Here is a 276,103-nt window from a genome sequence, read left to right on the forward strand (position 1 = left end):
TTTAAAAAGTCTATTTTTAGTATAGGCACTAATATATATTGTATTTTATCTAGAGAAAAGTATAATACAAATACAAGATATATTTACTTAATTATATTAATATATAGTTACTAAAAATAGAAATTATATTAAGAAACCCTTGTAATAATCTTTATATCTATCTTATATATTAATTATAGAATTTATTACCCTTAGTTAAGCCTTATAAGTACTGTTTTTTAAAAAAAAATATAAGTCTCTATAGAAAATACACTTTTAACTCTCTGTTCATAAGTAGGTAGCTACTAAATAGTAGCTAACTATATATATTAGCTATAATAATATCTAGACTATTAGGCTAGTTACTAAAGAGCTTATCTAACTATAGTTAAGGCTATAGTATATAGATATTTATAACTACTAGCTGCACTAAGAAGTAGTAGTAAGTTAGATTACTATTAAATATAAGAAGTCTGCTAAATTAATAGCTAATAGATTAAGAAAGGCGCTTAGTGCGCTATATTTTACTACCCTTATAACTTAATTAAGTATAAGTAACTAACGTATGCGCCTTAAAGTAAGTTAATAGTAAGAATTATCTAGTAATAATATAAAGCTTTACTACTAGACAGAGAAAGAAAACATATAAGATATTAAAGGATAATTAATAAATAAATAGGGCTATAAATAGAGGATATTTAGCGCAGGCGCTATAGTAATTAACTGTATTACTAGCGCTAAGGAGGTGTATTAAATGTAGTAGAATTATATATAAATTAGCTAGTAAATGCATAGTTGCCTTATAGCGAATGGTTAGGGAATAGGCGGTGAATTAGCCTTACTTTAAGGGGTTAATTTACTAATTAAATAGCTAGGATTGGCCTGGGACTTCCTAACTAAGAAAAGGAGAAATTTCCCTGCTTCTATAGGATCTTAACTACAGTTATATATTATATAATTAATTAATAAACCGTTATAATCCCTACGATTTAATAAATATAGTTAACTATACGTATTAATAGGTAAGTAATAAATAATAAGGGTAAATTATATGTTAAGAGAAATGCTATTATAGAATTATATAGTAAATTTACTATGTAATATACTTATAGATTTAATAGATTTATAGAGAAATTACTATAAAATCCTTAGGGAGTTTTATAGCAAATTAGCTATAGTTATTCTAGCTGTTATTAGTATTAATCTATACTACTAATATCTAGGCAATAGTTAACATTATAATATTATTATTCTTACTAGTCTTATTAGTTACTTAGTAATTAGTTAGGTAATTAAGATTAAAAGATAGCTTATATAGCTTCTTACTAACTAAATTTCTAAGGTTAGATACTAAAGAATATATAGAAAATCTATTATAAGTTAATTACTAAAGAGCTATAGAAGTCTATGCTTAAGTACGTCTAAGTCTATTCTCTATATGAGTTTTAGCTATTCTTTAAATAGTTCCTTTAACTAATAGTTATAAGGTTAAATTAGCACTTACTTAGGTATTTACTAAGTACTTATCTCACTTATAAATAAGTACTTATTCTTTATTTTATCTTATGCTTATAGTTATATAACTTATACTATAGTTCTTTTATTTTAAGAAGTTATCTATTTATTTCTTATTTCTTGTTTATATAAATGCTATTACTACCTACTATCTACCTGTTAGATAAAGTAATATAGCCGATAACTTACTAGGTTAGAATATAGTGCTAAAGAATAAAGTAATAAGTAGTTTACTAAATTAATTACTAATAGCCTTCTTTTATTTAAGACATTAGTAAGATATATACTAGGCTAAGATATAATAATATAATATTTAACTTTCTCTAATATATAGGTTAGTACTAATATAGCCTTTCTAGTAGCTATTTTAAATCTAATAAGAAGAGCTAGGCTGTAATAGTAGTGTAAAGTAACACAGTATAAAGGTAAAGCGTAACAGTAAAGCAGTAAAGCAAGGCAAGCAATAACAAGTGGCTAAATAAATAACACAGGACAAGATAGGTAACAGATAATAGGTGTATTTAAAGTTAACCCTTTCTTTATAAAGGGTCTCCTGCTTAGAGGGATATATACCTAGGGTACCTATAACAGATCACGTGTACGGTAGGTATCTAGTCCCTTGTCACAGAATGACATCCCTAATTGATTGATTGGCAAATGGCGATTGGCGATTGCCCATATAAGTGGTGTTGACAGCAGTGCTCAGTGAGGACCACTTGAGCATTGGTGGATCTTTTGGCGTTCTGGCTCAATTGGTTAGAGCCAGGCGTTAGAAAGTCTATTGGCAGGCGCGTCACTGTCAGCGCCCTGTTACATCCCTGCTATCTGTCTGTCTACTGCTTATAGGCACTTGCTACCTATTGTCTTCTACTAAGAATATATAAAGATAAGAAAAATATAATTATTAAAAGAATAGTTATAAACTTAAAATAAAGTAAGCAACTTACTTTATATACATAATAAGTAATTAATAAACTAAGAAATCTAGTATACTACTACTTAGTTTTAACCTTAGCTACACTACTAGTAGAAACCCTACTATTATATTACTAATAGTAATATATAGGCAGCTTTAGATGCCTTCTTTAAGAGTTAATAAACTAACTAGCATAATCCTATAGGCGAGATATAGAAATATAAGAGACAAGTTCTTCTTTATAAAAACAAGTTATAGTATCTTTTACTGCCTTGTATTTTATAGACCTGTCTTATAACCTTATATAATTATTAGTGTTAGATGTAATACTTATAAGAATGTTTGAGATTAATAAATCTTTTAAAGGTCTATAGTTAATAAATAGTGTTATACTAGGGTGGAATAATCCTTGCTCCAGCTCCGTTTTCTCGCAACATTCTTTTACCAAGCCTCTCCTGGCGGGTTTTAACGGCTGTAGCTCTTGCAGTACGGAGAGTCTCGGGCGAAGGTGGTCGTCGGTAGATCTCTCGTTGTTCCGCCTGTGTTCGTCGCTTAGGTTTATCCTGAAGATCTCTCATGGTAGCGTCACTGATTGTTCTAGGCCTGTCAGGACTACCTGGTGTACTGGGCGGATTTGGCATCTGCTCCTTTGCGAGGCGGTGTGCAGACAGCTGGCTATTTTGTTGCTTTGTATCGCGTAGCCTTATAGCAACCTGGATCTGCATTCTCACTGCCGCCGATATTCGAGGCCTCGAGAAATTATACACGTTGGACCTCACTGACTCCGCTGTTGGCGTTGGACTGATGGGTCGCCGTGTAGGTAAGTATGTGTCCCATATCGGATGATGCCTGTCTGGAGGTCGCTTGCTTAGCCGTAAAGTATGATACGAATCTCTCTGGCTCTCCGTCCTGCAGGCAAGATGCCTGCCTTCATCCACCCCATCACTTGAGATTCGCCTCCGCCGGCGTCCCTCATTCGCCAACACCTCATTGTCTGAACGTAAGCGACTAGCCAGTCCCTCGGAAACAGTTGCCATATATGCAACTGGAGCAACATGCTTTTCCTCGGTTGTTAAGTTGACTCTCTGAGAGATCGACATCGCCATTGCATGCGAGCGTGCTGGTCGATTATCGTCCATTGTTCTGAGATGTTGGCTTAATTCCCGATCGCCATTTGAAGTCAAGGGCCCGCTGCTCATGATTCTGTTCTCCTCCTCCATTGTCATCAAAGGAGTAAGAGGTCTCTGGAAAGAAGCGATAGGAATGACATCGTTAAACGAAGGGGGTGGCACGCCGATTGATGTCCATCTTCGCAAATCATTTTCTGCTTGCTCTTCGAATAGTGATTGACGGCGTGGTGAATACTTCTTGTGTAGGAGTAAATGTGGAAGAATGGCTCCATTTAGGCGTGGTAATGCATCGGTTGAGATGCCAGATGCCGCTTGTCTCATGCTGCCATGGTCTTTCCGAGTGACCCAGTTGTGGATTGGCTCTGTATCTTCTGCTTTAAAAATCGAGCCAGCTCTTGTGGGAGGTCTCCAGGCAAAGGAGCTATGCAAAGAGGGAGAATTTGGCATGCAGCCTCCAGATCGATCGCTGGAGACTGTATACAGCGGAGTTGGCATTGACATGGTTCTTGCATGGCGCCTGAATTATATATTAGTTCAACCTAAGACATCTCTCCTCAATTAGAGCAGAATACTCACACGACTCTTTGCTGAGCGTCTCGGTGGTTTGTTTTTGTTAAAGCTTTGCGCTTCATGGGTTCATGTTTCTCTAGAGATTCGTCCCTTTCATACTGTTTTCCCCTTTTTTCAAAGAAGGATGCGGCTGCTTCAACGGTGCTTGATTCCAAGTCGTTGTTTTCAAAGTACGCTGATGTGTCGCCGTCTCGGATGAACCAAGATTGAGAAAACCCCAAGGTCGCAAAAGGACGGTTCGCCATTTCAATAACAATAAGTACTGCGGTTAAAGAAAAGCTTCAGAAGTGTTAGTTGTGACTGTATGCGTTCCCTGAGTCTTGTCTAATAACATACAAAGAAGCAATGCTGATGATCACATTGAGCCATGGAACGTTATCCTTAACGCCTTTCGAAAGGTCTAGCCCAACATTCACTGCAACGAATATTGCAAGCGTAATTGCTGCAACCCACACAGGAAGGCCCAGCCGTGCTAACAGAAAAGCAAATCCAGCAACATATTTACCGTAGACAGTTGGAGAACCAACACTTTTGATGTATACGATTCTTGCGGCGATAAGATGTGTAAAGACGTAAACGAGACTAACGCATGAGGCGACAAAGAACACGGCTCGGCTGAGAGGATCCAAAACCTCAGCAGATTCGAGGTTGTGAAACAAAACCATAGCAGACAAGGTAATACCAGTTGTAGATGAGAGGAAGAGCAATGTTATCGAGAGAAGTGACAGAGCGGGATAAAGCCCAGCAGCTTTTCGTGGGGCAGTCTGCGGCGAAGACTTTGGCGGCGGCACTGCAGTCGTCGCGTCCCCTTGAACCCGATTCATGGGAATCCAGTTCCATGCACGGCACGAACGCGTATATGTCGATGACGCGCCGTATAACAGCAAGTGGATGCGACTTCCTCAGGAGCCATACACAGTTATGGTCGACGAGTTGGCATGGGTAGGGGCAAGTCGAGGCAAAGCTGCCCAATCCACACTGATAGCATTGGGGCTTATACGAGATGCGGTGTTTGGCGAATTGATTTGGGCAGTGTCGACGAGGAGACGAGAAAGGTTTTGTTTAACACATGTTACATCCTTTGCCTGGACAGTGTTGGAGCCTTTGGGATTGGCATGACGTGTCGCCGATCCAAATTCCAGAACCATTGGCACAATCCGATGCTTGTGAAGTTCCACCTTGCGGTAGTCGAGCTGGCGCATGGATGTTAAGTGAGTATCTTTTTGTATGATCGGTATCTGTCTGATGTCTGGACCAGCATGTGAAACAGATGCGGCGATCGAAGCAGTCCAAGCGCTCAGTCAATCAGCGGCGCTCCGGATAAGACACTTTCGGGTTCTCGGATAAAATGCCACAGCGAACAAGTTATTTGGTTCACAACTCTGCTCACCCGCATCTTTATGAACAGAGCCACCATGCAGAACGAGCTCCTGAGTGTTGGATGAACCTGGCGGTTTTTACTCTGTCAATTCTTTGACCGTTGGAAGCCCTCCAGATGTCAAGCTTTTACTCTTTCGCCTTGACAGAGGTCAATCCTGACGGGGCAAGAGGTTGCAACTTATCGAGCCGCACAGTCGTCAAAGGCGATCTCAGCAACAGAGGTAACAGGCAGTGACCTCACGTAGGTTCGGAACAGACAGGCCGGGCTTGTCCAGAAGTTAACACACAATTCTCCACTCGCCATGGCATTGTTTCAGCAGTGATCCACTTCTGCAACACAGCGCGTGTGTCATCACCGTGGTGTCTCAGCCTGAGATACCCCACTTGTACCAATCATTGAACAGGGCATTTTTCAAGAGGCTCCCTACCTAAGATTTAGAATAGGTGTATGTTCCCTACTTGTAATCTTGTTTTCACAAATTTGAACAGATATTGTGGCCTCTTATCTATATTAATAGCTGTGTAATAAGCTAGCTTGACTAAATGTGTTCGCCCTAAGATCTAGCAATGGTCTTAGCTGAACAACCCGTCATGCAGTTAGGCTGTCATGCCGCAAGTATTATAGGCCCAAGCAAAAACTGGCATTTAATCAGTTAGGACATATTACAACGGCCTTTTGAGACTAGCTGTGGAGATCTTATTTATCTCTTAATAGGTAAAGTACGTAGAAGATGGTCTAATGCTGTTACTCTAAGAAATGGTCCAGCTTGGATGTTAATCTGCGACTAGTAAATCACTGTAGGCTTTCTAACTTTTGCCTCCTTCTACACGCTAGTATTTTGCATCATATTGCTTACCGTTAATTCCCAGGGTGCTAATAAACCAGGCTTAGTAGGCATAACGCAGTTGCTGGTTGGTTAGTCGAAATCACAGTCATCCATTTTCAAAAAAGGAGCACAAAGTGTCATCAAAGTATGTCGAGTTATTCAATTTGCTCGATCGCAATCCAGAATTGAGCTAATCACCAATGCTACTTTCGTGGTTGGGTTAGCAATTACGTACTGTTATTCTAGATTTGGACATTGTGAACAATTGACATCTGTAACTTATCAAGGTTTGGACAGTAAGGAGTGCATTTCCCGACACAGGTTGTTATTCATTGACTGTGCACTATCGAGTAATCATCTTCTTGTGCCGCGTGTATTTGCAGGTTTGCATCAATTGGGCGGCCTGCCTCGGCTCCAGAGCCTGGAATCAAGCCATTTACAGCCTAAGAAGAATTTTCCCCTCGAACAAAGCCGGCTGTCGGTGGCGTCGGGCGGCTAGCGAGCTCTTGAATTCTTACTCATCTGCCAGGGTTTCTAATCGGTGGAACAGGCTCTCCCCACCTTTCCACCAGTTTCAAGCGTTTTCATTTCTCTATTGCACTCTCTCTCTTCTCACCAGCCATATGTTGACCTGATCCATCTGCCCATGCTCTTAAACTCAGGAATCGCATTTGTCACAGTCAATATTCCTCTGGCGCCAATATGATTTCGACCCGTAATGCATTGGCAACTCGCTATGCGAAGCTTGCAAGCCTTGTGGAACGAAGGGCTTCAAACCTCCAAACGTTTGCGACAATGGCTCCTTTGACCTCTGTGGCTCAAAATCATAGGGTCGTTGTCATTGGTGGCGGTAGTGCCGGCTTGGCTATCAGCCATCAATTGCTACGGACAGGCCAATTTTCCCAGGACAGCATCGCTATCGTCGACCCTGCGGCATGGCACCACTACCAGCCTGGATGGACCCTTGTAGGCGGCGGTCTCAAATCGAAACAAGAGTTGCGAAGACCGATGGATGGCTTGATCGACCCCAAGGTCAAGTTTTACCAACAAGCTGTTAGTACCTTCTCCCCGAAAGAGAACAGTGTCAAGTTGGAAAGCGGCGACGAACTCTTTTACGAACAACTTGTCGTCGCTCCGGGTATCAACGTCGACTACGGTAGCATCAAAGGACTACCAGAGGCCTTGGCGAATCCAAACTCTCTTATTTCTTCCATCTACGGCTATGATACCTGCGACAAAGTTTTTGGTACTTTTCAAAAGTTTCAGACAGGCAATGCCATCTTCACCCAGCCAGCAGGCGCCATCAAGTGCGCTGGCGCACCTCAAAAGGTTATGTGGCTTGCATTGCATTACTGGAAGCGTATGGGTTTATATAACCCTAGCAACACTGCAGGTTCGCCGATCAAGATCAGCTTCGCCACGGGAATCCCGGCTATGTTCGGCGTGCCCAAGTACAGCGCCAAGCTGGAAGAACTGAGGAAGGAAAGAGGCGTCGAGGGACTTTTCCAGCACGATCTCGTCGCTGTCGAAGGCAACACGGCGACCTTTGCATGTCCTGAGACGAAAGATACCGTCACCAGAAAGTTCGATCTAATGCACGTTGTTCCCAAAATGGGACCCCACGCATTCGTCAAAAATAGCCCCCTTGCTGACGCAGCCGGTTTTGTTGATGTTGACCCAGCAACAACTCGCCACATCAAGTACCACAATGTCTGGTCATCGGGTGATGCGTCTAGTTTGCCCACCTCAAAAACTGCTGCAGCAATCACTGCGCAGGCGCCAATTTTGGTCAACAACTTGTTACGATCGCTGGACGGAAAGGAACCCGAGGCAAGGTACGATGGCTACACCTCATGCCCACTTACAACCGAGTACGGCAAGGTCTTGCTTGCCGAGTTCAAGTACGGTGGAGTGCCTAAGGAAACATTTGGAGACCTGATCGGTTTTGACCAGGCAGTTCCTCGCCGTACTTTTTACCACCTGAAGAAAGACTTTTTCCCGTGGGTTTACTACAACTCTATGGTGAAGGGTACTTGGGGCGGCCCTAGGGGCTGGATGAACTAGAGTAACTTTGAACTTGTATATTTCCCAAAAGCCAAACCTAGTCGTACTGCCAAAGCCCCTGTTTGCGACACTATCGGCTTGATTTGCCGAGTCTCAACTACACTCGCAACCTCTGCACATTAGTTCTTCGCTTGCATATACAATATATACGAAGCCTGTTTTTGACGCAAGTTGCCTTTTATCAAGTCTTGTTTTCTGTATAATTAGAATTTCTGCAAGTCACCTAACAATCTTGAGGATATAGCGGTAGTGATACTAGCTAAGGTGCTGATACAAGATTAGACGGTAATGATAAGTCTCTTGAGGTTGGAGCGTGTATCAAGGGCCTAGATCCAGGCCTTTTCTTTACTTTTTGGGCGAGTTCACGCCATACTTGACGACTTGGCGGTAGGCATATTACGATGACGGCAACAGAAAGTTCAATGTACGACCACATGTGAAGATAAAACACATCATCTTGTAAGGAAGGTTTCAGCAAAAGTCACTCTAACGTACTTTTCATGAGGTCCGCTACCTAGACCAGAATCACGTAAATGGGCACTCACGAGTTGGATTTAGGGTCAGACGAAATTTGATAGAGACCAGGAGCCGGACAGCGCTTATAATACCGATACTATTTGGAAGTTTATTAGTTTACTTCAACAAGATGACAATGGTTAGAAGATCGGTACGCTATCAATACAGCGTACGAGCCACACTATCTTTGCAAGCAGTTAAAGGCAGTAGCACTTACAAAACTCCAAGTCCGAACATGAACAAAACCTCAAGCTTTTGTCTTTTTCTCAAATTTAGCCACAAAACCTGGGTCATTGGCAAAGCAAGCATCCACAAGTTCATGGCTAAATTCAGAGCTGCGTGTAATATCAGTAAGGGGCGTAAGGTAATGCAACGACCCGAATGTCTTCCATCCCACCCCTCCCAAGAGTAACTAAAAGGTTTGCATTGATTGAGCTTGGTTACTGCAAAAGACACACAGATGATGATGTTCAAGGCCTGAGTGAACCAAAGCACTGTTGTGAAGGTTTGGTTCACTAAGCCGAAAATGCGATGGTAGAAAAAGAGTATAGAGGCTTTGAGAGCACTGATACTTGTGATGTAGAGTACTTCAAAGGCAAAGAAGACCTGTAATTATGAGTTCAGAATGTATAGCGCTTCACCGCATTGCGTATCTGGGACGGAATTTTGGCATCTTACTTGCATGAACAGGTTAACCTCCTCATGGGATAGAGACCAAATGTCTCTACCGATACCAAAGCGATAGCCTAATCAACATAAGCAAAGCAAACCATTGAGCTAGTGTTATTAGGAAATGATACCATGGAACATTGAAACTGCAAATGAAAGCGAGAACACCTATGCAACTAGTTAACAACAAGACAACGGGTAGCCAGGGTCGTTTATCATTTACATATCCAAGTATTAACATAAAGTCATCTGCCCCCCATGTCGAAAACCTCATTGCTTTTGATAGTTGTCGCGAAAAGAAAAGTAGAGCTGTAATAACGAATAGTCCAATCTTATCGAACGTATAACCTGTATGGTTATGATAGCGGAAATCGCACCATGTCCAAGTAACATTCTTGGCAACTTTTGAAGCTGTGTATAAGCCCAACGAACCAAAACTGATGCTATACATGACAGAGTGGGAGTTCTGCTACTGGTCAAGGGTACAAAGAAATTCTTACCCAGTACATTTGCCATATCACAGGAAGCCCGCACGCAAAGTCGGTAGGTTTCAATATAGCTACTATCCTCACACAAACACCCTGAGGTAGCATTGGTCGCGGGACATGTTGAGAGACCGAGCGCCTGTGTCGTGCATGGTGCCTTTGAAGAATTGATACATTAGTAACGGAAAGGTAATGGAAGAAAAGCCTCTTTCCTTACGGCGCATACAGGGAGGCTTCCTGTTAACTGAGGAAGCAGAAACGCCATTGAGGCGTAACCTGTCGATGGCAAGTTGACCGATGACGATAGATAATGACGCGGTCATAATTGATGTCTGTTTGCTCAACGAGGGATTCAAATGGGCATGTTGAGGTTGTGCGTTGTTTACCCGAAATCACAAATGCAGGGAGGGACATTCGCTTTATCTATCATCTGCATGGGTCTAGCCTAACCCGGCAGGTATTTGGTTATACCACATCCGGCTCCGCAGCCACAGACTGCTAACATCATTTTGAGACTAGGCAAGGCAAGCCGAAAGAGAATAGATGGCCCAGACACTATTAGCTAGGATAATTGCTTTCAAGTTTATTATCAAATGGACATTTTGCTGATGCGTTTGCACCAAAGGGCGAACAGTTATGCTTCCTCGAGAATAAGTTTGCAAATACCTAAGATGTTGTAAGCGAACTAAATACAGCCGTAGACTTATCGCAGGAATACCAACTAACAGATTAATCTTTATCCATCAGTTACCTCTTAACAGATGGGGGGGTGAGCATAATGCACGGCTATAAATCAGGTATGGGGCAAATCAACTCTCCAAGGCTCGAGAAAGCCACTAAGAATGCAAAGCAATAATAAGAGACAGGAGACAAACATGCAAGCAGCTAAAGAACTACTGATCTGAGTTAGTGTACTTTGTATTTCTTGAACTAATTTTAAATATAGAGCTAATTGCTGCTTGAAACTTTCGCAAGCGACACACAAGTGTTGAAGAATAACCCTAATCCTTCCTTGGCGAGGTTGAGGGGACAATCCCATGCGCAGAGCCTCGGCCTCGTCGATTGCCAGTCCCGTCCATACATTGTCCTCACTCGTCCTGGCGCCAAACAAGAAGCCGTTCAGGAAATTAAGAGCATCCTCGTAAAGAACGTCGTCCCTGACTCCCTCACATGGATCACCAGCGCCCGCACTGGCCTAGAGGTTCTCTTCCAAGCGAGTATCACCTCCCAGCAGGCCGGCGCTCTCGCGATACTTACTGGTGTGAACTTGGCCTCCAACTTGAACGGTTTCTACAAAACAAGATAATAACAGAATAGCCCGTGCTAGATTGCTCACGTGGTTCTAGACTCGCCTGGCGGCGCTGTTCTCGGAGGGATCAAACCAGGCATCGGCCGCGGACCCGCTCGCCTCATTGAAAATCGCCACCAGAAAACCGGCCAACACCAGCCTCCAAAGACGAGCTTAAGCCTTTCTCTGATCCCAAGGGGGCAAATTTGGTCGATCTACCGGGGTTCGGCTATGGCCCCGAAGCAGGCAAAGGCGTCATGATCTATGTGATTAACAGCGGCGCCACGCCGCCAACACCAAAAACACTGCCCATGCGATCGTCCTCTGACTCATCCAAAGCTCAAAGGCATGCCCCTAAGGGACAAAAAGGAATATATAGGTATGTGGGGGATGCCCGTTCCATGTATAGCCCCAAGGCTTCGCAAATAAAGCCTGATATCTTCAACCGCGGCTCCTGCGTTGCATCAAGGCGGCCGGGCCTGTACATAGCACGGCAAAGAACGCTAACCAGGTAATAGCTAAGATGTCTTAATAATTAACTCTATCAGCCATCTATGCTACTTTTGTAGAAGTCAGAGACAATAGAAAGGTGAAGCTTCTTGGAGGCAAGGCTATAATCAATGGTTTCGTCACATACGCGTCGGGCGAAGGCCCCAGCCCGCAAAACAAGTTGAGCACCTCCTTCTGTAAATTTCTCTCCTTCGGCAAGCTTGTATAAATGAGTACTAACACGCGGGCTCTGACACCTAGCTACGCCAACAGTCGCCGGCGTTATCGCCGTATGGCTCTGCCGGGACCTGTACAAGACCCGGCCTTGCTTCCCGAGCAGGGTTGCGGCCAACGTCAAGGCCATGCTCCTGCAAGCACACGTGTCAAGCCGCGCCAGCGGCCGAGCCACACGCACGCCGCAAGACCGACAATGAACCCAAAAGGACGAGCTGGACTACAGGGCGACCTCGACGACTCTGCCAACCTTTGTAGCGACCACTATCCGGGCGTCGACCTCCACCGAAACACCCACGCCAACCTCAAGCTTTGCGCGCTGTCCCCTGCCAACCCAGACGTCAAAGCCCACCGCAACATCTACTCCGCCCTCAGGTCGTCCACAACGACCTAAAGCAACACGTCCACAACTTCCTAAGCACATATAAACCCTAAAAGACTTTATATAGTAGCTTTCTTATACTTATATACTAATACGAGTAGGAAAGCTCATCGCTAGAGCCTAGAGGCCCCTACTACTTATAACTCTTTACTGAGAGACTTTTTAAAACGAGCCTAGGTGTTACAAGCCTTTAACTAGAATAGTAGAGGTCATAAGGGACAGTAATATAAGGTAGATCTTTATTAGACCTGCTAACTTCTCATTCAAAAGACATTGACGGATCATAATCATTGGTTTCTTTTCTTCTTATTTTTGCCTAATAGTAGCCTTTAAACGTATCTTCATGATCTTCTACTACCCGTGAAACAGCCTTTTTGATTAATGGGCTGTCGTCCTTAGGTCCTAGCACATCAAATGCCAGCCCGTACGTCTTCTCGTTCTGAATCACGGCGTAGATGACCATGGCGACATCTTTCCTAGAAATCATGCCGACAGTGCCAACCTTTCCTGCTCGTGCTTTTCCAGTGCTAGGTCCCTCAGTCAGGCCACCAGGTCTCACAATGGTGTAGTTAAGCTGGCGAGTCTCATTCCCCACCCTCAACTCCGTGTCAGCCGCTAGCTTAGCCTGGAGAATAGGACCGATGATACTCCACATGCGGTCACTGAGCTTCTCATCGGCGTCGGTATACCAGTCCGGAACAGGCTTGCTGTCTCGGTCGCGGACGTCAAGGGCGCTGACGACGATGTAGCGTTTCGCGACCACGTTGGCTTTGGCCAGGGCATCAATGGCGCGAATGGCTCCATCCCGATCAACCGCCTCGGCGGACTTGGGGTCCTTGCCGCCAGCAGCCCACACCACAACGTCTGGCTTAGTGCCCTCGATAATTTTGATGAAGTCGACCAGGGAAGCGGTTGCAATGTCCTGGACAATTGGCTTTGCGCCGATAGCTTCCAAATCTGGAATCTGTTCCCGATTGCGGATAACGCTGAATATGGTGTGCGGGGTATCAGCGTCCCGAAGGATTGTTGTCAATTGGCGGGCGGTTTTTCCGTTGCCCCCAAAGATGAGGGTGGTTGGCATGTGAAGGATTGAAGCGTCGCCCATGTTGAATTGTTGGTTGTACTTATACAAGTAGCATTATTTGATTTGAGATACAAGAGGTGCTTGGGATACTAGGATATATACTAGACGCTAAACGAAGCTCTAAGAGCGACGAACCGTTAGTACTTGAATTAACATTTATGACGTCATAATGCTGACATATATCGGAGCGGAAGAAGTCTAAGACCGCAAGATAGGTTTCAAGTAGCTGCTTTTCTATTACTTTAACCCTTTGGTAACCAAGTACTCAGGGTTAGAATTTCCTAGTAGTATATTAGATATATTACTAGGAAATTCTTCTATAATATATACTATGTAATAGTTAACTTACTTTTAGATAGCTTCTTATTTCTCTTTAGATATCTATAGATGTAAGTTATTTAAATATTGTTAAAGTTATAAAAATGAAGTCACCCCTTGTCTTGAGATGACTTTAATATAATAATATCTATTAGCTACTCTGGTACTTAAATAGATATAAAGACGTTATATCTAAGTGTTTTGCTTCTTAGGACTGTAAACTAGTAAGTAAGATTGTTATAGAGAAAAATTAATTCATCTGCTTGTAGCAAGCCAGGGCAGAACACAACAGATCGCGATCTTAATGGCTTCTTACTATCTGATTGGAGAAGCCTACGTCTCAAGAAGACCTGTTTTCGCCATGACCATGGAACGGCCGATGGGCTAGCTTAGTCACGTGAGCGGACATAGAGCCGAACCAATCAGCATCGTTACAGAGATCAGTCTGCTTCTCAGCACAAGAACTGCCTATTTCGCATTTCCCCCCCTCGCCATCTCTTCCGCACTAATGATCTGGAATAGCCTGCTAGTATGTTGTCAGCTTAATCTTGCTTGTTGATTGACATCTAGGGCAGCTGCATCTTACGACGATGCCAAAGAGGCTGGCTCCGCTGCTGCCAGCGGAAATCGGTAGTGATCGATTTCCTCTCGACACTCGCCGCGAAGATCCTTCAAAGAGAAAACGGGTTGGCACTGATGTTGCTTGTAATCCATGTCGGCGTAGAAAAACACGCGTGAGTCCAATTGGACAATCTTTCTATGCATTTGTTTTCCTTAATTTCTTCGCCAAAGTGCTGTCTTTGCTGATCGTTCAGAGTTTGCCCCCGGCGTAGTGTGATGGAAAACGCCCAATTTGCGCAGCGTGCCGAAAACGATCAACCGAGTGTACATTTGTCGAAAAGAAAGAGTCTCCGAGACTCGGCCAGTCATCCGGAGGTTCTCATGAAGTTCTTGAGCTATTGAAATCCGCCCCAGAGCAACAGGCCTTTGAGATCCTGCGCCTCCTACGGACAAATGGCGACCCTGACTCTGTTCTGAATATTATCAAGAGGGGCCAACATGGAATCAAACGGCTTCCCAATAATGATACAGCCTGCGCTATTCGCTCGATGCAGTCGCCTTTGGAATTTGAGTTAATGGCTAGAAACCCTGCTACTCTTCGCCAAGCTCTCCTCACAACATTAGAACGCGACGAGCTTCTCGGGGCAAGAAAATTGCGTCGATCAAAGTCTTTCGACTATCAGTATGTATGTCCTATCCCGACTACCAGCTTCCCCGCTACATTGCGCGATCATGCTAACCTCTTAAACGGATCACGATCGGAAGAATGGAATGGCCATCAAAAGATACTCACACCTGGCAATGACACTACAATGGAGTCACTGCCCAGTGTTCCCCTTCACGCCAACGATGGGTTTCGCGTAGACGTTCCCCCGGAAGGGATTCTCGATGAAAGCAGGCAATCCGACCCTTTACTCTGCGACGAGAGCTTCGAAGACCTGAGAATCAACTGCTGGACTGACACCTTGATGTTCCATGACTATGCCGCAAGGGCCATTCGGTTCTATCCTACCACCGATAACCCTTTTTTGAGCGTATTTGATCCTTGTCTTTTCATTTCCGGTCTTGTTGGTCAATGCCGCGCACAATCATCTCTGCTTCTCGTCAATGCGTTAATGTACTGGGCCTATGTAGGCCCAGGTTGTTTTATCTGATCAGCCGTATTAGAAGGACTGTACTGATAAGTATGACCGAACGATAGCAAATGCATACTGCTATCAACAAGAGAGCAGTTCAGTTTAGCGAAAACATTATATCAAGAGGCGGAGAAGCTGTGGCTCCTGAGTGGGATAATGCCACTGTACTCAATACCGCTAGTGTCCAACTATTGAGTCTGGCTTATTTGAGCCATGGCAAAGTCCACTACCTGCTGAAATATCTTGCTATTGCACTTAGAATGGGCACAAGCATGTTTTGTTCGGCATCGCGCCATCTCAGGCCCGGAAGGGGATTGAGTGGGTACAGACACAAACACAACTGGCAGATTCGTATACTGCCTCGGGCATTTTCAACTAGGCAGCATTCGAATGGTCCCCTTCATCCCTCATTCATCAGTTTAAGAATATAGCACGTACATCTCTCTAATGCATGCTAGTATAACCACTCTGTTTGATCAACAGCCAGGTCTCGAATATCCTGTCTATTCGCCCGTCTATCCGGCGCCTGTAGAAACAGAGTACGATTTCTGACTATCTGGACAGCTTCCTTTATTTGATTTCGGAAAAGGACATACCTTCCTACATGGGCCATATTTTCCCGACATTGTGCAAGTTCTGGTGTATTATCCATGATGTCGTCTTGGCATATTACAAAAATCGACAAAACCGCCTCCCTGGCCATGATTCTCTTAGCTTTGCTAAAATATAAGTACCATGAGCTTCTTGCTTGAATAGGATGCCTACCTGCTAACCAAGTGTGAAGGATGATTGCCCCCTATTACGTGGTTATCTTCCAGTACAACTCTATATATTAGTTTTAAATGCCCTCCCTTCCCCCTCCCTTTTTGACTAATCTAATCTCAAGTATACGGTTTCATGTAGCTTTTCTTGACATATTCAGGCTTTTCATTCACTCTTCAAGACATAAGTGTCCCTAGTTAAGGACCTTTTCTACGCTCCAAGCCTCCCCTGACGACGCTTTTAATACATCTGTCAGCCAGCTCAAGCACCTTGTTGTCTGTTATAGCTGTAACTACAAGTGATAGGAATACGCCTTTTGTTGTAGTAGATCTATATAATATAAGGCGTTAATTACTGCTTGTAATTAATAGCGTTGTTTTTGTAACAGTTATAAGCCCAGTTTGCTCTAGTGTGCCAGAATAGCGCTAACCCCAAAGTTTAGCGTCAAAGTGTTATGGAGACCCTACAGGTTTAATTCCCACGTAAGCCTACAGACAGGTTGCATTAACTCCACTAGATAAGTCAGGCGGTAACTAAGAAGCGTTATGTCAGGTTCCTGCCCTAGGGACGTTAACCTAGGGGGGCTATAATAGCTTCCCTGTTAACCTAGTGATCATGTAGGCAGACAGATTACATAGATAGATCTCTGTAATCTAGGGGGGTATATTGTAGTAGATCTATATAATATAAGGCGTTAATTGCTGCTTGTAATTAATGGCGTCGTTTTTGTGACACCTTTCTTTTGTAAAGCGCCATAATCTATGTGGTTAATAAGGTCCTGCGTGATACTCTGGATCCTGAATGGCGTTTTTACTTTCTTGCTGGTGTTTATGGGCATAAAAGCTTTCAAAAGTCGTATTGTATTGCCGAAGTAATCACGAAGCGGCTGTCAATAATGACTTTGAGATACGAGGATATGCCCAGCGAGGACGCGTGATTTCTTTTGGAAAATATTATAGAGGCAGATGTGAATCTTGACAAAAAAAGATGTACGGGCTATGTTTGTGGTCTATTTTGACGTCGCAATGACAAACCCGGACGTGGCGGGGGTTGAGAATCTGGCATAGAGGTTCGAGGACATTACGATGTTTCAAGAGCTCGCTAATGTAGATGATGGCGGGATCGATAACTGCTACCAAGTCGGATCTAATGTGACGAACCGCAACGTCTAGCCATTTGAGACTAAAGTAGTTGTCCTATTGAGAATCTATGTATGGACTGGAGAAGTGGTAGAAATACCTATCCCAAGCGGTCCGTGCGAATGGTACGCCACATCTGTGGCGGCTGCCGCTGGTACTAGCCACACGAAGCTATTCCAGCTTCACGACATCTAACAAGACTAGTTACTGGAGTAAGGGCAGCCGCTAATGATATTCAAGATTAATAACCGAACAGATGACCATGGGGACTTGGTTAAATATGTCGGAGAACATCAAGCATGAAATTTGCTAAGCCATCTGATAATGGTTACCAGCTTATCATAAGATGATGAGTATAAATATAGCGTATCCTTCTTCTTATTTTTAGGCCCGACCACTGCTCTTTAGCTTATTACATTGCCTTGGGAACTTTCTAATTTGTCGAAATGTGAAATATGACCACATTTCCTAAGCATATACTATATATAGTCACACGTAAAGGTCGAGGTAAGTCTGACTATGTCATGATTTACTAAGCCGTGCTAATACACAAACAGCTGGACACTATGCGAACATTATTGTACGCAGCCCAGAAATTGACGACATCTATACACTAGAAAAATATGAAAAGAGGGCCCACTGAGAATATCGAAACTCTATGAACTATAACACCGGTATAATACTTAACTCCCCCACCCCACATCCGAGACACCCCCACTTCCGAGACATCCGAAAATCCCGCATTTCTCCTCCTTCATCAACATCACCACCTTTTTTAAACTATCATAACATTTCACATATATAACCAAACAACGCCATTTTTTCAAGATACCTTCTTTAACCCATCATGAAGCAATATACCAAAGATGAGCTTTATCAGGCCCTTCTAGATATGTAAAATGGGTATAGCATCTAGGCTGCTGCTTCTAAATAGGGTATACTATACTAGTCACTTTATTATTGATACTATAGGCGGTAAAGTAGGGATACTGCCTTTACCTATATATAACACTTATCCTAGGCCTAAGAGGATAATCTGGCTGCCTATATATCCCTCTAAGCTTCCCTTGGCAGGCAGATCACCTATTAACAAGTGAAGGGCCTGGCAGAGCGTATAATAGGCGATAGGCATCCTCCCATAGGGAGGAAATAGATGGCCTAATTTATGTGGCGAAATCTATCTATCAGAACCCTCTAATCTAGAGCAATTAATGCCTAGCGATAGGCAGCCTATTCCCCTAAGGTTATCCAGGATTTCTTCTATTGCCTTAGCAGTATCCCTACTATCTAGGGTATCTATCTATCTAACAGATAGAATATAGATAAGACTAGTATTATAGAGGGTAAAGGAGTTAATAGGCTAGTGTTAGGCTCTGTAACATCATAATATATCTAGAAAAAGCAGCCAGGATCCTAGGCATAGGTATCTATTATTAAGTGTATGTCTGCTGCTAGGAGCTCCTTACCCCCCTTACTTATATATAAGGGTAAGTCGCTTTAGGCCTAGTAGTTTATATCTAACCTATCTAACCTATCTAGATATAAGGCTTAGTAATTTATAGTAACAGATAATAGCTAGATAACTAATAATACTACCCTTAAATAGCTAGAGGAGGTCTTTATCCTATATACTAGGCCTGCCTAGCTAGAGGAGGCTAGACTACTAGTTCTTAATAGGTATTATAGCTATATAACTATTAACTTTATATAGAAATACTAGTAGTATTATATCTATCTATTATTTTTACTACTACATACCTCTACTGTTCTCTAGCCTCTAGATATAGCTGTCTTTAGCCTATTAAAGCAGGCCTATTACTAGAGGGTTAGATATCTAGATAACTAGGTAATAGATTTAACTGTTACTAGTAAAAGGGCATTTCTAGAGTGTTATTTTAAGGCCTGTAAGGCATCTATTACAGATATTAACATTAAGAGTAGCTAGAGGGCTGCTAGGTTATAGCTAGTATCTAGAAGGCACCCTTTATCTAACCTACTAGTTACTAAGGCCTAGCAGGCCAGCCAGGCCAGCCAGGCCAGCCAGTAGTCTAGTAGCTAACAGTAGGATAAAGCTAAATCTATTATCTTATAGTTAACCCCCTATCGATCTACTAATCTATAGCATTAATTACACCAGTTAACCTAGCTAGGCAAGGATAGGTTAGATACCTATACTATCTGTTACCTATCTAGAAAGGTGCAAAAGGGATATAATAAGCAGGCATCTAGAGCAGCCCTTCTAGAAAGGCAAGTCAACTTATTACAGGCCTAGTTAGATGATATACGGTCACGTAAGAGGAAAAAGGTCTGCCTATTACCTAATAGCACCTTTACCACTATAGAGGATATTATCTAGGCGCAGAGTCCGGATGCTGGTAATATAGATAGTCCGGATAAATCTAGGGCATCCGAATTGCCCAGCAAGGCCGAAAGTTGCATATGGGTGGGCGGCAGAGATAGTGAAATAAGTGGTGATAGTGGTGGTGATGATGGTGATGATAATGTCTCGGATGTGGGGGTGTCTCGCAAGTAGGGTGGGGGAGTTAGGCTATAGTTGGTGAGCCGTATTAGGGCTAAGACTGTTGTTGCTGCCCAGTGATACGTATGGTTGAACCATGTTCGATATATGATAAGGAAATAAGAATAAATCAAGGAACTGTTACTTGTCTCAAAACTTTTGATAATCGGTTGTTGATTGCTGGTACAAAATACTCCCACAGTGCTCCTTTTTATATGCCTTTGAGGCCCACCTGCTTGCCATACTTTGGTGAAAACCTGACCATCAAGCCAGATACCACATTTGCCGATGTACATCTGAGTCATAGTAGTGGTTTCAACATTCCGGGGAAACAAATAGGCTGTGTATATTGTTCTAGTGATACCCTCTTGGAGCTAGGCATATTAGTCGTACGTGCTCCACATAAGTGCACATTAGAACCGCTTGTGTACTTCAGACTCATATGCAGGGCATAATTCTTTGACTCCTTGGAGACAGAAACTACAGATCTAATGTAGGTTCAAGCTTGTCGAAGCCAAAACTAATGACAGTGGCTTCTAAGGAGGCTTGGTAGGAACGGAACCCCGGAGTCACCCTCTTCCCGAAAGACTGGCATTAAAGATCTAAATCTTCTTAGGTTTTAGAGCGTCACCTATACCTAATAGGGCCAAAGGGACCAACACAGCAAGTGTCAGAGGCTAGGATAGTATTAAGTAAAGGAGTCAATAATTAGCGTAGTAAGGTGTTACAACCCAACAAGTTACAGGCTATGTTGCCCCACCTGACAGGCAGACGATAGGTAACAACAGTATTTACATGGACAAGAGAACAGGAATAGACAGATAACTCCCTAGAACAGAAGAACTATAGTACAAGTTACGTAAAGATAAGGAAGTAATCATGTAATAAGGTAATTACTAGTAATTATAAAAGTAAGCGCTTACTAGTATCTACTAAGCGCTTACCTTATATAAGAATAGTAATTACTTATAACTATTAGTTAAAAGGAACTATTTAGAGAATAGCTAGGACTTATATATAGGATAGACTTAGGCGTACTTAAGGACAGACTTCTATAGCTTTTTAGTAATTAACTTATAATATATTTTTTAAATACCTTTTAGTATTTAAACTTAGTAATTTAATTAATAAGAAGCTATATAAGCACTAAGACACCCTTAACTACCTAACTAATTACTAAGTAATTAATAAGACTAGTAAGAATAATAAACACTATTAACTAAGTATTAACCTCTGCTTACTATTAGTAGAAACCTTACTGTCTAGAAACTAGCTATAATAAGTAGCTTATTATAAAATACTATTATTACCTTTATTTTAGCTATATATCTTTTTAGTATAACTAGCCTGCTATTATACTATAGGACCTTATCCTCTCTTTTTATTTATTTTTTCTTAAGTTATTACTAGTTATTTAATTAGGACTACTTATCTAATTACTAGGCTATAACTACCTTATCTTTTAGACTACTAAGGAGCTATTTTTAGTCTAATAGCGTAGGCTTTAGTGCCTTACTATAGTTAAATATTATAACCCTTTTTCTAAAACGTCTAAAGAAATCCTCTAGGAACGTGCTACACGCCTCTCTCCCCTCCTCCTTAGTAGGCTAATAGTCTAGCTGTTATAAGAGCCTATTTACTATATTATTTTTCCTTAGCTAGTAGTTAATCTTAAAGTTAAATAAGGATAAATCCTATAGTAGTCTAGCCTACTAGCTGTTAAGCTAGGGCTTAGCTATAAGGTAGTAGTAACTAAGAGAGTTAGTAAGAAATATAATCTAGTGTTAAGTATATAATAAGTAGTGTCTTTAGTAAAAAGCTACTTCTTATATTACTAGTAGCTTTATCTCTAGTGTCTTATACTATAACTTTACCCCCCTTAGCTTCTATAAGAGGAAGGCTACTAGGTGCTATAATCCTTTTTTTAGTTAGGCTAGTACTACTTTAATTATAAAATTAGATATATTTATCTTAACCTATATTAGTAGCACTAGGTTAAAATACTATAAGATAAAAGTATAAGTAAATATTATATAAAGCTTATAAAAAGCTTTTTTTACCTTTTTTATAATTACTTACTTCCTTACTATCTTTATAGTTAGCTTATCTATTAGGGAGAAATATATCTTAAAGTAGTTCTTAATAAATTATTTATAGAATTCTATAAACCTAAGAAAGACCTAAATATCCCTTATTCTAGTAGGGAGAGGCTACTATATAATAGCCTCTACTTACTCCTCTTTTATAGTAATCTCCTTACTAAATACTATAAATCTAAAGAACCTAATTATCTATATATAAAAGATATACTTCTTAGGATTTATATATAAGCCTGCTACGTCTAACTAGTATAGCACCTCTTTTATAACCTTTATATACTTCTCTTTAGTCTTTATAAAAATAAGGATATTATTTAAGTAAATAATATAAGTAACGTCTACTAGGCTAGCTAAGGTATTATTTATATATACCTAGAAGGTTACTAGTATATTAACTAGCCTAAATAGTATAATATAGTATTTAAAGTAGCTATAATAAGTATAAAAGCCTGTTTTTTATTTATTTTTTACCTTAATCCTTACTTAGTAATATATATTCTTAAGGTCTAGTTTTATATATTATATTTACTTTTACTAGTCTATTTAAGATCTCCTTAATTAAAAGTAATAGTATATAATTCTTAATAGTAATCTTATTAAGGCCTTAATAATTAATATAAAAGTATAACTTACCTTTTTTTTTAGTATAAAGAGGATTAGCGCCCCTACTAGGCTCTTTAAGGGCCTAATCTAGCCTTTTTTTAATAACTTATTAAGGTACCTTTATAGTTCCTCTAGCTTCTTCTCTATAAGGGGGTAAATAAGGCTAAATAGTAGTTCTACCCCTAGTTTTAGTTTAATTAGGTGTACTTATTTTTTATCCCCTATAGGCTTTACTACTAGGTCTATATTAAATAAGTGCACCTATTTTTTATATTCCCTTAGTAGTATAAACTTCTAAGCTCTGTCTTTTATAACTTCTTATTCTTTATCTAACGTCTTCCTAAGTATCTCTAGCGCCCTCTTATTATCTTTATATTATAGGTATTAGACTATTAGTTAGTATACTAAGATAGCTTTTACCTTTTTTTAGGCCTTATATATAGCCTGTTTACCTTAAATAAGCTAGATATAATCCTTACTTAGTAAGTATATCTACCTAATTATTTCTTAATATAGGTTTAGGTATACTAATATACACTAAGAGATCCTTAGTATAGCGTTATACCTACCTTTATAGCTAATTTAAAACTTATAGCTCTAAGTTCTTAACACCTTTAGGCTGTCTTTTACTTTTATAACTACTCTCTTTATTTTATAGTTAGGGACTTTCTCTTCTTATATTTCTTTTAGTATTAGCCCTCTTTTAGTAACCTTTAGTAAGGCCTTTATATATAGTATACCTTAATAAAAGATATTCTTATTTACCTTAGTATTAATTAATATCTTCTTTTTTTTCTATATACTACCTACTTTTATATAGAAGTCTGCCTTAAATTAGTAGTATAGCTTTTTCTTCTAAAGAAGTTAAATACTATTAATTCTTATTAGCACTAAGGCGTACTATCTTCCTAAGTGTTATAGCTACTTATACTTATAGTACTTCTTTTTACTACACTTAGCTAATATATACCTTAGCTTCTTATAGTTATAATAAGTAAGTAGCCCTTAGGTCCTCTTAAGGTAAGGTGTTATAACCTTTTTTTTTTAACCCCTAGCTTTAGTATAGGTATACCTATTAGTGTTAAGGTTATTAATATAATATATATACTAGTAGCTTTTATTAAAGAGGTAGCTATAGCTATTAGCTATACTACTACTTCTTATTAGCCTTTTTTCTTCTAACCTTACCTAGGCTATCCTCTTAACACCTCCTTTATATAGGTCTTAAAGAGCGTCTTTACTTTTTTTACTATATTATCTAACTCCTAGTAGGTAGCTAGTAGTCCCTTAGTAAAAATATAAGCCCTTAGGTCTAGTAGCACCTATTTTAAGATATAGACTACTTACTACTTTTTTATTTAGAGGTTAAAGCACTTTTCCTTAACTATTTTATACTTATTAATAAATTATTAGTATAATTAGCTAGAGGCTTATTATATAGTGTCTAGCTTTACTATAGCGCTAAAGACCTATATATTATTATTAGTAACTTTTATTTTTAGCTAGTTCTTTATAACCTCTTAAGGTATTTTACTTACTTTACTATTATAGTAAAAACCTATATACTTTTTTTATTTATATACTAAGTTATTTTTTAGTATAATACTAGTATAGCCTACCTTATTATTAGTAGTAGTAAACTTATTTTTTACTATACTAAAGCGTATTTTTAGTTAGAATAAGAATTCTTATAGCTTATTTTAACTTTCTTTTTTATACTTTAGTATAAGTAATCCTTTTAGGAGTATATTAGTATATAGTTACTTAGTCTTTAGCTAGAGGTTAGTAAGTACTACTACTTTTACTAATATGTTTTTTATTAATATACTACTTTAGAGGGCCCTAATTTAATTAATTATCTTTTTTTTTTTACTTTTTTTACCTCTTTTTTTAAGAAGGCCTTTAGCTCCTTCTTTATTAGCTTATCTAGGTTAGTAGCGCGCTACTTATCTACTACTAAGGTCTTAGTTATATTAGGCGTTAGTTACCTAGTAGTAACACTTCCTTAACGCTAGGCTATAGTTTAGGATTAGGTAGGTATTATTACTACTCTAATAGTTAATACACCTAAGGGTAAATAGAGATTAGAACGTGTTAGAGGCTAGGATAGTATTAAGTAAAGGAGTTAATAATTAGCGTAGTAAGGGTTTAATTATAATAATTATTCTAATCTGCCTTTTTCCTTCCTCAGGATTCCTATAGATTTCTCCTTTTACGTGCCCCTTAGCCTATAGTTTACCTGTATCCAGCCCTGTCCCAGTGCCCCCCCAGCGCCCTGTCGCGGCGCCTGACAGCAAGGGCTAAATTAACAAAGAAAAAGAAACATTTGATCGAGCGAGGTAAATAACAATCAATAAATAGATCAGGAAACTTATTTAATAATGGCTGCGCTTAATCGTGAGATGAAAGCCTGGTCTAGTGCTGTTGTTTAGATGTGTGGTGAGCTTTTTCTAGTATTCATATTTCTTTATGGGAGTACTACACAAGGCGGTTAGCGTCAGAGGGGCGTACATCATATTTTCGACCACATTCTATACAGTGGTTGCGAGTGAATGAAATATTGGAATATGGTGTTCTGTCTGGGAACAAATGATAAAGTATGCTATGTTTTCTGCGTATGACCGAAATCTCTCCTTGCTTGTGCTGCAATCTACGTTCCCGCTCCAATGTATGTTAGAATAGTCAGGTGGTTCGCTTGGATAGTGGTTAATATATTGTACAGACATCTGCTATTTAATGTGGATTTCAGTGCAGCTTAACCCACAAACAGGGTCATTCAACCGCTTGATATAAACTAGACGCAAGTCAAGTGATGGTTGGCAAAAGGTCTCAAAAGTTTAGGATCAAATGATCAGGCTTTCCCCGCCTGAATATTTTCCAAACGCAACATAGGTAAAGGAACGCTGTCTTGGGTTACAAGGCCTAACACGAGGCCCATCTGTCAGGGCTGACGGGGGTCACCGTGGATATGGTGATGCTGTGGCACTATCCTGGCTATAAACGCAAACAATAGGGTGGTTCACTATGTTCATGTATGGCCAAAGTGCAAAAGCAATTCTTCTAAGTACATTTATTTTTCATTTATGAATGTATTTCGTGCCGAACTCCGACTAGATCTAAAAATCCGACATGGCCCTTGATGTTACACTGGCATTTTCCCCATTCACCGTGTCTTGAAAATCCATCTATGAGCTCTCGGCCTGCTTAAGGAGGCTTTCGAGGTTGATGCTCTTGGGTCGCTCGATGGGTAAGCCAAGGGCACGGTCCCAAATGAGTTGAGCAAGGGGCCCCAAGCCACGAGAGACACCGAAGGTGGCGGTGTAGTACAGCGTCTCGTGGAAGCCGTAGTGGTGGAAGAGAACGCCGGAGCTGGAGTCGACGTTGGGGTAGGGGTTCTTGGTCTTGCCGTGCTTCTTGAGTACCTCAGGAGCGATCCGGCTGTTCTTCTGCACGAGCTGGAAGATAGGATCTTGGGCAATCTCCGGGCGTGCGGCGGCATAGTCCATTAGGGCTTCAAAACGGGGATCGGGCTTGCGTAGAACGGCGTGGCCGTACCCAGGCACAACTCTACCCGAGTTGAGAGTAGTCCATAGATAGTCTGTCACATCCTTATCAGTGTATGACTTGGGGATGTTGTCCTTCATCTGAATGATCCATCGAAGCACTTCCTGGGCAGCAAGCCTATCATCTTGTCAGCGCACGAAGACGCGCGGGTTGCTGTTTATCATCCTACCCGTGGAGAGGTCCCGCCAAACCCTGGAGCCCGGCACTGTAGCTGAGGAAGGGATCGCTCAGTGCGCTTCCGACCAAGTGGGTGGCGTGAGCGGAGACGTTTCCTCCCTCGTGGTCGCCGTGCAGAGCAAGGTAGAGTCTTAGAAGGTCCTGGAAGCTCTCGTTCTCCTTGCCACCCTTTCCAAGCATAGCAGCAAAATTGTAGGACCAATCCTGTTCGATGTCAACCTCGGCCGGAAGAGCACCACCGCCCCGGTAGGAGTTCTGGTAAATTTTAGCGGCAATGGTGGGCAGCTTGGCCAACAGTGAGATAGAGTCGTCAAAGGTAGGCTCCCAGTAATCAGCCTTGTTAAGACCCTGCTCGTAAGCCTTGGCAAATTTGGAGGTGTAGTTCAGGGCAGAAACGGCAATGGCAAACTGGGTCATTGGATGAAGGTCTTTGGGAAAGTCGTCAAGCAGCTTGTTGACAAACTGAGGCAGTTGGGCTTGTTCAGCCAGCTCACGGGAAAACTGGCGAACCTGGTTCGTGGAAGGGACCTGGCCTGTAAGTAGAAGCCAAAACATAGCTTCCGGCAGCATTTCCGTGCCCGTCTTTCCCTTAGGCAGCTCCTTCTGGCAGTCCTTGATTGTCTTGCCGTGGAAGCGAATACCTTCGTTGGCATCCAAGACTGAACCCTCCCAAACCATGGCCTTTAGACCACGCATGCCACCAATGGCGTTCTCAATCTTGACCTCGCCTATGACCTTGGAGGAGTGTGCCTTGACTTTCTTCAAGAGTTCTCGCTTGGCTGGGATAACACTCTTGAGCGTGGTCTTGAGGTCTGGCTCGGACGAGGAAGAGTACTTGCGGGCATTGAGGGAAGAGCGAGCTGCTAGACACTGGCACAAGTCAGTCTAGATGCTTTCTCGAGGAAAGATTGTACTCGATGCAAGTCTCGACATACCCTCAGAGCTCCTACAGCCCTCGTGCTTCTGGTGAAGTTCAAAGTCATGACTTGTCGACCGAGTAGCTTGAAGGGAGGGGTCAGCAGTTGGGTAAGTGACGTCAACAAGCAAGTTCAGTTTGGTTGTAGAGATGTCGCCAACGAGGTTCTAAAAGTACTGATCGCACAGTGACCGGTCAATGGAGCGAATATTGCGTCCGCGAGAAGGTTTTGGGAAGGAATATGGATAGAGACAGAAGAGAGCGGGAGGAGAAAGAGACCAAGCTTGTAGTTTGCTACAGGCTTTATTATGCCTATCTAAGTTCCTACCTACTTAGGTACCTACCTAGGTAGGCCGAGACAAACATGGCCCGAGTTGAGGGGTTGTCAGCCAGCGCCTGTGCCGTCCGTTCGCCTCTGGGCGGGCACTGTGAGCAGTAGGTAGCCTCTCCAGGTAGGTGCCGAGGGTGCTCCGGACGGGAACCCCAGGTTTCCTCCACGTTTGGCGGGCTGCTCCTCTGCGGTCGGAGCTCTAGGGTCGACTGACTACCTATCTGAGCGCTGTGACTGGCCTTTTGCTTTGCCCCATACCCCGGTCACTGGTACTAGTGTACAGAAAATGAGGGGAAAGGGATGGGCCGAGGCAAACCGAATACCTAGGTATGCTACGGACGAGCGGTTACGGGGGATTGACCAATGATTGACCCTCTTGGACGTGCGGTCGGTCATCAACCCATCTTTGCCGCTTCTTACCAAGGCTCAACGTCCCCCTTCTCCGGCTGACGCTCGCCGAACTGCGCTGCACGTATGTTTGGTTTTCCACGCACGTTACCTGCAATATACGGCTAGTCATCGTATCCCGGACGTAAGATATCCTACCCCGAGTAGCAAAGCACCCGCTGGGATTTCACCCAGACATGGGACACTAATTCTTCTCCTAGACAGCCTAACTTTCCCTACCACCACAAATGATGTGAAAATCCACAGTCATCTCTCAGAAGTCGATATTTCTCCATCTCATCGCCCAGAGCCGCTACAAACGCGAGGAAACATGATCAGAAGAGCTGCCGCGCGTGCGGTCTTCCGAAGAGTTCCTCTACTTAGACCGCCATTGGCCCTGGCCACTCTCGCGCGTTGTGTCTCAACAACACCCCGAATGGCTCAGGTCCCTGCAAACCCATTCTCCTCTGGCTCCCCTCCAGCCGATGCCTTCCAACTACTGCCTGAGTCCGAAAAGGCTGGCGTTGCCGAAGACGAGCTATACGAAGCACAGATCAAAGAGGTCGAGGCATGGTGGCAGTCGTCCAGATACTACGGCATCAAACGACCTTACAACGCCGCCGATGTCGTGTCTAAACGCGGCTCGCAACATTATTCCTACCCCAGCTCCGTCATGGCGCGAAAGCTTTTCAATCTCGTCAAGGAAAGGGGGGCTGAAGGGAAGCCGATTCACACAAGTACGGTTGGCCCACCTGAATCTCGTCGCCGTTAACAACCATATGCTAACCGACGTGCGGCTTACAGTGGGCGCCATCGACCCCGTTCAAATGACGCAGCAGGCACCCCATCAAGAGGTCCTCTACATCTCGGGCTGGGCCTGCTCCTCCCTCCTTACCTCTACCAACGAAGTGTCCCCAGATTTCGGCGATTACCCTTACAACACTGTCCCGAACCAGGTCCAGCGTCTCGCGAAAGCCCAATCGATGCACGACCGGAAACAGTGGGACGCCCGCCGGAAGCTGACGCCCGAGGAGCGCGCAAAGACCCCATACGTCGACTACCTGCGGCCCATCATCGCCGACGGTGACACGGGTCACGGCGGCCTGTCTGCCGTCCTCAAGCTTGCCAAGCTGTTTGCCGAGAACGGGGCTGCGGCGGTGCACTTTGAGGATCAGCTTCACGGCGGGAAGAAGTGCGGGCACTTGGCGGGCAAGGTCCTGGTGCCCATTGGGGAGCACATCAACCGCCTGAACGCCGCCCGCTTCCAGTGGGACGTTATGGGCTGCGAGAACCTCGTTATTGCCCGCACCGACTCGGAGAGCGGAAAACTCATTAGTAGCGCCATTGACGTGCGCGACCACGAGTTCATACTCGGCGTCACAGATCCGAGCCTTGAACCCCTTGCTGAGACCATCCAGGCCATGGAGGCCAAGGGCGCCCCTGGTTCTGAGATCGACGCCTTCGAGGCAAACTGGGTCAGGGTCACGAAATTAGTCACCTTCGACGAGGCCGCCGTAGCACACATGCACAAGGAGGGCGTGTCCCAGGAAAATATTGATGCCTACCTCGAAGCCGTGCACTCGAACCGCGACATCGGTATCACCCAGCGTCGCAAGCTCGCGAACGAGCACACATCGACCCCGGTCTACTTCTCGTGGGATGTCCCCCGCACGCGCGAGGGTTTCTACCACTACCGCGCCGGCATGGACGCCGCAACGAAGCGCGCCATTGCTTTTGGGCCGTATGCGGACCTCCTCTGGGTAGAGACGGGCGACCCCAACGTCGAGGTGGCGTCGAAGCTCGCCAGAGCTGTGCGTGAGGTATATCCAGGCAAGGGCTTGGTCTACAACCTCAGCCCTTCCTTCAACTGGATGGCACACGGCTTCACAGACGAGACCCTCAAGAGCTTCATATGGGACATTGCCAAAGAAGGCTTCGTGCTGCAGCTCATCTCCCTGGCCGGTCTCCACTCGAACGCAACCATCACGAACGAGCTCGCGAGGGAATTCAAGAAGGACGGCATGCTGGCATACGTCAACATTGTGCAGAGACGCGAGAAGGAGAGCGGCTGCGATGTCTTGACGCACCAGAAATGGAGCGGTGCAAGTTACATTGACGGCATCTTGGGAGCGATCCAGAGCGGTAGCTCAAGCAGTAAGAGCATGGGTGAGGGAAACACTGAGAGCCAATTCCATTGAAACGGCGTTGACAGTAGTACGTACGTACATTGGGCGGCGTTGTTGGGTTTGCGCGGTTGGTTGTGATTTTCTTTTTTCCCCCAGGGGGGGGGGGGGGGGGTTACCTTTTCTCTCCCGAGCCCTCTTTTGCCCTTTCGTTTCTTGCGCCTCTCCCATGTAGATGCCAATTGGATGCCTACGAGACCTCATGAAAGGGGAAAACCACTGGTTTGTGGGCTTGCAGGCAACAGAGGGAGAACATCATTATGAATAATTTAGTCTATTCACACTTTCATCATGACCATCGACCGTTGCCTAATCTCTTACCCAGCGCCATAAACTCCAAATCCATTATCTCATGATTTCGAGGAACCCGGAATCAGATAAGCCGCGTCGGCCTCTTACTCAAGGCTAGTGCGACTGGCGTTGTTGATGGGCGCGGGCGTCGCAGGACCTTCGGGAGTTACGTAGGCCTTGGTCATACCGCCGTCGACTACCATGTCGTGACCATTGACGAAGCTCGACTCGTCACTTGCTAGGAAGAGGACGGCCTGGGCCTGTTCAATGGCCTCGCCGAAACGACCGGTAGGAAAATGAATCTCGCGGCGCAAGCGCTTGGGGATGTCGTCACCAAGCCAGTCCTGCAACAACGGCGTGTTGAGGGGCGCGGGGCAGAGAGAGTTGAAGCGATAACCCTCGCGGGCGTGCACCATCGCGAGCTCACGGGTAAGGGCGAGAACGGCGCCCTTGGACGCCGTGTAGGCAAGCTGAGGGGTAGCAGCGCCAACGAGGGCGACAACAGAAGCCGTGTTGATGATGGAGCCCTTCTTCTTGTTGTTGCGGCGCAGGGCGAGAACGGCGTGTTTGCTGCCGAACCAGACACCCTTGACATTGATGTTCTGGGTCAGATCCCAAATCTCCTCGGGGGTATTGATAGCATCGTCGTCGCGAGCGTGCATGATGCCAGCATTGTTGAATATGATATCAAGTCCACCCCAGGCATCGACCGAATCGACGAGGGCTTTGACCTGGTCCTCCTTGGAAACATCGGTGATCTGTTGTATGCTGTCAGCCCGAGGAACAACTGTTTTCAAGCAACGCGTTCAGGACCCGCAAATGATGGGACATGGAGGGGCATAGTGGGGTAGCTGTGCAGTTGGGTGTGTGCATTTGTGCGGTCGGTCGGTTGATACAGTGCAGTTTCGGAGCGGCGGGAATGGAATCTTCCAACGCTTCTCATTCGCAGCGTGGACGTACCTTGGTCTCAACCCTCGCCGACGGAATGAGCGAGAGCACCTTGGCCTTGGCCTTGTCAAGCGCGGGGCCAGAGATATCGGCCATGACGACGCTGGCGCCCTCCTTGGCGAAGAGAATGCTGGTTTCTAGCCCAATGCCACTGAGAGGGAAATCGCACGTTAGCTTATCGCATCCTGTGAGAGTCGTCTTGCGGTGAGCGCCCTGCCACTGGGGACGCATCCCGATGCGGCGTTGAGATAAGGCGATTCGGTGGCCATGAGGGGAGATATTTGCTTACCCAGCAGCGCCGGTGATAACGGCGTTCTTGCCAGCTAGTCTGCCGCCCATCTCGGTAGGAACAGAACCCATTTGATCGTAGATTCGGGGTGTGTTGCACGAGTTATGATGTAGAATCGCAATTCTTGGTTTGTGGTGAACCGCGATGTGGCGAACGGACGAATTTGGGGGTCGCGGGGGTAGTCGGGGAAGCGTCAAGTTTGTCTAGTCGAGTTGTTGGTGGGAGAAGGAAGGAGGGGAGGAGAAGGATACGACAGCACGACGGAGACGACGGGTTTAAAGAATCAGAAAGGCAATGGCCAAAGACGGGGCTTGTTTAGCAGAATGGAGCCGAAGAGAGACAGAAGACTGTCGTCAGATAGGAGATGAGTCAAGGAAATCCGGGGTTCAGGCCTCGTCTTGCCGCCCTGGCGGCCACTTCCCCAAGGACTAGGACCAACTTGATGGGCTACTCATGGGAAGAGGCATTCGCATACACGGAGTAGGCACTGGATACAAAGCGCGCAAGCGCGGTACGAACACATCAGGTCGGGATGGCTATCCAGCCCCCTTCCTAGCTCACGATTAGCCAGCTGCTCGAGCCTTGTACTGGGAAGGTAGATCCGACAACGGCGTATCGGGAACACCATCTCGCTCAGATATGCGACAAGGGGTGGACGAGGTGCAGGCAGCCAGAGCCGTGTGGGGTTAGGCAAGCAAGCTCTCCGGCCTTGCTGCCTCCGTATACATGACAAAACTCCAGAACGTCCTTTGAAATCGGGATGAATAACTGATCGTCGTGGGGTCTATTTCCGGCGGCTTAACTATACTGGGCGGTCCAGAACCGCTGTAGCTACATCGCCTGTGTGTACTCGGTAAGGTAGGGGGTGATTCCCAAGACAGCACATAAACGCGTCGACGGGCGCACGTCCGATGTCCCGTTTATCTCTTATCAGCGGGGTCTGGCTGTGACATGATGGAGGCCCAAGATCAGGAGCCAACCCCTCCGTAATACATCTGCCAAGGGGGGCGAGGCACCACTATGAGACGGAGGGTTGAGCCGGGCACCCATGGGCGCATGACTGGCAACAGCTTGTCATTTCCAAATATAGAGAAATCAGCCTCGATGGACGTTGACTGTGGCCAGTCGGCAAGACCCTTTGTGCATGGTTTTGCGCAAAGAGCTGCCAGGATAACAGCCTGATTGATAGAGCGGTGACAGTCCAATGGCAGCGAATTGCGAGCGGCAAAGACTTTGGGCTAGGAAGTGCATGCAGTGCGGCAAAGGCAGAAAGCGACAAAACTCGGATTTGCTCAATTGACCAGACAAAAGTCGCCACTAAGAATCCTGTCAGGTACCTAACCTCGCACGCCGGGATGGGGCAATGGAAAGCAAGCAGGGTTAAACAAAGACTGCGTGTGACATTGCCGAAAGTGCCAAAGTGAGCAGCCGAATTGCAGTGGTAAAGAAGAGCCGTACACTACAAAAGGTTGGACACCACAATCCGAAGCGGTCTGCTCGAGCCCCTCCACCCCCGCTTGGTTCCCATCGTCATGGGCAGGCGACGGTGAATGGGAAACGAGCATGTGGTGTTCGAGTCCGGACGGACCGGACGGACTGGACGATCCATTACGATTCGTAAACTCGTCATTCGTGGATTGTAATACACATTAATGCGCACCGCGGTCCGGGACCGCGCCGAAGGGCCCCCGAGTCGATGAGGGGCGGCTGCAATGTCAACGCCAGTTGAGGAGACACCAGCGGCAAAGAGGGTTTACAAGCGAGTGCAAAAGCGCGGCAAGGAAGACTAAAATGGGGATGAATATGAGCATGCATGACAATGCAAGATATGTGCCGCGCTTGTTGCGACATGGCAGACTAGCTGGAGGTACCATCAGTAAACATATTGCACGCGACAAGGGGTCAAGAGGGCAATTCCCATCATGAACCTCGTAGGATCAGGATGATATTACACCCCCTCCGCCGGCTATATCGTCGTGGAGGATCCGAACATGGCGGTGACACAGTACGAGTACGGGAACATTTCGAGAATCGCAGTCGGCACTACAGCCGTGGCGGATGGTGATGGACATCGATGAGGGACGTCGAAGAGGAAAAGAGAGTGAAGTAGACACATGGAAACGACGACAAATGTGGCAAGGAGGCAACATGGACAAGACATTCTAATGGTGCACTACGTCCTCATTAGGTACTCAAAGGCTGGGAAGGTCACACGATGATGGGTGCTAGGTAGCCTCTGCAATTCACGGGTGGTTATCAAGACAACCCAATTGTTGCATTTGCCTCAACCAACCCCAGCATCCTGTCCACGGTGAGACTGAGATACGTACCCTGACCTACCGAGGCTTAGACCCTATCGGAACTAGGTATGGGCGACTGCCGTGGCAGAGGTCGTGATGACCCGCTCTACCCCCCCCCCCTCCCCAAGAGAAAGGATGAACCAATACTTGCGTAGGTGGGCAGGAAAGAGCAACCAATATCCGTACAGCTTTCCTACCAATGCAGCCAATGGCCGGTGACCAACATGCGACAGTTGTCAGTTCCAAAATCGAAGGGGGGGAGGGGGGGAAGAGGAGGGGCTACGATTGCAAGAAAGCTCGAGAGAGACACACGAATATGGTGTACACGCCCTACCTACCTACCGTATCCTGTTCACTTCAAGGTACCTGGGTACTGAGTTACTCAAGTCATGCGTTCATTCCCCAGCAAACTCGCTTCGCCGCCTCCGGCTAGATGTCATCCAGCGCGTCACTCCAGATGGCCAAACTTCTCAGATCGCACCATTCCATTGGCCGCGCGCTCCCTTATCGGCGCTCCCGCATCCAGCTCGCTGTACGCACGAGGGGTTTCCTTGAAATCAAGCTAGAGCCACTTCGCCTCAGGACGGCAATACTAGGTAGGCTAGCCTACCTACGTACACAGTAGGTGATAAGAAACTGAGCCGGGCTGGACACATTCCGGGGTGGGCTGCCATACGGATACTGCTGTACACTACCTAGGTAGGTACCTAATGTCCGTCTCTCTCCGCATTCCTTCCCTCTGAGCTCCAGTGTTTCCCCCGCCGTGCAATGTCCAAGCCCCACGATCTGTTCTAGTTCGGCTTCTTGTCTCGTATTGCTTTGCTCACACGCGCGCGCGCTCTCTCTCTCTCTCTCTCTCTCTCTATCTCTCTCTCTTCCTCTCCTCTCCTCAAACACCCCGCCAACTCCTTGCCCTTCTTGAACAAACCCTTATCTTCTTCTTTCCCATCCTTTCTCAACATCCTCCGAGCTGTAGGAGAGAGGAAGAAGAAGAAGAAGAAAACCAGAGATCAATCTCGTGCTTCCCCGTTGCACGCTACGCTTTGCGACCACACCTCAAACCACGAGCTTTCGTCCAAACCGCCGCCGTTCAAAGTCAATTGACAGCCCCCGTTTCCCGCCATGGCCCCGTCCAACGAGACTATTACCGTCGAGTCGCTCCCGGAGCTTCTCAAGGATGATACCAAGGTAAAGCTGGCCGGCATCGACGTCGATGGCATGTTGCGCGGCAAGCTCGTGTCTAAGAGCAAATTCCTGTCAGTCGCCAAGTCTGGTTTTGGCTTCTGTTCCGTAATCTTCGGATGGGACATGCATGACATGACATACATCAAGGAACTCAAGATCAGCAACGCCGACAACGGCTATCATGATCTAATGGCCATTCCCGATCTCTCTAGCTTTCGTCGCATTCCGTGGGAGAACAACGTGCCCTTCTTCTTGGTCAGCTTCTATGATCCGGATACCCAGAAGCCCATCTGCGTGTGCCCTCGCGGATTGTTGAAAACAGCCTTGGAAAAGTTACAGACGAAGGGCTACGGTGCCATGGCCGGAGGTGAGCTTACCAGGACATCAATCGAATGCCCTCGCAATGAACGAAGCTAATGGCGCTTTCTATCCCCAGCCGAGTACGAGTTCTACCAGTTCAAGGCACCTGCTCGCTCTTCCGAAGCCACGAGCTCCACGGCCGGATATTTGCAAGAGAACCCCCCACAAGCTTTGCCATCCCTTACCGAGGGTATGTTTGGTTACAGCTTAACAAGGACCGTTCATAACAACGACTACTTTTATGACATCTTTGAGACATGCTCGCAGTTCAAGTGTGACATTGAGGGCTGGCACACCGAGAGTGGCCCAGGTGTCTTCGAGGCGGCCCTCGAGTTTGGAGAGATTCAACAGATGGCCGACAGGGCTAGCTTGTTCAAGTAAGTTGGCCGGATCACGGCCGCCTCTGCCGAGCTAACCGTTGCCGTTTGCAGGTACGTTGTCAAGTCGGTCGCAACAAAATATGGCATCACCCCTTGCTTCATGGCCAAACCAAAGCAAGGCTTGCCTGGAAACAGCGGTCACATGCACGTTTCCATCGTCGACAAGGAGGGCAAGAACCTCTTTGCGCGGGAGACGAAGGACGAGAACCCGCCTTACCCGGATGTTGCTGGACTTTCAGACATGGGCCGTCATTTCTTGGCTGGCCTTCTCGAGGGTCTCCCTGATGTTATGCCTCTACTGGCTCCTACGGTGAACTCGTACAAACGTCTGGTTGAGAACTTCTGGGCACCCGTGACGGTCTCGTGGGGCTTGGAGCATAGGGCCGCATCAATTCGCCTCATTGCCCCTCCTACATCGAAACCAGGCGCAACCCGTTTCGAGGTCCGCGTTCCCGGCGCTGACACAAATCCGTCTTTTGTGCTGGCAGCAATCCTTGCTCTTGGCTGGCGAGGCGTTGAGAAGAAGCTGGAAATTCCCGTCCCGCCTTTGGGCAAGGGCCAAGATGTCGGCGGTAGCAATGATAAGGGTATCAGGCTCGCAAAGAGTCTGCGCGAAGCAAATGATCGGTTCAAGCGGAAGGAGAGTATCGCTAGAGAAGTTTTTGGAGATGATTTTGTCGACCACTTTAGTGGAACAAGAGATCATGAGATCCGGCTTTGGGATGAAGCTGTGACGGACTGGTGCGTATCAACATTAAGCCCCTTGCCAGAGGGTAAAATGAAAGTGCTAACATGTATCCTGCGTAGGGAGGTCAAGCGATATATTGAGACGGTCTGAAGGCCGGGGGTTTGGGCGACTTATCCCTTCTATCGTTGCCTGGATACTGAGTATTCTCATCGGATGCCGGGCTCCTCCGGGGAAGACGGTGTCGGGCCGCCTGCGTGATGCAGCCCGGGAACAACCCCGTCACGAAAACGATGGGTCTCTTGAGTCAAGAACCTTACCACATTCCGGCTATGCGCATGTGCCAACCCAGCCCCGTCCCGAGTTATCGTATTTATTTAGATACCCTCCAAATACCAAAGTGCCGATATATGTAACACCGTCATGTCATTTGTTTCTGCCCGGTGCAGGAGAAAATGTAGCAAGGTTTTTGACGGGCGGCATGCGACAATGCTGGCGACAAGCTTCATTGGTTGTATTCGATGCGCCTCTTATGATCGGAGGACGCGGTTGCAGGTCCCATGTGCGTGAACGAATCTATTGATCCAATCCTAGCGTTGAGCGCCGGGAGCTTGTGATGAAAATGCGCTTCTTGCTTGTACCAGGCCGGGATGGGCGCAGCGACCTCATTGGCTTCTGTGATTGACCATGTTCCTTCGATTGGCCCATCATGGCCAAGACTAAGGCTTGCAAGTATGTCGGTGAAGAATGCCAGTAACAACTGGAGACGTGAGTCAAGAGAGCCTCATTTGCGTTGGTCTCGTTGGCTACATGTACCTTTCCAAGGCGCTGCAAGAAAGGGGGGGGCAGACGACCGATGGACGACGGAAGCTGAGCTCGGAATCCGTCATGATCGCTCGACGAGACCCTCTTATCCCAGATTTGTGAACGGGTCAATAAGCCTTTTCTCGAATAATGTGGCCGAGGCTTTTGGGCCAAAGGCAGGCAGTCTGAGCCAGTATTTCATCTCGTCAGTTCCCATTCCATGTGCCGGGCTGATTCTTCGGAAGCAAAAACGGCGGGCGTCAGTTCGCTGCGGGACCAGGGTTAAACACGAGTGCCACGCCACTAGCTCCATTTGACAAGCAAACATAGCGTGGCACCCTGGGAGTGTTGGGGCTCCCATGCCCTGCCGTGGTCTATCGGTTGTCCATCAGGGAGCGCGGGAGCAGCCACCGATAGATGCACTTTGTGGCGGTCGATGCGTACCACCTTATTCTTCTTCAAAGAACGCAGTCACAGCAGTACACTCCTCATCGTGGTTTGTCTACTATGCTGGGAGAGCATTCCTACATAAGTCACAGAGGAATATAGTCGCGTATGCTAAGTGAGGTACTCATAAAGGCATGGCTGATGATTGAAAGTCCCAGGAGAGGGCTACATGGAAATCTTCCCTTCAAACCATTCCTTCATGCCAAGAACATAGTTCTCCAGGGGAACGCGTGCGTGCTGCTGACCAAAAGTTACATCCCGCCAAAAGAGATTGACACTTAAACGTCGGGGCACTATTCCGGCCGTTGAGACATATGTTGAGGTGACAAATCAATGTGACCAGAGAAAAGAGAATGACGCGGTGAAGTGTATACCAGGTTGAGCTAGCCTCTGGTTAGCCCTAGGCGGTTGGAGCAGGGTAGCACTCAAATCCATGGCTGACAACGAAAGAAAGGAACATGGCACACATGTGTCATTTGAGTGCGGGAGAGAAGGGGGACGGAGAAGACAGAGAGAGGAAAGACAATTTCCGAGAGAGGATTTATATATTCAAGTCGCGATGACCAACCCCCGGCTTGTAATGAGGCTGTTGTTAGTCGCAGGGCGCCACACAGGAGTAGAGTGATTGTGAGATACTGGAACACGATTACTGATCGTCCGTTCTTCGATTCCACGTAGTGACAGTTCTTCTTTGCTTGTCCTATGATGGAGCCGTTGCCTCGCCTTGCTTTGTGTTCGAATACCTCGCCAACATGGCTAACCCTGTTTGTTTCTCCCATCCTGCCCTGCAACAAGCGCCAGGCCTTCCCTACACGAGCAGATCTTTTCTGGGGGGGAGGGGCAGAGAGGAGTCTCGACCTCGTTACCTATTTTTCTTCTCAAGTTCGTCATGTTTTTAAATGGGCCCGGCCGGCATGATCCACGTTCTCAAAGGCCCATTCACAGCCGGCACCATCTACCGTCGACCGCACCCCATGCTCGTCTTTATTTTGCCTGCAGACAAGTGCTCTGGCCTGGAGTGGCAGATTCTCTCGGCAGGGCCAGCAACAAAAGGCACAAGACATAGAGGTTCCATCCAGATGCAGTCCCCGGTTCCCGCGGAAAAATCAAATTTCCTCTTCAGTCCCCCTCCCCGGTTCAAGTCAAATTAACCTTTCCCGTCCGGTCTTGTTGCATTGCGTATGCCTGGCCCCCTTTGGCCTGCCAACGTCCTTTGTCCACGCCGAATAAGCCAACTGGCTCTCCTTGTCATAGTTTTTTGGTGGCTCACATTCGGTCCATCGTCGATTTCTGGAAGGGCTTGGGTACATAACGCTTGTCCAACCGTTTTCCAAATCTTCAACGTTATTCGTACGCAACCCCCCCCTTTTGCATATAGAGGCGGTGGTATCTCATAGTTATGGTTTTTTTCCTGTTGCTTTTTTAAGTGATTCTGGGTGGCTTTTTTTGTTTTTCATCAAGCAGCATCGCGTGTAGCAAGCCCAAGACTCGCCCTCCACTTGGAGAGCCACAGTGCAGAGACGGCCCCTGTGGAGCGCACTGCTCCGTATGTAGCAACACTGCAAGAGGTCAAGATACGAAAAGGGGCGAAGCGGTACCGAGACACGACGAAGACGGATCCATCAAAGGGAAACCACCAACTGATTGATAGGTAAAGAGGATATCGCGCCATCCTCAATCTAGAAATATCGGAGGGTATTTCTTCATGGGCGAAGACGTTGATGCCGCGACCGGAAACCCGGGCGTTGGCGATAGTGGTCGACGGAGGACCGATAGGACCGGTGTAACGAGGGACCGGGGAGACCACAAGGACCGGAGGAGACACTCTCGAGCAACCGAGGCGAAAGCGGTGGACCGTGACCATGACGGTGATGCCTCGGACGCTGGATCAGACTTCAGCTCTGTCTCGGTCGACGAGCTACCTCCCATCCGCGCCTACGGTCACACGTACCACGGATCTGGTCGCCTCCTCATGCCCAACGACGAATCTGAGCGTGCACGCTTGGAAATTCAACACCAACTATTCAAGCTATGCCTCGAAGGCAGCCTGACTGCGACAAAGCTTCCCAAGGACCAGCCCCTTAGCATCCTCGACATCGGCACGGGTACGGGCAACTGGGCCGTCGAAATGGGCGAGCAGTACCCCTTGGCCAAGATCATGGGCATCGACATCTCCGCCGCACTGCTGCCCACGACGGTCCCGCCCAATGTCGTCTTTGAAGTGGAAGACGTCACCAACGACTGGGCCCGGGAAAGGGGCAGTCTCGATTTCGTACACGTGCGGAATCTCGTTGGCGGCGGCGTGCCGGACTGGAGGGCATTGTTCCAGCAGACTTACGAGCACTTGAAGCCTGGCGGGCAGATTGAGTTCTCCGAGGTGAGAACGAGGTTCTTTGACCTTGTTGGCAACAGCAGCGATGAGCCCACCGCGCCGACGGAGGAGGAGAAAGACTCCAGCATGATGACGGCGTGTCGTGAGTTCGAGGTGCGGTTTGCAGAGATGGCGGCCGTCGCAGGGGTTGACTTTGATCCTATACCGAAGATCCCCGCCATTCTGACAGACGTCGGTTTCGAAAAGGTGGGACGTTGGTCGGACCTGGTGCCCATACAAGCCGTAGGTCATGACGAGAAGATGGTTAGGAAAGGGGGCCAGTTCGCTCAAATGCTGGAATACGGTACGGTTATCTCTCTATTCTCATTGCTGTATAATTGGGCTTTGCCTCCTAACTGTCGACAGGCCTGGAGAACTACTCGCTGGCTGTGTTTGCCAAAGGCGGCTGGGATGAGAAGGGTATCCGAGATCTCTTGCAGAGAGTCCACAAAGAGACACGCGACATGACAAACGAGTTATATGGCAAAGTGTGAGTTCTCTACAGGGCTAACCCACCATTTGAAACCGACAACTAACACCAACTAGGTCGTTTGTAACAGCCAAGAAACCAATGCAGTGAGGTGATGTCAAAGCAATTCGCTTTTTTGCATGACAGACCCCTAGACCATCAGAACATGCAACAAAAGTAAACAAGTCTCATAATCTCAAGTTCTGTGAAGCTATCATCAACGAGCCCTCCGTCAATTACTGACTCTGTCATAAAGACCAATTTTCCATCTCGGTACCCCAACCTCAACAAGCAGTTTGACTTGGTGAGATGCCACCCTCCACCACCTTCTGTCGCAATCGGCCTAGTTTCAATCCTCTGTGCTCTTTGACTAGTGCCTAATGAAGAACGAATGGGACCGTCCAAGTTCAAAACACAGCTTACCAAGCGTCAAATCCCACTGCAGAACAGCTCGAAGGGCCTTAATCCCTGGTCCGTTTCACTTTATACTCAGTAGTGCCTGTTGCAATAGTCACTCTCCTTGCTATCAACGCCGCACGTTGGCTGTGAGAATGCAACTCGCCCGTTGAAGATATCTTAACACCCATGATTGTGGCACAAAAGTTAATCACTTCTCGGGCATATGGTTCCGGCCCATACATTTGTTCTTCGGCCTTTCTGACCCCGATACCTTCGGATTGCAGGAGATCTTACGCGTCAGCTGAGTAGCAAGCCTTCAGCATCCATGGAACGTGGCGCCGTAGCAAGTTAGGGCATCTTCAACATGGTTCCGATGCTTACACGAGGTACCCTTTTCAATCGCGTGTGTCAAAATGTGGCGTCGAGAAAAGTCGCACACGCCAGCCTGTTCATTGCTGCCACGGACAGCACACGGACGGCATTGCAGTCGCATCTTGAAAATTTGCCCTACCGTACGCCGTTAAGCTGAGGAACAGCTGTTTCCTCCGCCAGAACGTAATCCCGCACCGCGCCCTTCCAATCACTGATTCTGATATCCTTGATCTTTACCACGATAACACGCACCTCTTCCCCGGCTATGAAGCACCCTCTGCCACCGTCCTCTGCCTGAACGCTGGGATTGAAGCTCTGACCCTCGTCAAAGGTGTTGTTCTCGAGATGTGCCTCGCGATAGAACTTTTCTTCGTCCGATCCATTATTCACCAGACTAGCAGTGCCGTTGATGGTGGCGCTGATGCTAGATACAGCAGCGGTGTTTAGGTTCAGGAGAAGCGAAGCAAGGCTAGAACGGTGCTCAGGGCCGGGACTGCCGCCGGACGGACGTCGGCCGGAAGTTGGTGGGCGGTGGGAAGACCCTACACGGACTCGTCAGTAAGCCAAGGCATCTTCCTTGATCTTTTTTTTTATTCATTTCTTTGTGAGGAGGGTGTATTTTACAGTCGTGAACTAGCAGAGAGACATTGGGATTTGAGAGAAGATTATGCGTCTTTCTGGAAGCGGGATTGGTGGTCATGACGATGACTGGGCCGGACGAGAAGTTGGATGACGGTATGTAGGTATAATTCATGAGGGAGACATTCGGGATGTTGTCGGTACATGTTGCGAGATGGAGCTGTTAGGCGATGGACAGTCGGCCCAGTCAGCACAACAGAGCTCTCGATAATACGCGGACAGAAGGTTGTCACGGAGTATAGGGAACAGTGCAAAGCTTACGAATCGGGCATTCTCTAGGCATTGAACAACCTCCTGAGGAAGCGTCGTGGTGACCTGTTTGTTTGTATCGCCGGCCGAAGCCTGGTAGTTGAGGGGGACTTGTTGTTCCATGTCGAATTCGGCGGTGTCTCGTGAGTTGGTGATATCATTCAGTTATCATGAGCTTCTCCCAACCAGCTCTCCCGGATCGGCTGGGCTAGAGGAAAGATGGGCAGACAGGGCCGTGTCTTACGCTGACTAATGCGGGGCAGGATCGCTCGGTATGGTAGGATGACGTAATTCACTTGCATCTATTCTGATCCTTATCTTATCAGTTATAACTGCTGAAGGCAGGCGTCACTGTCGCCTTTCAGCGGCTTTCTCGCAGCTACGGCTATTGTCGGCACGGCATCTCACAACAAGAGAGAGCGTGACAAGCCGAAAGCACAGCTCCTCGAGACCTCGGTTTAACGATTAGTTGCAGCTCTATACTTTTCTTCTCCATCATCCACTCCCTAATCGTTCTTCGACCTCGGTGTAAAGTCCCAATTGACTATTCTAGTGGACGACGATCTAACCCTTCGGCTTTATTCCAGACATCATGCGTTCAATGAAGGCGAAGCAACGGCTCGTCCGACCCCTCCCTCGTCTCCTCTCCACTGCCGCCGGTCAGTCCGTGCCGGCCTCGAGCCAAATCACCCCAATTACCTCTTTGTTGATCGCCAACCGCGGCGAGATTGCTCTGCGAATCCACAAGACTGCCAACAGGCTGGGCATCAGGACGACAACTCTATACACAGACCCCGACAGCGCCAGCCAGCATGCCGCGTGTTCCCCACACTCCCTAGCGTTGGGAGACGCGAGAGCCTACCTCGACGGTGAGCGCATCATCTTGCTGGCCAAGAAGCACGGAATCCAGGCCCTTCACCCTGGATATGGCTTCCTATCCGAGAACTCCAAATTCGCCGAGAGGTGCGAGAAGGAGGGCATCGTCTTTGTGGGACCGCCAGCGCAAGCCATGGCCGACATGGGTGACAAGGCACGAAGCAAGGAAATTATGACTGCTGCCGGGGTACCATGCGTGCCGGGATACCACGGCTCTGAGCAAGGGGAGGAGCAACTGCTGCAGCACGCCAAAAACATCAAGTTTCCTGTGCTCTTGAAGAGTGTCAAGGGAGGTGGTGGAAAGGGCATGCGCATCGTCATGATGGAGGACGAGTTCGCCGCCCAGCTCCGCAGTGCTCGTGCCGAAGCTCGCGCCTCATTCGGTGAGGGTGGGGAGGTGATGCTGGTGGAGAAGTACATCGTCCGGCCGCGCCACGTCGAGGTGCAGGTCTTCGCCGACAAGCTGGGCAACTGCGTGGCTCTCGGCGAGCGTGACTGCAGCATACAGAGGCGTCACCAGAAGATTCTTGAGGAGTCGCCGGCGCCGGACTTGGACGATGAGACACGCTTTGATCTCTGGGAGAAGGCGAGAAAGGCAGCCTTGGCCGTCAACTACGTTGGTGCCGGTACCGTCGAGTTCATCCTCGACAAGGACACCGGCGATTTCTACTTTATGGAGATGAACACTCGTCTGCAGGTCGAGCACCCCGTGAGCGAGATGGTGACGGGCACCGATTTGGTCGAGTGGCAGTTCCGCGTCGCCGCTGGTGAAAAGCTGCCATTGACCCAGGAAGAGATCGTGGATAACATCAAGCAACATGGAGCAGCCATCGAGGCCCGTATCTATGCCGAGAGCCCCGAGAAGGGATTCATGCCTGACTCGGGCAAGTTGATTCACCTTACCACGCCACACATTAACAAAGATATTCGCATCGACGCTGGATTTGTCCAAGGCGACACTGTCTCGGAGGCTTACGACGGCATGATTGCAAAGTTGATCGTTCGTGGTAAAGACAGAGAGACTGCCATTCGTAGGATGGAATTGGCCCTTCGGGACTATGAAGTTGTTGGCCTCAGCACCAACATTGAGTTCTTAAAGAGCCTGTGTCGGTCGCCCGCTTTCATCAAGGGAGACGTCGAGACGGGTTTCATCGATAAGTGGAAAGAGGAGCTTTTCAAGCCGCGACCCATCCACAGCGAAGTGTTCATACAGGCCGCTCTCGGTTCGCTGTCTCCTCAACTGGTCCATGATGCTCCTCACGGGGGCAGCCTGGGGTTCGGTGAGGCCAGCACGTTGAGCGAGCGTAAATTCGTCTTCAAGGTCCTTGACTCGTACAGTGAGAAAGAAGGAGAGGTGGTAGAGGTGAGTATCACACAAAAGTCTAGCCAGCTCTTTGATGCCCGCGTGACGAGAAATGGCGAGGAGACACATGAGATCAAAAATCTTGTCAGCAAATCCCTTGCAAACTCGTCGTCAACAAACTCGTTGACGACATTTTTCCCCAATGAGCGCCTCGCGTCTACAGTCGTCCAGAATACGCAGAACGAGCAAGATATGAAGATCGTAGTGTTCCAACACGGAATCAAGACAGAACTCTCTCTTCTGCCACCGAGTTGGTTCGAAAAGGCCCTTGGCTTGAGGGAGGCAACAGCGTCAGTGGTAGCGCCTATGCCATGCAAGATTCTGAAGAATGAAGTGGAAGAGGGACAGACAGTGGCTAAGGGAGCCCCATTGGTTGTGTGAGTACAAGCTGAAAATCGTAATTTTTGATAGATTGTGGTGCTAAGTGACTGACTTAAACATGCAGCATCGAGTCCATGAAGATGGAAACGGTCATTCGGTCACCACAAAACGGCGTAGTCAAGAAGCTAGCGCATAATGAAGGCGTAAGTCATCAGGCCTCTCTTGATTGATGTCTGTCACTAACAATATCACAGGATATCTGTAAGGCTGGAACTGTTTTGGTGCTATTTGAAGAGGAAGCTGGCGAGGAGTCATGAATTGAGGCCAGCAGATTTTGTATCCATGGGTGTTAAAGACATCGCACCCGTGTTCATCTATCGTATAGGTATAATTATGACGTCTAGAAGCATTTTATTTCGGCGATTCTGATCATACCAATACATTGCAAGTGTGAACTATTATTCTCATTTCATTCGTTAGCCATCTGTTCGAGGTACTCTCACAGCTTCTCCAACCTAGTATTGCAAGCCCTTCAAGCGACGCATGTATTCGAGTTACATATGTCCGCTTAAGTTAATTGTGTCTTTGAAGCAGGCAAAACTGGGCCCAAAGGAGACTTCAGACCTACCCCAAAACCCAGAGGCAGTACTCTTCATCGCGCAAGGTCGTAGCTCCTGGTGCTCTTGACGGTAGACTCCAGAAGCAGATGACCCATTATGAATGACTGCAAGGTCGCTTTGGACACGCGTTCTATGGGAAATATCCTATCGTGGTCGCCGACGACGAAATTTACAGCGAAATACCTTCTCCTTTCTCCTGCAGGTAGGCTGTAAAATGCGATGCCGTTGCACTGTGCTCTATCATCATCATTTTAGGTTGAACCTATGTGATGAACCGCAGCGTCTGATTACATTAGAGAAAAAGTAGTTAATTCTTCTAAGTCTAACTATAAGGAGAAAATTAGGTAGAAATAGTCCTCCTAAAGTGGGCCTGTTAGTTAGTATGCTACTCCTATAGAGCCTACTACTAGTTCTAGCTATATAAAGCTGTCCTAGCTTTATAATATACCCCCCTAGTTATAAATAAATATCTATAACTAGTTCCTAAAGTTAATATTTTTAATTATAAAAAGAAATTAAAGTAATTATTAGTTAATAAAGGCCTTATTAGGCTATACTTAGCTAATAAAGTAAATAACTTTATTATATAAAGGTTTTTTTAGTATTATATCTTATTACTTTTTTTTATTAACTACTTTTTTTATAGCGTTATTTTTACTTATTTAAGTAACTATAAGTTAATATCTTACTTATTAATAAATATCTTTAGATTTCTTACTAGCTAGCTTTTTTTTTTTAACTAATAAATTAATTAATAAAGTAAGTAAATATTCTAGCTTTATTATACGTTTAAAGTTATTTTTTATTTTATTTTTATAGTTATAAGCTTATTTCTAAGATAGCTAATAGAAGTAAAAAGCTAACTAAGAAATTATAAGTAAAAAGCTAACTAAAAATAGCCTTTAAAAAGGCTATAGTACTTGATAAGTATTTTAATATATAGCTTAAGTTATTTAGTATTAACTTTTTTACTATTTTTATAATTTACTTTATAGCTTATAATTTATTTTAGCTTATAAATCTTTAGTAACCTTAGTATAAACTACTTAGTAGCTATAGTTCTTTAACTCTTAATATACTTTTTTATTTATACTTATAGTTAGAAGTAATATCTAACTAGTATTTAGCTACTAAATTAATTACTAGTACTAGCTTAACTAATATAAATACGTTTAGTATAGTAATCTTTAGTTAAAGTATAACCTAGTCTATTAGTCTAGATAATAATCTACTTATAAATAAGTTAAAAAAAAGGAAAATAAGCCTCTCTCTTTAATTATTACTTTAAGTAAAACTTCTCTTATAGTTTATATTATAATTAAGGTATATAATAATATTTTTTAGTAAAAGAAGTTATATAGTAAGTACTAGACGTATTTTAATTAGGTAATTACTTTATTTCTAACTTATAAGTAGATCTTAAGCTATTAGCTACTACTTTTATTACTTTAGCTAATTTTTAAATAAAAATAGTTAATCTAAATAGCTTTAAGTTTATAAAAGGTTATTATACTACTAAAAAGAAAAGCCTAAAGTATTTTAAAAAAACACTTTAGAAATTATATTATTAAAGAACCTAGTTATTTAACACTATTTAAATACTTTATACTAACTAGACCTTAGTTAGTAATAGTAATTTACTTATTTTTTTATTTAATAATAAAGATATAAATAGTAATTTAAATAAGTTTAATAAGTTAGATATATAGCTTAGTCTTAAAAAAAAGTTTAATTCTTTTTTTAAGAAGAAAAGTATAAAATAAAAAAAGGCTTTAAAAAGTAGCCCTTACTAACTATAAAGATATTATATAGTTAATACTAATAGTAATCTAGTTCTTAAAAAAGGTCTATACTATAAGGTTATTTACTTTAGCTATCTTAAAAGTGTTATTTATAGCTTTTCTTAAAGTAAATATATTAATATAAATAAAAAAAGGTTATATAAGCGTTATATTAAGAATAATACGTCTTATATTACCTTTTTAAGTAAGATAGTTAAAACTACTAATAGTTTCATATATTATACTTATACTAAAGAGGTAAAAGCGTCTATAAGTTTATATAATCCTTACTTATTTTAACTTATAAAGCTAATAATTTATATAGTAACTTAAGTTTAAAAGTTAGTTCTTATATAATAGAATTATAAAAATAAATATACTTTATAAAAAGTAAAAAGTAAAGCTAAAGTTAGCTAGTATAGTTACTACTATTAACCTTACTAGCTATAGTCTATATAATCTAAGTATTTACTTATTTAGTTATAAAGGTTTTACTTTTATATAAAAAGTTAAATATAAGTAGAATTAGGCTTTACTTAAGAAGTAAAAGGTTAGTTAGAAGGCTAGTCCTATATATACTACTTAAAAAATTACTTTTAAGTTATTTTTTAGTACTACTTATAATAAGAATACTAGTTTTATTTTAGGCTTTAAGGCCTTTTTTAACTTATTTAAGAAAGCTATTTATAATGAATACTAGTAGTTTTTTAGATTATTAATTATAATATAGAATTAGCGTCTTAGTTTATATAAGAAAAGTTTTAAGGTTTAGTTTTATAAATAGAAAAGGTTCTTATTTTAGACTATTAGGATTCTTTTTAAGAAAAGATTTTATTTTATTTAGCTAGATTAAGCTAAGTTTTTAGATATAAAATTAACTTTTTAGATTTATCTTACTAGTTAGTTTATTTATTTTAAGATAATATTATATATATTAGCTAGGTTAAGTAAAAAATAAAAGTGTTTAAACTTTATATATAAGAGATTTTTTATAAGTCTATTAGCTAGTATTTTACTTATAGCTATATATATAATATTAAAGCTTTTTTTAGTAAACTCTTATTTTAACTATATATTCTAGATACTTATATATTATAGTCTTATTATAAGCTGTTTTCTTTATTAAATAACTAATTAAATAGTTTACTAGTTATTATAGTATATTTACTATATATCTCTTATAGCTAGTTAGAAGTCTTAAAATAATTATTTAAGTGCTATTACTTTTTTTACTATCGATTTAAGATTAAGAAGTTCTACTTTAGTAGTAAATATAGTTATAGTTACTTAGTAAGTAGCTTTCTACTAGATTACGCCTCTAAAAAGTAAGAAAATATAACCTTATAAAGATTTTCTTAACTTTTTATTATTTATAAATAAGGCGTTACTAGTTATTAAAAAGGCTATTTTACTTTTTACGTCTTTAAAGCTAATTATAAGGTAGTATATTAAATATAAATAGTAAATTACTTAGTTTACTATTACTATATACTATTTTAATAGGTTTATTAGGTATTATAAAAGTACTAAATATATAAATATAATATTAGGCTAGATTATTATTACTATAAAGAGGATAAAGCTAATTTTTATTTAGTACTTATAGACTTATTCCTTTATTACTTATCCTTAATTCTTCTTAAAGGTTATTATTAGTAAAGGAGTTAAGGAGAAAATACCTTCTATAAGGTTAAATTATTTTATAACCTTTTTAATATATAAGTTATGAACTAAGTAGAGTTTCTTTACTTAGTAGTCCCTAATAATTTAAATCCTAAGGTAATATTTAGCTAGTCCTTAATTCTTTATCTTATATAACTTCTTTAAGGACTTAATAATTTATTCTCTTATAGCTTTATTATCTTAGTAGTAAAGTATAAAAATATTATTAATATAAAAAATAATAAAGATTTTTTAGTTATAATTAGTAAAAAGATATAGGTCCTTATTTATAGGTTAAAGATTAAGACTTTTTAGCTTTACTAAGAATTCCTTATACTAAAGTAGTAGTATATTATATAGTTTATATAAAGTATATATAAGTTAGACTAGTTTACTTAGTATTTAGAAACTATCTAGTAAATAATATATTACTACCTCTTTACTTAGCTTAGTGTTAAGAAATATATTAACTATATTAAGTTATCTAATTTTTAAGTTAAATTATACTATAATTACTATTATAATATAAAAAGTCCTTATAGCTAGTATTACTATATAAGTTTATTAAAGTAGGTTTTCTAGCTATAAGTTACCTTAAATATAAATTCTTACTTTATAATATTTAAGGAAACTATCTTTATTTACTTTATAAGTAAACACCTACTTAAGTAGTAACGCCCTTATTTTTATCTCTATAGCCTAAATAACCCTTTAGATCCCTTTTTTTATTAGTTTCTTAATTTCTACTAAATAAGCCTTTTTAAATAGCTTTTTTAGGTTTAAAGGTAATTTCTAAATATCCTTATAGCTTTTTAGTAGTTCTAGTAGTTTAAAAACCTAGTATTTTTTACTTAGTCTTTAGGATATTTTTATATATATAACGTATATAATAAGCAAGCGCGCTAGACAAGTAAGCACGCTACCTAATTACAGCTACCTTATAAATATAACTAAGAAGTAACTATAAAATAATAAAATTAATTTAAACTACTTAGAATCCTGTTCTTTAGATATTTCTTTATTAAACTAGCACGTTTACGTATTATATCTAGCGTTCTTATAGGTGCTACACTGCTGTTTACCTGTTTCTATCCTTAATCTATAACTACTACTTTAATACGTTTCCTCCTTAATCTAGGTTGTTACCTCTCTCTATAACTAAATATCCTATGTATTAGCTACACTAAGACTCCCTCCTTACTTTAGATAAGTTTTTTTTACCTTTCTATATTAGTTAAGTAGGTTATTTTTCTTATAAAAGGTTTTAACCTTAGCCTTTAATAAAGTATTCTTATATATAATTCCTAATGCTCCTTTAAGAATATACTTAGTAGCTAGTAATCTATATATTAGGGAGCTGTCTAGATAATTAATAAAGTAATCCTTAATAAGAGTTCCTTAAGAAGATATCTTTATTACGTTATATAGTGTCTAGGAAGTCTAAGCTAGTAGTGTTATTAGAAGGGATCCTAGAGGTGTTAGAGTGTGTAACTTAATATCTAGCTTTAATAGTACACTTTCTAGACTTAGAGGGACAAGCCCTACCCCTCTAAAGCCTCCTTAAATATTTACTTTTATAAGAGCTTACTTAAAGGCGTTATAAAATACTAAAAAGAAGTTATTTTTTATAATATAGGTATTACCTTATTATATCTTATCCTTAATTTCTTAACTATACGCTAGCTTTAAAGGCCTAAAACACCTAATATCTAAAGGCTAAAGTAAATAAGATAAATAAGGTAGTATATAAAAAGTAATAATATTATTTTCCTTATAATATAGCTTAAAGTCTATAGAATAGTAACTTTTATACTTATTAATAATAAAAAAGTAATATTTCTTTTTTATATATAACTTTAAATATTAATTAAAGTGCTAGAGCTAATCTAGGCCTCTTTTATTTATTATTTATCTGTTTTTAGATATTATAATAACCTAGTTAGGTAGGAGACTAGATTCTATATACTATATAGAGAGAAGATTTTTACCTTTAATAATAATATATAGTAGGACGCTATAACTAGACAAACTAATAGCCTAAATAACTATAACCTATTCTTAATTTCTAGGCTACACTATTTTTATATTTAAACGTCTTTTAGAGCTTATAATAACTATTCTAGATATAATCTAGCTTATTATAAAGCTAGTTTTATTAAAGTTATAGATATTAGACTTTATAATACTATATTTTATAATTATATTTACTATAAGGTAAAACTATACGTTTATTACGTCTAGATCTTTATATTAAGCCCTCTTATAGTTATACTTATAAAAAAAACGCGTTTAAAGCTCTAGTGTTTATTTAATAAAGTTTAAGGCCTAGCGCTTACTAACTAGAGGCGCGTTACAGTTAGTAAGTAGTTAATTAGCTATTTCTTTAACACTACTAAGGTAGAGAGGAAATAATTAGGAATCTAGGTTAAGAATAAACTTAACTAGCTTCCTCTCTTTAAGTTCTATTAAATTCTATAAGTTAGGCATAATATTACGTTATAATAGTGTACCCTTTAATTAACATGTTACTAAATTACAACTAACGTTATATATCTTTACTATAGCTTAAATACTAAGTTTTAGATCTTTTTTATACGCTTAGACAGCTAGCTATACCTAGGCTTTATTATAAGTTAATTTTATTATTGTTAGTGGAGGAATAAAAGGGAAAGGTTAGACAGTTAGATAGTTATAGTTTAGTGGCGCGCTCGCTTGTCTAGCGCGCTTGCTTATTATATACATTAGCTTCTTAGATTAAGCCTATAATTATAGTATATAAGGTTTTATATTTATAGTTTAACTTATCTATTACTTTTTATTAATTAAGTAAAAAAGTCTTAAAAAAATTATTTTATTTTTACTTTATAAAGTAGATTTTCTATTATAGTTTATATAATAAAAGTAGTATATTATAAGCTAGTCTTATTTTATTTAGATTCTTATCTTTAATAATACCTCTGTTTTTATTATTTATAAAGAAGTTAATAAGTCTTTTATTATAATTTTATAATAATTCTTCTTTTTCTTTAGAGGTCTTAAGTAGTAATCTCCTAGTTTAGTAGCTTATTCTTACTAGTAGGGTTTAGCTTATTACTATTATAGGACAAGGTGGTAAGTGCCTGTAGTTAGGAGACAGATAGATAGTAGGGACTAGATACCTAACATATATATAACACGTTACGTATGCCCTAGGTATATATCCTTTTAGTAGGTAACCCTTTATAGATAAAGGGTTAACTATAAATACACTTACTATTTATTACCTATCTTGTCTTATATTATCTATTTAGTTCCTTATTATTATTTATCTTACTTTACTACTCTACTATTACGCTTTGCCTTTATATTATATCACTTTATAACACTACTACAGCCTAGCTTTATCTTATTAGAACTATAATAGCTACTAGGAAGGCTATATTAAGTAGTAGTATAACTATCTTAATCTACACTATTTTATTACTTTTACTATATTTATTATTTTTATTATTTTTACTAAGTTTTTTTTTACTACTACGTAGTAAAGAAATATATATACCTTAATAAAAGTAAAGGGCTTAGAGATATAGTATGCTAAGAACGCTTTAACCTAGATAAATCTCTAAGCTTAGGTAATTCTATACGTAGCTTTAGGAAAACCTAACCTATAAGATCACTTAGTAGCTACCCTAAAGCCTTTATAATAATATATAATCCCTTATAACTATAGAATTTAATAAGGACATACTATACTACTCTAGTAATAACTAGTAATAAGGCTTTTAGTTAGATATTAGCTAGGCTAATAACCCCTTTTAGATTAAAAGCACCCTCTATATAGTAAAAAGGATTATTAGAGATATAAGAATTAACTTACTGCTTTTATTAAGACTATATAGTAAGGTAGAGGACATCTAACTATTTTATAGTAACTTATAAAGCTCTTAGTTATCTAAAAACCTAGTTATACTAAAAAAGAACCTAACTAAGTAGATACTACTTACCCCTTAAAAAAGCCTTCCTAATAACTACCCTTAAATAAAGATATTATAATAGGTAACACACCTAGATAAAAAAGAAGTATCCCTTTAGACTTATTATCCTTAAGGTAAGTAGAAGCTACTATAATAATATAGTCTAAGTTAAAAGGTAAAAAATAAGAAATTATAAGCCTATTAGGCTATAACACTATCTTACTAGTAGGCCTACCTAGACTATAGTTTTTTACTATACTAAGCTAATTCCTAGATAGTATAGGTTACTATACCTAAGGCTAATAAGAATAAGATATATACTTACCCTTAGGGCAGACGTAATACTTACTACCTCTAGCCTAGGGTTAAGTAAAGAATATAATTCCTCTAAGTTAGTACCTTAGTAAGGAGGCTAGCGCTATAACTATAGCTACCTAATTAGTAAAGTTAGAGTTAGTAGTAAGATAATTATAAGAACACTAAGACCTAATAAGCGCAGCCTAGTTATAAAATAACCCTAGCTAGTAGGGGTAGTAAAAAAGCCTATAGTTAACTATAGCTATACTACTTTTACTAGTATTAAATATAAAAAAGCTTATAGTAGCTTTTCTTTATACTATAACTACTTAAATATAAGTAGTAGTAGTATTAGTAACTACTATAGCTACCTTAGGTTATTCCTTAGCCTAGCTATAGACACTATTTACTATAGGAATCTTCTAGCCTAATACTAACACTAAGAGGTACTTACTAGACCTTATCTTTTATAACTACCTTATAACGTATTACTATAATATAGAGCTCTAGATCTAGGTAGTTAAGGTAACTTATAGAGATCTTTTATCTCTATAGCGTTTTTATTAGATAATTAACTAGCACCTTTATAGATAAGTATAAAACTAGTAAGAATTCTAACTTACTAAAGTAAAGTAAAATATCTTTAAGTAAGAAGGTTAGCTAGTAATCTTAAGGTAATTTAGGCACTATTTTAGACTAACCCCTATTAAAGTAAAAAAGTAGTTCTATAAAAATTACTTTACTACTAATAAAATTAATAAGTAGTATAATATTTATACTTTTACCTAATCCTACTTTAAGTATACTAAGGCGTAAGGTAACTAGACCTAACGCTAATAGCTAATAAGGTTCTATAATAGCCTTACACTATAACTATAGTAATTCCTCTATAAGCCTAAGGACTATAACTCCTTAGATAAGTATATTACTCTAGCTAAGGAAAAACGCTAAGCCCTTTAGGACGCTACCTTACTATTATAAAGCACCCTTACGTACGCTAATAACGTAAGTACCTAAAGTAGTATAGATAATAATATAGCGCTATAAGGAAGTATATTAGAACAGCTAGAAAACTACTACCCCTAATATAAGGACCCCCTAAAGACTAATAAAGAAGATATAGCTCTATAGGGATTTAATAATAATAACTAGTAATAATAAGATAACTACTAGTATAGAGGAAACTTTTAGGGAAACGCTTAAGGAAACTATAAAAAATACTAACCTTATAGTAACTATAAGTATAAATACTATTAGGCTAATCTAGAGCGTAAAGCGTAAGACTAGTAACCTTAGTAAGGTCCTTAATAAGAAAGTAAATAATAGTAGTAAGTAAAGTATATATAAAAAATAGAAAGTAAGAATAAAGTATAATTTATCTAGAAGTATAATAAGGATATAAATATTAAGATTAATAAACTTATTAATAAAAGGTATATCCTTAAGACTACTAAGGAGTTCTTACTAATAATAACTAATACTATAAACTTTATTACGCTACTACTTACTAAGATTACTACAGCCCTAGCAGACTATAAGAAGATCCCTAAGACCTTTAAAGAGGTCACCTTACGCTAGAATAAGATTAAGGAGTACCTTATAGAGGTAGTTAAAAGTAATAAAGGCGTAAGGTAATTACTAACGCTAAGTAAGGCTATAACTCCTATAACACTAGACTCCTCTAAAGAAGCACTATATAATAGTAATATAGTAAACTTTACTTTCTAGATAAGGGAGGTAATTAAAGCTATTATAAAGCCTAATAAAAAAAGAAACTAGTATAAACGTACCTACCTATAGGTAAAGATCTAGGTAAATAAGAACTTAGAGGAAAACGCTATATACCTAGATATAGGTACGTCTATTATTCTAGTAAATTATAAGTAGGTAAAGAAATTTATAAGAAACCTATAATTCTCTATAGTAGAACTATAAAAAGTAAAGGTAATAGGATTATTATTTACCTTTATAAAGAATATTACTTTTAATATATACTTTAATAAAGTAGTAAAAGGCACTAAGATAAAGGTCTATACTATAATTACTACTAGAGTAGTTAAGAAGCTTCTAGCTTAACTATTACTAAGCACCCTATTTTATAATAACTATAAAGTAGTTATAGACTTTAATAAGAAATAGGTAAAACTCTACTTTACTTATAATATAATAATACTAGTAATAGTAAAGAGCTATTTCCTTATAACGTAAAGAATTATAATATAATTTACTATAATAATCTAGCTAAAGTTAATATACTACCTCTTAGTTAACTTTATTAACCTCCCTAATAAACGTAATAATAATAGGAAGCTATATAAATACTATATATTCTTAATAAATATTTACGTCTTAGATATAATACTAGATTTATTATCTACTAAAGTAGTACTAGTCTATAATAATATAAATATACCTATTATTATTAAGAAAGGCACTAAGGTTATATAAATCTTACTAGTCCTAGGGGAAGAAAGCGCGTAGGCTATTAATAAAGGGACACTAGATACTATTACTAAGAGTAACCTTATTAACTTTATTAACGTTACTAATAACTTCCTTAATATAAAAGGGGAGTTTACTATAGGGGCTAAAGAAGAGGAAGAACTACTAAATATCCCTATACTACTATAAAAGATACTAAGATATAGTATATTAAAGCTAGATAAACACCTTATAATTATTAACTACTATAGTATAGAGATCTATACTAATAACCTTAAGTTTACTAAAAAACTTAGAGAGCTCTTAAATAAGTATAATATTTACTATAACTATAGGTTAATACTTATACTAAATAAGGATAAGATATAAATTAAGCTTCTAGATAAATAGTAAAACTAGAAGCAGAACGTCTAAGTATTCCCCTTTAGCCTTAAGGATATAAAGCTTATTAACAGCTAGAATAATAAGTAATATAAAATTAGTAAGATAAGCTAGTAATAACGCCTTATAGCACTTACTTATCCTCTTTTTATTATATAGAAATATAAAGAGGATAAGACAAAACATAAGGGGTATATAGTAGTTAATATAAGGCTACTTAACAAATAGGCTACACCTAACGTATACCCTCTACTAGACTAAGAAGATATTATATAATCCCTTTAAGGTAAAAAGAGGGTAATAGTCTTTAATACGTTAGTGTTCTTTTACTAGCTTAGTATATACTTACTATATTAGGATTATATAGTAATAATTAGCCTGTAAGGGCTTAAGTACTCTAACGTAGTGTTAATAGGCTTTAAAAACTCCCTAGCCTACGCCTAGCGCTTTATAAATTAGATCTTCTTTAAATATTAACACTTTATTAGGGTATATATTAATAATATTATAATTTTTAGTAACTTAGATAAAAAACACCTCTAGCACTTAGAGATAGTCCTAAAGATCCTTAATAAGTACTATATATATATTAGAGTATAGAAATCTTTTACTAGTTTTCTTTTAGTAAAGCTTCTTAGCTATGTTATAGATAGTAATAGTATCTATAAGATAAATAATTATATCTAAGCCTTTAAATAACTTATTTTCCCTTATAGCCTCTAGGACCTTAAAATATACCTTAGGATAAGTAGATAGTTATATATAAGAATTCCCTAGTTTAATGTAATTACTAAGCCTCTTTACTATAAAAAGATAAAACTTACTAAGTAACTATAAAAGAATAACGTACTAAAACTTAGTATAACGTGTTAGTATAAAGTAAAGATTATAGTAAAAGAGATATTTAACCCTACGCCTAAGGAGCTTAACGTATAGAAATTACTATAAGAGAAACTTTATAAATAAGTAATAATATATTACTATAACCTTAAGAAACTACTTTTCTTTAAAATTAACGCCTATATTAGTAGTTTTAGGCTTATAGTTTTTTAACTAGATTATAACTAGGATAGTAAGAAAATACCTAGTATTAATATAGAAAATAAATATATTAAGCTAATCCTATTTCTTTTATAAACTATAACCTAGGTAGAAAAACGTTTTAGTGCTACTAAGGCTAAAGTTATAGCTATTATATAGGCTATAAAGAAACTCTAGAAGCTTATATAGTCTAATAGGCATAAGGTTAATATCCTTACTAATTATATAGTAGCAAAAGGAATTATTACTTATATATTACTAAGGATAATAGACCTTAATAAGGCTAACCTCTACCTTACTAACGTAGTAAACTACCTCTTCTAGTTTTACCTATATATCTTTTATATCTCTAGTAAGCTTAACGTAGTGCTAGATATACTCTCCTACCTACTAGTTATATAACCTAACCTATTAGAATATTTCCTATAGAAAAATAAGCTTACTAATATTAATAATAATAAAGGAGAGGATATAGTAGTAATAGTATAGTATATAGGTAATAAGCCCCTAAACCTTAGGACAGCTACTACTATAATAGTATAAATTAATAATAACTTTATAAGGAGTATACAAAGTGCTACTAAGGTAATAAGAAATTTAGGAAGTTAAAAGCCTAGATTAAGCACTTATATAAAAGTAACTAAGAATTTATAACCCTAGATAAGGCTAAAAGAGAATAATAACTACCTTATAAAAAAAGACATAGCTATAAGTACTACCCTTACCTTAGGTAATTAATAACAGAGGACTAATTTTTTATATTACGTCTAATAGTATGTATAGACTTTATATCCTAAAACCTATAATAAAAAGGATTTTTACTTTTACTTATAATAAGAAGTTTTACTTTAGGCGTAATAGAATACTTACTAAGTTATATAACTTTTATATCTCTAGTAAAGTAAAGCTAGTAAAGTTATATCTTACTTACTACCTAACTTACTAAAGTAACTAAATAAATTACTAGAAGACTATAAGATTACTTTAACTTATTATAACACCTAAAGTGCTTTACTATATAATCTCTATAGACTATATTATAAATATACCTAAGGTGCTAATATAAAATAGTTTCTAGGTACTACCTAACCTTACTATATTTAACTACCTCTATACTATAACCTATAAGTTTAGTAAGAAGACGTTACTAATCTTAGGACACACTAAGTATAAGGCTTACTACTAGGCCTAAGTACTTTAATAAACTCTTATAATATATAACTAGGGCCTACTAATAGCTATTATTAGTAATTATAATCCTAAATTTATATTAGCTATCTAAATAAGAATATTTAATACCCTAAAAGTAAAACTACTTATCTCTATAGCTTACTACCTCTAGACTAATAGTTAGAGTAAGAGGACTAACTAAATAGTTAAGATTACTATCTATTTTTATATATATACTAACCTAGATATACTATAGATTAATATACTTCTAGCACTATAACACTTACTTAATAACTTACTTATAGTTATAATAAGGTAGTTACTAAATAAACTAGTCCTTAGATTTTACCTATAAATAGTGCTAAAGCATGTTAGTACTAAGGGACTACTAATAAAGTCCCTAAATATACTATACTAGACTTACTAATCTAAAGCTCTAGCTTTAATTAATATAGTAAGATTAATATAAAAGAAGTAATATAACTATTACTATTACCTTATAGACTTTACTATTAGTAATAAGGTATTCCTCTAACTTAGTAAAGGCTACTTACTACCTAGTAAGCCTAAAAAGAAGTAGTCTCCTTAACGCGTAGGCCTTTTCTAGATTACCTATATAGTTAGGCCTAGGGCCTATAAACTTAACCTACTGCTATAATAAAGAGTACACTTAGTAGTGTTAACTATATAGCTATAAAAAGCACCTATAAGTAAAAATCCTTTTAGTAAGGAGTAGTAACTACTAGAACTAGTAAAAGTTAATAGTATAAAGGAGTATAAGGTTAAATAAGTTATAAGATAAAGAACTAACTAGAGGAAGAATTAGCTATTAGTTAAGTATTTTATTAAGTAGAAGGGGTACTTACTAGCAGATAATATATAGGAGCCTTATAAGAATCTTATACTAAACGCTAGTAACCTAGTAAAGGAATATAAAAAAGGTAACCCTATTAACTAGAGTTTAGAATATATAAAGAAATAAGGCTAAAAACTAGCCCTAGAGGAATTCCTCTAGAACCCCTTACTAATAATACCTAAATTATTATAATCTTTCCTAATAACGTAAGGTAATACTTAGCCTTATACTATTATTCTTAATAACACTTTTGTTTTCTAATCTTTTTTTTAATAAGAAGGAATAACACCTTTAATATACTAACACTCTCTTTTTATTAAATTATATAATAGTATAGTAAAAGAAGACCTAAATAACTACATGTTATTAATAGTTAAAAGAAATAGAAGGAGTAACTATCTAAAATAAGTAACTACACCTACCTTACTTATACCTATAGTTAATAGCTAGAGGATATTTTAACCTACCTACCTATAACTACTATTTTTCTATTTTTTTAACCTATCTAACTTATTACTTTTCTTTATAATCTACTACTACCTTTTATATTATAATTTACTTTTACTTTCTATAACGCTAGTAGTAGTTAAAGCTAATTATAAGTATAACGCGTAATCTTATAATTACACTATTAAGAAAACCTAAAGCTTTATAAGTAATTTTAACCTATATAAGGATATCCTTAACTAAGACACCTTTAACTTTAATAAATTTATTAATAAAGATATTAATAATAATAAGATATCTAAGTATATTAACTACCTTACCTAGGCTAGCGCTACTAGTAATTAGTAGCTAGTAGAGGAGTATAGTAGTAGCGCTATAAAACCTAGCTTTACCCCTATTAATCCCTTAGCCTAAGATAATAACTAACTAGACACTAGTATAAGTAGTATAAGTAAGAAAAGCTAAAATAATAAGGCTGCTATAAAGGACCCTAACTATAGTAATAAGGACGCTAGTAATATAGATTTTAACCTTAACTCTAATAATAATAAGGTAAGTAGTAAGAACTTTAAGGTGTTTAAAGTCCTAACTAAGAAAATTAAACTTCTAGATAATATATATAATAAAACTAAGGAGGCTAATAAATATATTTAGTAATAAAAAACAGTTAAGTAATAAGAGAAGCATAATAAGCTTTATAAATATATTAAGTAATACCTTAATATACTTAATTAAGATAGCGTGCTATTAACTAGATAAAATACTATTAGGAAGGCTAGAAATAAAATAGTAAAAAAGGTTACTATAGCAGCTAAAGTAAAAGCACCTACTGCTTTATATAAAAACACGTCTACTACTAAGAAGTTAATAATCCCTATTAAGGAAGAGGTAATTACACACCTTAATAAAGCCTTCTATAGTAGTAGTAACTAAATACTATATAAGGAGACTAAGGTCTAGGTCTAGTGCTTCTATATAAGCTAATAGAGCTCTAACGCTAAATAGTTATATACCTCCTTAACCTTAGATAAGTACTTCTAATAGCAGATTATAGCCCCTATAGACGTTATCCTTACTAATTATAAAGAAGGTAAACTATAGTCTAAAGAACTCCTTAGTTATATAGCGTTAATTAGCTTTATATTCTTATACTAACCTAAGTAAAGTAATTCTAAGGTTATAAGTATCCTCTTACTTATTTAGCGCCTAGACTATATCTTTATACTAGAAATTTAGTATACTTACTATATAGAGGGCTAATTACGCCTAATTAACTAGCTAGAAGACTAGGTTAGTAACCTTACTACTAAAGTTAATAAGTACACTAAGTTAATTTATAAGAATATAGAAAACACTACTACCTTAGTAATAGCTATTAATAAGGCTAAGGTAGCTATAGTAGTATAAGGTAATATTAATAAGGCTATTAAAAAAAGCTTATACACTAAGGCTAAAAAGATTTACTAGCAGGCAGCCTAAATTAATAACGTTAAGAAATAGATTAACACTATTAAAGATAAGGTTAAGAACCTTAACTATAAGGTAGATAATCTTAACGCCCTTAATAAGTTTAAGGCTAGGGATTTTAAGTAGTTATAAGATTAAGTTACCTTACTTATAGAGACACTCTGCCTCTAGCAGAAGACATATACTACTACCTAAAGCGTTATTAGTAATATAAGCTTAGGCAGTAAAAGTAATAAGTAACCTTACCTAGCAGAGGAACTTAGTAGCCCTATAGGCCTATAAGGAAAAAAGCGTTAGGCTAGGGCTATTAACCTAGGTAATAATAATAATAAGTAAATAGTAAGGTTAAAATATAGATAAATAACCCTAAGGCATAAGGCTATAATATAGAGGAGACAAGAAATAGTAAATATTACTTTCTTAATTAGCTCTTAAAGCATTTAGTAAAAGAAGATAAGGTCTTTTTAAGGGGGGGCACTTATTATAAGATAAGGTAGTAAGTGCCTGTAGTTAGGAGACAGATAGATAGTAGGGACTAGATACCTAATATACATATAACACGTTATATATACCTTAGGTATATATCCCTTTAGTAGGTAACCCTTTATAGACAAAAGGTTAACTATAAATACACCTACTATCTGTTACCTATTTTATCCTATATTATCTGTTTAGTTCCTTATTATTATTTATCTTACTTTACTACTCTACTGTTACGCTTTGCCTTTACACTATGTCACTTTATAACACTACTGCAGCCTAGCTTTATCTTGTTAGAACTGTAACGGCTGCTAGGAAGGCTATGTTAATTACCCCTTAAGCTAATATTACTTAGTGTATATAGTAAGGTTTAGTTACTTTTCTTAGGCTAGATAGCCTTTTTACTTTAAAAAGGGGCTAGTTTCTCTTTATATAATATACCTCTTAATTAGGTATAAAGTTATTATTAGTATAAATATAAATTATATTCTTAACTTATTCTTTAGGTAAAATTTATATTAAAGTGTTATTATAAATACTACTTTTATCTCTTAGAAAATTTACTAAAGATTAGCCTTTTATACTATTTTTACTTATAATAATAGGTTTAGTTACTAACTTTAGTTTAGGTATAGATTTTAGTAATAAAAGATTTCTTTTTAGTTATTATATTAGTAATTAAGGTTTTATAACCTTATTAGTTAGTATATCTACTTTAACTATTAATTTAAAAGGGGTTTCAATTAAGAGATCTATTAGATTAGTAACACCTAAAGCTTTAAGGACTATATTTAAGTTTATAAATAAGACTTTAAGCTTAATAATTTCTTATATAACTTTTAGTTTAATTATAAGCTTTAAGTCTTCTTATATATAGAACTTTATCTTATTAAAAGTTATATTCTAAGTAATAAAAACCTAATAAAGTAATAAAACCTAAATCCTATATAGGTTATATAAATTTAGTATATAACCTACTAAGTACCTAATATACCTTTAGAGAACTACTTTAAAAAGTCTTTTCTTAATACCTCTCTCTCTTTTATACTTAAGGGGATAAGTATAATAGCTATATATATAAAGCTAGCCTTAGTATAAGTATAAATCTTATATTATACTTATATTAAGGATTAGCTAGTACTATCTAAAGTATTAGTAATACTAGGCTTTTTTTACTTTAACTAGGGATTTCTAGTTATTATATTTCTTTAGGCTTATACTTATAATATATACTACTACTATAACTATTTTAGGCTATAGATTAGTTAGTAAGTTTACTTTAGATATTATTTTAATTAATTAGGTAATAATTTTTTAGCTAGCTCTTTTACCCCTCCTAACTAGTTCTTTAGTATAAAGTAGAGATAGTTTAATCTTTATCCTTAGTTCTTATATCTATTATTTATATAGTGTATAGCCTTATATCCTAATTACTACTTATTTAATATTCTATTTAACTTTATAAATTAATAGTCTTTTTTACTTTTATATCTATTATTTAAAAAGCCTAAGCACTTTAAAAACTTATTTATAAGTTTTATTTACTTTTAAGAAAGTAAATAGTTATCTTAAATACTTATCTTTTATAACTAGTATCTAGCTTATACTATTAGAGCTAATTAGGTAATTAAATAAGTCCTATAAGATTTAATAATAAGGTTAGATTACTTTTACCTTTAAAGTACGCCTTAAGATTACTTATAAAGTATAAGTTATAGTATAATATTTATATTTAATCTAGAAAAGAGTTTATATTTTTACTTTATAGATATTTAAAACTAGTTATTAAAGTATATTTAGTCTTAAATAGCTAGAATAAAGGTGCTATAGTATTATATTATTAGTCTTATTACCTTATATATTATATAATAGTTTATAGTAGTAAAAAGAAAAGTGTAAGGTAATAAGCACTTTAGTGCTACTATATAAAAATAAGTAAAAAAAATAAAAGTTATATTAAAAAAAGACTAAGTTAAATCTTTTAATAAGGTAATAAACTACCTTACTTTTATTAAATAACCTAAATCTAAGCGTATAATTAAGACTATAATACTAAATACCTACCTTATATAAATAGGTTTTTATAATAATATTAATATAAAAGTTCTTTATATAATAGATATTACTTAGTATAAGATTAATTAGTTCTTTAGTTCTAGCTAGAAGTCCTTTAATAATTCTTATTTTTTTCTTTATAACTAAGAATAAAGTAAAACCTACTCAGACTGTTTTATTTAGACCTATATTATAAACTAAAGAGGGCTTAAGAAGGCTTAGGTTATTAATAAGGTAAGTAGCTTTATAAGTATTAAAAATAGTGCTCTTTAAGAGTATATATAGGCTGTTATAACTATATAAGAAATAACTATATAAAATAACTAACGTATTATTTTATAGTTCTAGAAGAGAGGGGTTAATAGTAATATAATTTATTATAGTAGATCCTAAAGTAGGACTTATTTCTTTTAACTTTTTTTAATTTATATTTCTCTTCTTAAGTAGAAATCTTTTTAACTTTTTTTTAGTAAGTAGTTCTATTTAGTCTTTATTAATTAGTATATATAAGACTAACTACTATTTATCTTTCTTAAGTTATTTTTAGATTTTTACTAACTTTTTTAAGGTCTATTTAAAAGATATCTAGTAAGAAATACCTTATAGTATAAATTTAACCTAAAAATAGTTACTTAGTATTATTATTACTAGGACTTTATAAGGATATTTCTTTATATAAAGTATACTTAATTTATTATTTTTATTTACTTAGTTTAAAAGTATAATATAAACACCTATTATTTTTCTTTTTATTTTATTTATAGTTTCTTTATATATTAGTATACTAAATATAGCTTTATAAGTAATAAGTAAGTAATTTTCCTTATTATTTATTTCTTATTTAATAACTTATTCTAAAGTAGTTCTACTTTAGGTAAGTAAAAAGTAAGTAGAAATTACTTAAAGAAAAGTTTTTATTACTAAAATTCTTTAGACCTTAAGGATTTTATATTACTTTATATAAAGATAACACTTATACTAGTTTATATACTATAAGATAAAATTAATATTAGTATTAGCTTTAGCTAAAATTACTAAATATTTCTTTTAGACTATTATTATAGTTATTAAATTATTTAAAGCGTAGTGTTATTTTAAGACTTTTAGAAAAGCTCTTAAAGATAAGTTATTTTTATTATATATATTTAATAATAATCCCTTATTTAATAGCTTTATATAAGCTAAAGTTAAAAGTATAAGGTTAACTATAGCTTAGACCTAGACGTTAATTACCTTATAGGCTTATTCTTTTTTAATATAGCTACTAAGTTCTTTTTTTAAGTTAAAAAAGTAAAACGTAATTATATTTATAGTAGCTAGTATTACCTTTTAAGTCTTATTTTTTTTTTTTATTATATTCCTTAAGCTATTTATTAAAGGGTTAGAAGTTTAGTTAATTTATAATTTTAGCTTTAGATTTACTATTTAGGTTAATATATTTCTGAACTTTCTTACTTTTAGTATTATATTTAAAAGTAATAAACTATTTAAGCTAATTTTATTTTATAATAAGCTTTATAGACTTATTATAGTCTATTAATTTTTCTATTTTAAGAGATATTATATTTAAAAAAAAGAAAGTAATTTATAAAATAGTTAAGAATTATATAATTAGATTACTAAGTAATTATAATATTTAAAGGGCTTTTTATATAAAAGCTAGGCTTATAATTATAATAAACTATAGTATCTAATTATATTAGAGAAAAAGTAGTTAATTCTTTTAAGTCTAACTATAAGGAGAAAATTAGGTAGAAATAGTCCTCCTAAAGTGGGCCTGTTGGTTAGTATGCCACTCCTGTGGCGCCTACCACTAGTTCCAGCTACATAAAGCTGTCCCAGCTTCACGACAACCTACTTCTCAACAGGTCATAATAATACCTTGCTACACTTAACGATATATTTCCGTTGTCTCAAAGTTGAGAGAGTAAAGAGACTAAAGTAAAAACTTCTACTGCTTCAATCCATAGCGCCACAATATCGTCACACATGTCCGCGTCAGAAATTCTGTCTGAGGGTTGTGGCGCATCAGAGATGGCAAAGACGCCAGCTTGGTGAGCTCTCCAGGTTCACCTGATCTCCGCAGAGCCTAAGCAAAGTTTCAAGATACATACTCGATACGAGGTGGTGAAGGGAAAACACCTAAAGTAGGCGACCGTGGCGTGGTCCGCATGGAAGCTTCCGTTCCCATCTGGGGTGTGTGTCTATGAGTATATCAGATCACCAAATTGCTACAAAGGTAACTAAGACCGGCAGAACAGGATGCAAAATTAGAGTTACATGCGCACCGTCGAAGTACTTGGGTCTTTGACACCATTTCCTGGAAGGGGAACTCGATTAATCTCAAACCAGAATTAATACCTGGCAATATGCCTCGAAGGATGGGTCCGACTATCAGCAGATTGGCTTTCAACAATATGTTTTGTTGTTGAACTGTTATAATAGCTCCGCAAGCAAGGTGTAGGCTCTATGTCGGGTACGCATCACTTGAAAGCGAAAAGAAAGTGATGAAACTTGGTACTCTTGGTTCCCGCGCCACACACCTTTTTGGGGTTCGAGGTGTTGGTCTTGGGGACCTTGGAAGTGTTAGCATATGCCAAAGCATTGCTTTAGTCAACCTTGAGAGGAAATTTTATGGTGACGACAGCCATTATACTTTTGAGCTTAACGGGGTCCTACGTTTCCCCATGGGGTCCCTGCTCAAGGCCACCGGCACTGACTTGAGTGGACAGTATATCAATGGCCACATCCCATCACCTTCTTGTACACCATGAGCCACACAGAGTGGGCAATTACATTGATCGAGGTGATCCTTCAACTTCCCGACCTGGACCAGAGGCACCAGTTGCGTCTGGCAGATACGGGGCAATGTCAACATCTTCAATCAACAACCTAGAAGGGTAAGTAAACCGCCTCCCTTGCATATGCTATCTCAGCTAATGGATAATAATAGCTCCAAAGGCGACCAGATATCCTTCAACGCCGTCGAGGTCGTTCATAGGGATGCTTCTCATCTAGGTCCATCGTCTAGCAGCCAGACTGGTACAGGAGAGTAAGCTGCAAATTACTCGCCAACTTGTTTGATGAATTCATTGTCACTGACATTGTAAACTTATAGACTCGGGAACCCCTTGAGAGGAATTCCCAAAGACAAATTGATAACCGACGCCGAAGAGTTTGCCAACAAATATGGGTTGGAAGCAGACGCCGAGTACTTCAAGAAGGGAGCCCTGGCAGCCCAGAATCCGACAGCCTATAATGAAATACCTGAACTAACTGAGGACGACAAGTCTATTCTGGTGGAGGAAGTTGAGCACCGGTGGAGGCATCCCAAGGCACTCTACTTCACAATCGTCATGAACTCTATCAGCGCGGCAGTTCAGGGATGGGATCAAACAGGCTCTAACGGTGCCAACTTGTCTTACCCTCAGGTTTTCGGCATCTCGGACAAAGGGGAAGCTTGCCTCACTGCTGGAACCTGTGAAAGGAACTCATGGATCATCGGAGCAATTAACAGTGCGCCTTATATGGCCATCTGCATCATGTGCGTTATCACCAGGCAGTCTCATGGCTAGGTTTAGCTAACCGCGTAACCAAAGGGCCTGTTGGCTATCAGACCCCGTCAACAACTGGATGGGTCGTCGAGGCACCATCTTCATCGGCGCCATCTTTGGTCTTATCGGCCCAGTTGGCCAAGCTCTATGCCAAAGCTGGCCTCAAATTTTGGCCTGCAGAATATTTCTTGGGATGGGAATGGGTTTGATGGAGGTTACCGTTCCAGTCTTTTCGGCCGAAAACTCTCCTGCCAGCATCCGTGGTGCGCTTGTCATGTCTTGGCAACTATTTGTTGCCTTCGGCATCATGCTAGGTTTTACAGCAAATTTGGCCGTTGTCGATTTAGGGGACATCGCATGGAGGCTGCAACTAGGTTCCGCTATGATTCCTGCGGTCCCTCTTTTGATTGGAATTTACTTTACGCCAGAGTCACCACGATGGTTGCTGAAAAAAGGAAGATACGCGAAAGCTCATCGGTCCCTTCTCAGACTAAGAGGGCACCGTCTCCTCGCTGCCCGGGATTTGTATTACATACACTCACTGTTGGAGATGGAGAAAAGCATCATCGCAACAACGGGCTTTTCTAAGGGCAACTTCTTCACACGGTGCATCGAACTAGCTACAGTCTCGCGCAACCGACGCGCGGCTCAAGCGTCAGGTATCATCATGGCCGCTCAGCAGTTCTGCGGCGGTGGGTCATTCCCCAACATTCTATGAGGATATGTTTCTGGAGTGATAGACACTGACTATTTTCATAGTTAACCTAATGGCCTTTTACTCGTCTACCCTTTTCGAGCAAGCTGGAGCAAGTAACAAAGTTGCTCTCCTAGCTTCTTGGGGTTTTGGCATGGCCATGTTTGTTTTCGCGATCCCTGCACTATACACCATCGACATTTGGGGCAGAAGAACTCTATTACTCGCCACGTTTCCCAACATGAGTTGGACATTGCTTGGCGCTGGCATATCGTTCTTTATCCCACAAAGCAACCCAGCCCACCTGGGTCTGATCGCAATGTTCATCTACCTCTTTGCCTTCTTTTACGGTCCAGGAGAGGGCCCCTGCGCGTTTGTCTACTCATCCGAGGTCTTCCCCCTCTCTCATCGCGAAGTTGGAATGTCCTGGGCCGTGGCAACTAACAACTTTTGGGCCGTCATTGTTGGCCTGACAACTCCTCCTTTGATACAAACCCTAAAGCCACAGGGGTTGTTCAGCCTGTTCGCGGGGCTGAACATCGTGTGCCTGGTCGCCATATTTCTCTTCCTCCCGGAGACCAAACAGCGCTCTCTCGAGGAGCTGGATGAAGTCTTCTCGGTCCCGACGCGACGGCACGCCTCTTTTCAACTGAAGGAGGTTTTGCCCTGGTGGTTCAACCGGTACATCTTAAGGGGAAATAACGAGCGTCCTCCACAGCTGTATAGTTTTGAGATGGTTGAGAACGTGGAGGCTGGGTCTAGATAACTGCAGGCTGCAAATTTCTCCCAGGTTCGAAGGTGGCAGCGCTTGCCAGTCCTCACTCAAGTCATCTGAATGATACTACCTCTATATCTATTGCCAGCACATCTCTAATAAAACGTACCAGTGAATAAATCTCACACTTACACTCATAACAAATTTTCCAACGTACTGTCTTTCTCCCATGTTTTAGTACCTTCCCATTAGTTAATAACAAAGGCCCTAGATATCTACCGTGGAGGAAAGACTTGTCAATCCCATGATTTCACAGCAGCCAAGCGCCAAATGGTATCAGAGTGGATTTTAAGAAGGTTTGCAATCTAATGGTTCTACCACGTTTGTAACTTGACTTTATTCTTTGTTTTCCTTTTTCCTTTCCAAGGAGACTTAACTGTTATAATCAACCATTAGGGGGGCTTTAACTACCAAACATACGATCTCTCTTCTTATTGTCTCTTAATAAACAAGAATTTGACTAAGCACTCGACAAAAACAGACAAGTCAACTTATTAGTCAATAGGCCAGTATGCCCGCCACAACTTCACAAGCCCTTCCAGACTCTAATTTCCGACCCGTGCATCCGAGAAATTACACATTATATCCATCAATGAGTGCAACTGTATAGATCTACTGCTTGTTACGGCGACCACGGAAGTGGTCTTCAGCCTTATCACGGGCAGCACCGCGGTCCCTGCTGGCACAGAAGACGTAGTTGCCTGTGTTTCTGTCGCAAAGGAGGTTGTTACGGTCTGTCGTATGGTTAGCCAAAGTATGCTTTTTGAATACAAGAGAGGGCGTTAGCTTTACCATAGGTGATGATCAGATACTCGTTTGCGGCGCAGAAAGCAATGTCATCACCCTTGCAGTTAGGGTCGTGGTTGTCACGGCCATAATCGTCGTCACGGTCGCAGCGGTCTCTATCGCTACCGCCATCACGACGGCGGTAGCACTCGCAGCGCTGCGCTCTAAAGGCATAGTACTGGTTCAGTCCACACAACTGAATTCTCTGCCACTCCCGTAGAATCTCATAGGCCAGTTGCTGCTGCTCGCGAATGGCACAGAAAAGCCTGTTCGTTCCGTCATTGTAGCAGAGCCTGTTGTTCGAATCTGGAACCGTCGTCAGTTGATTTGACTGCAACTATGTGGACAAGAACGCACCGTATTTAGTAAACTCAGTGACGCTCCGGCCACAGTAGAGGTCATCTCGGTCATCGCGACAATCGCCTCGGCGGAAGACTTCAACATCTTTGGCGGGATCAGCTGGCATGGCTGCCACACAGGACATGCCAGTAATGGCAGCCATGAGGATCTTTGAATAAAGCATTTTGATTGTGTGTAAGATTTGGAGTGCGGAGATGATTTAAAGATGGAAGATGGGTGAAATCGAAAGGGTATCCTGAACTTGAGGGGATTTGGTTGCTTGATTGCTTGATTGTCTGTTTGATGGAGAGGATAATACGATTACCGTGGGCAGGAGACACATTCTTTATAGTCGATCAACTGCCAAGCTCCAGGACATCCTCTTGGTGCAGCCGCACTCATCGATAAGATCGATGTGCTGGTTGTTCGCATTGCGCCGAGTACGGCCTAAGTTGATACCACGTTCAAGCCTGATTGGTACTTTGAAGTCAACAATGGTCGTTGCTGAAACTTCCACCGCTTAGCTGTCATTCACTGCTTGCTTTCTGTGCCTGTTCAGTTTGCCCTCTCTTTTCAGACGAAATAAATTGGTGGATAGGCATAAACCTGGTAGCTGCCACCTATGAAATGCGCATATTCCTAGCCAAAGTCGGGCCATATTTTCTATGCGGAAACTGAAGTGCAAGTAATGCAATAATACGACCGTTGTCTGGTGAAGATTATGTTTTCGCAAGGGTTCGCAGCCGCTGTACCAACGCTTCAACCAACACCGATGCATGGGCTGCTTGAGGATGGCTGCAACCTTTACAATCAAACGGACAATAAACTTCCGCCCTGGCCCGAGAAGGTAAACGGAGTGCCTGCTTTGGAATCGGCAAGCTGGAACGAGATCCTTGGCAGCTTTGTAGGTTTTCCAAAATGGGACGGAATACAATGCAAAGTTACCCGGCAAAAGCCTAAATTCTGGCATTTGGTTTCCGACAGTTGTAGGAACAGCTTCATGCCATGCGAACTTTCTCCAGAATATATGCGACATTGACTGGAAATATGACAGTAGAGCGTTTGATAGGACGGATAATTCCCAATTAGTGTATTGGTTATGGTTGCTTGGGTGCTAGTATTGCCTATGGACCCCCTTACTGCTGAACTGGCTAGTAACGTGGAAGCGACAAGGGCATTGATCTCGAGCTTGAAAGCTTTAACAGTCAGATCGAGATTCAGTACCTTGATAATGGGGAAATATTCAAATAGACAGTTTGAGTTGGTTCGATGAAAGCGCATGGGCATCTGTCCGTGAGTGAGATCGGACTTTTTTTCTTTCTTCTTTCTTCTTTCTTCAACCCCCGAGAGGATGACTACGAAGACTCTGAATTGACCGCCACTTGTGGAGTCATTCAAGCCATACTACGGAGTAGGCACTTTACATAAGGTGGTCGCACTGACATATGACGACCATCCAGCCCGGGTAACAGAGTAGGCCGAGATAAGTATAACAACAATATATATCGTGTGGCTCAAGAATGTTTGCGCAGATTGTTTATTTCTTTTGGACATGCGGGATGCCGAGACTTCTTGCATCGCCGTTTGGATCCACAGGTATTTCAGGAGTTCCGTGGGATGAATAGGCATCATACCGTATTCAAGCTTCATTCCAGTTGTTCCAGCTAAACAAACGGTCAAGGCTGATGACCAAATGGCAGTTCGTCCCCCGAAATTAAGGTCCTGCACATGCCATTTTCCCTGCAGATACGTCGCACAGAGACTCGATAGGCTTATGCTATGGTTTGCATTGTGATTTGGCCCATGGCCCCTCAGCCGTCAGCACGAACCACCCACACTGAAAGGTTGGAGCGGCAATGCGGCCGAAAAATATGAGTAAAACATGAGCAAACCTTGGTTCGCCTCGTCAGCATTAGGAGTTGCGGAGCAAGGGGATCACATTGTCGCATCATTGACCTCCTTTCCTTAGTATGGAGCTTGAGCATACTGTTGCACCGATGTTCTGGTTTCTGGCATGAACTACACACCTGGTAAAGATTGCAGTTCACAGCTCTTCAGCAATCAACACTGTTGCAACTTGAGCATCATCAACGTGGATCGCCTGGATGTCCCTTTTGGCCAATTTTCGGGGTTGGGAGGCGTTCATCACATTGCCTCATACCATGCCAATATCACATCACGAACGATTATGCCTTTGACCAGTTTCAAAACAATATCCGAATTGCCACGTTGAAGTTAGGTTGCTTATGCCAGAGGCTCGTCGCGTGCAGTCGACGTACGAACCGGTTCACGCACAGGCATCTTGAGCAAACCATAATCACGCGGACAACCTGGCGGCAGCTATTGGAACGTGCCATCGCCATCCGGAAAAAGCTGGTAATTAGGTGCGGACACCTGACAGATACAGGGGGCGGGCAGAGGGCCAAATAGGCCATACATTTATTGAAACTCGTAAAAGCCTTATCATGATTCAGACTACACTTTAGGATATCTCGGCAGCGGCAAGCTAAAGGAAACATATCTGTCGACGGGGCTTCTCTTTGCTTGCTTTGAAATGATTCAGATATGTAAGGCGAAAGTAGGAAATCGCTCAGGTGTTCATGCATAATGACAAAGAGAAACCGAAAGGGGGCCCAAGCATGTTGTCGATGAGCAGTATCAGGGAGTCACGAAGATGACGCATGAGGCATCACCGGAAGCCGCCCTGAGAGCCTCCATTGTTCCAGTGTCCCTGGTTCGCGTCCCCATAGCCGCCATTGCTATAGCCCTGCTGATTGTTAAAGCCATAGTTGCTGTGTCCTTGGGAGGGCGGACTCATGGGCGGAGGGCTGTGTGGACTACCAGGCGACCCGAGTCTGGAATATCCACCTTGAGAGGTGCTGCGGCTCGGAGCCATTGGAAGAGGGCCCGAAGGTGGCATTCCGGGGCTCTGCATATGCAACGGAGACGGCACCTGTCCCCGGCCGTTGGGTGAGTCGCTGTACGCACCCGGTGAAGCCGCGCCAGCGGCCGCCGGAGCAGAATCCCAAACATCCTTCTCCTGGGTCGCAGGGACGCTGTAGGCGTTCCCTTGTGCCATTCCGTTCTTGCTGAACTCTGCGGCGTTGTACTCGGTGCCTGTCGATCCAGCGAAGGAGTCGGGATCAACACCACGTTTGTGGAAACCTTCGAGCTCAAGGCGCTCGCTTTCGGCCTTTTCGGCAGCAAGTCTTGCTTCGGCAGCACCGCGCCTACGCTGGCGGATAATGTAAAAAAGACCGAAGGCGATGAGGGCGCAACCCACGCCGACGCCCCCTGCGTACACGGCGGTCTTTGCGGTCGGGCTAAGTGCGTCGAACTTTTCGCTGACGGACTTGCTAGGTTCCGCCAAAAGCGCTTCTTTGACAGTCGAGTTGCCCCTTGTGAAAGATGTCAGTATGGTACGCTACAGCAGATGCTAGTGCGTTGAACGCGACTTACTCGGCAACCTTGATGCTCTCCCACGAGCCTGATTTATCCCCAAAAGAGTATTCCTTTCCAGAGCTGTAGTCAGTCACTTGCGCAGACTTGACGTACATAGTGTAAGGACCGGCAGCGTAGTCGGTTTCGCCTCCAGCCCACTCCTGGGTTCCTTTGGCCATGCGAGGGTCACCACCGGCCCAGATACCGAGACTCAGGCGCATGGGTGTCTGGGGATAAGCCATGGAATTGTTGGCGTCCTGCGGGAGAAGGGTCCGCACATTGTTTCCATTGATCCACCACTCGAGCTTCTCCTTTGTCCAGACGCAGGTATAATTATGGAAATCATCGTGAATACTTCCTGTCACCGGATGCTCGCCACCGTTGTGGAAGTCCTCGACACCCTTGCCAAAGTAGTTGCTTAGGGCATCATTCCTGACACCAAGAAACTCCCAATCAACCTCATCCAGCGTATCGCTAAGCCACATCATGGAGCTCACAATACCTTGGCCCGTGGCTGCCCTCATATGGATCTCGGTGCGGCCCCAAAAGAAATAGAATTTGGTTCGAATGGTTGGAGAGTCGCCCTGCTTGCTGATTGTGAATTCAGCACCATTCGCGGCAGTATACTTGACGGGTCCGACGGTCGTCTCCCAGGCGTCGCTCGACGGCGTGGAGTTAAAGTTGAAGCTGTAGTCCATACCGAAGGCCGGGTCGGCAGGACAAGTTGCGTTCATCGGGTTGCACTTGGTTGAGACTTGCGCGAGTGTGGGCTGGGCAAACGACGCCAGCAGCGCCACAGCCGAAAGAGCGTATTGCGACAGCATGGCTGTCAAATTTGAATTGCAGTAATCGCACGTATAGTAGAGTGATGGAGGTTTGGAGAGCGAGATTTGCGCTTGAAATCAAGATGCCGCCTATCAGTCGGAACAGGTGATGGATGCGCGAAAATTGGGTTAAGAAGCAATACGTCTAGTATCGCAAGTAAAGATGATCGACAAAACACGGCGCGCCGGGCAGCATGCAATGGGCGAAATGAGTGACAGGAGTGAGAAGCAGAAAGAGTGTGTCCGTAGTTAGCGGCGAAAGAGTGTTAGAAACAGCAGTATGGCAGACAAATCCGCCGTGGTGCTGGAACAGAGATTCAAAGGAGAGACATTCGAGCGAGCGTCGAGACGGGGGAGAAATGGCGTTGGTGGGGATTCAGAAACCGATTTGAAAAGGAGCGTGGACACATCAGGATGAACACCGGGGCCGATATAATAATGGAAGCACGGAGGGCCCGTTGAGTTACAATTGGGGAAGGGGGCAATGGAGAGCAATGACAGGAGGTGGTCTCGTCTCAATCTGTGTGAGGCGGGGAGACACAGGCAAGACGTGCCAGGGTATGCTAGCATCGCGGCAAGCAACATGGTGATTTAAGGGGGTGCCAATGTCTCTTGCTCCTCTTTGGGTTCTTGGAGTTGCACCTGCAACGGACAGCGTTTCCGCACCAGAGCCAACCAGGATTAGCGTCTTAACTATCGGTCGAACCAGATAAGTGCAGTAGCCCAGGATTCAGTTCGTGGTGGCACCGGTAGAGATTATTGACCGTTGTTAAGCGACCGACTGGGAAACTCAGATGGTGATCCCGAGATTATTTCTCGGCCCCAGGGGCAAAGCCCTTATCATTGGAGGAGAAAGGAATTGAACAAATCGGACATGGCACACGAGTTCATAAACGTGTTTTCTAGCGGATTATCATTATTTGAATTTGTTTTTGTTTTATCTATCTCTAATCGGTACGGATACACAACATGGCTATTGGTGTCATTCTCCCCTTCGCGACCATGCAAATGGAGCGGGTGGAACAGGGGCTGTTAATCACACAGCCGCCCTTGCATTAATATTCATCCTATCCCTGGCCGAACAGGTAGTGTAAGTGTTTGTTTCTTGGTTATGCTATCAAAGTTGTCCTAGGCACAACCTAGCGTCTGGGGAATATGCGGTTAGCTGTGTCAGATACTGTAGATATACATGGGAAACATCGTGTTTGCTGAACCGAGATGGCTAAGGTGCCGCCAGTACGGTAAAAAAAGAAAAAAATTGGCGATTGGGATTTTTTACTTAAACTCCAGCTCATGAGTAGCGCATCGTGGCTAGGTGATATTTCAGCAAAACGAACATTGGCCACATTTCGCTCTCTCTAACAGAGGCGATGTCTTCGCGAGTAGACAGGCTGCTGGTGACCCTAGTGGCGACACTGACGAGGAAGTGTAGAAAAGTGAGCAGAGTGATGAACAGAATGAGTAAGGTGAGGTGGAAAATGATAAGCTGAGCGAGGTGAGATGAGTACTGAGTAAGGCCGCACTGTCAAGGTGAATGAATCTTCGGGTGTTCGGCCCAATAGCGGGCCCAAATATCCGGGTCATGGCCAGCCTAGACCCACATTCTTAAAATGATTCCGCTAGAACGCAGTTTTTTCTTTTCCTTTGATTCTTCTCTTTTTTGTCGTGACCGGGTTTGTCACAGCCACCAACGGCTTGTCTAAACCGAGGTCGGTCTAAGCCCAAGCTGCATCAATATGCTGGTTGACTTGGTACCCATCCTCCCACGTGCTCAGTCTAGTCCGAGCATTGTGCAATTCTTATCGGAGGAAAGCCGCATCATCAATGGTGATTTGTGAGGTTGACTTAAGCATGAGCATATAGACTGCTAGCACTGATCTCGGCAATCTATCCGGGTTGATGCCTACATCATCCCCGAACCTCACCAAGACAGAGCGTGACTCACAGCAGCCAGTCCGTTTCCGATTATCCGTACGCAGCGGTGGGTTCGATGAGACGGGCGCTTACCCGAGAGGTAATAGTACTGAAGAAAGCACCCTGTGAACCGGCTAAACGACATGCCCAGATGCGATAACGCAATGCCAGTCCCAGACAGGGCTATGGAATGGGAATGAGTGACTTTTCATGCACATAACGGTTCTAGATCCGGTTTGTTTTTTCTCTCCTTCTTCCCTTTTGAATCCATCATCCACGGACTCGCCATCACTATTACGAATGTCAAAATGAGCACTCCCAATTACTTTCGAGTCGGGGAATCTTCTGGCACTGATGTCGTGAACACGCCGCAGGCGCATGAGGTTCAGCCGAAGCGGACTGTTGTCGATTGGCTGCGTGACGATGTCAACATCCGTTACACCGACATCCCCGTCCTCGCCTGCTGTCTAGTGTCTGGGCTGTGCGACAGCGTAGCGGTCAATGCCGCCGGGGTCTTCGTTAGTATGCAAACTGGTTAGTTCACGATCCAACGCGAAGGTACTCGGACGTGATACTAATTCCGCACAAGGCAACACCATATTCATGGCCCTCGGCGCCTCCCGTCTTCCGGCCGGCGAGCCACTCCTTTGGCTCAAGTCTCTCAGCTCCATTGCCGCATTCTGGCTTGGATGCTTCTTCTTTTCCAAGTCGAGGCACATCCATCCCAAGCGGAGAAGCACCCTCGTGCTCTCGTTCATCCTACAGGCATCTCTCATCTTCCTCGCTGCCGCTTTTTCCCAGACTCGTCTCATCGCCGACTTCGGAGCTACATCCGTACAAGGTTCCGAATCAATCCACGAGTTCAAGACCTCCGAGGACCCCCTTGTTATGGTACCGCTTGCTCTCCTCGCTTTCCAATTTGGTGGCCAAATCGTCACCAGCAGAATACTGGGCTATAATGAGGTTCCTACCAATGTGCTCACCAGTGTCTACTGCGATCTGCTCTCAGACCCCAAGCTGTTCGCGCCCTTGAAGGAAAACCCAAAGAGGAACAGGAGGTTTTTCGCGGTGGTTCTGCTTGTTCTAGGTGGTATCATTGGTGGTTGGTTGCAAAGGAGTCAGGCTGGCATGCCCGGGGCGCTCTGGATTTCTGGCACCGTCAAGTTCATCATTGCAGTTGCGTGGATGGCATGGACCAGTAACGAGCCAGCGGAAAGCAAGCTCGAGCAGGGTGTCGCAAAGTTATAACGAAATATAGGGCCTATACATAGCGTTGCTATCCAATCGATCGATAATATGTTGCGAGCTAGCTAATATGAGGCAACTGATCCTTGGTTAAAGACTTTAACGGTGAAAGTTATAACCTATTCGTGACGAGTGGAATACATCGGTATTATAAAGTGAAAACTTGCTTGAAGAGCGATCGTCACAGCCAGCATTAATATTATGGTGGCCAGCTTGTAAATCTCTGTCCCGAAACTGCAACATCCCCACGAAGTCGTCAAGATGCTTGCTTGGGGCCACCAATGAACTTATAGACCTTCTCTGGAGATTGAGAAAAGAGCCTTTGGGCATGATATTCAGGGCAGAAATAAAGCCCCAAACAGGGAGATCACACACACAGGCCTTGACTTGGTCCCGTATGTCTCTGTAAACTAGCCCGGTCAGCTCTACTATGTATGTAATGTATCCTGCACGGTCATAGTAAAGCCCACCCCGAGTGTGACGTGACCTGGGTACAAGGAACAAGGCAAAGAGTCTATGGATAAGTGCATATACATTGTTGTTTCCGTATGCGTCTGTGCAACAAGCAGTGCAATCTCTGGTGTCTCAGAGGGAAGGGGGGTGGGAATGCAAGCATCTCCCGAGTTAACCGAACACCGTACTTTGACAATCAATGGCCATGACCAAACCACCGCGTTGGACAGGCAAGCCACAACGTCAACGGTTCGCCCTAGCTTTTCCCAATCGTCACGTCCACCGTTGGAACCCAGCCCGATCCGGACAGCCAAGCCAGAACTCCTGCCAGCTCATCCTATGCACTGAATGCACGACCACCAGAACGCCATCAAGACGCGGATGTGTCCTTACACCAGCTCGTGTCATCAAGGAATGCCCCTTGCCTGCTGCGTCGCACTTCTTTCAGAAATGTACGATGTCATAGCATATCTTATTCCCCTGTCACTTGACCATGGTCTCGGAGGAGGGAAGGGCAAGACAATTACCGAACCAAGACCCTGCAGAGCCCCGAACCAGCTCAAGGGGAAATAAGTGGTTTACAGTGTAAGAATCTAGGGGTCCTTCCCCAAGAGGCTAGTCATGCCGTCATCCACGGCCTCCAATTGGTTAGCTTGACACAACCCTCAGTCCCTGTGCAGCATCCTTCGCTGAATGAGCCTTGACGTCACCAACGATGTTGATCTTTGCTCGCCGATCACCGACAAAACAGGTTTGGGGTAGTACAACACCAATCCTGATCAACCTAATCACCGTCGACATCGGGGGTTTGAACTCTTTCGTCAAGAGGTCGGGGTCCGCGTGCGACAGCGTAGAGGCCATGGGATGACCACCTTGGCATCATTGTGCAGCAACGCCCATGCCAGCCTGCCAACAAACAGCGGCTGGTGGGGTCTCCACACGGGCGCCCGCTATGCAACGTACCTTGAGGTGGGCTGAACAGGTCGCAATGGCGGCTTGAGGCATAATGTCATGAGTGGGAATGAGAAGGGCACCCAATAGAGGAGAGGAAAAGGCTGTGTGGAGGGGTGGGATAGATATAACCTCTACCCATCCCCGCCGAGAGTCTTCCCTTCCGACTTATCCAGCATCCCAAGGCTTCATCTCGTAAGAGTCCACGCAATCACCATCCACAACTACCACTACCAAGCCTTGCCAAGGCAGCCCTAGTCCAGTCTAGTATCTTCCTCGCTCTCCTACATCCTACATATCCCCTCACAAAACCACCCCACAGAACAAGATGCCTTTCTTCGGAGGCGGCCGTCGCGAACCTTCACCCGAACCCGTCCGCGAACCGACCCCACCACCCCCGGAACCCCGCCGCCACGGCCTCTTCGGCTCCCGCCGCGACCCCTCTCCGGAGCCCATTCACCACCAGCCCGTCGCCGAGCCCGCCTCTCGCAAGCACAGCATCTTCAGCTCCCGCCGCGACCCTTCCCCCACGCCCACGACCCGCACATCCGCAACCTCCCGCTCGTCCCTGTCGTCGACGACCTACCACACCTCTCCCGACGGCCACCACAACGGCATCGGGGGGGGAGGCGGTGTGTTCCGCCGCTCCACGGACGCGTCGTCCGGCCGTCGCGGCATCCTCCACAAATTCGGCGGCGCCGGCAGCGCCGTGGAGATGGATCCTAGTATCGTCCAAGCCCGCGAGCGCGTCTTGGGCGCTGAGGCCGCCGAGAAGGAGGCTGACCGTGCCTTGCTCGCCGCCCGCGAGAGCGTTGCTGCCGCGAGAGCCGAGGTACGTAGGCTCGAGGAGGAGGCCAAGGAGGAGGCCAGGCGGGCCAAGATCAAGCAATACCATGCCCGCGAGGTTTCCAAGCGTGGCAAGGCCCTGGGACGTGCGTACCACCATCCAGCCTCCCGAGGCAAACGTCCAAAGCTAACCCTTGTCTAGGTCACGGCGACTAAACATTCTGTAACACGCATCAGACGGAAACACAATGCCCGGGCGCCAATTATCTTTCTAGACAGCTGTATTACTACTTATCAGGTTATATGTATTACGACCGGGAACGATTTTCTACACGGGGAGTTCAGGATGACAGTTTGGTAGCAAGCTTAGTTGAAAAGTAAAAATGGCTGGCCAAAGGCTTTTCTTCATCGCCCTCGCTTTAATTGCATATGGTACATCTTCCCGTGTCAACGAGTTGGACGGGCTGTACTGTTCAATCCAACCATTACTCGTAGGCAGGCAGCTTCTTTATATGTTTGAACATGTTTCGGAACGTCGAAGAGTCATTTAAGCGCAAAAATTCTTGTGTATCCCACGTCTCGTTTTATTATGCACTCCGCTACCCGTAGCTCGCCAATTGGCCGCGTGCACAGCGCAGGACAGTAACAAGTCGAAATGAGGGAGCCGAGGGGTATTCCCAGGCCAACTAGGGGGAAGTCCATTGTCAGCTTGTCTGATTACTCGAGTAGAGCAGCGTTGAAAGCAGCCAGGGTTCCTACGTAAGACGTGGCTGATAGATATGCTGACTACCTATTTATTACACGTGTACGAATCTGGGATCTCGAGTGATCAGCCCGGTCCCTAGTCCGACTGCGACAGATCATTGACTAGGCCCCGATCTCCGAACATCAGTATATGATTGGGGGTGTCCCCATAAGCCCCTCGTAAAACCCTCAGCAAACACGAATCGCCCCGTGTCTGACTTTTCAGGGGTGGGGAGAGAGAGAGAGAGAGAGTATCAGGCCCAATATTGGAATGCGCCGCGTGTTTCCTAATTGTGTCACCAGTTGGTTTTTCATTATCCCATCACAGACTTGTGTCGGGGGGAGGGGGCTTGCATCGTTTGTGGCCGGTTTGCCACATATAAACAGGCGTTTCAAGAGTCCATAGATCACGGCGCAAATATATACGGATGGCATATGGGCAATTGAGTTCATTAAACATCATCTAGAGACAACTTTTATGCCTGTACAAGTCAATGAACGAGCCTGAAGACGGGCCAACTGCTTTTGCCATCCCCATCTGAGAGTCTAGTAGCCAGAACACACGCATGTGCCATCCACCTACCACATGTAAAGCCCGCTGATTCTCTGTGGCCATGTTGTCCATGTGTATACGTGATCAGAACGAAAAGCAACGAGAAGAAAAGAAGCCTGGCCCTACAACCCCTTATGTGCATCGAGAAGCGAAACGGGTATGTACAATTGTGCTCAAATGTGACCGGTGCCCAGAGGTATCGAGAGAAGTCGTGTCGACCACAAGTCCGTAGAGTGGTCGAAAACAAGAGAAGAAAAAGGTCGCGTCTGCCCAAGGAGCTGGACGATCTGGAATAAAAGAGACGTAATCGGGCAATGCAAGGGTGTGCAAAATCGAGGTTGAAAATACTAATCCGTGGGAACGCCGACGCCTTTCCGAGTGACCGAGTGCCATAATGAAAATGGTCTTTCGATGTCCGATCCCGTCAGAAACAAGGACCGCCAGTTCGATCGTGGCCGTGGGGGGGTGAAAATGCGGAAAGCGCGAAACGCATGCCCTCCGATACAAAATCGCTCACATGACGGCGCACTGAGACTCTTCGCGGTCCTTCTTAACACTGAGGGCTACGCGGGCAGCCTCGGTGAAGGCCTCGTTGACGCCGCGGTTGCGCATGGCGGAGCACTCGAGGTAGCGGAGGGCATTGATGCGACGGGCGACCTCCAGACCTTGCTCGTAGTTGATCATGGGACGCTTCTCGCGCTGCTGGCCCTCGGCACCCTCCTCCTCCTCGTTGTCGGCCTCGCGGAGATCGCACTTGAGGGCGACTAGGACGAGCTTGACGCCAGGGCAGTTGTCTGCGATCTCACCAACCCATTTGCTCTCAACGTTCTCGAGGGAGTCCTTGCTGTCGACGCTGTAGCACAGCATGATCAAGTCGGTATCGTCTGCGCCTAGTAAGCCAACGTTGTTCAATCCACCCTGGCCGATGATCCTACCGTAAGACAAGCTGCGAAGGCGGTCGAATTCCTCTTGGCCAGCGGTATCCCAGAGAGAAAGCTCGATGTGGACGTTATCAACGAAGATGTCTAGTGGGTTCGGGGTCAGCAGACAGTTTGGCGAAAAGGGGCTTGCGACGCCGGCAGCGGACGACGATGCGCCTTTCGCGGATATCGGCGGGAGGATCGCGTACCATGGACGTAGTTCTCGAAGACGGTGGGCTCATAGACAGTCGGGAAGTAGCTAAGCCAAGTTAGCAACGAAAGTGCGATCAAAAGGCTTGCGACCCTGGCCCCTTGAGGTAGCTGGGTTGGAAGCCAAACTTACCCTCTGGTAAAGACGTTCAACAGCGATGTCTTGCCGCACGCGCCATCGCCGCTGAAGGAAGGAAAGCAATCAGCCAAAGTCCACCAGTCGCAGACAGCCAAACGATACACGCAAGGATGGGAGTTGGAGAGGAAGGTCTCACAGAAGTACCAGCTTGCGCTGGACAGTCTTGGATCCTCCACACAAAGGCATAGTGGGTAATTCTTGGTGGCCAACTGAAGAACGTAGTCGTGAAGAAGGTTGATCTGTTTAGGGGGAAGGGAAATGAGGGCGAGCAGACAGGATACAAGGTTTGCTTGCTTGTTCGTGGAGAGCAACGAAAGAAGTCGACAGACGGCCAGTCGAGAACAGGGCGCAAAAATGGATTGTTCGTCAGTTGATCGGCAAGGGGGAAGTGCCAAAGAGGTGGCTGTTATCTGCAGTTGGGTCTGGGTCTGGATCTGAATTGGTGATGTGTGACAGCAAAAGGAAGCGTAACAAAGAAAGAAATAAAGAAAGGCGGACGGGCGGCGCCTCAGAGAAGGAGAGGGTGGAGTGGAAGGATGGTAAAGTGGGAGGGAAGGTACGGCAGCTGGTTTCCTTCTGGTGAGGTGAGGGAAAGGAAAGGTGGGGGAGGAGAGAACAAAAGAAGTAAGGAAGGTACGCGTTTGGCAGTGCTGAGTTACCGTTTCTGGAGAGGAAAGGGCTAGGCCGAGGTGGAGTGGAGCGATGTTCAATGTGCAAAGCAACGTGAGTAAGGCAAAGGCGAGAGCGGAGTCTCTGTAGTGTAGTGCATGCAGCTCGAGTTGCAGTGCCTACCTAGGTATGCTACCTGTGCAGCAAAATGGGGGTAGAAAGACGCAGGAGCAGGAAATTGGGTTGGGAAATGGTAGTCTACTCAATTGGCGGAGATGAAGTCAGAAGGGCCACAGAATGGAGCGGAAAAGACCTAGAATGGACAGGGTCAAGATCTCTGTTGCCGGGGTTAGTCTGGGAGGAAATGTGAGGGAAGGGGCGCCGGGACCGAAAGTGGACGGGCTGGGATTGGAACTGGACTGGGAGAACGGAAGGGAAGGAAACTACTGCAGCAGCTGGATGTGCACAACTGAAAGTAGTGAGAAACGAAATTGGACACTGCCTACCTACCTAGGTGCACAGACTACATGTACTTAGTAATTACCTTGTATCCGTACTAAGAACAGAGTACCTACGCTGTTCTAACTCTGTGCACATGCTTGCACTCAGCCACACTGTCCCGCCTCCTCTCTTTGCACAAGCGTGAGCGAGCGACGGCAATAAAAGGGTACAAGGAGTAGCAGTGTCAATTGAGCTCACGAGAAACAAGCAAACGAGGCCGAACGAGGGGGGCACCTAACCGAACTGATGAATGTCACTAGCACTAGCAGAGCATCTCCACTTCCCGCATCCTTGACTTTGACCTCCGTACGGACACTCACACTCTGTCCAGTTGCCTCACTTCTTTCTAGTGTAAGGAGGAGCCCAATCCCCGGGCCTAGGCTTGATTCCCTGTGGATGGAAGAGCTGAGCGCAGCAATCATCATCACAGCACAGCCAGCTGCACAAAAAGGGGTGGGGAATTCCCCATCAAATAACAGCACACACCCATGAGGTTGCAGACACCTGATCCACCCTGTGCCCTCTGGCAGGGAATACACCAGCTGAAAAGGGAAGGAGAGAAAGGGAAAAAAGCGTATTCTCATCGCCATCAATCTCTGAGCTATAATCTTCCACAACAATGCTCTTTAATGACAACCCTCGCTCGGATATTGAGACAACGACTAAAAGAAAAAAAGAAAAAGAGAAACACGAGCCTCTTCGCCCATCAGAGCATCGGTAAAGCGGTATAAAAAAAATGTGCCATTTTATTTGCCTGTCGCCATCACCCCTCCCCTTCCATAACAAGGTCGCGACATGGCCGGCCGCGGTGGCGCTTGACGAATCCGCGAAAAGTCTGTCAATCCTGCTCTGGTGTACATCATGCGTGTATCGCCATCGCCACACCCAAAAGCCAGAGAAGAGATGCCCGCTATGATATTGCTACTACGCATGTTCACTGCAGGCCTTCGAGGCGCGGCTGCGTTGAGGTTGAGATAGGTAATACGGGGATGGTTGCTTCGCTTCCGGTCTTTCGCCCGCCTCGGCGCACCTCAGATCATCGCCAAAATCCCCAGACCATCGTCCCCTAAGTAACAAACCGTAGGCTTAACATATGTCTTCATCCACATGCTGCTCAGGTCCCTTATTTTAGTGTAAGCATCGTTCGATATCAACCCCACCGTCTACGAAATGCAGGTCACAGTCACCCGGGTTTACTACATCTTCAACAACCTCATTCTCATCCATTTCATTCAACTTCATAAAGCATGAACTGCACGACTCATTCGCCCCGACGAAACAACTTCACTGTTCTGTCAGAAAACCCCATTGTAGGCCAAGGAACCACCGCCATCTGGAACAGGCGTATCCCGACAACACTCCCGTCGCAAAGCGCCGAAGCTCGATTCGTAAGAAGCCCCGAGAGCAGCCAGTCAAACAGGTAGACTGTTTTTATGACTGTGTACGGTTAACATTGTGTACCTGTGCGACTCAAGAGGGGACCGCCTTGTATTAGTACCTTGGTCAAACAACAGACAGACGGCAACCGCAGCTTCGAGCCACTCAGGCCGCCCCCGCACTGGCCTACACCATTGGCGTCTGTTTCCGGCTATCCAGGATTGCGATAGGGAATGCCGTTGACTTCCATCGTCATGTAATCCAGAGCTCCCCTTCGCCGGTCTTATGGGCAGGTGACATCGTCGGTTTTCATGGAGACGCAACACTGCGCGCATTGAGCCTGTGAGGTACGGCCAAGGATTGAGACGCTCGTCGCCCCGCCAAGCGTCGCCTTGCCACACTCCCTTTCATGCTTCGGGTCTCCCACCCTCCGCCACGGGCCTACCTTTGGTTGTGACTATGCTCAATAGATTTCATACACGAGTGCCTTTCGCTGGCGCCCGGATGGCACGCCGTCAGACCCCATGACTTTTGCAGCAGCACTGCACGGCACACTGTTGCTACCGAACCAGCAAATCGAGAATGCGATTGTCCCTGTATATCTCAGTGTCCGGTCGCTTATGTGCCAGTTGGGTATTTGATTTCTATGCTGACTCATTCGTCTGTCTCCCTTTCAACTCCCCGCAAACCGGCATGCCGCTCAACATTCTGGAAGAACCCTTGATGACGTGAAGCCGGAAAGAGCTTTCCGTCATCACTATCCCGAAACCCCACATTCCAGCCATCATCCTATCAGATCATACATAGGCGATCATCAGCCAGCCAGTGCTACCGAGGCCCGTTTCCGTGTATCCGGCCCCCGCTGTGTGTTGGAGCTACCCAGGCGGGTATACTAAAACTCTCATGCTCTGTTCGCCTTCCTTCTCTTACCATCTACTACGCCAAAAGGCTGGTCATTTTTACCCGGCCCTGGTGTTTCCGCGATGCTCCGCGCGTCATGCTCTCAGTCGTCATCCCGCTGCAGCCCTTGCCTGCCCCGGCCCATCCTCTCGCCCAGGCTCATATTGCCAGCCTTGCGATGCAAGCCGTTGACGAATTCCCTGTCTCCGTACTTAGAGGACCGTTCTCTTGCCTGGCTGTCGGCGTCCCGCGCTGCCTTCTCCCGTTCCTCCAACGCGGCCAAACGGCGGACTCGATCAGTGTCGAGGTCAGAAGCCGCAGCTTGCATGGCCGCCAGCTTTCGTGCCCTTTCCTCGTCCGCAGCCTGATTACCTGCCTCTTTGCTGTCGCTGATGCGGTCATCCGATCGCCTGCCTTGGTCTTGACGCCGATTGTCGTAGTTTCTGTAGCCCCGAGACCCTGATGCATCCCTGTTGGGATTGTCTCGCCTGTCGATGCCACGCGGTGACCTTTCTCGTCGTCTAGTGGCGCGATCTTCGTCAGACACTGAGCCAGACCGTTGTTGTTCGCGGTCTTCCCTGCGGTTGCTGCGGTGTCGCCTGGCATGGCCGTCCTTGGTGCCTGAATCGCGTCTGCGGGGCGACCTCGATCTCGAAGTCCGCCTGTATCGATGGCTGTGTCTGTCCTCGGAATCGCTGCGACGCCACGACCTCTCGTGTCGATCTTCGTCCTTAGGGTTGTCTCTTCGACGGCGCGGGCTTCTCGATCTGGAGTAGGATCGGCGCCTCTTTCGGTGCCTATCTCCGTCGTCATCACCACCGCGATGTCTGTGATGATGTCTCCTCTTGTGCTTCTCTTCCTTATCCTTCGACTTCAGCTTGTGATCTGCCATGCCCATAGACGCCAATAACTGCCTTCGCTTGATGGGGTCGTTCATCATCGCCTCGTAGGCAGCCTGCTCTTGTCTCTTGATAGCGAGCAGAGGATCTTCTCGAACCTTGGCCGCCGTATCTCGTGCTGTATTGGCCGTTTGCAATGCCATGAAACTCTCCTGGCCAGCCTGCTTCTCTAGATTCTTGTGTTCGGTGCCTTTGAGAAGGTTGTCGATGCGGCGCTTGCCCAGAAGGTAGCTCTCGCGCTCCTCTGTTGTGCCGGTTTGGCCATCGGTGGGGCCACTGTACAGAAACTCGACGCGGTCGACTCGTTTGGTGTGACCGGCGGCCTCAAGCTTCTTCTGGAGCTCTTCACGCTCGCGCTCCTCCTTGAGTTCGTTGATCCTCTGCTGTGTTTTCTTGCGCTCTTCGAGAGCCTTCCGTTCCTCCTCCCAGACCTTGGCCTGGTTCTTAATAAGAGAAGGGTGGAAACTCTTCTTCAAGTTGAGATCGCCACCCATTTTGCCGACTGTTCTCGCGAGATGTTGAAATGAGGTTCGGCGGGGTTATGGGGATGCGCGACGTGGAAAAGCGTTCGTGGCGGATGGCGTTGATTGATTCGAGTTTGGAAACTGCGTAGAAGGCTGGCGTGGCTGGGCACCTGGAAAAGTTGCCTCCCGCCTGCCTGGTCAGTGCGTAATCAGATGTATCTGGTGGGTCCGCCAATCGATAAGCTCCCCCGCCTCCAACGTCCCATGCCCAGCTAGGCACTCTGGCACTTCCATCAATTAGCATTACGCCTTGGAACAACAAACCGAACATCGTCAACTTCTTTCCTCTTGCGATCCTGTATCAAGAGATCCTTTAGTCAAGTCCCAGCCGTAATCGATCTTCTCGTCTTACGCCCATCCACAATCCTCTGCTAAGATGTCTGACGACGAAGACTTCATGCAGGAGTCGGATGAGGAGCAGTGAGCTCCCCTCAACTGGGGATTTATACCCCGATATCATTGTGGAAATCGCTGGAGCTAACCCTAAAGCAGGTATGATTTCGAGTACGAGGAAGACGACGAGGAGGACTCCGGAGATGTCGGCATCGAGAACAAATACTACAATGCGAAGCAGCTGAAGCTCACCGATCCCGAGGATGCCATTGCTGAGTTCTTAGGCATACCACCATTAGAAGATGAAAAGGGCGAATGGGGGTTCAAAGGATTAAAGCAAGCCATCAAGCTTGAGTTCAAGCTGGGGCAATATGAAAAGGTAATACCGGGGTTTCGGGGCGAGATACAATGGGAGACGGCAAATGCTGACACTGAGATCAGGCGACAGAGCACTATGCCGAGCTACTGACGTATGTTAAGTCGGCTGTGACGAGGAACTACTCTGAGAAGTCGATCAACAATATGCTGGACTACATCGAGAAAGGGTCGGATGGACCCAAGGCAGTAGCGTGTGTCGAGAAATTCTACTCGCTAACGCTCGAGAGCTTTCAGAGCACCAACAACGAGAGGCTGTGGCTCAAGACAAACATCAAGCTTGCGAAACTCCTGCTTGACCGAAAGGACTACAACATTGTCACCAAGAAGCTTCGGGATCTCCACAAAGCTTGTCAGAAGGAAGACGGCAGCGACGATCCCAGCAAAGGCACTTATTCTATGGAAATATACGCCCTCGAGATCCAGATGCACGCTGAGACCAAGAACAACAAGCAGCTCAAGCGCCTCTACCAGCGCGCCCTGAAGGTACGATCGGCTGTTCCCCACCCCAAGATTATGGGCATCATCCGCGAGTGCGGTGGAAAGATGCACATGAGCGAGGAGAACTGGGTCGAGGCCCAGACAGACTTCTTCGAGTCCTTCCGCAATTATGATGAGGCCGGCTCGCTGCAGCGCATCCAGGTACTAAAGTACCTGCTTCTTACGACCATGCTGGTCAAGTCAACCATCAACCCATTTGACTCGCAAGAGACCAAGCCATACAAACAAGATCCTCGTATCACTGCCATGACGGAGCTAGTGGATGCCTATCAGCGCGACGACGTTCATGCCTACGAGAACGTCCTCCAGAAGAACCAAGACATCCTTGCCGACCCTTTCATCGCCGAAAATATTGATGAGGTGACGCGCAATATGCGCACCAAGGGCGTCATCAAACTCATTGCACCATACACACGAATGAAGCTAGGCTGGATCGCTAAACAGCTCAAGATCTCGGAGCCCGAGGTTCAGGACATCCTTGGCTTCCTGATCGTTGACGGCAAGATCGATGGCAAGATTGACCAGCAGGCTGGCACGCTCGAGATTCAGTCAGACGCGGATAGTGACCGCACCAAGGCGTTGTATGAGCTTACGCAATCCGTCTCCAGCCTCTACGCGACCGTATTCAAGGAGGGAGATGGCTTCCGGTCAACTGATTTCCCCACTGACGAGCAGGCCATGGAGCTGATTGGTGGCGGCATGACACCCAGAAGTGGCGGTTTACGAGGTCACCCGCGTGGGCCTGGACGGAAGGGCAAGGGAGTGATGCCTTTGTGGACCTGATGTGTATGGGTAAGAGCATGGGCCGGAGTTTATGGGCAGATGGACTAGGTAGACTTGATTGGCAACTGCTGCCTCGCATCTGTTGACTTGACGCGACAGACGACGGAAACACACATGAGGCCTCATTGAGGTTAATGGCGGCAAAGCGCCGAGTACGGAGAGAAGGGACGAGAAAGCAGAATTGAGAACTTCAAAAGATAACACAGAATTGCCGTCCAAACAAACAACCCGTTTTATCCTGCAATGCTTCCACGAGCAGGTACAGCATGTATGACAGTGAGCAAGGTGGGAGCATCCGGTTCCTCTTAGGGAAAAGACCAGAAGCATCTTCCCGCTGCAAGTCGCTTGATCCGCCGAAATTTCCTGAACCTCGTGGAACCCCGGAGGTAAAAGACATGAGAACCAGAAAAGGGAGGGGAAGTAGGGGCTATGTTCAACGATGACATGCGGGCATTTTGAGAGGTAGCTTCCCAACGGGTTGGCCATACTGGTTTGCATTGTTTGTCTTGAAAAGTCAAACTTTCGGCTCTGTCTGTTCGAATGGCTAGTTTGTACGTACAAACCCATGGTGCATGCTTCAAAAGAAGCAGACTCTCGAGACCTCTTTGGGATCGGAGAGTGATGTACGTATCTGCTCTCTTTCTCTCTTCCTTAGATATATGCTGGAATACGACGTCCTCGTCTCCACAACCAACATGAAACACGCAGCAGAGGAAAAGCGCATATAGTAGAGCAGATATTAAGTTTAAGCCTTCAGCCGTCGGGTCTGACGGAATTGGAGCCGAGCAGAACGGCCAGAAGGGACGCTCCTAATGGTTCCTCAGCATAGCATCAAGCCGCAGAACTTTACTTACCCTTGGCCTTGTTGTGCTGCCTGTCCGAATAGTGGTGCCGACCAACCATCGTGCTGATGTACTCCTCCTTCCTAAGGGCAGTATACCCCCTTGGTAGATGTTCTCGCCGGTTTTCGTGGAGCTACCGTAACTATGGTTGTTTAACGCTGTGTGGGTTGTATCTGACCAAGCCCTGGCCGGAGGTTTCGTGTGGGCACCTCTCACGTTACACAGCATGATGGATGTCTTTTGTCACTTCCTCCAATACATATGAACCTTGTTCAGAGACAGTATCATACTCACATTCCGGAAGCAGAAATTAACCATGGTGACTCCCCAGTTACATTAGATGCCATCCCACCATGCGCACCTGTGTGACCTCAAGAGGTACCACATATTTTTACTTCATTTGGAGTATCAAAGATCGAAGCCGGTACGGCCACTTAGACGTCTGCAATGGACATAGAGTGCACAATCATGTACAATACAATCATGGGTTATCTACAGGAGGCTTGCACCTTGTCTGCTTTCTTATAGTCCAGCCGCTCCCCGTTCTCTCTTTCTCTCGACCGAGTACAAGGCAAATGAAGACTCAACTGATGCATGTATTTAAAGCAGACGCCCATTTGTAGTCGCACAAATTCACAATGATACTGAAACAGTCGGGAAAAACACAGCATGAATACCATGGCCGATGATCAACACGATAATAGAAGTTTTGTAAATAGAAACACGACCTCGTGGAGGTATCCGGCTATGCAACTACTTTATGCATGCATACTCAACACCGTGAAGAAATGAGCGGCAGGTTCAGCCCAGGATGGCTACGCAGACGGCTTTGTGTCGCCGCGGGGATTAACAGGTCGATGACTGGATGCCGCAGCCTGCGTCACACGGCATGAAGCGAGGAGGGCAGGAAAGAAGGCGAGGCAAACGAGCATCCGGGACTTGCTATGGGACCGGTGCGGCCTACGGCCGGGGTGGAGTCGGGTCTTTGTTGCGATATGTTTGGATGCGCGAGAGTGTTTGTCTATATGATGGGTGTTTGCATTCCGCAATATGGGTCTTCTTGAAGGGGAAGGATAGCACGAAGCTTGCGATTTTCTCCGCGAAGGGGGATACAGGATCTGGGGGTGGCTTTTGTACCCCGTCGATGTTGTCGAGGACCGAACCTAATGGCCATAAACCTGACAATGATTGTTACGAATAGGCCCTCCCACATTTGAACGAATATTCGTACGCGCGCGGCCTTTGATTATTCGCCTGGTCTTGAGTCCTGGGAACATTTCCCGACTGTGTGTTGTCCGGGAAGCGTACTCCCGCATCTTGCCGTTAAGGTTCAAGAGGTTCCCGAGAGCAGTGCGAGAGCAGTCAGAACGTCCGTCGCTTCACGAGAGTTGGCATCTTAGCTTGGTGTAGTAAAGATTCCAACAGCTCTCTCCCGCATGCCGTCGTTGGCAACTGCGCTGAGCCCCCCCGTGGGATTAACGAGATCCGGCGACCCATTGCTCTTCGCCGCCCCGGGCTGTGAAAGCCGATTCTCGCAGGCGTGGCTGACGAGCTCAACAGCGTAAGAGGCCACGAATAGGATACGAGGTTGGCGACATTGTCAAAAGTTCAGAACCACGCCCATGAAGTCTCGGATTCGCGACTCTTTTGCATTGAGCTTGAACACAGCAGGAGGCGAAAGAGGCGGATTCAAGGATAATCCATAGGTCCTTTTACCGAGGGACTGCAAAAGGATATGCCATGGAGCCCTCTACTACGCAGATGGTTATCAGAGCAGAAACGGAGCGCCAGACCACGGTAGAAATGGACTAAGCCCGAATGCCACCCTGTCTACCCCATTCTTTCCACCGCTACTCCGTACTCATGACCTATTTCCTCAGGGCCTACTACTCAGTAGTAACCACGAGCAACGTTGTCATTTTGGAGGTGACTCCCCTTTATTTTGACGCACGCGATTGTTGATTACCGTGAGTTTTGTGATGATTAGATGCTAGACTGGACATTGTGGCGTCTCTCTCTTATGCTCATATGGGATGGAATTGGTGTGCCTGACGCACCTTGTACAACGTCCCTAATGGAGCATCGTAAAGATACCAGACTGGCCTAACGAGAACGTGTAGGCATGTGACACCCCCATGCTTGGATTCATTATTATGCGGTTGTGTCGTGCACCGGTCCTCTCGCCGTAATGCAAATGGAGAGAGTCAAAGTTCGAGACATGCAAGGTTTAAATCGCCTGTTCTCTCACTGGGATCGCCGCGTTTGCAGCGGGCTCAACACAAGTTTGACAGATTTGCAAGCTATTCATGGCATCGAGGGCCGATGAAAAGAAAATGAATGAACTCGGTAGTAATCTGAATCGGTGAAGAGCCTTTCGTATCTGTTCGCAGATCAGGGTTTCGTTGTAAATGCGTGAGTAGCGTCAACTCAGGACATAGGTAAGGGCATAAAGTGGGCGCAGATCTCGAGGTGCCTCCGCGTTTCTATCCGTACACTACGGTCCGATAAGACCGCAATTGCCAAATGCACATTATCACACCCCTGAGAATCCACCGGTCCTTCGGACAATCGTGCGCGGAACAGGCCGTCGAGCAGTCCCACAACCCCAATCAGCCGCATGGGATATGTGATACGATTCCTGGACTCGCGGGTTGAGACTGCCAGACTCCGACAAGGAGTACACCGAAATGAAGAGCGCACGCACGATTGCGGGATCTCCCAGGTCAGTTTCATGACGGAGACCTTGATGGATCCTTGGGCCGTGAACATAAACCATTCAGTCGGCTCGTACTGCTCTCTCGTCACTGAGAGGCTAGGCCGCGTCTTTTCCTTCTTTTCTTTCGCATTCCTCTGCAATCCAAGTCCCAGAATACAGGAAACCGAGTGTTCAGTCGCCTCCAACTCCAACCGAGCTGTCGCCATTTCCTCGGCGACTCCCATAGAGCATGTTGACCATGTGAGATGTTGTCTCTAGGTACTAGCTAGCATGGGACTAGTGGAAGATTTTCCATGGATGGAAGAAAAAACTTGATTATGGCCTGCACAGTTCGTATAGTTAACTGACACCTCGCCACTGGACCAATTGGTATCATATAATCCTTTACTACCTGCCCTCAGCATCTCGTTCACGGGCGGCTAGACCTTGCCACCGGGCCTCGCGCTCACTGACGTCGCCTAGGTCTACTAGATGGTATCCCCGATATCGTTCATCTGTGCCTTTATTCAATGGCCTTCCGCCGTAACTAGTTGGAACTGTGGATCAGGAACGCGGGGACGCATGCTTGGCCCTGGGCGATGGGATGTACCGGGATTGGCTATACTCGGTAGCTCAAAATAATGGGAGGGGGCAGCGGGCTGCCGTCAACTGACAGGCGCGTCGCCATGTCATGTAAGCTCAACAGGTTGCGCTAGGCCGGTTTTTGGTGTAAGCCGGCTTTCGTATAACATTAACCCAGTAAGGTTGCAGTACAAAGGGCAGACCACTAAAGCAATCACTGGAAGCCCTAACGGGGATGGTACCTACCAGATGCTGAGCGGTCAGAGCCTGGAAGCTATGTGAAAGAAAGTCTGACACCGGAGGGGCTCTCTGTAGAAACAATAGAAGAGAATTGACAGCTCACATTGACATTGTCGTCGCCGTAGCTGTCGCGCTTCTTGCGTGCCTCGTCACCCTTGCCCACTTCAAGTTGCATTTATTTGACAGACTAAAGATTACAAAGGACTGGCGAGAGAACAAGCGAAAACGCATTGGTCCCTCTTGCGGAGACTCACTCGATGCTTTTAGATGATGCTCTAACCAGGGTCGATGGTGCCAGGGAGTAAAGATACGTGACTGCATTGGCAGAGCTGCATCTGCGACGCCAATGGATACAGAGAAGCAAATGTAAAGGAATCATGGCTATGAAACCAGCAAGTATGGCCGTGGAGAGAAAGAGAGACGATCACGATGGATAGACTTGAATAGGCACTACGGATACGACATGAGCAACTATCCGCACACTAGGTAGATAGCCACAGCGGCACAGCGGGTGCGTGCGCACGATGCGCTTGTCTGCCTCCTTGTACACTACCTACGTAGGTAGGTAGGTACATGGCACGAGAACTGGCATCTTGGGTACTTTGGCAAGGTGCTGGGATGCCAAGGGGTGCTTCAGTTCTTAGATGGTGGTCTGGTCTGGCACGTTGGAAGCTGTGAGCGGGCTAGTTTTCGTGGGAATACGGATAACTACACTAGGTATCCGTAGTGTGGGGCAGCTGTCAGCCAGATCCTTGCTTGTTCGAACGGTGAAATACAGGCCCCCCCCCCTGGCTCGGCCTCTTCTTAAACTGCCATCCTTGCTTCATTGGCGGGTGACTCTCCGAGCTCTTGTGCACCAGTAGGGTGACAGGGAGACTCGACAGCCCTTGTCTCTGAGCTTGCGAGCGGAAGGTGACGATGATTTATACCTGCCTGCCCGCCTGCCTGCCTGCCGGAGACCGAATGCTCGGTTAGCCGCGCTTTCCTCCTCGACAATTGGTTGTCGCCATTGCACCAGGATTCTCGACGCTTGCCTACCGTTACCTCTTTTCTTAACACGTACCTACCTATAGGTAGTGTACCTGGGCAGTGTACGGATACTACTAAGACATGAACAATGGCGAGGAAGGAACTACGGTTGCCCTTTGACACAGACCTCCACAAATCGAAGGCAGGCAGGCAGGCAGGTAGGCAGGTAGGCAGGTAGGCAGGTAGGCAGGTTGGCAGGTAGGCAGGTAGGCATGTAGGCATGTAGGCATCCTTCCGCCTCTTGGCGGAAAAGGGTTACAACGCTCCTTCTTCGAACCACGCCAGTCCATTCATTCTCAATCATCGAGATAAGAAATCGGCACCAGCCACGATCAACAATACGGCATGCTCCCAAGACATTTACCCCACCCGCACGCCCTTGTCGAAGCACAGACGGGTATAAGAGCAGATGGGCAGGCATACTACGCAGGATCCCCCCCGAAAACTACCCAGGTGGGTAGGTAGGCACGTAGGTATGTAGTGTACGGATGGATACGGATACTTACACTACATATACATCGTCCTCAAGTACATGCATCGTGTATCCTTCGCACGCAATATCATAACACGGATGTCTCTGCTGTAACTCACTGTACCGCCACATCCTGTCCACTACCCGTCTCCCTCGCCAATCTTGCCCTTTTGGCTAGACTTAGGGATGGTCGACGACAGGAGTCCGAGTATGGACCAATTGACGACTTGCAGGAGAGCATGATGCAGAGCCGGTCACGCCAGACCGGGCCAGGCCTAGCTGCGAACCAGGACCGTCAGGTCATTGCTCGTTTCCCTTTGTCCTTCCACGTCTCTCATTTATTCCCCTCGTCCAGTATCCGTATCCGTACACTCGTCAATCACCCCCTCGAGGGTTTTCTGCTCCACCATGTTCGTTTAATGATAGTTGATGGGTCATCCGTTAGCTCTTTTTTGTTTTTGCTTTCTTACTTATGTAGCTTGGGCCAGGAATTGATCCGAGGGTACCTTGCAGACAGACAGACGGTGGATATGCCGCCTCGTTGCTCGCGGCACGGACTGGATGGGCGCAGATCCGTAATTCAACCCCCGTCCCAGCACCTCGCCCCTCTTCGCCCCCAGTCTCCGTCCGCCGAGTATGTCTGCACTTTTGTGTATATTGTCTGACCATGCTATGGATAGTATGCTGCAAGAAGACTACCTACCTATACGTGCTTGAGCCAGGGCCACGGCTCCCCCATCATGACTATGGCACGGCTGCCATCCATCACACTTTGTGCGCCTGCCATTCTCTGTGCCTGTCTCTCTCTCTCTCTCTCTCTCTCTTTCGCCCATTCTCTGTCCAATGTCCGTCCTTGGTTCATCGTCCCCTGCATCCCCCTGCCTTGCATCAGAAATACGTACCCTAGTCTCATCTTGACAGAGGCACGGCGCGGCACTGAACGTACTTTGTGGTGGTGCAAGCGTGCTACTGGCTGGACCCTAGCCGATACCGCTGTTCCTCATCTCACTGTTGCTCTGATATCACTAGGTACTGCTCTCTCTACTCCGTACATCTCTGCCCTGCACATGCGGTTATCGATGCTATTGCCCCCCAGCGTTGTGACATGCTAGCTCCCATCGCCTGTTCTTGGTGCAACCAATGTTATCATAGGGCATGCCACATCGGTTTCCTCGCGTTTTTGTCTGCCATCCTCTTAACCAGCCGTATTACGGACACTACCTACCTTACATGGGCCGGCCGCCTGGGTTGGCAGTCAAGTGGCCCTTGTGTTTTCTCAATCGGTGTTTGCTAACTTACGCTTCTTCTCCTTCCCCTTCCCTTTTCTCCCCTTCCCTTTACTTGACCTGATCCGATCCCCCTTTCCTTCCTCGTTTCCATCTTCCTCCCAATCTTTCATATTCGACCTCACCGCCCTGTATCATTTCCCCAATCCTGCCGCTCAGCTGGCATTCACTTACATCGGCTAGTCCCTCCGCCATTGTTGTCAGCAGCAGCATTGGCACCCAGTGTGCTAGACCGTGATACCGGGCTCCTCCGCCCTACCGTACCTCGTTCGCCCATCACTCGCTGCGGCACGCTCATCACATCATATCGAGCTATTCCACCACACCATCAACCATTCATCCAAAACGGTTCAGCTCGGGTAACCTACCAACAGACTTGGGAGAGCGAACTGGATACAGCCAATCGAGGACACCCATTCGCACCGGATCCAGCACGGCTGAGCACATTGCCAAACACACCAACGCCCAGGACAAGCAAACAGAAGGTGTCAGGCCAGGACCGAAGTGGCCACTACAGCGTAATCCTGCCACCCCCCCGCCCCTAGACACACCGCATCGGACCACTCTCACGGCAACGACCAGAAGCGGACCCCAGAGACGATCGAACAAATCGGCTGGCGTTCGAGACTCCCAATAGTCCACGCTAAACGTAGGCTTGTCGACGCGCTGACTCCAGGAAGGAAGTGAATGAATGGACAGACGCACGCCGCAAAACCATAGGTCATATCATACCCTAGGTTGGAAGGCCGTCGAATTTCTGCACTATCGCCCACCCCCCCCCCAGTATCCAAGCTTTTCATTCGACGCCGCCAGCCAAGGCGTATACATGCGACTTGGTGGGATATCCGTTGGGCTGCTTTAGCTGGCCTTACTCGAACCCCAAACTTTGTGTATGTGTGTGTGTGTGTGTGTGCGTGTGCGAGAGGGAACGTCACTTTATTTCTTCTTTCTCGACTCCTTCAGTTGGACTGAAATCTAGGCGGCCTGTTACTGAGGGTGGTCATCTTATTTGTTGCTCGTTTATTACACACTAATTCCCTGACCCCCGGGTCTGGATTGGGACTTGTTGGTGTATCGGATCGCACCCATTGCGTTGTCCGCCTGATTTGTTGTTAATTCGGCCTCCTCCCTCCCTCTTCTCACTCGATCGTTTGCAACAATCGTCCTGCATCTGTCCTCCTTTCTTTCCGGTTCCCTGGCTATTCCTCTCTCTGCGCATCTCTTCCCCTCATCTCACCAATCACCTGCGCATCGGCCCAGCGTCGGGGGCTCAGCATAAGACAAATTTGCATGAGTCGTCAGCAATAGCGGCAGCTTTGCGCATCGCCTTACCGCACTTTCACGCCAATTGTAGGCGAGGGTCTCAAGACATCGACAGCGAGGGATCCGACACAAAGCCAAACAGGCCGATAGCAAAGCCGAGCCGAAGCAAGGGAAGAGCAGCCACGGCGTCAGCGAGGCCATGTTCCAGCCTCAACCAACGCCTTTTGCGTTTCATGCATCCCCTCAACCGTACACCCATCTCAACCCTCGGTCTTACAGCCAGTCCCACGAGCCACGGTCTCAAGATCAATCCTGTTCCAGTCATGGAGGAGGATACGATATTATTACCATGGAAGGTGGGGAGCGGCTTGGAGGGATGATGATGGTAAGCGACGGCGGAGTTGGCGTTGGCGACTACAGCTTCTCGCCGACGCCGCTGGTCGCAGCGGCAGCAGGAGCTATGGCGAATCAGAGCCAAGCTGGGTCCGGAGCTGGAGCTGGTGTGGGTTCATCGACGAGCACGGGAATGGACATCAGACAAGCAACTGGGCAAGGGCACAGCATGGGTGGCCCTGCGGTGATGGGCGGCGGTGGTGGCAATGATGGCTTGCGACTGGGGCTGGGCGTCGTCGACATGGACCTGGGGTTGGGTCTGGACCACCTGAGTTCCAGCGCACTGCAGTCGCCGTTGCAGTTACAATCACAGTCGCAATCGCCATCTTTGGGCGGCGAAGCTGCAGGCCCCAGCAGGTCAATGTCGCTAGTAGCCCAGGCACAGGTACAGGCACATGAACAGGGACGGCTCCAGCAGCGACGACAGCAGCGGCAGCGGCAGCAACATGGACATGCCCAACAGCAGGCGCCCCCAACAGCAACGACGGCGGTTGCGGGAGCGGCTACTAAAACACCAACACCACCAGGTCAAGGTCATCATGGACCTGTGTCTGTATTTGGGTCTGGACGGGCTTATTCTCCCTCGGGTCCCGGTTCTACTCGTGCATCTCACGCAGCAACTTTCGGAGAGCGAGTCGGCGGTGTTTTTCAACTTGCTGGTGGTGCTGCTACCGGAAACGGCCTCTATTCCTCTTCCTCGTCTTCTTCTTCTTCTTCTTCCCTTCCTGCCCCTTCGTCTTCTTCCTCCACGTCGTCCGTTGTTGCCGTTTCCACTGCAGCCTCCGGCCCTCCCGCTCCCGCTGTCGCAGCCCACTTCCATCATAACCATAATCATAGTCACCAAAACCCAAACCCAAACCATAACCGCAGCAGCCCCGGCGCATCCTCTCCCACCGCATCCTCCTCCCGCTGCTCCCTCTCCAATTCCAACTCGTCCTACTCCCACTCCTTCTCCAACCACCACCAGCACGCGTACCCCGGAGCTGCATCTGCTATATCTGCCTCTCCTGCCTTTTACAACTCCAACCCCAACACCACCACCACCACCAACCCCAACAACAACGACGACGACGATAACAACAACAACGCCTGCATCGCCCTCGCTGCTCCAAGCATTGCCCACTCTGCGAGCACTCGTCTGTCCACCATGGAGCCCGGCGATCCCTCCGATCTCGCCGCCCAGGAAGCTGCGGCGAGGGACTATCAACCGCAACTGGAGGTGAGTTTTGCCCGTCGCCCCGACCCCCCGCCTGTGAGCCTAAGCTCCATGCGGACCGAAGCGCCCCGCGCTTTCTCATTCAGCTTCAACCTTCTCAGCCCTTCAGCTTCGCGCAACCTCTCAAGCACCCTCCCCACTCATCGTCCGCCGTTCTTGTGTCCAAGAGCTGTAGCAAAATGCAATACTCCTTTGCGACGTACACTGACATGCTTTGCGCCACCTTTGTAGGGTCCATTAGTGGGCGACAAGACCACGAGCGACGCCATCACCGACGAATACGCCAAGGCCGACGACATTTATGTCGCGAAGACAATTGTGAGTCCTCACCGCCCATTTCTTCACTCCAATTTCCTCCCCATCTCAACGTTGACTAATCCGTCCCCTCGTCGTTTCCCGACAGAGCCTCCCGCAGACCTACTCGCACTACCGGCCCATCCAAGGGGATGGCAATTGCGGCTGGCGAGGTGAGTTCAACTGTTCGAGATCCCACTGTTTAGTGCACTACATCCATCATCGCCGCCGCCCACTACCCCCCGTGTTCCCACCCTCCAAGGATGGCATGGTATGGCTTCGGAGCTGTTAGCATACCACGTTCGGTGGAATTGTGGCACCCCTCACTCCATAGCCAAGCCAGCCTTGGACCGCGGCAAAGCCTGGTAGCTGAGGTACATGTATCATTGGCTAATGTTTGCCTCTAGCAATTGGCTTTTCTTACTTTGAGCACCTCGTGAATAATGGCGATCAGCACGAGATACTTGGCGAGGCCGCCCGCATCCAGAGCCTTGATCAGTACCTCCTTCGCGTAGGCGGTTACGACAAGATGCTATTCGAAGACATGGTGGAAGAGACGATCGCTCTCCTGAAAGAGCTAGCTCAGAACGTCACCAATCCTCAATTGGCCATGCACATCTTGGTCCAGCGCTTCAACGACCAGGACGTCTCCAATGCCATCATATATCACCTTCGGCTATTGGCGAGCTCATGGCTGAAGGGAAACCCCGAGTCATACGAGCCCTTCATCCCCGCCGAAACGGGTATTGCCGGCTACTGCGCCGAGCTCGAGCGTCCCAACAGGGAGATTGAGCATCTCGGCATCACGCTTCTTGCACAGGTGCTGCTAAAGCCCGTCAACTTCGTGCTAGAAATAGCATATCTCGATCGGAGCCCAGGCAGCCAAGTCAACATTTACCGCTTCCCCGACGAGGCCAACGGCCAGGATCCCGCCAACCTAGGCTCCATCATTTACCTGCTTTACCGACCTGACCACTACGACATCCTTTACAAGTCGCCCCCGAACCCTGCGCCTCTGAGCCTGCAGGTCAACCGCGCCACTTCATTTTCTCACCGGCACGACATTGGGAGCGTGGCGACGTCGCTCCATAGCTATGCCAATATTAATTATGGTCCACTGGCCATGCTGCCTGGCTTTGGCGGCCCGGCTTCCGGTTTGTCCTCGGGCTTGTCCTCATGTTTGTCCTCACTAGGTTCTCCCACCTCAACCTCACCTTTGCCGGATGCCTTCGATCCGCCGTCGCAATCTCCTTGGCTCGCGGCGCCGTATTCCGAGCACATGCAGCAGCAACAGCAGCAACCTGTGTCAGCTCCCCGCCCTCGGCCTCAGACAGCATCTCAGCCCCAGCCACCAGTCCCTGCCCCCGTGAAGCCTACACAGCCTGTCGACTATCAACTAAGGTTTAGTCACCAGTGCTGGCATCTTAACAACGCCAGCTCTACGCAACCTTCGATTCGCTCGGCCCCGTCCGGTTTCCAGGAACCTAGCTTTACGACGGCCATGTTTAAGAATAGCCATTTCAACAAGGCGCATTACAACAACCCTCATTTCCACCCCGAAGAATGGACACCAGACGATGACGGGCATCATGAGAGGGTTCCGAACGCCAAAAAGAAGAGCAAAGTCAGGTCGGACCATTAGAAAATGATGGCCATGGGATAACGGCGCCATTGGACAGTGTCGTGACAGTGATCCGGTGATGAAACGCACATATTGCCACGGGCACTCTTGACGGGAAGCCTGCTGCAAATGATGGATTGAGTCGCGTGGCAGTGTCAAAGTCTGAGAAACAACGGTTGGTATTCCATGGGAGTTCGTCACCTTTATCTTTCAGGAGATGCTTGCGGCAATGGGGCTGGTTTGGTGGGTTTGCATCATTAAGGGAAGGCAACCAAAACTGATCTGATTTGGCTTGTGGTTATCTACCCAACGTTATATCTTTTGCGCAGAGGGAAGGGAATCATCACCATGACTTACGATGGAGAGGGGTTTGTCTTTTACGGCTTTCTTGGCGGGAGCGCCTGTCCCTTGGGGATGTCACTCAACATAGCATCGGCGTTTTAACCCTGTTTGTACCAGTCATACATTGCTTATGATGCCTCTGTTAGGGTTTCCCCTCCCGACTCACACCACACTCATACTGGCGCTTGGACGAGAGGGCACGCCAGCGGTGCTTATTCATCTCCATGAACTTGGGGCCTCAGTCATTTTGCCGATTTCCATGTGCACGTGCCTTGATCAGATCATGTTGTGGCATGATGTGGTGGTGATCCTATCCTTTCGTGGGATGGGATTGGGGGCAGATCCGAGGGAGAAATATCGCCAGAACAATGGCGTGCCCCGCCTCGGTGGGTTGTAACCAGAAGTCCCGTCTCTGTCGCCGATCAAGAGCCCGCTCCTACATACACTATATACATTCTTCCGTGTCTTGGAATCAGAGAGGGCCTCGGCGCACTTGACAAAATAGTGGGGGTATCTTTATGCGTGCGATATATTTACAGTAGCCCGGTCACTCACAACGGGTGGGCGAGTGTCACACTGCCTTGCTTACCCCGGGAATAACGGCCAAACGTGCAAAGAAAGGATGGAGGACAGTGCAGGATTCTTGCAATCCGCAGATCAGTAGCCCAAAGATCAATCCGACAGAAATTTGTCCAATGCCCATGGTGGGAAACGGGGTAACCGGAGGGGATCCGGAGACACACGCAGCGCAGCGTATTTTGTCATGCTTGTCGGACATCGATGGCTGTAAGGCTCGCATCACTCAGGCGACGGGCCGTACCGCATGGATAGTCAGCGTGTACCCGGGTTCGGCGCCCCTTGACTGGCAGATCACCCAAGCCAGTGGTGCACTGTGACCGGTGCAATGCCGACGCCCAGCCGACGCGCGAGTTCATCGGCCCACCTCCGCGCGTACCAGCTCCTCCTCGCCCTTCCGTCGCCAGCGACCCCCCATTGCCTCCAGGTCTCTTCGCCGACCTCGGCCCTGACGCTGGTCGCCGTCTTACCCTCGAGTCCGCATGGCACAAACCTCGCCCAGGGGTTTGACGCCTCGTCGCCGTCGACGACAACGTCCACGTTGAGCGCCGTACCCAGTCCCGAGATGTGGCGGCGAAGGTGGACGCCCATCGCGGCGATCTTGCGCTCTTGACCTCCTGGTCGGTGTCTCGCGGATTCCGCCCATACGCCAGGATCTTCTTCCGAGAGATACGTCTGGATGGACGGGCCCTCGGCGAGGATGGTTTGCGTCGTCTCCTCGAGGAGTCTGGCATATGAACGGACAGTCAGGTGAGGGTAGTATATGCTGTGCAGGTCCAGTACGGGCCATACAACAACCTGACCCGGTCCGTGGTACGTCATCAACCCGCCACGGTCCGTCTCGATGACTTCGGGGGTGAACTGCTGCACTCCCAAACCGGTGTCCCCCACAGCGACCTTGCCATGATTAGTTGGGCCTTTGTTGATTTCCACGTTCAAGGGATGCCGGAGTCGGCCGAGCTGATCCGGCGTCAAAGACTTCTGCCGCCGGCCGAGAGTGTAGGTCGGCGTCGGTGTGAACGAGATGAGGAGTGGGGACGGGGCGCGGGTGGTGGGAGCGGATTTCCAGTCAAGGAAGGCCTGGCGGAGAGAGGCCTGGAAGTCGGCTGCTGAGGTATACGGCAGAAACGTACCCAAAGAGGCATGGAGGTGAATGTGTCGTAATGCACTCGGATCAGCGCCGTCATCTTTGGGAAAGACGAACTTGGACACAGGCTGCGAAGAGCTCCATCGCGCTTGCTGTTGGGCGTGTCCCGATGGTCGACTCCTTCGACAAACGAGGCCTCGAATGGAATACGTGCAGGCGCGGTGAAGCGGTCGAGGGGGTCCCATTGGCTATCAGGTACCGACGGGGGCGCGAGTCTGGATGGAAATCTTGCTACGTCTGCGGCAATGATGCGTAGGCGCGGATAGTGAGTGAGCGACCATGGAGCTTGAACAGAGTCTGGCGGAACGAACCGTCCACGGTCTGCGGATCCTTCATGTCGGCACCTTATCGATAAGTAATGTTTGCCCGCTGACAGCGCACGAGCCACGGGGTGCAAATACATAGTATGTGGTCGTCGCATCACTAGGTATTGAAACTTCTCCGCATCAACAACTCCTATCTCTCTGTTGATGGACTCGAAATCCTGCTCCTAATCCAGCCTCCGCCCATCTCCATAATTGATGGGTAAGAAAGGGCCGGTATGTTGTGCAAACAACTCGAGACTGGCATCAGTCACTCCAGAGAGGCCTTTGGGTTACACCGATGCTTTGGGAGAAGGACTCGTTTTCTCTACCACCAGTCTGACGTTGTGTGTTTAGGGTGAGCAGCCTGACGGCCCACAAGCGCTAGCCATCTGTTCAGAGACACTATGTCGTGCTTTTCGAGGAGTGGTGAGACATTGGTGTTTGCATTCCTGACTCGGCTGTGATATCACCTTGCCTCACGGTGATTACGCAGAAGCTCCTGGCAGATAGCTCGGTGTGTCGTGAACTGCTGACTACGAAACGAGCTGTTTATCGTGATGACATCGGTACAGCTCGACACACTGTTTAGGCATGTGTCATTCAAGGCTCCTAGCGCGTTGAGCCGACACCGGCGCACCACCAAGTGGCTAAAGCCGGTTGTGCCGTGTAGATCTGGCGCCGATGCGCAATCGACGTCGAGACCATTGAAACCACGCAGTGTCTTATTTGTCAGTCGCATTGTAGAGCGAACAAAGTCTGGTTCGCTGTCAAAGCCTGGTCGTGGAGGGCAGCTGAAGTTGAGGCCGCGAGCGCCTGTCAAACTGCAAGGGAGAAGTCATAGTATCCGTTACATCCGAGAGGTGACGCAGTCGCACGGGCTAAGCCTCTGTGTGCGAACTGATGGGCATTGGGATTGGATTGCATGGGCAGAGGAAGGGGGAGGGGGGGTTCACTCACTGCACTGCATCTGAGCCGTCTACGGTAGGTAGTACACATCAATTTTGTCCATAGGCCGCGTGGCGGAGAAGGAGAAGGAGAAGGAAGGGACTGTCTCCAAGACACGATACGGGTTTGTCCCCAATGAGGGCGAGGGGCTCCGTGCTGAGCATGCAGATCGTGCGGTGGGACAGGCAAATGCCCTGCGTCGGTACAGAGAACAAGGAACAAGACTCGATATAGGGGACCTCCAGCCTGTTCCCACCATATAGAGGTTAAGCAGTCCTCGGTTCCAGCCGTCCACTCTGGCCACATCGGGCGGATGCAAACTATCGGACGGGGATGATGGGTAGTTTGGCAAACATTGGGCCGAAGCAGTAGAACAGACGACGGGAGGCGCATTACGGACTGCGAGGAACCTTGTCATCTAGGACGGAGCCGAGGACGGCCCTATTTGGATTAACCTATCGAGCGGAAGATGGCCAACCTTGTCGCAACCACCCCAGGAGGGGTTTAGTGCCGTGATAGTTGAGAGCGAGACCAGTCGAAAGCGGTCAACGGGCTTGCTGAGTCTGAGTCGTGTGAAGCGGTGCTAGACTGGTGGTTGGCCTAGTTTATGTGGAGAGGGGAAGAGCGGGTTCCGGATGACGTCGTGGCAGGGTAGAGGGCCGGGTGGAGGAAGGTCCCTGCGCTGGCAGTCAATCAGTCAAGGGAAAGAGGGTCCGGTCTGTTGTTGCCCAGCCCACTGCAAGGACGTCTCGGTGCTTGTTGTGTACTGTGTGCGACTGGTATCAGACTGTGTAGCCGTCCTTTTGTATGGTGCCGAACACAGTGTTTCTTCAACGTACAGGACGGAAAGAGAGAAAACAAAAGAAAAACACTGCTGTGTGGAGTCCGGCAGTGGCTCGGTTGTGTGTCGTCATGGCTTTCCCACGATGCGCTGTCGAAGCAGGCGGGAAACGACCAACACTCCTCCGGCGGCGGCGGATAGGTATTCTCAGCTCTTGGACGCCGGTCTAAGACTCGGCGAGTTGGAGCTATCCTCAGTCAGGCCTCACTCAGTCCAGCCGACGCGGGGGCTTTCTTTCTCCCTGCTAGTTTGGTCTCGCACCCTAGCACACGTAAACCTATCTGGTTTGCATCATCTGATTGCTCGTTCGTCATCTACTTCTTTCTTCTCTTCTCGTTCATCCTCACCAACCTCGGTACATCTTCGAGCATCGTCTGCTGGAAGAACCAGTCAGTCGGTCTGACGTATCACATAATACCGAGAACAAGGACATAGCAAGGCCCCGCGTTCTTCACTAGCAATAGCTCCTACACTTATCCATCCGCTCCCTCCATTGCACCCTGTACCCATATTACTGCGCAGCTATTGCTCGGCCGGGAAACAAGGGTTAGGACCAAACAGAAACAAACAATATCGGAAACATAAACCAGAGACATCCCGCACTACCCTGGCCTGTTACCTATAGCTTCTTCGTCTGACTGAAACACATCTACGATTTCTGGTGAGTCTACCCGCTGATTGTCACCGCTGCCTCGCATACCTCTTCCTCCTTCACAGTACCTTTTGCCCACTGGTGACGAGAATGCATTACTCGTGTCCACCTCCCATATCCTTCACCTCATCGTTCCTCAGTCCAACCCCAATTTCCCGCATTCCTGCGCATCACAACCTCGCCCAATCTTGCCTGTGATGGAAACAATTCGTCGCTGAGTACAAACCCACAGGTTTTCCATCCCACAAAAGGTCCCACCCAGCCACCCCAAGGAATCGCAAACTCACCTTTCGCGAAGCCGGACATCGGTACCCCACAAACAACAAGTCGCAATGGTTAAACGTGAGTTGTCTATCTTTGACGTTTTCTTCTTCCGCCAGCGAAACATAACCCTGCTCTCTGGACTAACAGCGACATTCCAGACGCCCCCCTGGGTTTCGCTGCCATCGTCTTCCTCTCGGGCTCCATCGTCCTCCTCCTGTTCGTCATCCTCTCCGCCGTCCGAGACTCCTCGCCTTTGAACCAAACCTATTTCCTTGAGGCCGATACTTCGGGTATTACCGGCGCCCGTGAGGGCCTCACGCGATGGACCTACTTTTACTACTGCAATGACCAGAACACTGAGTGCTGGGGCGCATGGCCTGCCCCGGCTTTCGGTTGGGCCTGGGGCCGCGACGCCGCCAACGTCCCGTCCGGCCTCGTCGGCAGCCACGGCGGCGGCACCACCAGCACTCAGTTCTTCTACCTGTGGCGCTTCGGCTGGGTCACGTACCTGATCGCCCTCTTCTTCATGGCCATGGCGTGGTTCGCCAGCTTCCTCGCCTGCTGCGGTCGTCTCGGCGCCGCCGTCGCCGGCCTGGTCGCCGCCTCGGCTCTCTTCTTCCTGACCATCGCCGCCTCGCTGATGACGTATGTTGCAAACTCCCCAACCCACCACCCCGTCCCGTAACCAGACTTGTCCCTGACTAACAAGGGCGAAAACCGTAGCGCTACCTTTGTCAAGGCCCGCAACGCGTTCCTGTCTGCCGGCCGCGAGGCCCACATCGGCACATACGCCTTCGGCTTTACCTGGGGCGCCTGGGCCGCTCTTCTCATTGCGACGGTCCTCTTCTGCATTGGTATCCGCGGCGACAAGGGCTACAGCGGTGGCAGCCGCTTCAAGCGCAGCCGTAGCGTTCACAGCCGCAGGTCCCTCGACGTCAACGCCGGCCGCCGCGTCAAGGAGGATTATGCATAAACGACTCATGATGACGCACCGGCATGAATCTTTCTTGGAAAAGGAATATCCTCGTTTTGTCTTTATTTTGCAAAGGGGAAACACTGTTTTCTCGTGATTTGAGCGGTGCATGATGTAATTACTCCTGCTATTCTGTCTTCTTTTCTGCATTTCTGCCGGCGTTTCTCCTATGTGGAGAGGGGAGGGGGCAGGAACCATTTCCATAAGTCTGGAGTTCCGCGTATTTTACCTCGGATTCGACACATGCCGTTCGTTTAAAGAATCTATCCATCACACTAATTTCAATAATCAATCAGTACACACTCTTCTCAGTGAATCCATGATGATGCAAGCCCCGTAAGCCGGTTATCACACAGCGGTCCAGCAAGCCATATTGGTGTGATAATAGTTCGTTGTCAACCCATCTTGACTCCTAACTGTTGTCACCCCGGGCCATTGTCGGTTTACATTCATACGGCCCGAATCCGACATATCTCGCAAGAGTCCGAGGGAGGCGGAAAACACCATTCTCTTCGTTTCCCTTCATTATTCACAGTTGCCCACATAAACAACTCAGAGGCCGAAGCATGTTTTGCCAAGCTCAATTAGCGGAGTTTCTTTCTTTGTGATATAAGTTGCTCTGGAGTAATCTTTATTTCTTCCTTTTCTTTCCGTCTCCTCGTATCAATCCTGACCATGCTGGTTTGTCGTCGTGTATGCTACCATTCCTCATAAAACTCCCATCCTACTCAATACTCCTTTCCATCATGTTACCCCGTCGATCGAAATTCAAGGAAACCTGGATCACGGAGGACTGTTTATCCAGCCATTTAGGGGTCGTCATTGCTGACGTGTACTTAGACGGCCCCTGACGGTCATAGGTGTGCCACACGAATGAAACGAAATGAAGAAACAACCAGAAGAACCCCGCTGTAAAGAACACCCCCTTGCCAACCCAGGATGTATGCTGGCGATGCAACGTAGAAATACTTGACTGGGGATATATAACAAATAAGAAGAGAGAGAGAAAAAAGCGGACAGGGCCGAAAGATAGACTAACTGAGGCCAGCTCGGTCAGCATGGCTATTTTATGTCGAATGTCATGAGCCACCCCACCAACCGCAAGGCTTTTGGCCTTTTGGCCGGCAGCTTACTGCAACTGGCCACCCGACCCAGCTAGGGGGCTCGGTGAGGGGCTGACACTGTCCAGTGGTACGGCATGGAGTGCTGGCCGTGCTGCCGGAGCGACGAGACCAGAGCGCTTACGCTCTAACACGGACTTGACCCACTCTGCTACTTCTTCATCTTCGGTCCCGGACGACAGGGAGAGTTTGCCAACAGTCTCGGCCACGGCTTCGGCCTCATCTCCCTCCTCGGCCTCCTCGGCGATCGTTTCGATCTTGGAGAAAGGCGCCATCCAGGGGTGTTGTAGCAGTGCTGCGTATGTCGGGCGGTCCTTGGGAATCTTGTTGAGACATTTGCGGACGAAGTCATGCGCCGTACTAGAGTATCCCTCCTCGGGCAGACCGGGAGGTTCGCCTTCGACAATGGCCTGTGATTCCGAGTCAGTATAGGTTGCTGCAAGTGGGTTGATAGACTCACACTCAGCTGGCTGAAAATCGTCGACGATACCTCAGGTGGGTATGGGTACCGTCCTAATGCACACTCGATAACTGTCAAGCCCAAACTCCAAATATCGCTCTGCACGCTATAGGTGCCATCGGCGCCAGCAGCCATTCCACCTCCTGATATTCTTTCGGGTGCCATGTAGCTCTGGCAGCCAATGTTGGTCTTGGCAATACTTGCAACGAGGTTCCCGCTAACGCCGAAATCGCAGATCTTGACTTGGCCCCTGGTATTGGCCAGGATGTTCGTTGGCTTCACGTCTCGGTGAATGATGTTATGCTCGTCCTTCAACGACTTGAGGCCCATTACCGTTGAGTAGGTGATCTTTTGTAGTACGCCTTCCGGGATACCGCCTTCGTACAACTTGTCAATAGATCCGCCGTCCATGTACTCAATGCACATGTATACCGCGCCCTCTTGAAAGAAGGCCCCGTAGAAATCGATGATGTAAGGTGATATGCACTCGTGCAAGATGACGAGCTCCTTCAAAATCGTTGTGAACTTGGCCTCCTCCAGTTCCAAGCGGATCTCCTTCATGGCCATTACTCTCCCTGACGTGGCTTCTGGTGCCGCAGACACTGGTGATGAATCCGGGGGTCCGTCGGGTCTCCTAATGGGCGAGGGATCCGAGTGCGCAGTGCCTAAGCTTCCAGGCTTGAAGCCACCCAGACCAGTTCCGAACCGAGGTACCCTTGGTTTTGTGTGCTTGACTTTATAAACAGTGCCGTAATTTCCCTTCCCCAGTTCGTCCATGACCTCGACTTCGTCCAAAGAGATTGTGAAGGCGGTGCCGTTGGCGAAATTCACTCCAGTTTTGGTGATGGTCGCAGCGCCATCAAAAGTGATCCAGCCCTTCTCAGAGTCGATGTACTTTTTGAAATCGTCCATCTTGGACCCTGTCGTTCCATTCGGCGCGCCTCCGTTGTTATGGGAACCATGTATATCGGAGAGCTTGGGTGTCGAAGACGCCGTAGGCGTGGAACCACTCATGTCAGACAACCTCATCATGGGCCGCCTCTTGGAGAGCGGGGGTTGCTTCGTCGGAATGACAGGAGCGGATCGAGGCATGTGGCCAGGGGGCGGCCTAGCCATACCATCCGGCAGCTTAAGGTTGCCCGGGAGCCCTCCAGTCATGCCACCTGGCATGCGCTGAGCGTGGAGCGCTCGCGCTCTTGCCATGACTTCGTTCATCGGCCCGCTGCCCATGCTCATCATGGAGGCGGTAGCAGGTGGCCGTGCGGGGGCAGGTGGTCCACGAGCGTTGTTCAACATGCCAAGGGGCGTCGAAGAAGGCGTCATGTTTTGCGGATCGGAGACTGTTCGCAATGAGGGTACACGCTTGGGAAAGTCTGAGAGGTTCTCAGAAGGGCCTTCGAGTGGGGTGCTAGCCTCGGAAGAATCGGCGGAACCGGGCGACGTGGGGCTGCTGAGACCATCTCTGTCGACCAAGCCATCAGGCGTGGCAGGGAATGAGTCGGGGGTATTGAGGTCCGTCATTGCGGAAAGCGGCCTGTCCTCGCAGCGTTGATGCAGTTGTCGATGGAGGGGGAGGATGGGGGAAGGAGTCGGGTGTGGTGAAGATTGTCTTGAATGACCCTATAGCGTGGGCGGCATGTGGTGGTTCCGAGGCAATAGTTGGTCAGTGGGCGAAAGTGCGGTACTCGATAGATATCGAACTCTTTTGGGAAACCGGTTGCGCGGAATCGAGGATGGGAGTAGCAACGGTCGATCGCTCAGTGGTAAGCGTTGACAAGAGGATCGAAGACTCGGGTTTGTAGCGAGGAGCTTGCCGCGGGGCTAGACACGCCGGTCGTTTTGGTAGTGTGGCCTAACACTAAGCAGTCGGGTCGGGGTTGCGACCGGGGCAGTGGCAAGGGCAAACTCTAAGTCGGGGCGAAAATGGAACTGCGCGCGGGCAAGACCGGCCAGACCGAGATTTTGTTGGGATTGTTATTTTTGTTTTATCTTTTTGCCGTTTCTGGCCCCTCTCTTTCGATCGCCTGAGGGGTGTTTTGTGAGCTTTGAGGATCGTGCGAGAAGACGGAGAAGAGTGAGAGTGGGGAGAGAAAAAAGAGGAAGATAAAGAAAGCTCGGAGAGCAAGAGAGATGAGATGTGTGGGAGAGGGTATAGGCGTGTCAAAGGAAGGAGAGGTGAGGGCGAGATGAGGTGGAGGAAGAGGATGATTCGATGTGAGGTAATAAGGTACCTGGGCAAGGTAGGGATGCAAGGTAGGTAAGTACCTAGGTGGAGAGGTATGTCCTCATGCTAGGCTCTATAACCAGTACCCATCAAGCTCCTTTCTACTTAAAAAAAAAAAAAGGTATGGCGGTGGCAGAATCCAACGAACAAGGGGAGATAAGATGGATTGGAAATGCCAGCGCAATTTGTGCTAACGTCACAAAACGCAGTCAAGGGTTGAAAAAAAAAAAGGTACCTTGACCATGTTTGGCCCCCATCTAGGTACGTAAACCGCGGCATCATCAGGGAAAATGAGGTACCTGGGAGCAGAGACGACTTGGGGAAAAGTGGGTAATCTCTTCCCTATTGGTCCACTCTGCCAACCAGGCTTCACAGACGAGCCGGACCACACACCCGGATATGTATCTCGTTGTACCTGGCTTGAGAATTGGAAACTGGTAGGCGACGGGGCGAAAACCAAGGTACGAGTTTTCCTACACTTCCAATCGTATCTTCCCCTTCCAGCGGGGAGCCTTGGTGTGGCTACTCTGCCATTTTGATAGGTGGTGCACTTGCATTTGGCTGAGGAAGGAAAGTTTGATGACTGCGTTCAATTCTTGCCGCTGCCTTGATGGCAGACAGGGAAAGGGACTTGGACATGAGAGTTTAGGAACGAAGGAAGACAGGATGCGGACGAATAGGGTAAAGCCCACAGAAGAGCAACAGAGTAGAAGCCGGTATATGGGGATGACCAAGGTAAAGATGCGACTCACCTACTGCGTTGTCGGCTTCTATGCGCACAGAGGCGAGGCAGCAAAGAGTGTGTTTGTGGTGTGTGTATGTGTGTTGAAACACTTCCGATGGGACGGGGGATGGAGGGGCAGCGAGCTAGCAGGGCATATATATCGAATCAATTTTAGCAAGTCCCCTAAGGAGGTCACCGGAAATCAGAGTTGTGCTTTGCAGAAAGGGTCGCAATGACCGTAAGATGCGGGACGTGGATGTATGGTTAATTGGAAGAAAAGACACTCGAGCATCACCAGTGTTTGTTCTAGGCCGAGATTATTTGGGAAAGTCCAGGGGAAGATCAAGGTCGTGATGTACATCCATCCATACATCCATACGTAGCTGGGCAGGGTACGTACGCAGTTGTGATCATTTAATGACAACAGCGATTTTTTACACGAGAGTACTTCATCGACTCGCAGTGGGCTACTCCCTCCTGCCCTTGATGTCGAGAACCATTCTACCTATGTCATGCTATTTCTGTGGAGCCTAACCGGCCCTGGTTAAGACTACCCCAGTTGGGCCTGGTCAACTACGTGTATGAGGTCAGCCCTGGTCTCGCCCCAGATCCTGCTTCGAGGTCTCAGGCATAAAGGTAAGGGTTTATCGGTGAGCTTGGGCTGATGTACGGATGCCGCAGAAGGAAAAGAGAAAAAAAAAATTGAGTCATTTTTAGAGAAGGAAAAAAAAAGGAAAAAGGAGTATATCGGGCCTGGTATCATAACAAGGGCCTGTGAGTGTGTGTGTGTGTGTGTCCAGTATGCCCAACCCCCGTGGCGGTTGCACCGCCACTTGCATCACCGCCCAGTTTTGCCCAAGTCTCAACTTCAATGTCCAAGCTCATCCGGCGAACAGGGGGTTTTCGTCTGTCAGATATCAACATTCCGACAACTCGACAACCAAACAGCGGCAAGCTTCATAACCTCGCTTCCCACCCTTAGCCTTTCCGTCTTTCCTGCACCTGTCACTGTCCAGCAGCAGACGGGAGCAGGAGTTGCTGGGCTGTCGTCTTAAGGTCATGCATCAGGCACAACGGACCCCAAAAAGCAGGCTTCTTCAGTGATCACTGATCACTGACCAGAGATCATAGCAGGGTAGGGCATGGGAGGGGGCTCATCAGCAAGATTTTCCGCATGTTGCATCTCGACGCGCATGCGCATGCTCCAGAATGCTGGTTTTTCTTTCCCATGTAGGAAGTGAGCCGCGCCGGGCTACCCTCCATGCCTCTCAAAATAGCAGACGAACTGGCTGTACGCGGTTTCCTTACCCAAGGTGATGTGGTGTCTTCGGCAATGTCACGGATGGAACAGGGCACACCTCAACGGACACTGCATGCATATCCAAAGCCCCTGTCTCCTCTCCACAGTCTAGCTATCTGACGCGATGTACATACATAGTATGGCGCCGGAGGATGCTTACCTCTTGGAGGCAAGGCAAGAAGATTGAAAGAGATGGCCTACCACGCAACCAAACTACAGATACACTAGTGTACCTATCGTGCCGAAGTATCCAGTTGCGCATGTCGCCTTCATCATTGTACGTCGGAGCAACGTCAGCCAGTAATCGGGCACTCTAGACATTGAGACGGGCGCCACTAAGCTCCGTCAAGGCAAGCTCTGATGGAGAAAGCCAGGAAGGCCTCGGGACGCTGGCTCCCCTCCTTCTCCAAGACGAACGACCCTGTCGCAGTCTCCGGTCGTCTCGCTTGGATGAGTACTGGGCGAGCTAGGGTGTCGTGTAAGGAAGGCATGATGACGTTGTCTCGTAGCATAGGTAGCGAGTTCAAGGGCGGGGCCAAAGAGAGGGAGATATAGCGTGGAAGAGGGGGGGGAAAAAGGGAGAGAAAAAGTGAAACCTAGCTTGTGTCTTGACGGAACGAGAGACGCTAATTCTTGTGCGTGGAACCTCCCACGACCGCGCTACAGACGCTAAATGTGAACCCCACTGACGTTGTTCATTTAGGTACATCCATCGGTGTGAAAGTGTGACTCTTTGCCTGCCGGCCTTGGGGGAGCATGCCACCGACTTTTGCACGCATCAGACGACATTCAAGAAGAGGCACACTTATACCGGCTTTGCATCATCGCTTATGCGCCAGAGATTTGAGGGGGGGGGGAAAGCCGGCGCCGGTGAAGAAGCACGACGGTCAGTTGATTGCTGCTGCTTGACGCGTGTGTCCATATTCCGTCATAGCTCTTATCTTATCGGCGTGCATATCACCCCCTCGACGTTCACTTTCGTCTGACATCATGCCCCATGGGATGGCCTCTTGGTCAAATCCAATCACAGATCTAACGGCAGACATCTTTAGAGCCGTCACCGCATTGTTGCGCTTCATTCTCTCCTGTGGTCAGTCGTGCAGTTGCACTATTCTCGTTGTCGCGGGGTCTTTAGACCATCACCATACTCCGATAGGACGAGGGCGAATCGAAAAACTGTCGCAATCGACATTTTGCGGGTTTGTCATCATCAACGCGACAATCCCATTCCTGATCTGCCTAGGCACCTACGTAGTTTAGTTTCGTATTCGCCCGGCTTCCCTACCCGCGATCCCTCGCTTCACGACCCCATGATATGCGCTATCCATATGCAAACAGAAAGTCAGACAGGCCCAAAAAATAAGGGTCCTCTACCTAATTATCTAGGTACCTATCAACACGTGTACTGTGTGCTGTCAGCACACTGCAACACTCCAGTACGGATACTGCTACATGAAATACTGTGCTGCTAGCGGAGAATCTTGTTCCTGTGTAAAAGTCAATGGAAGCCATGCTAATTTACTCAGACCCCTTGTCGCACAATACATCTGTCTTTTCCCTTTTCCTTCCTGATTTCCTCCAGGCGTGTTGTCAAAAGATGGGTTTCGTGGACTACGTAACATCTCGATAGCTCGGCCTCTGGCGTCATCAGCCACAGAATTGCATGCACTCCTTAACCTGCCGTGCCACAGACCGTCACAGACCCACTGATTTGCGTCTCCCTCCATTCCCCACATATGTCATCGAGTCCAGTGAACCCCCCTAAAAAATTGCATGTTTCGAGCGCATGATGGATGTGGGTTGATATCATTGATCAAGGAGCCCGCGTTTGGCTCATGTTCCTATGCGTCAGTCATCCAAGGCTAAGGAGATACGCCACGACCAGAGGTGATGGGCCGATTGGGCGTATGCAACCACGGTTTTCTTGTGATGGATTTTCTGTCGTTATTACGTCGACTTCATGTGCAAGCACGTGATGCTAAGTTCGTGAAGCTAGATGACTATGTTTCTCAAACGAGCCATGAGGTCTACGGGACAACACACGATAGTATGCGTTGGCGATAGAGACGGCTTGCTCCGCCCTCGTAGATACTGCTCTTTCATTCAGTTATGGACGATGGTGTTTGGATCAACGAACGCGACCCGGGGTTTCTCAGTAGTTTCCTCTCCCGTTAGGCCGTACTTTACTCAATATGTCTTAGATTAGCAGCGAACAAAACGGCTGGCTATCAGTATCTCACTTCATCAGGGACGCACCAGCAAGGGCCAGATCACACGTTATCGAATATCGTGTATCTCTCTCTTTTGACTAGGTATCTTGAACCTCTCGGGGTGTTCCGCATTCGGGGTATAGGGGAGCGCTGTTCGGGGCATAGGGGAGCGCAGTTCGGGGGTTCTCGATTCTCGGTATTTCCAATGCCTCCTTGTTTGTTCATCAGTCTGCCCATCTATAAGGCCCGGGGAATCTCACAAATTGGCGAGACATTTCAGGCTCGAAGCTCGGTTCGGTCCGTCTGGTCGCCGTCAACCGTTTGTAATGTTTCAATAGAGCCATCTGGCTCCGATCCCGCTTCTCATGCCGCCGTCAGTATCAAGCAACTTAACGAGCCGAGGCCGGTTTCTTGACACTGACCCAGTCGTCATCGACAAGCCTGTCAGTGGGTTGCGGGTCTTCGTAAGCTGGAAGCCAGCAATCATCATAGTCGTCGTCGTCGACTGTATCGAGGGGAGTCGCATGCTGGGGACGGGGACGAATGACGCGGCGCGGCTTCTTGTGCTGCGCGATGGCGGCCGCCGCGCTCTTACCGGTGCTAAAGGACTCGCCAGTCGTTGCAGTCTGGTTGGTATTATTCTGGATGGCGGCCTTGGCGGAGTCGGTGTTCTCTACCTTCTTCGCGAGGGGATTCTTCTGCTCCAGACTAAGCTTCATCTTGGATACCAGTGAAGCTGGTGATGAGTTTGCATAGCAGTTGCTGGTTAAGCAGGGTATGGCAAGGCAGTTTCGTTTATCGTGGGTTGTTTGTTTCTCAGAGCTCGCCTTCTCCAAGTTGAGAAGGAAGGCTTGAATTTGTGACGAGAAAGACTAGTTCATCATTGTGATCCTCATATCCACGCTCCCGCATCCATGCTCTTTTGATGCCATGAATGGCATTGTGGCGGTGACTGACGAGGCGGGTACAGAGACCGGCTGACCCAGAGGACAATAGCAGCTGCTCATCCAACAGTGAAGTTATCACAACTTGCGGAGAACCGCCGTGGGCCGATAAAGACAATGCTCACTGGCCAATTCATCATAAATGAACAACAAGCGCACTTTGCATTCAAGGTGTCCCTCTGAGCTCGCCGGCAAAAGAATAGCAATATGATACAGGACATCCGCCAAAGACAAGGGAGATGGACAATTCCATGCCCCTGAACAAACAAATACTGATTTGTCACCTTGAGCGATTGAGCGAACTGATAAGGCGGAAACCCCCGGCTTTCTCAAATAAACAATTTGGCAACAATAAACGGCTAGGCATGGTGATCTACTCTGATGCCAATAGCATGTGTTCGTGACAGCGTGGGAAACGTGAAAGCATCGCCAAGAAAAGGAAGAGGTGGAGAACATCTTCTCCGAAACGACGATGCGCTCAAAGGCGTGGAGAAAGCTGCAATGGGGCATGAACTGGCCAATAGGCCAACCCTGGGACCCATGGAAGAGAAGAAAGGTGCCTCTTGGAGATCTGATAACGAGTCATCGGAAGCGAAGCGGCCAAGCCTCCTCCGCATAGTCTCGCGTAATGCTGCTCGTGTTGGGATTAGACTTGGCGCGATGGAAGACCAAGCTTCCGGCACGAAATGGCAATCTCGTCCTGCATCTGATACGGTTCTGGGATGGACAGCGACCTGTGGTCGAGATGAGGGCAGCTGCAGCCGAAGGGCAGAAGGCATCATATACCTTGACGGGATGCCTGTGTGGACGAAGAAGCTCAAGCCAAGCTACCAGCAAGACCCCTGTATCCCGGAAGCAGAACTGAAGGGGTAGGTGGCGCTGCCGGAGCTTATTCAAGAAGACGCACAATGCCACGATCAGAACTTGGGAAGAACAACTGCACGTGGGAGGCTGTTGAGCGGCAGCAGGGAAGGAAGGTATCTATCTAGATAAGCTTTCGTCATGATGGCTGGTCAACAAGTGTGTCTGATTTCTGGATTGGACAGTGTATATGGAGATGAACAAGCAGGACGGGCGTAGGTTGAAACCAAGAACTGGGTTCCGACGGACGGTGGTTGGTCGGCTTTACTACGCAGTAGGTATGCTACCTACCTACCTGTAGGCTGTACATGCAATATGGATGGGATGTTTGTGCCCGAGATGCTGCGGCCCGATCAACTGACGTACGGCGACGCGTGGATGGGGGTGGGTAAGGTACCTACCGGTGTGCGCATTTGCCCCTCGGAGAAGGTACGGCATTCAATATAGCGTTTGCACCATAGTTCCACGTCTGATACTAGACTAAGTCGTATCGGACCATCAATGTTATTGCGATATTGCGATGGTTATTGGCCGTGTGCACGGTGTGCGTGGCAGCGATATCAGACAACGGATGAAACAAGAAAGATGGACGCAGCGGCGGAAACCCGGGGGACGATGGGAAGCTGAGGAAGGTTGCGGGCAGGTTGCAGGCAGAAAGGTTAAGCGGGCGGGAAATGGTGGAAAGGACAAGGGTGGGCCGGCGAGTTAAGCTTGTTGAGCTGGGGACAGGCAGGCAGGCTGAGGCCGTTCGTTCCGTCATGGGCGTCGACGTCAGAGTAATTTCATGAGGGTTTTTTCCTTCCGTCTCACTCTTTCTTTCTGTTCAATATCGGGTGGTTGCCAAGGCTATTGCCACATACTCACTGGCTGCGCCGGTGTTGCCAAGAGTCAGTCATTCGGCCAGCGTTGCGCCTGCTCCATCAGTAGCGCATTTGTTGGGCAGTCAGGATGGCGGTGCAGCCAGCGATGGCATGGTTTCCTAAGAAAAAAAATGTTTGGTTAGTTCTGATGCAGTCAAGAAACAAACATCTTACTGTGCGGAAAGTCAAGTTACATTGTCGATTGGGGAATGGCAGTTAGAGCCCAAGTAGAAAGTTGAAAATAGAATAGGAGGAAACTTTGAGGCCTGGAACCGGTTCAGGGTCTCAAAGGGGGGGGGGGGGAGGGGGGGGGGGGAATAGAAAGGAAAGAAAACGGTGATCAAGGTGATTCACGTACATACACATACGGAGTAGCAGCGAGAGCGGAAACGGAGCAAGAACAGCCGGGTGTGCCTTGCATGCAGAGTTTTTGCTGGTTGGAGGGGATGGAGAACCCCCATCGGGGCCTCTCGGTATCAGTTGCTAAGACGAATGGCTCGGCGTCATCGTGCGCCGGTGCGTGTCTCTGATTGGACACTACCATGTGGATTCCCGACGGCATGTATCCGTCGGGCTGGCAAAGCCACTGAGTGAGCCAGGGATTCAACCAGACGGAGGTGTCAAGACGCTGAAGCGGTTAGGGTGGCGGGCTGCTTCGCTGCTGATACGGTTTCCTTCGCTGGGCTGGCCCAGTCTCGTCTCGAAACCGACACTGGAAACGGGAGCCAAGCTCCCCTGATGCTCCCCACTGGCTCCAGGTGAGGTGAGGCAAGACAAGACGGCGGTGGAACCGCTGCTATATCCGTCCATGTACGGAGTATCCGTACTTGACCTGATCTCATTCTGGATACGTACCCTTGTGGACTGTGCTACCTACCCACTTGGGTAGGTGAGTGCCGGTAGGTAGGTGCCTTATGTAGGTACCTAGGTACCGATGATGGAACCCCCCTCCCCCCCAGCCTTCGTGAGCTGTCGCCGAACTGGCACACTGTGAACCACCGTCATCCCTGGAGCGTTAGCCCAGTACGCTCCATGGCCATTTCGCGCCATGATTGCCTTTTTTACCCTTTTAAACTCTGGGTACTCGGCATTTTTCTTGCCTCGCGCTTTATCAATCAACCCTCTTCGCATTGTCGCGCCTTCCGTGGCTGGCCTACTTTCTACTCAGTCTCTTTGCTGTCGTATTTAGTCTACTTTACCCCTTCTCTCTCCCCCCCATCTTTCTCCGTCTGTATCAGTCCATCTGTAGTCTTCCCAACACCTCGCCCGAACAGCATCGAATACTCCCCCGCCCCTCCCATATGTTTCTCTCTGCCAGATAATGAGAACTTTGTCGCACACTTCTGGAAAAGGTCGAACTTTACTCTGGAGGCCCTGTTCATATCACCGATAAAAATCCCAACATCACCGCGTCCTTAAGGCCACAACAGAAACAACATATGCCAACATTGCCAAAATATTCTCGCAATCGTCCTATCACGAGTCTTCCGAAACCACAAACCTGCATCTTCTTGCCTCCTTGGGCTTCCCTTGGTGTCAACGCACTGCGCCAAGCCCTTCCCGAGAACCTTCCGTCTGCTTGGGCCGCCTTGGACCTCCGTCCTTAGCCCCAACTACATCTATTACTGTTATTCGCCCAGCCTTCGCTCAACGTCCTCCCCTCGTTGCGCAACCACTTGAACTACGCTCAGAAGAGGAGTTGCCTTCCACACAATGGACCAGCAGTACCTGACACCTCCGACGTCCTATCGTCTGGCCGACATGGCTCAAGGCGCCTATGATATGCCGCTTATGGATATCCAACAGCAGCCGCACGAATCCCACCCGTCCATGGGCAACCTCGTCCTCCTCGTCTTCGAGGCTGTCCTTGAGGTCGTTTGTGTCAGCTTGCCCGGCTACATTGTTGCCCGCATGGGCCATTTCGACGCCGACAAACAGAAGTTCTTGGCCAATCTGAATGTCATGCTCTTTACGCCATGCCTTAGTACGTGCCTATTAGCTCCTGCAGGCAAGAACTTGCTAACGAATTCTCCCCTTAGTCTTCACCAAGCTAGCTTCCCAGCTCAACGCCGATAAGCTCCTCGACCTCGCCGTCATCCCCGTCATCTTCATCATCCAGACCTTCGTTTCATGGCTCGTATCCGTTGGCGTCTCGCGTCTATTTGGCTTCAACCGCCGCGCCTCCAACTTTGTCACGGCTATGGGAGTCTTTGGCAACTCGAACTCGTTACCCATCTCTTTGATCCTTTCCCTCTCACAGACCATCAAGGGTCTGCACTGGGACAAGATCCCCGGGGACAACGATGACGAAGTTGGTGCTCGTGGTATCCTTTATCTCCTCATCTTCCAGCAGCTCGGCCAGTTGGTGCGCTGGAGTTGGGGCTATCACGTGCTGCTCGCTCCCAAGGACAAGTACCCTGAGTACCAAGATGAGCGCGTCGAAGAGGGACATTACTACGTTGGAGACCGGGAGTCGGCACCACTCTTGCATGAGTACGATGACGGCAACGTTGCCTCTAGCAGGTCATCCAGTGATGACCTGTCGGACTACGAGCCGGCCGGCCGGACTCCTGTTGCTAGTAGATCCAGGGCTTCGCCCGCCGATACCGAAGACGAAGACGACGACTATCCCAAGAAGACGAAGGCCAACGGACTCGCCCCCCTCAACGGCAATCATCCCGTTTTCGATGGAAGTGGCGATGAGATATCGTCTTTCCCCCGCATTCGTAACACGGATGAGCCTGAGGCCGCCGAGGGTGTCCAGGGCTATCCTGCTCGCATCAACAACGCCGTCGCGAATTCCAAGCGCTCCGCCTCCAACTTTTTCAAGAGGCAGTACGGACGCCTCCCGCCTGCTGCCAAGGCTGTTCTCTCAGCACTGGGCCGCTTCGCTGACAAGTTTTACAAGTTCCTCTGGGAATTCATGAACCCTCCCCTGTGGGCTATGCTTATCGCCGTGGTTGTTGCTTCCGTTCCGTCTCTGCAGAAGATCTTCTTCGAGGAGGATTCCTTCGTCAAGAACAGTTTCACCGATGCTGTCCAATCTAGCGCTGGAGTTGCAGTGCCCCTGATTCTGGTGGTCCTCGGTGCCAACCTCGCCCGCAACACCCAGAAGAGTGAGAAGCAGCGCGACCCCGAGGAAGACCAAATCGGAACAAGGCTCCTCGTGGCCTCGCTCGTGTGCCGTATGCTTCTCCCGACTCTCATCATGACTCCCGTGCTGGCCATCTTTGCCAAGTATGTGCCAGTCAGCATCTTGGACGACCCTATTTTCGTCATTGTCTGCTTCTTGTTGACCGGCGCCCCGAGCGCCCTTCAACTGGCACAAATTTGCCAGATCAACGAGGTCTACGAGGGCGTCATGTCGAGGATTCTGTTCCAGAGCTACGTCATCTGGTCAGTGGTCCATTTTTACATTCGTTTCTTGTCAATTTCTCTAACGTGCCTGTTGCTTTAGGATCCTTCCATCAACACTGATTCTTGTCATGTGTGCTTTGGAAGTAGTTGAGTGGTCCGCTTGAGCGGCCAAACCGTTTCTTTTGTTGCGCTAGACTCATAGTGTGGAGCGGATCAATGATACCGCTGCTTTTTCAGGGGTTTATTATGGCGTTCAGGTATCTAAGGCATACGGCGTGGCTAGGGACAAAAGTAAAACATAAATTGGCCCTTCACCATGTATCTCCACAACACCAGCGGACTGAAAGTATCCATTTTCAAGCATGAAGGACACAACTTGCTATGGCCAATGCAAGCGTCGGGCGTTTTTGGCCTTCAGCAGTTGCTAGCGATTGTATATCTGTATTACTAAGAACCTGGACAACGAGTCCAGAAGCGAAAACCTAAATCAAACATATTTAATTCACAAAGTAATGTTGTCCACTTTCCTTTGTGCGACTCGTAGCTTAAAGCCCGTCGATTTGAGCGAGGCTCAAGCTGAGCATTGTCTGGCCATGTTCATCTTGGTCCGATTCAGTTCTAGTCTCATGATGAGCATGTTTGGGCTCTGCTCGGCGACTAACATATACTAGTTGGGCATCCGCGGTAGTGATTCTTGAGGAAAGGCTCCTTTGGTGATGGCGAGGGAAGCTGGAATGGTCGGGAGCTCGCGATAGTCATCCGGTAGGAATCCCCACTCTAGAACAGGTGTAACTGCCAGGATATGCTAGTTGCATCGAACGCTGCACGAATAAGCCTCAGAACGGGTCTGGGTATACGAGGAGGATCTCAGATCGCCTCTACCTGGCTTCTCTGCTAACACGACACCACGGCACAATCAATATTTCCAATTGCCAAAGTCATCATCCACAATAGTGACGACGTATTCCTTGACGCAATGTTATTGCGTGTAGCTATCTAGGCAGTAGGCAGAGGTAGCTTTTAATACTCCGTATACTGCCCAGGTATCCGTACAGTACCTTTGCATACCACCCGCTCAACCTAATTTGGAATGTGGAGACGAACGACATCGTCTGGTGTTCACCATGTACGGAGTACAAAAAGAGGTCTTTGACCGAGCCACTTCGGTGAGGAGCTCCACACTCACGTGACCACACGTCAATCATGTATGGCCTTGGCAGGAAAGAGGGTCGCGCTTTGCGACTAACTCCTGTCGCTTCCCTGTATCCGTAATTGATTATTGTATATCCGTCCAGTGCCCAGGCCAATTCGAAAGCCTGAACCTCGACGAAACATCATCACATACGAAAATGGCTTCCAGATCGAGTTCACCTTCGCGCGGCCGCTATCGCTCCCGCACTAGGTCTCTGACGCCGCTCTCCGACGACCGGTCGCGCTCGCCAGCTCGCCATCGCTCATACGATTCACGCTCATCGCGTTCCAGATCGCCCAGCCCACGACGAAATGGCAGACACAGAGGCGAGAGTCGCAGCCACAGCCGAGGGCGTGCCTCCAGCCCCGCCGTCAGAAGCACCAAGGCAAGAATCCCTTTGGACTTGGATTCCGCAATCTCTGTATTCAGAGTGGAAGTAGCTAACAAGGCATCCTGTATTAGATAGTTGTTGAGCGCCTGACCAAAAATATTAACGAAGACCACTTGGAGGAAATTTTTGGTCAATATGGACGCATCAAGGACCTCGACCTCCCCATCAACAGGACTCGTAAGTTGCGCTAGATTGTTCACCCAAGGTCCCTTCTTGCCCAATCAATCTTCCACACCTGGCTGACGCTCCTTCTCTAGATGGCACTAACCGTGGTACTGCCTACATCCTCTACGAAACCGAAGGCGATGCTGAGGAAGCTATTGCTCATATGCATGAGGCGCAGCTTGATGGCGCCGTGATCAACGTTTCGATTGTCCTCCCTCGACGCAAGGTTTCCCCGGCACCTCCCCTGGCCCGTCGAGGCGGAGGTTTTGATCCCCGAGGCCCTCCTCTTGGAGGTCGTGGTGGTAGAGGCATGGGCGGACCCCACGGCGGTGGTGGAGGACCTGGTGTCTTTGGTCAAAATGGACCCCGACGAGGCATATCGCCGCCGCCGGCTCGATTTGGCCCTCGATCAGACACCTACAGACCTCGGTCCGTGTCACGTTCCCCGACACGATCGCCCGGGGCTGCTCCGCCGTCTAGAGGTGGCGGCAGCAGATACAGGAGCCGCTCCAGGTCCTACTCCAGATCTCCTTCGCCGCCTCCGAGACGTGGAGGTGGAGGCCGAGGTAACGACCGCAATCGCCGGAGACGGAGCCCAAGCCGGGACAGCTACGACAGCTACCATAGCCGTCGATCTCGGTCTCCCAGCCGAAGCCGCGAACATGGTGGCCGTAGAGGCGGCCGTGGGTACCGATGAACAAAATGTTTGAGCGTGGGTTGCCAAGGTGGTACTTGATATTTCAAGGCGTTTGGGAGGAATGAGGAAAAGTCTGCCAGGATACCCGCCATGCGAATGGCCACGGGCCTGGGCATATCAGTTGATCCGTAAGATCTGATCATGCCTGTACGCCTTCTCAGCTAATAACGCAAAGATGGATGATTAGATTACCCGCTTCTTGACATATTGCCGCTCGCCACCCCTTAATATGTCACGCACATCTGCGTAGTAAGACCTGCCCCATTCTGCAGGCTCCATCTTGTATTCCCCAGCCTCTGTCGCTCATGGGGTGTTCAATGATCAGATAAGCCTCAATCGTGTCAAATGACCAGCAATGTGCATACTGCTGCGTATCGGATTGCGCTGCTACTGGATTCGTGACAAACCGGAACTGGATGACTTTGTTGATCGCGTCCTCCCGAGCCACCCCATTGGACTCCGTTGTGACGAATGGGGGAGATGGCTTGCCTCGCAGATCGGTCAGTCATGTTCCGGTCCCTAGTTTTGCTACAACCCTTCGGCGTGTGGAATCGAACCACATGAGCATGATATCTCTGTGGACCCTTTCGGCTATTCCAGCGAAGACTCAAAGCTGTTCCTGTCTCCAACCAAGTTTTCAATCGATTGCCGAAGTTCAAGCCTTTGTGATACATCCATTGACTACATTGCTTCGGCGATAGCGATGGACTGAAATGAAGGGCGGTCGGATAGACGACACAACAGGTGAGCTTACGCCACATTCGTTGCCTATCCAGCCGCAACTAACTTTACTCCCTTCTCAGTTCGACAAGTCAACTAACCTGGTGCGTAGATTGTATTTGCGGCAAATCTCAATCGCGCTTTTTGCAGCTTTCCGCGGTTTAGTAAGCTTCCAAGCTTGGCAATTGTCAACCTCTTGCCAAACGAATCGAAGCCGAGCCCGAGGCAGCCGGGTGGCTATTTTGTCTTCCCTCTGACAAAGCCGTGCCACTGCTTACGTATGTAAGGAGAGACCGACAGCACTGCCTCCATTGCTATTGTATTCAATATCATCAACGATATTACGGACATGCACGGTACATAGAGGGGTGCCACAACTGCATGAAGACTGATAGAGTCTTCTCATCTCCTCGGTTACACAAATTCTCTAAGGGCTTGGGTTGGGCCGCGCTGACAGGTCATCTAAACGCGGAACGTCATTTGACAACCAGCATAGCCTAGAAATGTACCCATCATCAAGGGTACCCACCCAACCAATCATGCTGACCGAGCTGACCCGAATGCTGGGATGAAGGGGCAACGGTGCTCTCGGGGCTCAGCAAGTGGCCGCACAGCCAAACGGCCGGTGCTCCCAGCAAAAGGGAAGCAGCACCAGCACCAGAGCCGGCACCCAGGGATAAGACGACCGTGTCTCGGCTGTTGGTTGACCCTCTGCCTCGTTTCCCATTGTTGCAGTGGGATATTGACGAAAGGGTTGCATGAGTGTGTACTAAGTATGCAGCAGGGGTCTTGAAGCCGGAGCGCCCGAAAATGACATCGATTTAACTCCGCGTTCCTCACTTTCTGGAGATGCGAAGCGCTCGTTCCCACGAAAGAAACCTGCTTTTGTCATCTTACAGCATGCCTTTTCTTCATGAACCTACAACTGGATGACGCTCCGCCGGCTGTGATCATAGCCTCTGTTTTCACCTCCCCACCCCAGTCACGTTCCCTCACACTGCCCTCTCGTGAGAGTTGAGTTGAACTAACCAGACCAAACGAGGCCAAACGAACGCACCTCGCCTTGGTCAACTGTTTTGTAATACCAGGTCACGGTGCGCACTCGAGCTGATCAAGACCGGAACGACAAAAATACAGACCGTTCTTGGCCAGCATTCTGCAAATTCCTGGGACGTCGTCCAACGCCTGACAAAGTCTCGCAATCCTTCAGCCCTACGGACCTACACCCTCGTTCTGCCCCAACCTACCTGCTGGGTATAGAGCGTGGGATGTGGAACGCGGATGTGGTCAAATCCGTCCCTTCGGCTTTGCGCTAAACCGCAAATTGCACTCACCGTTTCCTTTGCATCTACTAATCGCTGACATCCCGGAGCGGTTTGGAACTCGCGTCTTCCTTCTGACATTCGTTACACCCCGGACGTCAGCGTGGCCGTGGCTCATCTTTGCAGCCCTCCTTCTCGGGGAGGACTTCTCTGGCTCAGCATTGGACAAAAAGCCTCGAGCCACACCATCCTATTCCCAGCCACTCCCCGTCCGTTGTCTCCCAGACGGGGGGCCTCTCCGAACCTCATGCTACTTTGGCATGGCGTCTATTTCTCTCAAATTACGTGTTCCCATCGATCCTTCGGTCGGCCCCGATATCCTCGCGATCCGAACCCAAACATCGACAGGCATCGTCGTTCACATGACGGCCCATTTTGGCTAGACTCTTACCACCCTCATTTAGTACGCGGGCAATAGTCAAGGCAGTGAATTTGATAGCATGGACACTGCCAGAATGCTTACGTTTTGTGGAGCAAGCGCACTTCAACCTTTTTGAAGGGCCGGTCAGAACAGGCCCAGGCACTCGGCTCGACACGTTGCACCACAGGGGCTTTCAACGAGGCATATTTACTCCCCCCCACGTCGGCGTCTATTCATATTCCGCGCCCATTCCGCGTCTTGCGTATACCCTCACACCGATAATACCTATCTTGGAGTAGGTTGAGCATCCCTTCACTACCATGCTTGCCTACTTCTAAGTCGCAGGGGTACGCCTCCTATCCGGGCTTTTGGGAGATTCATAGCCGCCTGATTGGCTGTTCCCGGTTTCTGGGAGCCCAGCTGTCGGGCAGTATGTACCTTGACGTACCTTTCCTGACGTGGTTTAGTTGGAGAGAGCAGTGTGGGTGTCCCATTCCGCAGAGCGCCCCGGTCTCGCGCGATGCTTGGCACAGACGCCTGGGTTGTCATGTCGTAAGGCGGTATTCTTCGCGCTGAGCGCTATGCCAATTGCCGTTTGAGGTCTTTAGCGGGACAAAGTGACTTGAGCTCCGTGGCGTTTGGACAATTCTCTTGGGTTCCAGGTGAGATGATGTAGCCTACCAGGAAGTAACTGTCTATTCTATGCGTGTGGGAGTGTCTGTATGCATGCGTGAGCAGATGTGTAGGTGTGTGTGCACGTATATGACCGCAGGTAGAGCCTTAGGAAGGATCTGTGACGGGAGTATATAGGAGTGCTGCTGTCGTCCTTCTGAATGTCTCGGATGGCAGCAGAACCATCACCAGTCTTCAGTCAGTTCGAGCTGCAACCGCCGAGTTAACCATCTCCCAATCTCTTCATAAACCAAAACTGCCACTAATTATTTTGGCTTCCTCGTATTCTGGAAAGTCAACACCGACCAAGACTCGCAACTCAATACGCCATAATCCGAGATGTTGTCCGCTACATACGCAACGCTCTTTGGTAGGGACTGCGTCCCAACCCATATCCCCCTCGACGAGGAACAACACGATTTGAAATCAGAACACCAAGAGACTACTTCTCAAGACCCTTTGTGTTCCATTGACGCCTTCCCACGCATCAGCCTGCACCCTTCGGCCCCGCCCACACCCCCGCCCCGTCCGCGTCCCGGTCCGCTGGGGCCCCGCCCGGATGTTCCGACGCCGCCGCCAAGCCCGTGAATGGCTTTGAGTTGCCTGACAAGGTGCTTCTGAGGTATACTTTACGGGTGATACTGACATCGGCACACCTGGTGGCACTGCCCACGGCAATACTCTATGACGGCGTTGAATGTTCCGCAGCGATGGTCAAGTAGCTCGGTCGAAAGACGCAGTTCTTCGAAAGAGCAACTGTTGAGGCCCTGACACCCTGTCGGCAAGCTGTTTAAAGCATGGTTTTCTCTTTAATCCCGTAATTGGCATGGGCACAATTGATGCGGAGAACCCTTGTTCGGAAACACAGCCTGCGTCTTCATCCTTGGGTCCCTTTTCTCAGTACACCTTTCCATGTACTTAATGGTTTCTTCTCACTCTTCTATCACTGTTTCCTTTTTTCTTGGTTTGATTCAGGGAAAGGCTCTGAAACTACGCGACGGTATACACGCGTAACGAGCATAAGCGTCATCATTACATTAGACTTGCATTCTCTGCGAAGGGAAAAGTAGCCTGTTTCTTTGCTTGGGCAGCATTCATGGCAGGGGGTATGCATATCACGGTCTTGGGTTCATTCGTTACTAGAATAGGAAATGGTGCTAGCGTAGCCAGTTTATACTTCACAATCCGATATGTTCTCTACTAGAAGCCACTTGATACCTATGTGAGACGGTTGTCAATCGACCTTGTCACAAAAGATTGGTCTAGAAGTGAATATTACTCTCAATATATCGATTCATTATGTTTGCTCTGGTATTAACAATACCTAGGTCGTTGCTTCGGTCTTAGACAAGTGCGTTCATAAAGCCAATCGTGGCGGTTTTCATCGGGGTCATGAAAACCATCATTAGCCAATGGTGAAGCCCATCGACACACAAACCCGGGGCCCACGGCGAGATCAAAGTTATACGCTTTATTAGAAGAAGAACGGTTATCACTGGTGGAGCTCGTTTTTCATATATGTCCTTCTATTTCCAAGGGAACGATATACTTTCCAAAACACATGTTTGATATCGAGGTCCCTGTTCTTAGTACTTCGAAAGAAAGCTGAAGTCTCCAAAATCCATGAATAAATTCTTGACCTGGAGAGATCTGAAAATGAAGAAGCTTGGTTTGACGTCTCATGTTGCGGATATTCAGATTTCTAACCTGTGTAAGAAGGCACGTCTCCCGGTATATTTTGGGGGGGGGGGGGGGGTTCAATGAGAGCCTGGATCACGGACGTTCAATTGTAGACTGTTCCTGTCTCGATATATCCTGGGCATATCTGCCCTCGGGGAAATACTTCAAGTCACAAATTGTAGTCTTGCATACTGTCTACGACAAGGATATACAGATGAATGCGATATTTGTGAGAGAGAGAGAGAGAGAGAAAAGGATAAGGGAGTTCGTGCTAATCCAGTAGCAATTTGTTGAGAGGCACTACAGGCAAATATAGAGAGCGAAATATCAGGCCGTCCTGCAAATATAGCGACTGGAAGTTCATCGTTACTGGTGCTATTATAGACCTGTTTGAAAGAGTATTATTATCAAACTTGATGAGGGAACACAGCCCCTAAGTAAATATGGCTGCAACTCACTTTCAGGGAATAATACAGCAGGCATAAATATGAAGAATATTTCTTCTAAAATAGAATGCAATCATTGATAACAGTCTTGAAGATAGAGGACAGCCGGAGATGCTGCTACTCCCCGGACTTGGTGGGTCGGATACCGGCAAAATCGCCGAGAGGGGCGGCTTACTAGTTCTCGAGCTTGCTCCGGGCCCGATAGGCAAGCCTCCAGTGTCTAGGTTGCTGCATCGTCTGCGAGTGCGGATGTGGAGAAAAGTGTGACGTGCAGGAAGAGGTCAGTCAAAGGCATTAGGTAGTATTGGAGGTGCGAAACGAGTTGCTGCTTGATCTCTGCTGATTGAGTACGATCTTCTATTCCCCGATGGCTATAGACGTGGCATCTTCAGGGCCAGTCGAAGTTTGCTACGTTCATCATGTTAGAAGCCCCTGCAAGGAAGGGCGGAATCGGGGGTCAAGGGGGACAGTGTACCGCTGTGAGCCACTGAGGCTGGTCTCTTAATTAAAGGATTCGCATGATGCAGCCTGCAGTGGCCACTTTTGCAGAGCTTTTAATCCTGTTGGCTACCCGCTTTCTGCACTGCAGCTCGTGTTGAGAGTAGACCAAGGAAGGCGACCTTGGCCAGCAAGGGTGCATGAGCCATTGGGAAACTTGGTATCTCCTCGTGATAAGACGCGATAAAAATGAAAAAATCAAAATGGTTGGCCACTGTCCGTTCACGTTATCCAAATCTTCAGATCATTGAAACATTGCGAGGAGCAGAATAGATCAAACCAAGATAAGCCCGTCGTGAATTCAATTGTTTTGCCAGTCTGTTAAGGCGGCTGCTGTTGCTGCTGAGACACCCTTGAACATGGTCTATGTAATATCCATGAACAACATCCGTAAAATATGGTTCAACAATGCTTCCTGTCCGACTTTGCGCTAAACGTACCAGGAGCAACATCTGTTTTACCTTAGTAAAAAGGACCAGTGCGTTATCTAGCAAATGAGTAGTATTGTCCACCCTGCACTCTTTCTTCTTCCTCGTCGCGTCGCTTCCGCATGCAGGGCCACATGGTTCGGTTCGTGTAACATGGATGTTTCTCCCTCCCCTGGAAAAACTGGCCGAGCCCTGTACTACCATACCAGTTTTCGCCCATTATCTCAAGAAGAGATACGGTTTCCCGTGATAAGAGAGCGGGGACTAAAGCAGGAGAACTGTGCTTTTGTTAGTCCTTGGCAGATCGTTACCATCGCTAACGGCGAACGGATCTTGGCGAGTCTCTTCCTCGGACAACAGGTACATCTCTATCCTATCTGTTTCTCACGAGATATAGAAATCAGTTTGTGCATATCACATCCGAACAAAAGCCCAATGAACATATCCTCTCAGGCTTCTGTATCATGCCCATGCGGTATCAACACGCCGCATTGGGCCTCGGTCGCTGGTTGTCCCAGTTGGCGAGACACCAATCTCGTTCTCGCCCTAGAATCAATGACCTGGCGACATGTCATCTCCAATTCCTGCAGTAGCTTTCTGCCAAGCTCACTGCGCAGGTGTAGCCTTACCCCAGCCTGATGCAGAAGAATCTTGCCAGGAGCTCAATGCTATCTGTAGGATTCCGTGTGACTCCCGTTGGTTGAGCAGCAGTGCGGCGCCCTCTTAAGAAGCTCTACCTTCTCTAATGGGCTGATCCCTGGCGGTCAGTTCATGTCCTGACTTTGGACTTTGCATTATTAGCCTTGACCTCACCTCATTTTTCGTTCGTCTTTCAGCCCAACCGAGTTCCTCGTACAAGGCGAGAGAACATCATTGAATATCCGTCACGTTGTTGATCTTTGTAGACCGCGATCACACTTTTAGCTCTCCTGCGCATCACGCATACACACCAGAAACCCTCATCATGATCTCGGCACTCCTTCCGGCAGGCCTTGTGGGCCTTCTATCGTTGATTGATATCGTTGGCGCTCAGCAAGACGATCTCGGAAAGGTTCTCCAGTCCCAGTCAAATCTGACCACTTATTTCAATCTAATCAAGGTAAGTTGAGGTGGTGTAGTTCTTGTCGTTTTCATTGTCAATATGCTTCGCTGATTGGGCATGAGACGCTTTCGGAGAGAGGCTGCAAGTCTTTGCTGACTTTGATCAGAAATACCCTGAAGTTATCCTCAAGCTCCCCAGCTACGACGGAGTCACAGTGAGTTCTCTATGACTTCTTTGACCCAAGCGGCGCAGGCTCCATGCTAATATATATCCAGGTTGTTGCGCCATCCAACGCAGCTTTTGAGAACATTCCCGGCACTCAACTAAATGGCAAATGGAACGAATCAGATCCCTCCATCGCCATCCCTATACTGGAGTACCACATCCTCCAAGGCACAGTCTCAACCGGCGCCCTTGAAACAGGCCCCTCAGTATTGCACTCCTCGTTGTTACAGAACCCAGCCTGGACCAATGTCACCGGCGGGCAGAACGTCATGGTGAACAAGCAGCCTGGCGACGTGATTGTTTTCACCTCTTCCAAAGGCACCCGCACCACACAAGTCAAAGGAGACATCAGGTTTGCCGGCGGCCTCATTCAGGTTGTCGACAACCTCTTGATACCTCCTGCCAGGCTTGAGAACTCGACCGAGTCTTTCGGGCTCTCTTCCTTCCTTGGCGCGTTGTACACCGCCAAACTCCTGCCCTCGCTGTCGGAAAAGAGGAACGTGACAATCTTCGCTCCTCGTAATGAAGCGTTCCAGCGCGTCGCCGGGCATCTTGAAGACTTGGACGAAAATGCATTCAGGAACTTGCTCAACTACCACGTTGTCGAGGGCCAAGTAGTTCCCTCCTTGGGTCTTAAGAACGGTACTAGCCTGTATACCCTGACTGGCCAAAGTCTCAGAGTCATCCGTTCTGGTAACAACCTCTTCCTCAACTCGGCGCAGGTCGTTCAGCCGGATATCCTACTCGCCAATGGCATCATGCACATCATCGATAACGTCCTCAACCCAGACAAGGCAACGGCTGTGCCGAATCCCACCGCCATCAGCCAGGAGCCCGTGTACCCCGAGAGCTCCGCCTCCGGGCTGCCTTTCACTTCTGCAATCCCCTGCACTGTAAGTTGTCCCGTGACGAGTACGACCATCACCACCGCTGCGGCTTCAACAAGGACCTCGACAACGGCCATAATGACTACCACTAGCCCTGGTGTCGCAGCGCGAACGGTGGCGGCTGCAGGTGCAGCCCTGCTCGCGGGGTTAGCCGCGTTGGCTTGAACAAAATGAGGGCCTGGCTCTCGTGGATAGAATGAAGCTATAGTATTGCTGTAGTGCTTAGAGCAGAAACTCCAATGAGTCAAAATGTGAACCAGTGTCTGACATACAAAGGAAGGACTAGAACACAGCCATACCCATCACGCAACCGATACACTATGCTAGGGGTGAAGTGGCCTTACCTTGTGAACCTTTCTTGCTACCTCGAAGCTGTTCAGTGAAGAATGCCACCAGAATACAGCTGACGAGACACGGCAAGTATAGGGAGGTTTCTTTCGCTATGAGACAACACCCGCCCTATGTTCTCAGTGAGCTTCTCAGTAACCACAGAGATTCTGTTTATCAAGCGTCGGCATTATATCATGATGTGAAATGGGTTGACCGTGGTGCCTCCTTCATGGCTACAGTCTTGTCACAAGAGTTGTAGGTTGGGCGGTTCCATAACATTCAAGTCTCATGTCAAGAGCAAATTAACCCGACTGCTGGTCCAATCTATCCACAAAAAGGAAGAGATCAAACTCCACGAGCCCACGGTATAAATGCTAGCACCCAATATTGTTATTACTCGAGCATCAGTGCCTCAGAACGGAAGCCTCTTCCCTCTCGTTTGGCTTATCTAAAGGGTCGAATTTCGTCTTCGTTCGTCCCTGGACTCAAAGAAAGACAGACTTGACTTCGTTGATCTCGTGGCTGGCGAGTAATACTCTCACTATGGGCGCCAGGAGACCTTGAGATTGTTCTCTTCCGTCGGGACCGTCTCCACACTGACGGACCACGATATATCCCAAGAAAGAAATATGGTATGAAGACTTGCCCGGTGTCCAGAGATGCTCAGACGTCATGAGTACAACAGTCACAGGAGTAATATTCTTCGGCGTCCAAGACGTTTACATCCTCACGTAAGCGTTCCATGGTGTCCCGCATTGCCCAGATGCAAAAGCCCACTAGGCCTCACACCAACCAAGGCCTAGGCATTCGGTTGAGAGAAAAAAAAAACCTGCAATAATCGCCAAGGGCACACCCAAAGTCATCAACGCCGCAGACCTGCATCTCGCCTTGTCCCCAACCGCCCATCCCCAGCTGCCAACTGGCGTCCGCAAGCCAAACGTCAATCGACGCCGGAATAACAAACCTGACTTCCAGACGCGGTGAGCATGTATGCCCAGCTCTCGGGGAACTCTGATGTGCCCTTGAAACCATGCTGTGTAAGGCTCTAGCCCCTGGTTGCACACCTGTCAGAGTCACTACCTTACATTGCGTGCGGAGGGCCCTGCTTTCAGTACCCTAGAGTATTGACGCATGAACGAATGATCGAGAGACGGAGACGACCTTTGCCCCAATCATCCATCCACCTGGGAGGTGACTCGCAGGACACGTAGTAGGCACACCGTTGCAAGATAAGAACTGTATATGCGGGCGATGGCACATTGTTCGCAAACTCTCACTCTGGTTCCATCAACTGAAAGATACCACTGTGAGAGCGGGCGAGATACCCAGCGAACGAAGGACTGCGAGCGAAGTCAGCGCGATTGGATGAGACACATCCCCCATCCACTAGCTCCGTATCCAATGCGAGACTTGCGCGGCTTGACGTAGCGGGCAAAGGGGACGAGGAGCTCGGGAGGGTTGGGGGTTTGTATTATTCCGGTGTACTTCTAAATAACCGGCTAGGCGAGCTGCACGGCTTACTGACTGGAGGAGATCGAAGCCGCCTGCCTAGATAGAACACGAGATGGAGTGGCAGCCCATAGGCGGGGTCGTCTAGATTATGCAGCTGCTGACTGGTTCGTGTTATTGCCACCGCGTCCATAGCAAGAATTTCTACGGCCATGGACTCTTCTTTTTTGTGAGACGTTTAAGCGTGCGTGGCTAAAGCAACGGCGATGCATATTTTAAGTTGCTCGAAGGGAGTGGCACAAGAAGTTGGGTGCGCAGTGGGACTATGTCTGCGTTCGTTGCAACCGGAGCATTGAGAGATGCCGACTCCGCGGGCTGGGTTCGGTTAGGGCCATTGTTGCTTCGCTTTAGGAAATACTTGGCTTTAGACTTTGCAAGGACTATGGGCAGGCAAGAAGTCCACTGCAGCCTGGGCTTGTTGAATCCTGAGAGCTGAAGTCCAGCGGGCCGAAGATGGTCCAAAGCGGGAAATGAAGCGAAAGTACCCTTGGGGTGCCCGACATGGCCTCATCCGGGCCTGCTATGGTGTCGTGAAACAGCAACTCGATTGAACATAGTATCGAGGGCTAACGCATGCGCAATGCAGTGTAATCGGCCCTCTTTCCCGCAAGACGCAGATTGCACAAAGTTGGGAAATCATACCAGGATCCTTACCAGGACGTGCGTTGACAACCACATCTGCATTGCAGGTGGCATCATGCGTGTTGATCGATAGCATGTGGTTGAATGGGTCAACTGTGGGCATCATGCAGCAGCGGAACCGAGTCTGACTTGATTGCCAGATAAGCAATGACAAGAGCAGCGCTCCCAAGTTGCTGGATGTATTGGCCAGCTTCGGATAGAAACAAAGGAAAGCGTCCACCGCCTAGCCGGGAAGCCCTCGGGGCGTCGATCGTCCATGATGGGGTTTCCATTCGGACCTCTTAGCGTCGATTTGGCGAGGAAGCTGGAGTCCAGAACTTGTGTTGCTTGACGGCAGGGCCGGCAGAGGCGCTCTCGCCGCAGTTCCATTGCCGGTCTTCCAGGTGGCGAGCGTGAACCGCGGACCATGTCCGAGCGGCTGGAACAGAAGACGGCCAAGCAGGCAATGACCCTTCCATCTAGGTGATGCTGACAATGGCCCACTTGGCTCAGGTCGTAAGCAGTGTAAAGGTATTACAGAGTACTAGGGTACGCATCTCGATGGTGATTCGGATGACGCCAGTTATGTTTGTTGGTGTCCTCTCTGTTATGTCGATAGCTGCAGGAGGGTTGATGCTGCGATGAGCTTGCCCGGAGGGTGTGCATCTGCTCTCGCTTTGGCCTGAGGAGGGACCAGCCCAACTGAGCGTCGTTTTCTCAGTCTCGTATCGCTTTCTCTTGCTTGGGTGCAGCCGGATCTGGCCTCGAGGCTTTCATCGCGTTGAGCTTTGACGCCATCGTGACATGGTGGCCACGGTGCTTGACACGCCGGTGGAAATTGCGGTAGGAGGCCATAAGACAGCCAAGACGGGTTATGGCAGAGCAGCGCAGCACTGTCGGGCGCTATTGGGGTTTAGTCCCGAAGAGGCAGTATTCCTTATCTCGTCTTTTCCTCCTGTCGGACCAGCAAGCTTACCAGGGACAAGGGGGTCGGTCGGAAAGAGAGACCAACAGGGGCCTTGATGCAGGAACAAGGGCACCACTGGGCGAACTGGCTGATGCATGCACGCCACGAGGGCTAGCCGACGCACCAGTGCAAGCGTGGCCCGGGCCAATCTCTTGCTGCTTTTCTGATACTTTTCCTCAGCCTGTTTTCTTTGAATGTTGTGGCAATCAGAATCGGAGGAGGGGAGCTGGAACCCGTCTGGGAAAGCAACGCGCGCACGGCGGGACGGATAAGGTAGCGGGACGGATGGACAGGGCCAGGGGGGGTGAAGCATGGCAGGAGAGGCCAGCCAGTTGCTGAAGTGGCACCTGGACTGTCGTATCATCAAGGCTGAAGGTGAAGGGCGGGCGCTGCAAGGTGCCAATAGTGAGGTTTCGTCGTGGTAGTAGTCATGTTGCCGCAACTATCTGTTGGGGGCCTTGGTCCTCGATTGGGTCGGCAGCTGAACGGAAAGCGCCGAGATGCAAAGAGTTGAGTGCCTTGAGGGCACGTTGTTGGGCGGTAAGGTAATGCTCTAGGTCCCGAGAGCAGAGCGGGTATGACGGTGAAGGCGAGGGCTTGGTGATGTCTCATACATGTTGATGATTTGTTTTGAAGGTGGAAGATGAGTAAATAGTTTGGGCCCGTCCGAACTAGAACGAGCCGGATCCGACGCCTACCTACGTACCCAGATAGACAATGGGACGAAAAGAGAAGGAGAAGGAGAAGGAGAAGGAGGAGCGAGCGGGCTTCCTGGTGTACTGCGTACAGTGCGACCCTTTCCCTCTTCATTTCCACTTTTGCCAGGTACTTTTGCTGCATAGCGACGTGGTGAAGCGCCCAGTTGGTGCGCTAAAGTGCTCAGTTCAGCAGTCCACTACCGCTTGGGTTGCTCAAATACCGTGCGGAATATAGACAGTCACAACTGCACATGGCGTTCTGCAACCGCTAAGGGAAAAGCTGAGGCGGCATGACGGGAACGAACTGGACCTACCTACTATCGATGTAGTAGCGATGTAGGGACCCTCAAGCCACACCTTGGCTGTTTTGGTCCCGCTTACACCCCCCTCTTCCCCCTCCAGCCAGCTAGCTTAGCTGCCCACGCCGAGTAGAGTCGAGTCTTTGATGGGAAACGCACCAATTCTGGCAAGGTATGGTACGGATAGATAGGTAGTTGGGAGGTGGCTGAACATCACCCTTTCTCGCACTTGACCCTGCCTGATCTTAGTTTGTCCAGGAACGTCTTCTACCCGGCTTCGCCTCTCATTCGATGCCCGACTGCGATTCTTTCTTCTCCTCCTCGCTTTGCCCGTTGCCGTGAGCAGTACAAATCATCCCCTGTCGCTCGTTTGGCACTCACCTCAGTGGTTTGCTGTTCAACTCGAGCCTCTTTGGCATAGCGACAACAGATCGCCGCGACATACACCACATTCGCTTTCGACTTCTTCTCAGTCGTCCTCTGCCCACCTGCGAGCTTAAAGCAGGCCGGACTCTTCAACTTCTTCTCCTCCTCCATCATCACCACGAGAGACCCTCACTGCTCTCTCGTCTAGTTCCAAGCCACTCGATACCCTCCACATTCCAACAATGGATCAAGACCAGGGCTACTACTCCCGCTCTGCGGCCGCTGGCACTCCTCTCCGCCCAAGCACTCCCAACACAGAAAGCAGCCGCAACCCGTTTGGCGACGGTATCGAGTCTCAGGCGGCTTCCCAAAGAGGCCCGGTGACCACGAACCCGTTCGGTACACCCGCCGTCTCGCGTCCTGCCTCGAGTTTCGGCTCAGCCAGCGCCCTTGGAGCCCGCTTCGACGAGCGCACCAACCGTTACTTCCACTCGAGACGAATCCGTAAGGAGGACATCGAGAAGCCCTGGTTGAACAAGGCAGACCCCAAGGAGAAATGGGTCACCATCATCCCCATCATCGGCATCCTCGTCGGCCTTGTCGTCTCGGGCTTCCTGATCTGGGACGGTGTCCGCAGTGTCGTCAAGCACAAGTATTGCCCCGTGCTCATTGAGGACTTCTCCTCGGGCGCCCTCGACACCAACGTCTGGACTCATGAGGTGCAGGTCGGCGGCTTTGGGTATGTTTCTTCCCTCGCCTTCTTCCCCAGAACCGCGCGCTAATCCTGCTTCACAGCAATGGCGAATTCGAGATGACCACCGCAGACAATGAGAACGTTTTCATCAAGGATGGCAACCTCGTCATTCTTCCTACTCTCACTGACTCGGCTCTTATTGAGAAGGACAACGTGATTGACCTGCTCAAGGATGGAACGTGCACTTCAGACCAGCCCTCGGCTTGCATTGCCGCCACCAACACTACTGCCGGCAACTCTTCCATTGTCCCCCCCACCAGGTCGGGCCGCATCAACACCAAGAAGGGCGCTACCCTCAAGTATGGTCGCGTTGAGGTCGTTGCCAAGTTGCCCAAGGGAGACTGGCTCTGGCCCGCCATCTGGATGATGCCCGTCCAGGACACTTACGGTGCCTGGCCTCTTTCTGGCGAGATTGACATCCTCGAGTCCCGCGGCAACAACTGGACTTATGCACAGGGCGGTAATAACATCGCCTCGTCAGCTCTACACTGGGGCCCCGACCATGCCAACGACGCTTGGTGGAGAACGAACAACAAGCGTCAGGCCCTGCACACGACGTATGCTGATGGCTTCAACACGTTCGGTCTCGAGTGGTCCCAGAAGTACATCTTCACCTACATCAACAGTCGTCTGCTCCAGGTTCTCTATACCAACTTTGACGAGCCCATGTGGCAGCGTGGTGACTTCCCTCAGGCCAACTCCAACGGCACCCGCCTCGAGGACGTCTGGAGCCAGACTGGCCGCTCCAACACGCCCTTCGACCAAAAGTTCTACCTCATTATCAACGTCGCCGTTGGAGGTACCAACGGCTGGTTCCAGGACGGCCAGTCTGGCAAGCCATGGCTTGATTCCAGCCCCAACGCCAAGAAGGACTTCTGGAATGCCCGCGACCAGTGGCTTCCTACGTGGACGTCGCCTGAGCTCTCTGTCTCCAAGGTTTCCATGTGGCAGCAGTGTGACGGCGATGAAGAGTTGTAAAAGCAACGTTGACGCAAACATTTCTCGTTTTTTTCTTCTTCGCACAGTGACATATAGAGAGAGCATCATGCTATATTGGGATAGACGATGGGACGCGCGGAATTGGTTCACAACGGATGGCAATCATTTTGGAATACCAACACAGGGGAAGCTACCCTAGTGCTTCGAGCACGTGTATCTGACAACAGTGTCGAGTGGTTTGATTGGGATACTGAGAGATGTCATATTACCGTCTACCTTAATAAATTGGAAAACTACCACGTACTTCAACCACTCCCTCGTCTTGTGAATTCGACCCTCGGTTTCTGTGCCCTCCAATCTATAAATCTCACGCAAGTGTCAACTAGTATGTGGCAAGCCGACGGTATCGAGGTAAGGCCCTGTAGCCCTACATCCCTGCATCTCAATACTAGTGCAATTGTAGGACAAACGGCCGATGCGTTCATCAACACCCTGACTGATAAGGACGGGCAGACAAGCTACACTGTCGGACAACTTATCAACATGCCGTTGATATCAGTAGGTATGTTTTCTTTCCCTGTCCCCACCGGCGCTGCACTTGGCTTACCGCAGCAGCCAGTCACCGCGCTCGTCAGACGAGCCCGGAATCAATAAAGGCACGCAACCCTGCGGCGGGCGGGCGGAGACGACGGCGCCCGCCCGGGGGACGATGCACTGTGATGCGCTCACTCGTTGCATCACACTTGCAGGCAGGCAACGACGGCCAAGAAACAAGGGGCCGGTTGGGCGTAGCTGGTCGAATCACAACCTGAGCCATTGATCGTCACCGAACCCTACGGCAGTTTTGATGTGCTGGCCTGGCGATGCAATGCTACCTAGATGCAGCTTTCCCGGACGAGCGATTGTCGTGGGTGGGCAGGCGGCTTGCCACCTTGTCCTGTTGGTACCCGAGCCCTTGTCTCTCCCCTCTTTCTCTCTCTCTCTCTCTCTCAGTCAGTCAGTCAGTGTCTTTTCCGCCCTTTGTTCGCGGCAGAAGCTATAGCCCTTTATCGCGTGTTTTTCTGACTCGGCGCCCAAGAACAAGTCAATAAACCAGAGATATATTGCTGATGATGGAAGGTTTCATCGAAAGGCGCAGATGCTTGGCGTTACCTACAGACACACAGTGTCTCGGGGACCCGCCGGCTAACGGAATTGCTTCTTTTCGTGGTCTCGAGGGGTTAAGCCGCCGTGGCACTAACGAACGAGGTTGCCACGCCTCGCGTAGAGTTTGGGCAGATTACATGCTGCACGGAGGGATAAGCGATATACGGCTTTTGTCTCAGCCGCGAAGTTGGGTCGCGGGAGGGTTCAGGTCAGCATTTCGTCATGAGACGCAGGTGGTTCAGCAGCATCCCTTCTGCATCGCGTGTAGTAGTTGTAGCAATAGCAGCACAAGGGCGAGTGAACCATGCGATGGGGAACAGAGGCCCGAAGAAACCCTCCTCGAGACTGTCTTGCACAGTGGGGGGGAAGGGGAAGGGAAGGGGATGGGGGCCGTCCGTGAATCACAGAACAAAATCTTGAAGAGACCACACACATTGCAGGCCCCGAGTACGAGCCGGCTTCAGGTCAGAGTTGGATGCCGACCGTAGTGGGCCGAACCCAGGTCCATGGATGGCTGGTGTCCGTACCTACTGTCTTCATTGACAGGGCTCGATCCTCGGTGCAAGTGGGAACACGACAGGATGAACAAAGACTGTCGACATCTCTGTATAAGTGGGGTTTCCCTCCTTCCAACTGCTTCATCACCCCACGCACGGCTGCGATAGATACGGGCTCGTCATGGGTGTTTGTTTTAGTGTAGATCGTGTGTTCAGCGTAGGGATTTCTTTGTTTCAGTCCTTTGTGAAGGGCGGGGTTGTATTCGGGGACTCGAACGAACAGGGATTGGGAGCGACGACCGTAAAGCGTCGTGGAATGGTCTGAACAGATTTTCCCACCTTCTTTGTTCTCTTCCGCCTTTACATTTTTCCCTTGCGGCAGGCTTCCCCCCCCCCCCCCCCCCCGAGGATGACGCCTCGTCATGTGAGCGTGGCGAGTGGGGAACCTTTCGGCCGGTTGCTCCATGGCGGATACATACGGATACATCATACAGGATAGTAGTATCCGTACTTCCTAGTGTACGGATACCTAGTGCTTCTTGCTCCGGCCGCTTGGGGAACAGGTCGGCGCCGAGCTGGAATTGGGCCTGTGCACCACCACCCTTGGAGGGGCTGAACTTTGAAGTGTGGTTTGTCGATGAAGCCGGAAGGGAAACCCCCACCCACCCCCCACTCATGTTTCCCAATGCCTGTTGAATTGCAGGTCGACAAACCTGCCAGTCTGTGTGTTTGTGTGTTTGTCTGTTCTGGCTGTCTGCGAGCCCGTTTGGTCTCGGCCGCGTTGACGGATCTTGATGTCTGCTAAACCCGGCATGCAGACATGTTTTCTTCTGGACCGCTGTCGACGCCAAAATCTTCATCTTTGGGCAGCGGCCTGTACGTGGGCTGCCTGTAACATGCTACAGACTTCACATTACTATTGTTTTCGGTTGGCCAATGTCTCTCTATCCAGTGTTAAGCCCGACTTCCGCCAGCGAAATTCTCAGACCGGTAAAAAGGCGAACGACACGCTTCATTTAGTGTGGCTGCCATGGCCTGTCTTTAGAAACATGCCCACGGGCCCTGCTCGCATCCTCGTCTCAGCCCGCCGCCACACGAGATGGAATCCCTGTCCTGCGTGCTGGCGTTCGTCTCCAGAGGATCCGACTTGGTGTCCACTCGCGGAAGCGGTATTCGCATGTGCCAACGTCGCATTCCAAGTGCCGGCCACGACTCAGCAGCGAGCTGACCAGACTGCTCCAGAACCTCATCAAGAGAGATACACCCATGAGCAACAGAGTCTGTGTGTTCGTTAGCAGGGCCGGCAGACATTGCCATTCTGGGAATGGGCAGAGTGTCAGCTCAAGATTGGCAACAGCAATCCACAGGGATGCGTGGCTTTGTGGCGACGGTTCAAGCGACGGCGTGCTGGATATCTTACGACGACCCAGAACGGTGGTTAAGAAGAAATGAAAAGAAACGCCACGAGCGAGCCGCTCGAGGCACTCCCTCCCGCCTTGTGAAACAAGCCCCTCGTTGTCCGGGGCTCGTGGCCCAGTCTTGGCCTTGCGTATACGACTACCCTGAACCGAACTGTCGTGTCGCTTGTGGTAGACTAACAATCTTTATTTCCCTATCGCGGCCCTTCTCCCGGGAAGGACTGTGCGAAGGCAACATGAGCCCAGCAGCTATACGAGGGGAGAGCTGATTGGAAGAGCAGCATGGTTTTCCTGACGCCGGAGGTTTAGGAGCGCGCGAAAAAAAAGAAAGAAAAAAAAAAAGAGAGAGAGAGAAAACCTAGAAACAGAAACTTCTGCCCCTTATCATCGCCCAGGTGGAAATTGGAAGCCTAACCACGATATCTGACATGCCGATGATACGCAGGCCGCTAATTGGGCCCAAGCAGCCCAGGGGAAGAAGGAAGCCAGCCGCCGGCGCTGACGCCACGAATCCTGGCAGAGGTCAGAAAAGCTTGTCTTTGGCCACTTGAGGATGGATGCTGCTCTTGATTCGAAAGCAGATTTCGGCGGCTAGGCAAGAAATCAGGACGGGCTCGAGCATGCTGACGGTGACAACGAGCAGTAACACCGGAGGTGGCAACTTGAGGCAGCGGTCTGTCATAAGCTTAATTGTGCGGACAGGCAAGGTCCACTTTAATAATAGAGAGAGATATATAGCAATATCCTCGCTTATGATTGAAAAGCGCACAGGAGGTGGAAGGCCGACCGGTCTCACTGGATGCGCTGGATGCATACACGTCGTCCAATCGATGGATTGGAGCCTCACGGCGGCCGTTGCGTTGTCGGCTCGTCCCATCCCATCCAGCCAACCATCGTGGCTGGCTAGAACATTGATTTTCGTGCCGTTCCTTTCGGAGATCCCAACGGCGAATGAGCTGAGTGGTCGTTTCGGCGTGAGAGGGTAGGTATGAGGGAGTGAGTGTGTGTGTGTGTGTGTGGCCTTATGAGCCCTGGATTGGTGGGCTGGCACCGCGGCAGCTTGGCCCGTCTAACAACCTTGTCGTAGCTGCAACCCACCGTCAAATACGAAGAATTGGCGTGTTAGTTAGTGGTGGGCAACACCCCAAGAACAAGCACGACCACCCCCTGGTTAGTGGTGTACACTACGGATACTACAGTACATATGCATGATTCTTGCTGTCATGACAATTTCCCAGCCATTAGAGTTTGTCATCCGAATCTGCTTGCTTCGTGATAACGGGTCTCGGCAGGTCGTCTGTTCAGCCCTTCTGCCCTACACCAGAGCCGGATGGCCCCCATTTCTTAATACACCTTTTGCAGCAGCCGAGCACTGGTAATCACAACCTGCTACAGCGGATTCAGGACTGTATTCCATCCTGCCGTGCCCCACTGGGTGGGCGGCTGCTGCTTGCCGCTTGCCGCTTGCTTGCACTGCCCCCCCCCCCCCCTCTCACGCCGCTGGTACGACGACGACGCGCCATGGCTTCAGTGGCTTTCGTTTCTTGCCGTTCTGCAGCTTCTATTCCTCTCCAGAAAGGGACGCAATGGGCAAAGGGCGATGAAAGACCGGACCGCCAATGGGACTTTCCGTCGTTCGTCCTGTGCACCGGACTCGAGCATCGCGCCGTCGTCTCATATTCCCTTAGCTCTTTTGGCCGTCCCTTTCAGTTGTGCACTGCGGAGTACTGGGCAGCTTTAGGCGTGCTAGAATCTCGGCTTGATCTGGTTTCCCATGCACTCCCGTTAGCGTCTTTTCACGGGTTGTACGTACCTGGCTTCGATATCGAGGATTTTCTTTTTCTTTTTTTTATTTATTTCTTTTTTCGTCTTTTCTGCGCTATCCTCGAAATGGGACTCCTGCCTGGTGGCGTATGCAGGATGCATTATCGCAAGGTCGACGAACCCCTGTTTGCGCCACCTACCGATGTTCCTGTCGCCGCTTTAGCAGCATCAAGAAAGATTCAGTATCTCGCCCTGTCTCGCCGCGGGAAGCCCCGCGAGGAACCAGGTTGGTTCCCTGGATCATCAGAGCGTGGGAACCATGGTAGTAGTACATGACCGTCCGTCGTCTGGGTCCTCACCATGTCACGATTGCGCCTTTGCAACATTGGTGGTGTGAAACGTCATTTGTAGTTTTGCTGTATGCTAGTTGCCAGTCTTCCGGGTTGGTAACTCAGAGTCATGGCCATATTCGGCGATCTCGTATCTGTCTTCCGTTGCTGCGTGTCCCAAGCAGTCATCACGTACGGTGGACACAATCCACGGCGAGCATGAGCAACCATCACATGTGCCATCATCACTCATCACAGTGCCGCCTCACTCAAAATGCGCCTGTCTTCTTGCGGGGAGGGCTCTTTCGCGTGGTACAGCCGCACTTTCGGGTCCAGCCCACTCGATATTGAAGCTATTGAATGTTCAGTACCCTGTGTGGGGCGCCTTCTCAGCCAGCCCAGAATCCAGTTCAACAGGCGGCGCCGGTATGGCTGAACAAGCCATCGTGCAACATTTTGCGCCATTGGCTGAGTTGCACGAATCGATAGAATGCCCTACTAGCGGCGCAAGGAGATGAAAGCGGGCGACCCCATCCGCACTGCTGGGTGCTCCCCTCATCTCAGTTCAAGGCAACCGGGCAGTCTAGACATCTACTTGGCTGATGGCTGATATCGATGCCACCTGCTATTGGAATTTCAGGCTGATCGAAGGCTGCCATGAGGAAAAGCCACGTGTTTGACACACACCTGCGACCTTAAGCGCCTGATAGAGGCAATCTTGCACACCCAAGGGTGAGCAACAGCCGAGATGGCTCTGTTAGTTACCTGCCCATCAGGATACGAAATGACCCGGGATTCTTATGACGAGAGCGTGATGGCGAGCAGATCCAAGGACGCTGATTGAGAACTGACGGTCAATGACACCCAGCAAGCAGGTGTCACAAGTGTCGGTAACCAAGCCCACTGGGCTCACGCTGATGATAAGCCCGACATGTTTCGAATCTAATACGGCAATGCAAATTGGAGGACGATGCTGCGAGTCCATAAAGAAGCACGTGTTTTGACTGATGTGGCATCGCAGCCCTAGTAACATCGAGCATTGCCCCTTCACCTGTCAATCGTGGAAGTGATGATCTCAATCATGGAAGTAATGAGTTCAGTTCGGGTTCTCCGATTCTTTGTCCGATCGAGGATTCGGAGGGCATACATGGGCATCGTAGATATGCTTGCCTTGCCAGAATCTTCAGTTGTAGTGTGGCACCGTGTCAACGGCGGGAGGGGCATGGGCAGATGCCAAGTAAGGATACCGGCATCGGCTCGGTGTATGGCGCCGGAAGAGGAGAAGTGTCATGGGCGTCACAGAGCAGAAATCGCAGCGCCAACACGTTTCGTATAGGCGGCGGGAAACAATCAAAGACTCGAGTTTATTTTCTTTGCTTGGCGAGGAATTGTTAGGAAGCGAGACGATGAACTAGGGTGGCTTGGGGGACTTCATGGGTAAAAATGGCAGAGCGCCACCAGGGCAACGGCGCGGTGGCCATTGTAGACCGTCACTGCTCGGTGGCCCGTTCGTCATTAAAGTCAAAGTCCGATGGAAGTCGTGGGCCGAAGCGAATGGGGAGACGCCCAAAGTGAGGGTGTTGTGTTGGAGAGAAGGCAGGCACCAAGCAGTCGCGAGGGACGAGAAGAAAGAGCTCGAAAGTCAAGCGCGGTCGGTCAGTTAACCAACCAACGAACCAATGGGAATGGCAGTCGGGGGCCCGAACGGGCGACAGCCTCCCGGGGCCGCCTAGCGCGCCCGGAGGACCCATAACTTCCCATCAAACAGTTGGGACACAGACCAGGCTGAGGCACTGGCTCAGGCACAGGCGGAACGCTAAAGTCAGTCGGGCGGAGCCAAGAAGCCCGACTATTTCTACCCTTGTCCCAGTGCCAGTCCGGCGCTCCTTCCTCGACCCTTGACCCCGGCCCCGGTCCCACCCCTGCCCACACCCTCTTCTCGATGGTCCTTTCCCTTGTTGTGCTCGTTTGTCCACAACATGTCCCATTTGCACCTTCCCATTTAGCACACACATGGTGTAGTAGTTCCTTGTTCCTGGGGCAGCCACGATGTACGAATGTTGGTACTTCTCAGTTCCGAGTCTCTTGCCTCTTCCTGGCAGACACCAGACGCCTCTCAAGCACTCGCCCACGCCCACGCCCCATTGTCTCCTTGTTGTCTATCCCCTTCAACCATTCCGTAGACCAAGCCTCCCCGTCCGTCTGCTTACATCGGAAACGATTCTTGCATCTCCCAATCCCCATCCCGTAACGCTGGCCCGGCCCCTCTCGGGAACGGCGTGTCCAAGTACATTCAGTCCATACCCGTGTCTACATCCCACCCCCCTTTGGTCTGCTCCATGGACCTCTAGCCCCGGTCTCCATCTGTATCTTGGCCTAAGCTCGCTCTCGCAGGTCTAGCAAAGCAACCCGCTCACTTGCTCACCCGCCGCCGGCCTTTTGCCTCCAAGACTGGTTCACTGCACTATCCGTTGGCACCCCTACTTTGTGTTGCTGGCGAGGCTCATCGACGCTTTGCCCAATTGGTCTGGCCTTGTTTCTCTCGCTCATCATCCCCGTGTCTTTCTCCCCTCAATATCATCTCCATCCCTCCCTCGCCTTTCCACACGATCCCACTTGTCTTTCCTTCGTTCATCCCTCGAGATAGTCCGCCAGACTAACCCCCCAAGGCGACCTTAGCAGAGAGACAGAGGTTTGTACTTTGAGCCTTGTCGCTTGTCCTTTGGCCTGCATTCCTCGATAAGACTTCAACTCGACCTCGAGCCCGACAAATCTTTGCCTTCGTCAATGGTAGCTTGAACATCTCCATACTCTCGCTACGCTGCCCCTCCGGCTCCACTTGGAAACCTATACACTCACTATCGCTTCCAACCCCCCCGATCCTCCAAGCAACCTGGTCTCATCCGTCCTTGGGTTCGGCCTCCTGTTGGATGCTCTTCTTGTTCGAACACCGCAGATTCCACCGTATTGCTTTTGTGTGACTCTTAGAGGTACTGCTCCGTTATGCCGTGTTAAATCCACTCAGAGTGAGTATATCGCAGCACCAATACTAACATCGCTTTGGACCAGCCCGAATCGTTCTACACTTGGTCGACGACTCTCTGAACACTTGCAGAGCAGGTAATCTTTCTACTCCGCCCGCGAGCTCCTCAGTTCCAAGAAACCACCACAGCCCCCATCCTCGACAAGATGGGCATCGGTGGCTATTTCAAAGCCGATAAGGCCCAAACATCTGGCAATGGCAGTTCGACGCCTCAGCCTGGCCGCGCAACCACGGGTCAAATGACGGAAAAGGGGCCCTCCAAGGCGACGAACGACATGGAGCTTCAACCGCCTACCCCTCGCTACAATTCTCGGCCTCAATCCATTTCCGGCCGGTCTACGCATTCCAATGGTAGCTCCATGTTCCTCGACGACATAAAGCACGAGGTCATGGTCAACTACCTCTACCAGCAGCAGTGCTCTCACCTCTGGGTCAGCGACGGATCCGGCGAGATCGAAGGTGTGCTTCTGCGCAAGGCCAGAGGCCAGTACATGGCCTGCCCACCGCAGCTCGGCAACTCGCCCTTCGCTCAGGCTTGCTCCGCGCTCAACGTTCAGTGCGCCATGACCGTCAACTCTCGCGTCATAAAGACATTCCTCCAATGGTCTCCCGACGCCGTCGACGTCCCTCTGATGAACGGTCTCAGAGTTCAGATCCTCCCCACTGTTGAGGATCTTCCCAGAGCGAGAAAGCATCAGTTCGCCGCTTTCATTGCCGCCGAAGGTCTTCTGGTTGTCTGGGATGACGATGCCCTGCACCTGGTTCAGAGAGCCAAGGCGATCGAGTCGGAGCTCATGGAGCTAGTCTGGAAAGCTGGTGCTGAGGATGAAGAGGGCGACGAGAAGAAGGGCCCCAACGCTGTCGAATACGAGATCGACGAGGAGAGTGGTGAGATCAAGCCTGAGAGCAGACCTGTCCATCTTCTCAACACCTACTTGGTGTCCTTGACGCTCGTCATCGTCGTTGTTTCTCTCGGCGCCGCCTGGAGACAACTCGCCATAGAGGTTTCCGTCGATGGAGAGTACCTGCGCCTGGTCCTTGTTGCTCTGTTTCCGCTCCAGATCTTCTTCACCCTCTTCTTCGCTCAGGTTATTGTTGGTTGTTTGGCTCAGATCTTCGGACCCATCCGTCAGTTGACCATCAACTCCAAGTTCTACTCGGCTCGGCCTCCCCCGAGGCTGCAGGGCTCGATCCTGCCCCACGTTACTGTCCAATGCCCAGTGTACAAGGAGGGTCTCGCTGGTGTCATTGTACCTACGGTCAAGTCCATCAAGCAGGCCATGTCCACTTACGAACTTCAAGGTGGCTCCGCCAACATGTTCATGAACGACGACGGCCTCCAGTTGATCTCCGAAGAGGAGCGCCGCGCACGTATCGAGTTCTACGCTGACAACAGCATTGGCTGGGTTGCGCGTCCCAAGCACGGCGAGAATGGATTCACCCGCAAGGGCAAGTTCAAGAAGGCGTCCAACATGAACTTTGGCCTGATGATCTCCTGCAAGGTCGAAGAGAAGCTTCAGGCCATCAACCGCCCCGCTGAATGGACCCAACATGATGAAGCCCAGGCCTATGAGCATGCACTGAAAGATGTTCTCGAGCAAGATGGCCGTGCCTGGGCCGACGGTAACATCCGTGTCGGTGACTACATCCTCATCATCGATTCCGATACTCAGGTCCCTGCCGACTGCTTCTTGGACGCCGTGTCTGAGATGGAGCAATCTCCCGACGTCGGTATCATGCAATTCTCTTCTGGTGTCATGCAGGTCGTCCACACGTATTTCGAGAACGGCATTACCTTCTTCACCAACCTGATCTACAGCGCCATTCGATACACCGTCTCCAACGGTGATGTTGCCCCTTTCGTCGGTCACAATGCCATTCTCCGCTGGAGTGCCATCCAGCAGGTCGGCTATTTCGATGAGGATGGCTACGAGAAGTTTTGGTCAGAGTCGCACGTGTCCGAGGACTTTGATATGTCGCTCCGTCTCCAGTGCCAAGGCTATATCATTCGCTTAGCTGCTTGGGCCGGCGAGGGTTTCAAAGAGGGTGTGTCTCTTACCGTGTATGACGAGCTTGCGCGCTGGGAGAAGTATGCCTACGGCTGCAACGAGCTTCTCTTCCATCCTATCCGCACCTGGCTTTGGAGAGGCCCCTTTACCCCCCTGTTCCGCAAGTTCCTGTTCAGCAACATTCGTTTCACCTCCAAGATCACCGTCGTCTCGTACATTGGCACTTACTATGCCATCGGTGCTGCTTGGATCATGACCTCCGTCAACTACTTCCTCATGGGCTGGTACAACGGATATCTTGACAAGTACTACGTCGACTCGTGGCAGGTCTGGTTCTCCATCATCATCGTCTTCAACGGTCTTGGCAACGTCGCTCTGGCCATCATGCGTTACCGCCTCGGCGAGAAGAGCTTGCTGGGGGCCTTTTGGGAGAACATCAAGTGGACATTCCTCCTCGCCATTTTCCTCGGAGGCCTGAGTCTGCACGTCAGCCAGGCTCTTCTGGCTCATATGTTTGAGATTGACATGACTTGGGGCTCAACCTCGAAGGAAGCCGAATTTTCCAACTTCTTCATCGAGGTGCCAAAGGTTCTGAAGAAGGTAAGCTCTCTTATACCACTTTCTCCCTTGAAGATGTCGGCTATGTGCCCCACGTGCCAGTGGTGCTTACTGATGTCCACCCACCCCCCTTCCAACGTCAAATCAAATGTGCCCTGTCCGAGTCGCGCTAACGCTGTCCCAATAGTTCAAATTCTCCATGCTGTTCTCATGCATCTTCATTGCCGGCATGATCATCTTGGCCGTTGCGCCCTTCGTCCCCTACGACTGGCGCATCACCGACTTCGTCGCCATCCTGCCCATGGCCACTGTCTCGGCCAGTCACTTGCTCCTGCCCATCGCACTCAACCCTGCGCTCATGACCTTCTCATGGTAATCAGCCTATCGCAGATGGCTTGGTTGTGTGTTCCTTTTTTCTATTTTCAGGGGCCCTACGGGGCGCATCTAGACGTTGTACAGTTGGCTTTTCTTTCCGCATCGATATAGATAGACTTGGGACGGAGTTGCGACCGGTTTTGATACCTAGATCCTAGCTTGAGCACATCACAACATTGGATGGAATGGGGCTCGATTATATTTTTATTCTTTTCTTATCCTCTCTTCCCAGATATGCAGCAATTTGCACCTTTATCTGAAGACTAATTTTACCTCATGACCACAAAGCTGGTGGCCGGGAACGGGTCTAGATGGAGTAGGGTAACGTTAACATGGCTTGGACCACGGAACAACGGGGTATGAAGTAGATGTCGCTTTTCCAAGACGGACAAACACTCAAACATTGGCATATAATCCCAATTTCGCAAAAATTCAGATGAGGTTGATTTTGAGTAAACAGAGCCTCTCCTTCATTTGCTGACTATATATGTACGCCGAACGTTGTCGGTGAGGACTTGTGGTAAGCGCCAAAGCAGGACACAGACAAGTGGAGTTGGTTCAAGCCAGGGGGGGGGGTTCCCGAGTCCCAAGACAAAGTCGAGTAGGAAGCAGTAACTCACTCGATACACAATATGTCACGAGACTTGGCACACCAGCACAAAAACCAACGAAGAGACGCGAGGGAGGTAAGAAAAGCGCCGAGTGATCGGATCAAAGCCGCTCCATCGTTCAGAATAGCTGTCTAGGGGTGCTTCTGTCTTGTCATGCCCGTGGTGACAATCTCGGATTCGAAAATAACAACGCGACAGGAAACCATGAAGAAGAAATGTACCGCCTGATTCCCATCCCGTCTATATGCAGAACGCCGTTCTAATCCCGTTCCAAACACGAGGTAGCCCGCCCCTCTCTTCTCTACGGGCCTCCCCTTTGGCCGTGTCTGGTGGTGGTAAACCTGAATGCGCTTTAGCAGGTACCGCCTCGGTATCTATCTCTCTATTCCCAAGATATATGTGAAAAGCAAAACCCCAACTTTTTATTCAGAGGTTGACCGAGGATCAGCCACTTCTTTCCACAAACAAAAAAGAAAAAAGGACAAAAGGTTATGAAGACGCGGTCGTATCATCGTCAATCATGACTGCGTTTACTCCTCGTCATCCGTGTCAGGAGGATGGGGGGTTCCCTTGGGGCTGTTGAGCCACTCAATGTGTCGGAGGCGACGGCGGACCTCCTGCTCCTTGAGCTCCTTCTTGGTCTTCTTCTTCTTCTTGCGGGCACGGAACTTCATCTCCGAGTTGTCCTCGGCGCCCGAGTTGACGGCGCTGTTGGCGACGCTGTTGGCGACGCTGGACACCGCCGTGGAGGCAATGGCGCTGCCCGGTGCGCTGCTGTCCTCAAATGAGCCGAGATTGATGGCAGCGTTCCCGCGGAGGGCGACGCGGCCGTCATTGACGTGCCATTGCTCGGAACACAGAGCACCGACGAATTCCTCGTTATGGGAAATGAGGATGACACCGCCCTTGAACTCGCGGATGGCGACGGCAAGACCACCGAGGGAATCACGGTCCAAGAAGTTAGTAGGCTCGTCGAGCACCAGCAAATGAGGGTTGTTCCACATGGCACCGGCGATGACGACCTTGACCTTCTGGCCACCAGACAGCGAGCCGATCTCGTTGTGGTTGGCGATTTCGGGGTCCAAGCCGAGGTCCTCAAAGTGCTTAGAAATGACGGTGGGCTGGAGCTCACGGTAACCGAGACCCTCACGAGAAGCCTCGTGGTCATCGAACTCTTGGATGAGCTTAGAGAAACCCCACTCGATCATCGTCTCACGGGAGACCTGGGTGTTGTACTTGGGGAGGTAGCCACGCCATTTGCTTCATTGTATTAGTCCATCTTCATTATCAGCTTGAGGGGCCGTCCGTTGCTTACACTTCGTATTGGAAGGTCTTCTTGTACTTCTGACGACCAACAATGGTCTCGATCTGGCGGGGAGACTTTCCATCCTTGAGGTCAATGAGCTTTTCCATCTGCTCACGATCCTTCTCGGAAAGCATGCGGGTCTGCTTCATGTGGACCTCGCGATCATCACCGTTGGCGTAACGCCACTGGAGGTACTGGTTGGGCGTCTTCTCGAGATGCATTTCAACGTGCTCAAGAGCGTGCTGCTTGATATAACCAATACGCAGGTTGGGGTGCTTCTCTACCTTTCCGGTGGTGGGATTAACCTCGCCAGTGAGAATCTTGATGAGAGTAGACTTGCCGGCACCGTTGGGGCCGATAATGGCAACTCTGGATGACAGAGTAAGCTGGCAGGTGACATCGCTCAAAGAAGGCTTTGGGGCCTTGGGGTACTGGTAGGAGACGTTGGTCATGCGGATGATGGCACGGGTCAGAGACTTGACACCGGTCAATATGCCCGGGGGCGGGAACTTGAACTGGACCTGGGAAGCAGAAAGCGTGTAGTAGCTCTTGGCCTCGGGGCGGAGCTTGACAAAATTGGCCAGGTTGCCCTTGTAGCACGCGAGCTTCTTGTTGGGTTCGTAGTGGTAGATGTCGGTTGTGACGTTGTCGAGGAAACCGGAGTCGTGGGAAACGATCAAGCTGGTAATCTCGGGGTGGCTCTTGAGGTAGGCCTCGAGCCAGGCAATATTGGCAACGTCCAAGTGGTTAGTAGGTTCGTCAAGCAGCAGAACGTCGGCGCCCTTGAGCATGGCACGGGCCAAAGCCAACTTCATCTTCCATCCACCAGACAGTGAGCCGACCTTGTGGGACTGGCGGCCGTCAGGGCCGTCGGTAAAACCGAACTCGGCGAGAACCTCGACGACCTTCTCACGACCACGGGCAGCGATCTCAGAGTCCTTCAGGACAAAATCCAGGATGCTAATGTCGGCATCCTCGCCCTGGTTGTGCTCGACGTAGATGGTGCGGAGGACGTCCTGAGGGGGAAAGCCCTCCAGCTTGCCGGTCGCAATGCTGCGCATCAGCGTCGACTTGCCGGCACCGTTGCGACCGCAAAGACCGTAACGGTGGCCCTTGAGCAGTCTAAGGTTGGCGTGGGACAGCAGCAACATGCCACCGTATGCCAAGGAGAAGTGAGCATTGACGATCTCGGTCTCGCCATCGTCCTCCTTCTCGGGAACACCGTACTTGCGCGCATCTTCCTCAACGTAGTGCTTCTGAACACCCTCGGCGACGGCAGTGTTGGCACCGGGGTTCTTTAGCAGCGCCTGCAGATAAGGTGCGATTCTGCCGGAGATGCGCTGCACGAAACGGTGGTTGACATCCTCAGCAACTTGCTCGGTGATGTAAGGACGGGCCAGCTTGAAGGCATCGGCGTCAGCCAGGCCACCGCTCTTCTTGATCTCGGCGTCAAGGATCTTGCCAACGTCGTCGCCGGAAACACGCTCGATAACATCCTTGTCGTCGCCCATGGCCTTCTCGATGACGTCGAGGGCTCTCTTGGCCAGCTCTCGGACCTCAGGGAGGGAGGCGCGGTCGTAGACACCCTTGACACCAGGCTGCAGCTTGGGCAGGAAGGTTCTGGCCTCGATGGGGTCATGGACCAGCTTTGTCAAGTTCTCGACGACAACGACGGTTTGACGGAGCACCTCCTGGGCGGTGGTGGGGGTGTTGAGGGAACGCTCCAACAGGGGAGTCAGGAGAGCAAGGACAGGAGAGGTGACGACAGCGACAAAAGTCGTCATGGACAGGGCGTGGATAGCCTTGCGCAGGGTCTCGGTGGAGGGATGATGCATGGTTTCGACTAGGAGGGGAATACGAGGAGCGACATCGTCGTTGGACATGAGGCCAGTGAGGGCGGTCATGGTCAAGACAGCCTGCTTCTCGACCTCGGACTTGAGGTCGTGCATACCGCCTTCGACGAGGGGGATGAGACCGGCCAGCTTGGTACCCATGGACTCGCGGAGGATGTCCTGCTCTTCGGCCTGCTCCTGGGTGGAGCCGACCGTCTGTTTGGCTTTATCGGCAATTTTCTGGAGAAGGAGGAGGGCGGCAGCGGTGCCCTGCCACTTTCCGGTCTTCTTGGCGAGATAGGTGTGCAGGACGGGGAGGAGACCGACGATAAGAGCCTCGGGGCTCAGGTTGTTGAAGAGAGCATCCAGCGCGTATTGGGCGGACTCGCGAACGACAGAGCCCTTATCAGCGAGCGCATCGAGGGCGCAGGGAACCATGCCGCCATCCTGGAGCAGGAGGGCGACCTCACTCAGAGGCGACTTTGGGGGCAGACGTTCAAAGAGCGCGCCGAGCAGGTTCTGGGCAGACTCGCGCAGCTGAGCGGACTTCTTGTTGGCAGCGGCCTTCTTGACCTCGGCGAGGATCCCATACTGGTGCAGACCAGCGTATCCAGTCGTGTTATTCAGGACTTCGCAAAGACCGTATGCGGCATCGACCGAGGCGGCTGAGGTGGTGGCTGTGAAGATCGAGTTCAGGAAGGCGGAAACGTCCTCCTGGGATGGCGGGGGAGGGGCATCGCCCTTGGCCACGACGGTCATCGTCGCTTGCTGTTCTTGCTGCGATAAGGGCGGGGTTACAGGGTGAGGCATAGATGCGGCGGCCAACACTCTGTATAATGATAGAGAGAAAAGGAGAGAATGAAAGAAAAGGGATGAGGGAAAAAGGACCTCGCTTCTGCTATTTCGAAGGAGGAAGAGGGGGAGAAAAGCGCTCGTCTGTCCTCTCTCTTGGACTCCGAGTTGTGCGGGAGTGCGTTTGTATGAGAGAGAGAGAGAGAGAAGGTTGTCAGCACCAAAGTTTCCCCGTAGCAGCACAATTTTTTTTCCCTTCCCACCTTGGGTAGATTGGGCATGTCCGGGCGCGATTTCCCCCTCCCTCTCCCTCTTTGTCCCTGTTATCCACCAGCAGAATCGCATACTTGGCCCATGTGAAATTTTTTTGCTGGGGTACGCACTAAGGGACTTATCCCAGGGCAGCCTGTCCCCTATCGTGAGCGTCTCATTGGTTGGAGCACCCGGCCCTCTCCATACTCGCCTGAATTATCTGTAACGGTACGTACCCCTGTCTCCGTACCTCGTCTTTTTCGCTCCGCTGGGAAGGGCTTTTGATGCCCGAATTACCAATCCAACGACGCTGTCTGTCTCGTTGCTCGCAAGTAACTCGGCAACAGCAAGATCTACACGCACAGGCAACAGCGGCTCTGGGTAGGCGGGCTGTTTCCGGACCAGAGGATTGTTCCGGTCATGGATGTCCTATAGGAGAAGCTCGGCCTACCATGCGGTAGTGCCTCCGTCTCGGCGTAGACCGGAAATCTAGGGTAGGTTGATCGCGCAGTCTCCGACTGGCGGGCTTTCTATTCCTCTTTCATTGTCGCATATGCCACCTTTCCTCTAGCGATAAAAACAGCCATGGCTTAACGACCTAGCAATATGCAGGGCTACTGTCAATTGGGTCAGGGTATGAATACCCGACGGCTTAGAAGTATTTTACCAGGCCTCTCGAAATCTCTACAACGAACCCGCTAAATATGGCAAGGGTACTTGAACTGAAGGTTGTTGACAATCCTTGACGGTCGACACAGCGACTCAGTCGTGCAACTGCATCTTGCGGATTTTTATGAAATATCCAACGAAACTCGTCGCCTTCATACAGCCATGTACTTATCCGCACATTATTTGGGGCCGAGAGCTGCAATCCAGCCTCGTGGGTGCCCGTCACGCGAGGCGGTCCAGGTTGTGCATGATACGGATAGGTATTGGCATGAGAGTAGAGTTTGCAGAGAAGGACCATCGGACGGAGAGGGAAACCCTCGTGGGCGCTCGCTCTTTTGAGGCTCAACTATTTTCTGGAATGTCGTGACTCGTCAGGGTCAGTCTGTGAACCTGCGAATGGCTCCATGTTACTTGCATAGTTTTGATATCGGCGTTGCAGGTGTACCATTTCCAGCATGTGCCATCCGTCATGACCTACAGCAGTACGGGACACGAGCAACCGAGAGGCGGGAGATCTTCGGGAGCGCTGGAGGGACGCGCGTGGGTTGGCTAGGACTGGAATGGCGATGCGAGCGAAACAGTTGGGAATTCGGCATGCTTTCAACCCATCCAATTGTGCCAGGCTACTACACTACCTAGCCAGGCTCTGGATGTTTTAGGGGACGGTAGGCCCGTGCTCCCGACGTCCCGCACCAATCAGCGGGGAACACTGCCAAACTCTTAGAAGGACGTCACTCGCACGTGCCTGGAGCTGAGAGCTTCAGTGTTGAAACAGCAGTGGGGGGAACATCGCCCCACGTTGGGACGGTCCCCCGTGGGCGTCATCGCTAAATGGGACAAGCCGCAGGCCGAGCTGCAAGTCGAAACCTACCTAGTGTACTGGGAGAACAGACCTAGTACCCCGTCCTACACCCCGTCATCCTCTAGGTTGTTTTGGCACTCTTTCTTCCACCACAATTCGACTCCTGGAGTCATCCATCATTTGATTACCCAACAAGACTTGCAGTGTAGACCAGCATCACACCCCAATTGCCATTCCACGCCAACGATAACCGGATCGGTCAACCCAAGTACGCGGTCTAGAGGCGCATTGAGCGATGGTTCGCTTGGTGACTTCGAACTGTGCTGTCAGAATAAGCCGCTAGACCTTCCTGGTGTGCTTGTTTGACACGGAAATCACTGTTTTTCTTGCACGTCAAGCGTGCGCCCCCCCCCCCCCCCCCCCGTTGGCTCGAAGCTTCCATATCTACATCCAATAAACCTCCCACGAGGCGTCACATTTGCGCATCATGGACCCCAGCAACCAGGGTCTCCTCGACAAGTCCCGTGGCTCTTACGACAGAGACTCTGAAGACGGCTCAGACATTGATGTCACCGACTACCTACCACGAAATGACCAGAAAGAGGAATCGTCGTTTCCGAAGCCCGCTTTCCTTTCCAACAGGTTTCCCGGCTGTCTCGCGGCACTCAAAAGGGCCTGCCATGGACGCTCACGATTATGTCTACTCGTCACCGCCCTTGCTGTCATCATGTGGATCATCATCAGCGCCGGAGGTGCCGTCATGTACAAGAAGTTCAAGAGCGCTCCGCCCACTGGCCAGTCGCCGCCCTGGTACCCGACTCCGAAGGGTGGCATATCCAAGAACTGGGCCGAGAGCTACAAAATTGCCGCCGAGATGGTATCCAGGATGACGCTTCCGGAGAAGGTCAATATCACCACTGGAACCGGCTGGATGATGGGTCTCGCAGTCGGCACAACCGGTCCCGCCGTTCACGTTGGTTTCCCCCAGCTTCAATTGCAGGACGGGCCGCTCGGCATCCGGTTTGCTGACAATGCAACTGCCTTCCCTGCGGGCGTCACTGTCGGCGCTACCTGGAACCGCGAATTGATGTACGAGCGAGGTAAAGCACACGGACAAGAGGCGCGAGGCAAGGGTATCAATGTGCTCCTGGGGCCTTGCATAGGCCCTCTTGGCCGCTTGCCGGCTGGTGGTCGCAACTGGGAAGGTTTTGCCGCCGACCCATACTTACAAGGCATCGCTGCTGCCGAGACGATCAAAGGTATCCAGGACCAGGGCGTTATGGCGACAATCAAGCACTTCGTGGCAAACGAACAAGAGCACTTCCGCCAGAGTTGGGAATGGGGTCTACCTAACGCCATGTCGAGCAACGTTGGGGACCGGGCAATGCATGAGCTTTACGCGTGGCCATTTCTCAATGCTGTGAAAGCAGGCGTCGCGAGCGTCATGTGTAGTTATAACATGGTCAATAACTCGTACGCGTGCGGCAATTCCAAGCTCCTCAACGGCATTCTGAAGGACGAAATGGGTTTCCAAGGATTCGTCATGAGTGACTGGCTCGCGCAGCGTTCGGGCGTTGATAGCGCTTTGGCCGGACTGGACATGACCATGCCCGGCGATGGACTGTTTTGGTCGGACGGCAAGTCTCTCTGGGGCCCCGAGCTCACCAAGGCCGTCCTGAACGGATCCGTCCCTGTCGACAGACTGAATGACATGGTTGTACGCATCGTTGCCTCGTGGTATCAGCTGGGACAGGACGACAAGAAACTGTTCCCGAACGAGCTCCCCAACTTTTCCTCGTGGACCGACGATAAGATGGGAACGCTGGCTCCTGGCAGCAAGACTCCTCAGGTGGAGTTTGAGGTTAACAAGTACGTCAACGTGCAGAGTGATCACTCGGACGTGGCGCGCCGTGTCGCTGCTGAGGGCACCGTCTTGCTCAAGAATGAGAACGTTCTGCCTATCAGTAAAGACGGCTTCATTGATGCCAAGCGCAAGCGCCACGAAGGGAAGCTGAAGATTGGAATCTATGGCGAGGACGCCGGCCCCGGCAACGGACCCAATTACTGTAAGGACCGCGGTTGCAACCAGGGCACGCTCGGCTCCGGATGGGGCAGCGGCGCGGTTGAGTTTCCCTACCTCGTAGCTCCAGTGGAGGCCCTGAAGAAGGCCTTCAAGTCTGAAAAGGTGGAGCTGTCCGAGTTTCTCACCAACTCGCCCCCGTTCAAGAAGGACCCATCCATCTTGCATGACCAGGATGTCTGCATCGTTTTCGCCAACGCGGACTCGGGTGAGGGCTTCTTATCTTGGGGCGGCATCAGCGGAGACCGAAACGACCTCAAGCTACAAAAGGGCGGAGACGACCTCATTCTCCAGGTCGCCGATAACTGCGGCAAGGGCGATGGCAACCCGGTTGGGGGTGATACTATCGTAGTCATTCACTCGGTTGGGCCCGTCGAGATGGAGCGATGGATCGAGCACCCTGGCGTCAAGGCGGTGCTCTATGCGAATCTGCCCGGACAAGAGAGTGGGAACGCTCTCGCCGATGTTATCCTCGGTGATGTGAACCCCAGCGGCAAGCTGCCGTACACGATTCCCAAATCGTTGAAGGACTTTGGACCGGGCGGGCAGATTCTGTATCTGCCCAACGGTATTGTGCCTCAGCAAGACTTCTCCGAGGGGTTGTATATCGACTACCGCCACTTTGACAAGCAGGAGATTGAGCCTCGCTTCGAGTTTGGGTTTGGCTTGTCGTACACAACTTTTGACTTCTCCAACGTTGTTGTCGAGGGTGTCAAGCCCAAGAGCCCACTCCCAGCGGCCCGCCCGCCGCCGGCTGCAGAACCGCCGAAATTCAGCGACAAGATACCCGAAAAGAAGGAGGTGCTGTTCCCCGAGGGCTTCCGGAAGCTTGAGAAATATGTCTACCCGTACCTGGACACCGTGGACGACATCTCGACGGAGCCGTACCCCTACCCAGAGGGCTACGACGTGGAACAACCCCTCTCGGAAGCCGGTGGTGAGGAGGGCGGAAACCCGGATCTATGGGAGATATACGTCACCGTCAAAGCGGATGTAACCAACACCGGCGCCGTCGCCGGCAAGGTCGTGCCCCAGTTGTACCTCACCTACCCGAAGGATGTCCACGGTGTGGACTTCCCCGTCAAGGTGCTCCGTGGATTCGACAAGTTCAACCTGGAGAAGGGCGAGAAGAAGACTGTGACGTTCAACCTGACGCGCCGCGACCTCAGCTACTGGGATGTCCACCGCCAGAACTGGGTCATGGTCACGTCTGGGGAGTACTCGTTTCTCGTTGGCGAGAGTTCGAGGCAGCTTTCCAGAGTTGGCAGCTGGTAGTATGCTTTTCTGTGTTCGATGGTTGAGAAGGTTATTGGCGCTCACTAATGAGAAAATGTAGGTAGTGAAGGTCACCTCACTTATTTGTTGGACGCCGCTCACGTAAAGGGTCGCGAGTGCGGCGAGCGTGGTCACGCATTCTCATGGGTGTAAATGTAAATGTAAATACAATCGTTCAATCACGTTCTATGTCCGTCGGTGTCACTCGTCCCTTTTATATGGTCGTTGCACGCGTTAGTTTTCCCTCGCAGCTGCTATAGTCCTAGACCATCTCCCCAAGAGATATCTTGCTGTTAATCAGAAGAAGATCCCTACGCCAGTCTCCGATTAAAGGCGAGGGGGGTTTCAGTTTCCTTTAGGAGGCGGAGCCTCGCGGGCACCGCACTCATACTCAGAGCAAAGGAGGCCGTCATAGTTACCGATGCACTTGTCTACAAACCCGTGAGTTGGACTCCTTCCCGCCAAAGGGTAGGAAAACTTACCGAGGTTGATGCTCGTGGCCTGGAAGTCGCCCCGTCCGTCCAGGCACCTGCACGCGAGGTGAGATGTGCCCCAGCGTTTGCAGTCGATGCAAGTCGAGGAGAAGGAGCCGTTCCGCCGGTAGGCCAGCTGGCCGCGCTCGTTGCCGACCATGTGGTCCAGGCCGATACGGGACCAAAAGAGTCTTCCTCGGCGCTCGCCACTGCCGCGGCAGTGGGCCCAGATGGCGCTGTTGAGCTCCCAGATGACCCAGTTGGGGGCGCAGGTCTTCAAAAAGCCCCCGGCATTCTTCTTCCCGGAGATGGAGCGGGTGTCGGGGCGGTGTTCGGCGAGGGCGGAGGAGGGCTCGGCTGCATGGGCGCGCTTGGGGAGGCCAAGGTGGCTCTTCTCCTCTTGAGGGTTTTTGGGCCTGTCTTCGTTCTTGGAACCCTGCTTGTAGGAATCATCGCCTTCGAGGCTCTTGGCGAGGGGTTTGGCTCGGCTGTTGATTATATTGCTAGATGCCTGATAGGGGACAAAGGTGCCGTCAATCGGGTGTCGCTTTGTGCAAGGAATACTGACGGTGTGGAAGGTCGCAGGAAGTACAGAGAGGAACGATTCGTCGGAAATCGCGGTGACAATGTGCTTGATGGGTTTCGATGAGGCGGCAGTCAGGGCTGTGGTAGTTGAGTGAAGCTGCGCGTTGACGTGAGTGATAACGAGGCCTAATGGGACGTCCACCTATGGCTGCAAGTAGCTTCATCTTGACGGATCTCATTGTATTGAATCTGTAACAGACTAGTGGTTAAGAAGGAAAGGTCCCACGGTATTGTTTCTTTGCGTTTGTGCGGTTGGCTAAAGAAGCAGGGGCGAAGGGAGTGAAGAAGTACGGCCTTGCTTTTACTTGACCCTTACCTAGGTAGTGAGCAGATGGTCAGGGTGGCAACTGCCGTATTCATAGAATCCTACCTGCCTTCAAAAATTGTTAGTGGAGGAGAAAAGTCAGATCAGTGGAAGTTCAGAGCGTGTATCATGCAAGGCAAAAGCCAAGTTCACCGACTCTCATGAATATGAAGACCCAGATTCCTGAAGGTCTCTTTGAACCTCGTCCCCTGCATGTTACACGGCATAGAAGCCAGCGTCCATGTCTTGCAATGCCACTCAGGTATGGTCCTCGTTTCGTGGCTAGCACGCAGCTGTTGCTATCGGCATGTATAGAAGTTGGAGTTGATAAGCGTTGCAACCAGGAACACAATCTATTTACCAAGTATCGTCTGGAACATGCCTCACCAGTCTCTATTTGAGATCAATCACTTGATAGCAAGATCCTTTATACCAATCGATGCAAAGTCTGGTGCGGGTATTAGGCGGACTGGACAATCATACAGCGAACTAATAGTTTACGTCTCATAGAGGTTGTGATCAATAGCATCCATGTCAGAAATGGGACGGTTACAACATCATAGATGTCAAAGATGGCGACATGGTCTTCATGGTTGGTTTTCAACATCTTCCAGGCGAAGACCAGTATCACTGGGAAGGGGACCGAGGTGGAAGGCAAAAGAAGGAAAGGAGGTGGCACAAGTAATGTAGGCCCCCGCTGGCAGTGTTGACAGGTCGGATTCCGGGATGTATGTTTGTCGTCCATGCCCACTGCGTTTGTTGCCCCAGAGAGCGTAGAGGCACCAATAGACCGTCGATGATGTCCACGTGAAGGTTTGGTAGAACTTAATTCACAACATACCAGCTCTGATACCATACGTCTCAAATATATTGACAACGTAAACAGATTGCCTGACGCAAAGGCGTCGAGTTGCCGGTCGATTGGCTCCAGGGCCTGACAAATGCCGCCGGCCGAGGCTCAGCGTTCGACATTACACTGTTGATTAAGCTTGTGGCCAGAAAGGCCAATGGACCCATGCGAATAGTGTTCTGGCTTGTCATTGTCACGCAATTGCGAGCCTTGGCTCATGGCAAGCACGCTGCTGTACACCGTCAACCGTTGTTTGCTGCACTCATCATTTGCCCTTGTTGAGCACTTTTCATCTCGCCGTAGCCCTCTTTCCATCAGAAGATGTATCGTCTGAAATGAACGGCTCCTTTGGGTGAGATATTTAACCCTGTTTCTTCTCGCCAACTTCATGAGGCGTCTGTCTTACAGAGTGTCACACATTCCACACTTGATATATTCCACAATGGTCAGATTCCTTTCTTTTGCATCTCCCAAAGGCGTTTTGGTTGCTCTCGGCGCCGCCAACTTCACCGAGGCCGGCTTTCTAAGTGACGACTGCGGTTTCATGGGTGATGGCCCAGAGTTTACCTTGCGTGGCGACGGATCCATCACGACTTACTGCAACGACAAGATCTGCAGCACCGTGACGTTCACCGTCATCAATCTGAACGACTGCATCACCAACGTGTATGGTGACCTCCAACCCAAGGCCGAGGGATACTAGTAATACTCTCTTTTAGAATGACTCGTTCCTGAAGGCGGATACTTGCTAATGAGAGATTGCAGCGGCAATTTTTGGCAAAGCTGCAGGGAGTGCAGGATCGAGGGCAGTGATATTGTCTGCCAGTGCGCCAAGGGCGATGGAAGCTTCAAGGAGTCCTCTCTCAACGTTGGTAAGTGGATGCAAATGCTGCCCACCCACGAGGACTTGGACTGACCCATGCCTCTCAAGACGACATCGTTCATAACTATAATGGATACCTGTCCTGTCACGGTCAGATTTCAAACTGCTACCCGATGCGCTGGAGTTGCAAGCCCGCAAACTGGTGGCCTGACGGGTGGCGTCCCACTATCGTCGACACCCCGTGTGACATCTGGCAAGCCGCCATGATGCCGCCTGCAAACTTGGCATTGCCTCCAGGTTTGACGCTGTCGACTGATCTGGTGTCCGAAGCAAGGACGTAGCCAGGGTTTAGAGAAAGGGCCGGAGATACGGCCGGGGATTCGTTTGTCATTGCATGGTGGCGCACCGGAGTCGAGTACCTACGGGGATATGGACATAAGGGGTACGCCGACAAGAAGTACACTGAAGAAGGACTGAATGGGGAAGCGAGTGCCTGAAGGAGACGATGTAGCTTGAACCAAGATTTCAAATAATGTATGAAATTGTACTTCGCCAGTGCTACTGAGAGAAAGTTGCACGAGAAGTGGCTCAAGGCGGCTGACCACACACATTATCGTTGTGAAGGGGGATTAAGGATAGGTATCCAGAGCCCGGGCAGATTAACACGTGTCTTGAGTGGCCCAAAGAGCGGTAGCACGATCACGCGTGCGCAAGCAGCCTGTACGGGCGAGCAGTGACATCAGTGAGGGCATCTCGTTGCAGGTGGGTGGTGGCAACCTAGTGACCCGGGGACGTTTTTTGATCAACAAGGGTGAGAGATAAGTAGAAGCCGCTCGGTAACTCGGCGGCGACCTAGGGATCTGAAATGTAGTGTATGTACGACGGCTGCAGGCAGCAGCGGTATTTGAAGGTCACAGGCCAGGTAGTTGGGCGCCGGCGTGACCAGCCACATGATTGCGTAAGCCGTCAATCGATCTACGGCGTCTGACGAGGCGGTCGGTATTGGGAAAGGGTGCTTTGTGTAAATGCCTATCCATCGAGATGGCTTACACAGCAGATTGCAGCATGTTCACCGCTGACACATGGCCTGACGCCGCGGAGAATGACGAATCGTTGCAATACTGTTGCAGGCAGCAGGATAGGAATGCTACAACCGATGGCACTTCAGGATAAGCCGGGTGTCCGGTGAAACGGGGTTGCTCAACCGCCCCAAAACAGGCGAATTCCGGGATTCGGAAACCGCGCACAGCAAGAGTCTGGACAATTACTTCTACGGGCATGTGAGATGAGGCGCGAGGTGGTAGGCGTGGGGGGGGGGGGGGAATTGCTCCGGCGCGGGTCGAAATGTGACAGCGGGCGGCAAAGAATTGCAGATGAGGGCAGATTAACGTGCAGATACGGAAAATAGGCTTGGGGTCCGTCGAAGAAGGCGAGTATGTAGCGACAGGGTGGAATTGCACCGCACCCGGTGTAAGGAACTGTTCGCTTCGTGAGATAGACAACCCAAGATCAGTAGTGTCCGTACCTACCGTAGGGCACCTACCTAACCAGATAGAAGCTAGTAGCTGAGGGCGGAGCAGCCACATGGACCAGCCACACAGGGCCAGCCACTCCACCTACCTCAAGATTTACCCTTGCCGCCCTTGATGCGTCCTGTTTATTGGATGGCGGGTCTGCCATGAGCCTATTAAGTGGAACATCCGGCACACTACTGTGGCGCAGTCGTTATCCAGCAAAATAATCCCCGCGGCTCAGTCTTTGTCAGTTGCTGCGCTTTTTTCCATTCTAGCCGTTGTTTGCAACTCCTTACACGGCGTAACGCAGCAAGCCAAACTCTCTTATCTCGCGTCTAAGCGTCTCGTTAGTCTTGCCTGTTGACGGTCTCTCCGTTGTTTCCTCTTCACACCATGCATCCTCTTCATACCACATGCAGGCATACTTCGTAGATGGCGCCTCAACTGTCAGTGAGAACTGTCCGGATCACAGGTTACCCGCGCCCCATCTTCCTTCCAGCGTGTACATGATCGAATATTGTGATACCTAGACTTTTTGCTGGTGTGTAACCAGACGTGGTCAACATTGTTCTGGAGCTTGGTCTGGTCCATGATCGACTAATCGCGCCTCCATGCGGCCGCAAGCCGTCGATCCATCTCTTCGGGTAGGGCTGGGTGTCATATTTGCATTCAGCCTTGATTTCAGCAGCATGTCAAGACCTTCGACAACATCATCTCACGCTAGTATCATTGACCACTATCCTAGGCGCTTGAGGTGATGTCAACAAGGAGGGCACTCAGGCCCCAGTCGCCCCGGCTCACGCACCGGCCTCTCAAGGCGCCAAACACGCGCGCGGACATGCCAGCCTGGAGCAAATGGCGACCATCCTAAACCAGATGACCGCGTTTCTTGGCGTCCAGATCTCAAGTATCCTCGGTACGAGGCATCCATGCTAGATCCACGAGCCGCAGTTTCTTTTCTACGAGAGATTGGGATGCGGGGCAACGGCTGATGTGCGACTGGACCAACCCGGGCGTTCAGAAGTTCTGGTCAACATCCAGCCCTATGGAAGTATCTCCTCATCTAGGACTCGGACCAGGATGATGCCCATTGTCTTGGACGGCACCACCCACCCCACGCGTAAGCTTCACGCAGTCTGGCCTAGACAGACTCGGTATCATCAATGCGGAGATGTCATTTTTGGTCATACCGTTTCCGGATGGCAGATTCCGAGTCCGACGATGGCCAGCTTGGTGGACTTTGGGCGCTACGTTTGTCAAGAGGGGTGAGTCCGCTTCATATCTACCCCGGCATTCCTTCCGGTCCGCTCCGATGCACTTCAGCTCGCTACTACTTTTACTGCCATAAATGGTATCGTCTCTGCTTACGGACACTTGACCCACGCATTGTTATTCAAGGCCTCTAGCCAGAAATCATCCTATCGACACGGCATCGTGGTTCAATCCCCGTTCTACCCCTCCGCTAGGGTACAGAGGGAGCTTCCTAGGCCGGTCAGCAGCAACGCCACTGCCTCCTCTCAACTCCGTACCTTCTTCGGCCACACATCGAACGCCGCTAGATGCATCCTTTTCTAAAGATGCAAGCCGCGTTCCCTTGAGCAATTAGATTCCCGGGATGGCCACGGGCTTTGAACCCATGCCACCGGCGCCCCCCCCTTCGCCCCACCACTAAAATCTGACGTTGTCTTTCTTGGAACCCTGGGGATCTCGTCTCCTCCGCCGACTGTATTGAAGAGCAGCCTTTGGCCGGTCGTACGCCGTATCTCCTCTTTGGTAGGGCTGCAGAACAACCCCCTCGTGGCATGCCACCACCCCCTTCCAGAGGCATGCATCGCCGGCCGCTTGGTTGCCCCGACTGCTGGGTTTAGCCCATCACGGTCGCCATCGTCATCGGCCGGGGTAGCTTTCTGGGCTCCGGACAAAAATATGTTTTGCTCTGTCAGCAGTTTCTTTTACCGGTATCTGTCTCGTTCCGTCCAATCACTGGCTCTAACCTCGTTGTCCCGCCCATCACCTTGTACCGCTCACGCAGCTCAAGCTCCTAGCGCAACGAGTCATCAAACACACCAGGATGTTCGACACTGACTGGAGGTTCAACACAGCCGGTGTCCCGGGACAGATGAGGATTGGAGTCGGGATTAGGACAGCCAACCGTCGGCTGTTCCTGGCCCCCCACCTCCGTGCCATGGCTCGATGTCATTCTTGGCTTCGAGGTTTTGAAAGCCGAACGCCATGGCTTGCTTCCCGATGCCTCTCATCAGCCCCAGCCTCAGCTTCGGCCGCAGGTACCGCAATGCGGATTCCTGACCGCCTAGGGTTCGGGTCACCGTGCTGGTATCGTCAGAGTAAATGATGCTTAGCACGAACACCCGTGGCTTGCACGCTGTTGACTACATCTCCCAACTCCCGTTTATTCCGTCATTCCCTTCTCCTTGTGGCCATTAAGATCATGCATCCGCCACACCGGGCGGCCCTCTCTTTCAATACCCGACATTGCCGGATGTCTTCCTAGGCATTACTTTCTTCCAAGCCATCTGACCTCTTCGCCGGTTATCCAAAGGCCCACAGACGCGCATAATTGCCTCTCAGTCATACGCCTTTTCCGGAGTCTCTCTGCTGCAGAGATCTTTGAGGACATCAGACGGCTATCTCAAATTGCCAACCATCCACCGACGTCATTGCGCGGGCCGATATCTTCAGCTGGCTACCTCAATTGCATCGTCTGCGAGGCTCAAGGCTTCCGCAGGGTAGATGGACGGTACGATGAGTTCTCAATACGACTTCAGGAAATAGGATATATCAATGGATGTGCCTAGTCTCAACACAAGATCTTCCTCCACCCATCGATACAACAACCTCACTGGGCTCCGAGACCAACTCAACCAACACACCCAGTTCACACTCGAAGATATCCTTGCCGCCTTCTCGCCATCATCTCTCCCCTAGGAGTCTCGTGTTGTCCGTACATCGACTATCGCTATGTCTTCGTCACGTTCCAGCCGTTCGGGAGGATCTTCAGGTCACCGCAGCTCCAAGAGCAGCAAGAAGCCGAGGGCGGTTCAAGTTAGTCACGGTCTCTTCTTTGTACTACATCCCTAAGACGCGCCACTGGAACACCTTCTTCCGCCCCTCCACACATGCCTCCTTGAGCTCCCAGCTCGCCTGAGCCCCATTTTCGTGATCGTTTGAACTGACATCCCATCACAGCAGTCTATCCAGCAACTGATAGACTCTCTCCAGACACACCGCGTCAACACCCTAACAGAGCTCTGCCGTATTGAGCGCGTAGCTGCGACGTGCGAGAACGAAGAGGACGCCTTGGCTTTTCAGGGCCCTATGACCTCCGCCTGGGACTACTACGTCAACAGCAACCAGTTCCTGACGGAGCTCCGCGGCCTGACGCGGAGCTACCCCCTGTGCGGAGACATCCTCTACGACGCCCACGTGCGCGTGCGCAACGACCCCAACTCCAACAAGAGCTGGAACCTGGCGTGGCTGTGTCTGGTGAAGATCCAGGAAGAGTGAGCAAGCAATCCACCCATCCCCGCCAACACGGGACGAGGCGAGTTGCGCACGCTCGCAGAGAAGCTGACCACGCGGTGCGTCGATAGTGACCTGGTGCCTGGGTACGCCGCCCTTGAGGCCTCGAAGCCCGAGATGTGGGGAGGCCGCGAGCCCTCTCCGGAAGAGGCGGCTCAGCTCGCCGCGTGCTTCGAGTATGAATGGAACAAGGCCGTTGAGACCATGCTCAGGCACTGGTCTATCCCCCCGACCTGGTACTGATCGTGCTCGAATTCCGGCGAGGCAGAGACGACGAGGATGACGACAACGAGACACTCGTCTATGCGCAATAAGATGAAGCGCGATGGTGTAAGCATGTATTCAGGCGTTTGGTAGTGATCGGATCTGGGCGGCATTGATCTAGCCCATGAAGCATTGGGACTTGGCGCAGGCATCAGCATTTGAAGGCATACGCCACATCATCTAGGACATCATTATGGGTTTGAGGCGTGTATTTTTACGGTATTCGTTTTGCGTACCTTTCAATTCTCATCTTAACGTAAACTGGAGGCAGATAGTCACAGGGCAGTGCGTATCGCCAAAGGGGGAGGGGGCTTCTGGCAAGCCCCTGGAGTTCTGTCCCATCACATTGGATAGGTAGCATCATCAAAAGAGGAGTCATTTGTTCTTTCTTCATTCTATCCGAATGATCGCTAGGAGAGCACTCTCGCCATATCGATACAATCTTTAGAGAGCGGGGCCGTTCTGATGCTCATGTTGTGAGCTCGGACAAACTGAACACTCGAGGGGGGTGACTGGGCAGTTGAATCAATCATCAAATCTATCTTGATTGCTCTTTTTGAGATCTAGCCCCAGAGCAGTCTCTTGGATCTGAGACCTGGTCTTTCTGCCCCCCTCCCATCCACAACGGAGGAGGGGATGAGTTCGTGTGTGTCCCTCTATCAATGCAAAAGCTAAATGGAACATGAAAATAAAAAGCTGTACCCGCTGTACCTATATACATTCCCGGCCCTTGGCAGACGCTGTGATCACCCTAGTTTTTCTTCCAACATACATCTAGTAAATCCATGTCCCTTTTCTGACCCGGGGTGGCTGGTTCAGACCCCGGAGGCGCGAGTCCCGCAGTCATATAGTGGATGGTTTACGGTTCGGTCTCACCGTCGGTGCCATCCTCCTCGCCGACCCAGTCGTCGCTCTCGAGACCGCGGTTGCGAATAGCAAGGGAGCCGAGCCAGCCAAGCAGGGCGATGCCCCCAAAGATGCCCCAAGCGAGGGCCTCGCCCTTCGGGTGCACGCGCGTGGACAGGGTGAAGAGGGCGCCTGAAACAAAGGGTCCGAAACTGCGGCCTGCTGCTGAAAGAGTCTGGGCGATGCCGTTCAAGGTGCCCAGGGTGGCATGATTCGGGGCGCAGTTTGTGATCTATAGGGACAAACTGTCAGTGGGGAGGTCCGAAATAACCAAAGCCGGCTTGAGCTCACCAGAAGCATCACACTGGACAGACCGCCAACGGCGCAGATATTTTTTACGATGAGAACGATTCCCAGCTCAATGTACAGCCAGGTGGCGCCTGTACCGAGGCCGAAAGAGGGCTCGTCGTCCAAGTAGCCGATCCACGGCATCAGAGCCATGCTGAGGGCCAGTCCCAACAAGGCAATGCGGTAGGTGCCCAGGTTGCCCAACCGCGTTTTCAAAGGCTGGAAGAGGAAGCCCTGGAACACGATGGTGGCCACGCCAGCGAGACTCAAGCTCATACCGATCTTGCTGGGGGACAGGTCACGGCCGGTAGGCGGGTTGGCGTCAGCGAATATGGGGTAGAGACTGTTGAATGAGATATTGGACAGCTGGAAGACCAGATACGTCAACAACACCAGAATCGTGTTGCGGTTCAAGAGTTGGCGCCACGTCGCGACCTCGCTGGATGACTTGGCATCGTCGTCCGCCGCCCCGGGGCCGCCCTCCGATCCCGGCTGGAGCAGCCCTTGGTCCTCAGCCCCGTCGTCTTCGTCATCCTCATCGTCGTCGGACGTGCTCACCACGATTTGCGATCCGCGACGGGGCCAGCGGGTGGCCCAAGAATCTCTTCTTGGCTCCGGGCGCCGCTGGGTCCAAGACCATGCCTTGCGGGCCCAGTCCGGAATCCAAGCGGCGTGGTCCGACTGGATGGTTTCTAGCGTCTCCTCGAACCAGATCCCCACGACAAACACGCTGACGAGCAGCAATGCGGCGCTAACAAGGTTCGGTGCCAGGTACGGGTACTGTGTCCCCAGTATGCCCACCAGCAAGCCACCCAGGGCGGGACCTGTGATGCCGCCGAGGGAGTAGATGACAGGAAGCCAGGTAAAGGCCCGGCTCTGGTTGGAGCGATCCGTCACCTCGCCGAGGACGGTGGGCACCACCGCCGCATTGCCGTTAAGCATACCCATGGCGACGTGAACGGCTACAATGTGCCAGTAGGTCCTGCAGAAGCCGAAGGCGACGAAGCAGCACGCGAGCATGAATGTGCCCAGGACCATGGTAGGCTTCCGGCCAACAACGTCGGAAAGATAACCCCATAGCAGATTTGTCGACAATTGTGCCAACGCAAAGGCCGAGGCCAGGATGCCGACATAAAGACCCGTCTGGGCGTCGGGAATGTCGGAAAAAGACTCGACCATCTGAGGCAGATAGGGTCCAATGGAGTTGAGGGCCGTCTGCTCGGTCAAGGAAAGGAAGGCTAGCAGGGCAAGCTGCTTGACCGGCAGAGGGGTCTGCTCATGATCGTCGTCGGTTGGGTTGGAGCTATCGTCCGGATGTGGGAAATGCTCGGCCGAGGACTGCTCGCGGGGGGTCTTTGGGGGCGGGGTCGGAAAGGTGTGGTACCGATGGGTGGACTGACGGCGTATCGTAATTCTCCGGCTGGATTCGATGTTTCCCAGTGTAGGGATCGGAGCGCCGGCGTGGAATGAGCCTGACGAGGCTGTGCGGGTTGCTGCGGAAGCGCGGACAACGTTATTCCGGGCCATGTCGAGCTCGAAGACGAGGGAGTCGGTCGGTCGGTCGTCCGTGGTCGTGTGCGGCCTGTTACAGATGTACGCTGCTCAGTACAGCAGTTGCTACAGCAGTTGCAATTCGCAGCAGTGGCGGTGATGTCGGGAAAGCTCCACGGGAGGTTCGGTGGTAGGTCGTCGGAGATGGGTTCGGTGGACGATGCTCTGTCTCGGGTGTAGCTGCTGGGCCAGGCTACCCCGCTGCCAGGGTCTCACGGTGATGGAATGCACAATCGCAACCTCCAGCGCATGGTCTCGAGTGATTTATTGGTGCGAGGAGGCAATAGGTGGTGGTGGGGGAAATAGAAGATAAATAAAGAAGCGATTGCGACACGCCGAGATTCGGAGTGCGTCCTTGGTGCCTGGCCTTGGTCGCACGAGCAGAGAGTCGACAATCGTGTGTGGTGGTGGATGGTGTCGCGGAAGGGAGAGCTTGTGACGGGTGTTGTAAGCATCCGTTGTTTGGCGGCGGCAGTGGTTGAAGAATATGTGTCGGGAGGATATCGGCAGGAATTGGCTTTGGCTAGATACGACGTAACAGCTGCTGCTCGCTGCACAGAACAACCCAGGAGGGGAAGAAAGGGCCCTGAAAGACATAAGCGAGATGGGGCGGGACCCAATAGGGACGGCGCACAGACAAGAGTGACCTCATTTTACTGCATTTTTTTCTTCCTTCTATTATGGGTCCAAAGTCGGTTACCTTTACCTCATGGTATTCGTAGGCACCTACCTATCGGGGGGCTCCCCCCATCCATCTCGTTTCGCTATTTGGCTGTGGCTCGTGCGCTGGAACAAAAGTATGGGTTTGGCCAGCGGGAAGTCTCGTGTTAGCTTCCCGCCTTGACAGCTGCCTATTCACTAACAGCCGAACAGACATCAGTCTCTCATAGCCCTCCTCGTGCTTTACGTGCAAAACTAGCTTTCTCGGCCATCTCGCTCCATCTGATGACGTCTTTCTTTCCTGACCAATGAGCTTGTCATTGGCCGAGGCCATCTGATCTCCAATCTCTGATCTGGCACTCATCATCCGAGATCCCTCTCCAACCTCCCCCCCGACCTGACTTCCAACGGCCACTAACCTTGCTCCTCTGCATTGGCATTCCGATCGCCGCCCCCAATTGTTTCTTCTCTTTCTTTATGGTTTACCAAATCATTTGATCGTACAGACCGCCATATTGTTTCAAGGCACTCTGCTTGTGACCACATGTTGCTAGTCCCGACGATACCCCCCACCCTGGGCGTCATCTCCCGTTGGAGTGCAACATGTGACGATGTATGCAAAAACCTCCGATGCGGCCGACTACCCAGAGTCAAATGTGGCAGCTGGAGGGTGCTGTACGGTGCCAACAAAGACGCCCCTAGCCTCGTGTCGCCACGATTGCTAGCCAAATAACTGCCTACTGAACTGGAAGCCATCCCAGATGACCCAATCAATGGAAAACACACACTACTAGCCTTGCTTGGTTCACCAACCTCGCTCGCGACATGGCACTTTGAGGTTTAGATCATCAGAGCGCAGCGGTCTCGCGGGGTTGCTTGGCATACAACACCTGGACACCAGTAGCTTGCGCCATATTCAACCACGACTGCAGACTCCACGGAAAGAAGTTGGTATACCCCCGTCAGACACTCGCAACTGGGGGGTTCATGCGACGAGACGGGTGGGAACAACAGGAGTCCGGATGCATCTGCGAGGTTTTTGGTAACTTCCGGAAGGTGATGCAGCATTGGTTGATGGGGGAATCCATCCTTGAGTGGAGCGTTTCTTTCCAGAACGATCTCAAGCTGGAAGGTAGTGGTGGAAAGCAGCGGGCAAGACCGTCATCAAAACGGGTCTTGCCTTGTGCACATGTCGAATGATCACGGCCGGACAAGGCTACTTCGGGGGATGGATACTGTGAAAACCCGATGCCCAGGACCGTCGTGGGCAGTGCCTTGAGGTCTCGGATTGTCTCGGTCAACGAGGTGCCGAGAATGGTGAACCCCTCCCCCTTTTGATGCTAAGCAAACGTCTACCGGCGAAGACCTGTGCCAAGTCGGAGCCGCAGTGCGCTTGTGATTAGGCCGAAGGCCAACACGTCTTGGGGCCACACACAAGACGATTCGGGAACATTGCTTTTGTTCATTCGTTTAGGTTTCCACTTTTCTTTATGTCTTTTCTTTTTCTATTTCTATTTTTTCATTCAGCATTGTCATTAGGCTTATACAAACACGCGGAGGAACTCAACCAGGGCCATCATGGCCATGGCCTGACCATATGGCATACTCGTCCGCGGGATGTCCTTGTAATGCTGCAGGTCGTGTCCCATAGCAGTGCCAAACGAGGTGTTGAGCAGCTCACCCTCGGGGCTAATGTTGTCCAAGACGGCCTTGACAGCCTTGACGGCCACATCCTCGTACTCCTTGCCAATGTATCTCTTACGCTGAGCCTTTAGGATGCCGTACGCGAAGCCGGCGGTGGCGCTCGCCTCGACGTAGGAGCCCTCCTCCTCGGAGATGTCCAGCAGCGTCCTCCACAGGCCGCTCTCAGCCTGCAGGGGCACGAGGGCGGCGCACTGGGCGTCGAGGGTGTTTACGAGATGCGAGCGTAGCGAATCGTCGCCGCTGAGGTTTAGGAGCTCGATGAACTCGGGTATGGCGATGGTCAGCCAGCTATTGCCGCGGGCCCACCGGGCGCGGGCAAAGTTATGGCCACCGTCGTGGAAGGTCCAACCGTGGAAGAAGAGGCCGGAGGGGGGATCGAAGAGATATTGCAGGTGGATGAGAAACTGCCTCTTGGCCTCTTCGACATAGTGGGGGCGGTTGAGGACGAGGCCAATCTTGGCAAGGGGCAGGACGGTCATCATGAGGGTGTCGTCCCAGAGCTGTTGATCATTGATGTCGAGGTAGGTGATGTGTTGCATGCCGCCGTACTTTGTGCGCGGCAGGTCGTGGTAGGCCCACTCGGCCCAGCTGTCGAGCCAGGGTAGGTAGGTGTCGTTGCCTGTCTTCTCGTAGACGTAGGCGAGGGTGAGGAGGGCGGCCATGGTGTTGATGTTCTTGCCCTTGTGGCCCTCCTCGAAGCGGTTCTTGAACCAATCCTCAATGATCTTGAGGTCGGCCGGGTCGCCTTTGAGCTCGTAGTACTTCCAAATGCCATACAGGCCGATGCCGTGGGTCCACTCCCAGTCCTCCCAGCCCTTAGTGTCGATGACGCGGCCGTTCTCGAGCGTCATCAAGAACTCGCCCGTGGTGTCGTTGATGTTGACCATGTCGTGGATCAACTGCTTAACCTGTTTATGGACGTCGTCCCGCTTGACGCCCGCCACCTCGTTGATTCCGGCAGGCATTCTGACGGTGTTTAGGGTGACGATGTTGGGCTCGATGTGTGGTTGGGACCCGTTTGGTGTCTATTGTCAGGAACACTGGCAAAACAGCTTTACCGCATACACAATCGTGACGTGGTTTTGGATGCAAGGCTCTTTATCAAGGGGGACAAGTTACGTCTGGCGGGCAGAAATGAGGGGTCAACGGACGGCTGACTTGAGGGGGGAAGGAACTCGGGGAGAGGGTGACCGAGGTCCCAAGACTCCTCGGGACACGCTTTCCAGGGTGCGGTCTGGCGCAGGGGATTCCTAGACTTGGTAAACCCCACCCAGAGAGCCGCAGAACCCCGTGAGAAGTACGAGTCGTCTGGCGTTTACTGGGTTGCTCCTTCTTCAACACAACTGGGAATTCTGCAGTGCAAAGGGTACAGGAACGCCTCTGGGACGTGAGAGACAATGCATGATTGGTCGAAGCGGAGCACATTGTACCCACTTCGTGCGCTATCCCGCCGGGGTAATCCACTGCCAGCTCGGCTGCTCCTCCCCCGCGCCCCGGCCCAGTTACCCCGCGCCGGTGGAGTCTCTCCCCGACTTTTTCGTTGCTTGCTACTTTGTGCATCCATCTGTGCTTTCCTATCCATACACTATATCCCATTGAGTGCGAAGTGACCTCACATAACCCAAATATGGGTTTCTGCAAATGATTACCAACAGCTATTGGATAGTTGGCCTGGATTGCTGTAGTCTTATTGGTCTGAGGTTGTGTGAGGTCACTTCGCACTCAATGGGATAGCTCCCCAGTACTTTTCCCACCTTATGTCCGATTCCTTGCAGATTCCGTACGCCCAGAAATGCGGCGAAGAACCAAGACATGCGGCGGCCGGGAGAGTGTCCAAGTGCCACGCCAAGCCGCTGACGGCTGACGCCTCGATACTCTACCATCATGCCTTCCTTCTTGCTAGGATACTGACAAGGCCACGGGTTCTACCACAGCGTTTGAACGCTTGAACGACACTCACTACATGGGCTTTATGTAAATATCGGAGTAATACGAATTCGAGTGGCCTGCTCCAGTAGAAGAAATCAACGAACAGATTAGCCTTGAGCAGCATTTCCATAGCAAGAAACTACGAATCAGTCTTCCCAACTGGGAGGCCACAGGCTCACGTCCTTGTAGCAGGTGGTCCTGGCCAGCCGTGCCAACCATGAAGGGCCAACTGAGAACCCTCCCTGTCGGAGCCATGCATCCACACCCCATTCCCACCATCTTTGCAATGAACTTGCTGCCGCCATCCGGTTTGTTTGCATGGCCCCCATCGCCTGTATTGTTCCCTGCCTTTCATCCGGTCTTAGTAACGTTCCCACAATCCAAATTCCAACACCGGCTCATGCCGCTCTAGCCATGGGTCCGTCCACACTCGAGAGGATCGCCTCATATTGGGCCAACCCAGCGAGCCACTGTCGTAACTATACCAGGATGATCGGGAGTAACGAACGCACGCACGCAAACAAGTGGAGTGCGATGGAGAGAAGGACCAAGGACGTACATTATGGAGGAGGGGTGCGTCGTGTGCCGAAGCTGTCGACACACCTCGCTGTCCGCCACCTCGGTTGAATGATAACCCAATCTGCACCCACTTGTCCTGTCATCCATCTTCCACTCATCGCCCGGCTTGAGCTCGAGTTTCACCCCTTGAGCCATTCAGCCTACTGGAATCGACTCCGCCTCCTCAGGACTCATTGGAGAGGCTTGACCTTCTTTCGTCGTTCTTTTCCCCCGGGGACCGAACTCCGGGACACCCCCAGTAAAAGCCTTGGGGTAGACATGAGAGGAGAATGTGGATGAGATCCTGGGGTTTGACAGGTGGCTGAATGAACCCGCCGAGAGGAGGATAATGAAAAGACACTAAGCACCGGCTCGCCTTTCCGATACCTCACCAATACCGAACACAACCTGTCCTACTCCACTTGAGATATGTTTTATATAGAACGAGGTAGCATACCATTCTCCTTCCTTTCTTTTCGTCAGCTTGCCCAGCTTTTTCCTTTCTAGAGGTTAAACAGACTATGGGCTCAAAGCCCCATCCAGCCAGCTGAGATCTTTGTTGTGTCTCTCCCGTTCCACGGCCTTCCACGCCATCGACGGCCCACTTGGTCCCGTCTCACCAGCCAGGCAGCATGGCTTCAACTGAAGTCGTCGACCCGGAGTTCGTCCTTCCCACAACGGCGCCGGACAAAAAGTCGTTCCAGGAAGTTGAGCGATCCATGTCCCGCGAGAAGACCTACCACCAGCGCCTCGAAAAGGTCGACAATGAATTGTCCAAGTACGTCGGTGATGGCTCCATCACTGTCTCCCGGGAACGGAGTGACGAGCTGCGCAAGATGATCGACCGTCGCGTCCTGGTCATCATGATCGGAACCTACTTCCTCCAGGCTATTGACAAGGGTACCATGTCCTTCGCGTCCATCATGGGTCTCCAAGAAGACACCAGACTCAAGGGCCAGGAGTTCTCCTGGCTAACCACCTGTATATACATCGCTATCCTGTTCGTCGAGTACCCCCAAAACTACATCATCGCCCGCGTCCCCATCGCAAAGTACCTGAGCTTCTCCATCATCGCCTGGGGTACCGTGCTTGCATGCCACGCCGCTTGTACCAACTTTACCGGTCTCGTTGTTGTCCGCACCCTCCTCGGTATCTTCGAGTCAGCTTGCCAGCCAGCTTTCGTCGTCCTCTCTTCTATGTGGTACCGCCGCGAAGAGCAGGCGTCCCGTGTCACCTACTGGTACATGATGAATGGCGCCCAGCAGGTGGTCGGCGGTCTTCTCGCCTACTGCTTCACCCACATCAAGAGCGGTCCGCTCAAGTCCTGGCAGTGGTTATTCCTAGCTTACGGTATCATCTCCGTCGTCTTCGGGGTATTCGTACTAATCTGGATGCCCGACTCCCCCATGCGTGCCAAGTGCTACTCCGAGGAGGTCAAACACGAGATGGTTGAGCGTGTCCGCGACAACCAGACCGGTATCCAAAACAAGACCTTCAAGCGCGAGCAGGCCATCGAGGCCCTCAAGGACCCCCAGGTCTGGGGGTACTCCCTCATCGCTCTTTGTACCACTCTGCCCACTTCTGGCCTCGGCGCCTTCGCCAACATTATCATCAAGAGTTTCGGGTTCAATACCCTTGAGGTCCAGCTGCTCGCCATGGTTCTTGGTTTTTACATCATCTTTGTTCTCCTTGGTTCCGTCTGGTTGGTGAAGAGATTCAACCAAAACCTCTACGTCATGCTCGGCTTCTGTGCTCCGTACGTTCAAAGCATATTCATTCATGTTTCCTTCAATTGACTAACCATATCGCTAGCTCGATCGTTGGCACTGTCCTCCTGATGACCATCCCCGACGACACCTTCTCCCAGAGGGTCGGTCTGCTCATCTGCTATTACATCACCCTGTCTTTCTGGTCCGCACAAACCCTCGCCTTGTCTCTCATATCCCGAAACATTGCTGGCCAGACAAAGAAGCAGTTTGCTGTCGCCATCAACTTCATCGTGTGGGCCGCCGGTAACTCTATCGGCCCCCAGGTCTTCCTCAAGTGGGATGGTCCCCGCTACTTCATCGCCTTCGCCACCCACTTGGGCTGCTACGCGCTGCTAATCATCATCATCATTGGTCTCCGCATTTACCTCTCCCGCGAGAACAAGAAACGAGACGCCATGGTTGCTGCCGGTATCGCGGAGGCTTCTCCTGAGTACACTGTTCACTCTTTCGAGGACATAACCGACAAGGAAAATCTGTCTTTCCGATATGTATTCTAGATGGCATGCGCAAGTGCTTCTGAGGCTTTTTGTTATGGTGAATAAGAAATACTTGCCAAAGTCAATATGCCTGGTATCCTGCGGATCTTTGCTGTATGGTTTGATCCCGTAAAAGCCTAGTGAAGATAATGTGCTTGCTAACTCTACCTTATTGTACAATGCACTTTTTATTGCAGGATATGTTCTGCTTTGCTATCCGAACGAACCCGAAAACATAATCTCTAACTACTTACTATATCACTTGGGTATTTCTGCTACCTGACATATAACTGTCTAGAGCATATGGGTGGTTGGCTGCAACATTCCGCATTAGGTGCGCTTGGCACTAACTTGATCACCGTCGAGCCGGCAAGGCGGCCAGACGAGAGCGTGGAGCGCGCGCGGCGGCGGCTGCTGGAGCTAACGCGCGACGGCCAGCCCGTTATCACGTTGCAGATGAAGCGACCTGACGAGGTGCGTCTGCGGTGGGCGAGACAATGAGAACGTTCAGTGTCAAGTTAAGTCAAGTCAGGTCAAGTCATGGTATCGGAGTGCCTATAAACGTCAGCTGGGCCCTGGGGAGACGAATACAATACCCCCCTTCCTGACTTAACCCTTAACTAAACCAGGTAAGAATGTTAAAAAGTACGAGACGAGACCCCCGCCCCCCTAGCCTTAAAATGCATGATTATTGTCCTAAATTAATTGGAAGAATATTCTAGAGCTTCTGTTTATCCTAGTATATAATACTGTCTTTATGCTTTTAAGTAGAGTATGTGATGTTATCTTTCTGCTTTTGTCGCGATGCCTTCATGGCATCTCACAGCCTTATAGGATTTTATTGGACTAGATTATTAGATAATTTAGCTGTATCTACCTAGCCCACCTGGCTCTACTACAAAGATATATATATCTATATGTTTAGCAAGACAGCCTTATATAAAGACAATTCAAGTTGGTTTCTTATAAGTTTTTCCTATATATAAAACTGCCTTATAATAGCTTTTCAAGCAGTATGTAACCTATAGTAGAAGAACCTCATGTCGGCCCTAATCAACCACTCTATCTAACCGCCCTTGCGCAAAGAAGAAAAAAAAGCCTAACTAAATCTAACGCCATCTCTAGTCCCATGCCACGCCATCAGTGTCGGTCGCTATGTTTTGCGCCTCTCGCCAGGAGGTCGTTTCCTTCTGATGACTAGTTCCCTCCTCCCTTGCACCCTTTCCCTAGATAAAAAGTGCCATCCCTTCGTCGGCTGTAGCACCTCCCGCCCAGATTTCGCTCTATGGCAGAAGCGGGACTCTTTTTGCTCGTCAGTGTCGCTAGCGTAAGTCACACCAATACTCAAGTCATATGTTACAAAAGTACGGATAGTCCTTGCATTATACTGGGAATGGGTGCAGGCAAACTCCAATACATTAGGGGCCAGGAGAGGACAAAAGAAGAATGCAAAAAAAACTCCTATCAGCTGGCGCTAACGTTAGGCAATATTAATTTAAGGGGTATAATAGCACTTCATAATGCTATATATCCTGGCTATAGCCACACAATAAAGCTGTCGGTTATCACCAGGGTGGTGATACGGTTAACCGTACGTATCAATAGGCAATTGACGAATAATAGTGGTAACTGGTGGTTCTGAATTATGCGTAAAGAAAGGAAAACCATCGTGGGATTACGCGGCGAATTCACCGCGTAATATCCCCGTGGATCCGGTGGATCCATGGTGAAATCGGCCGTAGTTATTCCGGCCATTTCGGCGTTAATCCATACCGCCGATATCCAGGCGATGGTCAACATCGCAACAAAAGCTTCTAATTGGTTTGGATTCGGGCCCGGGGCCGATATAGATAATAGGACCAAGACTACCTAGTAAATTACAAATAGTAATACAAAACTCTATAGCCCCTAGAATAAAACCTTGAGATTGGAATTGACAAATTAGGGAACGGAGTTACACATACCTACAAACAAGCAAGCAAGGGTATCGCAGTATACCCGTACTTCAACTGTTACAGTTACAATTTCTGTAATGCTAGCGAAAAGTCAGGTATCATCAAAATCGGTAATTCCGGCAGGGGTTTTGTCGCCTAAGTACGAACGCAGTAATCTACGCATTTATTTCCATAGTGTAATAAAAAGCCAGTAGTAAAAGCAAGAGAATTTGAGCGAAAGATTCTAGTCTGCTTAGAACAACACCACTATGCTTGTCTCTTCCATGCTCTCCCTTAAGTTAATATAGAAGCTACCCTTCCTACCGATTGTTGAATGACTTGTTTTCCCTCCTATTCACTATAGCTATCAACAGGTAAACTCGCTTCTCATCCGTCGTTCATGAACTTTTCTATCTTTTTTTAAACCTTGGTTCAAGATGAAGTCCATCAGCTTCATCTTCGTCGCCGCAGCCACCTTCATGGGCGTCCAAGCCTGCGACTGGAAAACCCTGTGCTATTGCACCGATGGGGTAAGTCACATACGCGGCCCCCCTTGATTTGGAAAGAGGAGAAAGCAAAATGAACGGGATAAAAACGTTAAAACGGGTATTGTGCTGATCGTAACCTTGTAAAAGCTTGGTGAGGCGGTTCCCGACGCCACACGGAAGGTGTGTGACTACGAAAGCTCACTCGCCGCCCCCGACGACCCCAACGCCTACCAGATGATCACCGACACCGACGGTATTGCCAAGTGTCAGGCCACGGGCAGCACCTATCAGTTCTGGAGTTGCGACTTTACTAAGGAGTGTGGCACAGGCTCCTCGGGATGTACATAAAGAGGGATATACAGCGTAATCGGCATAGCTAATGACATCAAATATTGCTCATAACATCGGGCTGAATAGCCTCCAACTTTTGCACAAGCTCACTCCAAATACGGTCTTGTGCCACTTCTCCCTCGTTACTTCTCACAAATGGCGACGGCTTCGCCACGGCGCAGTCCGAAACATAATGTCCATGAGACTCAACGCCTGCTGATCCAGCATACACCAAGTTCCTGCTGCCATACTCCGTTGTCCGGGCCAGGAAGCGCTTCATTAGCCACATTGTCCACGAGGCGATATCGCGGGCTAGTTCCGAGTGACAGAAGCCCGGGTTAACGTTGTTAACGGTAACGGGGTATTCTGAAGCGGGGTGCATCGCGGCGAATTTCCTCACACCAAGCACCTCGAAGAGCTTTGAAAGCGGGTAAAGATTGCTCACATCCTCCGACGGCTTCGAGGCTTTCTCGTGGATGGTGTTGAAGATCTGGCCATCGGGTGCATTGCGCTCCTCAAACGGCGTCCAGCCGTGCACCTCCGAGGATGTGATCGTGAAGGTGGGTCGAGTGTTGAATCTGACAGCCGTCTCCTTCATTTTGGGCAAGACGAGGGCCATTAGAAGAAATGTGGAAACGACATTGACGGTGATTGTCTCTTCATCCTCTTCCGCCTGCTTGAACTTGGGGTGAGCCACGCCCGCATTGGCAATGAAGATATCAACACGCTCCAGCCCAGTGCTCAACCGGGAAGCGAACTTTTGCACGCCGGCGTACTTGGACATGTCGAGTTCCCACACTTCGATGACGTTTTTGGCGCAGTTTGTGGTAGCTTCGATGTCCTCCTTGGCGGCATGCCCCTTGTCGAGGCTTCTGACGGCGAGGATCAGCTTGCTGGCACCCAGCCGGGCGAAATGTCTCGCAGCCTCCTTGCCGAGGCCAACATTACTGCCAGTGATGACAACAGTTTTGCCAGCATACGAGCCCGAAGGGTATGGCAGGGTTTTGATAAGCTGGCTGTAAATGAAACTCATCGTTGTTATGGGGCTGGATCAATGCAATTGCGTATATGGTGCTTGTTTGCTTCAATGGGAGATACTTGGAAATGAACGTCAAGACTTTGTGATAAATTTGCGCTGGGATTGCTAAGATGAATCGTAGCACATGTTGAAATATGTATATATATATGACTATACTCAACTCAGAGCGACGTCATCAAAATTGTATGACGGAGTTAATCAGTAACCGCGGCCGAGCGGGCCGACCGACTACTGCTTTGTTGCGCATGGGGCTACCTCTAAGGACATTTTCACGGTCGAATCTGACTTGCAAAGACACAACCAATCCTGTTCTTTTTGTCCAGTCCTTTCCTTCCTGATTTCATCGAGAGGATACCTAAGAGTGAGATGGTTGATTTGAGAACCCCGGCGGGTACGTTGCAATAAACTGCGACTCTAGTCAGATCCCTCCTCATCCATACACCACATTCGTGAACTTCTTTTCATCATGACGCTTACACAGTAGTATTGCCACGCGATTGGCCGCTTGTGGCTACCAAGGTGGTTTCCTGACCAGTTCATTGGTCAGATGAGAATGTCGCTACGGGGTCGGCGACCACCGCCCGGACATAATGACGGGGCCCCCACCCGGAGTTTACGGATTTGAGTGTTAAGACATTACCCTGGACCCAGATCTTGGACGTTTATTTCTAAGGCCTCAAAGACTTGACATGAAGGGTCGGACAGGAAACTTAGTCCGTTAATTGCCCGCGCTAGTAATGCAATTCATGGGCGGCGCAATGCAGCCTGAATGTCCGGCGATGCACCGTTTGAGTGCTTATAGGCTATTACAACGATATACACGCACGGGCTTAACGCCCGCCTACACGGGCTTAACAGTCGAAGACTCTAAGAGGAGAACAAGTTTGGCGACTTGCGATCATATCCAAAACAGCGGCTTTTGCAATTATCTCCATGTTCAAATGCATCTTCATCAAATGACAATGTTGTTCGAGAGCGCAATAGTTGATCCACCAGACTGTCTATCCTAACCCATACGGTTGTGGAGACAAGAAGTAAAGGCCGCCTCGTATACCTATAGATATATCAGGATGCAGTCCCTAACTGTGTTATCGTGAAGCATACTCTCGATTCTCATCAAACATATCATACATCACACCGCTACCACACAATTCTTGGGAAGAATAACCAAATCCACCTTATTCACCTCTTTGCTCCAAATTCACAATGTCTGCGCTGCCTGTCCCCGCGTCTCTTCAAAAAAGCCTTGATGCAACCAAGGTCGAATATGTCCGCCTAGGAACCTCCGGCCTCAAAGTCTCTGTGCCCATCCTGGGTGGAATGTCTCTTGGATCCAGTGAATGGCAAGACTGGGTACTCAACGAGGAAGAATCTTGCGAAATCCTCAAGGCTGCCTACGACCGCGGCATCAACACCTAGGACACCACCAACATGTATTCCAACGGCATGAGCGAGAAGGTCATCAGCAAGGCAATCAAAAAGTACAACATTCCCCGCAAAAAGCTTATTATTAGTATCACAGGGATTACGATCAAGGTAGCCGTAATAGTATTAATTAACTATTAGTAGCTAGGTAAAGATAATAATAAAGGAAAAAAGAAGAGGTTACTACTATAAGTATTTATAGTAGTATAAGTAAGCCGCTAGGGTAAGTTACGTAATAATAAATTACATAACTATAGATTAGCTTTACTATTAAATAGTTAAATATCCTAATACTAGTAACTTTCTAAAGTAAAAGAAAATTGCTATAAATAGCCTAAATACTACCTAGTAGCTAAAAAGCTTAAAAACGTAATAAAAATCAAAAGCCTAAAAGTATTTAATACTTTTTGTTTATATAATCTATTACGTAGCTTAAGAAACCTATCCCTCTATACTAATCTAAACTATCCTATTTCTAACTAGTTATTCTAGTACCTTATTAGGTAATAATTTAGTAAATCTATTAGTAAGATTATTATTACTTTATATTTATTATACCTTATAGACCTTATATTACTTATATAACTACTAGAGGGCTATAATATTAATTATAAGCCTTTTTTTTTTTATAGTCTTAAGCTTAATAAGGCACTTATAAAGTAAGTATAAGTTAGTATAAAGGATTATTAGTATATATAGTAGCTTAAGGTAGTTAGTAATTATTATAATAGTTATACTAAGTATATAAGTAACGTTAGCGCTAGTAACTATACTATAGATCTTAAAGGCTAATATACTTTAGGTAACTTACTTACACTTTATTAAGCTAAAGTAAATAATATTACTAGTTATAATAAATTTATTACCTATAGTAGTACTTATAGGTGCCTTATTAGTAAGAATAATAATAAATCCTAGTTATAAAGTAAAGTCCTTATTATTTATAAATAATCTATTTATAAAGATAAAAAGCTTTATAGATTTAAGGTTAAGTAAATAAAATAACAGACTATAGTTAAGGTTATTTATTTACTATATAATATAATAGTTAAGTGCCTTAATCTTATTTACGTTAAGTAATTAGTGTTATACTATAATAAAGTAGTTAAAGTACGCTTTAGGCTAGCAGACTAATATAATATATATACTATAAGCCTATTACTTAACGTACTACTTAAGTGCTTATAGAGATTCTTTATTAATAAGTTAAAGTCTTTTGCCTTAGCCTTTTTATTAGAAAAAGAGCTTCCCCTTAGTAGTTAGAGATACTATATTACTATTAAAGGTAAACAGGTTATTAATAGTAAGGATTTACTTCTCCTTAATAGTAAATATAGCCTTAGTAAGCTTATTAGCCTTATAAGTAGAAAAGAATTTATCTAAAAGGGTAATAGTATTATTAGTCTATATACTAATAATCCTAAAGTCTAGGCTCTCTATATTAGTAATTAGTAAGTATAAATTAAAAGTTAAAGTCTTTATCTAGAGCTTTTCTTTATAGTAGTAACTATATGTTACCTACTAGTAAGTGCCTGCCTTTATAATACTATATAACAGCTTTACTACTTATATAATAGTGCCCTTTAGATAAAGGTCTTATATCTATAATAGAAGGTATATAAGAATTATATAATTTAATAAGGTAATTAACTATATATACGCCTAGGTAATATTACGTAACTAAAGTAAGAAATTATTATTATTATAGATAAGAGATAAGGTAAGGGTAAGAATAAGGCGCTAGCTAGCTTACTAGATTATAAGTAACTAAGTAAGAATTACTTCTTTACTATTATTAGCGTATCCTTAGATAACTAAGTAGGATTTCTTATATAGTTTTTTATTCTAGCCTTTTACCTTATTAATAATCTATAATTTAAATATTTATACTTTAGCGTACTTATTCTTATTATATTAAATAAAGTAAAATACCCTATAGGTAATAAGCCCTTTAATCTTAGTAGTAGTTACTTACTTAAAAGGCTTCCCTAAGGTAGTAATAATACTTTTTTTTTATAGTTTAATTAATAATAGTTAGTTAGCTTTTTTCTTTATTAAGATATATACTATACTTATAGTAGTAAAGAAGGCAGTAAGCCTAATAGTAAAGCTAGTTTTATTAAAGAAATTAATATACCTCTATAGGCAGCTAGCTTTTTACTTTAGCTATAGGTATATAGTAATAGTAATACTATTATATATTTCTTTAGTAGGCATAAGGACGTTAGTAGGTAATAAGGCTACTACGCTATTATTATTATTCTTCTTATTACCTTACCTACCTACCTTAAAAAGTAGCTGTTATTACTTATTATAAGTATCTTTAAGGTATAGTTTAATAATAGTTAAATAAAAAGTTTATAAGCCTTAAGGGAGGTTAATAGTATAAGTAGTCTTATTACTAGTAATAAGGTAAAAAAGGCCTTACTAGCCTTTTTTCTTACGCTAGATATAGACTATAAATTAAAGCAGAAAGGCTACTATTATAGTAGTATCTAGGCTGTTACGTATAGTTACTACCTTATTAACTTACCTTTTTATATAAATCTAGTAAATAGCCTTTATTACTTTTCTTACTACTTTAGCCTTTTTAAGTAAGGTTAGTAAAGGTAGTAATAAGTTAAAGATTTATAAGTAGGCACTAAAGACTAGTAATATAAGTACTAGGCTATTTAGGCTAGCTATATTATTAATTACTTTAATAGCTAGCTAAAAGGTAACCTTAGGTGTATAGCCCTTACTATAGAGGATATTATATATATATTAGAGAGGTATATAGTATCTTTTAACCTTACTAATACTATTATAAGCTTTAATTAGTATTTCTTTAACGTTAATATAAAGCGACCTTACTAACTACTTAAATTTACTAGTATAAAAGTTTAGGCTAGTATTAGTAATAATCTAGTTAGGTAGGCTAAGGTAGATATTAATTTAGTATATCTAAAGTGCCTCTTATATATACTTTATAGTAATATTTTTAAGTAAACAGGCTGCTTAAAAGGATATTATAGTATTAACTATATATAAGGCTAGGCAGTTACTATTAAGGTAGATAATATTAATAATAATCTTATAGTTAAAGTTATATTTATTATTATATAAAGTAAATTTAAAGTAACTAGGCGCCTTTATATTTATCTAGTAGTAATAGCAGACCTTAGTTAATTTCTTTAAGGCTGTAATCTTAACTTTATTACTAGATTATTAGAGGACGTAATAAAGCCTTTTAACTAATAAGTAGCTAAAGTAATAATAAATTTACTATAACTTAATATCTATAAGATAGTAGCAGGCAATACTTTACTTATATTAATTAAGTAGTATCTATATATAGCCTTATTTATAGATAGTAAGTATAATAATATTACCTTAGATTAGCTTATTAGTAAGGTTATTAAATTTAATACTATACTAATCTATATTTATAAGGTAAAGCAGAAATAAGGTGTTTAATAATATCACATAAAAAGTTAGCATACTAAAAAGGGTTAGTATGTTAATTACCCCTTATAATTTAAAGTAGTTACTACTACTAAAGCAGATTTTTACTTTACCTACCTATAACTTATCTATAGCTAGATTTCCTTTTATTTAGTAGTAAAAGGTAAGATACTACTTATATCTAGCTATTAAATATTTAGCTACGCTAGAGTTAGGTATAATACTATAAAATAAGATAAATAAATATTACTTGTTAAAGGTAAAGACATCTACGTTAGGTGGCTTATTATTATATAGATTCTTATATAAGGAGTTATCCTTTATAAGAAAATAGGTCGTAAATTAGTTATATAGTAATAAAAAAAAAGCAAGCCTATTAATAGTAAATAAGTTAAAGAATATTATTAATATATAAAACATAGTGCCTAATTCTTTATCTTTATTACTCTTTATATAGTTACCTTCCTTATCTAAAGTAAATAGCTTATATCCCTTAAAGTTAGTTATAAAGTAGTTAAAGGCTTTAAGTAAAAAGTCTATTAGATACTACTCTTTATACTTATAGTAGGCTTATTACCTTTTGTCTTTTAAGTACCTTATTAACTAACAGTTAGGCTTACTATATATATAGCACTTCTTTATAAATAATAATAAGGGCAAAAGAGGTACTTATTACTATAAATTACTATTAAAAGGGCGCTATAGTGTAAAGTTACTATAGCTATAGTTATATTAGCTAAATTACTAGTAACTTTACTAGCTATTATAAGTATAGTTAGTCTAGTATTAATTATCTACTTCTTTAGTTAGGTATTAATATATAAGTTATTTAAATTATATTATGTTACTAATTACTAATTAAAGCTAGCTATATACACTAGTAAACGTTAAAGATAGATTAAAAAAGGTAAAAAAGTATTCTTTTATCCTATAGTAAGAGTTAAGTAATTAGTTATAAAGGGCTACGTTAGATAAGGTACTAATCCTTATAACTATTCTTATAAAAGTAGTTACTCTCTTAATAAGTAACTTTAGGCATTTAGCCTTACTTTTATCTAAATTATTTAAAATAGTCCTTATTAAATTAGTCCTTTATAGCTTAGTAAGGTAGGCCTAAAAGGTCTCTTTATTCTTAAAATTACCCCTTATCTATATTACTATAGTTATAAAGTTAGTCTAGTTATAAAGATAGTTAGTATAGTACTTTATAGCCTTACCTTTAAGTATAATAAAAAAGGCACTTATAAAGTACTCTTACTAGATCCTAGCCTTTATATAGCAGTTATAAAAGATTATAAGCTTTAATTTAAGTAACTTATATACCCCTTTACTATACTTTATCTTATTAAGGTATAATTTAATAAGGTTAGTAAGCTAGTAAGTTATAAGTAAGGTAGTAGTAACTAATATAACTAATAGGTAAAGGTAAGTATTACTTACTTACTTAAATAGTAAAGAAATAAAATTTAAGTTATTATATAATAAGGCTAAATTAATAGGCCTTTATTAACCTTCCTAGACTTAAGTAACTTATACTAAGGGGGTAATAATATAGGAGGGGCCTAGTTAATCTTATATTAATATTATTTCTAGTAGTAGGTCTATAATATCTTATATAAAGTTAGGTTTATTAATCTTTAAGTAAAAATCCTTACTTCTTTTCTTCTCTTCTTTAATATCCTTAAGCGTTTATACCTTTAGATTATTAGCCTTAAGGGTATAGTAGATTTATTTAGTAATAGTTAGTAACTTTACTATTAATACCTATATGCCCCTATATATTAAGTAGTCTCTAAATTTAATAATAGTTTTATAGGTAGTACCTTTAAAGGCATTAAGTAACTATTCTTTAAAGTCTTTAGTAGTATATCTCTATAGCTATTAACTATATAGCTATATAAAGCTATATTATATTATTTAGAATATAATAATAATACTTAAGGCGTTATATTACTTAACTTAAGTAAGGCTGTTAGGAATATTAGCTAAATTAGTTATACCCTATAGTTATATAATAATAAAGGGCTAGCTACGCTTTAAGATAAGATATAGATCCTTAATATCTTATAGATAAATATACTCTTTTACTTTAGCTAGCGCCTATAGTTTACTTTACCTTTTACTTAGTCTTTTCTTTACTATTATTACCCTCTATTAGCCTTACTAACCTCTTAATTATAGGTACTTACTTCTTACCTATAAGGTTAAAAGTAAATCTATATATTAGAGGAATTACTACTATTAGTATAGATAATAATAAGATAAGTAAATAAATAATATAATATAAGGAAGTATAAGTAAAAAATAAAGTAAATAAAAAAATAAAATAATAAATAAATAGATAGTAGTAAATAGCTCTAGGGAGGCCTTACGTTTTAGTAACATAAAGAGATAGCTCTAGGGAGGCCTTATAGTAGATCTTACTTAAAAAACAAAAGGAGATATATACTACCTCTAAAAAAAGACACACGCAGACCTTACCTTTTAGTAAGCAGGATACTATAGTTAAAGATTTTTAAAAGAAAAAAGGTAAAAAGTTAAGGTTATATACCTTACTTAAAGGTAAATAATAAGTAGTCTTTTTAAATTAATTAAGATAATAAAGTTAAGTAAAAGTTATATTAGTTACTAATAACTATACCTTACTTAAAAAAAAAGAGAAAGTAAGAAAGATAGTATAGTTATTAATAAGTATTTAAAGGATAAAAAAAAGTAAGTAAATTAAGGTAATATAAGTAACCTCTACTTTTTTTACCTTACTTTAAGAATAAAAAGAGGCACACTTACTAAAGGTAATAATTAGCTACTAACTATTTAGTTAAAAAAAGAAGTTATAATTACTATAGGCTACACCTAGCTAATAATATAATATTAGAAGTGTATAGGAGTAAGGTTAGTAGAAGCTATTTATTTATAAATACTATATTAAAAGTAGATTACTTAGGTAGTTCTTACTTAACTGCTTTATAGCTAGTCCTACTAGTAAGATCTTATTTAGATAAGAACTTATAAAAGTCTATTTACTTATAATTTTATATAGGCTGTTACTACTATAGTAAGATAAAAACTTAGTAAGATAAAAATCTTAATAATTAAAGGAAAAAAAGGTTAAAGAATAAAAAAAAAAAAAAACTTAAAGAAACTTAGGTATAAAAAGAAGATAATTATACTAAATACTATAAAAGTTATTAGTAAATAAGTAGTATATAAAGGAAAAGACTTCTCTAAAAGTAATAAAGTTAATAGTAGTAATAGTAGTTATTATATAGTAGACATAAGGCTTAAAGGGTTATTTACTAGGTATTATAAGATCCTAGGTACTAATAATCTTTAAGCTAAGTAGCACTTTAATACTTTAATCTAAGCTACTATAGTAAGTAAAGTATTATAGCCTCTTCTAATAATCCTTACTAATCTATAGTAGTAGTAACTATAAAGTTAACTACTAATTAGTATTAGTATTATAGAGATTATAATTAAGGTAGCTATAATAGTATTAATTAACTATTAGTAGCTAGGTAAAGATAATAATAAAGGAAAAAAGAAGAGGTTACTACTATAGGTATTTATAGTAGTGTAAGTAAGCTGCTAAGGTGAGTCACGTGATAGTAAATCACGTGACCATAGATTAGCTCCACCATTAAACAGTTGAATATCCCGACACTTGTACTCATGACGAAGTGTGCCATGCCCGTGGGAGAGGATGTCGGCTTGTTCACTCCCATGTACGCCCAGCAAATTGGACAAAGCAAAGACTATGTCAACCAAGGCGGGCTCTCCCGCAAGACCATTTTCAAGGCTGTCGACGACGCCCTCGATCGCCTTGGAACGACCTACATTGATCTCTTCCAGATCCACCGCTTCGACCCAGCCACGCCCATCGAGGAGACCATGAAAGCCCTCCACGACCTCGTTCAGGCCGGCAAGATCCTCTACATCGGCGCCAGCTCCATGTGGGCGACTCAATTCGCTCAAATACAATTCGCTGCCGAGAAGAACGGCTGGACAAAGTTTGTCAGTATGCAGAACTTCTACAACCTCGTCTACCGTGAAGAAGAGCGCGAGATGATCCGCTTCTGCAAGGAGACGGGCGTCGGCATCATCCCCTGGTCTCCGCTCTTCGGCGGAGCCCTGGGAAGGTCGCTGAAGTCAGACAAGGCAAGCATTCGCTCGCAAGTCAAGGGCCTGATGAACCCTGGTCTTACGGAGACGGATAAGAGCATCATTCGCAGGGTCGAAGAGGTAGCCGAGCAGAAGGGATGGAGCATGAGCCATGTTGCGCTTACCTGGATCAGGTGCAAGGGAGGCATTCCAATCACGGGCTTCAACTCTATCAAGAGAGTTGATGAGGCGGGAGAGCTGCGCGGAAAGACGTTGACGGAAGATGAGATGAAGTACCTGGAGGAACCTTACATCCCTAGGAACATCATAGGGCACTACTAGAGCCGTGTTTTCGTAACAGTCCATATTGCCACAACATCAAATGTCACAATTATCCATCTATGGAGACAATTAGAATTTAGAATATGCGTGTAGCTAAGTCAGCACTATGTCATCAGAGGGTTGCACACGAATACCTATTCAAAGAGAAGGAAAATGCATCATAAACAGACATTGAATGTCTTCCTTTCTTGTGTTTCTTGAGAATTCCCCAGGGAGTAAATCGATTGGAATAAAATCAAACTGAAGACCTGTAGCAGGTTTGAACGTCGCTGCAGCTTTCAGAACCGTCACATGATATAAAAAGGGAATGATCAAACGACATGATGATTGGGCTTGGCAGAAAAGAAAGGAAATGAACGATGAACCCTTTTCACTGAGGAAACAAATGCTGAATACTCTCACCCAGGAGGAGGCTAACAGCCAGTTGATATCCTCTGGATTAGATACACTAATGCGAAGGTTGTCGTGATCGGTTCCGCCATGTAGCCTGCGGTAGGAGGTTGGCGATCAACTTGCCGGGCGCGTTGCAGATGTTAAGGACGACGCATGGGGGCTCTGCCGAGGACTGAATTGCTACCGACAACTTTGTCCTTAACGACGAACCCAATACTGTGTCTGTAGGTGTCGTTTATATCACATTCCGCGCCAACATAAGGATTTACTCTACCACGCATGCCCCGGAACCCTTGATATGCAGCTTCCTGGACACGGCTGCCAACATGACTGCGGCGCGGGAGCAACTTGGTGATAATTTTCCACGAGATTCATCAGCGTTAGTTACTGCCCCGTAACTAACGGTGTCGTTTTTGGTTACGTGACATGATCGTGACATGTATCGTGGGTAGACTTCTGATTTTCGACACCTTACTCGACCAGTGTCCCGCACGGGGAAAGCGCTCTCGTCGTTTAAGCGAGTAGAAGTGATCAGTCATAGCTGTAGGGAGACAAGGAAGGGATGTTCCTCAAGGGAGATAACTAGTTATAGAATCCGCCCAAAGCAACCCCTGCCCAGGCGGATGTGGTGTATGTGTCTTGGTGTCGTGCCCGTCTTGGACAAAACGGGTGTACAAGTCTTAAGACTATGGCTCGAATCTCCCGGTTGCTCCAACCCGAGCGAGCGAGGAGCAGCCACTTGCTTTGAAATGAGACTGGATCAGACTCTAGAAAGGTTGATTCCCGGTAGCAGTGGAGGTAGTACTGCAGGGTCCAGGGTACCTTGGTAGTAATGGCGCAGTGTTTGACGGAAAGACAGACAGCCACTGGAATCTTACCAAGGAAAACACCATGTACATAATACTAGTTCAAGACAGTTGCCAGAGCACAGGCTTCATTCCCTCTTCGGCATCCGCAGCCAAGAGATCCCAAAGCTGAGCTGATCCGGTCTGGGCTGGGCGCGATGTCCCAGGTCCGGGACCGCGATCGATCTGCCAGCATCGCCAACTGGCATGGTACCATGTCCGGGTATGGTCCCCGGATGGGGTTTGCACGATTAATGCAAACCACCTCGGCCCCGCATTCCCCCAACTTGGGCATTGAGTTGGGGGCATTCTTCTGACTTTTCTGCTGAGGACCCTCCAACCAATCTCATTCACGGAAATGAGCCGAGTTTGAGGCCTTGCACCATGTAATATTTACTTTTGAACGTTTGTTTGAATTACGAATTTCCGTAAACGGCTAGGTAGATAGGTATCGAACTCGTCACCAATTGTGACTGTGTACATTCCCCCGCGCCATGCAACATTCCACATTTCGCATTACATTTTAAGTCATGTCCAGAAACGGACTCAACTTCAGCTGTGCCCCCAGGCCATTTATCCGATCTGACGGGTGATATACTATAGATAATTATGGAAATTGAACAGCGAGACGTCGGCTTAAACATTGGAAGCGCGGCGCTCGACATTGTCAACGGTAACCTTATCCAAGACGCCGTTGCGGGCGACCTGAGAGGCGAAGGTCTCGTGCGGCACCCATTTGGCCGAGGTACGGGGAACAGTCTCCTCCATCATCTTGTCAACCTGCTCCAGAGACAGACCCTTCGTCTCGGGGACCAAGAAGTAGGTGTAGACGAAGGCGCATGTGCAGAGACCGCCCCAGACGAAGAAGACGGACGATTTGAGGTTGCCGCGGTCCTCACCGACCATGTAAGGGGTGATGACAGCGATGATGGTGTTCCAGAGCCAGTTGGAGGCGGTGGAGAGGGCAACGCCGCGGGAGCGCATGGGCAGAGGGAAGATCTCACCAATGAGAACCCAGGCACCAGGACCCCAAGTGGAAGCAAAGAAGAAGATGAAGATGGCAATGAAGGAGATCTGAGCGTTGACAGCAGAAATATTGTTGGCGATGCTCTGAGTGCTGTCGGAAGGATCGGGATGGGTGTGGTTGAAACCGACAGTGACACCGACAATGGCAACGATGAACTGGCAGATCAGCATACCGAGGGCACCGAAAAGCAGGATAGTCCGGCGACCGAATCTCTCAACCGTCCAGAAGGACAATGGAGTGGAGAGGACGTTGACGAGGGTGAAGATGAGAGAAATCAAGAAGGTGTTGCTGATGGCGCCAGTGGACTTGAGGAAGGGGGTCGAATAGTAGAAGATGAAGTTGACACCGGTCCACTGCTGCATCATCTGAAGAGAAGTACCGAGGATGGTCTTGCGCAAGTTGGAGTTGGCCTTGAAGACGGAGCCCTTGAAGCAGTTGGCCCAGCTGCCGAACCAGGTAGTGTTAGGGACGAGCTGGCGCTCGTACTCCTCGTTGGCAACGATCTCAGCAAGCTCGACCTGAATGTACTCGGAGTTCTCGGGCTGGCCACGGAGGCGGGAGAGGGAGCGTGCGGCATCGGCAATTCTACCCTTCTTGACGAAGTATCTAGGGGAGTCGGGGAACAGCATGAGACCGCCGCCCAGAATGAGAGCCCAGGGGAACTGGATGGCGATGGGAATGCGGTAGTTGCCGGTGTCGGTGCGGTCCTTGGTAGCGTAGACGACGCAGGCAGCCAGGAGCAGACCAATGGTGATGCAGAACTGGTAGCCGGAGACAAGAGCGCCACGAACCTTCTTGGGAGACTGTAGTATGCGTGTTAGTGACGATTTCTTCCAAAGGTGGGCTTCGAGTGGTGAGATAAATACTCACAATCTCAGACATGTACAAGATGACGACGGCAGACTCGAAACCCACACCGACACCAGCGATGAGACGACCAGCGACAATGGGACCCAGAGCAGAGTGGGCGTTGGTGATCATCTGGATTATGACACCGATCATGTAGATCAGGCAGCCAAGAATGACAGTCCACTTGCGGCCCATCATGTCGGCCAGGTCACCGGCAATCAGGGCGCCAAAGAAGGTACCGCAGGACAAAATAGAGACGATAAGGGACTGGTGGGATTCGCTAATCGCGGTGGCGCCTTGGCCCTCGACGGCATCGATGAAGATTGGGGAGCCCAATACACCGTTGATGTAGCCGGAGTCATAACCGAAGAAGATACCTCCGAAGGAAGCAAAGGCACAGATCAGGTAAGCCTTCCAGGTGACAGGGGCCTCAATGGCGTTGACATCGTCGGTCACGGCGAGACCCTGGACGACGGGGTCACGGGTAACGCCGGTCTCTTTCTCCATTGTGGAGGGCTGTTGTGGTTTCCCCGATAGTGTTGACGAGTATTAGAGGCGCGGAAGAAGTAAGATCGGACAAGTAGGGATGCTTGTCGTGAGAAGGCGGCGAGGAAGCTCGTGAAGAAGGGAGGAGCAACAAGCAAAGGGCGAGGGCGAGAGGCGGACCTTTTATCAGTCTTCGTGTCACTTGGAGCAGGCGCGAGGGTAAAGCAAGGTTGAATTGGTCCAGTTAATTTGCGCCTGTGCCAGTTCGTTCGTCCGTCCTGCGTGTGACCGTGGTACCGGCCACAGGTAGTGTAGGTAGGCACGGATGGGAGATGCGGATACCAGAGGAGCGAGGGGCGTGTTGTAGCGAGGGGTGTGAACAAAAGTCTGGAATGGAAAAAGGACGTCAGGCGGTAGGTATCCATAGCAGCATCGAACGCTTTCCGCCGTACTCAGCCTGTCTGCGGAGTCGCTGTACGGGGTAGACTGAGGGGTGAGTTGTGTGGTGAGTGGCGCTTCATCTCCCATTCCGAGGGTCACATCCCCGAAAGAAGAGCTCCCATTGGGTTAGCACCGCTGGTTAGCCGTCCCCATATTGAAGCTCCTGCTGGCTCATGCTTAAAAGGGCCGATAGCACTTGGGGCAGACGTGGAGGTCGAGGGGGGAGCAGGGGAGGGGTTGCTTTTCCCTTGGAAGGTAAGGGGGGGGGCCTCCCGACGAGTTGGGAAGGGGCCGCGGGGCGGGCAGGCTATGGGGAAGGAGGAACGAGGGAGGCGCGCGGTGGGAGGTGGGAGGAGAGGGAACTTGGCTCGGGGAGGAGGGATTGATTGGCTGCGCTAAGACAGGAGAGGGTAGGTACCTTCTCATGCCGCGCTTCCTTCCACCTAAACTCGAATGTCTCGCAAGGGTACCTTCCTGCCCTTCGCTCATTCAGGAGCAGCAGTCGTCAGGCAGGCAGGCAATTGCACGAAGACATTGCGGTTGTCTTGCAACCTTGAGGGACCACAATGATTGTTTCCCTCTGTTTATTTAACAGTAACAAGTACGGCCACGAATGATTGGACAAGATAGCTTAGTCACTTCTAATTCTAGTTGGGAGGTCCGCCAGAATTCAATTGTTTAGGTACCTAATCAGGTCGGGCGGGGGTAGGAGGACAGGCAAGACCTGGGGACGTGTAATGTATATTCTCCATAATGACAGTGCCAGAGACATGTATCGCCAAAAGTGTAAACCATAACGTGTGGTAGAACCAGGGAGATGCATGGTTGTCACGTCCAGCAAGCATCGACCCAGCCGATTGCTCCATATACCAACTGATCTGATCGCCCGTCTGTTCCAGACGGATCAGAACTGACCACAGTCTGGCCTAGGTCGCGGGACGACCACAGAGAGGAAGAAGACAAGAGCCGAGGAGGGAGTGAAAAAAAGAAAAGAAAAGAAAAAGAGAGAGAGAGAGAGAGATTTAGCGGCCGATTGACTTGTCAGTGGCGTGCAATGGGCGGCGTAAGCCACTACGAGGACCAAAACATTTGGAAAAAACGACACACAAACCTCACCAGTAAATCAGACGGACGTGGTTTTAGGGGCCAGCCCCATAGGTGAGGGGCTGACTAACAAGCCGGGGACTCCAGTCCGGTGCCTTTTCCCCCCCGGGGAACCCCCCTTTCCCTTCCCTTAGCCTAACCCATTCTCAGAGAGAGCAGCCACCTCGCGCAGGTCACGAGTTCGCCGACATAAGCAGACGAGGGAAAGCTGGGGAAGATTGGCCGTTGTCTCGCCGTCGCGTGGCGTTTTGCGGGGCGGGTCCCTGGTCTCTTCGCTGGGTTCGTGAATCGGCACTAGGCTCGATCAAGACCCTTGACCGCTCTCGGCGGGCTCTGCTGAGGCACGGGACACGACACGAATTTTTTTTTCCCCCCTCCTTTTTTTCGCGGAGGGGTGTCGTGTCGTACGTACGAAGTGTTTGCGTTGGCCGGTTTCTTTTCTTCACCAAAAGCCCCACCCCTTGTCGAACCAGAAGACCGCTGATCTGGGTCCGGTCTCGACCATCGGCTCGGAAGTCAGGCTGGACAGAGACGGACAGAAACCGACTGTCAGCCAGGGTTATCCGATGAGGTGATGAATGGATAGTTAAGCGGCAGTGTATTTGTCGGGCGTCATTTCAATCCATCCGGGTCGGCAGCGCGCACTGGACGCTGCATAGTGCCGCTGTTCTCATATTTTGTTCGTGTTTGTTTGCCCGCCTCTGAGAGACTGGCAGACTTGCATGATCACTATTGACAAAGTCGCGTGCACTAACAGCCAAGCCCATTCTAAAGTCGGCATGTTTCTTCGTATCGGGCCGGTCATGCTCGGGGTCATTCGATGATCCTGATAAACCGTCACGGTGTGACATGACATCGCATGGCGCCGACGACAAGCGCAGGAAATAGACGAAGCGCGCGGGGCCGCCGCTATCATCATGCCGACAGGGCACTGACACTGACATTGACGCTGTCGACACGACCTAGTCATTTCACCACACTTTTGCCGACGCGTACGGGTGCGGCGGGATGAGGTGAGGGACCAGCTGTGCCAAGACTGAACGTGCCGAGCTTGGCTCCGAGCTCATGCAGAAAACGCTGGCTGCATACCAAGGCGCTTCCCTCTCCAGACTCTACTCCGTAGGGTTCCAGGAATAAATGTCTTACGACAAGGCAACGTGAGAAAGAACATGTAGCAACTAAAACGGAGAGAGATTGGGTTGGGTGACGACAGGCGCCCGTCCCTGGTCAAGCGCCCGGTTGGATGATGGTTGGGTCTCATCATGCGCCGGTCACGACAACCTCAAAGAACCAATTTCAGAATTTTCAACAAGCAAATGTCTAGAGTTTTCTCACATATTCTCCCCTAATCATCCCGATCCTTGGCCGGGAGGTGGTGGGCCTATGATGTGGGGTCACTTCTTCGACACCCGACGCGTACAAGGATTTTGTTGGTGCGATTTAAAAAAAAAAACACGGAGTAGGACGCGACGGGATGTGGTGGTGTATGTACCGTGCCAAAGCCACAAACCCCATTAACGAAGGCCTAAGAAGCAAAAACTGATATAGGATTAAAAATTAAAAATGCAAACCGCCCCGTTAAGCGTGGAGCACGAAGCGTGGAGGAGACTGGAGTCTGGAGCAAAGCTGGAGAAGGAAAAAGAAGAGGGGGAATAAAACCAAAATCTTGGATTCATCTTGGGGAAAAAGCGCCATAGAAGCGCCGAGGCAGACAACCTCAAACCAGAGCCAACTTACCTAGAGGGAGGTGCTGTGCAGTGCGGTTGGTGCAAGGTGCGGCGCCGCCTGTCTCTCTTCTCTCCGGCCACTTTTTCGTGGCGTTGATTGGCTCCGACGCCTCTCCCTTTCCTCCCCTTGCCCTTCCTGTTGTGGTGTACCTGCCTTGCCCGTACCCGCACGCCCCCCCCCCCCCCCCCCCCCAGTTTCGAAAAAAAAAAAAAAAAGAATGCCACCCCTCCCCTGTGGTGCAGTGGACTCTTGGTAAGGAATTGACAATGTCTTAGTTTGGCTTGCGAGGAGCCTCCCACGTCCGCATCCACGTCGTCTTTCTTCCTACTTTTGGTCTTCAGGACGTCCAGTCATCAAACCACAGCAAAGCAAAGCAAGCTGCCTGCCTCCGACCAATACCCCATGACACTGCTACGTTGCTGACTGTTATATACAACACTGGCTGGCTGCGGCTGAACGGAGACACGACGCGATGTCTCTGGAGTGTTTTTGACTGCCAACCTACCTACCCACTTAACCACCTAACCTAGGTAGGTACCTAGGGAGGTTGACACAGTTACGCCACAATTCTAGCAAGCGGTTTTCTTGCCGGGGGCAAGTGCTCCCTGGCCGAACCCTCTCGCCACTTCTGTCCTTCGGCAAGAGTGATTCGGTGTTACCTAGGCAGGTAGCCGACGATTGTTTTCGAGCACATGTCTCAAAGTAGCCGATGGCTTCTGTCATATTGTTCGTGCTTTCCTTCGTCACGGGTGCACATTCGTCCGTCTGCACGGATTCGGATCCCAACCTTGAACCCGTGTTCTGGGGGACCGCTTGACGATTGACGCCCTATCACATACATGAGCCGACCACCGCATGCCAATTGGCATGCAGCCTTGAATTGGTTTCCCTGTCTCTACTCTGTCACCCGTCCCTCCCTATCCGCCGCCACCACACTTCACCAACACCCACTTGACTTTTTTTTGTCCCCTTCATTTCTTTGTTCAATTTTTTTTCTTTCTATTTTTTGGTCTCCTCCGCCGGTCCAGCACATCTCTTAGCTTTAGACACATTCCAAACCACTCGTCTGGATCGAACGATCTGAGACGAAGTTGATTAGAACCATTCGAACCTTACCAAAAACTGCTAGATCTGCCACTTCGCTCGACCCAACTATCCCAACCCCCGTACACATTTTATCCATCCCATCCCATCCCGCACTTTTTTGCCCTCTGCTTCCCCAACTTCTCCCCATCCTGTCCGGCCTTACCCCAAATTCTCCATCACTCCCCCAATCCCCAGGGCTCGGCACGGCACCCTAATGGGACAATGCTCGGTGCTACTCGATGTGCTAACTGCCTCCGGGTCCCCCTAGACGCATCATTCTTCTCTGGTGTCCGTTGTGGATCTGGCTCGTACACCTCCAGGCGCCGTCTCTGCGACACTCTGACCCGCACTTGCTCGTCTGATTCCTGGGAACTTTCGGGGCTCTGCGCCTCGTAGCACCTGTCTGCCTGCCTTGGTATGCGCTGCTGTTAATGAATTCCGACGACGGCCCCCAGTCTTCAAACTGACCGCGCGTCTGTTGTCTGGGTGGGGCGTCTTCGGAGCCGTCCTGGTCAGGCATACGGTATACCTGGTGCTTACCCTTGTCTTTCACGGCCGTGATATCGGCCCGTCTTTGATGACGGCCCCATTCAACCATACCCGAAAGCACGACTAATCGTTCCATGCCCTCGGCTTTCCGCCGAGTTTGGCATTGGTGTCGATTTCCCCAGCGTTCGCCCACGCCCCCGTGATTGTCTCCAGTTCTCCTCTTTGTTCTTCCCCATGGGCAGCTGGTAAAACCACCGCGTTTTCGCCGGCTGCATCATCTGTGACGCATCGTCTCGTTTCCAATTTGACGAACAAGCGTACAGACCGTCAAACCAGTGACCCGACAGGCTGTCACCGCGCAGCCCGTCACTCCACGGGGTCTCTGGGCACGGGCACGAAGCTGGTCTCCGCTTGCATGGATGCATTGGTCGTCTTTGCAGTGTCATTCTCACCCAATCTCCACTGCGGAGAGGTCATCAGTAAACGCCCCCTGTCATCCTTGGTGGACCACACTAAGAAGGCAAAAAAAAAAAAAAAAAAAAACACCCAGACTCTTTGCTAAAGACAGTGGACCTCCACACCATATTTTTTTATCACGTGGTGGTGTGTGTGTCTTGCCTCGGACCAGACTCCAGGTTTGCCTGCCGTCTGTCATTTTCAGCGCATCAACCCCCAACGACCAAGCCATCCATCCCCAGGCCATTCAGGGTCCACGAGCGCCGTCCCATATTCTGGTGCTGGCTGATTCTCATGGCATCCTGCACCATCGTAGGCAGTGGTGTAGTCTGCTTAGGTCCGAGCCCCACGATCCTTGTCCGGCCACGCCGCCAACGAACCTCGGAACTCGCAGTCGTCACTGTGTTGTCACCAAATCTCTCGCTAACCAAGCTGGTGACTAAACCTGATCCATATGGACTGATCTTCACTCGATGATGACCAACTCCGGATTCGGCTACCCGAAGTCCCTAACCATTTGACTCTGATGCGGATGTGATTCCCATTGTCACCTCCAATACATCCCGACCGTTGACTATCCGATGCGCAAACAGTCGTGGCGTCCGCTTGCGGGGTTGAAAGTTTTTTTTTCATTGCCTCGATGACCGGCTCGACAATTGAGACAGCGTCGATCTGGGGAAACCGCCATCAAACCGCTGCAACGTGCCAAGACGATTTGCCCGGTTCGGCAGTGGACCAGAGCAAACAAGGTACTGAAGATCGCGCCAACCCGGTAGTGACTTGTCACCTGCCAACTGGAAACGAACGATCAGCCACCCGACTCTCGTCCCAGCCATCAATGGCCGCGCATAACTACCAATCAAAAGAGGTAGTTGCGCGCCAGCGTGCGCGTGACCAGGCCTCAAACAAACTCCCAACATTTATACGCAAACGCTCATTGCCTAGACGCCCGCCAACCAGTAGTCACGCGCTTCTCAGGTCGTTTGTGTTGTAGAGTGCGGGGGCAAATCTTCCTTCAACTTTTGAGACACAAAAAGTCCCGTTTCTGTGGTGAGATCCTCGCTCTACACATACGCACACACACGGTGACACGCCAACCCCATAATAGGTCCTCAATTGAGTTTCTTGTTTTTATAGATGCGGACATTTCAATTGTCTGATATACGCCAGATCAGCGCCAAGTTCACTGATGACTATTTGCAGTGCCTAGGGGTTAATGGGGGCGAATGGGCCGGAGGTCTTGAATTAGCCCAATCGCAGCTTAAATTGCAACCCTGTCGTCCTAGGCCTAAGTTTAACCTGCTTCGCATAGCCTCTTGTGTCAGTACTATATGTACCATGGATAGAAGTGGAGAAGTGCATTTCCTAGACTTGGCCGCGAATAGAGGACGTCACGTTCAACTTCGCGACAAAAAGCCGTCTTAGTGCGAACGCATAACAGTTCGAAAGGCCAAAGGATTATGGGGGATCATGAGATTTTATCCTGTATGAATCACCAAGCATAAGATATAGGAAAATACAAGCCATAACTTGTGTACCCGGTGTCTTCGGGCAGTTGGGCAACGGGGAGCTGACGCCTCTGTTGCAAACATGGGGATGGCCTGCATAGTTTCCTGATCAAAGCGAGACGCGGCGTGCTTCCTTTTAAACTGCCGACCTGAGGCTCGTGATCTTCAGCGGGAGCTTTCGGGAGGCCTTGCCGGCCAAAGCGCAAGGCTGGCCAGCTGAAGGACATATCGTGCTGCGGTGGTACACGACCGCTTGTGACACTAGGGGATGGGCAAGCTTATTCGGACGGCTTTTGGGCGAAGAACCTCTATCAACAATCGTACATTGCGGCAACTCCGGTGGGGGGCAGGATTTTCGAAATGAGGCAGCTGGGAACTCCGTCGCCGAATTGCTGTTTTGTTAAATACATATGCTAACGTCACTGGCAAGCAGGCACAACCAAGTCAGCTCATCGATGGGATGAGATTGTTTAGTGTGGCGAAGCGCACAGAATAAATCGCGACCGTGGAGCCGACCGTAGCCATGGCAACATCAGAAGAGACGGTGCCGTTTATGTGAGATTTTATCCTATTGTAGATACAGGAGCTTTCAAGAATTCTTGGAGACAGAGACTGGATAGGGAGTTGGACACCGGGAGATGGGCGGTCTTAGATGAACCCTTCACCACATGTTTTCGCGATGTCACCTGCGCAAATGGTCAAAGTTGCTCCGAGATTTCCTCCCTATGCAACGATTGAATCCAAAATCAAGTAGGTGACACCAGCGGTGGGTCTCATTTGCGAGATATCTTCTTGGAAACGTCGCCTTTGCCCAATTTCAACGAGGTTTCTCCGTTTGCGGGGATGGTTTATCTTCTTTTCTCCCTTTTTTCTTCCTGTTTCTTTACTTCTTTTTACAAACTTCGCCTCGGGGTTCTTCATGACTAGCGAAGAGCATTTGCCGTCTGAGATACCTCCAATTATAGGCTTGCCCTTTTGGAGTTTCTCAAGAGCACGATTCAGGTTTCACTCAGCCTCCGTGCCAAGGCGCGGTAAGGGCATGGAACTGAAGGCACTGAAGGCCGCCGAAGAGTGCGCCGAAGAAGAGATCCGACGGGTACTGAGGAGGCTCCTGTCTCTGTCGAGGGTGCGGCCGGGTACGTGATGGGCGGCCGTTGCCCTCCGTTTCCTCAACTCTCCCTTGCTGGCCCTGCAGGACCACCTCCAGATCTTTTCAGCCTTGGTCTCCTTCGAAGGCCAGTCCTGGGCTATGACCATACTGCCGAATTGCTAGCATATAGGTCGGTACATTGAGGTAAAGCCTCAGTGACTGGCGGGGGTGCAGAAGTGGTCCTTGATACCAGTGATCAGTTCCGTAACAGGATATTAGTCCTTCTCAACATCATGGCGACCCTCCTGGAAGAAGCCGGTCAGGGCACAGACAGGTGGTATTTTCCCCTCCGCCGATATTTAGTTGCCCGGCCGTCCCGTGTACTTCGTAATATGGCCAATCCTACAGTCCACAAGTTACCATTACGGGCCGTAGATCGTCCGCGCACGAGCCCGATATGCCAAGTTGGTCATATCTGGCGGCAGGTGAACAAGTCGAACAGCCCCCCTAATTCTTATTGAGGAGCGAGCCATGGCCTAAAGTAACACATTACCTCAGTCCTTGGGAGGATGGGCTATTGCCCGGTCTCCAGGCTGATGGTCACGGGCCTCGTATAAGTGGCGTAGGAGCTTCATGGGGTCTCTGATCAACTTAGGGTAGACCATTAGCCATTCAGACCTAGCTCGGCGCCTCTCTATCCCTTTGGCGGTGGTTTCTGGATGGCGTTAGGCGATGGTTAAGAAGCTTTGGCTAGCTTAATATACAAATGTGGTTGCTATCCGTCATCGGGTATTCTATACTGTATTAAGACATTGAGATATGGCACAGATCAGGGGTGCGAAGTATCGGACTTTTACGTACCTTGATATATAGACTCGGGGCCACGTCGAAGTGAAAAGACGAAACCGCTATGAGTTCGAGCAATGGGTACTCATTTCGTGGGCATTGCACACAATTTTGTACAAGCGGCCCTTCAGTCTTCTTACTGCACACCAATATATAACTTCCTGATGTAGACGAACAACACTTACACTCGCCGTGTAACTCTGGACTTGGTTCGAAGGTTGGTTTGCTCTATGTAACAAGTCCCCATCCCTATCTGTTTGATACACGCTTAGCCCCTGCGGTTCAAGTTTCATGCTAGAAACAAATAGGATGGATTTCAACGTGATTTCTAGGAACGGCACTCACACAGGTGTTTTGAAGAACGGGAGTCACCGTCATTAGACATGATGTACCAGCATAACATATACGTTTCCATACTTATGTCACTGGAAGAAATCTAGACATATGGAAATTACAGTACATTAAGACAGCGCCCAGCCATGCTGGATACCGGATTAAGTTTTGAATTGAAAGATGCTGCACGAAGCGCCGCAGAGCCGAACAAGCCACGTGGACAACACAAAGGAGAAGGCTTACGCGGCGAGTGCGAAACCACCCGTTCGCTTCTGGAACAAACCCTCTGGATCGACCGAAGCCCGAACAGTTTCGGCAAACTGCTTCTTCTCGGGCTTCAACCTGCCCCAGTAGTCCTGCCGAAAGTATCCGTCATTCATGAACAACGGTCTGTAGACATCAGGGAGCGTGCCGTCCGCGATGAACCCATCCACCCGCGACTTCATCCCGCTGTATAGGTCGACCATTGTCTCATCGATCGCGTTGTTGTCTATCTGAAGGAGATAGGAGTAGTCAAACTCGAAGATGATTCTGTCGACGTCGTCATCCAGGTCCAGAAGGTCACCGCCATTCTCCCTGGCGACCCGGGCCAACGACTTCGGGATTGGTTGGAAGGCGATGGAGGCAACTACACCGGCCACGCCGGGCCTTGCGGCCGACGTGTTGTACCAGTGGTCGTAGTACGAGCGCATCACCTTGGCCCCGGCGGCAGCGGGAGGCAGCGGCGTCGTTTCCGTGGCGATAGTGTACACACTGCCTTTGAGGACGAAGACGTTGTTGGCCTTGAGGTAATCTGCGTACGACCTCGTCTTGCAGTTGTTGATCGTTGGCTTGGCATTGAGGAACCCGTCAAAGATTCCGCTCGGAGGCTCCGGCCCGTCGTAGAATAGGAAAAGAATCCAGAGGTTGACGCCGTTCAAGAGAGTCAACTCCGAGGTGGCGATGATAGCAGCCTTTGGGTCGGTGTAGTTCTCGGTGAAATCCCGAATGGCTGTCAGGATCTCGTCCGTCTTGTCACCGCTCGAGAAAATTAGGTTGCCGCCCCAAATCTATTTGCTATGGTCAGTAATCACGGAATTCTGCCGCGGAATGTGCATGAAGAACAGCACGATAAGCGCTTACTTACCTGGCCGATAGGATGGGCTCGCAAGACATAGTTCGTAACGATGCCGAATGCATTACCGCCACCCTTGATGGCAGCGAGCAGGTCCGGATTCGAGGTGTTGGACGCTGTGACGATCGTCCCATTGGCTAGCACCATTTCAACCGAGACTATGTTGTTCGCTGCCCAACCGTACTGGGTACTGAGGAAGCTGAGGCCGCCTACACAACACCGTCAAGTCAGCTCACTTCTGGTTCGTGCGGGTTTGAAGCCTTAGCGAGACTTACCGCCAAGTAAATAACCCCCCACGCCTACGTTTCCTATCCGGCCACCCACAACGGTGACGCCAGTTCCGTCAAGGGCAGCGTGGACATCCTCCCATCTGTTTCCTGGCCCAACACTGACCGTGTTGGTTGAATTGTCGTATACTACTTGGTTCAGCTTCTTGGTTGAGATCAAAGGACCGTCTTTGACACTGGCGTAATAGTTGTTTGGGTTATGCCCGCCGGACTTCACCGCAAACTGCTCGTCGTTGTCTTGTAGTGTCTTGACTATTGAAGAAACCTCTTCCGCGCTCTTGGGGTAGAAGATGCAGCCCGGTTTGAGACTGCCGGCAGCAGTTGACCTGCTCACTGTTCAGAATAGTCGGTAGTACTGAGATTGAATTCTTACTTACCAGTAGTCCAACTGTTCCAGGGTATAATCAATCCCAAACCGCTCGTGGTGCTCAATGTTGGTGGATGCAGAAACCTGCTTGCATGTTGCTGATTCTGACTGGACGCAAGCCAGAAGACTTGACAACACGCATGCTAAAAGAGTGTGGCGAATGAGCAAAGTCATGCTGGGTAACGAGTGTGGGTAACGAGTGTGTGACTGCAAACTCACTTCATAGTCGAGCGCAAACAGAAGGCCGGATTCCACGACTATTAAATTAGATTCCGATCCCAGGCTTTTAGGGACGTTCATATAAACGAGGCGTGGTCTGATAAGGTCCAAAGCGTAAAGGAGGGAAACATGCTTAGCCGCTGCAGGGATATACCTGCGACGGCCGAACAGGGTCCGGTTCTTATTATATATAATATTGCAGGAAAAGGCACCCTAGCGGCTCCATGGTTCGACTCCCTATTGGCTCAAATGACACAGTCCCCTCGACTGTTGCGACTCGCCAGGGCCACAAGTTTAGCAGTCTATTACTAGACAATCGGGGAATCAAGCAACATAACTGAACAAACAACGGGCGACGGTCTACTGGAAAACCGGTTGCATCCTTGGGAAATTTACTTGCTAAAACTCGTACCACTCTTAACGCCCGTCACTGTATTAGAAAACAAAACTTTGCACACGTTCTGGCTTAGGGAAGAGGGTGGATTGGCCAGTAGGAAACCAGTTAGAGGTTTTGGCAGCCAGCGATCCAGCGGAGTTATGCATGCAGGACACTAACGGAGCAATCGACGGCAAGGAATAACCCGGGCAGGACACATGGGCATTTGCCTAACCAGATGTTGTAGCCCCTTCTCAAACAGGGGATTTTAGTTTCTGTTGTGGAGGTACCACTATTACATGGCTGGTATAAAGGTCATGGTTGCGGCAGTGCAACGGCGGTTCCGCTTCCGCAACCAAGCTATGAGCCCACATCGCTGCGAGCCATAGTATGCTCCCTCCATCCATTAAACCCAGATGGGGCTCAATTTAGGCGTTAGTCAAAGCGCCCAACAATAAACATAAGGCCTGGGTCAAAGGGGCCAAAACACACAGACACACGGTGAGCCTGGAGTACCTAACTTTCGGCGACTTTTTTGCGGGCAGGTTGAGCGCATTACCTAGTCCTGCGAGAAGCTAAAAAGGTCGCGGAGATTGTTACGTGACGACAAAACGGGTCGAGGTTGCACATTGGTTACATGCACATATGCTACACTACACTTCGGTAAAGAGTGTTGCTACGTTGTTGCGTTTCCGCCTTTGGACATTCGTATGTTTACATTTTCTCGACGTTATTCCAGTTGCGGTAGGTGTCGTGAAGCAACGAGGATGAAGATTTTCTCAGGATTGTGTCGGTCCGGCTGCTGTCATACTAAGGCATATTACGAGGCAGTGATAATCTTGTGAGTGATCAGAATAACCCTTGCTAGTTGACCGGATAGTTACCGTGTACCATACTAGGTAGCTCGAGTTAGGGTTAGCGGGCAATGTATGGGGGTCTGAGTGCGCGCTAAGCTGGTTCGAATACGGAGTATGGTATTCTTCCGAGCAGGTTCCAACTCTGCACAGACTAGCCATTTTACGCACTATGTAGACTCCTTAATCTCGAGACCGCAGTTGGTGCGACCTTGAGCGGCGGAAACCCTGGGCAACGATGCATGATCAAAACTTGGCAGCGCACTGCGCAATAGGACTATGGCAGTAGTTTTCAAATCCATCGTTCTTGAAGTATATGCAATGGGTGGCGACAGTGTCGTGACTCGTCAAGCATCTATATCAAGAATTGTCAGCCACAGGCGGAGGAGGGCCTGTGAGAATCGCATTATGGCGACGCTGAAGTTCCTCTTCAGGTTCCCTTATTTCCCGGTCAGGCTGTGTAGCGCGGTCAGTTAACTGCCGTCTGCGGATCACTTGCCTAGACCAAAGACCAATAAAACGCGGTATGGCATCCCGATTCTCCACTGTAGACTCTTCAATTTTGGTTTCTGATTGCAGGGAATTTGGTTGACGTACATTGCGGGGTTGCATTGCCCATACTCACGCGCGCACGCTTGACTCGTCTGGTCCAAGCGGAGGATGCTACCGCTATTGCCCTCCGATTCAGAGATTGAGGTTCCGAGGTATGTCGCCCGCAATCGGAGGTGGGACGGACGAGAGCACTCCGATCCTGCCTTGGTTGACAAATGAGGTATTAAACATGCCGCAACAACCGTTCGCAATACATGGCAATATCTAATCCATGCACAGTATCATAACATGATAATTAAATAACATATGAGCTTATCTGTTCCTACGTCGCGTAATCGTTTGTTTGCGGTACTTCAGGGCCGAACTTTCCTTGGTTTCTTTTCGATTGTCAGGTCTTATGCTTCTCCATCTATACTACCCAAGCTCCCTGACATGGTCTCCTCGTCGTATGCTCTGAATTGACAAGTTGGCTTCTTTGGAGGTTTTGCTTCCATTTCGATTCGTTTGGCTAGAGCATTAAAGTTGATGTAATTGGCATCATACACTAAATTCCCGACTGGAGAATATGGTCGCTAATAATTGTTCTCTGACCCGTTGTTGTGGCTAAAGCAGCATCCACCTATTCTCCGGCCTCGAAAAGATGCTCGTCACTTAGAGAGACATTAGGAGTACGACGGTCCTTAGCTGGCGTACCATTGATAGATAGCTCGAAGATATGCATGCGCAAGCCTCAATGTAAGCCTAGAAAGATGCCTTGACATGTTCGGCTAGGGAACGCTACATGTATTGATTGGAAATCCAATGGACACATATTTTGTTATGAGACATCGGAAACCTACTTAATGCCCTAAGCACTACCTACCTTTAGAATAAGCTAGCAACGCAAAATATCTTTTTCTAGTTTGTCAATGTGAGTCCGTGCCGAGGATCTTGCTTACCATAAAGGGCCTTATCAGCTTTCTTAGGGCAAATGCCTCGTTGCCTCTTTCTGAGCCTACCTATTTAGCTGTAAAATAAACGTAGTGAGGTCGTCAAAATTTACTTGATAGGTCTAGGATTGTAGTTTGGGCTACAAGATACACCTATCCTGGGACAAGAAACACGTTATCCAGGCACCAATCGAAGGCTTTCGACGTTTAACCTTATGACGTACTCCAATACAAATATCTATGTTGCAACAATGACCGCGCGGGGTATTTATATAGTGTTATGGTGATGAATCAAGGGGGTTCTACAAGGGGGCCATATACGACTTGGCCACTACACACCGCAATAAGCTTCAAGTTTTTGAAAACAATAGCATTATATTAGCTATCTACTCTAATATGAGGACAAAGAATGACACCCAGCGCAGAGTCAAAAGAGAAACAAAGGTGCGAAGCCTGTGTAAAAAATTGAAAGTCATATCACCACCGTATGAGAATCCAACAATCCTCTCTAACCCGCGCGTGAGAATTCCAGTGCTGCGCCATTTCGCAGTAATATGACTACTTGGTATTAGTTGATGTAGTTGTCTCAAAAGAGCGGATAATCGTCTGGCTCGGGTAGACAGTCTTTTTTCCGAACTTCTCCCAAAGAACGATATCGATGAAGCTTTGGCCGCAAGGGCAGCAGAGAACTGGAAGGGGAGACACCACATCCTGCATCGATAGCTTCGACTTCCAGTGGAACTCATGGTGTCATTCGAAAGTTGTGCCAGAGGAATATGATGGATTCTATTGGCAAGAAGACCTTGAGAATTATCTCAGATGGGATGGCAGCACTCTCCGTCGAACCTAGAGGTGCAGACTACTTGGGCATGGGTTCCACTGTCCGTGTTTCAAATCAGTCTTGAGGCTCACAATCATTTATATTCGACCGTGGGCCTGTTCTTCCCACAATCGCTATTACGCTTGAAATATCAATCAAGGCCCTTTTTCGAGAATTGTCCAAGGGCAGAGCAACATTTTGTTACATTATACCCCTCCTTATGGTTGTCAGAACTGGTGACTTCAAGGCAGGTCATAAACTGCCTGGTCGATAGATATTTCTCAGTACACCATCGCGCGTAACCTCTTGTTCACAAACCTACTCTTAGAGCTCAGCTTCATGAGGCGATCCCGCATTCACAACAGCGCTCATGGCGAATGATGCCCCACACCATATTGACTGGGAGCTTGGTGTCTCGATAGCCTACACAGGAGCTGGATGATGATCCATATTGCCGTGCAATGTCTTTTGGAGAAGACGAATCATTGTTGGAGAGTTCAAAACTCACATTTTTACACTTGGTAATTTCAGACAGAAGCGAAACACACTTAACACGGGCTTGGATTTTCTTGGGTTTGCTACCCATATGGCTCTCAGTTCGGGTCTTCATTAAGAGTTGCCTGACTGGCTCATTAATTGATTGCAGAGGGAGATGCATCGGCATGTCTAGTGGGAGTTTTATGTTCAGCGGCGGCGTGTCGAGTACCTTTAGGAGACCTATTCTTCTCCCAGACACAGAAGCTGTGCATGTTCGGCCAGTACTCAATATCCACCATATCCACGAGGAGGTGAGTGTCTTTTTGAGCATCCTATGCTGTATCTTTCCTGATAATCTTTGCGATAGTACTTCACCATCAGGACTATGGAGCTGCCAGTCGAAGTTAATGAGCCAACTTGATACTCTTGCATGAAGATTCAGAGCAACTTCCATACACGCAGCAATTTTATCTCAACTTGGTTGCTATCATCTTCAGGAATCACGCCAGGTGACGCACCGTCAATGAAAGCCACTCTTAGAAAATGGCTTAAGTCACTGCCGCCATATTTTCAATCGGATTACGATGGTCCTATTGCCGAGCCATGATTCCTGTTTACCAGATCGCGCGTATTTGGTAGCGTTTCTAGAATCTTGAGATCATTCTTTCGTGAGGCTCTTACCATCGATAAGAGTAAAGGTACTATGCCGCCCAACACTACCTCAGTGGACGGATGTTGCAGGAGTGTTGCGGTTCATGCTACCATTGCTACAATCGAGTTGATCGATTGCTACACGAAGCAGGGAGCTATGAATAGACTTGTCACATGGTATTCGATGCCAGTACCCTTAAGCCATTTCGCTACAAAAACACAGCCTTGAAATACAATGACTTTGGCGATATTTGTAACTACTTCTTTTTCCAAGCTTCTCTCGTCAATGTTCCTGTCATGCTTAGAGACTCATCATCGTTCAGCTTGCCTAAACGGCAGAAGGACATCCATACAGTTCACCCCAGCTTTTGCAATGTGTTTTCTGGCAACTCGTTGTATACTCGCTGTTCCAACATTCTTGAAGTGATCCTTCTGTATGGTTACTTGGGTGGTTCAGAAACCGTTTGTTCAGACCCTCCTCCGATATATCTCCAAAACACCAGTATGGAATGGAAAAGGTCGCCTCTTTGTCGAATCGCTAGGGTGTCATGAGAACAATGGAATAATCATATTGATGAAAAGCAAGTTTGCTGACAAAATGTATGTAATAGAGCAACTGACGCACCGTGGGAAGTACCGCAACATTCTCAACTTCGTGCTTCTTCAAATCCTTTGCCAGAGGAGTCGTAATAGTTATTAACTTTCCAGACCCCGGCACACCTACCACCAGGCATCAGTTCGGTAGCTGTGCATACATATCTCAACAAAAGATCCCCCGCTTTACCGCAGCTGGGACTAGGATCCCCACAGTGCTAGCTAGTTGGTCTTAAGCATCATACTACTACAATATTGTTGCATGGTGAGCCTGTCATTTGGGCAACAAACGCCCCGAAAATGAGGATTTTTCCCAACGGCCTTCCTGGCGTTTTCCGTTAGCAGTGGGGCTAAGAGCCAAGAATTACTTGGAGAGGATCGGCGATGAGGGGGAAGTATGGCAAAAATGGCTCACGATCTTGGAAAGAGGTAGACTACGATAGGACCTTGGTCCGCTATTAACTGGATAGATGGATCCTCAGATTGGCGCTAGATTGAAATCTTTCATTGGCCAGAGTTCTGTTGTCCGGAAATAAGGCTACCAAACGACTCACACATGGTATCTCATTCGTCCAATGCCTCCGTTGAGATTCTCCATTCCCCATGGGGCAGAGCTACATGCTCGTTCCATCCCCCAAACGAGTTCGTAGGTACACCTATATAAATGCCGCATGATTCTCTCCGGGGAATAAAATATTCCCCAGATCCCCAGATCAGAAAAAGTTGCCGAATAAGCCGCAAGTGTGCCGAATTACCTACTCCACTCTCAACTACCAGAATGTCGGGTGACCACGCAGTCACCGAGCTAGGCGGCATGGCCCTAAAGCAGAGCGTTTGGCGATACCTCCGCGAAAACCCTTACGTCTTTGGCCTTTCTGCGGTAAGTGAACTTCCTAATATTACTCTAGATGAATACAAGAAGAGAAACACTGACTAGCATGGGCTTATGCAGTTTGCCAGCTTGGGTGGTTTTCTTTTCGGCTATGATCAGGGCGTTGTCTCCGGCGTGTTGACGATGGAATCTTTCGCCGCCAAATTCCCCCGCATCGACACTGACAGCAGCTTTAAGGGCTGGTTTGTCTCAGCACTACTTCTCTTTGCATGGCTTGGGTCTTTGGTGAATGGCCCGATGGCCGATTTCCTTGGCAGAAAAGGCTCCATGCTACTGGCCGTTGCCATCTTCATTCTTGGATCTGCCTTCCAGACCGCCGCAAGTGACGTCCCACTATTGTTTGCCGGTGAGTAAGAGAGAAATGGTGGGTTAGTTCTGTGCAGTAGCTAATACAATAGCAGGTCGCGCCATTGCAGGCTTTGCCATTGGCATGTTGACAATGATTGTGCCAATGTACATATCAGAGCTGTCCACGCCCCATATCCGTGGCACTCTGGTTGTCATGCAGCAGCTCAGCATTACACTCGGCATTCTTGTCAGCTACTGGCTTGAGTATGGAACCCAGTACATTGGCGGCCCTCGGTGTGATCCCGACATCCCGTACTCAGGCGGCACCACAGAACTCCCCAAGTTTGACCCTTGGCACGACGTTGGTCCTAGAGGATGCACTGGTCAGTCTGATGCCTCGTGGCGTATTCCGTTCGGCCTCCAGATTGTTCCGGCTCTGATTTTGGGCATCGGCATGATGTTCTTCCCCGAGTCTCCGCGGTTCTTTCTCATGCGTCGTGAGGAGAACAAAGCCCTTGCCGCGTTGGCAAAGGTCCGCCGTGTTCACCCAGACACCGAATATCTTCGCGCCGAGTATTTGGATATCAAGGCTGAAGTACTCTTTGATGAATCAACCAACCGTGATAAATACCCCGGGAAGGAGGGAATCGCACTCTTCGCCGCGCAAAATCTCGCTCTGGTATCGTCTAGGCCTGCCTTGAAGCGTCTAGCCATTGGATGCGGCGTCATGTTTTTCCAACAATTCATGGGCTGCAATGCTGTGATATATTATGCCCCGACAATGTTTTCTCAGCTTGGGCTCTCCGGAAAAACTTCAAGTCTTCTGGCTACGGGTGTATACGGAATTGTGAACACGTTGTCGACACTACCCGCCCTCTTTCTCATTGATAAAGTCGGGCGGCGCCCTCTTCTCCTATGCGGCGCTGCCGGTACTTGTATCTCACTGGTAATCGTGGGTTCGATTATCGGAGGATTTGGTGCCTCTATACAGTCGCACAAGTCCGCTGGCTGGGCCGGCATTGCCTTCATCTACATCTACGACATTAACTTTTCCTATTCGTTCGCGCCCATCGGCTGGGTCCTCCCATCAGAGATTTTCAATCTCGGCAACCGCTCGAAAGCCATGGCAATCACGACCAGTGCAACCTGGATGTGCAACTTCATCATCGGCCTTGTCACACCAGACATGCTCGAAACCATTGGGTTCGGCACCTATCTCTTCTTCGCCGCTTTTTGCGCCCTCGCCTTTGTCATGACGTACTTCTTCGTTCCCGAGACTCGTGGTAAGAGCCTGGAAAAGATGGATCTGGTGTTTGGCGACACGGCAGCCCATGCGGAGAAGGCAAGGCTTATGATGATTGCGGCTTCTGTGGGCCTTACCGACGTGCTACCTGCCGAGAAGATTGAGCACAGCAAGGAGAACTATGACATAGCAGAACACCGGTCTTAAGAGCTTTCGGACGATGCGCGAGCTTTACATCAGCTTTAAACCAAGCCAGCATAGGACTTTGTATCGATTCATGAGTCAAAGCTAAGTCAGGAAATGCATTCTCGCCCTCGTCCTGCAGCTGCCTATCTTCAAAAAAAAAAAAGGCGAGGCGGGGGGGGGGGGGGGGGGGGGGGGGGCGGAACTCGGTCAGGTTTGGCCAGTTGAAAGCCCAATCAAGCAAATTCATTTATTTATTTCCTGTTCATATACCCCTCCTTACTGCTTTAGTTACAGTTCTTGAGCGGCGTGGGGGAAATCTGGGGGATAAATTAGTAGCGGAGGTTTAACGTTTGCGGAGTAAATATTGGTCTGTCGTTGCTTAGACAGCCAATCATCGCCATATGATGTTGTTCTTATCATCAAATGAGTCGAAAGCAACCCTTACAGGCCCTGTTAGCAAAATGTGGTTGAATTAAGGGTTCAGGTGGCAGCTGCAGGGATCATGACACTGAGATGGGCCGATGATGAGATGGAAAAATGGGCCGACGGCGTCAAAGCTCCTGAGCAAAATGATGGGTTTCAACCGACGTTAGAAAACCTGAAAGAGCCATCACACCAACTCTACTTATTAACTTCTCGAAATACATCTGTGTCGATGTCAAAGCTGCTGCTGCTGCTAGATAAGAGCAACGCACCAGTCAGGGGCTCGTATGGTCTGACGATGTGGCGTTGCGAATCATGGATGAAGACCTCAAACATTTGCAGTAACATAACGTGTATGGTCTCGGCCCATCCAACAGGCAAACGTCATCCCATATCGACCCATAAACAGCTACCTATGAAACGCATGAATCTCAAGTGCCAGAACTGTGGCACCATGATGCGCCAGCCGCCCATGACGTCTAGACCACATCCTGGAATAAAAGTTTGCCAATGGAATCAATTTCTCGACGTTTTCTTTCAAGTCTCTTCCGCCCATAATCGCAAACTACCGCTGCATACCTTCAAACCAGAAGCCAGCACCATGAGCCAGAAATCCGGTTCAAACGGCAGCCTAGGCAACTCCAGTAACCCTCGCCCGGGCCAGTCTCCCTTTCCTCCGTCTAATGCATTAGTCCGACAAACAACGCAAGGTTCCCAGCGGAGCAAGGGGACACAGCAAAGCCAGTCGTACTCGAGTTCATACAGCAACAACTTCAATCGTAACACTGCCAGATACAGCACCGGAAGAACCGAAGAAAGCTCTCGTTATAGCCAAGAATTCATAGACCCTCCCGAGCGATCACAATCGCCTCCCCTTCGGCGGAAACAAGGAGAGGACGACATCAGAAAGAACTGGGAAGAAAGCATATATGGGTTGTACGGGGACCTCAAAACGCCCAGAGAACCGCCGCCACTACCACAACCACGGCCTCAGCAGGAGCAGCCACGGCGCCGAAGCCAAGAACCAGAACCAGAAGAGGACGAGGGAAATAATTCGTTTGACGAGGAAGTTCCACGGCGCACAAACCCGCAATCGGAACGGCAACGATCCCGCTACAGCCGCCCCCGTCAGAGTTCCAGGCCGGAGCGACCGGAACCGAGGCGCCGAGCCTCCCGCCAGGATCGACAGCAAAACGAGCAGCAAGGAGAACAAAATGATGACACCAGCTATCGGCGCGTGCATGTAAACATTGATATCGGTGGTGGTGGAGAAGGGCGCACGTGGTCCTGGAGTACTGATGGGCGTGGAGGACCCAATGTCAACTTCGGAACTCCCTTTGCAGATACAGGTTTCCCATTTGGCGGTCGGAATAACAACGGCAGCAGACTGCCTGTGAATATCCCTTTCGGTGGCGGACTTCCCATCAACCTCCCCTTTGGTTTGTAATAGAACAAGCCCAAGTCAATTTCTTGTAGACCTATATCATAATTATTGAGCGATATCAGCAAAATTTCCCATATCTTCTATAGGCAACATCTTCTGGCAAAACCTTGAATTTCTTTCTTCAAGTTCTCAATATTTATATTAGGGAAGTCTACCTCATGACGATGCCAATGCGAGGCTCGGCCTGCTTCGCTAAGAAGTTTGCATCATCGCTCGGGACAAGAAGGACCCAAAAGTGGTTTCCCCAAGTAACGTCATAACCAGCTTCGGCATATTCTGTAAGCGTTAATGAAGGTAAAGATCTCTTACAGTTGAACAGCATGACGCAACTTGCTAAAGACCGTCTCTGCCCAGTCATCTCAATGGTTTGCGTCAGCTTTCGTACATACTGCCGAGACCCAATATGGGAAGAATTTTAACCGACTTATGTACATACGAATGAGTTCATGACCGGAGTGCATGCCTCAATTAAGGTTATCCCCGTGATGAAGACCCCTCTCCAGTTTCGTGGAGCCAAAACTTGAAAGCTTGTGTTCTTCGACGCAGTCTCGAACGCTACATCGACCCCCTAAGCCAAATGCAAGTATAACAGCAAGTTGCACGCACCCACCAAAACTCAATGCTCATGTTTCTGGACCTCAAGCTAGCATCTTCTCGAGCCCTTACACTTACAGTCACGTACAAAACGTAAGAATTAAGCTCGATCTCACTGACGACTAAGTTTTGGGTTCAGATAGTACTCCTCACCTCACAGTAGACAGTGTCGTCCACAAATCCAGCGTAAATGTCGATACAAGCTGCTTTGTTTAGTAATCTCACTCTCTTTGAAAGACTATCGTGGACATTGTAGCTTCAACAGAACTCAGTGGTAGCGAGTGGAATCATGAGTATACTGGAGCAATTCTGTCTCCTTGGACCCCGTTTTCTCTCTTCAGAGATTCTTGAGCATCACCAAGTTTCAATTTTCTATTAAGCCTCCGCAATTGTTCCGATTCGCATTCCTTTTGACGGACTCTTCGTTCTCTTCCAAGAATAGTCGCGCTCTTGTAGAGAATCTACTCGAAAGCTCTACCGAGACAAGAAACGCCGTTTTGTCACAATGTGGGCCGCAAGGAGTTGGTCACCCGAAAATTAATCCAGCCACCGAGTGTACTTGGACCCTTCATATCCACACTCCGTCCAACAGTACCTAATAAGCACGCTCGGCCTACTGCGCGAACTTGAACCAATCAGACACTGACAGCTTTATCAGCTCAATTCTCTTCAAATCCTCGCGAAGTGTGTTTTCGTGGCTGCCTTACAAGGAATACTCACATAGAGGACCTATACATCCATCACGGGGAAGAGGCAGTGGAGGTAACCTCTCCAGGTCGGAGGAAAAGGTCCGTAGGCTATGGGGGCCTCTGAGAGCAGCACCGACACTCTGGCGGGTCTACCGAATGTCAATCACCTCAAACAAGCAGACCATACCAATGAACTGCTGAAGTTGAGGCACAGCGTTGTGAGATTTGGCTACGACCACATACTGAGAATAGGCCTCATGAGACGGCGGGCGGACCAAACCCCCCGAAAAGGCATTACCCTGAGAATTCTCATGTAGCAAGGGTCCGCCTCCATGGCAGGTGAGAGAAAAATGTGCTGTAGTGGTGGGCTGTGTCGCAAACGGCAACGTAGAGATGGCAGCTGGCGATTGTAGCGCACCGGGTCATTTGGTCCGGCATCGAGGCGGAGAAGATCCTCGTTGTCGTCCCAAGTTTTGACGAAGTCAAAGCTGTGCCTACTGAACACCAGACAACGAGACGGATTATCACGTATCAGGGACTTGGCTAACCAGATGGGATGATAAGTTAAGTTGTTCGTTCCCCGAAAATGTGCCTCTAGTTATGGTTGTTGACATTTCGTGAAATGGAAGGATCTAACTATCAGTAAGATTTTCCTAAGTGTATTGTCGCTGCTACTATTAAATCATCTATTAAATTGTATGTCTCCAATTATGATCCAAGGTTTTCGTTTTCAGGTACATGAACAGTCAAATATTATGCTACTTTATATGATTTAAATCTGCACTGTATAAGTTCCTGATCAACAGAAGACCTGGTACAAATCAGTCACCTTCGCCCCTCCAAGAGTATGCGGAAAGGCCCACGGCTATGAGCAGTTACCTGAGTTTTGTGGTGTTTTTTATTTGCTTCAGAAAAGCCTTGGCTTCCCCTATCTACTGTGTCTTCAAGCCCACATCCTCCAATCGGCCTACAACGCTTGAGTGCTGACAGACCCAGGGTATTACACAAAACTCATCCTACGGACATTCCCGGAACATTTCAATTAAACGAAATATACAATCTTTGAAAGTGATGTCGCTAATAAGTGGGTGGGGGAAGACAGCAGCAGATAGACGCCACAGTAAGAATGGCAAATACATATATAAGGGAGACAACTACGATCATGGTGAGCCAATTGAAAACTTGCATCAATACAGCTTCTCGAGTCTTCTCTACGATGATATAGATTTGATATTATTCAGTCTTTGCGGCGTATTGTTGTTTCGACACCTAATCATCAGACGAAATGACTCACTTGGTCAACAGCAATCCACCGTCAGAGGCCTGGCATATTCCACCGTCTTTGACGAGGTGACTCACCTACGCAGGCTACTGAGCGGCATCAGAAATCCATTTGCCGACCCGATTAAATAAATTTGACAACTATCACGACCTGATAGGCTCACAGCTAGACAACTCAATCACACTGCCATCGCCGCCACGTCCTTGTAGACAGGGTGTCCACAGTCTCCATCACGAGAAGCGATGACCGCGATACCAGCACCATATATAGTGACGTGTCGTCGGACCTGCATCTTCCCGTCGCAGCACCGCCTCGACGGTACGATACACCTACCCCTAGACACCACCTCGTAATCGTAACAACCACGTCCACAATGGCGATTGCGGCCCACGGACTTGCCGCGCAAGGATGCGGGACCGATACTACCTGTAAGATACGAAATACCATCTACAAGGCGGTCCCGCTTGAGGTCGCACAGGTACACGATAATAAGGCGGGACTAATACGTGTACTCCTATGGAAGCAGACGCTATCATCAGAGGGATACGAAGTATCTATAAGTAGAGGTGTGGAGAACGATTGGATCGAGGTCGAGACGGTTCTAGAGGGCCTAGAACAGGTCCGCAAAGGAACGGTCAGACGATATTGCCATGTAACCCTTTTCGGACCTCGGACTATGGGCTGGGATCTTGATGTTATCTCGGCGGCAACAAAACGTTACCATCGAGGCCGTGGCGTGGCTGACGAGTCCAATAGCATGGTTTCTGTGATGCCGAGGTGCTAAGTGCCAATGCCACTATTCACAAGGGTCTGGCTGGGCTTAGACTCCACTGCTCCCGGAAGGCTCCGTCGTCGCATTGCATGAAATGTAAGGAGCGCAAGACATATAGAAAATACACGCAAAGTACAAAAAGTGGCGGTTTGATTGGTGTCGAAGGTGAGGCAGGTTCGCAAGTCCCACCCTGTCCAAGACCAGCCCAATATACTGTAGGAATTTCTGAGCAACCTAGACGCTCCGTATCGTTAGTTGGTCGTCGAAACAAACTCACTACCCCTCCCCTGTGGCGAGTGTGAATTCTGCTTGACCAGAGACTGCTGAACCACAAAGGCCACTTTGCATTCGCGGGCATGACGAACCCCGCGCGCCGTGGCCGACGTGAAAGTCAGTCCCCACACGACCCCCCTACGTCATAGAACCTTCGCGAAATTTCACTGCAGCTCATGCCAACTTACTTCGGCACGCAAAACAGCACTCGTCGAACAAACGAGAAGATTGGATTAGAATTGGCGCCATTGATGAAAGACGGGCAATATCACATGTCGTCAATCATCCTGGGCCGGTTGCATAGCCCCTAGGCCACCCAAGTACCTAGACCCGGCAGCACTCATTTGGGAATAGTCTGAATGCCCTCAAAACCTCGACTGCGGGAACCAACGTGGCCACTATGCGTGGCAGCGGCAAGAGGGGAGGGGGGTTCGTAGATGCAACATGGGACCGGTCAAATTTTGCTGCCGTAAGTCATCCCAAAGGGGGAAACGATCGTCAACCACCGCAGCCGTGTCTGGCCGATCTGACAGGGGCGCTTAGCTCTTGTTGTGCACGGCAAAAAAACAAAAAAAAAAGGCCATCGAGTTGTGCGCAGGACCCGAAAGCATGTTAACCTGTGCAAGTCATTCGCATCTCGAAGAAGTAATGTTGCATCGGAGCCAGCTCCGCCATCCGATCCGATCCGATGCCTGGCATGTTGAGAACCCTAGACCTAGGTAGCATAGTTTCCTGCTAGAGAGTACGACATAACGAACAGGTTGCCGTCAAGTCAAGAATCTCCTGATCGGGCATCACTGGTTGAGACTCCGGGTGGTCATTGCCGTCGAATTGTCGCACTGTCGTGGCCGGACAAATAAGGTGGATGTTGGTACGTGATTAAGAGCGTCGTACTGAAGCGTGCATCCACGTTTTGTAGGCGGGGTTTCTCGTGAATTGGATCCTGAACAAACGAGGATATGGGTCGCAATAGAAGTGCTTTTTTCCTATAGCACGACTCGAGCCGAGCGCCAGCTGGTTTCTCCACCGAACTGGCCAGGTTGGGCTCGGCCAGAATCTGGCAAAGGTTGGCACCCAGCGCCACCTGGGATGTCAAAAACTCAATCTCGTTGGGCGTCGACAGTGGATAATCCAAAGCGTCGCAATGAGATTCGGGCACCCACTGCAATGACGTGAGATGATTGTAGTGTATGATACAAAACGCATGCAGAGGGCGGTTTCTCCAGGCTAACCAAGAACCAGAAGTTGATTAGTTTCGTCTGACGGTCACGACAGCGAGCGCGCAGTCACCTCAGACTTTGCGTTTCTGACATAATATCTCCAATATCGAATCTCTATCCATTCATCTGGGGCCGCCGGAATCCCTTCCGGCCTTGCTTGCTAAGTTCTGATTCGGTGTCCGTTTCAGAACAAGCCAATGCAACGATGTGCGCTAGGCCTTTTTTCTTTTTTCAAACCTCCTCCCCTGTATAGGGACTGCATGGCTAAGGCAAGGCGAATCTAGTGGTTCGATGGCATACCTTCTGAACCAGTCTGTTGCTGCTGCGTGGCTGCAATGACCACTTGGCGCCAGCTCTCTCAGGCGCCGCAGCTAGGACATGTTCAAATCGGTGGGGAGTGAAAGGGCTGTTAGCCTCTCTCGCACTTTGGCGTGAAGCCAAACTCCCATGTTCTTCTAGGAGTCTTGTACATGTATTGTGTTAAGTAATATCATGCATGATGCTTATGCTCCGTTTTTCCCCAACTGTGTTAGAGAATTATTATGTACCTGTGCGACCCGCAGAGGGACCGCTTTGGATACGTACCTCAGTTCAGGGTCTTGCTTTTGACATGGTTAGCCCGGGCATAGGTATGTCGCTTTCTCGAAACGACCAGAAGCCCCGGATGCCGTGTGGGCCAATGTCGGAATGTCGGCGCCTCGTTCGATGTTGACGAGTCTTGTTCGCGTTCCGAGCGAGGGGCACATGGCAGAGTCCCTACTTTGGCAGGCAAAGTCAACAGACCCCAGTCATGGGATTGACCTCCTGGGAGCGACGTCGGGCTGAAGCGAATGGAAGGAACGATTAGACGCTGTCCAATCAATGCCATATATGTGGTCTGACAACCATGGAAAATGTGTCCTCATCAGCAATTTGTCCTTTCCACGGATAGTAAAACCCCTATGGCGGCAGCACCGTTTTCTGTAGAAGCCCATTCCTCCCCCTCAGTGAGTCTATGACGTGTAGTTCGAGCGACAGTTCGGCCTGGCAGCAGCAGCAGCAGCAGCAGCAGCAGCAGCAGGGGATCCCCTGACTAACAGTGTACTTACCATGTACGATGTACATAGTGGTTCACAAGTCATACATACACAGTTAGAACGGGCGGCGCGGCTGCCACTTTGTCGGCTCCAATCTGATACTTGTAGGCATCCCGAACATCCGCCCACGCTCCTGCTGCAGCTAACGATAGTGCGGCTGGGGGCGGAAAGTCCAGACCCCGACACGAACCTCGAGTGTCATGCGCGGCCTACCGGCTTATCAACTCAGAAAGAAGGTAAAGCCGGCGAAGAGAGGTGCCTGTTGTGAGGGCAGACAGACCGACCGGCCGACCGATCAACCCGGTCGAGCCGTTGGTCTAGCCTTCGTGGTACGTTGAAGCATGCAAGTCGCGGAGAAGACAAGGAATGTTGATGGGAGGGAGAGGAAGGTACTAATGAATGAGGGGAGAGTAGGGTCAGGCAAGGTACCCACGTGTAGGTACAGTTGATATCCACCTAGGCGGGGGGGGGAAGTGTACGAGTACAAACGTACTTAGATTGGGCCGTTGCGTTTCCTTACCACCCATTGTATCCGTACTTAGCTGCTATGTCCTTGCTCGGTGGTGCCAACGGAAGGAGGGGACAAGGATTGTGTTGAAATGGGGGGTTACTCGAATGGTCAGGAAATATCCGTACGGCTACAGTGAAGGAATTGTGGCTTAGTTCAGCGTTGCGCCTGTCTCTGTCTCGCCTGCCTCTACACAGGTACCAACGCTTGTTCTCGCCGTTGTGGGTTCCACTGACACGACGAGAGAGAAGGAAAGAGAGAGACAAGAAAAGGTGGGTCCCGTCCGATAGCACCTCACAACGACGGAGACCACCCAGTGCTCCATGCGGCCCCATAAGCGCTGCCTTGCCGCTCGGGCCTATCACAGGGGTGGCGAGGAGCTTTTGCTCCGGCAAGGCCCAGGAAACCCAGAACTGCTTGGGATGCTGGCTTGGAGACATGTCCCCATTCGACCTTTTTTCGCGTCGCCTTCTCTGCACTACTTTGTACTTACCTGACCCGGCCACGGGTCCGACCTGGGGATACAGATGGGGAATAAGGGTACCACGCCCGGAAGCCGCATTGTACAGAGTACATTCTCCTCATGGAGAGGAGGATTTACCGTGGAAGAGGGGGAAAAAAAAGAATGGGATATGGGACGCACCAAAATGTCTTTTCCCAGACAGACAAATCAAAATTGTCGAGCATGATTAGACTCTGCCTCGCCTCGTCCGCTCCATTCCGCTGCCGCGTTATTGCCCTGCCCCTTACTCTTCCATCGGCTATCCCATTTACCTTTCTGCCCTTTTCCCCTTCTCTCTTCACTTCACAAGACAAATTCCCGCCCCTCATCGTCTTTCTTCCCGTTTCCTTCCCGTTTCCTCCCCCCCCAAACCTTTCTTCCCGTCGAGCCTGCCGCCGCCGCTGCCGCACCAGTCTTCCAGATTCGCCCCTCCCCCACCCCAGACACACGTACTCTACAGCGTCCCGTCTGCGCCGACCAACCAAAGAGAACCTCCGGCACCCTCGTCCACAACGTTCTCTGTCGTCGTTAAAAACGCTCCGGCCTGGCAAGGGGTCCCTGCGGAACCCCCGTGTGGCAATTCCCCTAGAACTTTGTCTCCTTATTGGATGAGAGACTCACACGTTGGGGGGCAGCAGCCACAGCTGCTGTTTATATCAGCCACACCTGGGCCGCCGGTTTGACGCCAACTCTCAACAGGCCCTGGTAGTTCCTCTGCCTACTATCCGCTCCCAACGCTGCTTCGACCCGGAAGAAACATTTCCATGTTGCCCTCTTCAAGACAAACTTACTCACCATCACTCTTCACACGCTGTCCGAGAGGCTCAAACTCCCTTTCATTCGGCTTTCATGTGTGTTGAGCACAAAACTGTCTGCCCAGTCTGTCGAAGACTATACCTCGTCTATGTTGCATTTTGTCACGCATATCATCCTCCCCTTTTGAATTGCCCGCAGGGTCTTATAGTTCAGCCAATGCAGATGCTCGACGGTCGATGTCCTAGTCCTGTCTGTCCAAACAGCCGCATTGGGGGCTGCGCGGTCATCTAGACAGATGCCCCGGCGAGGGAAAAAGCTTGACTCTGGTTCCCCAGAGATAGAATGGTAAATACTACAGCAACCAACAAAAAACGAACGTGTCGACTGACTCATTCATAGCTTCTGACCATTGTTGTCAACCTCTACCACCTGGTCGATGCCTTCGTATGGCGGAATGTCCACATTGTACTTTTCAGCAATGCCTGGCGATACGAATCTGCTCCCAAGGTCAGCCAATAAAATTTCCTTATGCCTCGGGGAAGAGGATCATCTGGAATTCCAGGCCATCCATACCTTCCGCCGATGAAATGGCGCCCCTTGAAATGCTTCACCAACGGCTTGGGTGCCGTCAGGCTGACGAGTACTGCAGGTTGGAAAGAGCTGCCAGGACCAGACGGAGGCGGGCCGTCCTCGATATCCCATGAAGAAGGGGCGTCAACCGATGTCACAGGCAACTTTGTTTCTTCGAGCGCCCTGATCACTGCAGGGAACGGCTCGCGAACTTCGCCAGAGAAACTGAATCCTGACACCACAATGTTAGGCGATTTCACGAAACCAGCGGCAGTGGGAGCAAACCGAAGATGGCGTCTACGATATGATCCGTTGACTTAAGAGCCGCCGTGAAATCGTCGACAAATGGAACGTTCAGATCTACCAACTGCTGCGCCAGTCGCTAAAGAGGAAACGATCAGCGGAAAGGTTCGAACCCACGGCAGTCCCCCGAATGGAAGGAAAAGGGGTCCATTGCAACATTTGCACTTGATGCGTGCGAACCGAGACGCTACCGCTTTCTTGGAAGGAAAACCATAGAGTTGTGCGTTTGCATAGCATGGCATGGGAGGACAACGAAAAGCATCAGCAATCTTTGGGGGTGATGCAATGGAAACTTGAAGACGAGGAGTCGCTGATAGATATGGGATGTAATGCAAGCACTCCCCATGTATAATCGCGCCGAACGAATCGATCGAGATAGATAAAAGCAAATGAATCCTCACTCACTTGGTATAATTCATTTTTGCTTCTCTTGGGGTAGTAAACAGTCGGATTGTAGCCATAGTGACGAAGATGCCGGGCGGCAACCAATCCGTCGCCCCCTGCAGCTAGGTGAGCTTTACGTTGTACTATCGGGAGGAACCTAGGCTCACCGTTGTTTCCAGGTCCACAGGCAATCAGGACATTCACGCCTCGGCTGGGTGGGTGAACACGGTAGACTGCATCGGATGTCAATTGTCATCTGTCATGGCGCTCTGGGAGACGTCAAAAATACCGGCTTGAGAAACGGATAGACCGGCAAGTTCCATCAGCTGGTCAATAGAAAAGGCACCAGTACTCATCAAGTCCTTATCGAGGGCCGCAGCCGCCTTCGCACCAAGAGTCTACACCGAGCGATCAGTATTTTTACCTTTTGCAGGTCCTCGGCAGCACTCACTCTCAGAGCCATATCGGAGGAAAATTATCTTCGTGATGGCTTGGTTTGTGCTGATTTGGGATTGGCAGGTGACGTTAAGATGATGGGTTGAAGTCCGTCGACCATTTCAGGGAGAAGGGTGGAAGAAGACGGAAGGGACGTGCGACGGGCTGACATCACTCCGCATCGGAGTTTACAAGTACGCACGGTCAGCGACGAACCACGCGACGGAACGGCAGGAACGGCCGCCAGCTCGGCTATCACTGAGAGGGGGGGCCCGCACGGTACATACAGTGCATGGTGCCAACACTAAATTTCCAATGTTTACTGTGCCATCAAGGTGGTTTGTTTTACCCTTACTCCCTAACTTTGGGGTCAGGTGACTACATTGATGATACCATTTTTTGCAGGGCATTATTCAGGATTACGCGAATTAATTATGCCACAGATATCCCTAGGTATATGAAAGATAAATGTCCAAACTCTTCGGTGCAGCAGCGCCAGGTTCGCCTAAGGGTTTCTATTTACTCAGGCAGCGATCAACTATCTCGCCCAAACCCCACAGCATCGCTCACAAGACATGGGTAAAGAGGCACAAGTGGGCAGAGACCTATCAACGGGCCGGCCTATATTTATTTGGCCTCTCACTGATACTTGCAGAGTATGTGCTTAAACAAGTACTCCGTGTGTCTCTTCTAGATCCTTGGATAAGCCAAATGCCGACAGACCATACATTGCCCTTTCTCTTTTTGAAAATAGATTGCGGTCAGAGTTGGCGGAGGTCCTACATCTTGACTCTCAGAAGGTGAGGCCCAAGCATCAAGATCGATTCAGTTAAAGCAGAACTAATTGCAATGGCCACGTACCTAAACCGAGAATGCAAGAGGGACGTCTGTCTTTGAGACCACTATACCACGTAGAATTTATCCAATTCATCTTCCCGGAGAATGTTTGAGGCATTGATACATTGCGACGAAAGATGCAAGCTCGGGATCCTTGAGTAAACCAGCTATGATAATATTCCTCTGTCTTGACGAAATAGGTCGAAACGAAGACTCCTTCGTGGATCGCCACTGGAAGAAAGACTGGTGCCACCAATTACATAAAGTCCACTTCTTCAACCGTGTAATGATGCCCTTTGAAATCCTTGAAATCCACGTCTCTCGTGGGAAATGCAGCGGTATCAAGCATTGCCTCAACCATCCCGTTCTTCCCACCCCACGTGGACTCAGCAAAGGCGCGCACCATGTCGGTGCCGTTCAGCAGCGTACTCGATGTCCAGAGCTTCCCATCACGAGCCCACCGCGTCTCGACCCAGTTGACGACCGGCACCTTCTTCTTCATCACGCCGATCATGGGACGAGGGCAGGTGGCCGTCTTGCCCGTGAGAATTCCCGCCTCCAGAGGGGGGATCATGCCGCCGCAGATGGTGAGGAATGCGCTGCACTCACCCCAGACCTTGCGGATAAAGGCAAGCTCAGCTTCGCTGGTCTTGTAATCGGCGTCATGAGCGCCCATGAGAGCGATGTCAAGCGGGGGGCAAGACTCGAACGAATCCTGTTCACTTTATCAACGTAGGCCTTCGTATAACAGCCTAGGGCCCCTTTACTTCACTTACAGTGGGCTGAATCACGGCAGCGCTCCTCATCCTAGCGGGCTTCCCGTCCTCGGTAATCCAGTGTAGCTCTACGGCGAAAGTGTCTTTCCACATCTCCCTGGGCAAATTCAACATCTGACACATAGCCTTGTCTGTCCAAGCGAAGAACTCAAAAGGCGCGACGTCAAGCATTTCCGTGACACTGTAATCGGTTCAATTATCAGCATACCTCATTGGAGGGGGGGAGGGCGGTGGTGGACATGGCCAGTCACAAACCCTTTGGTCAAAATGACGCCAGCACGAATTGCGCGGCCTGGTTCGCTAAGGTTGAAAGACATAGCTCTGGAGACCTTCTCTAAAATTGTCAATGGTGGAAATGGCGAAGATGATTGGAACTGTTTGGATACCAGAGTGTGATTAATCAGAGGCGAGTCGTGGGGGGGATCTGGGAAAGCGTATTTATAACTCGGATCCAATGATTTTCACGATAAGTACTATAGTAGCTACTTCTCTTGCAGGCCGACATTGCGGTTCGTCGTTGGTGCAGGCGGACCTGCACCAATGTGCCGGGACGACACGACAGGAGTTAGATCCGAGTGGGTCCGGAACTTATGCCTAGCCCCGGCGTCAGCATGCACACGCCCACGGAAGCCCGACGAGCCGTGAGAGAGAAGATCCAGGCTTAAAGAACATTCAACGCCTTAGCTAGGTTTGGGAGGTCGAGCGTAGTTGCTCTGGAGTTATTGGTTTCCGGGGGTGAGCGGAATTTACGCGGACTTGGCGTCGACAAAAAACTTCGCCTGTGGCCTAAAGAGCCATCGCAAGCAGGAAACTGCAGGGACTATCAGCTTGGCGTATCTTGGATGCGCAAGAATGAGCCACGATAGACGCAATCATCTAGCTGTTTATCAAACATAAGGGCAATTTGCATGTCTCTGTATGTCCGCTTCTCTATAAGAACGATAAATATCAACAACCTAGCCGCTGACCGATGAACACGTGATATTCACCGGAAAATCGAACGAACCTCCTCAACAAACTCACCACACCCCTTACCTATTCTCATAGAATAGAGCAAACCGTCTTCCGATGGAGAGACCCCGTGCGACAGGCTTCGGTTCCTTCAATCCCGCGGTGGAGTCAAAACTCCCCAGGGACCATCTCGTTTCTGAATGGCCCAAGTCCTCGCTGTCCTTCCCTTTCATACTGGTTCTTGGCGCATCGGAGGCCTTCTTCTTCCGGTGCTCGGTGCGAGAAATAGCAGCGACAGCCATCAGCAGCAGAAGAGCGACGACAACGGCAACGGCCACGGTTGCAGAGTTGTACCCCGACGGGCCTGCACTTTTGGGCTGTGTCGCTTCCGGAAGTGACGAGATAGGCTGGGAAGATCAGGCTGGCATTCTTGGAGGGTGAGTGGCACTGCATGGAAACGTACGTTTGGAACTGCCGACACCCGCTCGGAGAGAGGGCTATGACCGGTATACATGGCTCAGGACGACTGGGACGTTGCTCTGGGAGAAAATGCGATGGGCTTGGCCATTAGAGGCCATGATAGAGTCCAAGAGGCTCTTCATATACGAAGCAACACGAGATGCAAGTTCGTTGAGCACTCGACCGGGACTTCCGCAGATTGACCAGAGCAGGCGACACCCTCTCAAAAGCGCAGACATGATACAATCCGAGTCCGGCATAAGCAGCCGCAATATGACTTGCATACACGTGGCGTCACATCACCAACACATTGAGTTGCATTTCAGAAGCTCTCTGCCAACCTCACCCCGGTAATACTCTCCGTTACTTCCACTGCTGCTGGGAAGCAAACGGTTGCTTACGGCCTAACAAGAGCAGTCGTCTGTCGGCCGCCATGTCTAGCTCAAACAGCCACAGACCGCATCGATCAGGCTGGATAGCAAGTGCCAAGGCAAGGCATCGAATTAGACTCACAAGACTTGCAGTGAGTCAGGTCCGTGGTGTCACGACGCGTCCCGCATGTTTGGGCGGCCGCTCAGTTTCGGGATATCTAGTTTTGCTGTTGGAAGGCAAGGGGCGCTACCGACGGACTGGTGGTGGGCCGCGTGGTAGACTCCATGAGCTAATCAGATTAGACCAGCTGGCATGAAATCTCACTGCATTCTGAGCCAAGCATACAGTTAAGGAGGCATGGGCTACATTGGGTGCCCCCTCCACTCTTCCTTAGGTCGTGTATGCATTCTTGGCAAGAATGTCGTTGTGTGGTGTTGCAACCAGTCCTTTTGATCCCGAGATGGCGACGGCTATTCCGAATAGTGATCAGAATATACGGATCTGCGCGCGCAAGTAAGAGACAGAGCAGAGTGTTTCCACCAACGAGAATGGTTAACGTATGGCAATGCTGACATCAGATTAGTGAAGTTTCTGCTGTGGGTTGTTTCCCACAAGGCTGCCAACAAATTTGTGAGAAAATGACGCGCTGACCGCCTCAACTGTATGTAGCGGCCAGCCAGGCTAGATAAAGAACAGCCTGGTTTGACCATCTATGCGCGCAACGACGGGGCGGCGGTAAAGGAATTCGGGCATGCCGATGAAGTAATGGATGCAAATCTAGGGGGTTGGGAAGACAGTAAACCAAGAAGAAGTAAGAATACGCATGGTCCGGCTAAGTCAAGCAACTCGATATAGGACGAGGAAAGAGCCGACTTGACTATTCTTGCCTTGCCAAATTATGAAATCAATGAAATCAAGGTGAGCAGGAGCCCGGTGCGTATCTACGCCGAAGCTCACCCGGGATTCCCGCGGCGAAGCATGGCCCGTGCACCAAGGCCCGCTCCGTTCCTGAGTTAGCGGGGCCCGTAGGTAGTAGGTATGTAAACAACGTGGGAGCAAGACAAAGCGTCTCAAGCCGCCCAGGGAAAAATACAAAGATCCATCATCCTGCAACTGACGGGACGTACAGCTCGCGCACTTCTCAGAACGTCGACGGAACAAAATCCCTCCCTCCCACCAACCACCATCTGCCCATCCGACCGGCTGACGGGCGGGGTTATTTCTGCCAGATCCCCACGATCGAGACGGGGACATCAGTGACCTACAAAAACACCCAAAGTAAACAAAGGACAGAAAAACAACAACAAGCCGGCTGCCATCGCGCAAACACGCACAACGTACCACGCACGACGACCACAACACGCATCGAGCACCACAAAGCACGAACCATGGCCCAAAACGCCGCCACCTACGCAGACTGCGTCGCCTCCCTCCGCTCCTCCCTCAACTTCCTCGAGTCCTCCGTCGCGACCCTCGACGCCGGCGTCTCGGACCTACCGCGGTTGTCCTCCGTTCTTCGCCCCACGCGGCACTTCGAGCTCATCCCGCAGCCGACCCTCGCCGCCGCCGAGGCCTCGCTCCGCGACGAGATCGGCCCCCAGATCGCTCTCCTCCTCGACCGCGCCGAGGCCCAGATCGCCCGCCGCGAGAGGCGTATCGAGACGCTGCAGGCCCGCTGCGAGCTGCTGCAGGGCCGGTTGGCGCAGCCAGAGGGAGACGAATATGGCGGGTACGGCGGCGCGGGGAAGAAGGGTAAGAGCAAGGGCCTTGGCCGGGGCGCGGGGACCAAGAGGCCGCTGGGTGGGGAGAGCGCGCTGCGCGCGAGAGCTGTGCGGCAGCGGAGGGAAGGACTGGAGTACAGCGTTGAGAGGCTCGAGTTGGAGGTCCTGACCAAGGAGAGGGAGCTGAGGAAAAGGCTGGACAAGGCGTGAGTGACGACGGCGCACCGGTCCGGGGACGGGAGTCAAGAAATTGGCGTGAGACCGACCGAGACTTTTGCTGGCGTCGGGGCGAAGGAGGGGCTTGGTGCTCCCGCGGGAAGCAAAAATTGGCTATGGATGATTGTTATGATACCCAATGCAAGAGGGCGAGGACGTCGCCTCCACGAAACGAAACACGGTTCTGTAGACTAAGATTGAGTTCAAATACTAGGCGGCAGTGAGTGAGTGACTTTGCCTTGAATGGAAACGTCGGGTTGGCGGAATAGGCGGCCGCATTGCTGGGTAGAAGGCTCGATGAGATTGTGTTCCCGGCACGAAGATCTCGCGTGATGGGGTTGTCCGAGGTCCTGTCTGGGGTCGAAGTCGGATATCGGACACTTGGCATGAGTCGGCATAGCATCTTCACCACAAGCATTTTCAAAGGGGATCCATTAGCCTCTCGACCTCTAGGCGTTATGGGACCAGTAACAACCAGCCCACACTCACGCATTCACAATCGTCGTGCCAATATGCAGTTCTTGAATATGTGCAATACCATTTATGACACAGCGAGGGAACACCAACATGCATGGGTATCCCACCTGCGAACTACCGTAGCTATCCGAATGACCAACCCGTTGCTCGTGAAAACCGTCCCAGAAAGAAAACGAAAAGTAGAAAGTAGTAAAAAACACACACAATCCCTTTGCTCAAGCGACAACGACAACGCAAACTAGCAGTAATAGGGAAAAGGCCTGCGCGCGAGGGTGGGCGGGGAGAAGTTAGAACAACAGGTAGAAGAAAGAGGCCACTTTGGCGGATATACGTGATGCCGCCCGTGGCTCAGAAAGGCGGCAATCGATTTTTATCCCAAACAAGGGACCCTAATGTGCTCCAACAAGCAGTGAACATCAAACCATTCCCATGTCCCATAGGGTCATTTGGTTTTTTTTTTTGCTCCCATCTTCAAAGGCGAAATGAAATTCATGAGCTTCATTATAATAGGATCAGGTAGTTGCTTGGTGCGATACCCGTCTCGCCCGTCTCCTTGCGCGCCTGCCACCACCGTCCGCTTACGTCGCTCACCTCCAAGATCTCATGCTTGGAGAAGGAAATCTCGTTCGCATCGTCGGGGTTGGCCTCGTAGCTGTAAATGGCCTTCGCGCGGTAAGGATACTCGGTGGGCGGCACTACCTCCTGGTCTTGGCCGGGACCTTTCGTAGCTGGTGGGGTGGCGTTGAAAGTTGGCGCCACGACTGAGTTGCGAGCCTGGGTGGTGGATATGCCCTGAACAGGAGACGGGTTCTCGAAGCCGTTGAGCTGCGCCGAGGTGTACATCTGCGGAGGTTGCACCGAGGTCGAGGTTTCGGGTCGGCCGCCTCCGTACATCATCTGTCGACTATGAGACTCCTTCTGGAGGGCGAAGGAGTCGAGGTAGGCGCGCGGCTTTGCTGAAGGGGCGGAGCCGAAGTAGAAGATCCAGACAATCTGCGGCAGTCAGTATTCAAGTCGCTCTGTAAAGAACAGAAAGCCAAGAAGAAAAACGTACGGTAACCATAGCCATTAGAATGAAGCCAGCACCGGCAGCCTGGCGGGCTCCGTTGGCGGAGTAGATGAGGGAGTGAATGGTCAGCGAGTTCAGGGCTAATGCGGCCCCTAGGTATCCCGTGAGAGCGACGTGATAGGTTTGCGCTGTGTCAGAGGCAACGACGACGAAGACGCCAGCGATGACGAAGGACATGTAGACGACTGTCCACCATGCAAAAGGCGGAAACGAACCGGAGTCATTTGTAACCTGTGTCGTCGCGATGATGGAGCTGATGAATGCGATTATCCACGCAAGCTGGAGAACGGTCAGCATGAGGCAGGGGCAAGGGGCATGAAGTTGTGCCGGCATCAACTTACCATGGAGATGGAGACCGTAGCCAGGGCAAAGGGGTCACCGATGATATTCCCCATATTGATACCCTTCCTCCCGTACTGAGCTCTTGACTGTTCCATTTTGCGCAATGATGGTGAGTGAAGGGAGCCGTAGGATGGCATAGAGAAAGACGTTGGGGTTTGGTCGCGTGAAAATCGGCTGCCCAGGGGCAAATGACGAGAGTCAGTCTCGATCGAAGTTCGGTTCGTGGAAATGGGTCGAGCGACCCCGAAAGATTGTCAAAAGCTGGACGATCGAGAAAGGATTATTTGGCGAAGCGGACGAAAAGGAGCGGTGCGAGATCCAACGGTGGATACGTAATGCATATGCCGCGAGGGGGTTGTCGCGGCTGGAATGCGATTCCTCAGGGTAATGGGGAAAAAGGAGCGACTGGTGGTTGGTCCCGTCGGCGAAAAATTAGAGGGTAGCGGGGGACGGATGTTGTAGTGGTGGTTATGATGGCTGTGTTGATGCAGCACGCGCAAGGTTGCGCTGTGTGGTGCGCTGATGGGTCTAGGTCGTAGCGCCTAGAAGACGGCAGCGAATGACTGCTGGCCGAAGTGATGAGAAGGGTTGAAATTCGGTGATCTCAAAGGCGAGTCAATCGTTTCAGAGGGTTGTCCAGCAAGGCGGCCTCTTTTCCAAGGAAAAAAAAAAGGGTCAATCGGGAGACGGAATAGTGGTGACGAAGCGAATCGAATACGGCGGCGGACCGGTTGGTGATACGGTGGAATACAAAGGGAGAAAAGGGTCGGAACGTTGAAGTAGTGACGAACCGGAAGAAGAAAGGATGCAAAGGTGGGAAGGAAAAAAACAACAAGAGATGACAACGAATCGATGTCGAGTCGAAGGAGAAGAGGAAGAGCGAGGTGCGTCCACGAACAGACGACGGCGGTGGGTGTTGTAGGGGCAGCCGACAGCCAAGGAAAGCTGTGGGAAGAGCAGGGAGAACGGGCGGGCGTTGGTCGTCGGTTGACGGCGTGAAATGAAGGGCAACGACTGGCAGGATGCCAAACAAGGAAGCGGGCGGCGTGGGAATGAGACAGAAAGGTGAGCGGGGACCACAGCAGAAGCAGAATAAGCCAAGATCGCTGTTAGCGCAGCGGACGAGTGGGAGAAGGAGGCGCGGCGTGGCGTCGATATCGTGCTATGGCGTAGTTTCTAGCTTTGGGTTCTCTTTGCCGGCTCGCTCGAGAAACAGGTCAAACTCGTGGGAGTAGAAGCGAGAGGCTTTTTGGTGCTTAGCTTGGTGCAACTCAGGAACGTCTCTCGGGGTGGATGCAGGAGGTAAACTAGGTGGTGGTGGTGTATTCGTAGTCGGGGACCTCGACTAGTGGGAACTGAGCAGTGGACTGGGCCAAGTTTGCGTTGTTGTGGCACACTTGTCCGGGATAGCGCGTGTCGATGAGCAAAAGTCCAATCCGCCCCTATTATTTTGTTGCAGCGGTTCCTGGTCAGAATCCGTCGCGCGCGCGCCCGAGCGAGTGTAGGCTTTTGATGTGGCCTAGCGTACGTAGTGTAGCTTGCTTGCTGTGCTGGGTGACGATTTCGTGCCGTGTGCCAGTGCTTGGTGTGTTGGCGTACTGTACAGCTACGTGTATGCGAGCGTGGTGTGTGTGTGTGTCTCTCTCTCTCTCTCCCTGTCTGTTCTCAACGGAACCGGGGCCGAGTCCTTGATACCTTTATCCTCTTTCTTTCCCTCTTGTTCTGTGTGTCTGTCTCTGCGCCGGCGGGCGGCAATTGAGAAAGCCGTTTGGTCGAGGAATAGGGATTGGAAGGGATAGGTAAGAGGAATGAACAGTGGGGTGGGGAGAAAGGCATTAAAAGAGGACAGCGCGAGAGGACCGGGACTGCGACTGCGACTGCAACTGCGATTGGGAAGGCCGCCGATAAGTTGCAAGGGCCACCAGCGGGTATGGGTGTGTGGGTGGTGCAGCAGCAGGTTCATACCTTGTAGGTAAACTGCGCTGGGAGGGGGGGCCTGAGTGGAGTGGGGGGAGATGGGAAGCTGGGAAGGGGGATCTGGTTCTTCGAACGAGTGCGAGCTGTGTGCTGCGTAGGTAATTGCAGACAGGGTGACGGAGAGATTCAGACTCCACGAGACGCACAACGTGGACGGTGGACTGCACACAGGCCCAGCCAGATCTCATGCACATTGGTGGATGAGGTCAAGCACTGATGGATCAATTGGCTTATTTTCTACCAGTAGAAAATGGAGGGACATAGTTGCTTGTCCTCATTACGGGGTGGACTACCTATAGGTAGATATACTGAATAGTTATTACTGCTCTTTGGGCCATCCAACTGACAATACAACCCATATCATGCCCCCCTCCCCCATGCACTGCCAGGTGGTCCCATTGCCAATAATTCTCGACCAGGCAGCGCTTTATTGCACGTCGTCGGCACCGCAGATGCACGCATGCATGCATACATACCTACTTTCGTTCACACAGTATTTCGTAGATGACATGAGCCAACCGAACCGTGGCAATGGCAATGCAGAGAAACACTTCCCGTACACTGATACGACCTACCCTTTCCCTCTTGCTGCAAGGAGCAGTTTACGCGGTTTTTCTGCACCGTGTACGGGGGACGGAGTACGGAGTACACACATATGACTCGATATATTGTCCAGCAGCGGGCAGGAGCACAGGGCAAAAGTGGATAGCACCAAATAAGGCAGGGGCAAGACATAGAGTACTTTCCCAAGACGAGCCGCCTGATAGATCTGTACCTACCTCGTCACAATCCCCCTCAATCGGGAGGGTCCTTCTGCCACACCACCCGGTCCCCCTCTACCAACTTCCCCGGAAACTGTTGGTGCCTCCCCCCTTCCCCCCTTGGCCCAGAAATCGAGGCTAAGGGGTTTGAGTTTTTTCCTTTTCTTTTTTTTTTTTACTTTTTCCAGATACCTAGTCCCCCTTGGGAGTTCCTCCTCGCGTTCCTGCAGGGCATTTCCGCCTACGAAATTGATTGGACGATGGAGTCGCCCGCCTCCTCCTGCTATATCTGATAATTGGACAGACATCTGCCCCTGATCCTTGTCCCCACCAGCGCGCAGTCCTCCTCCTCCCACCCCGAGACGCTTCACTTAGATCATTACATTCTTGGTTCAATTCAGCCTTAATGATATCCACGCCTTCGGTCATGCGTTACCTGAGCCGAGACCTGGCCATGTGTCGACGGGAGGCTCGAGGAGGGGCCGTAGATCCCGTTGTTGCGTCTGCACTTCGCCTTCTAGGTATTCCACTGATGTCAGCCCGGATTCTTCTACAATCGCCCTGTCATCACCCGTGTAGGTATTCGGCCAGCCTGGCCCTCACAAGAACCATGGATGAGGCGACTCGTTGAATCCCACTTCGGCAATGGGGAGGATCCCAGCCAGTTCGAATCAGGAGCGTCTCGGGTCCATTCGGGTATATACACACCACCGGCGTTCAAATAGTATATGGTGTGTATGATTGTATGTGCATGCGCCTGTGTGCCGTAGCCCCACGGTCGCTGAACAAGCTTGTTTTGGATACTCCCCCAGGGCCTATCCTTTTACCATGTACCCGCAACAGCTGGTGAACGGCGTGTGATTTTAGCGGTCGAGTACCGTCACTCTCAACCTCTGCTAGAATGCGTCGTCTGGTAGACGAGCACCGGTGATGGCTATCACCGCCGGGCCTCCGCCGCCCGCGTCCACGTCCGGCGGCGCCTGCCGACGAGATGATGTTTCCCGTGCCATCGATGCATCCGGCCGTCCGGACGAGGAAGTTGATGATCATCACAACTGATCTTCAGGCTTTGCTCTTCACATGGGACAAGGATGAACACATTGTCGACCCCATGGTGTTGGGATGAAAGAGAAGGGGGATGGTGACGAGTGCTGAGCTGTGCGCTTGCAATGGGAGCAACGGCCACCCTAGGTGCGAGAAAGCTTGTGATCTAGCTCATCTCTGACGTGTGCTGTCTTATCAGCAGGCTTTGGTGAAAAAGCTGGAGAAAGAGTCGATTGAACAAGAGGCTTTTCATCAGGAACTTTCTGGGCAAGAGTCCACGGTAGGTGGTGACGGCGGCGGCTCTCCGGGCAACGAAGAATAATCGATGGCCTTGGAAACAAAGAAACGCCATGTTTTCCGGTACTCGGTTGGCGAGAGACACGGCCGACTGGCTTTTTTTCTCTAGCAGGATAGCAACCCCAATGTCTAAGGTTTCGCATCGTCTGGAACGCGCTGCCGGCCGTACACGAGGAGGAATGGGCGCCAACGGCTGAGCCGTCTCCCTCCTCGGGCCTCTAGCCCGAAAGGTTGCCGTAGAAAGAGAAGCCAGGTGGTATTCTCTTTCATGTAGCGACGACGATCGGCAGACTCGGCGGATGACTGGGGAGCTCGCGTCTCTAGAGAGCTGGGGGTGGGTTCACGCGAGCACGGGGCTAGTATCGAACGATGCTTCAGTCAACGCCATCGCGGGATGGATGGAGGCGCTTCCAATTAACACCCCGAGCCTGTGCGGATGCAGATGTCAGGGAGTCATAGTGCAGTGCGTTGCTTAAGGGTAATGAGAACACACGACTGAATCGGGCATGCATGCAAGAGCCTGCAAAAGAGACCTCTGATTGCAAACCAGATTCACTCTCTGGTTACGCACAAGTAGCTCAATCCGCGTCGTCCTGGTACAGGGGGGTCCTTCTGATCAACGCCCGCCCTACCCAGGTTCCTCTTTGTGCAGTGTTTCAGCGTCAGGCGCGCTTTCGCCGCAAGCGCGGGCAGAGATCAATGTCCATCGTCCCGACGTAGCCGGTCTCTGGGCATTGGGATTCGATCGTAGTGTCGACGTCCTTCTGCCACAAACTGCCCACCGCTTCCGAATAGCTCTCCATCTACCCGCTCACCCGTGTCTCGCCCGGCCACAATCAAGGCTCTCGTCAGTGACGGCTGACACCGACATCGATAGGTCTAGTGTGGATGCGGATGGGGGTTATCAATGCTGCCGTGATCGGCTGGACCCCCCCTCCCCCACCGAGCGCAAAGTTGACACTCTTTTTGATGTGCAGAAAACACGGCCACCGTCTGTGTCACTGACGACGACGACACCGGCGCCATGGTTTCCGTCGTCGCTTTGGCTGCTCCCTCTGCCGCCCTTCCCCGGTGGTCCCAGGGCACTTGGGGGACTTGGGAGAGTGGGGAGAGATAGCGACTGCCGTGAGATCCTGACAGAAACAGCAGGTATGCATGCCATGCTCAAGATAACAAAAAGCATAGGAATACGTGAACAGGAACGGAAAGGTAGATACCTACTTACTACCTATACAAGAGTATTAATCACACCTTCCTCAACAGTTGTGTCCGAACAAATCTTGGCAGACGCACCGTGCAGTACCTTAACAGTTTCCCAGCTGAAACCCCTGACAGCGTCCCGCAACCCCCTGCATGCTGTCGACGAACAAGTCCGTGCGATTTCGATGCCATCACCTTCCGCTTCTTTGTAGGCTCACATATTGAGGACAAAGTCTGGGGCCTTCCTTCATGTGGCAGCCGTGACGACCAAGATCTCCAGCGGCCTCCTCTCTCGAAACAGTCGGTTTGTCCATAGGCTTTGGTTGAGGGGAGAGGGTGAGGAGGAGGAAGCGAGGTCCTGAATCAAGGAAGCATCTACGGATCCTGATCCGACAGTCTGGACGCGAGGGGCCAGGACCCAATATCTACAGCGAGTGCCGTGCTGGGATAGTCGTCTACCCGGCGAGAGGTTTCATGGCTGCGACGCATACACAGCACACGGATATTCATCCTCCTTAACGACGTCTTCCCGTCTCAACCCGTGTGGTAATCAGGACCCTGCCGTCCTGTGGCTTTCCGGTATCTCGCCGTCCACTCCGATTTCCTCTCAGTCAGCCTTTGAGCAATGTGATGACTTCTGGGCCGTCTGGGTTCGACACTCGGACGCAACCCAAATCATCCCCTTGGGTTCCGATGGGGCGAGGTGAAGCGAGAGCGAATCGGCCGTTGTTGCCCGTTACGGTGCCACGTTCCAGCTGGGCTGTGGCCTCAGTCATGTGCCACGGATGAAAACCTCTGGCCGGGCGAACTACCTAAAAGTACAATCGACGATTGCACTGTGTCCAAGTAGCCAAGCTTTCCCGGCTGAGTATATCAGCCTTGTCCCGCCCCCCGCGCCTCAATGTCGCCGTCTGAGCTTGGTCTTAGCCTCCATCACATCCTGACCTGGCCCATCTTCCATTGACCGGGTCTCATTGCGTGGCTCTGCATGTCTCTTTGAGAGGGAAGCCCGATATATTCTCTCGTATTGATGACTACTTGCGGCTGCTCACGAGCCGAGTTGCTAGCAGAATCTCGGCTTGGTTCCCCTACTTGCCAAGTTCATACACGAGTTTAATCCAATCCACAGAAGTAGTCGGGGTCAAAGCCTCATGAGATCAGAGAATTCCGCCACCTCGGCCCTCTGGCTGGGACAAACCTGCTTCTGAAACACGGAGAGGCCAATCCCGTACCGCTGCACAAACCGTCCCGGCATTTTACCCTCCTATCCCATCGTGATTGCATCATGGTCAATTACTCTGATCCGATCATGCGCAAACTCTGAGGAAACTTCTTCGTCCTACGTCGCCGTTCGGGTGGCCGACGTAAGACCTTTCGGGCTTGCCTTTGACTCCTCGCACATACTTCGGGAGGACGATGCATTGTGTGATCTGAACCTTTTCCGCATCACTGCCAGAACTACCGGCGAGCCCAGTGTGCGACGAACAGAATCTGTCGGTATTTAGGATGAAAGGCGAGTCTGTCTCGCCGATTCGCCGTGTATGCATCATCGCTCTTTGTTGCCAATTGCTGACAATGCCGTCATGATTGTCTCTGCCGATGTTGCCTTAGACGTGTTTAATCGCCACGTCTAGTTTACGTCCGGCAAGGCAAGCCATCTGTTTCAGGGATGCCGGCAGAAGGCCTACTGTATGAGACGATGGGAGGTCGATAGCGGCTGGTTCCGAGATTATAACATATGTGCTATGCGCATGCGAGGCCCTGCTCCAAGAAACTGCTCAGAAGCGACGGTGGCATGCTGACACAGAAAGGGTCTTCGCCGTTCAAACGTGGAAACGCATCAGGGGGGGGGGGGGGGGGGGGGTATCAGATGACTGCCGCCTCGTCTTCCTTCTCCCGCCGAGCCCTCCGTACATGGCGTTCAACCCGCTCAACCCGGCCTTCGACCTCGGCAATGAACTCGGATGCGCTCAGAACACCTTGTTGATACCAGCTCTTGAGGACCTCCTCGCTTCGGGCGCGGAGCTCGGCCATTTCCGCCTCTTGAGCCATCTGTGTCGCTTCAATACCTCGCATCTTGGGCACGAGAGAGGCCAGGGCCGCGCTCTGGGAAGTTTCGGGGATTGGGCAGTCGTTCACAGAGGTCAACGACGAGGCCGTGGCCGGAAAGGACGCCGCTGACGCGAGGACTGTTGCTTGGACTGCCTCTGGGGCAAGCTGGGTTGGAGGTTCGGAAGGCGGAGGGGGTTGGAAGAGCGTTGGATGGGAGTGATCTGCAACTCCGTTAACAAGCCGCAGACATGAGGCACTGGCGCCTGGATCCTATAAAGACTTACAAAGCCTCATCAGCTCGCCGTACACGCGGATACGGGACATGAGGTGGTTAAAGCGACGTTCGAGTTCTTCCAGCATCTCGACCACGGACTCTGTCTGGGGAGGTGGTGACGCTGCGGTCGGACCGTACAAGAGGTGCTCGATTCGTAACAGCCGTGATTCAAGGAGTGACACCGTCGAGAGGGTCGTGTTATCGAGGGAATTGTCCATGGCGAACTGGGGAAGCTGCGCGTGACGTCGCGCGTCAAAGATATGATAAGACGTGGTGTAGACGATTTTTTTTTCTCATGCACAGGACGAAGTTCGATATCTCCGTGTCGTGCCCTACACAATGATTCATACACTCTGGATTCAAGAACACTGGCGCAACTAGTTCGCCGAAAAGATGACACGGCTGAGAGGGCGGGATGGATGGATGCGGTGAGTCGAGTGGATAGGTAGGTTAGCGTACCTACCCCGTAAGGCTGAGGCGAGCTCTGAGTGGCTGAAGCTTGCAGCACCTAAAGACAAACCCTTTGATCCCGATTGCTAGGCGACATGTGGCTCGTGACGGACTCATGTCACTAGTGCTCCTCGGCACGAATGCCTCTAGAAGAAGTTCACTCCCTCCCCCGATGTTAAGCATGTTCTCTTCCTCCCTCCGTGCCAAGCCGGGTCTGAAACTGCTTGGTTGAGGGGAGCGTCTCACTTCAACATATGTCCGTCTTAATTGTTTAAATCTTTGTAAACGTTTTTTCAAATGACATCTGCCTGCTCATTTGACTCTCACAAAAGCAAACTTTTTTCTTACTGAGGGCAAACAAGGCGGAAATCATTTTAACTTGATAGCAGTAACTACGCCATGTCCGGATTGACAAAGCGTCGCCCGGGGATGGCAGACCCCTCTCGCCCCAGCTGCTGGCACTTCGATGTGGGCGTCTAATAATGTCTTTGTCATTCCACTGCACAGGCCCTGCTGGGCTGATGAGCATTCGGAATGTGCCCTCGTGGCCAGATGGACTGTTACTTGAAAACGGAAGGACTCGTCAAGTTCCAGTCGGGAAGCCCCGGTCTTGTTCTGTTACTGTTACCTAAGAAGCAAGGCGCCTTCAGGTAACGGGAACCAACGACATTGGACAGGGGGAAATGGCCAGGCAGATTCCTCCGAGGAACACGCACATCATTCTCGTCTCCTCCCCGTCGCCTGCCAGCCAAGACCCCAAAGGCCTAGGTAGCACCCCCGGCCTGTAACCAGGCTCTGTTATGTTACAACCACTCTGGCAAACTGGCCAATCCATAATCGTCACCCTTTCTTAACCTTTCGTCTATTCAGCGGGAACCCCGACAGGACCGGTATATTTCTTTTTTCTTCATCCATACCGGGTGCCAAACCTACACCCGTTGTCATCCAGCTTGACGTGTGTTCTGCGTTGCGCATGTCGCCCACGACTTGCGACAGAGACGATTGTCGATACTTCAAGCGTACCGACTCGCCTCCCACGTCGTGACTCGTTCGCTCGTCAACATACACTGTCGTGGTCGACAGGCGAATATACCGGTATTAGCCACCCTGACATTTGCCTTTCTCCGCATTCCACCATCTGTCCAGTGCGCTCCAGCCCGGCGGCGACCCCATTTCCATTTTGCACTGGTCTCACGCCCACGCCGCGCGCGCGCAAACGTCTAATTACTCGGTCGCTGCACCCCGACGGACCTGCGAGGTTTGTCCCAGAAGGGTGGCAACCTCCTTTGCGATTTCGAAAGATTCGCTCAAAATCACGTCACAGCCTGCCTCGCCGCTTCCTCCGACAGTCGCGAGTCCAACGCCGCGCCTGTTACGCTTGAAGTGTGGATTCCGATTGAGACACCCCAAACGCCGGGAAGCCGAGCAAGACTGTCGTTTCTATCAGCACCACGAACCTCTTCATCTACCAAACACCAAACCAGTCTTTACGTTGCCGCCTTGCTCGACCATCTAGTGGATATTTCCCGCCAATCATCACGACTGTGTTCTGCAACGATTGGTTGCGCCTGTGGACACTTCATCCAAGCTACCCGATTCGGCTTTCCACCACTCTTTCTAGCCCCTCTTATCTGGCCTCCGCTTTTGCGCTTGCGCCTGCGATAACCACACGCGACCAACGACGGCAACGACGACGACGACGACAACGACAACGACGACGCCTGACTGACTGACCGCCCAACCGGCCGACCAACCGACTCTGACTGAGAACGACCGATCGCTGCGACCCAGAGCGAAATAATATGCAGAATTACTCAACCTTTACTGATGGGAGCGCAAATTCGATTGCGTCTGGAAGCTCTGGCGAAATGTCACGGTACGCCGACCCCACCAATACCTTCCCGTAGAGATGCGGAGCGAGACGATGTCTTGGGGGGAAAGATAGATGAAGAGCTTTGCTGACGAATGGCGTACAACAAATAGGCAACGCCGAAGAAACGGAAAGGAAGGGGGAGGCCAGGCCTCGATGTCGAGCAGCGTGATCAATCTGCTCAATACCAGTACGTCCGACCCAAGAACTTCGAGAGACTGCGTACCAGTGCGACGTAGGCCGAGAGACTAACGAGTGTTGGCTACAGTTGTTGGCGCTGGAACGTTGGCAATGCCTTCCGTGATGTCGCACATGGGCTGCATGCTTGGTGTGCTGATGATTATCTGGTCCGGTATTACGGCCGCCTTCGGCCTCTACCTGCAGTCACGCTGCGCGCGGTACCTCGATCGAGGGACATCGTCCTTCTTCGCCATCTCCAAAATCACATATCCAAACGCCGCCATTCTATTTGACACTGCCATTGCGATCAAGTGTTTCGGTGTCGGAGTATCTTATATGATCATCATTGGCGACCTGATGCCCAAGGTCTTTATTGGCCTTTTCAGCAGTGCGGTGGCTAGCAATCCTTATCTGGGCGAACGGAACTTTTGGATCACTGCCTTCATGCTGGTTATTATTCCCTTGAGCTTCCTTAAAAAGCTGGATTCGCTCAAGTACACCAGTATTGTCGCTTTGGTATCGATTGGGTATCTTGTTATCCTGGTCATCTACCACTTCGCCACCGACCGTCTCAAGGACATGAGCGAAATCAGAGTTGTCGAACCCGAGAGCGCCATCGCGTTTCTCAGCACATTGCCCGTGGTTGTCTTTGCGTACACCTGCCACCAGAACGTAAGTCGGGGGAAAGGGGGGTGCTTGCCTTGCCTAGTTTTCTTTGCTAATTTTGGGGCCAGATGTTTGCCATCTTGAACGAAATCAAGGACAACTCTCCTGGGAGTATCATAGGGGTTGTAGGGTCGAGCATTGGCGGTGCCGCCTCGATCTACATCGTCGTTGCCATTACTGGCTACCTCACGTTCGGCAATAAGGTTGTAGGCAATATTGTTATGATGTGTAAGTGCATGCCATCCGCGTACTGGGCTTTGCTGATCCCTTTCAGACTCGGCAACTGCCGCTTCGTACATCGGCCAGCTGGCCATTGTGGTACTTGTCACCTTCTCCGTTCCGTTGCAGGTTCACCCATGTCGCGCATCCGTCGATGCGATTCTCAAGTGGCGCCCGAACCGCAAACCAGGTGGCAACGCTCGCGCCAACTCGCCTGGTGGACACCCACTTCTCCCCTCTTCGGTTTCTATCCGCTCCGATCACGGATCCAGCTCCTCCATGGGCGAGGCCCGATTCGTCATCCTTACGTCTGTTCTTCTTATTTTTTCTTATGTTGCAGCACTCTCCGTCCACAGCCTGGAAAGGGTTTTGGCCTACGTTGGAAGCACTGGGTCAACCAGCATTAGCTTTATACTTCCGGGTCTTTTCTATTACAAGATTAGCGACCCCGACAGCATGCACCAGCAACGTCTCCACAAGGAGGATGACGACGCCGACCTTCCCTCGGACGAAGAGGATGCAGACCCCATGGTTACCAGCATCGCAAGTCTCGGCAGCGTCGCTAGCGTTGTTGCTAACCCGCGTCAATGGAACCGCAAATGGCGGTGGGATCTCGAGCACATTGAACAGGACGCCCTGCGTAAAATGGCCTTGGCTCTCGCCATTTACGGCGTGTGCGTTATGGTCGTTTGTCTGTTCATGAACATCGTGTTTCACGCATCTCATTGAACACGGAATTTTGCATTTTCCTCACTCTTCACAGGAAAGAAGAGTTTTAAAGATGCTTATCTTCGAATGCGGTAGTACAGCACCACCTATTACACGGCCACTAGCGATAGATAGATTGCAATGTTAAAGGACCCCGCGGGAAGCGTTGCGCATTTTTGGAGTTGGACGGTTTGCTTGTGTTTTCTTGTGTATTGGGGGCTTCACTCGAGTCTTGTGTTTTGTATAACCCCTCATTAGCGCGGCGGTTGCATGTACGAGGCGTTGGCTCAGTTTCTAGCTTTGACTTCTTCTTCCGTTCAGTTATCTTGGTGTCGACATACCAAGACCAAGCAAGGTCCTGGTGAAAAGACGCTGCAGCCTTTAACAAACTCTTAGGAAAAAAAAAATAGAAAAAAAAAAGGCTCGAAACGGAGTGACATTTTGGTCCTTTACAATCCTCTTTTCTTAGTATACAATCCGTGTGACACGCCCTCTAGCAGGTCAATGTGACATGCGATGGTGCTGCATCCACAGTTTTGGCCTCGTCTTTGGCCATCCATCTCATTTTTACATGCGAACTTCCCAATGGTCCGCACCAGTCGCCCGGTAATAGTACATTCGCTCGACTCTGGTTTCTCTTCCCGTCTCTAATGGTACAGGGCCGCCTATGAGAGAAGTCGTCCGCCGCGTTCCTGACGACACCCCTCGCGAATTGGAGTGATATGTGAACTGTAACCTTGCCGCTGGGCACACGACAGCCTCTATCCAGTCATGTTGAATCCAATTCATTTCATTATGTCTTAGTTGCGGGAGGGGCCCTAAGAGATTTTGCTGCTGTTTCCGTGTTGGCGGCCCCGTTTGGTTTGTATTTCGGCTCAAGGATCCCGACCTGCACGGAGGGCATTGTTAGTGACGAGTTCAGTACTGGGTGCAGCTGAGTATCCCGTTCATCGTTGGAGCTTTAATTGTCCACACAACGTTGCTCCGCGTCCTATCGTCGTCCTCTGATTCACGGCCATCCCAGACGGATCGTAGGAAAGCGTAACAAGGGGCATGTCTCGTCGTACCATTGACAGTAACCTCCACACGGTGTCGGTCGGCTGCGCCCCGACACCGATCCAGTACCGAGCGCGGAGAGAGTCGAGGCGGATGTCCTTGTGCAGCTTGGTCGTGGCGTCGTAGGGGTCTTGCTTGGGGACTGGGTCGTAGGTGCCGATGACCTCGATGGGCTTGCTGTTGCGGGCGGTTCTGCGAGTCGGGGGCACACAATTATTAGCTTCCTTCACTTGATATGGCTCTTGGTCTTTCATTCTTTGCTGGCATCGTGTGCGTGCGGTATTGGTAGAGGGGCTTATGGGATCGGGCTGAAAGGGCGACTGGCAGCGTACCTGGCTTGCGAGACGACAATGTTGTAGAAGGGCTGGTTGACGCGCCCGAAGCGGGCAAGACGTATGCGTACGACCATGTTTGAAATGCGAGAGGGGCAGCCGGCGGGTTCGTTGATCGATGGAGTCTAGTGGTTCGAGGGCGGTGTCGCGCGATTCTGAAGCTGCTGTAGCTTCAGTATGGTTACTTTTCCAATGGTCCAGGAATTTTTGGTCGGTGCGAAAGTTGTTCCGATACCGACTCGTTGTCCGGTTTCTCGGTCCCGCGCTAACTCCACTCCGACTCCGACTAGTGCAGTCCACCCCAACGGTGATGTCGGTGTGCAGGCACCCTCGAGTCAATCACGTGGACCAGTAAGGCAAGTGCTAAACGAAGAGCCTTGGATCCTGCCTAGTGTAGGGGGGGGGCAATGGAACAACGCAGAAGGCGGGGATGTTCCTAGCAAAGAGGGGCGGGATTCCTAATGTAGCTGATCTGACGTTGTGAGGCCCCTCACCGTAATGAGTAAGTACCAGAGTAAGTATCCTGTATTCTCCATCGTTGCACGACAAAGTTCCCGGGACCGTAGCCATGGCCGATCATCAAAAACAGGTGCAAAAACAAGGCCAAGCTTCAACCGCCGCACCGACCATCGAATCGGCCACGCTACCAGCCGCCCCGGAGCCGGCGGCCGAGACATACCAGGTTCCGCAGGAACCAGCGCCTTCGGACGCGCACTTCTCAGCGGGCAGTTTCTTCCCAATCATCACCTCCCAAGCGTCCCAACACCCGAGCATCCTCGATTATCGCCGCGAAAATGGCCGCAGCTATCACCGTCTCAGCGATGGCAAGTACGCCCTGCCCAACGACGAACTGGAGCAGGAACGCCTCGACATTGTCAACCATCTTTGGATGTTGACCTTTGACGGCAGGCTCTGCCTCTGTCCCAAAGTGGACGGTGTCAAAAGGGTCCTTGACATCGGCACGGGCACAGGCATCTGGGCCATGGACTATGCAGACGAACATCCTGGAGCGGAGGTCATCGGCGTAGACCTGAGTCCTATTCAACCCGCCTATGTGCCGGTTAACTGCATCTTTGAGGTCGATGACCTTGAGAAGGAGTGGATGTGGACGGAGCCCTTTGACTTCATATTCGCGAGGAACATGGTAGGCAGCTTCTCCGACTGGGAGGGTGTCATCGCCCAGGCGTTTGACAACCTGGAGCCCGGTGGCTACTTTGAGCTCCACGATACCATCTATCCCTTGCTATGCGACGATGGGACCCTGACGAAGGAATCGCCGCTGATGAGGTGGACCCTCCTTATCGCCGAAGCTTGTGAAAGGAGGGGGCGTTCTATAACCATCGGCAGCCAGTTCCCCCGCTTTCTAGAGGAGGCTGGCTTCGAGGACATCAAGGTCACCAATATTAAATTCCCCGTGTCGCCCTGGCCCAAGGACCCCAAGCTGAGGCTGATGGGTGAGTGGACGCAGGCCTCGCTGCTTCCCGGTATAGAGGGTTTATCGCTCGCGCTCTTCACGCGCGTGCTTGGCTGGAGCGTGTCGGAGACCATTGTCTTCTGTGCGCAGGTCAGGGACCAGGTGAAGAACACAAAATACCACGGGTACTGGAAGGGGTTCGCCGTCCACGGACGAAAGCCGCTGGTCGAGAACAGGCACGACAGGAACTTGAGCTCAAACGGCATGTTTTCAACGCCGGATGGCGAATACCTTGTGCTATAATATCCGAGTCGAATTGGCGGCTGCCTCGTACTTTCTAGAAGCGTGCAATTTCAAATTAGACCGGCGAAGAGGTAAACAAAATATCTATGTTCCTTTGCATTATAGCGTTGGGACTCCCCTTAGCATCATCTATTTATGATGATGTGATAGTATGAACTGGGGTGGAGATGATCTAATACCCTTTGGGTGAATGGCGGCAACCAGGGCGAGAATGAGAAATGGGAGGTCAGCCTGAACGGTAAAAGTCTGCCGTCTGCTAAGCGCCCATGACAGATTTGGATTGAATCGGCCGTGCAGGACTGAACTGTACAAAATGATGCTGGGCAGCGGATAAGGATAACAGGAGCGCAACCTAAGACTGGTCGATACCGTCAACTTTGCATGACTCGACACTAGCTGATTCGTCTCGATTGAACCTCTGGAATGAAGCATTGGCCACTTGTGAGGGCCATACTCTCCCGACTGGTCTAATATTTTCCCAGTAAAATACCAGCAATGCCGAACAGCAGAGCGTCTCGGATTCTGCAAATGTTGCCCTTTCTGTTCGGAAACGGACAGTCGTTCTACATCTTCCGTAGTATTCATATACTGTACTATGCTGACTCTTAAGTCTTGAGTCATCCATCGCTGCGCTGCCGTCTGAGTCAACTAAGGCGTTTACAACAAGGACGAGGCCATTGATATCACTATTTCCCAGCTAGCAGTGGTCAGAACACGTTTGGTCTCACCAAAAATCTTGTTTTGAAGCACCTGATCCACGGTATTTGTTTTATACCGTTCTTCACACCGATGCCAAAGGACCAATGTAGTCTGATGATGGAAACGATTATGTCGCGTAACAAAATGACGGCGTCAGCTATGGGCAATAACTGGCTCATTATATTCAATGGGAAAAATCATCATTTCAAAGACGCTGATTCTGGCCATAAATATAGTTTTGCTTGTCGGGTTTGAGACGCTTCCATTTGAACACGTACACCTTTGCTTTCAATAGCTATTAATCTGAAATAGTCCTGCAATAGGATACGATCTTGCAGAACAGCTAGCTTTACAAAACCGTTCCAACAGAAAGCTTAGCATCTATTCTTTGTAATATTGATCCCAAGTAGGTACGCTCACGAACGAACCGGATATAAGGTTTTTCAGCTGGGATAACAGTCTCGTCGAAGAACCAACTGACAGGTACAAACAGCACCCGTACTTTGACGAGTCCTGATAAAACAAGACTCCAGAGCTTGATGATGTTCAATTCCCAGTCTACATCTTTTGTCACTGGGCAATCAGGCATTGAGTTCCGCCTATTTCCTCCAAGTTTAAAAGCAATTTCACTGCATGTAAGTGCTTGATGTAACTGGGTGACAATGGTTCTTGACGGAGGAGCTGCCGAGTAGACAAAAGGCTTTCTTTAACTAAACTATTCTTGGACTGTTGATGACGCTTCCCAATGTGCTGTGAGGGTGCTCCATGGCGACATTCCACCAACGCATTTGAGATCCCAGAAGCGCAGTATACCAAGCTATTTATAGGACACAACTGAAGTTCGATCAAATAACCCAACCGAGAGAGCATCGAATTTTGTGCGATACGAAGTAGGTCGAGGTTGCTTTAGCTCCCTTTGAGACAGAAAATTTTCACAACGCTGCGCAAGAAAGACAAGAAGAAAAACGAAATGTATCTTCTCTAGAAGACAGTTGTCAACAACAGCCTGAACGGCTTTGGTTGGCTCCAAGCCATCCACTGAGTAAGGGACGAGGCTCAGTCAACGCCCTGGCATCCCATACATCTATTACACGGCCAAGTAAGCCAACTAAGCTCGGATGATGTGATCTGTGTTGAAATCGAGATACAAATATCAAATCGCCGTTATGGAGCTGGCGATAGCCTCTTATCGTTTCGACCACAGCTACGGCAAATATTATCTAGGTATTCCTGTTGCTCCCCCATAACACTATGGTCAGCATGAGTCGCCAACTTATGCATTTCGGTAACAAATATGAATCGTGTCTAGTTCTCTCCGTCGCCCCTGTAATGAAGAACCACCATAGCCAGAGGAAGGTTTGACCAAAATGATTATTGCATGCAGAAGAATGCCAGTTTGACACGGAAACAAGTTCTTATTGGATCACAGTGGCATTTATGCCGCAATTTTGAGCCGTGTCGCAGGCAGGATGCTCATCGTACGAAACTATGGCTGCTGAGATGGAAGGCCTTATGGCGGTCAAAAAAAAAAAAAAAACCCCCAGCGCATGAGGCTTCGGCGGGAAAGGACGTCTTGCTGATGTTCTATTACCTGTCAGATACTCAACCAATGGTTTGTAGAGACCATGTTCGATCCCACCAAACTAGAACAGGAGGGCGAGAAAGCAAATACTCATTATAGACAATATCGTGACATATTAGCCATAATTGCGCAATGGCAACTACGGACCCGCTTTTGTCATCACAGATTACCAGACCTACCTTTATCATAACGTGAGCTTCGCTGACCTGTAGTCATCTTATATCTAACACGCAATAGGATATGTCGCTAGATATCATCAATAGACTGAATACACCGTACTGATATCCTTGACCCCGTCCGGTTGTTCTCGAGTATCGCCAAATCGGGGATTTTCTTGGCGTCGGGACGCCACGGCGACACTCTTCAACTTGTACACGTACAGGACTTTCCCCGAGTTCTCTGTGTGTACTGCAATACAACACATGTGTATATTACACATGGATGTTTACGAAGCACACTGCGTATGGATACGAGGAAATGGCCAGTGACATGCTAACTCGCCTCGAGGATCAGTCAGCTACAAATGGTTCTCTGGCCATAGGCTTCCTATCAGTTCTACCTATAGGTGGAACGACATGACGCGATAAGCCTGTCCGGAACTCCGCCGTCGGGACTTTTGAACCAGCGTGGCAGTGCCCACTAAAAAGGGGTTAAGCCTGGATTGGCAAATGACAAGCCCAACCAAGCTTATGGCCTGGCCACCCACCTTCCCAGGTCTTATTCCCACTGATCGGCGCCTTGGAGAACCATTCGCGCTGAAGCGAGCATTAGGTGGCCACCGGCTGTAGCCCTACTGTCAGGCACAGGTACGCGCAGTGTGGAGGGAAAACCTGTATTTGAAAGGCCGACAGGACTCCATTCCATTACCACACCAGATCAGTGAGAGGGGAAACCCGGTCGGTGCTGCATGGGGGGAGGGTCTCTTCAATGCAGGGCACCATACGACCGAGCTAAGGAAGCGAGGTACTTAAATTAGAAGTCCTACCAACACTGGTCCTTGCTGCGCCGTGCATCCATACCGGAGTGTGGCATTCGTATCGTAGTGTTGATGGGTTATCGCGTTGTGGCGATTCCCTGATTATGTACTCCGTAGACATTGGAACATGACTGCGTATTGGATGTCAACGTCGCTGCCATAATCAACGGTTGGAGCTTCTCATGACGGAAGTAGGTATGTGGCCCATCGCAACTGAGCTGAAACCTTTGTTAAGGGCATGAATCCGTATTCTCGGCACTCCCGGCCGACGACTTATCTTTTACTGGATTCTGTGGAGGTTCATCGCTTCCTTCGCACGCATGCCCGGAGCAGATCGACGTCACGGTTGGCAGGGAAGATACCTATCAAAATAATGGGCTGGCTGGCTAGTGGTTCAAACTTAACAGCAATCCAAATTTCTCTGAAAGGCGGGCGGTTTTCCATACGAGATGGGGGCGGTGGGGTGACACTAAGAAAAGGAGGACGAGGGGGGGAGGAACACTGGGTCTGACTCGCGAGGTGTGAAGACAGGGGTTATTCACATATGGTCCGTTTATAAAGCTTGGGGGTGAAGCTCAATTTCCCCTTTCCTGCCATCCAACTCCTTTCAATTCATCAATTTTGGACGTTCGTTATAGTCACTCGCTCACACATCGCATTGTTATCTTAATATAAAACCCCCAAAAAACATCAAAAAGACGCCACTTTACACTCAATTTTTCCACCAACAACCCGACAACATGTTCTCCAAGGCTACCATCGCTATCACCAGCCTTTTGGCTCTGGCCGAGGCCGTCAAAGTCACCCAGCCCGCCAAGGGTGACGACTGGGACCTCTCCAAGACCAACGAGATCGAATGGGAGACTGTCTCCAGCGACCCCAAGAGCTTCGAGATCGTCATCATCAACCAGTCCAGCTACCCTGGAGTTTCCCAGACTATCGCTAAGGTCAACGCTGCCGATGGCAAGTACGAGCTGAAGGGCCTCAACGTCGCCCCTGGTGACGACTACCGCATCAACCTCGTCTCCACCGACCCCCAGAACTCCGGCATTCTCGCTCAGTCCGAGGAGTTCACCCTGACCGGAAGTAAGTATAGCTGCTATGGCCCTACCCCTTGGGCTTCAAATCACTGAGTGCTAACTTGGGGTTGTGTTTTCAGGCGCTGACAGCTCTTCTGCCTCTGCTTCCGCTACCGCCTCAGCCAGCGCCTCCGGCTCTGCCTCTGCCTCTGCTTCTGCTTCTGCTTCTGCTTCTGCTTCTGCCACGGGTTCGTCTTCTGAATCTACGGCCACTGGCTCCGTTACCAAGACCGCTTCCGGCCTGACCACTGTGACAGGCTCTGCCACCGCCACGGCCTCTGACGCCGCCAGCTCTGGGAGCGCTACCCGCACCGCCACCGGTACCGCCGCCTCCGGCACTTCCACCACCGCCCCCAACAGCGCTTCCGGCATCAAGTCCACTTTCGCCATCTTCGGCTCCGTTGCCGTTGCCGCCTACATGCTCTTCTAAGCGAGATGCGTACAGCACGATCTTGTTTTTCTGAAGTTTTGACCGAAATGATACCAACCGGCTACGAGAATCCGATGTGGCGACAACTGTCGAAGTGTATTGGAGCTGGGAATAGAGGAATATGCCAGCAAAAAAACAAAAAACAAAAAAAAGGGGATGGGATTATGTCTAGCGTTGCCTTCACACGTATTGAAATTATGTTGATAGACTAGATAATGTCGAAGCTTTGCTACTGGACTCCCTCCATCTACAAAGCGCCATCAACCACGCATCACTAGTGAATGGGCGAGGACCACTCAGCCGGAGGACCCGCCAATTTTGGCGTCGCACTAGGTCATGACCTCAAGTTTTTGTGCTTTTCCGGCCCTAACCTCAGCGGGGAGATGAGCAGTTCCATGCCGTTGGTTCCGAGTTACAAAAACTCTTATGGCTATCTCCACTTTTGAGTGAACTCGTATTAATTATGGATACGAGATGGGCGCATCCAATTCCAATTCCTTATGCTGCCCAACCCTGCTGCTCCCCACTGATCACCCACCTCAACATGCAGCATCGGCGTCGACTGATCCCCCAATTGAGATTGATGACAGGGTTCATACAGGGATGGGTACTTACTATCACCCACCACGTCTGGAAATTAGACCGGGTGGCGTTCCCGTCAGATGCAGAAACCACGACTGTAGCGTAGATCGTGATGATGGATGAATGTTATGGGCCTACCGATTTTCAATAGTGATGCTGACCAGGCCGAAAGAGCCTGAACTTTGTGATAGGTATTATGATTTACCGCCCTCATCTGCCGTGTCTCATTTCACCACTGAACTGAGGTGGGAAAACAGCGAACGGCCTCTGCAATCTAAAACATTCTTGACGTTTAATTCTTGCCAACTTATGATACAAAGATATGCGATTGAGCAGCAGATAGTATGCTACATTACCTGAATGTCTGGGCTACAGAAACATTTTAGCTGATGCGCCTACTTGTGCACCTTTGCTAAGAAAACACAAACTTTACTGGAGACGTCCTATTTGGTGCTGAAAGCTGCAATTCATTAGCCGATCATCCGGTTAGTTTGAGATAGTCTTGAGGAACTACTTGACTCGGTGTAGTAGCTCCTCAAATTCAATTGCGACGTATTCTTCACCAGGCCGATGTGATTATTCTCATTTAATCGAGACTCTGGATTGAGTTGGCTTCAGCAATATGCGGGGTCTTTCTGTGACACCGGCCTTGTACATGTTAAATATCTAGTAGAGTTTCCAAGTCGTGCTAGCTAGCTAACCAGGCTGAGAAATGTAACTTCATACTACAACGAAGATAGCCTGAAATTACTGACCACACACAGGTTATACCTTTTGAACAATACGAGAATGTAGGTTATCTGCGTAATGTTACAAATTTGGCGAATATAAATGTCATGGACTGGTAAGGCCTTCACGGATCGGCTCACGCTGTAATGATAGGATGCTTCCTGATATAAGTGCGATCGACAAAGCCTCTCAGATACATCCAATAAACTAGTTATTCAAACATGATTAATAAGAATGCTGTAAATTCATTCGCTGTGGACATTCAAATGTCGTATTTAACTTTACTCGTTCATCCAAGGGCTTAGCTCGGCTAACATGGAGCATCGCTTCCCTCGACCATCTTCCCAAGTATCACCATCTGCAATTTCAAATACTGCCTGCAGCGGTGGGTAATCAAATCCACCGGGCAAATGGCTAGTGATATGTAAAGTAACCATGCCATCAAACGATGAGTCATTCTCAACCAGCACACCGCCAGTCACGTTTGCATTCAGTATGCTGGCAGCTCCTTGTCCTCCTTCTTTCCACTGCGGCCAAAAGGTCGTGCTCGGGCCAGTATCCCGCAAGGTCGGCGCCCCGGTCACAATGAAGTCGCCCCAAGCGGTCTGCAGCGCCCGTCGTAGGGATCTCGGAACAGTCGAGTTGGGGGTATCCACTGGCGCTAGGAGTACATCGTAATCAGACCCGGTGCCCACGTCGAAGCCATGATAGGCGGGTGAAGCACTGAACTGGTAGCGCCACGCTCTGCCCCCAGATTTGGTAGCGTATGCATTGGCGAGCCAGTGTGAAGGGCAGACGAACGTAGCCTCGGCGTAGAGATTGTTAGCTACTTGTTGCCAGCCCATGGCGTAGTTGGACATGGTGGTGGCAAACGGCGCGTTGCGGCCGTCTGTATCGAAGCCGGGGTCTGTGTTGTTCACGTCTTTTGAATTGGCCATGATAAAATCCTCGTACTTTTGCGTGTACACGGCGAGGACTTCAGTCACGTTGGATGCGGTTAGCTTGGGATAGTAGGTCGTCAGGAACTTGACAAAAGTCGTCTGAGACGTGATGTTCTGCCAAGTAAAATATGGGCCCTCGTCTGCGACATTGCTGGTGAGCAGGCGGACGCCCTTGACGCTGTCTGTTCGCGAACCGAGATGCCTCGAGGCAATGTTTGTGAGGAGCTTTCCGTCAATGACGGGTCTCCATTCCCAATGACCATATAGGCCCTGGGTGCTCACCCAATCGCTGGCATTTTGAAGCGTAATCGAGTCTACGTTCTGCATGCAAGCAAAGAGGGATGAAGTTTCGTTGGTTAAAGAACAGCCTACACGGTCTGCTAGGCTGTGGTAAGCTTTTGTGGGCCGGACGCCATCAAACTGGCTGTTTTTCGTAGGGTTACTCCACTAATACCGAAGCTGCATGGCAAAGGGCATAAACATAACTCACGGTTGGGTGGTGAGGTATGGACTGCTTGCAATCACCCCATCAAAGAGACCTTCGGCTTCGTTCGTTGTGGCTAGTACCAGGATCGCCCCGGCACCAGAGGATTGTCCTGCAACAGTTACCTTGCTCGGATTACCACCAAATTTACAAATGTGCTTCTGCACCCACCGGAGCGCGAGGAGCATGTCGTGTAACCCAACATTGGCAACGCCGTTCGCCACGACATCGGCCGAAGACAGAAAGCCAAAGGCACCGAGTCGATATTGGATTACAACAGCGAGGTATTTATTCTCGTTTGTCGTAATCTGCGTGGAAAAGTCGTAATTCGCCGCCGAGTCAAGACTATATCCGCCGCCATGGATCCACACAACTACGGGAAGATCTTCGGCACCAGCCGGTGCGAACACATTCAAGAAGAGACAGTCCTCGTCGCCGAAGATATCGAAGGCAGCAAGAGAACTCTCTTCAGATGCTGTTTTGGGGTACTGCAAGGAGCGGCGAGACCAGGGGCAGTGCGGTGGGTTAGAAGTGGCGGATATGGTGGCTTTGTCGCTTGTATTACTGTTCTTGTTACTGGTGATGTCTTCTGGTTCTTGAGGTAGCTGCCATCGAAGCTTCCCTGTTGGAGGAGCTGCGTAGCGGATTCTGCGTGATTGCAAGATCAGATCGTAGCCCAGCCTGGTTCTAGTCGAGTAAAGTCCGAACCACATACCCCCTAAATATATTGAGTTTCAACGTTGAGTTATATGTTCCTTGATACCGTGCATATGATAGATCGACAGTCGGCCCATCTGCGCTGACTGCAACTGCTAGAAGTGGCAGAAGAGCAAGCAGATATGACTTGAGCCGCATGACACCGGGCGACTCAGGGCGGCTATTCAAGAATCAAAAAATGACAACCGTGAGCAACGACAGTGAATGGGGCACCAACCAGAAGGCAGAGTGATGGGGAAAGTGTCTGACCGACGTAGCGATGGCGGTTATGTATTTCTAAGTCTGCAGTTTCGCGGGAGACTCTTGATAGTGGACATGGGTAAGTAGATTTCAAAACTTGATCACGGGCAAAACCACCCAGTCGGGGCATTGCAAACTCAATTATCACCTAGTCCAGAAGTAGACTTCTGGACACGTAACGGTTGCATGGAACGATGAGAACTTACATTCTTCCCTTCCATGTGTGGCGAGTCACATCCAAATAATTTTTAATGTAACCCAATTATCGACTCTGCAACAGAGTGCGTGTGATGACGAAAACGGAACTGTAATTAACAATGCGCAATGACAGCTTATATCATGTCATACACACATATGTACTCTCTCTATGGTTTTAATGCTAATCGTCGGAAGGCTAGCTGCACTTTACACGTTCTACTTAAGTACATCTTGTGAAAAGATGTTCACTGCAAGATTCAAGCTGAATATAGCGAAAGAAATAGCATTGGCTACAACAGAGCGCAAAAGGTCAAGGCGAGGAGGCCTCTTTATTGCATCATCTTCATGTCCAGGACTACAACATCCTGCTCCCCACTCCCTACTCGCCATCAAAAACCAAAAGACTTTGAACGTTGACTCTGCCAAAGCCGCGTCGGCGCAACAATTCCCGACCGCGATGGATAGGAAATTCGGCTACAGCAATAAATCTGACACGTTCGACATCGATTCCAGCCTTAACCAGCAGCTGCAGAACCGCACACAGCGTTTTCCCCGTAGCAAGCACGTCGTCTACTACCACAACTGTCCCACCCCTGGGAACCACATATCGATTCATCTCGATCCTCTTTTCTCCCGAGCTGTTGGATACCGCAGATGAAATATGTCATGGGGGCTTGGCAACTGACACGGTGGGCGCAGGGAGCTTGCCTGCTTCCCGAACCAGCGCTAAGGGCACATTGACTTGGGAGGCCAACGCTGACGCAAAGACAAAGCTGCCGGCTTCGCAGCATGCCACAACGTCAACTTTGCTCCAGTCGCCAGTGAATTGAGATCGTAGTAGTGACGTGCACAGTGCTAGACCACCCGTCTGCTCGGCGATGCTGAGCACGTGGCGGAATTCAATGCCTTGGCGCGGAAAGTCCGGTATTGTACGCACCATGCTAGCCAGTTGATGCAAGTCCTCATGAGAGAAGGGAAGAAGATGTTTTTCTGCAAATTTCTGAGCCGCCTCGTCTCCGGCTGTGCCGTTCTCGAAGACGAAGTTGGGACGGTGGTCTAAAACCAGAGACTCCGTCCCGTCGTTGGCGTTATTCTCGTCACTTTTGTTATCCCTGTCATCGTCATCACCACCGTGACACCTACGTCGAGCCCGCCGTGTCTCTTTGGTAGCCCGGACCTGGACCTCGAGCATTCTATATCCTGGCACCAGGTGCAATAATAATGCAATTGGAGCTTTATCTCTCATTCCAGTGATAAGCAGCACGTCAACATCTACAGCGTCGTCCACCACACTCAGAAAGGTTTCTTCTAGAAGCCGTGGCCGTTACCGCACCTGGTCTCGGAAAAATGCTGTCAACGCTAGCCAGTGTTTCTCCTTATAGGCCCAGTCGCTAAATAGGCAACTTAGGTCGGCACCAGTAGCTGCTGCGTATTCCCGCTTAATCGCATCGCTAATGCTGTAAACACGCGCCCGGAGGCGTTTATTAGTGCGTTCAACAAACAGGGAAGCCCAGACGTCTGCACAGTAGTCCTTTCCAGAGCAGCTGTCGCCTGTAACAAGAATGATAAGTTCCTGTTCCCCCGCCGCTTTCGGGAGCGGGCAGGTGTAAGCTAGAATGTTGCGTGGGTCTGAGATGCGTTTGAGACGGGACAGGCGGGGCCGGTTCGGTCCGAAAGCCCTGGCCGCCAGTGGGGCGTCTCTCGGGTCCGGCCCGAGGTCAGCGCCGTAAGCTCCGGCGCTGAGGGGCAGCAAGTTTCCGGCGACATGATAGACCCACTGTACGGCAGCTCTGTTGGTATCGGTGCCATCTTGATCACGGGGCCAGACACCCGTGATCACGCAGGCGAAGTCCCAATCTCGACAACCAAAAGCAGTAGCACCGTCCGCCACGTTGCCAACTACCCCGCCACCTTGTAGTAAATGGAGATAGCAGAGTGGTGAGGGACGAGTCTCAATGGCCTCCACTAGAACGTCTACAATGGGTTGTGCTGAGATTCCCTTCAGAAACAAACATCTCTTGAAGGAAGAGGTTTTGCCGCCGCCGTGCCCACCGTGCATTCTAGTCATGTACATCTCGGTCTCGAACATTTCGACGCTGTTCACGCGCTTCGAATCGGCTTCCGGTCCCCAGAGTTTGGTAATGAGTTCGTAGATGGGCTTAAATGCCGCAGATTCGAGTCCAGTCGTGAAGGCCTCAAATATGGTAACGCCAAGATGTAGCTGGCCCGCATCGCAGTACAGATACGCATCTGCAGAACAGTTTCGGGGGATCTTACTGGCGAAGAGTTTATCAAAGCTGCTGAGCCTGAGCTGCACCTCGCGAGCATCGCTTGAGGGAATAACCCAATTCCTGGCCAGGAAAGTGGGAGCTGGGTAAGCCGCGAAAGTAACGCTGATCACAATGCCAAAGTTTGTCCCGGCGCCCTTTATCGCCCAGAGCAGATCAGATTCGTTGTCGGGCCGCACGGCGTTGGCTGGTTGGTGTTGGCGTGGTACGTGGCCGACGCAGAGAACCCGGTCCGAGTCAACGCTGACTATGACAGCACCGACAATGGCGTCGCATGAGAGGCCGTACAGCCTAGCAAGGTGTCCGATGCCGCCTTGTAGCCACAGACCGGCTCCGACGCTAGGGCGGGCGCCCAAGGGCACTACCATACCAGCTGCCATGGCCTTACAGACGATGTCGCCCGTCTTGCAGCCGGCTTCAGCAACGACCAAACAACCTGAGTCAGAGCCGGAATCTCCAACCCCGTTCCCTGCCGAGATAATGTGGACTTGGTCAAAAGCGCCCATGTCAACCGCGACAACGTTGGGCCAGAGACAATGGCCGCTGTGACCTCCTCCAACAACAGTCAAGCAGACCCGGTGCTCCAGAGCCCATCGCACGCACTGCTGCACTTGCTGAATTTCTGTTGGCCTGACAATTGATGCGGGGCGGTTGAGGCGAGCCTCTCGATTCCTGCCAGTCTTGTTTCCGTTCACCACCGGCAACCGCGCCTCTAGTTCCGGCAACATTGTTGAATGCCGAGTAAATGTTGCCATGATTTCGGGTGAGCTAAACAAGAGATGTCCTTGATGGCAGCCTTCTTCATGACGGCCCAGTGCGCGACACACCTTGCGCCATTCGGTTCGGACATCCATATCCTGCATCGAAAACCCTGTGATGAAAGATGCAAAACAATCCAGGGCTTCGTCATTATCTGCCACGTGAACAACGCCGGTTTGAAAACTAGCTGTCTGATGGCACACCAAACCGTCAAAGTGCAGAGTCCCGTCCCGCTGAAAAACCACAACCATTCCGACTTCTGGCTGCTGTACAAGCATTGTCAAGGCCTTTTCGATGAACTTGCTTTTTGGCTTCATGCCATACATACTGTGGCAGAATAGGATGATGTTGAAACCATTTTCGCTATCGCTTGTGCTGGTACTGGTGCCGCTATTCACAGGACTTCCTAGGGTGAATGGAGCCTGATAGATGACGGGCGCGCTTTTTAGACATGGCAGTGGAGGCTCCGTGTTCGATGTAGAGGAAAGCCAATTCTCCAATCTGGTGGCAAACAGGCCATTGGGCTCAAAAGCAGCGTATCTCGTGATTTTCTTTCTCAGACCAATAGGCAGATATCCGAGTACGCTCTTCTGCCCAGGTCCGACCTCTAGTACAGAAAGATGAGCAAGCGTGGTGAATGAAGTGAGAAGCTGGGATAACTGAGGGAAAATGAAGTCTTGATACGCTGTCCAGCCTGAACCTCGGGTCAGAATATCGAAGCCGGCGCTGTACTGTATGTCTGATAACGGCTGCCTTGAAGACACATCTTCTGAGGCTTTCTGCCTCAGAGCCAATTTGAGGTAATCGAGAGTAATCATTCTGGCTTAGAAGAAAAAACGTGTGACTGGTAACAGTGAACAACAAAAGCAGATCTAGGCGGGTATTGGGATATTATCTCCAACTAGCTCGTTCAGGCTCTTTATCTCCCGACCGGTTGTCTATTACTAAGAAAAAACGGCTAATGACAGAACTTAGGCAAAGTCCAGTATTGAGTCTGGGCAGAGTATAGTGACCTGTTTGGCCAGTGAGCTGTGTGTTCTACAACCTCAGGGGCTTGGCCACAAATTTGCTGCTGGCAGCCGATAAACTGCACCAAAGCCGCCTCCACAAGCTGCAAACCCACTGCAAGCTGCGCGGAAGAGGAGATATCGGCCCATATTGTCGACATTGCGCATAAAGATGTACCAACAGCTACGCTTTCCGGACTGTGGTCACACTGGAGGATATGATTGCTCCGGGCAGGTAGGCGCTTACAGCTTTCACATTTCTGACATACTATGCAGTGCAACCGCACAGAGGTTAGCATGCCAATTTTATGCGGGAGGCCGACGGCAGAGGGGTACAAGGCGAACTTATTGGTAGGTTGAACCAATCAGCGGGAAATCACTGAGGGCTCGACGTAAGCTTCAAGTAGAAGTCCCCGCCCATGGTGTTGACTCAATTTGGCACATAATGTCTAAAACATCATTGGTGTTAACCGGCTTTGATTACCAAAATCCTGAGTTGAAGACGGGAGTCTATTGGATACGGCGGGGCCAGCCAGACCGCCCCCCACAACGATCAAATCACAAAGCATTTGGAAGCGATTCGAGATGGACACATAAGATCGCGTTGATCGGTATCCCCGGTTCCAGTATCATGTCAGAGCCCTATTTCTTAAACTTTCATACCGAGCATCGTTGGCAGTATTCAAATGGGAGTTCAAATGGGAGTGGCAATCATGGTGGCGTCAAGTCCCGTTGTCAGATCCGTATTTGACCGTACCATTAGTCATTGGCTTGGACTTCTCTCCTTAGACATATCCGAAGCAGAAGAAAGACCACTGCTAGCACTAAGCCTACGTTGGGAACGGAACTCGTTATTGCGGACCGTTTGGAACAACCAAGAGTTTCTTAAGTTGAGTGATTATGAGGAGTGCCTGAATGAGGATGTCGCTAGAACTGGATGAGAGACGTAAAAAATGCAACAGAAAAAACTTCATGTATTTCTGTGACAACTCTCTATAGATATCCGACTTCATGAATCATTCCCTGATCATCTCATATGTTCTTTCAGTTTGTGCCGGTGATAAACAAAGGTTTACTGTCACAAGCCTCAAACTCTCTTATGCGCCTGTATCTACCCGCTGTGGTATGGTATCCCATATGAAGAGTGTATTGTATGTAGGACCGCGATGGAGCCCAGATGAAGCCCAGAATACCTTAGCGATTATGCCGATAATCATGGCCTCGTATACGAAGCATTTCCTGATCGAATTTCATGAGTTAATGTAAGTAACATGTTATTACAGCGCTCACAAGCAGAAAATAAACGACGCTCTCCACAGGTAACCTTATTTGGCCTAAAACAGATCATTACAAATTAGCCAGGTATGATATCTGTCACGAGTTAGAGCACAGAGCAGGGCATAGGACAATTCAGGTCTATAAGGCTTGATTCTATGTAAGTGAAGAAATATAAAAGGGAGACCTATATATAGTTGAATGAGGGTGAAACGCCACGTGATAAAGCACATGACAGTGCTATTACATAAGGTGGAAAGTGTATGAAGCTATCGTGACAATATCAGTGGCAAAACTACATGGAAAATGATTGGGGATATCTTTGTGGTCACAAGTTCATGTGCCCCACCAACCAAGAAAAGTCTTTGTGCAGCAAGCATAACCCCAGAAGACAACTGTTGGTATCACAGGGTACGTGACACGGTTAACCGTACGTATCAATGGCAAATGACAAACAATAGGGGCAACTGGTGGTTCTGAATTATGCGTGAAGAGAAGAGTAACTATCGTGGGCTTGCTGGGTGAATAGCTGGGTCATCCCTCGTAGTTATCCCGGTCATCGGGGTTAACCTGACAACAACGATAGTTAGGCGATGGTCAACATCGCAGCAACAACCCTTTTTAGAACGCACGCGAAATTGATGCAACATGCTGTATTTGATTATTTAAATAAATTTGATTTTCACTTAACCGATTCTTCTTGCCTATACTTGCTTCTTCAGCGTTCCGGCAGTAATCTGTCTAGGATTTAGTGCAAGTACCGGTTATTTACCCGGAGAAATTGAATAACTGCGATAGCTGAGGAATCTCCCGACCGGATAAGCACATCAACGACTTTCTCTTCGGTGTTTGTACGCCTCTTGTCGGCGAGGAAAGTTTCATCCACTAGAACCAAGGTGGTCCGCATTTAGGCTTGTTTACAAGTCACAAACTAATGCTTTGCCAACTCAAAGGGAAAAATCTCTTAGTTGGGCAGGTGACGGAAAATCTGACATAATCTTAAAGAGTTCCGTGCCATCTTCAGGCGCTAGCTAAGTACTAGTGTATCTATTAGTCAACTGAACGCACCTCATGATATAGTCTATCAACTGACTGGCCAGGAAATACAAATCCATTTTGATTTAGGTCTTCCAAGATCCCGCTTTCTCACACCTAACGTCGCTCCTTCTGGCCTTTAGGACATCTTGGAAAGTGGCGGACGTGGTTAGTGTCGCAGCGTAAGCGACCTACACCATCTTCATGATTGAGCTTACGATAACTGATCTCTCAATCAAGGAGATGAAGCAGTGTATATTGTGATGAGAGTCCCCATGCCAAGAATCATCTCGTGTCCATATAAATATCTTGTTGTTGCCTCGTTCTACGGGTGAGTGAAATTAACATCATTGTCCCGATACCTTCGTTGCAGAACTCGCAGCAGTTGAAATCCATCTGCCGGTATTTTCTCAATCATGTCAGTAGATGTGAACGCCCTCAAAAGCGCCCAAGCTAGGGGGCTTACTGTTGGCGTCATTCCCAAAGGCGTTGGTAAGCCTCTGAGGCTGGAGATAGACGACTTTCTCCAGGATGTTGAGCTCGCGAACCTCTATTTCCTCGCCCTTGAAGCTTTCATGAGTAAGAAACTTTCCGAAAGCCCATTTTCATACTATGAAATTTGCGGCATCCATGGTCAACCGTGGCGTGCGTGGGACGGTGTCAAGTCTGCGGAATTCGGTTTCTCTGCCGGCAGCCCCGATCCACAAAGCGGCTACTGCTCGCACGGTTCTGTTATTTTCCCAACATGGCATCGGGTTTATGTTGCTCAATTTGAGGTACGTCTATTTATTTGTGACAGAGATGAACTGTACAATGGTGAAATTGACGAGAGCATAGCAAGCCTTGTACCTGCACGCTGCTGAGATTGCCCCAAAACTCAAAGCACAGGCTGCCCTCGATCGTTTCCGAATCCCGTACTTTGATCCTTTCCTCCCTCGCCAAAAGCTCGTTACTGAAGATATCTACACATATGGAATACCTGTAATCTTCTTATTGCCACATATACAGGTTCGTCGACCAGAGAGTCCATCTTCGTGGGTTTCCATGGCAAATCCACTATACCAGTTCAAGTTTCCAGCAGACGGCAAAGGTGGCTTTGACTGGTCTATGTACACCCAAATCCCTGCTGCTAGAGACCTCACTATTCGGGGTCTCAACACTGCCACACAATCTGCAGACCACAGCTACGTGATGCGGGCTTTCGATAACGCGTATAACCCCGTAAGCGGCCTTAGCAGCCAAACGCCACAGAGCATTTGGCACGTCATGTTTGGTAAGCAGACCTGGGTTCAGATGTCGAATCACTATGATCCCAGAACAAGAGATCCCGCATCGGTCGTCTACAATGCCAATTCCCTGGAGGGGTTTCACGACAACATACACAACCAGCTGGCCACAGGTCCTCAAGGCTCGAGTGGCCATATGGGTAGCCCCGCTTTTGCAGGGTAAGTCGGCTACATCTATCATGCAACATGATCTGGATATATCTGACCCGTCGTAGCTTTGACCCAAGCTTTTGGCTTCATCACTGGTAAGCGTTTTGAGCTATAGTGTGCCGCGCTTTGATTGCTTCTCATACTTACTGGTGCCAGCAACGTTGACCGCCTCCTAGCCATCTGGCAAGGCATTCACTCTCTCGATCCGGAGTCTGTTGCTTGGTGGACGTCTCTTGAGGTTCCCGAAGGCAATTTTGTCGAACCTGGACGTCTGGCTGAGACACCTCGAACTCCACTTGTCCCCTTCCGCAAAGGCCTAACCGCTGATTCCAAACCCATATGGTGGACCTCGAATGAATGCCGCAATCACCTGGACCTTGGATACGACTACCCACAAACGGCCGCCGCCCGAAAATCGGGAGATATAGTTCGGTCTTTGACGGCTTGGGCCAACACCCAGCTTGGTTGGCTGGCGCCCAGGAGCCCAAGACCGGCTGATGAGGGCGCCCGAGCACAACTCAAACGTCAGATCAACCAGCCGATGCCATTTTTCCCGCTCAAAGTGCTGATAGATGGGAAGACTCCATTCAGTAATGGTCAGGCTTTTATCGGATCTATGGCTACGACGATGACCGCTAGAATCTCCGCAAACAACAAGCCCCTCTCTGTGTCTCGTCGATTGTTGAATCGAGCCAAGACAGTTATCAAGGTCTATTCGCCTAGAAGAAGGCATAGAAAACCTACAGAGGTAACGGCTGGTTCTGGTGTAACCATTAATAGGTCCTCGGACTCCATAGCCACCCCACAACAGCTGTCTCAGCTGGTGCTTTCAACAGCCCTCCCTTCCGCGAATATGGACTTCAATCGCTGTTACGGGCATTTAGGAGATCTCATTTCGCATCACAAGATGACGCATTGGAACGCTACTTTCAGCGTGGATAAGTAAGTACTTCCGTTCTCAAAAGACTAGATCAGCCGATGTTTCATTCATGGGCACTCGGTCCCTATCTTAGGGCGCTTCATTGATGTTGTCCGTATCTCGCGTCCTCATCCTGTTCTCAATTGATCCCGTGTTTCTTTTGTTTGAAATGTGCATCTGGTTAATTCTCACCAACTCTTCTTCTGACTCCGTGAATAGGTTCTCGCTGGATGGCTCTTTCACAATCTTCTTCTTTTTAGGGGATTTCAGCCCTGATGTTGAAAGCTGGATCATAGACCCTCATCTTGTCGGATCCAGTGGAATATTTGCCAACTCAAGAGCCACCATCACCATCGGGGCTTGTGCAAACTGCGCAAAGCAGGAAGCAGGTGGGATTAAGTACATGGACACTATAGCACTGACTCCTGCGCTTTTGACATACTGGGATAGCCAGGAGGAACACTATGGCTGTCGTGTTGGCGACTTGAGCCCAGATTATGTTCTACCATTCCTCACTCGGAATCTTCACTGGCGAATTGTAAATGTAAGACACCCCTTGAAGGCACAAAGATTTCGAGTTAACGACTGAAACAAAAACTTGCAGAGTCACGGCGCTCAAGTTCCTCGTGAGACTATCACTTCATTGAAAGTGATGGTCTATTCTGAGATAGTCACTTTGCCTCATAACATTACAGACAAGCCTCAGTTTGAAGGCCAGAATGTTCATTATGAGGTTACCAATGGAAGACCAGGTGGAATTCACACAGGCGAAGACATGTAGATTGGACATCAGCAGAGCGGAGGCATCACATCAGAAGATTGATTTATTGGTGTCAGGTGATGCCACAGCTCTAGTCGTTAGTGTTATAGACGGTATTTTCGCCTAAGGTGTTCTTTCTTAAGTGTGTCCATTTCGTGACGAAGCCGTACCGCTTTTCTTTTTTTACTCTATAGCCTGATTAGGCCACCGGGCTGCTGCTGCTTCGTAATTAATGATATGGTGCCCTCTTCCAGAGGGTTGGTGTGGGATTGCGGGAAAACGCCGAACTTCCCGTTAATGCTGTTGGTCCCATAAAAGCGCCAATAGTCTTAATGAGGCCCTTTTAGTGTTTTTTTTTTAGTCTGGAAACATCCCCCACTGAGTTGATATGCGAACACTTACATCCAAGGTTCTTAATCGATTCTCCCCCCCCCCCCCCCCCCCCCCAAAAGGTCAGCCACCCCGTTCTGTAACTATCTGGAGGGTCTCATTTCCACCTTCTGATCAATGAGAATGTACTGGTTTCTGGGAATGATATTTCGTTCTGCTTAGGGCCCGTGATCTCTACATACTTTGTCGGAAAGTGCCTACGTACACCATCATGCTAATTACACCATTTGCAATCTCACTTCTCTAGGAACTCAACGCTCACGATTTTTGCTCCAACAGAAAACTTCACAACGTCTGGACTACCATCTGAGCCTGCCAAAGACTCACCTCATTAACGCTATATATGACTCTCCAATTCCGTAGCAACGTCAACTAAGCGGTGACAGCCATGTCAATTTGCCCTGGCTGCGGAAATTTGCCACAAATGTGGCGCACGGAACTTGATTAATGGCAGGGTGCTGTTTTTTATTACTCAGTTTATGGCTTAGCTCTGTGCCTTAAGGTGTATTGGCTCGGGGGCTGGATGGACATGGATCCGTGGCGAACGAGCCTGAACTATTCGATCATAATATCGGAAGATGCGGGTGTGCTTCCATCGATTTCACACTCGAAAAGTTTAAAACGCACTGGTGCCGTCAAAACGAATCTAGTAATACCTGCCAAGGTACAAACTTTACGTTTCCGATGTTGACGACCGCCGATTCTGCCTCAAAGCCCGACCGGACTGGCCGGCAAAGCCGGTTCTCGGTGGGGTTTCGCTTCCAAACCCGAAGTCATCGCCCATTTCGAGGTGACGATCGGAGCAAGCCTCGCGGAGTGGATCAATTCACAGACATCAGGTGGGCACAGGTGCTAAATATGTTCACTCGAATTTTCTGGGCTTTAGTTATCTAGGCAGTTTCCTGGTGACTATTTCCAGTACTCTCCGTTGAAATATGCAATTTCGGGGAGAGATGAAGGCGAAATGTGAGAATTTCACTGTATGCAAGGGTAAACAGCCATCAGGTTGGTCACAGCCAAGCTCCATAGGGACTTCAACGTATAGTCTAGAACGGTCATCGCCAAAGTGATAAAGACGCGCAAATGATTAAAGAATTGCTCTTCACGAGGCAAGTTTTGACAATTGTTAAGCCTGTATCAGTTGGTCTTATCTTTTTGCAACAATTCCCTGCTTAATCACTATTCTCATTGGCGACACCGTACGCTGACAGTACGAGTTTCTGTTTCACACCAAGATAAGAAATCCTTGCCGGATGGTGCTCAAGAGGGATAACTCCGAATTCGGACCCGTTCCGTAACTAAGATCGAGCCTTGCTAGAACTGTCTAAAACATGTCATGTCGGTCTTCATAGCACTGGTTCGCGTTGCCTACATTTCCCACGACATCAAATAACCGTCTATTTGATGAACATGACAGAGCGCACAGCGTTGCAACAGACTTGACGTTGCTTGTTAAAGCAGTATAATGCAAATTTCTTAATGCCAGCCCATTACTATCTTACCGTGGAATCCGACTCAAAATGCGGGGCCGGAGGGTCCCAGCGATTTCCAAAAAAAAAACCCGAGAGAGCTTTCCGACAGGCCCAAGTTTCCGATGTCCGGCACCAAGCGGTGGTTCTTTGCCGACTCGGCCCCTGATGGCAACGGATAACGGCGTCACATCAGTGGCCCACATCCGTTGTCCACAGAAAACCAATTTCATTGCCCCCTCGCCTCAAGCACCCTCCTTCACAATTGTTCTCACATTTACAAAGAAGCTGCGAGACCAGACAAACTCATGAACACCGGAAAGAGTATGCAAGAGCCAGGGGGCTCTCCCGGAAGGATTTCGTTGGATCGGCGCAATGACGACAGCGAAGAGTATGCGGATATCATTCCTCCAAGATCGAAAAGCCAACACAGAGGTTAGTTTGAAACTAGCTATCTTCAGCAGAGACATATAACTCACCACATGATAGACAGTACCGAGCAACCAAACCTAGCGAGATTGCCCTCGGGAGTCTTGAACTTTCAAGACGACCCTGTCTCTCGCCAGAAATCCAATGTAGAGGTTCCTTACGAAATCTACGAGCGCTTTTCCAAACATCGCAAGTACATAATTGTTGCTGTAATCTCATGGTGTGGCTTATTGTCGCCTATTTCCAGCACGGCAGTGCTATCGGCGCTACCTGAAGTAGCCACGGAGTACAAGACGACCGGAGACATAATCAGTCTCAGCAATGCAATGTATCTCGTTTTCATGGCTATTAGCCCATGTTTTTCAGGGCCTCTGAGCCAAGTGTATGGAAGGAAGCGAGTGAGTCATGTCTTGAATACCCATTCTTATGTGCTATCACTCTTACTTGAGCATCGGAGCTTAAATCCCCATCATTTGGCACTCGCAAGCCATGTGCTAAAGAACTAATAGGAAACTACAGATATGTATAGTGACCGCCTCGTTATTTCTGGGGTGCTCTATCGGTACTGCTCTGAGCCCAAACGTCGCCGCGTTCTTCGTATTCCGTATGCTCACCGCATTTGCCGGGACCTCATTTCTCGTCACCGGCCCTGCCGTTATCGGTGACTTGTATCATCCAACTGAGCGCGCCACTGCCATGGGATGGTTCTTGTCTGGCACTTTGATCGGGCCGACTATTGGCCCAGTTCTTGGTGGTATCATCGTGACTTACACTTCGTGGCGCGCCATATTTTGGCTCCAGACTGCCCTTGCCGGCGTCGGCCTGGGAGGCGCCCTGTTCTTCATGCCTGATACGTTCTCAACCCACGATTTTCTCTCACCTCCCCAGCACAATCCGGTCTCTTCTACCTTGCCCCGGGGTGTGGGTACCTGGCTGGTACGCTCGTCGGTGGGCGGTACGCGGATTACACGGTGCGACGCTGGATAGCAGAACGGCATGGACGACGTATTTCCGAAGACAGACTTCGCTCATGCTTGCCTTTCCTTGGAGCAGCTCTTCCTGGCTGCATGCTCATCTACGGTTGGGCTGTTCAAGAACGTGCTGGTGGCGTTACCGTGCCTGTTATCTTCATGTTTCTTGGAGGAGTGTCGCAGTTATTCTGTTTCCCGAGCCTCAACACCTACTGCCTGGATGTGATACAAGGACGTAGCGCGGAAGTGATAGCAGGCAACTTCATGATAAGATATCTTTTCGGTGCCGCTGCGTCGGCCATAGTGCTTCCAGCCATCCAGAAGATTGGCGTCGGTTGGTTCAGTACTATTTCAGCAACTTTCTTGATCATCGGGGCATTGGGCGTCTGGGCTGTGGCAATATGGGGTAGAAGTTGGCGGAAACGAACCGATGAGAAGATTAATTCATAGGAGTTAATAGACATTCTTGAAGTCTGCAGAACACCATTATACATGTGGCTTCCAGACTTATTGTCACGATAGCTTCATATGCTTTCCACCTCATGTAAGAGCACTATCATGTGCTTTATCACGTGGCATTTCACCCTCATTCAACTATATATAGGTCTCTATTTTCTATTCCTTCACTTACATAGAAACAAGCCTTTTAGACCTTAAATATCCTATCCCTGCTGTGTGCTCTAACTCGCGACACTTATCTCACCTGGGTAGACGTATGGAACTTGACAGATACTTCCAGTTCTATTTCTCGGTCCAAGGAGTCCAAAACTGACTCTCGCCAGACTTCCTGGATGAGCACCTCGGCGGCGCAAAGCCTCTCCTCCGGTGAGCAGGCCGGGACGTAACGGAGGACTAGAACTCCAACCACAACCCGGATTTGATCAAAGAAACCCTCTCGCCCGACTGCCGCCTCGAGCCCGTGGACCCCCTCCAATCTTCCGACGACGTACCCGTCCATCCGCACCATCATCAACGCCGACGACTTCGAAAGGGCGGCGAAGAGGTACCGATCGTGGCAGCGGGCATTCTGTCGGTAGAAGATGCGTCAATTGCTCACGAAACGGGGCGTGGACGGAATCGTACTATCGGACCACGGAGGTGGGTATCAGGATACGGCACAAGCGCCCATGTTGACGCTTCTCGAGATCATGAGGTACGCGCCGCATCTCTTTGCTCCACGGACGACGGCTAGGCTCGGGATCTTCGTCGATGGCGGGATTAGGTGCGGGACAGATACCGTCAAGGCCCTGGCGCTGGGCGCCGTGGCAGTGGGCATAGGAAGGAGGGAAGTTCCTGTACTCGATGACGGCAGGGCGTGAAGAGGGGTTTGAGGCGGCGAGTGCGGATTCTGAGGCACGGGCTGGAGACGACTATGGCGCTCGCCAGAGCAAAGAGAGTTGGGCATATCGTGCCCGACTTGGTTAACAGTGAGCGGGTGGGGAAGGAGGTTACGGGGAGACTCAAGTTGTCGGTAGGTCTGCCAGACGTTGGATTCATGTAGGTACTGCACCCACTCACACTTGGGATCATTTTGATGGAGATGGATGGAAATGCCAACGGTGATAACATTCTCAACGGGAAAATCCTGCTTGTTAAGTATTTTTTGAGGCATCTCACGGGAAGTAGTCGGGTCAAGGACAAGTATACCCATCTCCAGCCGGAAAGACCTCTGACACCATCCAGGCCCAGAACATCAATGTTCCGTTGCCTGTTTGGGAACCGCCATGGAGAGTCGCAGTGCGCAGGGCAAGCTGCTCCCTGGGACTTGGCGGGGGGCAGATGTTGGGAGAGAGACTTGCTAATTCCGCGGTGGGTGCAGCTCCTCGGGGTGTCGTAAACATTGTCGTGGCCTCGATACAGCTGGGTATGTTGCGTGAGCCATCAATGCCGAGAGCACTTTTTCCGCCCTCGTCTAGTGTGATATCGGGACCCTCCTACCTCAACATGTTGTCTCGGTCACGGTGGACACTTTCACCGTCTGAGTGCTATCTAATTATTGGCATGCATCAGACTAGAAGTGGGACGAAACCGTCTAGATAGCCATATTATGCTTGGTGACTGTGTATGTTCCGTTGTGATTCACGGATGAATCGGCTTAGAGGCGAAAACGGTTTTGCCTGGGAGGCAGGATAAAAGTTTTACGCAGTTGGAAGACTCGTTTGAGGCATAAAATCCTCAATCCGGCCAAGACCATATTAGAGGAACAATTATACACCTTAGCTTATCTATACTGATGTTGTTAATATTGGTATCTCATGTGTATGAATCGACAATTTGGCGATGCAGTTGGTTAGCAAATGAGGGGTTTCCTCGGCATGCGTCAATATTAGACAGACAACTAACTGATCACGCAAAGCAATATGGCGATGAAAAAAGAAAATGAATTATATAAAGGGAAGTGTGCGCGGCTCCAGAGGTAGTAGGTAGGAGCAAAAACGTAAGGTCCATCCAGGATTCGAACCTGGGCCTACGGAAATTCCAGGATCAGAATCCGACGTCCTAACCAACTAGACTAATAGACCATTGATGTCCAAGGGCATTCGCCATGGTTGCCGTGGAACGATCGTGAGGGGCTTCAGAAGCCTTTAGTGCGGGTCCGACCGACAGTTCCGGAACGGCGCAATGATACTTGGAAGAATTACTGAGGCGGCAGGGGTCAGTCAGAGATCCTTGTCGAAGCGCCATCTGAAGATGTGCCTTGTCATGTTTTACTGGAATCACCGGTGTTGAACCGTCACCCAACGTCATGTCTTGGAACGGCGCCGATACTATATGTGGACGACACTTCTAACCCCATTAGGCGACAAAACGACGAGTGCAACAAGTGGGTATCTTGTCCGGATGTCAATGCGTTCGTCGTCTTCGCGCCAGAGAGCATGCGCTCTTGGTTCTTCTGAAGGGAATCGCCCGGATGACGGCCCTGTTGTGGGAAGAGAGTGCAAGGACAAACAAACCGCGTAACCAGGCGGGCGCTAATTAGTATTGGTTGCGTTCTAGCATCAAAAACATTGGGTGCCGTGGCTGAAAAGCAAGAATCAGCGGCGCAGAAAACGTTTCGCTCCCGACCTTGTTGCTGCTTGTATCACACTTTCTGGATGGATGGAGACGCACAGAGGCTTCCAAATACGGATACCTAAATGCTTTGCTCTCGAACGATGCAGCTGGGTCTGGCGCAAGCCCATGTTGTGCTTGTCCCCAAGTTTCGGATAAGTTTGCGCTCAGATGAACCATGGACCTCCGTTTCATGACGCGCTCAATGGAAAACGACGTTTGTTTTGATGAATGTCAAGATCGGACACCGCCAAGAACCGCGATGCAACAGCAGGATATTTACGTCCAACGTTCACTCCCTGCATCGTGGCAAGTAGCACGCCCATGGCAGACGGATAATGCACTTGCTGCAGGTGCGATGCTCATCACCTACCTTCGTGCGCCGCATTCCTTCCAAGGGACCGTCCTCGTGGCACTGTCCGGTGGTTGCGTGATGACGGCGAGAAGTGATTCGGTTGCTGGTCCCCGGACAATCGGCTCAAAAATCGGCAGACGGAGACGGGGCTTCGCAGATCGTTTCGCATCACTTAAATAACAGGAACGCTCGCGAAGGCCGACAGACACGGGCTCCCCCATGTAATAAGTCGGGTTGTAACTGCATGGCTGTGTTTCCCCTCATGACATACCTGTGGAGAGCCACGAGAGGAGATGGCAAGGAGGGTGTTTTCTGACGTAAATTAGTGACAGTGTGACGGCTGGCTGTCGCAGCCCCAGAGCGACTGGAACCCAGGATGAGGGTATTTGGCACTGCGGCAGTTTGCATATTGCATACATCGTACGGGCCAAGTTCGATGCATGCGGCCGTTGGGAGAGATGATGAGTCCGAGACAGTGTACGAGCTCGAACCCAACCGATGCGTGCCTACCGGGTGCTTCGGTGGGCTCACGGGCACCTGTTGTCGTGTGGATGGGAGTCCATTGCTTGATGGGGAGCAGTCGAAAAATTAGAGAAATCGTCGGTGAGACCAGGTGCTGCGACGCATCGCTGATCCTTGACCCACCAGCGAAGGGGAGGAGAGAAAAAGAAAAAAACCGGTCAAACATCTCATTTGCGCTAATTGTGAGTCGCAGACCGACACTTGTGATGCCGAGAACTGCGCAAGGTACACACTAATACGTGGCAGGCAGAAGAGCGGTCGCGGTTCCGCGAGGCGCCGTTTGGCCGTTTGCTGCGTTGGCGGGTGTTTGCTGGCCGTACATAGATGGTACGCTCCAACGGGATAAATTTGTCTCGTTGCAGGCCTACCATAGCACCGCGCCAAGGCGATGATTCAGCTGAGGCAGCCTTGAGGCACATCGATTCGCCCATGGTTTCCCAATGAGCATCGCAGGCGCCGACAGTGCACACATCTGGTGGTGGGTAGAATGAGCAAGTATTTACTGCCGACACTGGTGAGGTTTCGGTGGTGCCAGCGAGGAGTCACGATGGCCCTGCTGCGACAGAGGCCTGTCGATAAGCTTTGCGACGTAAAGGGGGATGCGACTCGAGCGGCGCGTTGAGTGAGGTGCAAGCTTAGGCCAGAGGCTGCCCCCCCTTGAGGGCCTGCTGGCGATCTCCGACATAGTGACTCCTCTCAGGCTACCTAGGTAGGTAGGTCTTTACTACCTATGTAGGCGGTTGGAGGAGCTGATGGTGGAGAGGTTTCGGGTTACATCCGAGGATTTGCAATACTAGAACTGTCGGCCGCGGATGACTTTGCATCCACACACACCCAGTCGGGAGTTCGGATAATGGGATGGTCATGTGGAAGCGGTAGAAATGGAAAGGGCGACACATGAGACGGCCGTCGTCACGTTGCGCAGTGCAGTGTTGTGTGGTGCGGTACGGTGCTCATCGAGGGTCATGTTGGTGTCGCTGGGATGAAGCCATGAACATGCAGCGGCGAGATTTCTTGATGTCGCAATCATGGACGTGTTGCGATGCGATGCGATGCGATGCGATATGATGGGCGGGTGAGTGCGCCGGTGGAGGGGAGGGTGCGCCACGGACCGGGCTGCGAGTGAGCGGGGGAGAACCGACACACAATAGAAGACGCTTCTCCGCAAGTGATGAGAGCGGGAGGAAGAGGGATTCATGATAAAATGATTAGATGATGCCATTTCCCAAATGATGAGTAGCTGACGGCGCTATAGCCGAGTGCGACCTTGCCTGAACTGGACTGCACAGACCGTCGTACGGACGTTCTGGGAAGGAGCGAGGCGATCTTGAGATTTGACAGTCGACTTTGGGAAGGAGCCCCTGGTGAGAAGGAAATATTCTTCATCCGTTGTCTTTGCCTTCCTTCCGGTTACCCTTCCCACCACCCAAGCTGCTGTCCAATCCCAAAATGCCGCACTGGCGGCAAAGTTCTCATTCGGGTCGTGGCTGCCAACCAACTGCTACTCAGTACGGAGTACCTACGGATACAGACACTCCCACTCTCAGAGGCTCGGTCACCCACCCCAGCAACTTAGCGTTGACCATCTAAGGCTTAGCGTCAGGAACAGAGTGCCCATGCAAGGTACCCTAGCGTAGAGGACTTTCAAGGGTTCCATATAGCCAATCACCAACGACTCGGGGAAATTATGCAATGCCATCTTTTATGAAATGCGCCCACATTGCTACATTGGTAATGAGAGGGCTTCGCGGCTTTCCTCGCGTGCCATGCCATTCCAGTCGTACAATCTCATTGATCCCCGGGGTTCGCATTCATTTCAGATTCGCGTCAAATTCGTTTCTTCCGCTGGTCCAGGTGACAAGGTGCAGATTGTGCCGTTCGGCCCATCCATCCATTGATAGTGTCGTCGCCGCCGTCTGGCGAAATCACAGGAACGAGTTCTCCCGCCAAGACCACACGACTGGGTGGCAATGCCTTTTTTGCGCCATTCCACTTGCCACAAAAACAAGGGAAAGGAAGTTCGACCGTTGGGTGTCTCGCGAGTTGTCGCCTCGTGTGCGTCTTGGATCGGCCGAGCCCTTCCCAGACCATCGGAGAGAACGGCGCTATTCATGGCGCGCCGATTGTCACCATGGTCTCCTTCTTGTGCTTCTTTTTCTGGCGTCTGCTTCTATTGCTGGTGTTCTGAGGAACGTGCCCGATCGATCGCTTGCCCTTCCGAGTTCTAAGAAAAGCGCTGTCACGGCTTCAGGCGGCCAGCCAACAACCTTCCCAGGGACGCCATGCCGATCGCTTTGGTTGCCGGCGAGATTCGGCTTGGTTGCACAATTGTCAATGGGCGGGCTATTCATAAAGCCAAGGCAGAGTAACATGGTGAGCGGCCAGCGAACGCAGCGCTGTGCTTTCGCGCCTTAATTTCCCACGGAGATCCAGGCCCCTGCCCTCAGAGAAGTTTAGAGTACATGTGCCATGACGCTATTCCACTCTCAAGGCCGAGTACTGTATACACACTAGCCGAGCTGCGATGTCTGATTCGGGCTGGCGACCCCGGCGTCTGCACGGCAATCCCGGTGTCTTCGTGGCCTTTAGGGTTGGGAAGGAAAGAAGAAAGTGACGCGGGTACCTTGCATCTACCTCGCTGTACACTCGTCGGCGGCATGAGACGAGGGCTGCATGGCCATATGGCCTTTCTCATTGGCTCTCCCAGCCGCGAGCTGCGTCCTCCGTGTAACTGCGCCGTCCCTCTCTCCGTATCTGCTCTTTCCCCGGGACCCACATGGGGAGGATGAGAGTCTGGGAAAAGGAAGGCAGGGCCGAGCACCTCCCACCTGTCGCTCCACAGACCACAGACCACAGACCATAGTCAACGTCGTCTGCGCTTGGCTTTCGCTTTGGAGGTGGTCCCTGCCGGCGCCTCCATCGCTGTATCGTCGTCGCCTAATCATCGTCACTCCTCCCCCCCCGGTCCTGGCTACACTAATGTCCCTCATTTTCATTTTACTGTACAGAGTACATGCTGGCTTGCAGTTGCCCTCACCCGCCGTCTCTCCCCACACAACATCCAAAACCCATGTCTTTTCCCAAGTCTCGATTTGTCTGGGCCTTCTCCCCAGCGACTCTCTTATTCAAATCACTCCTCCCCCCCTTCAATCTCGCAGACCTCGTTGGCAAAGTCTCCCTCCTTCGCGCACAGTCGTTGAAACAAACATTACCCAAACCTGAACTACTCGCCGAGCAAGTATTTCGGACTCACGTTCCTTCCTATTTCTATCCACCATCCGACGCCGTCTCGTGGGGAACTATCCTCGCTTCGCACTTACAGCAACAACAACGACAACTGTTACCGATCCCCTCGCTCAAACGCTCAAAGACTCAAATCACCAAGCATATATCCGTACTTCTCGCATCTACTTCTCAGTAGGATTCGACAGCATATATCTCATTCGCAACCAAGACTGCCGACAGAGTCCACAGAAACCATGAAGCTCACCACGATTCTCGCTGCCTTTCTGCCCGTCATGGCACTGGCCCAGAGCTCGTCCGACGGCAGCACAACCACCATCACTTCTACTGCCACGCAGACCAAGACCGTTACTCTGGGGCGCGCTCACACCACCACCATGACCTACAGCGCCAGCAGCAACAGCACGGCGGCTTTCATGCCCACTGGCTCGGGCGCCTCAAGCCCCTCTACAGTCATCTCCGCGACGGCTGGTGCTTCCGCCTCGACTACGACGAAGCCTAACGCTGGTGCTGCTCTGAAGGCCGGTAACATTGCCTTCGCCGGTGTTGCTGGCATCATCGCCGCCGCCCTTTTGTAAAAGTCGCATTGCTTGATGCGCTCGGAGGAGGAGGAGCATAGAGAATGTGAGACGACGAGAGGACTCATGTGGGGCTGCGAAATGGTTGGAAGGATGGTACCAACCAAACATTACTGCCACGCCGAGCACATGGATGCGACAACTTACCAACGTTTTCTTTTGTCTTCGCCTCCGACCCTGGTTCGACGCCACATCGCTACCCGTGTGAGCGCAGCCGGTTTTTACGACATGAACGACCGTAAAGATTGGATACCACTTCAGTCAATGGCACCACCAAATACCCTGTTCCTCTTCACCAACACAACGTGCGACGCTTGCATCGCCAGCCTGCAGGAAAGGAACCCAAAGACGCTTGTCACTAGGGACGTTTGACAGCGATCAACTTTTTTTTTTCATGCTTTGTTTCAAGTCGACACCACATGTCCGCGGCCACTCACTTGAGCACCGCGGACGGCTGTCAACCCCATTTTATTTAATGTTTCGATTCTTCCCCAGCAGCACAGGAGGTCGTGCGACATGCGCAGTCAATCCACCCCGCCAGCCTACGCGCCGTTGGCCTCGTTCAGAATCGATGTATCCCCAACCCTGCACATCATCCGAGGTCATGAGATGATGTGCGTGCTGGATCCGGGATGGGACGAAACTGTTTCACATTGTGCAAGCTGCCAGGCTTTTCGTCGGCCTTGATCTCGAGGTCTGACAATGTTGTCGTGCTTGCTGGCTGTAAGTAACTTTTATGAGATCTTTCGCCACGTCTTGTTCCCTGGAGTAGATGTATGACAGAAACGATCAGGATGGATGATTTAGGGATTTACGGGGGTTTTGTGTTGGAAGAAAAGTTTCACATTCTCTTCGAGCTGTTGATACCCCTATTATTGTTGTATGGTTGCCGGCGAGGGAGAAGGGCATCGTGAACGTTGGTTCTGGGGTTGGCCTCTGCTTGAGACATCCTCACCATCGACTTGCTCGCGTTACCCGACACTTTGACCGGAAGGAGAATACAGAGAGTGTTTGTTTGTATATTCGCGATGACGAGCTACTTGACTTGAACGCCAGTTTTGTTCACGATGACTTTTTTGCCTTATGAGGAGGGCTTGGAGGCCATTGGGGATGGTTTTGT

The 276,103-nt window shown here is 49.0% G+C and overlaps 64 protein-coding genes and 1 non-coding gene across 65 annotated transcripts; 35 read left to right on the plus strand and 30 right to left on the minus strand.

The window, feature by feature from the left end:
* Positions 1-7,019: 7,019 nt before the first annotated feature.
* Positions 7,020-8,381, plus strand: GLRG_07541 (Sulfide:quinone oxidoreductase/flavo-binding protein; the record flags this gene model as incomplete). The annotated part of the gene is made up of 1 exon (XM_008098356.1): positions 7,020-8,381. One exon carries the CDS (start codon positions 7,020-7,022, stop codon positions 8,379-8,381), a length of 1,362 nt encoding a protein of 453 aa, XP_008096547.1.
* Positions 8,382-9,110: 729 nt separating this feature from the next.
* Positions 9,111-9,632, minus strand: GLRG_07542 (CFEM domain-containing protein; the record flags this gene model as incomplete). The annotated part of the gene is made up of 2 exons (XM_008098357.1): positions 9,111-9,503; positions 9,576-9,632. Coding segments are annotated over 2 exons (450 nt in total), but the record flags the coding sequence as incomplete, so codon positions are not given.
* A 1,090-nt stretch (positions 9,633-10,722) lies between these two features.
* On the plus strand, positions 10,723-11,357 carry GLRG_07543 (uncharacterized protein; the record flags this gene model as incomplete). Its single annotated transcript, XM_008098358.1, has 3 exons — positions 10,723-10,727; positions 10,799-10,820; positions 11,097-11,357. The coding sequence occupies 3 exons, from the start codon at positions 10,723-10,725 to the stop codon at positions 11,355-11,357; spliced, it is 288 nt and encodes a 95-aa protein (XP_008096549.1).
* A 763-nt stretch (positions 11,358-12,120) lies between these two features.
* On the plus strand, positions 12,121-12,456 carry GLRG_07544 (uncharacterized protein; the record flags this gene model as incomplete). The annotated part of the gene is made up of 1 exon (XM_008098359.1): positions 12,121-12,456. One exon carries the CDS (start codon positions 12,121-12,123, stop codon positions 12,454-12,456), a length of 336 nt encoding a protein of 111 aa, XP_008096550.1.
* Positions 12,457-12,760: 304 nt separating this feature from the next.
* GLRG_07545 (NAD-dependent epimerase/dehydratase) lies at positions 12,761-13,549 on the minus strand (the record flags this gene model as incomplete). Its single annotated transcript, XM_008098360.1, has 1 exon — positions 12,761-13,549. One exon carries the CDS (start codon positions 13,547-13,549, stop codon positions 12,761-12,763), a length of 789 nt encoding a protein of 262 aa, XP_008096551.1.
* Positions 13,550-14,436: 887 nt separating this feature from the next.
* Positions 14,437-15,922, plus strand: GLRG_07546 (uncharacterized protein; the record flags this gene model as incomplete). Its single annotated transcript, XM_008098361.1, has 5 exons — positions 14,437-14,580; positions 14,680-15,074; positions 15,237-15,537; positions 15,609-15,707; positions 15,803-15,922. The coding sequence occupies 5 exons, from the start codon at positions 14,437-14,439 to the stop codon at positions 15,920-15,922; spliced, it is 1,059 nt and encodes a 352-aa protein (XP_008096552.1).
* A 9,927-nt stretch (positions 15,923-25,849) lies between these two features.
* GLRG_07547 (uncharacterized protein) lies at positions 25,850-27,388 on the minus strand (the record flags this gene model as incomplete). The annotated part of the gene is made up of 3 exons (XM_008098362.1): positions 25,850-26,345; positions 26,398-27,275; positions 27,341-27,388. 3 exons carry the CDS (start codon positions 27,386-27,388, stop codon positions 25,850-25,852), a joined length of 1,422 nt encoding a protein of 473 aa, XP_008096553.1.
* Positions 27,389-28,370: 982 nt separating this feature from the next.
* On the plus strand, positions 28,371-30,237 carry GLRG_07548 (isocitrate lyase family protein; the record flags this gene model as incomplete). Its single annotated transcript, XM_008098363.1, has 2 exons — positions 28,371-28,776; positions 28,844-30,237. The coding sequence occupies 2 exons, from the start codon at positions 28,371-28,373 to the stop codon at positions 30,235-30,237; spliced, it is 1,800 nt and encodes a 599-aa protein (XP_008096554.1).
* A 380-nt stretch (positions 30,238-30,617) lies between these two features.
* On the minus strand, positions 30,618-31,821 carry GLRG_07549 (short chain dehydrogenase; the record flags this gene model as incomplete). The annotated part of the gene is made up of 3 exons (XM_008098364.1): positions 30,618-31,271; positions 31,474-31,612; positions 31,751-31,821. The coding sequence occupies 3 exons, from the start codon at positions 31,819-31,821 to the stop codon at positions 30,618-30,620; spliced, it is 864 nt and encodes a 287-aa protein (XP_008096555.1).
* A 3,351-nt stretch (positions 31,822-35,172) lies between these two features.
* On the plus strand, positions 35,173-36,813 carry GLRG_07550 (glutamine synthetase; the record flags this gene model as incomplete). Its single annotated transcript, XM_008098365.1, has 4 exons — positions 35,173-35,602; positions 35,672-35,972; positions 36,027-36,716; positions 36,783-36,813. The coding sequence occupies 4 exons, from the start codon at positions 35,173-35,175 to the stop codon at positions 36,811-36,813; spliced, it is 1,452 nt and encodes a 483-aa protein (XP_008096556.1).
* Positions 36,814-39,616: 2,803 nt separating this feature from the next.
* On the plus strand, positions 39,617-40,776 carry GLRG_07551 (methyltransferase domain-containing protein; the record flags this gene model as incomplete). The annotated part of the gene is made up of 2 exons (XM_008098366.1): positions 39,617-40,586; positions 40,649-40,776. 2 exons carry the CDS (start codon positions 39,617-39,619, stop codon positions 40,774-40,776), a joined length of 1,098 nt encoding a protein of 365 aa, XP_008096557.1.
* Positions 40,777-41,657: 881 nt separating this feature from the next.
* GLRG_07552 (pyridoxamine 5'-phosphate oxidase) lies at positions 41,658-42,533 on the minus strand (the record flags this gene model as incomplete). The annotated part of the gene is made up of 3 exons (XM_008098367.1): positions 41,658-42,064; positions 42,147-42,321; positions 42,423-42,533. The coding sequence occupies 3 exons, from the start codon at positions 42,531-42,533 to the stop codon at positions 41,658-41,660; spliced, it is 693 nt and encodes a 230-aa protein (XP_008096558.1).
* A 469-nt stretch (positions 42,534-43,002) lies between these two features.
* Positions 43,003-45,287, plus strand: GLRG_07553 (carbamoyl-phosphate synthase subunit L; the record flags this gene model as incomplete). The annotated part of the gene is made up of 3 exons (XM_008098368.1): positions 43,003-45,026; positions 45,095-45,173; positions 45,225-45,287. 3 exons carry the CDS (start codon positions 43,003-43,005, stop codon positions 45,285-45,287), a joined length of 2,166 nt encoding a protein of 721 aa, XP_008096559.1.
* A 21,203-nt stretch (positions 45,288-66,490) lies between these two features.
* On the plus strand, positions 66,491-68,636 carry GLRG_07554 (uncharacterized protein; the record flags this gene model as incomplete). Its single annotated transcript, XM_008098369.1, has 5 exons — positions 66,491-66,522; positions 66,576-66,674; positions 66,741-67,166; positions 67,222-67,868; positions 67,936-68,636. The coding sequence occupies 5 exons, from the start codon at positions 66,491-66,493 to the stop codon at positions 68,634-68,636; spliced, it is 1,905 nt and encodes a 634-aa protein (XP_008096560.1).
* A 621-nt stretch (positions 68,637-69,257) lies between these two features.
* Positions 69,258-69,954, minus strand: GLRG_07555 (uncharacterized protein; the record flags this gene model as incomplete). Its single annotated transcript, XM_008098370.1, has 3 exons — positions 69,258-69,379; positions 69,438-69,737; positions 69,789-69,954. The coding sequence occupies 3 exons, from the start codon at positions 69,952-69,954 to the stop codon at positions 69,258-69,260; spliced, it is 588 nt and encodes a 195-aa protein (XP_008096561.1).
* Positions 69,955-72,459: 2,505 nt separating this feature from the next.
* On the minus strand, positions 72,460-74,035 carry GLRG_07556 (glycosyl hydrolase family 16; the record flags this gene model as incomplete). The annotated part of the gene is made up of 2 exons (XM_008098371.1): positions 72,460-73,168; positions 73,230-74,035. The coding sequence occupies 2 exons, from the start codon at positions 74,033-74,035 to the stop codon at positions 72,460-72,462; spliced, it is 1,515 nt and encodes a 504-aa protein (XP_008096562.1).
* A 2,222-nt stretch (positions 74,036-76,257) lies between these two features.
* On the plus strand, positions 76,258-77,197 carry GLRG_07557 (uncharacterized protein; the record flags this gene model as incomplete). The annotated part of the gene is made up of 2 exons (XM_008098372.1): positions 76,258-76,483; positions 76,539-77,197. 2 exons carry the CDS (start codon positions 76,258-76,260, stop codon positions 77,195-77,197), a joined length of 885 nt encoding a protein of 294 aa, XP_008096563.1.
* Positions 77,198-78,926: 1,729 nt separating this feature from the next.
* GLRG_07558 (uncharacterized protein) lies at positions 78,927-79,600 on the plus strand (the record flags this gene model as incomplete). The annotated part of the gene is made up of 2 exons (XM_008098373.1): positions 78,927-79,530; positions 79,587-79,600. The coding sequence occupies 2 exons, from the start codon at positions 78,927-78,929 to the stop codon at positions 79,598-79,600; spliced, it is 618 nt and encodes a 205-aa protein (XP_008096564.1).
* A 1,594-nt stretch (positions 79,601-81,194) lies between these two features.
* Positions 81,195-82,136, minus strand: GLRG_07559 (Ras family protein; the record flags this gene model as incomplete). The annotated part of the gene is made up of 4 exons (XM_008098374.1): positions 81,195-81,706; positions 81,811-81,860; positions 81,945-81,995; positions 82,087-82,136. The coding sequence occupies 4 exons, from the start codon at positions 82,134-82,136 to the stop codon at positions 81,195-81,197; spliced, it is 663 nt and encodes a 220-aa protein (XP_008096565.1).
* A 3,304-nt stretch (positions 82,137-85,440) lies between these two features.
* Positions 85,441-86,730, minus strand: GLRG_07560 (uncharacterized protein; the record flags this gene model as incomplete). Its single annotated transcript, XM_008098375.1, has 1 exon — positions 85,441-86,730. The coding sequence occupies one exon, from the start codon at positions 86,728-86,730 to the stop codon at positions 85,441-85,443; it is 1,290 nt and encodes a 429-aa protein (XP_008096566.1).
* Positions 86,731-87,136: 406 nt separating this feature from the next.
* On the plus strand, positions 87,137-88,752 carry GLRG_07561 (PCI domain-containing protein; the record flags this gene model as incomplete). Its single annotated transcript, XM_008098376.1, has 3 exons — positions 87,137-87,180; positions 87,253-87,472; positions 87,535-88,752. 3 exons carry the CDS (start codon positions 87,137-87,139, stop codon positions 88,750-88,752), a joined length of 1,482 nt encoding a protein of 493 aa, XP_008096567.1.
* Positions 88,753-97,949: 9,197 nt separating this feature from the next.
* On the plus strand, positions 97,950-100,706 carry GLRG_07562 (peptidase C65 Otubain; the record flags this gene model as incomplete). The annotated part of the gene is made up of 5 exons (XM_008098377.1): positions 97,950-98,107; positions 98,428-98,773; positions 99,002-99,088; positions 99,186-99,237; positions 99,472-100,706. 5 exons carry the CDS (start codon positions 97,950-97,952, stop codon positions 100,704-100,706), a joined length of 1,878 nt encoding a protein of 625 aa, XP_008096568.1.
* A 1,191-nt stretch (positions 100,707-101,897) lies between these two features.
* Positions 101,898-102,790, minus strand: GLRG_07563 (uncharacterized protein; the record flags this gene model as incomplete). The annotated part of the gene is made up of 2 exons (XM_008098378.1): positions 101,898-102,698; positions 102,737-102,790. The coding sequence occupies 2 exons, from the start codon at positions 102,788-102,790 to the stop codon at positions 101,898-101,900; spliced, it is 855 nt and encodes a 284-aa protein (XP_008096569.1).
* Positions 102,791-105,825: 3,035 nt separating this feature from the next.
* GLRG_07564 (SUR7 protein) lies at positions 105,826-106,730 on the plus strand (the record flags this gene model as incomplete). Its single annotated transcript, XM_008098379.1, has 3 exons — positions 105,826-105,835; positions 105,916-106,402; positions 106,481-106,730. 3 exons carry the CDS (start codon positions 105,826-105,828, stop codon positions 106,728-106,730), a joined length of 747 nt encoding a protein of 248 aa, XP_008096570.1.
* Positions 106,731-107,859: 1,129 nt separating this feature from the next.
* Positions 107,860-109,832, minus strand: GLRG_07565 (uncharacterized protein; the record flags this gene model as incomplete). Its single annotated transcript, XM_008098380.1, has 2 exons — positions 107,860-108,261; positions 108,312-109,832. The coding sequence occupies 2 exons, from the start codon at positions 109,830-109,832 to the stop codon at positions 107,860-107,862; spliced, it is 1,923 nt and encodes a 640-aa protein (XP_008096571.1).
* A 5,326-nt stretch (positions 109,833-115,158) lies between these two features.
* On the minus strand, positions 115,159-115,488 carry GLRG_07566 (uncharacterized protein; the record flags this gene model as incomplete). Its single annotated transcript, XM_008098381.1, has 1 exon — positions 115,159-115,488. One exon carries the CDS (start codon positions 115,486-115,488, stop codon positions 115,159-115,161), a length of 330 nt encoding a protein of 109 aa, XP_008096572.1.
* Positions 115,489-119,147: 3,659 nt separating this feature from the next.
* GLRG_07567 (membrane transporter) lies at positions 119,148-120,955 on the plus strand (the record flags this gene model as incomplete). The annotated part of the gene is made up of 3 exons (XM_008098382.1): positions 119,148-119,418; positions 119,474-120,830; positions 120,892-120,955. The coding sequence occupies 3 exons, from the start codon at positions 119,148-119,150 to the stop codon at positions 120,953-120,955; spliced, it is 1,692 nt and encodes a 563-aa protein (XP_008096573.1).
* A 1,185-nt stretch (positions 120,956-122,140) lies between these two features.
* Positions 122,141-123,236, plus strand: GLRG_07568 (RNA recognition domain-containing protein; the record flags this gene model as incomplete). Its single annotated transcript, XM_008098383.1, has 3 exons — positions 122,141-122,353; positions 122,446-122,551; positions 122,632-123,236. The coding sequence occupies 3 exons, from the start codon at positions 122,141-122,143 to the stop codon at positions 123,234-123,236; spliced, it is 924 nt and encodes a 307-aa protein (XP_008096574.1).
* A 7,091-nt stretch (positions 123,237-130,327) lies between these two features.
* On the plus strand, positions 130,328-131,682 carry GLRG_07569 (fasciclin domain-containing protein; the record flags this gene model as incomplete). Its single annotated transcript, XM_008098384.1, has 3 exons — positions 130,328-130,462; positions 130,572-130,619; positions 130,681-131,682. The coding sequence occupies 3 exons, from the start codon at positions 130,328-130,330 to the stop codon at positions 131,680-131,682; spliced, it is 1,185 nt and encodes a 394-aa protein (XP_008096575.1).
* Positions 131,683-136,549: 4,867 nt separating this feature from the next.
* On the plus strand, positions 136,550-138,039 carry GLRG_07570 (beta-1,3-glucan-binding protein; the record flags this gene model as incomplete). The annotated part of the gene is made up of 2 exons (XM_008098385.1): positions 136,550-137,046; positions 137,103-138,039. 2 exons carry the CDS (start codon positions 136,550-136,552, stop codon positions 138,037-138,039), a joined length of 1,434 nt encoding a protein of 477 aa, XP_008096576.1.
* An 8,304-nt stretch (positions 138,040-146,343) lies between these two features.
* GLRG_07571 (uncharacterized protein) lies at positions 146,344-149,140 on the plus strand (the record flags this gene model as incomplete). The annotated part of the gene is made up of 2 exons (XM_008098386.1): positions 146,344-148,806; positions 148,952-149,140. 2 exons carry the CDS (start codon positions 146,344-146,346, stop codon positions 149,138-149,140), a joined length of 2,652 nt encoding a protein of 883 aa, XP_008096577.1.
* A 1,140-nt stretch (positions 149,141-150,280) lies between these two features.
* On the minus strand, positions 150,281-153,698 carry GLRG_07572 (ABC transporter; the record flags this gene model as incomplete). The annotated part of the gene is made up of 2 exons (XM_008098387.1): positions 150,281-151,010; positions 151,066-153,698. The coding sequence occupies 2 exons, from the start codon at positions 153,696-153,698 to the stop codon at positions 150,281-150,283; spliced, it is 3,363 nt and encodes a 1,120-aa protein (XP_008096578.1).
* A 2,192-nt stretch (positions 153,699-155,890) lies between these two features.
* GLRG_07573 (glycosyl hydrolase family 3 N terminal domain-containing protein) lies at positions 155,891-158,758 on the plus strand (the record flags this gene model as incomplete). The annotated part of the gene is made up of 1 exon (XM_008098388.1): positions 155,891-158,758. One exon carries the CDS (start codon positions 155,891-155,893, stop codon positions 158,756-158,758), a length of 2,868 nt encoding a protein of 955 aa, XP_008096579.1.
* Positions 158,759-159,103: 345 nt separating this feature from the next.
* Positions 159,104-159,980, minus strand: GLRG_07574 (CVNH domain-containing protein; the record flags this gene model as incomplete). Its single annotated transcript, XM_008098389.1, has 3 exons — positions 159,104-159,189; positions 159,241-159,894; positions 159,959-159,980. The coding sequence occupies 3 exons, from the start codon at positions 159,978-159,980 to the stop codon at positions 159,104-159,106; spliced, it is 762 nt and encodes a 253-aa protein (XP_008096580.1).
* A 1,432-nt stretch (positions 159,981-161,412) lies between these two features.
* Positions 161,413-162,134, plus strand: GLRG_07575 (CVNH domain-containing protein; the record flags this gene model as incomplete). The annotated part of the gene is made up of 3 exons (XM_008098390.1): positions 161,413-161,672; positions 161,736-161,842; positions 161,902-162,134. The coding sequence occupies 3 exons, from the start codon at positions 161,413-161,415 to the stop codon at positions 162,132-162,134; spliced, it is 600 nt and encodes a 199-aa protein (XP_008096581.1).
* A 4,152-nt stretch (positions 162,135-166,286) lies between these two features.
* GLRG_07576 (uncharacterized protein) lies at positions 166,287-167,090 on the plus strand (the record flags this gene model as incomplete). Its single annotated transcript, XM_008098391.1, has 3 exons — positions 166,287-166,370; positions 166,515-166,828; positions 166,919-167,090. The coding sequence occupies 3 exons, from the start codon at positions 166,287-166,289 to the stop codon at positions 167,088-167,090; spliced, it is 570 nt and encodes a 189-aa protein (XP_008096582.1).
* An 880-nt stretch (positions 167,091-167,970) lies between these two features.
* On the minus strand, positions 167,971-169,832 carry GLRG_07577 (major facilitator superfamily transporter; the record flags this gene model as incomplete). The annotated part of the gene is made up of 2 exons (XM_008098392.1): positions 167,971-168,249; positions 168,309-169,832. The coding sequence occupies 2 exons, from the start codon at positions 169,830-169,832 to the stop codon at positions 167,971-167,973; spliced, it is 1,803 nt and encodes a 600-aa protein (XP_008096583.1).
* A 2,225-nt stretch (positions 169,833-172,057) lies between these two features.
* Positions 172,058-173,185, minus strand: GLRG_07578 (glycosyl Hydrolase Family 88; the record flags this gene model as incomplete). Its single annotated transcript, XM_008098393.1, has 1 exon — positions 172,058-173,185. One exon carries the CDS (start codon positions 173,183-173,185, stop codon positions 172,058-172,060), a length of 1,128 nt encoding a protein of 375 aa, XP_008096584.1.
* A 2,154-nt stretch (positions 173,186-175,339) lies between these two features.
* Positions 175,340-176,973, plus strand: GLRG_07579 (major facilitator superfamily transporter; the record flags this gene model as incomplete). The annotated part of the gene is made up of 2 exons (XM_008098394.1): positions 175,340-176,463; positions 176,520-176,973. 2 exons carry the CDS (start codon positions 175,340-175,342, stop codon positions 176,971-176,973), a joined length of 1,578 nt encoding a protein of 525 aa, XP_008096585.1.
* Positions 176,974-179,323: 2,350 nt separating this feature from the next.
* GLRG_07580 (uncharacterized protein) lies at positions 179,324-179,722 on the plus strand (the record flags this gene model as incomplete). The annotated part of the gene is made up of 2 exons (XM_008098395.1): positions 179,324-179,416; positions 179,522-179,722. The coding sequence occupies 2 exons, from the start codon at positions 179,324-179,326 to the stop codon at positions 179,720-179,722; spliced, it is 294 nt and encodes a 97-aa protein (XP_008096586.1).
* A 37-nt stretch (positions 179,723-179,759) lies between these two features.
* GLRG_07581 (short chain dehydrogenase) lies at positions 179,760-180,737 on the minus strand (the record flags this gene model as incomplete). Its single annotated transcript, XM_008098396.1, has 1 exon — positions 179,760-180,737. One exon carries the CDS (start codon positions 180,735-180,737, stop codon positions 179,760-179,762), a length of 978 nt encoding a protein of 325 aa, XP_008096587.1.
* A 1,212-nt stretch (positions 180,738-181,949) lies between these two features.
* Positions 181,950-182,162, plus strand: GLRG_07582 (voltage-gated potassium channel beta-1 subunit; the record flags this gene model as incomplete). Its single annotated transcript, XM_008098397.1, has 1 exon — positions 181,950-182,162. The coding sequence occupies one exon, from the start codon at positions 181,950-181,952 to the stop codon at positions 182,160-182,162; it is 213 nt and encodes a 70-aa protein (XP_008096588.1).
* Positions 182,163-189,284: 7,122 nt separating this feature from the next.
* On the plus strand, positions 189,285-190,055 carry GLRG_07583 (aldo/keto reductase; the record flags this gene model as incomplete). The annotated part of the gene is made up of 1 exon (XM_008098398.1): positions 189,285-190,055. One exon carries the CDS (start codon positions 189,285-189,287, stop codon positions 190,053-190,055), a length of 771 nt encoding a protein of 256 aa, XP_008096589.1.
* A 1,874-nt stretch (positions 190,056-191,929) lies between these two features.
* On the minus strand, positions 191,930-193,676 carry GLRG_07584 (uncharacterized protein; the record flags this gene model as incomplete). The annotated part of the gene is made up of 2 exons (XM_008098399.1): positions 191,930-193,123; positions 193,191-193,676. 2 exons carry the CDS (start codon positions 193,674-193,676, stop codon positions 191,930-191,932), a joined length of 1,680 nt encoding a protein of 559 aa, XP_008096590.1.
* A 7,796-nt stretch (positions 193,677-201,472) lies between these two features.
* GLRG_07585 (uncharacterized protein) lies at positions 201,473-201,724 on the minus strand (the record flags this gene model as incomplete). The annotated part of the gene is made up of 1 exon (XM_008098400.1): positions 201,473-201,724. One exon carries the CDS (start codon positions 201,722-201,724, stop codon positions 201,473-201,475), a length of 252 nt encoding a protein of 83 aa, XP_008096591.1.
* Positions 201,725-202,975: 1,251 nt separating this feature from the next.
* GLRG_07586 (FAD binding domain-containing protein) lies at positions 202,976-204,678 on the minus strand (the record flags this gene model as incomplete). Its single annotated transcript, XM_008098401.1, has 4 exons — positions 202,976-203,785; positions 203,863-204,059; positions 204,126-204,463; positions 204,515-204,678. The coding sequence occupies 4 exons, from the start codon at positions 204,676-204,678 to the stop codon at positions 202,976-202,978; spliced, it is 1,509 nt and encodes a 502-aa protein (XP_008096592.1).
* A 6,076-nt stretch (positions 204,679-210,754) lies between these two features.
* GLRG_07587 (uncharacterized protein) lies at positions 210,755-212,606 on the plus strand (the record flags this gene model as incomplete). The annotated part of the gene is made up of 3 exons (XM_008098402.1): positions 210,755-210,856; positions 210,929-211,214; positions 211,270-212,606. 3 exons carry the CDS (start codon positions 210,755-210,757, stop codon positions 212,604-212,606), a joined length of 1,725 nt encoding a protein of 574 aa, XP_008096593.1.
* A 1,003-nt stretch (positions 212,607-213,609) lies between these two features.
* Positions 213,610-214,455, plus strand: GLRG_07588 (uncharacterized protein; the record flags this gene model as incomplete). The annotated part of the gene is made up of 1 exon (XM_008098403.1): positions 213,610-214,455. The coding sequence occupies one exon, from the start codon at positions 213,610-213,612 to the stop codon at positions 214,453-214,455; it is 846 nt and encodes a 281-aa protein (XP_008096594.1).
* Positions 214,456-222,517: 8,062 nt separating this feature from the next.
* Positions 222,518-223,844, minus strand: GLRG_07589 (uncharacterized protein; the record flags this gene model as incomplete). The annotated part of the gene is made up of 7 exons (XM_008098404.1): positions 222,518-222,620; positions 222,698-222,926; positions 222,980-223,076; positions 223,403-223,497; positions 223,549-223,614; positions 223,671-223,779; positions 223,833-223,844. 7 exons carry the CDS (start codon positions 223,842-223,844, stop codon positions 222,518-222,520), a joined length of 711 nt encoding a protein of 236 aa, XP_008096595.1.
* A 1,065-nt stretch (positions 223,845-224,909) lies between these two features.
* On the minus strand, positions 224,910-225,746 carry GLRG_07590 (uncharacterized protein; the record flags this gene model as incomplete). Its single annotated transcript, XM_008098405.1, has 3 exons — positions 224,910-225,368; positions 225,430-225,610; positions 225,685-225,746. The coding sequence occupies 3 exons, from the start codon at positions 225,744-225,746 to the stop codon at positions 224,910-224,912; spliced, it is 702 nt and encodes a 233-aa protein (XP_008096596.1).
* A 714-nt stretch (positions 225,747-226,460) lies between these two features.
* GLRG_07591 (uncharacterized protein) lies at positions 226,461-226,682 on the minus strand (the record flags this gene model as incomplete). Its single annotated transcript, XM_008098406.1, has 1 exon — positions 226,461-226,682. One exon carries the CDS (start codon positions 226,680-226,682, stop codon positions 226,461-226,463), a length of 222 nt encoding a protein of 73 aa, XP_008096597.1.
* A 1,917-nt stretch (positions 226,683-228,599) lies between these two features.
* On the plus strand, positions 228,600-229,142 carry GLRG_07592 (uncharacterized protein; the record flags this gene model as incomplete). Its single annotated transcript, XM_008098407.1, has 1 exon — positions 228,600-229,142. One exon carries the CDS (start codon positions 228,600-228,602, stop codon positions 229,140-229,142), a length of 543 nt encoding a protein of 180 aa, XP_008096598.1.
* Positions 229,143-230,126: 984 nt separating this feature from the next.
* On the minus strand, positions 230,127-231,131 carry GLRG_07593 (SH3 domain-containing protein; the record flags this gene model as incomplete). The annotated part of the gene is made up of 3 exons (XM_008098408.1): positions 230,127-230,618; positions 230,680-230,973; positions 231,036-231,131. The coding sequence occupies 3 exons, from the start codon at positions 231,129-231,131 to the stop codon at positions 230,127-230,129; spliced, it is 882 nt and encodes a 293-aa protein (XP_008096599.1).
* Positions 231,132-238,181: 7,050 nt separating this feature from the next.
* Positions 238,182-238,859, minus strand: GLRG_07594 (nuclear distribution protein; the record flags this gene model as incomplete). Its single annotated transcript, XM_008098409.1, has 2 exons — positions 238,182-238,588; positions 238,652-238,859. The coding sequence occupies 2 exons, from the start codon at positions 238,857-238,859 to the stop codon at positions 238,182-238,184; spliced, it is 615 nt and encodes a 204-aa protein (XP_008096600.1).
* A 2,258-nt stretch (positions 238,860-241,117) lies between these two features.
* GLRG_07595 (transmembrane amino acid transporter) lies at positions 241,118-242,755 on the plus strand (the record flags this gene model as incomplete). The annotated part of the gene is made up of 4 exons (XM_008098410.1): positions 241,118-241,151; positions 241,230-241,813; positions 241,876-242,035; positions 242,082-242,755. The coding sequence occupies 4 exons, from the start codon at positions 241,118-241,120 to the stop codon at positions 242,753-242,755; spliced, it is 1,452 nt and encodes a 483-aa protein (XP_008096601.1).
* A 772-nt stretch (positions 242,756-243,527) lies between these two features.
* Positions 243,528-244,199, minus strand: GLRG_07596 (ribosomal protein S16; the record flags this gene model as incomplete). The annotated part of the gene is made up of 3 exons (XM_008098411.1): positions 243,528-243,623; positions 243,802-243,982; positions 244,123-244,199. The coding sequence occupies 3 exons, from the start codon at positions 244,197-244,199 to the stop codon at positions 243,528-243,530; spliced, it is 354 nt and encodes a 117-aa protein (XP_008096602.1).
* Positions 244,200-244,690: 491 nt separating this feature from the next.
* Positions 244,691-245,839, plus strand: GLRG_07597 (methyltransferase domain-containing protein; the record flags this gene model as incomplete). Its single annotated transcript, XM_008098412.1, has 1 exon — positions 244,691-245,839. The coding sequence occupies one exon, from the start codon at positions 244,691-244,693 to the stop codon at positions 245,837-245,839; it is 1,149 nt and encodes a 382-aa protein (XP_008096603.1).
* Positions 245,840-249,836: 3,997 nt separating this feature from the next.
* Positions 249,837-250,605, plus strand: GLRG_07598 (developmentally Regulated MAPK Interacting protein; the record flags this gene model as incomplete). Its single annotated transcript, XM_008098413.1, has 2 exons — positions 249,837-250,182; positions 250,256-250,605. 2 exons carry the CDS (start codon positions 249,837-249,839, stop codon positions 250,603-250,605), a joined length of 696 nt encoding a protein of 231 aa, XP_008096604.1.
* A 1,592-nt stretch (positions 250,606-252,197) lies between these two features.
* Positions 252,198-254,196, minus strand: GLRG_07599 (carboxylesterase; the record flags this gene model as incomplete). Its single annotated transcript, XM_008098414.1, has 3 exons — positions 252,198-253,281; positions 253,348-253,989; positions 254,057-254,196. 3 exons carry the CDS (start codon positions 254,194-254,196, stop codon positions 252,198-252,200), a joined length of 1,866 nt encoding a protein of 621 aa, XP_008096605.1.
* Positions 254,197-254,875: 679 nt separating this feature from the next.
* GLRG_07600 (phosphoribosyl transferase domain-containing protein) lies at positions 254,876-255,688 on the minus strand (the record flags this gene model as incomplete). Its single annotated transcript, XM_008098415.1, has 2 exons — positions 254,876-255,134; positions 255,183-255,688. The coding sequence occupies 2 exons, from the start codon at positions 255,686-255,688 to the stop codon at positions 254,876-254,878; spliced, it is 765 nt and encodes a 254-aa protein (XP_008096606.1).
* A 132-nt stretch (positions 255,689-255,820) lies between these two features.
* On the minus strand, positions 255,821-258,361 carry GLRG_07601 (FAD binding domain-containing protein; the record flags this gene model as incomplete). The annotated part of the gene is made up of 1 exon (XM_008098416.1): positions 255,821-258,361. The coding sequence occupies one exon, from the start codon at positions 258,359-258,361 to the stop codon at positions 255,821-255,823; it is 2,541 nt and encodes an 846-aa protein (XP_008096607.1).
* Positions 258,362-261,276: 2,915 nt separating this feature from the next.
* GLRG_07602 (uncharacterized protein) lies at positions 261,277-263,996 on the plus strand (the record flags this gene model as incomplete). The annotated part of the gene is made up of 6 exons (XM_008098417.1): positions 261,277-261,636; positions 261,698-262,305; positions 262,362-262,391; positions 262,453-263,238; positions 263,435-263,759; positions 263,820-263,996. 6 exons carry the CDS (start codon positions 261,277-261,279, stop codon positions 263,994-263,996), a joined length of 2,286 nt encoding a protein of 761 aa, XP_008096608.1.
* Positions 263,997-266,142: 2,146 nt separating this feature from the next.
* GLRG_07603 (major facilitator superfamily transporter) lies at positions 266,143-267,684 on the plus strand (the record flags this gene model as incomplete). Its single annotated transcript, XM_008098418.1, has 5 exons — positions 266,143-266,269; positions 266,324-266,591; positions 266,630-266,661; positions 266,793-267,218; positions 267,317-267,684. 5 exons carry the CDS (start codon positions 266,143-266,145, stop codon positions 267,682-267,684), a joined length of 1,221 nt encoding a protein of 406 aa, XP_008096609.1.
* Positions 267,685-269,674: 1,990 nt separating this feature from the next.
* Positions 269,675-269,756, minus strand: GLRG_13191. The gene has a single exon. It is a non-coding gene; the product is annotated as a tRNA-Gln (tRNA).
* Positions 269,757-274,641: 4,885 nt separating this feature from the next.
* On the plus strand, positions 274,642-274,983 carry GLRG_07604 (uncharacterized protein; the record flags this gene model as incomplete). The annotated part of the gene is made up of 1 exon (XM_008098419.1): positions 274,642-274,983. The coding sequence occupies one exon, from the start codon at positions 274,642-274,644 to the stop codon at positions 274,981-274,983; it is 342 nt and encodes a 113-aa protein (XP_008096610.1).
* Between the last annotated feature and the right edge of the window lie 1,120 nt (positions 274,984-276,103).

Source organism: Colletotrichum graminicola, assembly GCF_000149035.1.
Source record: "Colletotrichum graminicola M1.001 genomic scaffold supercont1.33, whole genome shotgun sequence".
NCBI classification, from domain to species: Eukaryota; Fungi; Ascomycota; class Sordariomycetes; order Glomerellales; family Glomerellaceae; genus Colletotrichum; species Colletotrichum graminicola.